Source organism: Mercenaria mercenaria, chromosome 16 (genome assembly GCF_021730395.1).
Source record: "Mercenaria mercenaria strain notata chromosome 16, MADL_Memer_1, whole genome shotgun sequence".
Lineage (NCBI taxonomy): Eukaryota > Metazoa > Mollusca > Bivalvia > Venerida > Veneridae > Mercenaria > Mercenaria mercenaria.
In genome coordinates this window covers 73,540,998-73,829,355 of record NC_069376.1, presented here as the reverse complement: position 1 = coordinate 73,829,355, position 288,358 = coordinate 73,540,998, and the positions used below count along the sequence as shown (strand labels likewise).

Sequence of the window (288,358 nt, the reverse complement as noted above, 5' to 3'; positions counted from 1 at the left end):
GATAACTCAAGAACACTTAGGCCTAGGATCGTGAAAGTTGATAGGAAGTTATTTCGAAGAAATATTTTTTGCTTGACAGGCAGAACTTGCGATTTGCTGCAAACGTGCTCAGGGGTCGTTTGTACAAGATTTTACCATTTTTAATGGAAATTCTACAAAAAAGGCAGTCCCTCGTCAAACTGTACAGAAGTGTTTACATTAATGACAAAGAATTGCACAGAACAAGCGTTTCTGGTTTGAAGAGTATACATGTGGGTTCCTGTCTCACTGGTTGTTTTCAGTCAAACGCGAAAAGGTCATTAGAAAACATACCAATGATAGCATAAATGTAGTCAGTTGGCCATATTTCTCCACCGCTTCTGCGTCGAATCTTACACAGCCGCGGCATTGGAAACACCGCTTCTGTGAAAGCTATGGTCAGCGTGACTATATATCCATGTCAAATTTTAGACAGGCTTACTGTGGCTGAGTTACTAATTGACTTTTGCAGCCACAGCAGTTTGACCGTCACAGTAATTAAAACAAACTGTACATGTCATATTAGTTTGACTATGTCAAATTTCTATTTATATCTATCTATACTGCCCTGCCCTCTTTCCCCCTTTTATTATGATATGAATAATTGTGGAAAAAATATGATTTTTCTAGCTATTTTGGGAACATAGCCTATACCCCCAAAATTGGGAGTTTTGACTCGTAAAATGTTCCAGATTGGGAAATATTTAGCCCCATAGGATATAGTAAGGATGTATTTAAGCTCTTTCTCATACACTTGTTTCACATTGTACAACCTCTTTAACACACTTGCATTACAAAATTGTCCATAATTTGGTCAATATTTGTGCAATTTTGGTGAATTTTTTTTCAGAATGTAGAATTTTTGCATTCATTTTGGAAAAAATACATACTTTTTTGCATTGGGAATTATACCAATGCATGATTACCTCCCCTGATTTTAAATCAAACTGGATTTATCTTGGTAAATATTTATAGAACTCATTGGAAATTTTTTATTACTTGTCTTTAGCTGGATTGAGGCAATCAGGGTAGATAGCCATGGACTGATTTTTGTCAAATTACCTCCCTTTGTTTTAAATTAAAATGGGTGTATCTCAGTAACCAATGATGATACTGATTTGAATTGTCATTTATGCCATCAGATGGAATCGTACAATCAGGGTAGATAACTTTTGACTGAATTTATGACAAATTACCTCCCTTTATTTTATGTAAACGAATATATCTCAGCAGCATCTAATGAGATTGGTTTCAAATGTTGTTTAAGTCTTCCAGGGCAAGAAATAGTCATGCTAGTAAAAAAATACAGCGCATGAGTTTAGGACCCTCAAACTTCATATGGAAATTGGCCCTGACTAGGTCAAAAGGGACTGTTACAAGAAAATATTGATCCTGATTGTATTTAATGTGTATTCTTATGTGGTCTATGTCAAAACTTAATCATATCATTTTGAGCAATTTAACTCAGGTGAGTGATATAGGGCCATCATGGCCCTCTTGTTGAAAACAACTTGGATATCAGTAGTACAAGAATATAGTATAATTATAGTTAATAGTCAAATTGTTTAAAGGTCTATTATATAGAGAATAAAAAGTTTCTGTCTTACAAATTTAGATTTATTAAGTGAGTCGGAGAAAATATATTTTCGTAGACAAACTTAATGAATTTAAATTCGTAAGACAGTAACTTAATATTCTATTTATCCTACATTCTGATCTAAAATCATTCTTTAATTAAAATTAAAATTTACTACCAACTAGTTCTGAGTCTGCTTTGCATAGAAATGTAAAAATAACTACAACCCAACGTTACCATATATGCATATGCTACAAAAAGTAGTATTGTCACTGACCTGATAAAGCAAAATTTATCATGCCCCAATTGATTTTTGCCTGTATTTTGCATGTAGGCAGGATATAGACAAAATATAGAATTTGTAGTGCATATCAGTTTGTGCAAATTAGTTTGCATCTTATATATTAGACTTAATTATTAGCTTGCCTATGATAATTGAATTATAGGTATATGTACATGAAACTGAGATATTATGAAACAATTATTATGTTATCTTAAGAAATATAATTTGTTTTGTAAATAGCAATCATGTCTAGTTGATAAATTTAAATAATAGTAATTACAGAAGATTGCAAACTAGGTAAAAGTATTATGTTGAGCTATTGATAAAATTACTTTATGTTAAGATCATGATCTGCACTGGTAGCAAAGGCAGAATCAATCATGTCCAGCATGATAAGGGCTAACCACTAGACCACGGAAGCCCCTAAGTCCTGTATAGAATCAGAAATAGACATATAATTGACTTACAGTTCATATTCTTTTTTTTTGTCCACTCACCTGAATCATCATGAAAAGGCAAATTTAACAAGTGGTTTAAAACATGATTTGTAGGAGAAAAAAATGATCTTGGAATAAAATCAATTGAAATATGCCTCTTCTTTGGAGCCTTTCACTGAGCACCCATTTTACAAATACAGCACAATTGCTGCCAACAACATTCTACACTACGCATCAAAAGCAAGTATACACATAAGAAAAAAATTAAGTATATCTAAATTTTTAGAGATATCTGTGATATCTAAACAAAGAAAAATCTTCAAGTGACAACTCCTAAACAGATGGTCCAATTTTGAAAAAAATTCACGGAAATGGTCCTTTAGTCACCCTCTACCAAGACTGTTCAAATTATACTGATTGTGTTCAAATTATACAGATTGGTCAAAAAACATGGCTGCCATAGGGCGTGGTCACTTTTCCCTAAATGTATATAGTGGAAATTTAAAAAATCTTCTTGTGTGAAACCGCTAACCAGATTTTAAAATAATTTTACACAAATTGCCCTTGTGTGACCTGCTACCAAGATTATTCAAATCATTCTGATTCATCAAAAAACCTACAAGTGGGCAAACCAGTTAAATTCATGTCAATTTTTTTTTTTTATTTCTTAAAGAAAGTTAATGAAATTCAAAGTATAATGTCTCTGTCTTATGAAGATTTCCGCACCTGAAAATGTCTAAGTACCTATAACTTCTCCGCAGCATGAAATAGTCAGAGTCAGAATTTTCTCAGCTGAGAAATGTTTAAGTGTCATTATTCCGCACGTTCTCCGCATATTCGCAGATTCTCCACTTTTCCTCAACTTTTCCGCATTTTCTCCGCTTCTTAAATTGCAATGCGGAAATCTGAGCTAAGGGTATAGCTGAATAACGGCTATTAAAACGGCCGAAAAAAAACCCTGTATTTTAAGGCGATGATATCTTTTTCATAAATAATGGTATTATTTAGGATTAAATTAGGAAATTGTTGTTAAGAAAAGCAAGCATTCTGTGTGTTAGCCATTGCTTTTGTTCCACAAGAATTGAAAGCAAAGTAAAATTATAGCGTTTTTTGGAAGGCATTCTCATTGTTTCTGTCAATCGAGCAGATACCATCCTTGTTATTGAAATGAATATAACATTGACACAGACCCCTTTTCTAAAATTTAGCGATAATATGCAATGACCAACCAATATAAAGATAAAAGTTACATGGGTCTTCTATAGGAGAGATCATTGTGATGTCACGCATTAACACCTGTTTATCTGGTGGTGGGCAAAACAAATGTTTTTACGTTGTTTGTATATGGGATAGGAATTTTACTTCTTAATAACTTTTTATCTCATTTATGGATTCTAAAAATTCGAAAAGTCTTGAAATACTTAAGTTTTCATATTTTTGTATTCAGATATCTTTTTAGCTCATCTGATTTTTTGCTATTGCTTTTAAACTTGGAACACTTGTTCACCATCATAAGCTGACCCTGTACAGCAAGAAACATAACTCCATCCTGCTTTTTGCAAGATTTATGGCCCCTTTTGGACTTAGAAAATATCAGATTTCTTGGTTAAGTTTTATGTTTAGGTCAACTTTTCTCCTAAACTATGAAAGCTGTTGCTTTAAAACTTGCAACAGTTGTTCACCATCATAAGCGGACATCAAGAAACATAACTCTATCCTGCATTTTGCAAAAATGATGGCTCTTTTTAGACTTAGAAAATCATGGGTAGGACAATATTTCTGTTATACAAAAAATTAGATGAGCGTCAGCACCAGCAAGGCGGTGCTCTTGTTTCAAATTTGCTGCCAAGATCCAACCACATAGACCCATTCTTGTTTGTACTTGCCAATTGAATTGCGACCTCTGAAACAGGAAAGTCTGTCAGTGCGTGTTATCTTGTTTAAAGTGTTTAAAATATTCTCCCATCAACAAGATATGAATTTGGCTGTTCCACTGATATTTTATTGCAGCAGTGTATGCAGATAGATATTGCCTGTAGACATTGTGACACTACCTGTTTGCTTTCCTTTTTTAGCTCACCTGAGCCAAATTTTAAGGCTTGTGTTGAGCTTTTGTGATCGCTCAGTGTCCATTGTTTCCATCAACATTTTCTAAAAAAAATCTGCTTGAAAACCACTGGGCAGAATAACACCAAACTTCACAGAAATGATACTAAGGTGGCCCCCTTTCAGAACTCACTTCAACTGTTCAAAATCAAAGAATTGAATTCCATGCAGAACTCTAGTTGCCATGGCAACCGAAAGTGACAGAATTTTCTGTTTTGGTCCTTAATAAGCCGTATAAAGGTTTCATTTATGTTTTGATTTGATATTAGAAATGTTAACGTCAGGTAATTTAGATGTTTTAATGCTATCTATTTCCTTTTAGAACTAGAATGGTATCTGGCACCATTTACTGACTTACAGCTTAATACCTTTGTTTTAATAACATGACCATGTATTGCTCTAAAAGTTTGAAGTCACATCATGTGCTGCACTAACTGGTATGCGTGTGACATGGTACACATTTGTTTGCCGCAGATGCATAAAAACAAAATCACAAGGGGATAATCTTACGAGCAACCAACACTGTCAGATACACACTGTTATTTTCTATAGTAAAACAGTTTGCTAGTTGTAAGCTGTAGCTTCATTTGGCTGTTCCAAACAGAAAATTCAACTGGCAAAGAGACATCCAAGAAAGTAGACTTAAAGCGAACATTCTTCATGAAGCATTATCTGGTTGTGATACTGTCTCAATACGTTTACAAGGCATAGGATATCTTTACTTATGGTTATGCCATTTTAAAAGATTCAAGAAGTGCACATGACAACTGAAGGGATAGGTTGTTCTATCATGCAAAGAAATATCAAGATGAAGCCAGAGAATATATTTTCTTAAGCAGTTAGCCGTAATAAAAACAAACTCACCTACACCCCACCCCTGAGAGATGTAGCAAATAACATTATATCAAGCAGGTTGTAGACAGGCATTTATAGCATACATTGGCATTGCTAATCCTGTCAACTGGAAATGGTCAAGAGAACTGGTACTTGGCTTTAATTATGCAATATGCTTCATAATTAGCTGCTATAAGTTGGAGGAAACTCTTCAATGTAACTACAAGAATACATACAAAATCAGATATAAATGCATCAAGCCAATCCTGTGTACTTAGACATTTTGAAGTTATGTGTGCTAGAAAGTGAAATACTGGCAAATTACAGTTTTTAAATTAGTTAAATATTGAAAGGGTTGTTTCACAGAAAATTAAAAGTTGTTTGTTTCGGATAACCTTATTGTAACTTTTCTTTCAACTTTTGTAAGTTTATCAGATACATGAAATTATTATATTCAGGGTTTTTTTTTCTGGCTTATTTGAGGACATAGCCGTATACCCCTAAAATTGGGAATTTTGACGTGTAAATGTTCCAAATTGGGAATATTTAGTCCCATAGAATATAGTAAGGATGTGTTTAAGCACTTTCTCATACACTTGTTTCACATTGTAAAACCTCTTTAACATACTTTCATTACAAAATTGTCCATAATTGGTCATTTTTTGCATTCTATACATAGAGCGTGAGGTCACACATTCCGTCTAACCTCTATACTAGGAACTGATACCTAGCCGATTTTGGATAATTGTACATAAATTAAAACATAGTCCAACGGAAGAGATTCAATTTTCAGAGTTAAGGTATTGGACCCCTAATAGTAATGTTTTAAAAAAATGGCATTTGCTTGGTATATTCTTAAAGTTGACCATGTTTCACAGTGTGTTGCAAATTTTAAACAACTTTCACCGTGCCATTTTTTGTAAATTTTGTATAATTTATGGTAGTTCCTTACGCTCAAAAAGAGACAAAATTCAATGTGATGGCCACTATCTAAAACGTTGGCAGAGAATTCATTACAACATTAATTTTGATAAAAGAAACATCAAACTATTGTTAAACAATTATAAAACACAAAATAAAACTTTAAAAATCATTTCTGTCTAGGGTGCCTCAAGTAAACAGATTTAATGAGACAGAATTCTAACAACAACACTGAAAAATTAAGGTCGCATCCAGTGGGTCTGTTTTGAATTTTGCTCACTTCATTCAAAAATAACCTTTGGGCAATAGTAAAACCTACCTGCATTTCTTCCACAATATGTAATCTAAAGAATGAAGGCAAAATAGAGAACTTTTACCGCACGTAACTCAGTATTTTTAAAGATGTCTAACTCTATTCCTGATTCAGGGGTAAATTCACATTGAACAGCAAAAAATCGCTTATAAAATGAAAATTTTCCACTTTTGTACAATTTGTCCATAATTAGTCTTGAAAGAAAAAAAACTTACTAGAAAAAAGGAAAACATGGAAAAAAAATTGATCCCAGTGGGGTTTGAACCTACGCTTCCCTGAAAATTGCAGTCAAAGTAGGTTTATGGTAGGAATTGAATACTCTTCAAAAAGGAGATACTCATTTTTTGCATGTTATTACAAGAAATATTAGCTATTGTGATTGTAAGCTTAAACTTTTTAAACCATTATCGTTCTCTGACTTGTGTCATAGAGTTATTTGTCAAATGGAAAATCTACTTTCACTTTCTTATACTATAGTATTGCAACGCAATATGGTTTATTAAACATGGATTGGAAGACTTAGATATCTTAAGATGAATGTTCTGAATGTCTAAATGATGCACAAATAGTGCTTAAGGTGGAATGCACCCCAAATGTTTTTGCCGAATATTGTCCTGAAATTTATACTGTGCATAATTCAAGATATATGCGATTGAGTTATGGTTTTATTTTGTCGCCATATTGTTCGTGTTTTTTGCTATTGTGTCACAAACATGGCCCCTGACGTCAGTTTTCGTGCAACGCCCAGTTCCGAGTCTTTTCGGCATTTTTCCTTTCCTGCGTTCTGAATGTCATATAAATGTAAAATACAAAATAATTGTCACTTTGCATTTAGAAAATGCTACTCAATGTAATACTGTATAAAATTCAGTGAATTGAAATTGACGCTTAGTACTAGAATGTTAACGATGTATATACATATAAACAGTCAATAAAAGATGTTTATCACATTTTTGACGTCGCGGGAGTGTAATAATGCCATTGAATAAAAATGATAATACACTAGTGTAATAAAGCCTTGACGTCGACGTCGTTTATAGTGCAGGAAACGTTGGTCAAATTGTCTTGTTTATATATTAAAAGAAAGTAGAATTTTTGGTGTTTTGACGGGAAAGGCTAACATGTGGATATTACATTTGTGACTTTCCACATTGAATTTATTAAACTCGTTGAATAAAATTGATAAAATGCTCAGCAGAGCCTCGCATTTTATTATTTTATTCAACTTGTTTAATATATACAATATAAAAAGACACTTATGTAATATCCTCTATTTAAAATGTTTCAAGATTCTGTTCAATGTTTAAGTTTGATAGTATTTCACACAATAATATTAAAAGAAAGAGTTAATATTTATTTGTGTCAAACAACCTATCATCAGGAGAATTTTCTTCTGAGAAAAGGGGAAAAAAACATATTATTTTAGGAGGGGAATGGTACCCATATTCGGCCCCAAAAATGGCCAAACAAGTGCCCTGGTAAATATTAACCATACCATTTAAAACACAAAGCAGTATGTTTAAATTGAGTCCCTTTCTTCTGAAATTGAATTTATTCATAATTTATTTTGATCTAAAAACAACAATATCACTTAGTTTCAAAAGATTCCATTATTCCTATAATCACTGCATTATTTTGACAGCTCATGCAGCAGATTGAGAAGACTTATACAAGGATTATGTACAGTGACCTTTACAAATATGTAATATACTGATGCTGGTATCATGTACAGTGACCTTTACAAAAATGTAATATACTGATGCTGGTATCATGTACAGTGACCTTTACAAAAATGTAATATACTGATGCTGGTATCATGTACAGTGACCTTTACAAATATGTAATATACTGATGCTGGTATCATGTACAGTGACCTTTACAAAAATGTAATATACTGATGCTGGTATCATGTACAGTGACCTTTACAAAAATGTAATATACTGATGCTGGTATCTTGCTCATCATTCATCTAAAGTAGACTAATGAGTTTGATTACTCTTAAAATTACAACAGAAATGTTTGTACAAATAAAACAAACATGTTCCAGTTTGTATTGCCTGTTGGCCTGCAGTTTAAAAGCATGGGACATGCCTGTTTCTCAGTTGAAAAAATCTAAATGTTACCTAAGTATATACCTACTGTCTCGTGTATCTAAACAGTAACATTATATCTAAGTAAATAGGATACTGTGCTCAACAACAAAATTTATAACAATTTAATAAATCCAAAAATCAGTCTCATAAGTTTTCCATTGCAAAATGCTCGAAACACTTTCTAAATGACGTGCTGTGTTATGAAAAATATTATAAGATCAAAATGTACATGTACAATATTGAAGTTTTATGTGTTAAAATTTGTAAGTGTAAATTGACATAATTGAGGTTATAATTATGTTGGACAAGTGCCAGGTCAGGATTCGAACCTGAGACCTCCCCATGACATTGTACTTCGATCTCTGGGGTGCTCTAATTAATTGAGCTACCTGTCACCGACTGTCCTCACCGAAAAATAAAGTCCGAGAATTTTTAAATTTCGAAGCATTAGCTGAGAAATCTAACTGTTTATTTAAATTTGTATAGAAAAAAATGTCAATTAACAAAACAAGAATACAATCCAAGAAAACAAAAGTGTGCGCCTGGTAATTTAGCCTTTTAGATCTTGACCATTTCTGATTAAACTGTACATTTATCTTTACATGGAGCTGATACTTTGGAAATTAGTTCTGCAAAATTTTTTAAAAAATGTATGTCTGACATTATTTCAATTTATTGTCATACTGAAAATTGGTGCATTCAATACTTGTATATTCTTTTAGTGAAATGATGTACATGTACAGGTCAGTAGGTAGCGCGTGGATCTACGGATTGAGGTCGTGAGTTCTCCACAACTATTTGATAAACAGTATTGTGTCTGAAATCATTAGTCCTCCACCTCTGATTCATGTGGTGAAGTTGGCAGTTACTTGTGGAGAATAGGTTTGTACTGGTACAGAATCCAGAAACACTGGTTATAAGTTAACTGCCCGATATTACATGATTGAAATATAGTTGAAAAACGATGTTAAACCCTAACCAAAGAGACAAAAAACATTACAGAAAAATACATGTAGAATTTTGTAGGTAAACAAACTAAAACTTAGTAAACGATGCTGTTTTTCATGTATGAATCGATTTGCACAACTTAGATAACTTAAATTCATCATTTCAAATGATACTAGAATGGATACACTAGAATTAATCATACTCTGGAAACAACAATGGTGAATATTCAACTAAAAAAGCAGTTAAAACACACTTTCACTTCCTTGTTTACGACCCCATATTGAAAATAGTTCTTACCCATAATGCCCCAAGCGAACGTACACAGCTCAGTGTGACAGTATGAAAGCCCTACCGTAGTGTACACAATGCATTTTTTGTGCAATTTTGATTTATTTTTTTTTTTCAGAATATAGATTGGGAATTTTTGCACTCATTTTTGGAAAAATACATACTTTTTGGCAATGGGAATATAGCCGAATAATGGCTGTAAAAACAACTGGAAAAAACCCTGTTATATGGGCCAGTTTGGAACTTAAGACCAAAAATCACTGTTTCGTTATTTATCAAAAGGCTTAATATGCAAAATAACTGCAGCTCAGTATATTTTAAGCTGACATTGTTTAAACTAATTGATTAATCTTTACCTTAAAAAATATACATATGTACATCTAACTCTATTTGGTATGACTTTCTTTATTTCTGTATCATATTTTCATCTTGAACATATTTTTATATGTAACTATTTGCGTTCTTGGGGTGTCTGCAGGAAATCACTGCTCTGTGGAGTAGTTCAGTGAGAGAGACCATCTAGTGGTAAAGGTGCTGTCAGATCAGTAGGAAGGTCGTTGGTTCAAACCGTACAAAGGTTTATCTATCATACAATACCAGTGCTATTTTTAAGAGAGCGGAATTTAGACTGGTTCTAAAAGTTGAAATCTTAATCAGATTCAAATAAATTAGTATCATAGAATGTAGTATAAATTAGCAATAATATACAACAATACATTTAGCTCACATTCCACTTTCTTTTGTTGTAAAGAAAGCATTAGGATGATCGTATGCTTTAGCTTGAAGTCATTAATTGTCTCGAAAAATATATAAATTATGCTTTGTATAATATGTTTTACATGAATTTACATTAGTTACTGAATTTACAAGAAAAACACAAAATAGCCCCTTCTTTAGCTACTCTTTTGAATGCTTAATTATAATATTCATAGGGAAATCGAACTATCAGTATTCCATGTAAAGTATAAGTACTGTAAAGTTGATTATGAATTACAGTATGTACCTATATGTGAACTTGTTTTATAAAATACCCTTAATGAACCTCAGAATGAATGTTTAAATAATATTTTGATATAATTAAATACTAACCTTAGTTTTGTTTACCTGAGTGATAAATATTCACACTTAAAAATAGTCATCCTGTAAATGAAATTTTTAAAAGAATTCCACTTTTAGGGCCTCATCTATGTCATTTGTCAGTGTTTTATATATTAAATGTGTATAAAGTGTAACTAAATAAATATTATGTCAATAATAGTTACTTCTCTAGGTTATAGATTAACCCTTTGGACATTGCTTACATTATATATGATTAAAATAAATAAAATATAAGCTCCTTTTTGGGGCCTCATTTTAAGCCAATTGAGGTTAGCGAATAGTGTGTCTCCTCCATTTTTTGGATTCAGCGTACTTCAAAATAGTTACATACAAAGTTTGGTGCTTTCTTCACAAAAGGAAACATCTTTTCCCTATAACCTACTCACTAAATAGACCTTGTTTTAGTGAAGGCTCATTATAGGGAAATGTTGCTGATATCACACCCTATTACCTGATGTCCACCACGCCGAGGGATGCGGCTGCCACAGAGGTAGGAAATCAATAACGGTGAATAGTGGTGTTAGTTTTTTGAGCTGTATTTTTTCATTTCGACTTTCCATGAAGATATTCTGGTGCAGGCATATGTGTAAATGCCTAAACATATTATATGATTAATCCTGGTCGCCAACTTTGCGAAATAAAGAAGTATTCAGCTGTTTAAATTGGACGTTTATTAAAATTGATGCGAAAATCATATTCAACGGCCCAATTCGAAGTGTTTACAAAATAATTTGATCGGGTTTACCTCACAAGTCAAACGATCAATCATTTGGGGATAATCCTGGCAAGTTTCAAGTCTGTCCGTACGTCTACACCGACGTTATGACCCTCCAAAGGGACCCGGGTACAGTTACGTATGATAAACTTTACCGCAGAGGGCATTTTTAAATGATGCCCATCCCACCGAGGAGTCAAAATATAGGATATCGTTTACGACAGAGGGAAATTTTGTGTAAAAATGTCTATTTTGGCTGTTTGTTTTGCTTTTGAGACCTGGGAGGTCATGGAATTATTTTCAGTATGCATTGTTTATACATGTGTTTAATAATGGGCGGTTTTCAATGGCGAACACCGCTGTAACACGGTAGTAATCAGTCTAGACTGAACTTCTGTCTATCTCCGACGTTGTTTTGCTATTATAAGTCTTCGTTTTGTAAACTCAATTTTGTTTCAATTTCTTTTATCATGAAATATACAGAAATAATGATATCGTAAGTCCTGATGGTATCGGTACTTGCGTTCTTGCTGGATTCAGTGTTGAATTTATATACAATTATATTATATACAATCTAGGCTGATTGCAAAACGATTTATCATTTAATATAAACCGTATATCTGATACTGAACATGTATAGAGTTGTTTTGCCACTGAAAGTCTTCGTTTTGTAAAATCATTTTTTTTTTTATCATAATATACAGACATTTGCTGCCAGCAATGAAATCCTAAGCCCTGGTACTTGCGTTCTTGCTGGACTCAGTTTTGAATATAGGTTAATATTAAATATCAAATTGTTTTGCATTATCAAGCTTTCATACAAAGAGGCTACTGATAGTAACATAGTTCTACATAAAAGATCCGTTAGGCTAGAAAATTTAAATATATTTGTTGTCAGTGGCATAAGTCAAGTGATCGGTTCTAAATAAAGCTGTTATTCATTAATCGTTTACAGAAATGTTCTAAACAATTTATTTTGTATTCAATTTCAGAACCAAAGATGAAGGCATACACGTGTTATTACTGTAACAATGATTTTGAAGTTAACACTGGAGTGATTGACCATTTAGTTAACTGTCATGTCAAGAGAGATCTATCAGAATGAAATGGAAATACCTAAATCATCTGTTATTACTATCTGAAATGAAGATTTCATTCTGATCGATCTCTCTTGAAAACTTTAAAGATGTATTCAATTTTGATATTTTGCCCTGTAACTTCGATACATGCCCACACGCTGGTCACTAGAAATGAATATTTTACCTTCATTTGGAATCATGTCGGTAAATGTTTTCTGTCCTATATCCAGCATTCCAAATGTTTTCATCTTATTCCAGTTCCATGTACTTAAATGGTCAATCACTCTAGCGTAAGCTGCAAATCAGTGTCTTAGCTTTTTTTAAACAATTCTCATGCATTTCAAATATATATGCTTAAATATACTACTCGACAAACTGTGTTAAACTATATGATCTGATGTGTATTTAAATGAAAGCTGTATATAATAAATGCAAAACGATTTAATACCTAATATTAACCGTAACTTCAACACAGAATCCTGCAACAACGCAAGTATCAGGACTTAAGATATCATTATTTCTGTATATTTCATCATAAAAGAAATTGAAACAAAAATGAATTTACAAAATGAACATTTACAGCAGCAGAACCAATCTATACATGTAGCAGATAGTATGCAATGTCGGAGATAGGAATACAATCTAGACTGATTAACACTGTGTTACTGCGGTGTTCGCCATTGAAAATCGTCCATTATTAAACACAAGTATATAAACAATGCATACTGCAAATGATTCCATGACCTCCCAAGACTTATAAGCGAAACAAACAGCCAAAATAGACGTTTTTACACCAAATTCCCCTCTGCCGTAAACGGTATCCTATATTTTGACTCCTCGGTGGGATGAGCATCATTTAAAAATGCCGTCTGCGGTAAAGTTTATCATACGTGACTATACCCGGGTCCCTTTGGAGGGTCTTAACGTCGGTGTAGACGTACGGACAGACTTGAAACTTTCCAGGATTATCCCCAGATGATTGGTCGTTTGACTTGTGAGGTAAACCCGATCAAATTATTTTGTAAACACTTCGAATTGGGCCGTTGAATATGATTTTCGCATCAATTTTAATAAACGTCCAATTTAAACAGCTGAATACTTCTTTATTTCGCAAAGTTGGCGACCAGGATTAATTATATTATATGTTAAGGCATTTACACATATGCCTGCACCAGAATATCTTCATGGAAAGTCGAAATGAAAAAATACAGCTCAAAAGACTAACACCACTACTCATCGTTATTGATTTCTGACCTCTGTGGCAGCCGCATCCCTCGGCGTGGTGGACATCAGGTAATAGGGTGTGGATATGATGGTGATGACACAATAGATTTAACAGGCTTTTATGATTCTAAGATAGATATGGTTAAAGTGAAGGGTCTAAATTATGTTTTTATCAGAATGGTGAAACGTTTTGTGCCCCTCTCATGTGTGGTTGGGGCATATAGATTTGATCTTTTCTGTGCATCCGTCCGTCCGAAGTTCGTGACGCGCCTTGCTCAAAAAGTATTTCATATTAATTGATGGAATCTTGGCCCCAGCCCCAGAAATAGTAAAAAATGCACATGTTCATCTTGTGACACGCCTAACTCAAAAAGTATTTAGTATAAATCGATGAAACCTTGCAGGAGTCTTTATCATGATATGAACTTGTGCACCACCTGTTTTCTTCCTATTTCTACAGTTATGGCCCCTGAAATAGTCAAAAATGCACATTTTCATCTTGTGATAAAGACTTATGCACAGTTTCATTAATTTAATTATATCATACTTTTGAACTAGGCATGTCACAAACTTCAGACAGGCGTACGCAAGCACGCACGGACAAGAGGAAATCTATATGCCCCCACCACTCATCGGGGGCACAAAAATGCACATTTTCACCTAATCAGAGCTCCAGATAAGATTTTAGGTAAAAGGGTATTTTACCCCCTAGTTTTTCTTTCAAAGGGTATTTTACTCCTAGTTTTTTTTTCAAAAGGGTATTTAAGGTTTTCTAAATGGGTTTTGGAAATTATTTAAAGGGTAATAATAATAACTGTTTGTATAATTTTCTGAGATTCATGTACTCCGTTGACGTGCCTTTGTCAACCAATGCTTAGTCTTAACAGTTTTCCTGAATAACTTTGAGCCTTCATTCAAATAGTTTTAACATTTTGTTTACTGCATACATTACATCTTACAATACATCTTATTTTCACTGCGATCTATCAACTGCCAGTGATAATTTGACTGCAGTGGGGTTTTTTTGTTGTGTTTTTTTTAGCTCGACTATTCGAAGAATAAGTAGAGCTATCCTTACTCACCATGGCGTCGGCGTCACACCTTGGTTAAGTTTTTCGTACCAGTCCACATTTTGACAAAGTCTTTTGAGATAAAGCTTTGAAACTTTCAACACTTGTTTACCATCACCATGTCCAGTTATAGGCAAGAGTACATAACTCCATCAAGGATTTTGGCTGAATTATGGCCCCTTTCGACTTAAAAATCTTGGTTATGTTTTTTGTACCAGTTCACATTTTGACAAAGTCTTTTTAGATAAAGCTTTGAAACTTTCAACACTTGTTTACCATCACCATGCCCAGTTATAGGCAAGAGAACATAACTCCTTCAAGGATTTTGGCTGAATTATGGCCCTTTTTGACTTAGAAATCTTGGTTAAGTTTTTCGTACCAGTTCATATTTTGACAAAGTTTTTTGAGATAAAGTTTTGAAACTTTCAACACCTGTTAACCATCACCATGTCCAGTTATAGGCAAGAGTATATAACTCCTTCAAGGATTTTGGCTGAATTATGGTCCCTTTTGACTTAGAAATCATGGTTCAGTTTTTTGTACCAGTTAATATTTTGTGTAAAGTGTTTGACATATGGCTTTGAAACTTTCATCACTTGTTCAGTATAATAATCTCTATCTGTAGGAATGAGTACATAAATCTATTTTGGCTGAATTATGGCCCTTTTTGGACTTGGAAATTTGTTCTGTTTTCATACAAGTCCACGTTTTGTCAAAACTATTTGACATATTGCTTTTAAACTTTGAACACTTGTTTATCATTATGATTTCAATCTGTAGGCAAGAGTACATAACTCTGACAACTATTTTGGCTGAATTATAGCCCTTTTTGGACTTGGAAATTGGTTCACACATTGCCATTTAGTGCAAGACTTATCGAAATCCACAAATACAAGAACATTGTTTGTCTAATTTTTTTCCTTTTGTCTGAATATTTGTGGTAATATTTTGAGCCCATTCTTCAATCAATTTTTCGAATAGTCGAGCGCGCTGTCATCCGACAGCTCTTGTTTTCAAAAATACCCACAGTGTATGTATGGTGCTTTGGCTATTTCATCAGTTACCCATAATATATCATAGACCATGGACATAGCGATCCAACAGGCATTGTCTGAGTCATGAATAAGAAAATGACAGTTCTTTTCGATATCTTCAGTGTTTGCTTTATGAGACGCCATTTTTTTTTGTTGTACTCGATTACAAAACAAGATATGATTGATTTACGGTAAAATTGGATTACACACTTAAGTCAAGTAAAATACGTATCCCGTTTTTCCAATACGTACCAGTACGCCTAGGTTTGATTGAAATGCGTTTTTCGTAAATTTTAAAACGTATTTATGCAAATACGCATCTTATCTGGTGCTCTGCCTAATTATGTGCCTAGCTCAAAAAAGTATTTTATGTAAATTTATGAAACCTTGCTTGAGTCTTTATCATGTGACCTTGCACATTTGGCTTTCTTCTTGAGAATCTTAGTGCTTATTACAGAGTTATGGCCCTTGAAATAACCACAGTAGTGGATTATTTGTTTGTGATGCTCATAGCTTTTTATGGCCTAGAATACTTCAAATTCTTTTCATGAAATGTTTGTTGAGGTTACCTCATTAAGACTGATTTGGATTATTGCCCCTTACATGTGACAAATGTACCAGTGGAGGGCACACCCTGTGTGCTACAGAAACATTCTAGTTTAATTTGGTGTTGAGAGGCATCTGGTATTGGAGTGGCGTGAAGCGTTGAGGGGATAGTTATCGGAGGATTGTCTCCTGACCCCTCCCAGGTTGTTGAAATATTTTTTGCAAATTGCACCATAAATGACATGATACCATTGCATTTAATAGATACCATATAACCACTTAATCACCAGAGGGCGTTGTCACTTTTCCCTAGAATGTATATTGTGGAAACTTTCTTGTGTGAAACTGCTAGCCAGTTTTAAAATAACTTTACACAAATTGTTATTGTGTGACCTTCTGCTAATAATGTTCAAATTTTTCAGATTTGTAAAAAAAAAAAACATTAACTCCAGAGGGCATTGTCACTTTTCATCTACTATTTCTTTAAACAACATCTCCTCCAAAACCACTGAATGGATTTTGATGAAACTTTACACAAATAATCTCTGGGTAACCCTCTTTCAAAATTCAAATTCCAATATTTTAGTATTAACAGTCATTAACAGTCATTGTCTTACCAAAATAACTGGCGTCAGATCAAAAAGAAAATGCCTCTGTACATGTTATACCCTACTCCTAGGTATTCTATAATTAAGAGCCATGGTCATGAAGGGGAAAACCCTAACCCTAACCCTATTTTATTATTTATCTGTTTTGAATAAAGGAAATATGTGATTGCATGTTCATTTGTGAGACTTTTTGTCCATCATAATTTGTGTCCTGAGCAAAACTAAATTCAAATTATTGACTTCAAATTTGGGACAAGGGTACATGCCAGTAAGAAGCTGTGTAGAGTGCTTAAACCGTCTGTAGGTCAAAGGTCAAGGTCACAGACAGTGCTGAAAGTTAAAATTAGCCAACATATTTTGTGTCTGGAGCATAAATCAATAAAAATGCAAGGTATTGACTTCAAACTTGGTTTGTGGGTATATAGGATGAGGCCCAACTCTAGGGTTTCTAAATTTAACATAAACATATCTGTAGGGAAAAAAATCTTCTTGTCTGAAAGTTCGAAGCCTAGGCCTTGGATATTGGGTATGTAGCGTTGCTTAGTGGATCTCATACAAGATTGTTCATATTATGCCCCAGAGGCCCCGTCCCGGATGTCTTTTGTTATATAAGTTATATAGGAATAGATACTTCAAAAGTTATCAAATCATATTTCCTAGAGTGCTTTATCATAATTACCTGATGACCCAAAGTGATTAGGGATTACTTGACTGTGACCTTGATCTACTGACCTACTTTCTTATTTTTTCAAGATACAGCCTTGAAATTTGGATGACATGTACAGTTTTTCACACCAATCTTAAAACTGACTCTCAGTGACCATGAATTTGACATACTGACCTGCTTTCTAATATTTTAGCATCAGTTTGCCATTTTAAACATGTGCTTTATATTACTCATGTGAGCGATTCAGGGTCATCATGACCCTCTTGTTGCAACTTTTTACGATGTAACACTTTACTCTAGGTAAACTGCCTTATGTTTACCCCCTGACAGCAGAGTTGTAAGGGGGGTATACTGGTTTCAGGTTGTCTGTCTGCCTGTCCGTCCATCTGTCTGTCTGTTCCTAGACACAGTCTTGTGCACACCATCTCTCCTCATCCCCTTGACACAATTTAAAGAAACTTCACACAAGTGATCAGTAACAACAGTAGTTATGCATGGGGCATGTTAGGTTCTTTTAGAAGAAGAAAAATTGCAGAGTTAATGGACTTTGTTTTTTGTTACTATATAGTATAATACATAGACACAGTCTTGTGCGCACCATCTCTCCTCATCCCCTTGACACAATTTAGAGAAACTTCACACAAGTGATTAGTAACAACAGTAGTTGTGCATGGGACATGTTAGGTTCTTTCAGAAAAATTTTTTGCAGAGTTACGGGACTTTGTTTTATGTTATGATACTATATACATAGACACAATCTTGTGCGCACCATCTCTCCTCATCCCCTTGACAAAATTTAATGAAACTTCACACAAGTGATCAGTAACAACAGTAGTTGTGCATGGGGCATGTTAGGTTCTTTCAACAACAAAAATTGCTGAGTTATGGGACTTTGTTTCTTGTTAACATACTATGTACATACAATCTGCATATGCAATCATGTGCGCGCCTAATTTTCCGAACCCTTGCATATAATTTAATGGAACTTCACACAAGTGATCAGTACCAACCCTAGTTGTGCATGGTTCATGTTACATTCTTTTAGATAAACATTCTGTATAGTTATGGGACTTTGTTTTTTGTTACTATACTATATACATACAGTCTATATAAATACATTCCACATAACTATGCAATTTTGTGTGTGTCAGATTGCAGTGTACTGTGTCAGTGCATGAAGGGGGTACATTCATCACCTTTAGTGATAGCTCTAGTTATAAAATATCCGTATCACTAAATCCTCCGCAGCTTTATTGGTAACAACAGTGGAAAACTTCTCTATTGTCGTGGCAGTCAGGTTATATTCCCGACATGGACATTTTTTATACCCACGAAGGGACATAATATTATGGTGTCCGTCTGTCTGTTAGCAATTTCGTGTCCCCTCTGTAACTCTTAACCCCTTAAAGGATTTTAAAGAAACTTGACACGAATATTGACCACACTGAGAGGTCGTGCAGAGCGAATGTTTTAGGTGTCTCATTTTAAGGTCAAGGTCACACTTAGAGGTCAAAGGTCATATGAGTTTGTTTCGTGTCCGCTCTGTAACTTGTGAATTGCTTGAAGGTTTTCAAAGAAACTTGACACAAAATGTTCACCACACTGATACGACGTGCAGAGTTCTTGTTTCGGATGATTTGCTTCAAGGACTTGCTTTCACACTTAGAGGAGTGAAAGGTCATATATGACTTGGCTGTGTCTGCTCTGTAGCTCTTGAACTGCTTGAAGGATTTCTAAGAAAATTGGCACAAATGTTCACCACACTGAGGGAACATGCAGAGCACATGTTACGGATGACTTGCTTCATGGTCAAGGTCACTCTTAGGGGTCAAAGGTCATATATGACTTTGCTTTGTGTATATTGCTATGCATTGCAGTGCTCTTGTTTTTATTTGGGAGATCCCTTTTTGTTCTCTCACAATCGCCTCAGTCACAATCAAATGCATATTTTTTAGTGTGCTTTATGTTATACACCCATATTTTAAATGGTATACTTGGTATAAATGTTTACCATAATAAGGCAATGTGTCATGAGCAAGACACAGACCTCTAGCTCCATGGTCAAGGTCACACTTAGAAGTCAAAGGTGTTTCTTGTCTGGTCCATAACTGCCATTTATCAAGGGATTTGAAAATAATTTGACACAAATGTTAACCATATTGAGAAGATGTGTCACACTTATGACTGAGAACTCACTTCACACTTGAGTGACGGGCTCCAGTTTCCTCATATGTGCCCAGTTTCACTGTCAAGCATCAAAATATTCAAGCATGCTGTCTCCTGTGACAGCTCTTATTGTGACTACTACTGCTACTGTAGATGATGATGCAGAAATTGGAACTGTTTAAGCTTGTGTTATCACTGTTGCTGCTGACACTGATGATAGTAATGATGACTGCTGCTTCAATTTCTTAATTATTCAACTGTTATTGTCACTGGTCTGAAAAGGTGAAAATGATCATCAGATGTTCATGATGGAAACAAAGTCACAATGCTAAATAATTTACTCCGCATAATGATTGTCAATTTAATATGAAGATTATTCTCAAACATTTTTAGCTCGACTATTCGAAGAATAGTCTAGCTATTCTACTCACCCTGGTGTTGGCGTCGGCGTCACACCTTGGTTAAGTTTTTGCATGCAAGTACATACAGCCATCATTTAAAGGCATATAGCTTTGAAACTTATTTATTCTTTTTCTAGGTCAATTACCAATCTCACTGGGTCAAGTTCCATAACTCTGACATGTATTTTGAGCAAATTATGCCCCCTTGTGGACTTAAAAAATTCTGGTTAAAGTTTTACATGCAAGTTACTATCTCCAAAACTAATGCAGATATTGAATTGAAACTTCACATGTGTCTTCGGGGTTATAAAACTAGTTCATATCAGCAAGTCCCATAACTCTGACCTTCATTTTGGCCAAATTATGCCACCTTTTGGACTTAGAAAATTCTGGTTAAGTTTTTGCATGCAAGTACATACAGCCATCATTTAAAGGCATATAGCTTTGAAACTTATTTATTCTTTTTCTGTGTCAATTACCAACCTCACTGGGTCAAGTCCCATAACTCTGACATGTATTTTGAGCAAATTATGCCCCCTTTTGGACTTAGAAAATTCTGGTTAAAGTTTTACATGCAAGTTACTATCTCCAAAACTAATGCAGATATTGAATTGAAACTTCACATGTGTCTTTGGGGTTATAAAACTAGTTGATAGCAGCAAGTCCCATAACTCTGACCTTCATTTTTGCCAAATTATGCCCCCTTTTGGACTTAGAAAATTCTGGTTAAAGTTTTGCATGCAAGTACATACAACTATTACTAAAAGGCATAATTATTATAGATTTGAAACTAATTTTTCTTTTTCTAGGTCAATTACCAACCTCACTGGGTCAAGTTCCATAACTCTGACATGTATTTTGAGCAAATTACGCCCCCTTTTGGACTTAGAAAATTCTGGTTAAGGTTTTACATGCAAGTTACAAAAATGTACTATCTCCAAAACTAATGCAGATATTGAATTGGAACTCCACATGTGTCTTCGGGGTTATAAAACTATTTGATAGCAGCAAGTCCCATAACTCTGATATGCATTTTGGTCAAATTATGTCCCCTTTTGTACTTAAAACTCTTTTGATATTTAACATTTTGGGTAATATTTTCCTGCTTCTGGGACAATATTTCGAATAGTCGAGCTTGGCTGTCTTACGGACAGCTCTTGTTAAATAATGCTGCTGCTGATGATGATGATGCAGTTACTACTGCTAACTTTCGGATGGTGATGCTGATGATGATACTTAAACAAAATTTCTGATAAAAAAATACAAGGTGCTGTCTGATAATTTACAAGGTGCTATCAATTTGAAAGTGAGAATATTCTTAGGAAGATTAAAATGTAGAATTGGTGATGGTATTGTTGCTGCTAGTGACTCTAATGGTATTCTATTCCATATCAATAACCGGGTATTACCTGTTTTGTATGTACATTGTGCAAAGATTGTAAAAATGTGGAATTGTTTACATGTATATAATTTAAGGTGATGTTGTTTTTTGTTGAGCCAGCTTGCGGAAGCGAAGACATAGTTGTCCAAATGTCTGTTTTGTGTATATTTGTGCGTCCGTCTGGATTTGTTTGTCCGGACCATAACTTTGACGTGCATGCAGCAATCTTGTTTATATTTGGTATGAATGTTAACCTCAGTGAGACGGAGTGTCATGCACAAACCTCAGGTTCCTATCTCAAAGGTCAAGGTCACACTTACAGGTGAAATGTCAAATTCAAAAATGACATTGTCCGGAGCATTTCTTCTTCATGCATGGAGGGATTTTGATGTAACTTGGCACAATTGTTCACCATCATGAGACGGAGTGTCATGCGCAAGAACTAGTCCCTAGGTCTAAGGTCAAGGTCACACTAAGAGGTCAAAGATACAAGAATGACAACTTTGTCCGGAGCATTTCTTCTTCATGCATGGAGGGTAGACAAGCTTACTGTCGCTGAGTGGCTGTTTTTAATTTCTGACTTGCAGCCACCGCTAGGGTTTACCGTCACAATATAAAACAAACTGTATACGTCAGATTAGTTCAACTAGCATGGAGGGATTTTGATGTAAGTTGGCACAAATGTTTTCACCACCATGAGACTGAGTGTCATGTGCAAGAACCAGGTCCTTAGATCTAAGGTCAAGGTCACACTTAGAGGTCAAAAGTCCGATACAAGAGTGACTTTGTCTGGAGCATTTCTTTTTGATGCATAGAGGGATTTTGATGTAACTTGGCACAATTGTTCATCTTCATGCAATGCAGTGCCATGCATAAGCTCCTAGAGTTACTTCCCTTTGTTGTTACTATAAATAGCTTATATTTGTAACTTTTTTATTACTGGTCATAGGGAAAAATCAAGACCACTTTTCTGTAGTACAGCATGCATGTTACATCAAATTTTCAGGTGTATTTTGACCTATCTCTACTGGTGTGGATTTTTGTGTGGACTTAAAAAAAATTTATATATTCTTTTTTTTTTTTTTTTTTTTTTAGATTTACGTTCCTTTGTTGTTACTTTAAATAACTTGTATTGTAACTTTTTGCAGTCTCTTTTTTATTTGACATAAATGTTTATCTCAATGAGATAAGGAGCGACATGTACAACTCCCAGTCCTTTTGACAGCTGGCGGGCTCGACATACTGCCCGTGGGCATCTAGTTTTTGTTGCTGAAGAGTTTGCTGCTTTTGCTGATAATTATCACAATGATTTCCTTATTTTGGTTACTACTGTTTGCAGATCAAATTGCCCTTTCGCCTTTTCTTAATTGATAGACTTGTACCTTTACGTCACAAAAGCAGCGATGCTGAAGCTATTTTTGGATCTCGTCTATACAGGTAACTCAGCCTTTACGATACGAGTAAAAAATACTGAATGAACTTGTTTACATAGGCTGCATGACCGAGAAATGATGATTTAAATATTGTTGGAACGGGTGTTTAACTGGATTTAGACAGATGTACTAGATCTAATCTTCATTTAGAATTTAAATGAATCTTGCCACAATGCACACTACATTTAGGTAGCGTGGATGTGAAAAAAAAGACACTCGTATATGTTACAGGCCTTTTTATGCCCCCCGAAGGTGAATGAATAATTTATTGCGGCTGAGGTGGGGTTAACCTGTCAGGATTACTCCAAAAATAGCTCCTGCTTCACAGTTTATGTGACGTAAATGTGTAACTCTATCGATTTGAAAAATGTTGAAGGGGCAGTTTGATCTGCAAACAGTAGTAATGGGGTACTGGTATTAAAAATTTGTGCTCTGAAGGCTCATCATTATGTGATATTTAAGAGAAGATGGATTTGAAAGTCCTATTACAACAGTTTTATAAGTTTCATGATTAAATTTATGACTAGAGCATTGTGTACAAAATCAAGGCTGCTTTTTTCTTATTACATATTTTTTCTACTTTCAGGTACTGAGGTGACCGAGGCTATGAGGCACTACCCCCCGGGTAGTGATGAGGTCGTTGCTTTGGCTGTGACGGAGGAGCTGTCTACTGAGGTGACTCCCTTCGCTAGCCAGGACCCCGTCCGTCCTGTTTAGATGTTGCGGTAATCCCAGAGGATACGCCCGCCGCTGACGTCAAAGGGTATTGGGGAAGGGGCTCCTCGGGGTGGCCATCCTGTGGAGCACGAGGTGGGTCCTGTACCCAGGTGGATACCTTTCCCTTTTGTACCTGAGGTAGAGGTCCCTCTCCCACCTCTTTTTGTCCCAGAGGTAAAGGTGCCGTCCTTTGTGCCACAGGTTACCCCAGGTATTCCCAGGGAACACCAGAGACAGGGAGTCTCTGGGAGGGGTGGTTCAGGGATTAGAGTAATCCTGGGGGTAGGCCAGAGTTAGATATACAGGTTTTTGTACCACGCAGGTCAACTAGGCCCCGTCGACCTCATGTGCCTATGCAGATTATTTGGGGCAGGGGGGTTAAGTCCTATGATTAGCCAATGGCCTCACACCTCCTCCCTTCTTGTGGTTGAGGAGAAACATGACAGAAATAAGGGTGTTTAGTATACTTTAACATTAAGCTACTTCATCATCATACATTATCATCATCTGTTCATCATCATCCATTGATCATTATAATCATCCATTCATCATTTTCATCATCCATTCATCATCATCATCCATTTGTCATCATCTAGTCATTATCATCATCATCTAGCCAGCATCATCATCTGTTCATCATTATCATCATCCATTCATCCTCATCCATTCATCATCATCTCTATTCATCATCATCTATCATCATCTAGTCATCATCTATTCATCGTCATCATCATCTATTCATCACCATCATCTCTATTCTATCTTTCTCTATCTATCTATCATCATCTGTTTAGTCATCAGTACTTGATTTTTCTACGCCCACTTGTTGGTTAGTCCCAATCCCCCCTCCCCTCCTCTGCCCCATGCCATTTGTCAGCATCAAGATTTAGAACATGATCAAAGATGTACTCTTATTTTCCATCATGTTCTGCGTTGGTCGAGTAGGCTTATGTGATGGTTTGTTTGCATTTTTCTGGTCATGGCTGCTGTTTCCTTGCTGTTGGGGGCTGTCTTTTTTCTCTTAAAAGAAAAAATTAGATTGAGGGGAAGTGAATCTGTGGCCATGACAAAAAAAACATGCCTATAGACCAACACCTTAGTCTGCTAAGCTCTTGCAGAACATGACTGAAGATGACAGCTCATCTCTGAAAAACCAAATACTACTACTAATAATAATAAATTTGAATATAGCATTTTTTATAATCACAGCCATTTCTCAGTTTATTTAAAAGACTAAAAGTTTGGCCGATAGTTTTTCAGGGTCTTAGGAGGGGGATTGGGCAAACCCACCTGTGTATGTGGATTTTCCAAGGAAACAGAATTGGCATCACTGCTTACCCACCATCATCAGTCATTATCATCCTCCTCCTCACTTCCTTCTCCACCTCCTCCTCCTCATCTTCATACTTTTTTTATCATTTCTTTCATCATTATCCTTATCATTATCATTTACTCATCATCATCATATCATCAAACATTATCATATCTATCTGTAATCATGCCCAAACTACATTTATTAAAAGGTGTTAATGTATACTTAACAGTCAGATTTCTTGCCAGTTCTTTGAAACCATTTCTTAGTTAAGTGGTGTGATTGTTGTTGTTGTATTGTGGAGTTTGAAAGCTTGTGTTATATGTTACCAGTGACACTATGTGTACTATAAAAAACTTAAAAGACAATACTAAATTAGCCAAAGGGAGGCTTTTTTAAATAATGGCAAACATTGCATGCAGTACTGGATTGTCCCAGGACCCAGCAATTTCCAGGACCCTGCAAAATTAGTATTTATGGTAACTATCTTCGATGCACGGTACTGGTTTGTTTTCCAGGAGTGAAAAGAAAATGTGTGAAAAGTCGTGTGCTTGTTTTGTATGGAAACGTGTGTGGTGTGATTTTTGTTGTTGTATGTGTATGCTGTTTTGTGTATGTGGAGTTTGAAAGCTTGTGTTATACTGTTACCAGTAACACTTTGTTACTATAAATACTTGAAAGACAAATACTAAAATTAGCCAAGGAGGCATTGTTAATAATGGCAACTTTGAATGCAGTACTGGATTGTCCCGGGACCCAGCAATTTCCAGGACCCTGCAAAATTAGTATTTATGGTAACTATCTTCGATGCAGGGTACTGTTTTTTTTCCAGGAATGAAAAGAAGAATGTGTGAAAAGTCATGTGTGCTTGTTTTGTATGGTAGTGTGTGTAGTGTGATTGTTGGTTTTATAAAAAATACAAAAAATACAAAAAAAAAAAAAAAAAAAAAAAATACAAAAAAAAATACAAAAAAAAAGTTTGTGCATGTTCTTGTTTGTAGTATTTAATGTAATGATTTATTGTGACCATTGCAGGCTGCAAGAAAGAGCATCATAAGGCAGTTAACTGAATTCTGTTATGAGCAGGAAAGGGACATCAAAGAACAGTGGACAAGATTTTATTATGAAGCCAAAAAAGGGACATCAGAATGCAGTGGACAATATTTTTTTAAGAAGGAAGAAAGAATATTAACAATTCAGTGGACTGGATTTAATTATGAATCGAGAAAAGGAACATCAAAGTGCAGTAAATTGAATTTTATTATGAAATGCAAGGAAGGGACATCAAAGTGCAATGGACTGGAGACTACTGGGGAGAAGATGTTGCTTCAAAAGATTGCTTTTTGCTACAGGTGCAAAGCCCTGACAGATTTCTTTACTATTGAGACATGCTAACGTTACCTTCGAGGAAGAAACATCAAAGTGCAATCGGCTTGGATTTTATTGTGCAGTGGACAACGGGATTTTTCGAATGAAGAGAGGATTTTTGATGTTAATGTGCCCCAAGAAGTCACTGTATTCATTTATAGTGTTTAAATTGAAGAAAAACGTAAAAATGTTAATCATTGGAATTGATACTTTTTGTGGGGTGGGAATTTTCTGTCCTGTGTATACCATTTCTTCCCATTCATCCTTTTCTTATTTCATCCTGACCAGCCATCCATCCCTAATTGGTTACCCAGATATGATTGTACAAATAATATATAATATAGCATATTTAAAATTAAAATGTAAATGTAGAGCATGGCCAAAAAATAAAAGAGAAAAGATGTGTTTAAATCAATTTAATATAAAATATGTTGGTATGAAATCATGTCTTGTTCATGAAATTTGGGACACTTCTATATTCCACACTATATGAAGTGGTAAAGTACACTTCTTTATAAGCAAATGTATGTATATGATAAAAAAAAAAAGGTCGAAAACTTAAATTTTTTCGAGACATTCATAATATTATTATGGATAGAGTACATCCACAATGAAATTTAACATAAACCAGCTTTAATTTAGACCTCTGTGACCATTTCCAAGTAAAAATTATGCTCAAAAACCGGTCCAACCATTACACGACTAGACCAGATGACTCCCAGGCTTTTTCCTTTACTATAGTTAGGCCTAGAATAATAAGAATCGTCTAAGTCGGTATTCCAAAGCTCAGATAACTGTCTTTCTTTAACAAAGTAAAAAAAATCTATAACATATTTTGCAATGTAATTTTCAGTAGACAGTACACTTTCAAATGATACCAAAATTATATGAGCTTACAAGGCATCAATATTTGACATATTTTAATAGCTCTGTTATATAGAACTTGCTTATTTGTGGACCGGATACCCTAAATACTCAAAAGCATGTCATAGATACGGCTTCGGAAGGGCGGACGGACGGACGGATAATGCCAAAACTATATCCCTCTGCCTTTAGCAGAGGAGAATCAATACATTTTGTACAAAGCTGGAATGTTCTAAGCTGGTGCAAGCTTTTAGTAAAACAGATGGAAAGTAATGATGTAGTTTTTGACTTACGGCCTTATAAAAATATGATCAGACAACCGAGCGACTTGACACATCATTATTGATTCATTTAATTTTCATTAAAACTTATTTTCTAATTTTTTAATGTTCACTCTTGTCTCTCACTTTTTCGAAATATTAAAGTACTGGATCTGAGATCTTTTGAACAAAGAAAACGACAACACATCCATGTAGCAAAATATATATGTGCAATAAGCCATGTTCTTACAATATATAATAGTTAAAGGACAGAATGGAATGACGATTCTACACCACTATTCGTGTATTAACTATCAGAGATATAGTTTAATCAATCCCATTTATGAATGCTGTATTTTGTAAATAAAACCTCTTTGAAAGGATGGAACACGTTGCAAAAAGACCATTCATTATACGAGTTTGAGAAAACTACAGTGTTATTGCAATGACAGCTGCCCAAATATAGTAAGAAAGACAGCTAATTTCATTAAAGCTTCCATAATAAAATAAAGCAAAGAAACCATCAGTAAATCACCGACTCTCAAGAGTAGACATAACCCGTAAGCGATACAGAGAGTGAGGATGGTATATAGATAAAAACACCTCGTGGAACAGACAGTTTCGGATATTATTGGAAGAAAATACAGATTCTGAAAAGAAAGAGACATGATAGAGTTTACTTAGCACAAGAGAGGTTGTAATTCATCACTAATTAAATAATTTCTTGTTTCTGTTTAAAAAGCTGCTTATACAGAAAAGCCTGCGTCCGTCAGTAATATGAAATTCCACACAACGTGTTGGAATCTGTAGGCACTTATAAATGTTAACCTTTCAAAAATGTTCTTCATTAAAGGTATTAGTGACTTTCTTTCAAGAATTTGCTAGACCAACACAAATCAATATTCGCCTCAGAAATGTTAAATATATCAGTGGGGTTTAAAAATTCGGATCGTAATGAACACGATCTTTAATGCTTGTATACTGATAAAAATTAAATGCGGATATGTTTAAATGTATAACAATTTTACAACAGCCTCAGTAAATGAATATCTCAACCCTACCAAAGAAATACATACATGTTCATGTGCAAGTATGAGGCATTGTTTTTATCTGTTACTGTGCCTCATTGTGATTGTATTTGGATACCTCGTGCTATGGGTCTAAACCACATAACTAGCGCTTCCAAGTCACACTTTCTTTGTATTAAAATACAGTAGAACAGAGGAAAAGTCTTGTTTCGGGAAATTGCTGAAGCAATTTGAAAGAAATGTCTGTAAAAGATTAGATACTGGTATTGGAAAAAAACAATGAAAATGTTTATTTATGAGCTAACGTATAGCTTTAAGCTTGATTGGACGGTAAGATATTTAGAGGGCAGACATTTGGAAACCTGTCGAGAAACAAGCTGCAAAATAACGCATACCTCATGCAGATTATACCAGTCAATTTATGACACTCGTACAATTATGTATTAAAGTTACAACACAGCTTTTTTTATATGTTATCGTTCGAAACATATGCCTATAATTGAACGCTAAATACAGCAGTGTTTGAATATAGTTCGAACTTGGGCCATGAAAAAATGGTTTTAAATTTTCCAAATCGAAAACTCAGTGTGTCCACTTTTGTTAATTACGGAAACAGCACTGTGACCCTGAGCTTTTTCTAAATGGTACAAAAATACCCGTTGTTGATGAAGCAAAATTTCTGTGTGTTATTTTTGATAAAAAGCTTTCTTTTATACTACATATAAAATACTTGAAAGCCAAAGGTCTGAAGTCATTGAATCTTTTAAAGGTAATTTCAAGTACTGATTGGGGAGCCGATCGCAAGGTTTTATTAGGACTTTATAGCGCTTGAATTAGATCTAAGCTAGATTACGGTTGTGTTGTGTATGGTTAAGCAAGAAAATCTTATTTACAAATGTTAGATACCATCCATAATCAAGGTTTTCGTATTGCTCTCGGTGCATTTCGAACATCGCCAGTTGAAAGCTTGTATGCTGAATCAAACGAACCCTCTCTTTGCACACACCGAGAAAAACGTTCATTGCAATATGCTTTGAGAGTGGCTGCAAACAAATCTTATCTCATAAAATCATTTTTAAACCCGTGTACTTAGATTCATATGAGAAAAAAACCCAAAACAAATCAAACCGTTTGGATTTCGCATAAAGTCTTCTATGAATGAAACTGACTTTGAATTCGATTGTATTAAAGAAAATTCAATTCCAGATACACCACCATGGACCCTTAATTCCCCTACAGTTCTTTTTGATATGAAAACTGCCTTTAGAAAGTCTGAAACAAATATATAATGAAATCAATTCAACTTACAAGGGCTATTTTGCAATTTACACTGACGGTTCAAAAGATGAATCAGAGGTTGGGTGTGCTGCTGTCAGCCACTTTCATTAATCAAAATTACGTTTGCCAAATAATGCAACAATATTTTCAGCCGAGGCAAACGCTATTGATTTAGCCCTAAATTTTATATCAAAATATAGTGAAGAAAAATTTATTATCTTTTCTGACTCGCTTTCTGTTTTACAGTCAATTCATAACCGAAATATGGAAAATCCTTTCATTCATGAACTATCTTTAAAAAAGTTTATCATATTTTGTTGGATTCCCAGTCATGTTGGTATTCATGGAAACGAGGATGCTGATACTGCAGCAAAGAAATCCCTTTTATTATCACAATCTGATTTGAAATTATCACATACCGATTTTAGGCCTAATATAAATAAATACATTTTATCTAAATGGCAATCGTCATGGAACAATGCTTCATTCAATAAACTCCATGATATCAACCCTACTCTAGGGGAATGGCACCAAGGTAACAGGTCTGTTCGCAGGGAGGAAGTTGTTCTTTCCCGTTGTCGAATAGGTCATGCCCGTTTGACTCATTCTTATCTTTTGAATAAAGAAGATCAACCCGAATATGTACCATGGCAAATACCGCTTACTATTAAACATGTTATAATCGACTGTGTGGACTTTGCTCCACAACGCAGTACATACTATGACGTTCAATCTTTGAAAGAGTTATTTGAAAACGTTGCAGTCGGAAATATTTTATCGTTTTTAAAGCAGATAGGAATTTATCAAAAAATCTGAACATCTTTTGCAATATTATTATGTTTGCAGCTGATATTTTAACACATACGTATATATATTTTTACATAAATGATTTTAGACATGCTTTATTATTTTTATTATAATACCAGATTTATATAGCGCCCTTTTCATGACCAATTTCACGTTCAAAGGCGCTTTACATTTTTACATAAATGATTTAGACATGCTTTACATTTTTACATAAATGATTTTAGATATGCTTTACATTTTTGCATAAATGATTTAAGGTATGCTTTACAATTGGCGTTATATAACTTCTTCTCGGCGATATATGACCATTTTGTGTTGATTCGCCGTAAAACCTAATTACCTCTCTCACTCACTACAACACAGTATTCATAAATTGAAAAAACAAACTTACGCTACTGAGCAATTACTAGAAGGGCTTAAGACATAAACTGGTAAATGACAGCAGAAAAGTACACCCTATATAGAGAGGCGCTTAATAACATGTTGGAACTCTTTTCGAAAGTGTATATGTTACTATAGCACAAATGACACCTCATGAAACTATATAAGAAGATCACTCTCTGCACTCAAGCTTAAAAACGGTGAGTTCAGCTTTCTCGTCTGTTTTGCCTCTTCTTGTCTTTGATAATTAACCTACGTTGTGTTCTAATAAATTTTGCTTCTGTAGGACGGAAATAGAATATTATTGGAGTAAGTGTTATACATGTTATGATGCTAAAATTGACTACTGTATATACAAGCTGTAAAATAATTCCACACAGACGACAGGAGATCTTAGAGCTGCACATATTTAAAATATCCGCATAAACGCACAGTTTAAGCAGAAATTGATATCGTTCAAAGATAAATATCACCTGCTGATACCGTTGCATTTCAATGTAAAAATATATTAAAATATTGTGGCAAGATATTTCAAAAAAGCCATTGTTGCATTCAAAGTTACGCATGCAATTCTATGCAAAACTGCTGTGATGTCGTGTCACATTGTCGCCTTTCTCAAATCTACCGATCTATATTCATTTTAACTGAATTTGTTTAAGTAATATGTGAAAGTTATAGAATAATTTTCACCAACATCAAGATTTGAACGAGTTGCAAGATCCTTTACTTTTGTCAATAAATTTCCTGCATATATGTTTACTTAAGTTTACTGTACAAAAAAGTACGTAAAATGAGCTAAACATTAAACCACAAATTGTAGCTGTGGTGTGTCCTATGATAATTTCTGTAGTACAATTATTTCATGGTGGAAATGCCTGAAGCTGCATTGAAGTTAGGAAAAAGTTCTACAAGGAAAGGAACTGTTGACATTTGAATCATTATTACGCGACTTCCAGTTTTGTTCGCCATGTTCTTATTTATTGTCCGTAAACCTAAAAATGCACCCTCTTCTCCGATAGGGCAAAATACTGACACGTGACATCGAAAGTAAGAACTAAAAAATAAAAAGTAAAGATTAGATCTTAGAACTACCATTTTATCTTGCATGTTATAAAAGGAGTGATACTTATTATGTACTCACGCTGCACTTCCATATTTAGTATTCATATTTCATATTACCAACATATGTTGAGACGTATCAAGTACACTGCTTTTTTATCTTTCATGCCATACAAAACGTCTACGTTGCTATATGACATCGACCTTAGAACTCGGGGACAAACAAAATACCGTTTCAATGGCTTTTTACTATTTAATTAAATACACACAATTTTCTGGATTTCTATTTAAATAAAGTGACAACATAAAAGTAAGAAGATAGAATAAAATCTGAAAAGTAGATCCCTCGGAAGCACCGAAAACAAGGCAAACAGTGAAAATTGCAGACTCGGTTTGATTGAGTCTGTTCATGAGCAGTAATGGAAAATGCAACACTGCCCACGCCCCCTAGCACCGGCTTAAGCAGTATTCAATCTTCAAATCTAAATGAGTTGAAATCAATGAACCCGAAGGACCAGAAAATATAACACCACTGAGATGAAGTCGGGGCGACTTTTTACGGCACTTAACACCCGCTGTTGTGAAGTAAATAAAATATACGTCCCACTTAGGCTTGTGTAATATGACATATCTTATATTTAAGAAAATATGTAACGTTTCGTTAGATATGCAACATTTAAAAGAAGGTACATCTGTATTTGAATGAATAAAAATTACATGTATAATTGACTGCTAAATTTTCAAAAACATTTGAATCACAGATTCAGGTGAATGAGAATGAAAGAAATCTATGATTTAGAAGACCCTTTGGAAGCATATAAGAACGATACTAAGCAAACTAATAGTACATTCGGTTTGAGCGGGTCTGTTCAAGATAGGTAATGAAATGTGCAGCACTCTTCATTTCCCCGTAGCATCGGCTTTAGCAAAATTCTATATTCTAGTATAATTAAATGTATACCATACAAATATACCAAATTAATTTACCGCCTCGATAGCCTAGTGATAGAGCGTCCGCTTCGAGTGTGGAAGGTCTTTGGTTCGATCCCCGGCCTCGTCATACCAAAGACGTGAAAAATGTTACCAGTAGCTCCGTTGCTTGGCGCTTAGCATTAAACGAGAAACTAACCTCTTCTCTCATACACTCGTGGCGATGGATTCCATCTGGAATGAGGTGTCGAGAGTGATTAATATAAGTTGTAGAGCTTATCGACCTAAAATAAATTAGTAAAAACTAAGAATAATCGTATTTTTTTTATCAACAAAACAAAATGTAAGAAGTAGAAAGTAGAAGTCTCTATTTCCATTTGATTGTAACGATACAAAGTGTGTATTTAAAAATGATAAATGCTGTTTATTTAACGGGTCGGGTTATTATACTGATAAAAGTTATCAGTTAATAGTGTTCAAAATTAGCATTCAAATACTTGTGAACCACTTTTTGTGTTTTAGGTATCACGTAAGTGATTTATCCAGTCAGAGAAGTATTTTGAAACGTTTCTACTGCCAACCATCTGCTCATTAAAACATGGTTAGAAAAAATACTGATCCACACATATTGCACATGCAAAATGAGTAATTTTGCCATGTGGTCTCGCAGTTGGTGGTATGACGACATCAAAAGAGATCTGATGTTGAACGAACATTCAATTATACTATTGGTAGCAGGACAGCTGTGTTATAATATATACAACCTTTTGTGAGTTAATATTGGGATATATTAATTATATTGTATTATTGTTGAAATATTAGTGAAGGAATGTTGAGTTCAACTGTATACAATAAAAATCACCATTCTTTCATGGTGAGCAATGTTTCAAAATCTTATATATCATTGTTATAAAGAGGCATGGAAATAGATTGGAAAGTATGATATTATGTCCAGTCACGTGCATTAACAATTGACTGATTATATCAAGCACTTACGCAAAAATAATGTAATTATTCCGTGTAATGACAATATTGATCTAGGAACTGTAAAATATTTAATAATTTATTAGAAAGACAATATGCTTACCTCAACAATACTTGACACATAAGAAATTATTTCTTTCAGACGACAATGACGTAAGCCAATTAAGAAGTTATTTGACACGTCACAGAAATCGTGAAAATAAAATAAAGAAACAGCTATAGGAATTCAAATGACTGTGGATTCAAGCAATTACTAATATATTGTTTCTTGAAAAGTATTTCCGCTAAATAAGAATTACATTACCGAACAAAAGAAAGAAATAGTTGTTTTACAAGAAAACTGAATATCAAATAAAGGTGTTTATCATGCTACTAAAGAATAGTTATTTTATTTAAATATTACTCGGAATCCGCAAAAAAAGACATTAGGCAGGAGTTACACTTCCGGATAGTTCGAAGTTTTAAACACGATACTTTAGTTCTAGAACCTGACTAGTACGCGTACATTTTTAGGTATTTGCAATAATGCCCGAGCTCCAAAATTGATAAATAGTTATGTTGTTCATTGATTTAATCATTCATATTTTTTATATATTCGCCGTATGAAAGAATCAACTTTTGTAAAAATATATTGCCGTCTATGAAATTAGCATGATTCGTCCATAAGAAGGAGACTATAAATCATAAAATGAACTCACAATTAACAAAACTCTTACCAACTATATGTCGTATACATGTTTTGCCATACAGTGACTTCCTACTTCCTACTGGAAAGAAGGGCAGGACTTCGTTATTAATTTTGAACTGTGAAATGCAGCCACACTTGTTTTCAACTATGTCATGTTTGAATGTCTATAACTCATTGAATATTGCGTTTTGTCGGTTAAAAGTTGGAATATATTCAGAACAAACATTACTTTTAAAGTTGACGTTAATATAATAGCGCTAAGTAGAAAAGTGATTTAAACATACTGCGATAAATGTTCGTTTCCGCATATTTTTAACAAAATCACACTTTTTACTCGCCATAACTTACTAAATATATCTTTACACGGGAAACACACGGCATGTTCTTTGTTCATGTCACTTGTTATAGAAAGAAAGATGTATAACATATTTGGTACCAATTATTGGATCAAAAATAATTACCCATGTACAGATCCCAGCAAAAATATCGGGAAACTGTTTCGTCCGCCACGAACTTTGTTCATCGCAACCAGTTAATGGGTGTGTCATTACTACTACGACTCTGACTCGTATATCCTTCCTCGTATTACACATGTAGAAATTCCCTTCCAGTAAAGTCGAACATGACCAAACTTCTAACGCAAAATATGCGTATACTACACACTGCTTTCAGCATTTTGCACCGACAACAAATTTTGAAGTCTTAAATCCCTCAGCATTTTGAATACTTGCGATAGGAATTATTTTTTATTCTAAGTGCCTTATTCATCACATTTTTTTTCAGGAATCTGTGTCATGCAAGTTCTGAATTTGTTTGTTTTCAAAATGATATACCACACTGTGAAGTCGTGAATATTTCTTCAATTTGTCCTACACCTTCTGACAAGACTCTCACATCTTTTATAGAAAAATATTGGTAGGATTTAAATACAAAGTTATGTATTTTTGTGAATCACCTTTTACCTCTTTGTCATAATTAAGTTTATATATTTATTTTATTTAAGTCTCATCCACTTACATTTATACAATAGATACATGTAAAAGCATATATACATACAATAAGATAAAAATGTAGCTGGTCATTCTATTTAAGAATTATAGGAGACTATTAATAGCAACAATATGACACTATCACATATTAATAACATATATTAAATGCTAGGTTACCACTGCTAATCTATTATAAAAATCAGCCGTAAAATAAACACCCTTAAAATGCTCACTTCGCGAAAACTGGCTCTTATGAGCATTATAAAAAAAAATCTTAGGTCATCGGATATCAGCTCTGTTCCAATTAGGGATGAATTGACTAGCATTGATTACCTAAACTAACTTGTTACTAAAATGTAACAGTATTACAATGGGGATAAGTATCCCTCAGTTGCAAGATTAAAATATATCTTTTTATACATACAACATCTACTAAACCCATCCTGATCCTTTACCACTTGAATGGAGTATTAAACCAATCCTATTTATCTCCCTTTCACAATACACCATCAATTTATCAAATGTCCAAATAAATCCCATTCAAGAGGCAAAGATCTACTTAGTGTATGAAGGGACTCTATCCAATGGTCTAAATATTCATTCATGACATGTTTCTTAACTTTTTCTAACAATGCTTTTTTATATAAATGCACATTTTCAACACCAATATATTCTGCACACTGATATTTTCTGAGAAGTTCTACAACATTAAAATTCCAATTTTTACAATTTCTGCCAGAGATTCTCTGACAATAATTAAAAACAAGCTTATTTGTTCTATTATCATTCATACTTGATAATCTACACCATGCATTAAAAACACATTTAAGTTGTTTGGCAAATGTACAGTCCCAGCCCATGTCACCAGCAACAGCAGAGTTTGATGTATACCGTCCTGTCCCCAGAAAGAAGCGCATAGCCCTGTTCTGGACTGCGTCTATACAGGAAAACCTTTTCGTACCCCATATTGAAGCGCCATATGCGATTACTGGCCAGACCAGTGAGTCATATAATTTGGTATAAACTTGATAAGGCATTTCCCCAATACTCTTAAACTTTGCTATAAGGAGTCCCAAAGCTCTGTCAGCTGCTTGTGACACAAACTTGGCTGTAATCTTATATTCCAAATATTCGTTTAAAGTTATCCCCAAATATGTATATTTGTCTGTGTATTCAATTACATTATCAATATACCTGAAAATATATTGTGACCTAGGCATAGACTGTGTTCTAAAATGCATAACATTACTTTTAGACAAATTCACATTCATATGATTGTCTTTACACCACCGATCTAAAATACTGAGCATAGCTTGAAGGCTAGTCTTATCCTTAGCAAGTAACACTATATCATCAGCATACATTAAAATTGACAGCTTTTTATTCTCTCCAATGTCAATTCCAAGACCTGAAGCATTAATTTGTACAGCTAGGTCATTTATAAAACAGTTAAACACCACAGGTGATAAAATACAACCTTGACGGAGTCCTATTCTAACGTCAAACCATTCAGACATGTAGCCATTTAGCTTAATACATGACCTAACATTATCGTATAGAGAGACGACAGCTTTTAGCATCCGATTATTGACTCCCATATGAACCAAACGTCTCTACAAAAGAGAGCGGTCAATTGTGTCGTATGCTTTTTTAAAATCTATATATGAAAGTTACATGAAACGAGAAAGTCAGTGATGAAACTACGGAAGAAACGTAATAACATCTGACATAATGATTAACGTTAGTAATTGTTTCTTTATTTAGTTTTCATCTCTGTCTGTAAAAATGCTCTGTATAGATTGTCTGTGTCGTATGCCAGCCTCATTTCGTATCCAAGCTGCATCTCCCAGAAATGTCTGCGCTCATAATGTCGGGTTTTGGTGTTTCATGTTTCAGGTACTACCCATTGAGAACATCTTTCCCGTTCGACGCTTTGCTGGCGTTTCACTTTGAACAACTTCAAACAAATCAAAGCCTTGAGATGTTTGGTGGTTGCGGGGTTTTGGTAGATTTATTTTCTGTTTTAATACCAATCTATAAATATACATGAATGAGAAATAAATACAGATGTGCCTCATACCTTAGATGAACTTGCCTGACCTGAACTTAAGCTTGTGATGTAACCATAGACTGGTAAACCTTATCATTGATAGATCTTATATAAACTAAATGGTCAGTGTGAATGGATACAAGTTGATTCAGAACTGCTTCATCATCGACAATTCATCCGCATTGTTCAAGAGTGGGACTATTTTGTGTTGAACATGAACATCTTTTGGATGTTATTTGGAATAAAAAAAAATGCTATATGATTGTCAGAAATACACTTGTAACTTTGGTAGCGGGATAAACCCGCAACCAAAATCTCCACAATATACGCCACAGCTGTCGCTTACAATGACAAGCGTGTAGGCCAATCAAAATTGTGTGTTTTAATTTATGTTTTGGTTTCTAATTTCAGATAACTGTTCAAATAAGGTATGAAAGACAGTTAACATGCTTTCTTAACTCACTCACATTTCTATTTACATGAAAATGTAACGTTAACAAGCAAACTTATGTACACGAAGTCTATCGAAAAAAAAAACAAGGATAAATATCCAACAAGGAAAGCCACGCTCCAAAAACGTAGCCTCCCCAAACGTTAACACAGCACGCGGACGCGCACAAAACAAACACACTCACACAAAGCAAACACACACACAAAGCAAACACAATAAGGACAAAACAAACAAAGGAACACAGTGGGACACCGCCTTGGAACGGTCAGTGGCAAAACCTCCACTGTGCACCTAACCTCACTCGTACCCCCACCATGTACATACAAGTCTAAAAATATTCTTACTTCTGTTTTGATTTGTTTAAGTATAAATCAAATCTTAGATCTTAAATCAGTTTTTTTTGCACGCTGATCTTGTCATACGTATTTTAATTACGGAAAAACGGATATGACAGTATACCTGAACCAACCCAAATACGTCATCAGAATTAATATTTCGCATAAAACTATGAACGCTGTATTAATTGTTATTGAACTATCAGTAAAAATGCTAAAATGTGCACTGTGATACGATCTGAACATTTCTGTAATTGATCTGTAACCTTTTATTTTCCCCGAAGGTCATCTAATTATAGTTTGTTCGAATGGCGCTAACGTCCGTTGATTAACGATAAGACAAACACATCTATTAGGACATAATAACAGTAATTATGCGCGACAGAACGTCTTTATAGTGACGATAGCTCCGGGACTGTAAGGTATTTTGGAAGACTTATAACCACAGGGACTTCTATTTATAGGATATCTTGAGATTTCTTTTCACTACAAATGGGGGGCTTTCGAAAAAAAAAAGAAGTACACGCGTAATGATCGTCTTTAGGAATGTCTATGCGTTATGCATATGTAAATACATGTTATAAGATTGTTTACAGGCTGAGTAAGCTGAAACAATCAGCTTTCTCCCGTATTTTCATTACATGACATGACATATATAGAAAATAATTAAGCGCCCTTTGATTGCATTCATCAACAAACACTTTTTGTCTATAAAAAATAGAAAGATAAAGGTCAATAAAAAAGCTTTTCAATATATTATTCATTTCATCCTTTGTACAAACTTCTAATTTATTTAACACACACCATCCTTTCTGGCCAGGCACTGTTATAATTTTATCCATTTTATGGTGGACGGATAGCTCAGTGGTTTGTACACTGACCTTCCAATCCTGAGGTCGGGGGTTCGATCCCCGGCAGCTACTTGGGAATTTTCAGAAACGCTTTTCAGTGTTTCCCACCCAAAAAGAGGTGTACAGGTCAGGAACCCAGGCAATCCTTGCGTGTATCAGTGCCATACACTGGGTACGTTAAAGAACCAGGCTGTCTGTTCGCAACGAGCTAGGACAAGCCTGTATCTGATTTCTGATCTCTTTGTCGTGGGGGCTTTGTCTCACTCTGTCCCTCTGGTCAGATCGCTCTGTGTCTGTACTAGTAGAGGATGAACTATGCGCCCTGTGTGGCTGCATTTGAACTATGTAGAGCGCATTTGAACGTGAAATTGATCATAAAAAGGGCGCTTTATAAATCTGGTATAATAATAATAGTAATTATAATTTTATCCATAGGCTTTCGACCCTGTCACATACCCCAAACTTGAGAGATGACTATTAAAATGTGATTCTGTCAGTAAGATAGCATGTTAGAAACAAAGAATAATAGTTTTATATAGGCCTATCCAATCAAATTTTTACAATTTTTATCCACTACCCCTTTGCTGAATGGATTTTGAGGCAAAAATGCCCGCTGACAATACTAGATTCTAGAAAACAATTGTAGGTGCATTTATCATATCAACACAAATTCAACATCTTTTCTTTCAGCCAAAGCCAATATACCAGAAATACAATATGTAAAACAATGAAATAAACATTAAAGCCGCTATAGTTGAAATATATTCTATAAAGTCTGTTATGAAATATGTGTCTAAGAAATAAAAACAAGACATCCTTGTTTTACAGAGAAATCGTATTTTGCCAAATGCTTGTTTTATTTTTGCTTTAGGTTTTAAGACTTAATGTAGAATAAGTATGCAGTTTTATCTTGTGGGAACTTTCTCATTTTTTATATCATCAGATCATATTTAATGGTAAAACATCATGTTAAAGAATGAATGAAATTTTATTTTAACGTAGTTTCGTAAGTCCAAAAAAGTATCAAATTGGTTTCCAAGTTTATTATTAAATTCTCAGTATGTACATAACATAAACAGTAATTGGAATGGTTTGAAAAACCTTTAGCAGTTAACCTTTTTGATATTTATCTGAAAATCTTTACATTCTGTGAATTGAGCATGACGTCACTACTTAAGTCAGTGCGTCAGAAGAACCGCTCTACCGTAGTGTACACATTACGTAGTCTCTTTGTGAGCACAGCAGATTCCAATCATGCGTGTGGTATTTGTGTAGAAGATAATGGCAATACACGAACAAATCAGATTTTATTACGTAAATATTTACGATTCATTGCATACCGCAGTCACAGACAATATGCTTGTTTTGGATCCAGCTGAGTAGAAGTGATGGAACACGTCAGTAAACAAATTATCATCCTGTTTCAGAAGGACCGCCTCAGTTTTGCAGCTGCAGTAAATGAATGATGTTTAGTCTCGATCACTTTTTTTAAATTTCTGTATGGTTTTGAATTATTTGTCACTCCATAGCTACCGGATTTACCAAGACAAAACAATCATTATGTAGATCAAAATGCATCAGCACTAATTGATATTAACTGTAGCCATTGCGTTTAATTTATGTATAATGGTAAATTCATTTCCCGCACAGAAGGGTTTCAATATAATTTCTCGCACAGCCCAGGTTACAATATAGTAAGATCGACAGGATTTGTTTATAGCAAACGCAGTCAACGACTTATAGCTTATTGGTTAACTATAGCACTGTATTAAAGGTATATACATGACATTTTTTTTGTATATATATGTGTATAATATGACCACTTATTGACAATCTTCGTACGTTTATAAATGCTGGTATTTACAAAGAGAACGGAAAGCACTTGATGTGAACTGTATAAAAGTATGATTAGCTAGTTTTATATCAGCAATATTCTTTCTCGACTTTAGCATATTAGTACACAGAACACTGAGGACAGGTTATTACTTAACTGAATTTTGGCACTTTCAATGCGAATGTGAAGCTATGAATTATTGGTGTCATCTCCAGTTTGCCTTATTGCTAGGCCAATATTTTGTTATACCACAGTCACACATACGGCGCAAATAGCTACGTCTAGCTACGGATAGAAACGTAGTTAACCGTATCGATCCGTATCTGAGCCGTACGGATTGGTACGAATTGATACGGATTACTACGTTAAGGTACGTCTCAGGTACGTATCAATACGGATAGATACGAATTACTACGTTTTTATTCGTGGCTAAACGTAGCTTTCCGCGCCGTATGTGTGACTGGGGTATTAAGTGTCAGGTGATTTAACGACCTAATCCAGGTAAATTTTTTTCATCGGTAAAATGTACAATAAAGCAATTAAACACTGCATATTTTACAATAATCTTTTGAGATCTCTTCATTCAAGTTATGTGACGTTTGCATCGTGCGTGTTCTCCAATACTCCTCGGTAAACAGAAAAAAAAAACAATAACAAAGTATTAAGTTCTGATTTTCCGTAAAGACCCTTAAAATTAAATTAAACTATAAATCACTGTGAACATTAAGTTGGCTTTAATGTCACACCGATACAAATATAGGTTATATAGTGACTTTGCAGCTTTTTACATTTTCGAGTAAGCTTGCCTACTTACCATTCTATACAAGTTGCAAATGCCCATTAATTTACAGAGATATAAACCACTCCGGCACCATGATGTGTTTCTCTTGAAAAGTTTTTATCATCAATTTGGGAAAATGTCGAGTTATCATGTGACTAAAACTCTTCAAAGTCTCCATATTTGGAGAATGAAACGATTCTTTAGGAGAGCGAATAATCAGTGAGACTTCCATATATAGAACTTTCCGACGAACAATAACGTGGACATTCAGATAGTTTAAATTTGCGAAAAGCCGTACAAGTTTGAACAAAAGGCAATACAAGCGTAAGCACACGTAAATAAAAATGGAAGCCAAACAATAGTTGGTTTTAAAACCCATCATCCCACCATTCATGAGGCTGAATGTTTTTAAATATTTAAACAAGATACTTTGAAAATGTGTTTCATAATAGTAACGTAAAAAATTACGAAAATTCTCGCACGCTTATAAACTGATGTCGTTGTAACACCCAAAAATTTTAAACAAAACCCAGAATGCAACGACAATTATTGCATTCCTGTTACTACCCATATTTAAAAAGCAACAACACTTCATAACATATCTTTTGTTCTTTCTAAAAGAGAAAAAACATTTGGAGAGGAACATGGTTAAAAATTTATTTGTACTTATTTAATACATTTAATTCTTTATTATTTATTATAATTTATTATTAAATCTTGTTTATCACATATTTTAATGAATCATGGTTATGTGTTTCTTCTAAATGCGGATCACTTAATAACAATTCATAAATCGGGTTTTTTAAACGAATAAAAGCTCCGAACTGTAGCAGATTTCATAATAGACCTGGACATCGGCAAAACTCTGATGAAGTGTACAAATAGTTTAAAATATTAACCGTTTATATGAAAGGCATCTTTTTTTGTTGCGTTTAACGTCGTATCGACACAATTATAGAACATATGGCGACTGTCCCTCTATGCATTATTTATCACAGGCAGGCACCTTGGTAGAACCAGAGACCTTCCGTAAGCCAGCTGGATGGCTTCCTCACATGGATAATTCAACGCGAGACCACAACAGTGAGGGAAAAGTTATTCGAAGCCACGGAGGCCCCTAAAATACCACTGTATGTACTGGTATATATTGGTAGTCTATGAAACCCTCATCAGTTAAATCACTGTGGATGTGAAAATCACTTCGATTGAACAGTCAGTGGACTATCGACGAGTCTTCGTGATGCTACCTGTCGATAAAATACTATTAATACTAGCCTTGATATGCTTGTGGGGTAAAACACTTTTCAGCTTCTTCTGTATACATGTACTAAGTTGCTTGTGCTCTTTATAAAACGTAGCTAGCTCAACGGGAGTGTTAGATTGCTTTACGCCAGTACATCCCTCACATGATGCAAATAGAGTCCATGGATATGACGTGGTGTTTGGTCCATACCTATCAAGTGTTGTACTCCAATCTGATTGAGGTGTTTGGATTAGACTATGATTGTGTGCATTATGTATAGCAAAAGGTGTTTGCAAGCCGGATCCAAGCAGGTCAAGGGACAAGCTGAAAGGACAGAAATGCATTTAAATCAAATCTCATGAATAGCTGGATGGATCGTCATCACAATTGAGCTGTAGGATCATTATAGATAATAAAATCTGTAAAACGATCCTTTGGAAGCAAAGAATACAACCAAGAAGAATAATAGCAGACTCGGTTTGATTGAGTCTGTTCGTGAGAGGTTATAAAATGTGCAACACCTCTCACGCCCCCTAGCACCGGATTAAGCGGAACTCTATTACACATATGTTGAATGGACTCCATGATCCCAAAACCCTCTCTCAAATTTATTCAAATGGGGGCAGCTGGACCCTTTTTAGTGGCCGCTAGGGCTAAAGATAAAAACACCTTTTAAAGACCACTTCTCATGAACCGCTCAATGGATTTTCATCAAACTTGGTCTGTAGTGTTATTATAAAGTTTGGTCAATGTGGGAGGGGGTATGTGTGACAGGAAAGGCCGTACCGGCGACAGTAACCATCAGAACAAATCAACACCCTTTACAATATTTACAAATTTATTTACAAAAGATGATTATTTACAATGAATAGATGATATGAAGAAAAAAAAAACTGATTATAAGAAAAAAAAAAGAAAGTTCAGTATCTCTAGATACAAAAGTTCTTATAGTCCATTCTAATCTGACGTGACACAGGTCTTTAATGTAATTGTGAACTTTAAGTAGCACAAACAAAACAGATTTCTAAATTCAGTCCCTTTAAACCGTGAATACGTTGATTCCGTGTTGGCTCCCTATGGTGGTAGGTGATTGCATCCCTGAGCTGACTTCAGAGGATAACAAAAATCATCGTCTTTGCGGTTTACGGCACAACCATGGGACGAAAGCTCTGCGCTGGGAATATCACATCCAGGCGAGTGAAGACAAGTGAACCTCGGGCATTGTACTTCCGGGTTATGACATCACCAGGAAAATCGTCTGGCGGAAGAAGCTAAAATATATAACATATGGTAAGCACCATAGCAAAACAAATAAGTCAGGGCATAAAACTGCTCCTTTGGGTACACCATACCTCCGTAGGCTCCCATAAATAATACGTGCTACTTATACAAAACATATGTGCTACTAAGTTCAAACGTCACATGATTAAAATACATCACTTATTACTTCCATATTACAAAGATTACTTACTTAAAAGACTAAAGTTAAAGTATGAAATGATATGAAAAGTATATGATGAAACATTATAGATACGGACATGATAAACTGCAGCCATTATTTACAACTACAAATTAACAAAATTCAATATAAATCAAACGTTAAATGATAGTTGGCATCCATAAAATATCTAATGCCATACAACAAAACGGACATTGTATGTGTATGCAATAGACTGTCACACAATTTCATATTACAATAATATATACATGGTACTAGACTTGCCATATAGATTTATACAAAACAATAAAATAAGTATGGCGTTCCATAAAACGAAATGTTTGAAAATTTTTGAACAAAACTTTATAAATATCATGTTAAAAATTTTCCCAGTAAAAATTTACATCTTAATAAATGAAACTTTTTAAATTTCCTCTTTCTAAATAATTTACAAAAGTCGAAAAATTTAAAAAATATCCAATAAACCGAAACTCCAAAATCATGTGCCAAAAAGTAAATGTTACAGAATTTTAGAATGAAACAAAAATTATCAAAAAAACGTAATGCAAATCATAAAAATCAACAAAAAATTTTTTACCTCGACAGCATAAAATTTAGAAAGAAAATATTCAAAATAGTTTCGTTATAAAGTCGAAAGGGGTGTGCGCAAGGCATATCTAGCCGGTCTTTTAAAAAGGGAAAATGCCCCGCCAAATACAAAATTTTTCATAGTTTCACGGCTAAGCCGGGTGGGACTATTGTCATTTCAGGGGATTCCGTATACCGGGGAATTTAACATTTGGGCCGTTTTTAAATTGACAATTGGAGGCCCATTATATTTTGGGGGAAAAAAACCACAAATTACTGATTAAAAAAATTTCAACTTTTTATTACTGAACAAATTCAAAAAAATTTTATGGAAATTTAATTATAAATAAAAAAACATGAGGTATTTCATGCGTGAAATCTGAATTTACTAAATAACAAAAAAATTTAAAAAAAAGATGATGAAATACCTGCTTTACATACAGAAAAAAGGGCCCCGATGTCATTTGTACACAGCCCCCCTTAAAAAAAAATTTATAATTTTCTTAAAGAAAAAAAATTTGGCAATGCAAAGCAAACACAACAAAAAAAAACACGCTGTACTATTGTACACCAATAATAAGCACCGTCTACACTCACTAAATAATCGCCCCAATTTTTCTCCGAATTTGCCTGATATGATCCTAATGGCTGAATAATTTTTATAAGTGGAAATTGTAAATTTGTTTATTAAGTTAAGTGAGGCGGGGAATGAACGCCTAAGAAAGTTTTACCAACAAATACCGGGAACTTAGCACTGCCCATATTCGAAACACTCCTTCTCTATCACTGATATTTTTGCTCCCTAGTTAAATTTTACACATAGCTCGGAAATTTTCCCTCACTTTCCTAAAGAAATATGACCAAACCCTAAATCTAGCTCTACCTCAATATAAAAGTTGATCAAAAATTTGGCAACTTAAAAAATAGGGGCCCCTTAAAAGAGCCCCAAAGCGGAAAGCCTTTTTCTTGACTTTCCCCCCCTCTAAAGTTTTTGGCTGCCCCTTTTTCGCAAATCTGGGCGAACGCAAGGCGGAAAAAAGGGGGATAAAATTTCTGAAAATCCGACTACCCAAAGAATGAACGTTTTGCCTCTTGGTTTTCGGTCTTCGGCACCCCGAAAGCCTTACCTTATTTGGAACGGGGTTAAAGGGGCTGAACATCTCCTATCAGTCCCCAAACATTCTAACTTCTAAAAACCTTAAAAAAATTGTCGTTTTGCGGAATTACCCCTTATCGGTTAACATAGAAATCACTAATTTTAGGCCATGTATTGATACCCCGGGATTCATCAATAAGCTACGAGTCCCCTAGTCCTTCAAACCTTCCGCATTACCCAAAAAAAACGTGCAGGGCGTTAACTAACCCAAAGGGCACTTGGGAACTGAAAAAACCCTTGGGGGTTTAAAAAGCAGTCATGGTTTGCCTTTTAGACAAAGAACCTCCCAGAAACCCTTGCCAAGTCATTTTAAAAAAAATATCTATACTTAGATGTTTTGAAAACACCCTCCATTTTGGCATAGTTCCGCACAAAAAACCGTCAGTTTGTTGACCTGACGAAAACTAACGAACCTAATACTGTTATTTTTTTTCCTTAGAGGACAATGGGGGAAAAAAGGAGCTTTTGAGGTTCGATTACCCCCAACCCAACATTTTATCTACCCCCTCTTTCACTACTGGCGAATAAAAGGAATGGAAACCCTTTACTTTTATCGGCTGAGTTGACACTGAATATCTTTTTAAAACTATTAGTTTTTCCGAATATCTGTCAGTACACTGAAAATTTTTTTTTTAACAAATCTCATTCCCGTTACATTTCGGTAACCCGGATTTACTCTACATCTTTGACTTTTCGTACCCTCTTTGGACAAAAAAACAAATCCTTTTCAAATCTACTTGAAAAACTCTCACTATTTCATTGGGATCTAATCTGTCATAATCTCTCTGATCCCCTCACAATAGCTGCTCCAACCTACTTAATATACCCTTATCGGATAACTTACTATCGCCTTTCCTTTTCACAGTATTTTTCAGCATGTTTGCGTAAAAATTTTTCATTTTCCGTCTCTCATCCTGTAATCTGTCTTTTACTACCTCACACTACAAAGGGCCCCCAATGAACAAAAAATTATTATTTTCGTGGGTAACAAACAAGTACCACTACCTCCCTTTAAAAACCTCCTATCCTACCTTCCTTTGTAATACTTCTTGTATCTACATACTTTTGGTAATTTCTGACTATTTACACGTATCCTCCAATTTTCTTGCAAATCCATACATACTGGAAATGGTTTTTTAACCCATCATTCTCCGTCTTACCAGCCCAAAAACTCTTTAGCACATTATCGCCCCAGGGTTTGTTCTACCATAAAAAACCAAGGGAGAAAAACCCAATTTTCTTGCGGAATTTCCGGTAAGAAAACAACTACATTCAAATACCTACCCCAATCTTGGGTCTCTCCTACACATACGCTTAAACCCCTGTTTTAAACACCGTTAAACTTCCTACAAAACCCGTTCCATAGGGATAGGGGTTTTGTAGTTAACTGCCTTAAGACAAAAACCACTTATTGCCAAATTCTACGTAACGCGACCAAAATCGGAAAGCATTTCCCTTGGATCCAACTTTACATATCTACTAAGCCGTACTCTCTCGTTTCAATACATAGTGCGGGGGTTGGGGTATCAGTGCAATTCCCATACAAAATGTACCTGTTTTTCCTATCACATGGTTCGACGGCCCAACGATACGACGGCAACCCCTTTTAAACGAGTACATCAAAGGCTTTTTTCCCTAACGAACTTTATTTTCCCTTCCCTTTGCAGACTTTGAAAAATACTACATGACTGACTACCTCCTAACCCCCCTTACTCCGGGCCAGAAAATTCCCCTAATCCCTATACTATTTTTCCCTTATACCAAAAGGGCCGACAGTAAAACCCTGTGCAACTTTCATCACAGTTCCTAAAATTTGGTACAATCAACTGCTACTTTTGTCTAAATTCGGGGGTATACTCCTTTAAAAACAATCTTTTCCCTTTTCCAAAACCCTAACAAAACCTTACCTCACCTGTTATCGTCCTTCCCACCTTCTTCTACAAAAAATTAAAGTTATCTTCTGTTTCTTTTCAAGAATTTCCCTCTAGAAATCTAAAACGAGCGGGAAATTTAAACTTTTCTTCTTCTTAAATTTTGGGTTGGCCCATTTCTCTGCGACCAAAGCTACAAACTGGGTTCACGCTCCCTCTACATTTCCAAAAAATAACTCATTTGGGAGGTTACACAACCAAAGCCTCACTGTACCCCTTTAAAAACGGACAAACAAAATCTATTCTAGCTCTACCAGTTCACCCCACTATTACTTTCATCTACGGGTTTTCTCAAAAAATGACTTTGCTTCTACAAGTCCCGTTTTTCCCTTTACAATGCAAAACCCGTATCCGCAACGATTACATCCCACCATTTTCAAATACCGGGGTTTTTTTAGAATGACTTTTACAAACTACCTAAAATCCCCTAATACTTAGTTCTAAATACATTTCCACCCCGACCTACTATTTCTCCTATTCTACTCATTTCTTTCCCCACCTCACTCCAAAACGGGCACGGCTTTTCCTTTTTCTACCCTTTATTTTTTTTCTCCCCTTTACTCTTCCTTTCCCTCACTTCTAACTCGCTGCTGCTTTGCACTATTACCGTACCCGCCCTCTAAATACTTTGCCCATCGGGACATTATACACTTCAAAACCCCAAAGGCGATAACCTCACCTTAACAAAAATGCTACTATTCTTTTTCTAGTGCCTCATTAACTAATAATTCTTCTCGAGGATTTCAATGTTTATAGCTCCGGGCCTTTTGGTTATTACGCATACTTGGGACCTCCACGTCTTTTGGGAAACAAATTTCATCTTTTGCACACCTTCTTTAACTAACTTTTTACATCAAATTTTTGGGGAAGTTCCCCTTTTTCATACATCAAAAAAATTTGGCCCTAAGAAAAACTAAAACCCCTTTGACTTTTTTTTTTCCACTCAATCTAAACCAACCACTAAAATCTACTTTTTCTGGTAGAAACATCCAAAGGCCTTACCGAGGGCTCTCGTTCTAAACTTTTCTTATAGCCACGTCAGGAGTTCGAACTGAAAGGGGAAAGGGCTTTCATTTATCAAACCTTCCCTTCTTCCCAAAAGCCTACAAAAACCCCCTTCCGTCCCCCTTTTAAAGGAAAGGAAGTTTGTGACCTAAATTTTTTATCCCAATCCCCGCAAAAGCGTACGTTTCGTACACATTTAAGTACGTCCTGGAATCATTTTCCATCAAAGGGGGGACATCTTAACCTTTACCTTTTCTTTCCATTTTCAAAAACGTCTTAAACTTTGCCTGTTTCTAATTTTCCACTTTTTCTTCCTCCTTCTCTGTTTCTAAAATCCTAGCTAAATTTAAATTCCCTTTTTCCCTTTTTAAAAATTTTCCTGCTAACTTACGTCCCCTATTTAACTTATCAATTCTAAATTTCTTCAAATCATCTTTCCTTTTGCAACCTGCCCCTAACTCTAACTTTCCTTTTCAGCTTCTAAACTATTCGCCAATTCATCTTTTCTTTTTGAACCCGCTTTTAACCTAACATCTTTCTCTGCCTAACCATCTTTCTCTGCCTTTTAATCTACAGTCTTTCCCACGTTCCCCACCTGCTCTTTCCTAACAAAGTTTCGTAACTCCTCTCCTTCATAACCAACTCCTGTCCACCTTCGTTAACTCCTACACTAGCAGTTTGATTACACTACGTTAACACTAAAACCACCACTCAGCTTTCTTTTAAAAACCAGCACTAAATAACAAACGTAGGGAAACAGACTACACTTTTTACCTAAAGCCTACAGTTACCACTGAACCAAAACAAAATACTTACTCCGATATATAAAAAAACGCCTCCTAAAATAATAAATTCACAATTTTCGCAACAGTACTAGTGTCAATCAAGGTTCATAGGGAAAAATCAACAATGACCGTGACGTAGGGGCAACAATACCCACCTTTTCAAATATCAATCAAAACTGGTGTTTAAAATTTATGTAACAAAACAAAATAAACCAAAGTGCTTTCCCTAAATAAAGTATAGGTAAAACCAAATGTTGCACAAAAATAAAGTAGGGTTAAAAATTATGCAAGTAAAAAAGTTGCTAACACACACAAAAAAAATTTTCGTATCTGGGATGTATCAGTCACTAAAACAAAAAAAGGATCACTGGGGGGAAAATAGGGCGAGCACCATTAAGGTTGAGTAGGGAAAATCTCCTTTCCGGGGGGTCACCACACAATAATTTTGGGGGTTAATCATAAGGGGACACAAATAACCCAAAAGAAAAATAAAAGGAACGAAAACCCCCCCAGAATCCAATGTCGTAAGCAACTTTATCATCTGTGACCACAAAAGCTGGTTAGCTAAGCTACGATGTCTTTTTTGTCGAGGTAAACGTCACCTGAAAAATGAAAAAAAAATATTTATGTTCCAAAAAACAAAACAAGGGAATCTTAAAATTATTGCTGCAGTTTTAAAGGGTGTTTAAAAAGTTCAATGTACGTGGGTCGACCAATCCCCTTCCCCACCTTTTTGACAGGAAAAACCGTACCGGCACTAACATCAAAAAAAAATAACCCCTTTTCAAATTTCAAATTTTATTTACAAAAATGATTATTTTCAATGAATGATGATATAAAAAAAAAACTGAATAAAAAAAAAAAGAAAGTTCAGTATCCGAACAAAGTTCTTATAGTCCCTTCTAATTGACGTGACACAGTTTTAAGTAAATTTTGGGAAATTTAAGTACACAAACAAAACGATTTCAAAAATTTAGCCCTTTTAAAACCCTGAATACGTGACCGTGGTGGCTCCCTAGGGGGTAGGGATTTCATCCCTGAGTGACTTCAGAGGATAACAAAAACACGCTTTGCGGGGAGGACAACCATGGGGCAAAAACCGCGCGGGAAATCAATCCGGGGATGAAAACAATGAAACCCGGCATTTTACTCCGGGGTTTTGACACACCCGGAAAATCGCGGCGGGAAAACTAAAATATATAAAATATGGGGAAACACCCAAACAAAAAAAAAAGTGGGCATAAAACTCCCTTTGGGGCCCATAACCCCCACTCCCCTAAATAATAGTACATACAAAAAATATGTGCTCTAAGTTTAAAAAGCACATATTAAAATACTCACTTATTACTTTTCCTTTACAAAGATTTTTACTTAAAAACTAATTAAATATGAAATGAATGAAAAGTATAGAAACTTATAGATACGGGCGATAAAATGCACCATTTTTTACAACTAAAATTAACAAAAAATTTAAAAAAATCAAAAGTTAAATGTATTGGGATCCCATAAAATATCTAATCCTCAACAAAACGGACTTTATTTATGCATGACGTCCCAAAAATTTTATTACAATAATATAACATTTCTGACTTTCCATTGGATTTAACAACAAACAATGCAGTTTGGGGGGGCCCTAAACGAAATGTTTTACTAATTTTTTGAAACAAAGTACTTTATAAAATCATGTTAAAATTTTCATACAAATTTTTCACTTAAAAAATGAAACATTTTAGATTCCCTTTTTAAATAATTTACAAAAAATTTAAAAATTTAAAAAATTATCCGACATACCGAAACTAGCCAAAACAGTGCCAAAAGTAAATGTTTACAGAATTTTGTAGAATACAAAAATTTATCAAATAAAAACGTAAGCAAAAAAACAACAAAAATCTAACAAATAAATTTTTTACCCGTCGACTAAAATTCTAGCAAAAAAAATTTTTAGCATAGATTCGTCTATAAAGCTAAGGGGGTGGGGGCCCAAAGGCATACTAGCCGGGCATTTTTAAAGGATAAGTCCCCCAAATACTAAATTCAAGTTTACGGCGGGCTCCCCGACATTGCATTTTCACGGCACATTAACCGGGGAATCTATTTCTTTGGGGCGAATTTAAAAATTGACAATTGAGGCCCCAAAATGGTTTGGGGAAAAAAAAAGGGAATTTCTGAAAATTTTTTAAAAACAATTTTTTTTACTGAAAGAAATTTAATGAAATTTACTGGAAATTTAAGTTAGAAATACAGAAAAACTGGAGGTACATGCGTGAAATCGACATTTTTCCTCAATAACCAAAAATTTACAAAAAAATGATGCAAAACCGCTTTACAAACAAAAAAATAAGGGCCCCCAATCAATTTTACAGTAGGTTTTAAAAGGCCTTTTCAAATTTGTTCACTGGGACATTGGCCCCTTATAGGGGGAGAGGTTTAAAATTCGGTTAAGTTTTAAAAATAGAAATGCCTTTAAAAAAACTTCTTCTTTGAATAAGCTTGTTGGTCTTCATCAAAAATTTTTTCTGAGCGGATTTTAAGGTCGTTCTTTTTGTTCAATTGGGGGGGCTGGCCCCTTTGGGTTTTTTAAGCTTAAAAAAAAATACCCCCAACGTACTTCTTCTCATGAAACCCTTGGTAATTCTACAAACGGGGTGCACAAAAAGGCTTTTGCTCAATTTTGTTTAATAAAATACCTTTAATGATTTCTTCTGAGGGGTTTTGCGTTTTTGGTGCATACAGAAAAATATAAAAAAAAAACTTTTTTATTCTTTGAATAGCAACGGGGTTTTTTACCGTGCCGCATAAAACACATTCATTCCGGGGAGAACATACAATGTTGTTTAAAAACAATAAAACCGCACTAAAATTTTTACACGAAAATCGATTCTCCAACCCGGGAATGAATGGATTGTATGGTATTCAAAGAGCGATCGAATAAAATTCTTGTTACAGAAAAGATGGATTAAACACTAGTTCAAGCCTTGAAACCAAACATTTTTCTTGGGTTCAGTGTCACATTGACACAATGACGGTCATATGGCCCCTATTCAAGCTTTAGACCAAAGTATCTGGGTAGAAGCACCGACCTTCCGCAATCCAGCTTCCATTAAGAATTCTAGACCCCAGTGAGGTTTCGACTCAACATTGGCCTTACCTCTCGGCAACAAGTTTGTATTTTCTAACAGTTTCAAAGAAAACCCAGCATTTAATAGCTATGCATTAATATTCGTTTATGATCTATACCATATTCTAGCCAATTACCTAAAACACTCGTCTGTTTCAATACAATATGGCAGATTTCATCTCGAACAGTCAGTTATTTCTGAACTTAATGGATTAGGCATTAGTTTGTCATATTTTCAGATAATTGATGTTGATTACATGTTTAAGAGAGATTCAACTAATTATCAAATAATTCTGTTATGCGCAAATGACATTTTTATCTGATTTGGTTTCCATGACAACTTTTCCACGAGCAGTTAAGGAAGTTTGATATATCATATCGAACAAAGTACAAATGATAGTATTTCATGCACTTCGCGTGATTCCAAGAGTTTCCTAAAGACATAAAAAGTTCACATGTGCATATTTTGTTTCAATTTGCTTACTTGTGCCGTTTGCAGACTATATCGCAAAAAAGAGCAACAAAGCAGATTTTATAAGGGTTTTGGAGACCTTTGGTAGTTCTTTGTATACCTTTGCACCACCGCATCAGTTAATTATTAATAATAAGTGTGTATTCCATAGCCGTAATTAAGAGTAAGGTAAAATTATTCTTTCTGAGAACTAACATAACACTCTCGTTATATATTTCATTTTTAAGTTTCGTGAGAATACGTCTTTACTTTATTTGGAGTTCTACGCGCGAAAGTAGGTGTCAAAATGAGAGAGTCTAGTACTTCGGCATTTGAAAATTAACCATTTATAAAGGAGTATAAAGAAAATGGTAACTGAGCTCGGATGTAACATTACTTTAAGTCAAATACCAAGTATTCGTCATAAAATTGAGTTTAAAGGCAATACAAGTGGAATTGGCGCTCGCAAACGTCCTACAGTGGCAACACTTATGCTTGATAAGTATATCGTTTCTATGATCTACAAAGTTCATCTATTGACACAAATACAGATGTCAGTTTCAATCTCTCGCGACTTTTGACTGCGTTAATTTTTTAAGACAAGGAAAGAGAGTTCTGGCAAAGTGCGAGAGTTATCAGCTGAACTCGGCGCAAAATAGCAAACAACGTATAACGCCGTATAAGAATATGTGAAATCGGATTTAGAAAACTATTTCTGTAGAGGCCTTTTTCTCCGTTGGGGCATCCTATTGGCATGGACGGCTGTATAAAGTAGAACGTATATAAAGGTACATGATAGTGAGAAGCCGAATAATGGTAAACATTAATCTTTTGTAGTAGCAGATACTACTTGCATTTGAGTCTTGCTTTAAGGCAATGCCGAGATTCGAATTTTCAACAGATGAGCAAAAACAAAGTTTACACTTAAGGGTGATGTAAATTCATTCTTTCTGAGAACTTACATAACAATCATTTCAGTTCCAAGTTTATGTATTTTATGTCTGCAGTGTCAGAACAATCTTTATTTTATTAGAATACCAGTAAAATTTGAAGGAAGATATGCTTTACAATGACGTCGTTACTTAGTACGTAATTGCAAACACATTATACATGAACCCGTGCAAGCGAAGCAACAAAACAAATCATATCGACATACCACTTCTTCCAGGTATATATCACAATATAACAATCCAACACTGTGACTGTAACCTTAACTTTATTTGGTATTAATACATCAACGGTACAGTGCAACATTGCTGTAATTTGGCATTTTAACCACTGTAGTTGGGTTACTGATGCTCGGGTTATCACTGTATCCCATTTCCTTTTCCAGGTTAGACAGGAAGTACCAAACTTAAAAAGGGAAAGTTGTAAACAGAACGATTAAACGAGTTCATTACTTCACATGTATATATATAAATCATTAGGGTTTGGGGTTTACGAGTATGTAGTATAGTATTGTCAGTAAAGTATTAGAATATATTGTGTCGCTAAAGGCCGAAGGTGCATTTATACAGTAATAAATATTATGTTAAATGCTGCTTCTAAGAGATTTGCAAAAACAACCTTTACTTTTTTGATAATGGGTTATTTAAAGGTAATAATTTGTATGACCTATCACAACTTGTGTCACATCGTCCTTATGGTCTCAAAACAATGGTAGAATCATGTTTCATTTTGAGATGAAATGATAGCCATTTACACAAATAAACATGGACAAGAACCTATATATCTATTAACACCATACACACTAGAGTCAATTGTAATGTGTATGTCAAATGGTCACTTACTATAAAATGAAAATGAGGTGAATAGGTCCAAAATGATGCATACCCTCGATCATACGGGAGGTGTTCATGTTATCTTTGAATACTTCTCTGGAGGCATGCATAAGAATTTGTGCATCTGTGCATGGCACTGTTTTTCTTCATTTCACTATCTTACAAATACTTGTTTTTGATTCGAAATAATTGAAGTTGTACGCTCAAAAACAGGTTAACAATTACAGAGCCCAGTTCTTTGGCTTTTTAAACAACAATATATGAACATGAAGAAAGTGATAACTTGGCTCGGACGTAACATTTCTTTAAGCAAATTACCAACCATTTGTCATAGAATTGGGTTAAACAGCAATAAATGGGTATTTGCGCAGTTCAGAAAGCGCTCCGAAGCTACCTGCAAATGTAACACTTAAATGGTTATTAAGTTTATCGTTTCTGTGATCCTCAAGTTCGTCTACCGATACAAATACATAAGTCAGTAAAATAAAGGATCTCCGGACTTTTTACAGTGTTTTATTTCTAAAAGTAGGAAACAAGACTTAAGATATAGTGTATGGCTAATGTGAAATAGGATTTGGTTATTTCTAAAGAGATTATTTTCTTCAAGGGGTATAAAATTGGTATGGGCGTTTGTACGACGTATAAAAATGTGACATGATATTAAGAAACTGAATACTGTTAAACGTTAATATTTTTGCTGTAAGAGTATTTACTTTGGCTTGAGTGCTGTTTTAAGGCAGCAATTTGTTTTGTGCAATTTGTGTACAAGAAGTAGTTATAGTCTATTTCCTGGAGATACCGCTGCAGTATTTTGCGTTCCCTCCTCGCAATGCATCGAGTCGTACATATAAACGGACACTTTATTATTTCCAATCTTTAAAGAAGGAAAAACTATTTCTTTACTCCAGAAGAATGAATTCTCAAGTCTTAGCCCAAATAGTATATGGTAATACTATACGGAAAATCCTGAAACGATGACAAAAGAAGTTCTCGGAGCTTACTTAAAATTGATCTTAACGAAAACACTGGACCAATAAACAATCAATATAACACTGACGTCCTGATTTATGCGTTTCAGCATGATTTAGTATATGATCGAATATGAAATGGAACATTTGTTACAATACAGTACAGATAATTGCACATTTAGGTATGTTTGTAAAGTGTTAAAATATAACACTTCTCGTAGGTGCAAACTTACAAAACTAGTTTTCAAATTCTAACAATAGTTTTACAATTAATGAAAGGTGTACCAAAATTTATTACGGCTGTTATGATATTTAAAAATACTTTTAAAACTTCGACGATAAACATAATCATCACCCCGAATTCAACCACCCAGTTATCACAATTTTCGTAGTACACGAGATGAATTAGGATTACTATTTTGAGCTCTAGGACGTTGTCTGCATTTGTAAAACATTTACCTGATAGCTAATCAAATACTCTCTAATCTATGAAGCATTCGTTCCAAACTGAAAATAGCATGTTGGAGGAAGATGAAATCAGTCTTTCTGATACTACTGTGTCACCTCAGACTGAGAGACCAGATATTTTTTATCTGGTGATCTTTGAACAGGTTATGTTTTTGTTCACCCAACTAGACCAATTAAGAAACTCAACTGATAATAAATCAGAGCATTCAATGCAGATAGCACTACCTGGTGTTAGTAATTGCAGTCGTATGAGCCATTGCGTCAGACTCATTATTCGAATGTCGTAGATCCTTAGTCTGGAATTGAGCAGAATTTGCTGGCACCCGCATTCATTTAATGCTTCAAACCTAATACATTACCTGTTGCCAACGTAATGTAATCTATATATCCGCTCGCATGTTGCAACACTGATTTGTGTGCTTGTTTTAGGTTTAACGCTGTTTTTCAACAGTATTTCCGTTATGTTCCTGGATTCTGTACCAGTACAAACCTGTTCGCAAGTAACTGCCAACTTGCCCATGTGAATCAGAGGTGGAGTACGAATGATTTCAGACACAATGTCTTTTATCAAATCGTCACGGAGAACATACGCCCCGCCCGGGGATCGAACTCGCGGCCCAGCGATCCGTATATCTGCGCTCTCCCTATTCAGCTAAGCGGGCGGGCTACACCTACGTTGAACTGCATGTAAACAAGCAAATTCAGTGAATCATTATCCCCCGCCGAATAAGTTGTTTGTGAACGAAGGAACTATACTTGAAAAATAGTGCCCAACTCTTGAAACATGTTGATTATATTACTTGTTGTACAAAAGTTTTCCTGTTCCAAGTTGTACTTTCATTTATTATTGCATAACATAGTCATTTCAACATTTGTTTTGATTAAAGCCTTGTCACATTTTCATAAAACTTGGAAGGACGACTGACTATTAAACTCTATAAAACGATCTCATTAAATGATAATTTGAAAATAATTCTAGTGTCTGCTGAAGAACGTCCTTAAATTTATCAAACGAAAAGCAAGCAAGTACAATAAACGGCGCAATGAAAAGTTACCGGACATGCATAATTTTAAAAAGAGGTGCACAATTTGGAATCTAAGATTCATAAAGTGTAGATTTTCGTCCAAGAAGCATATGACTTTTTCGCCATTAAAAACTCATAAACGAAAATGATTTTTAAAACAATTACGATATAGACTGTCCAAAAACCAAGAGAAATACGTAAAATCTTAAAGGGTATTACATGGGAGCGAAAGTAATTCAAATAAGATCGAAGAGGAAGAAACTGTAGCATGATAAAAATTTAAGAATATCAACAAACTATAGGTGAGTTTACGAGGAGACTTCGTTTCTGACACGTTCGGTACGGGTCGGATATATTCTACATTGAGTGTTTCGTTCAAGTTGTTCAAAGATATCTTACAGTGATAAGATTGCAAAACGACTTCTGAGATGAGGTATTCTAAGGAAACCAAAGATTTATTTTGGACAGTCCAGAGATAACTAGGAGGACAATTTGTCAGATTCATGTGTCAGGGAACGCAATTTCTTTTCGCCAATGCCACATTCCAGAGGAGAATTTCCATCTCTGGAGGTATCGCTGTCTGAATCTTGAATTTTTGCCTGAAAAATAAAATAAAAAAAGAAAGTACAATAATGTGCAATGATTTAAAATCTATTAAAATCAAAACACATGTTGCTATATGTTAGTTCGAATCTGATATGTCTTTTATGTAAAATATATTAAAACATTTCTAACTGTCAAGTATTGACAAATTGCAATGAAAAATTGAATCAAATGGGGCGGTATATCTTGCAACAACTGTAAAATCAAATGTATTGGATTCGTGTAATTTGTATTCAATTTTCGAAACGCTTTGTATCTTTGAATATTTGAACACTTCGAAAAATATTGATATTATCAGTGAATGATAAAGAAGAGTTCCCAAAAAGTAAAGTTTCTCTGTTTAAAGGGTGATAGTCCTTGGTTGATTGAAACATATCTATTCCTTCATTCATAAAACCAGGACACTTGTAACGTAGCGTGGCCATTTAATACAACAAACATAACCTTTTAACCAGTTTTATTTATCATAGCAACAGTCTTTAATATTTAAACATAACATTTTAGCTAGATATTATTAAGTAAAGGTGACCTTATCAATCTAGCATCTATAACCCATCTTTCTCTCTAACTCTAAATCTAACTGCTCTCTGACCCTAGATAATTATATTTCAGCATATATATTTAATTAAGCAGTCTAGCCGCTATGTAAAATTACACAATTCCTCGTGCCTTTTTCCTTAACATATCTAACTTTGATCCCGGAAGTAAATGATATAAACAACTAAGTATACCTGTTTAACCCTTGGGCTACATGTTTTGTGACAGGTTTGACAATTCAGCAACTTTCAATATTTTCAAATTTAGACTCAAGTATTACAATTTATCATCTTTCTCCGTAGCATATTAAACAATGATTTATATAATATACAATATCCCGAACCTTTCAAACCTGTTACATTACAAATCCCTTCGTTCTTCCACAAAAAAATAAATAAAAAAAGATTAATAGTAAATCTAAGCTAAAAACAAATCCTTAATATTGATCGTTTAGAATGTTGCCGAGGGTTCGCCAGGTATAATTTAGTAAACATAATTAGCTTTTGAATGCACGACTTAAACAGTTGGGTAATTTTACACATACATATAAAAGACAATTTAAAGTACATAATATTACAGATAGATACAATTTCTCAGTATTTTGGCATCAGAATAGTTAGTACAAGCATAATACAATATAAACGAGGAATTTCCTAAAACGTGATGATTTCTTTTATACAAATAAAATGCATATATTATATATCTTCTTAAATCATTCGTCTGTAGGTTTACAATACTAGTATTTCATTTGCGAGTCACATCTGTCTATATTTTCACGATTACATGTATATAACAGAATATAGATATATATAACTCTAAAGTATCACGTTTGTCAGATAAACGTCTGTTTGTTTCGTTTTTCGTTCATTTTGTGGAAATTCCGTCTTTCTGATGCATCTATCAGAGCTTGTCATACATATAAAACATAAGTGGTTAAATTTTTAAACAAATCTGCCTCCAACATCAGCCATTTCTCTGCAGCGTAGAAACATCAGTTGTCGGTCATGAGGCACCAAGTCTGCTGTTTCGCGTTGTTCACATCGGCGTCCCATAGTTCCGTAATAATTCTCTGTTGTTGTTGAATTCTATATGCACACATCTCGTTGCGGAGTAGCGGAGCAGGCCGTGGGATCCTGAATTTGCTAATCACTAAAACTGCCTAAAATACTTCCAGTTAGTTTTAATATGTTAATTCTTTACAGTTTTCAGCTAGGGCAAAATATAGTCTTCATATCATCTTGGTAAAATAGTCTTCATAATCAATTTATTTGCAAACTGCGTCGGGTATTCTCAATAAGAATTGCATGGGGAATAAAAGTATAATACTCTGACGAGAATCTGGCATTGTGTAAATATATCTGTTGCTAAAATGTTTCTTATTTGTCTTCTTTCTTTGTTGTTTTCTACACAGAATTTCAGATTATTTCTTTTTCATTTTAACATTTTTCATAAATTCTGTCTTAACAAAGTTTCTTTAATTGTAGATGGAGAGAAAGATTGATATATCATTATAGCTCGAGGTTATTTTCGTTGATTGTTGTATTATTCATGATTTATCTTTGTCACTTTGGCGTTCCACCAGGAAGTTGCTGATAAGTTGACTGATAATAAGTCCTTGAGGGCTGTTATTGTTACGCAGTTTCTCATTGGTCAATATCGTGCGTTCAACCGTGAATTTGTCAGTTCCCCTTTTGCATATGTGGAGAAGCTGTTAGCTAACTGGCATTGTCTTCTTGCTTGTATTGTGTGCAGACGTGTTTTAGAAATTTTGCTTGAAATTTAATTAAAGTTCCACCGTAATACGAGCACTCAGATATAATAAAAGGATATAACAATGGACAGGAGGAATGATTACACGTATTCAAGTTATTATAAGGTAAGTACTTTATATATTTTATCTTTTAACTGATATAAATTGTTTTAAATAAAAAAATACTCTAACATTTACTTTGCATTTGCAAACAGACTTATATTTTATGAATTATTTCGCCAAAATTTTTCGGTCAAGTGAATTTGATACATAGTTAAACGAATAACAAAATTTTTGTACTGGTTGCCGCATTTTTTTTTTCACAGCATTTGTGACCACGTTTACTTTATTAGTTTAAAAAGATGACATAACTTAAAATTAAATACTTCAAGGATATGAACTTTGAAACATGTATATTTGATACAAAAAATAGAATTAATATGATTACAGCAATTTATTCATTTTGTGGAAATGTATCGCGGTAAATGTGCTTTAACTATAATGGCTAGTAAAATAATATGCTTGTGCTCACAAAAAGGTCTGAGAACACTAAATCTAAATCAACAAATCATATATGCAATAAAATAATTACGTAATGTAAGCCTTACTTAACTGGCAAAGCGTACGTGCTTTAATAAAACATAAATCTCGTATAGAAACTTCAGATGGGTTGAATATAACTATTTCTTTTTTCTTAATTTAAACTGAAATCTTGAGAAATACGTTTAAACAGGTGCTAGGAGATATTTACCATGACACCGGATTTTGTAACAGGTGCGTGTGTAAACCTTTCATGACACCGGTTTCTGGAACAGGTGCGTGGAGAAATCTATCATGACACCGGTTTCTGGAACAGGTGCGTGGAGAAATCTATCATGACACCAGTTAATGTAAACAGGTGCGTGGAGAAACTTATCGTGACACCGGTTTTAATACTCTACAGACTGCAGCCGACATTAAATTGCAGAAACAAAACACAAAGTATACATTAAAATGTTAGCGAGGCAATTTTATACTTTATTGTAAACATTAATCAATAACCATTATTGTAAATCTCACACCATCACTGTTTTCATGCGTGCATCTTACAATACTAACGTATGCGTAAACAAGTGAACCTCACGATATAATTGTTCTCACAGGTTTCAGAACACTAAATGATTTGACATTAAAATATTCTGATAACAATAATTTCAAATGTGAATAACAGCATAGGTATTCTGTTCTCAACAGAATTAAAGAAACAAATGTTACGTTGCGGTTCTATCTTGTATTTTGTACTAGCCTTTTACTATGCAGAAAATATAACTTTGTGCTTAGGAACTTAACCAACACCGAACAGTTATAATAATAAATGTATGAACAATAACTTTAATTGAAGATATTTACAAACAATACAGTGTATATGAATATACACCTTGGTGAAGTCATTTGGATTTATCAACGTCATCATATAGCGCTACCTTTCTTACCAATCTCTTGTTAAATCATTTTATGCTACAAAATAGCAAAATATTCTCTAAGATAGGACCTTCGTTTAAGCCCTGAAAACAATTGTCTAACATTAGGTCTAAAACAATGTCTTTAGCAAACCTTGCATTATTCATTTTTGCTTTTTTCATTCTCAGCCATGTGACTTAATATCATTTGTAGATATTTTTGTTTGTCATCAGTATCATGTTCATAACATGATTAGGTGTTTTTGTGTGTCTTGTTACATTTTCAATAACCATGTTACTTTGATTATTTTCAGACTCGTTTGACAAAGACTGTGTATCCATGTCATCCGTCTCTAGGACTGATCAGAATGCGAAGCCCTGATTCCATGCGGGATTCATTATCAAGGTAATTGTTTTCTTCTGTATTATTACCTATACTAGCTGAACTTTCGCCAGTATTGCTTGCTTTTTGTTCAGTTTCTGAGTCATTTTGTTCCCTACTCTGTTCTCTTAAATGTTTTCTTAACTGAGCTAAAGGAATGTATCTTCTGAGGAAGAATTTCACGTTCTGACGGACCCTACTTGTGCTTTTAGGAATGTTAACTTTTCTGATTTTGTTTGATATTTCAGCATCAGAAACATCAGATTCATCATTACTGCTTGAGCTAGAATCATCTGGAGGTATTACATAGTTAACCCTTCGTCTTGGATAACCTTTGACAGCTTTGCGTTCGGGCCATTCAGCAATGTCAGCAAGCCTTATCTGATCTGCATGCACTTGAACAACAGAGTTGTCAAGCTGGTTCTTAATAAGGTATGTAACTGGACCTTTTTGTTCAAGGATTCTGTAATGCGATTTCCAGCGATCTTCAAGCTTGTTTTTTCTTTGATAGTTCTTGTAATAGACAGGATCATTTATTTCGAACTTAATGTCTTTTGCCTTTTTGTCTACTTGTGCCTTATGTTTTCGTTTTGAGCGTTTTAAATGTCTATAAGCAGTAAGGAAACTTGCATGTTGTTCTTGAAGAACTATCTTGTGAAAATCTTCGCCATGGTATTTAGCTCTAGGCTTTAGCAAATTATCTATAGGTAATATCGGGTCTCTGTTGTAAACTAAATAGAAAGGTGTGAACTTTGAACTTGAAGAAACATTGTGACGTATGCCTGCTAAAGACATATTAAGATGGAGATCCCATTCTCGTGTATTACCTTGAACTCTTTTTGCTAAAATATCATGCAGAACTCTGTGCATTCGTTCTTGTTTTGCATTACTTTCAGGGTGGTATGCTGTACATGATACATTGTCAATGTTTAATTCTTTCAGAACTTCCTTAAACGCAGAACTCGTAAATTCTGACCCTCGGTCATGAATTATCTGGGGAGGACATCCACATCTAGGATATATCTCATTCAAAAGTAAGTCTATTACTGTATTTGTACTTTTATCAGGAGCTGCGAAAGCTTCTGGAAAACACTGAACATGTCAACAAAACAAATGATGTAACGATGCCACTAAGTGTTTTCTCATAAGGACCACATATGTCTATTGAAACAATAGCAAATGGAAATGGTGCAATATTTGTTTCTCTTAAAGGAGCTTTAACCTTTGTCAAATTTCTAGACTGGCAATCAACACAAGTTGTTACATACCTATGAAGTTCTTTAAACATATTTGGCCAGTAGTACTTTGTTTTTATAGTTGCAAACATACGTTGTGTACCAGGGTGACCATTGTTGTGATATTCTGTTATAACTAATGATTCAAATGACTAGCAACATACAGTCTCATAACTGGTTCTTCATCTGGTTCGAAATATAGTATAGAACATTGTCTACTTCTAAATATTTTTGAATTCAGCCTTATTTGGTCACCATGCTTAAGTTGCATTTTCATCTGAACAATTGCAGGATATTTATCTTGTTCTAATCTCATATCTAAATCTGCAAATGCTGGACAGTTTCTACTAAAGAGTCTTGTTTTTGATATTCTTTGTTAGCTACTTCTTTCGGGTTTAAGTTGTTAGAGTTTATAACATTTATACTTTTAACTTCATACTTGTCAGAAACTTTGTAGGTATTGTCGTTAATATCTGGTTCGATTTCCTGCTCACTTTCTGTTTGTTTATTTTCAAATCTGGTGCCGTGAAAAGAAATCAGCAATAACATTGCCTTTCCTGGAAGATACTCTATCTACAGTTGTAACCCACTAATAGACAATGCCCATAACTGAATTTTCTTGTTTTGCATTTTCACTTTTTAATAAATACTGGAGTGGAGAATGGTCGCATTTGATTGTGAATTCAGCATTGTGTAAAAGTAATTTAAAACGTTGCAAAGAATAAAAAATGGCATATGCCTCTTTCTCAATAGTGCTGTATTTCTTTTGTGTTTCACTTAGTTTATGAGATAGAAAATATATAGGCCTTTCTTTATTTTCATCTGATTCTGGTGAATTACACGCTTGAGTTAAGCACGCTGCCACATGACTATCGCTGGCATCGGTATACAGTGTATACGGCTTGTTTGGATCTGGGTAAGATAAGAAAGGAATAGCTGTTAATTGTTTTTTAATTTTCTCAAAACTTTTCTGACATTCTTCTGTCCAAATAAATGGAGACTTTTTCCTTGTTAAGTTTATAAGAGGTTCTGCTATTTCTGAGAATGAGGGAATGAATCTACGATAAAACGAGGATGCCCCAATTATTTTTCGAATTTCACGCACATTTTTTGGAACCGGAAGTGACCTAATAGCTTTAACTTTATCAGGATTTGGTCTGATGCCATCTTCATCTATGACAAAACCTAAGTATTCATAATGTCTAAGTGGCGTTTATGTTCTTCTAATGTTTTACTGAATATGAGACAGTCATCTAAATATGCCACAGCAAAATCTAATCCCTCTAAGACTTTAGACATTAATTCCTGGAACACCCCCGGGCATTAACTAATCCGAAGCACATAACGTTAAATTCGAATAGACCCCTGAATGTAGTAAATGCAGTTTTTTCTTTATCTTTTTCATCTATCGGAATTTGCCAAAATCCTGAGCGACAGTCTAGGGTAGTAAAGTATTTTGAATCACCTAAAAGAGCCAATATATCATCGATATGCGGTAAAGGGTATGCTGTGGGTCTCACCAGGCGTTGATCTTCCTAAAGTCTATACAAATCTGGTACTGTTGTCATTTTTCTTTTTAACCAACACAACAGGACTTGCATAAGGGCTGTTGAGAAGGTCTTATTACGTTAGCCTTAAGCATTTCATCTATAGCATCACTCATAATTTTTCTGTCATTTAATGGCACTCTATATGGTACGCTGTTTATATCGGTTCAATGTCTACAGTAGGATTTTCATTGTTATCGTATCTGTCTGTGACAATTCTGAGTCAATATTCGCAAAAACGTCCCTATTTGTTTATAATTAATTTTCTACATACGAAAGTGTTCTTTAGGTGCTACTATTCTTTTGTATTAATACTTGATTTTTCACCCTTATTATGTGATATTTATTGACATCAGAAACAGGAGGCTAAACATTTTTCATCAATTTGTTCAACAGTTGCAACGGCACACCCTTTTCTTAATTTAATTGTTCTATTTGTAGAATTTACTAACATAACAGGAAACCTACGATGTTTTCGTAATTTTATGACTGAATTAGCTACCATTAAACCAGGTTCTGTACTAAGATAACCATCTTCAACACTTTTTAATTCATATGTTTTAAAATTCTTTAGTTTAGAGTCTTTTCTTAATTGTCCTGAACAAATATGCACTGTCTGAGGTTTAATTACAGTATCTTTTTGCAACCTAACTACTGAAGCAATATGTACATCTTCTTGTAATGTGACATAGCTATTTTTAACTCTCATTGATAAAGATCAAAATAAATTCTGCATTTGTTCTGAATGAGAAAGTCCCTTCCAAGTATTTCTTTTCTATCATATTTGAGACCACATAAAATTTTTGTTTTATTTTTTCACCACCTATTCGAAAAATAAGATTGGTGTATCCATCTACATGCAGTGAATTACCATTAACAGACTGTAATGAAACTTTGTGATTTTTAAATAGTTTTGGCTTTCTATTTAATGATTCATATGTCCTCCTGTTAATTAATGAGACTCTGCTCCAGAGTCTACTAATGCCCTAATCTTGTTTTCCCTATTCTAATTGTACAAGAGTTTGGATTTCCTGCTAGCGCTATAAAATACGTTGATAATCATTATTCCTACCATCGACTTCTTTATGATAGGAAGATCTTAGTTTAAAGGCCTAAATATATTCTTTTTAGTCTCAATACACTCTTACATTCTCTCATAAAATGTCCTATTTCCCACAATTCCAGCAATCAATATATTTTTTCCAATCGTAATTGTTTTGAAATTTACTTTGGCTTAATTTCTGCATATGTCTAGTGGCTTTCCTTTCGTAATAACACTGCATGAACATATTTCTGACGTGTCCTACATTGCTTGACATTATGACCTACCTTCGCAATATTGACAACGAATTTGTGGCTGAGTGTGATCTAAGTCTTTAGCTTTTTGACAAATTTCTGAAATATTTGCTGGCAAGTAACATTTCCGAATCGTAAATTAAATCGATTTCTTAAATTTTGTTCATTCATAGCTGACGTAACTGCAGCCTGTAGAGTTTCCGGCGAATCACGCATAACTTTCATTTTAAGAAAATTTTCTGTTAACCCGTCAAGAAAATGACCTATTAACTGTTTCTGAATAATTGCTAAATTTGCAATATGATTTTGACCTTGATCTTGATTTTCATAGGCATCTTCTGCCAGAGTTAATAATCTTTCAGCATAGACATTTACATTTTCATCAGGTTTTTGTTTTATACTTTGCAAAAGAAATAAAGCATGCTGTGAGTCATGTATCTCAGAAAATCTAGTAAATAAAGCATGTTTTAAAGCAGCCCAAGTACAATCTTGATTTTCGTTCATAAATCTATGTATAAAATCTGACACTGGCCCTGTTGCAGTTTGATAGCAAATTAATTTCTTTCTATCATCATTTAAATCATTTAAAATAGAATATTTTTCTATCGATTTTACCCATGACTTAAAATCTTCAGAATTACCATCAAATTTTGAAACCATATGTTGTACACTCTGAGTTCCTATTGCGGTGGAAACATTTTTTAATTGAATAGCCAAATCTTGAAAAATTTGCTGAATTGAAGCGTTTGTCTGCCATTTTAAAATAAATTATTAACAAGCAAATAGAATAGACAGTTTTCTAACCTTGTTCTCGGCGTGATCATCTAGTGGTATTGCGTACTTCATCGTAGTGCCCTGACAACATTCCAAAGGTCCATCCTGGTCGCGGCACCAGAAACGCGCGTTGTAACGTAGCGTGGCCATTTAATACAACAAACATAACCTTTTAACCAGTTTTATTTATCATAGCAACAGTCTTCAATATTTAAACATAACATTTTAGCTAGATATTATTAAGTAAAGGTGACCTTATCAATCTAGCATCTATAACCCATCTTTCTCTCTAACTCTAAATCTAACTGCTCTCTGACCCTAGATAATTATATTTCAGCATATATATTTAATTAAGCAGTCTAGCCGCTATGTAAAATTACACAATTCCTCGTGCCTTTTTCCTTAACATATCTAACTTTGATCCCGGAAGTAAATGATATAAACAACTAAGTATACCTGTTTAACCCTTGGGCTACATGTTTTGTGACAGGTTTGACAATTCAGCAACTTTCAATATTTTCAAATTTAGACTCAAGTATTACAATTTATCATCTTTCTCCGTAGCATATTAAACAATGATTTATATAATATACAATATCCCGAACCTTTCAAACCTGTTACATTACACACTGAAAAAGATAGTGCTCAAAATCTTACGTATGATGTTCACAAATTTAACTAAAATCAGTAACTATATAATTTATAAAAAGTGCTGCATTTCGTTCTTATTCGAGAATGATAAATTGAATACTTTCGTTCACCAAAGGAATATATCTCCAGTACTTCTGATGCTTTAAACCGTGTGGTTGATAACCACTTTTTAAAAGCTGATACGGTTTCTAATTGTCTTGTTTCAATAGTAATTCATTACAATGAAATAAAAGATTTGGAAAAAATGATCTAGAAAATTTTCGGTAAGTCGTTTTAAGATATCAAATCTCACTATTTCTTAAAATTTTAAGGGGGTTTTACAAAAATAAAATTATAGCCTTGATAATTTTGAACTAATATTTTCCTGCATAATTTATGCCAAAGATACAGCCTATTTATTTTGTCGAACATTTTTTCCCAATCTAAAAATGCAGCATACAGTTTTCTTTTAGACGCTATGTTTGAGAAATTAAAGCATGTAAAATAAAGATACAGTCTACTGTAGACTTGCTTCACTGGAAACCAAATTGATTATCTATCAGTTTCTCATGTTTTTCGGCCCATTTTGTGAGACGTGCAACCAGAAGTCTAGAGTATATTTTAGACAGGATATTATTCAAAGTGATACCTCTGTAGTTTTTAGCTTCGTCGGCGTTCCCTCCTTTAAAAATAGGTATTATAATTCCTTCTCCCCAAGTTGTTGGGAAAATACCATCATCTAATATTTTACTATAAAGTTTATGCAGAAAAGGAGATATAATGTCAAACGAGTTCTTAAAAACCTCAGAGATCAATTGATCTGTCCCTGGACTTTTGGAATTACTTTGCGCTGAAACAGCTGCTTTAATTTCTGTAATGGAAAACTCTGTGTCCAAGTCATGGTCTAAAACATTATACTCACTCAATATTACGTAGTCTGCATTATTATTTTCAGTTTCATAAAGCTGATTAAAGTGTGTGTATAAATCATTAATATTCAAACTATTTGATTCATTATTATTTTGTTTATACTGCCGCTTAACATTTTTCCAAAAAGATTTTGGATTAGTTTTAGCTAAATTAGATATACCGTATTTTCCCGAATTAAGGCCCCCCCCTCTAATTAACGCCCCCACCCATTTTGGAGGGGGAAAAAAAGTCAACAAGAACGGGAAAAAATCACCTACCTCATTTTTATAAGTCCACATAATAAGTAATTTACAGTACTAAAGTCCAATGTATTAAAAATTAAACACACTTTTAAACAGTCCATGTACCGTAAGTCCAAAACATTTGTGCTAAGTACGGTACGTAACAGAAAATTAAACGGTAAATACATTTTTGATTTGTTTTTACACCACTCGCGCACACGCTTCCTGCCGACTTTCAACAAACTTGCAGCAATGTGTTTACGATATACCCTTTTCTTCGGCAGTTTTAGAACTTTTAATTTAAAAGCAGACACAGCAGCGTGTCAAACCACTGACATTGTGTATTGCGCAATTAGCTACCCGCATGTACTAAGGAAAATGTTATCGGAGTACACAGCTGTTTGGGTCATGACGTAATGTGTAGTGTCGCGAGCGTGTCAAAAAGCCAGACATGGAATACACGAGGTACCGTATTTAAATGCATAAAAGACACACTGCATTAAATTGGATGCCAAATAATTACGTTTTGGGGGGGATTAAACAACACAGAAACACTTTACAGCTAGTTTGAACGATGTTTTTAAGTTTTGTAAAAATTTTCATTTTTTATTTTTTTACCTCAAATAAACGCCCCCTCTTTGGAAAATGTAATGCCCCCGGGGGCGTTAATACGGGAAAATACGGTACGTGTACCTTCTTTCTTGTAAAAAAGCCTTTTATACTTTCGTTTTGTTTTAATGTACGTTTGTTTTTTATTCAAGAAATTATTCTTATTAATTAGACTTTTATCTCGAATAAATGCATTTCTTGCTTTATTGTATTCTTTGCGTGTTTCATAACATTCTTTATTAAACCATTTTCTCCTCTCGCTATTGCTATTTATACATACATGTTATCATGATACTATTATCTGGTTGAAACTAGATCGAAATTTCTTTGGTTTAGAAGAAGATGTATATATATGTGCTGCATATATTTGGGTAGAGGATTCTCCTGCTTACAATACTATAAATGTTGATTTGTATGAAATACTAGAGAATGACATAGCATATTTTTCAGAATACGGTAAATTGTTTGTAACAGGTGATCTAAATAGCAGAGTTGGCAATAAATATGATTTTATAGTACATGATAATGTAAATAGTGTATACGATGATGCAGATTATATACCAGACAGTACCCTTGACAGGGCCTCAGTAGACAGAGTACATAATAACCTGGGTTTAAAATTGTTAGACATGTGCAAATCTACTTGCTTAAGAATTGTTAATGGCAGATCAGGTGACAGTTGTAAGCATACATTTTATTCCCCCCGTAACGGAACATCTGTAATTGACTATTTATTGGCCAGTGAGCGGGATTTCACAATGATCAGTAATTTTACGGTAGGTCAGTTTAATGAATGGAGCGATCATGCTCCGCTACTCTTTAACCTGTATTGTAATAATTTCTCACCTGATTATGAGACATGCACTGATATAAAATACAGATGGGATAATTCACTTAAAGAACAATTTCGTTCAGGTATAATTTCAAAATTGCCAGAGTTCAACAATATTGTAAATGATATAGATTATTCAAGCAAACAATCAGTTAATAATGTTTTAGAAAGTTTTTCAGACGTAATCCGCAGTGTTGCGGACCCGTTATTTTCTAGACAATGTAGTTATAATAATAGACCTATGTTTGATGATAATTGTTGTATCAAAAACACAGAATGGTTTGATACAGAGTGTGTGAATGCTAGAAACTCGTTCTTAGAGGCTCTGCGATTATTTAACTTGGATAAAACCCCTGTTAATAGAAACACTTTATGTTCAAAGAAAAAATTGTATAAGGACTTAATACGCAAAAAGAAAAGTTTTTCATATAGAAATAAGATGAGAGAAATTGAAAAACTAAAGACACAGAAGCCTAGAGATTTTTGGAAGTTTTTTAAGTCTAAAAATGCAGAGAAAAATTGTAATATCTCTTCAGAAGATTTCAAATTATTTTTTGAAAATCTTAGTAATGATATGTCTGATTGTAACAATGTTGATGCTGAAACATTTTGTAGTAATAATGATTTTAATGCTGAGAATTGTACTTTTCCACAGTTAGATGAGCCCATTTCTGTAAATGAAATTATATGTGCTTTAAAACAATTGAAGCGTAACAAATCTGTTGGTAATGATTGTTTAATGAACGAATACTTTATCGAATGTATTGATATATTATGGTTGCACTTATGTGATGTTTTTAATTGTATTTTAAACTCGGGGCATTTTCCAGATAAATGGACTGAAGGTGTTATTATACCTTTACATAAAAAAGGATCAGTAAATGATGTAAATAATTATAGGGGAATAACTTTAGTTAGCTGTTTTTCAAAGCTTTTTACCAGTATACTGAATAAGCGAATTGAATTGTTTTGTGAAAACAACAATTAATCTCTGATGCTCAATTCGGATTTCGTAAAGGTCGTTCCACTATTGATGCATTATATATTCTTATGTCAATTGTTCAGAAATATATCAATGAAAATAAGAGATTATATGTTATATATGTCGACATGTTTAAGTGTTTTGATAGTATTTATCGCAATGCTTTGTGGTTAAAGATGTATAAAACTGGCATTCAAGGTAAAGTATTGAGGATAATAAAAAATATGTACCAAAATGTTAAGTCATGTGTAAAATCTTGCTCATCATATTCTGATTACTTCAGCTACGCTATCGGTTTACGTCAAGGGGAGGTAATGTCGCCTCTATTGTTCTCACTGTTTGTAGAAGATTTAGAATTATTTTTACAAGATAGTATACATTCTGGACTACACATTGATGATACTGTTTTGATTTTGCTATTGTTTGCGGATGATATGGCCATTCTAGGTAAATCGCCCGAAGAAATCCAAAAGCATTTAGACAACCTTTATTTATACTGCAGTGCTTGGGGTTTAAAAGTTAATACAACAAAAACAAAAATAATGTTCTTTCGTAAACGGGGGAGATTACGCCATGATGAAAAATGGTCCTATAATGGCCAAAATATTGAAGTAGTTGATAATTTTAACTATCTAGGTACTGTTTTTAGCTCGACTATTCGAAGAATAGTCTAGCTATTCTACTCACCCTGGCGTCGGCGTCGGCGTCGGCGTCGGCGTCACACCTTGGTTAAGTTTTTGCATGCAAGTACATACAGCTATCATTTAAAGGCATATAGCTTTGAAACTTATTTATTCTTTTTCTAGGTCAATTACCTACCTCTCTGGGTCAAGTCCCATAACTCTGACATGTATTTTGAGCAAATTATGCCCCCTTTTGGACTTAGAAAATTTTGGTTAAAGTTTTACATGCAAGTTACTATCTCCAAAACTAATGCAGATATTGAATTGAAACTTCACATGTGTCTTCGGGGTTATAAAACTAGTTGATAGCACCAAGTCCCATAACTCTGACCTTCATTTTGGCCAAATTATGCCCCCTTTTGGACTTAGAAAATTCTGGTTGAAGTTTTGCGTGCAAGTACATACAGCTATTACTAAAAGGCATATAGATTTGAAACTTATTTTTTCTTTTTCTAGATCAATTACCTACCTCACTGGGTCAAGTCCCATAACTCTGACATGTATTTTGAGCAAATTATGCCCCCTTTTGGACTTAGAAAATTCTGGTTAAAGTTTTACATGCAAGTTACTATCTCCAAAACTAATGCAGATATTGAATTGAAACTTCACATGTGTCTTTGGGATTATAAAACTAGTTGATAGCACCAAGTCCCATAACTCTGACCTTCATTTTGGCCAAATTATGCCCCCTTTTGGACTTAGAAAATTCTGGTTAAAGTTTTGCGTGGAAGTACATACAGCTATTACTAAAAGGCATATAGATTTGAAACTTATTTTTTCTTTTTCTAGATCAATTACCTTCCTCACTGGGTCAAGCCCCATAACTCTGACATGTATTTTGGCCAAATTATGCCCCCTTTTGGACTTAGAAAATTCTGGTTAAAGTTCTGCGTGCAAGTACATACAGCTATTACTAAAAGGCATATAGATTTGAAACTTATTTTTTCTTTTTCTAGGTCAATTACCTACCTCACTGGGTCAAGTCCCATAACTCTGACACGTATTTTGGGCAAATTATACCCCCTTTTGGACTTAGAAAATTCTGGTTAAAGTTTTACATGCAAGTAACTATCTCCAAAACTACTACAGATATTAAATTGAAACTTCACATATGTCTTCGGGGTTATAAAACTAGTTGATAGCACCAAGTCCCATAACTCTGACATGTATTTTGGGCAAATTATGCCCCCTTTTGGACTTAGAAAATCCTGGTTAAAGTTTTGCGTGCAAGTACATACAGCTATTACCAAAAGGCATATAGCTTTGAAACTTATTTATTCTTTTTCAAGGTCAATTACCAACCTCACTGGGTCAAGTTCCATAACTCTTAACATGTATTTTGAGCAAATTATGCCCCCTTTTGGACTTAGAAAATTCTGGTTAAAGTTTAACATGCAAGTTACTATCCCCAAAACTAATGCAGATATTGAATTGAAACTTAACATGTTTCTTCGGGTTATAAAACTAGTTGATAACATCAAGTCCCATAACTCTGATATGTATTTTAGTCAAATTATGTCCCCTTTCGAACTTAAAACTCTTTTGATATTTAACATTTTGGGTAATAATTTCCTGCTTCTGTGACAATATTTCGAATAGTCGAGCTTGGCTGTCTTACGGACAGCTCTTGTTAATTATACAGGTAATTTTTCATTAAACCAGGAGCATTTAGTTGGTAAAGCCCTTAAGGCAATGAACACACTATTATTTAAATGTAAACAATTTGATATAAAACCAAAAATATTATGTCAGTTATTTGATGCTTTTGTAGGTTCGATACTAAATTATGCTTCGGAAATATGGGGGTATACAAAATCTAAAGAGATAGAACGTTTACATTTAAAGTTTTGTAAAAGACTATTACAAGTCAAAACAAATACATGTAATGCTGCAGTGTATGGAGAATTAGATAGATATCCTCTATATATTGTTAGATATGTAAGAATTATTAAATATTGGTTTAAACTTGTATATAGTAATAACATTATTCTTAAAACAATATACAATATGGCATTAGACGATTGTAATAGTGGTTGTATAAACTGGGTATCAAATGTTAAGAAGTTACTAAATGATTACGGATTTTCATATGTGTTTGATAATCCTGACACTATTCATATTGATAAATTCATACATGATTTTCGATTAAGAATAATCGATACATATAAACAGGAATGGAATATAAGTGTTAATAATAGTTCAGTACTAGATATGTATAGAATATTTAAAACAAGTCATGATTACGAATGCTATTTAGACGTACTACCTCGTAGTCTTAGATTCTATTTTGTTAGACTAAGACTTTCTGCTCATCCTTTAAGAATACAAACGGGAAGATATTTACGTAACAATATTCCACGAAATGAGCGTTATTGTTTGTGTTGTAATAAACGAGACTTAGAGGATGAATTTCACTTTATTTGTATTTGTCCATATTATCAGCAAATACGTAAAAAATATATTAAGCGACAGTATTTTGTAAATCCATCAGTTTTTAAGTTCCGTTCATTACTAAATTCGACCAACAAAGATGAGCTTGTTAATGTGTGTAAATATATCAAAGAGGCAATCCAAAAAAGAAATTTGGTTATTAATAATACATTATAAAGAACCCATGTCATTGTATTCTCACTTCCTTTATTAATTACATTTTATTTGATTATATACTATATGTCTAGGTATAGTTTTCTTTTTTCTAGTTGTTAATAACATGTTTGTTACTTTCTTTAAAATTGTATGAACGTGACTATGTATATTGTAATATTAGTGTTTAGACGATGTACGATGTACAAGTCTCAATAAAATTCTGTTCTGTTCTGTTCTGTTATTTATAATATACTACAGGTTAGCCAGTTAATCCATTTATATTTTAACACTTATTCCTGTCAATCAAAAGGTGTTGATTAAATCACAACAGCTATGAAGAGTTTAAAATATTGACTATTTCTGTCAATCAAAAGGTGTTGATTGAGCACATCACCTATGAAGAGTTTAAAATATTGAACTACAATGAAATGAAAGACTTTCAAATTGTAATATTAGTTTATTTATTTCAGTCTCATCAGCATACATAAATAACATCACAGTACATACATGTATTACGGTACATATAATAAGGCCAAACTTAAAATATTCTTTGTTTCCCCATCCCGACCCAAGCAGGTGAAATATGGGTAGGTAGGTAGGTAAAATATTTTTTTTTGAAATTTGTAGGAATAACTGCAAGGAGAATACCAACACTCTAAAATTTAAATAGGTACCAAGTTCACATGTATTCAATCTGAATGCCTTTCTGCAAAATGACCAAGTGATTCTTGTGAAGCACATACTATATTTTTCTTTCACTTCTTGCCTGTTAACAATAAGGTATTTGGTTGCATACTGCAATTAAAGATGTGATGGATAGCTCAGATGGTAGAGCACCTCAGGCCTTGCATTATAAATGGGTTTTGAGGAGGTCGCAGGTTCTTCGTTGTCAATAGTAAAGGGTTCACTATTTTTGGTGGTGGACAGTTTTACGCTAAAAACTGGCTATTATCAATTGCTGCATTTACTGTGGTTTCAATTTCTCTATCACCAACAGCTTCGCCAACAATGCAGAGTTCCCACTCACGTAAAATACTACGTAAATCACGTAATAAAAATAAAATTCACTCAAGTATTTTTTACCCGGTGCGAGATCGCGCGCGTACGAAACTGCCGGGGACGAATCCGCTAAGCTGGAATCCCACGCTATGTGTACAAAAATTAACCTCAGAAATACTGCAGCAGTGCGTCATCTGCAAATCGATTGGCTTACAGCTGTCTGACGTCAAAAAATGTAGATGGGTTGTATCTTTTAACGCATTGGTAAATGAATGTACACTTATTAAACGGTTACCGATCTACATCCGGGTCCCCGGGAACTGTCTCTTCTGCAAGAATGCCGCAGTCGAAGCTTTCGGCGTTTGGATCTTGAATTTTCATACCCCCAAAATTTGTGTTTTACCCCCAGTTTTTGTACACAGGGGGTAAGTTTACCCCTGAAAAAAAAATCTGAGTGGGAACACTGCAATGTCACACATTGTCAACTTCCTCGACAACTTGCAAATTTTCTTGTTAACCAGCGAACGATTTGTGTTTCCATTTTTAACAGTTACGGAGATGCAAACTGAATGCTCCGCCATTTTCTGATTTGTCATCTGCAAGCGTCTTTTTACCACCGACTGTTCTAATACTTACTTGCGCCAATGCGATACAGATCAAAAGATCGGTTTCGTACTCAAACTAATTCGAAATATGCATTTTTCGTCCCAGTTTTTTTCGTACCAAATAAAAAAATATCATTTCGGTTTCGGCGATAAAATTTTTCGGGTCGCGCCGATATTTTATGGTCTGTAAAGTAACAAATTATCTTCATTAATGCCCTTACAACCTACACAAAATATATAAAAAAGATTTTAAATATCAAATAACAAAATATTTCACGATATTTTCATTATATTAAAAATTGGGGGTGAAAAGTCTAGGGTTTGTAAAATTGGGGGTGAAAAGTCTTGGGAGGAAATGTCTTGGGGGTGAAATGTCTAGGGGAGGAAAAGTCTTGGGGGTGAAACGTCTGGAATTCATTTTACGTCAGACTCTTAAAAAAAAAAGGGAGTTAATTATAGCTGTACCAGTAGTCTTAATGATGAGACCTTTTTTTTGGCACCTAGTACGGGCATTTGGGGGGTAGTTTTCCCCCTCCCCCTCCCAGGCCGCCCCGGGGCCCAAACCCTCAGTCAATACTTTTTCTTTTTTTAAAAACAAACTGAGCACATGTGCGATCTTTCCAAAACTTCTTTAAAGGGTTAACAAAATTGTATGTGGGACATTTGCCCCGTTTGTTTTAAAAAAAAAAAATATATTGGCGGGGGTTTCAAGGGCAGCCTGGTGGGGGGGGGGTGCGGACCCAAAATTTGCTTGCCTAGAGGAGGTGGATAGCGACAAAAAAAAAAAACGATATTAAACCTTCCAATTTAAAAATTTTTTGGACTCCCTATTGGGAAAAATAGAAACTGTCCAAAGGGAGGGAAAAAGAAAACAGTAAAAATAATTTATGATTCGAAAATTTTAGGGGCCTTAAAACTCGAGTCACTGAAAATTTAAAAACTTTGATTTTGTAGAGCTACCCCGCAAAAAAAACCAAAGGTGTTAAAAGGGTTTTATTGGTATCAGGTTTTTTTGTTTTTTAAACGGTTGTCAAACCCCTTAGAGGGCAATCAGTTCTGGGAAAAAGTTGGGGCCAATATTTAAAAACCTATCTTTTTTAAATTTTTGTTCGGGTTTAATCAGTTTTGGTAAAGTGGTCCAAAAAGACTATTTATTACCAACTTTCAATATTTCTGGGCCCTTTTTTTAGCTGGGCCTGACCCAAAGGCTCAGGGTAAAGCTTTTGTGCCCGCTAAATGTGCGTTGGGGTTTGTCAAAAATTTCCAAAAAAATTCTTCTTGAAAACCACGGGCAGTATTACAAAAAAACTTCAAAAAAAATGATCCTTGGGGGGCCCCCTTTTCCAAAATTGTTCAAAAAATTAAATTTCCCCAAGCAAAAACCTCTGGTTCCAGGGAAACCCAAAAAGGAAAAAATTTAAAAAATCTTTTTTCCCAAAAAACCAAAACCCTAGGGCTTTGATTTTTGGTTTGTAGCATCTTTTGTAGTTCTTTACCAAATTGTTCAATTTTTTCCACTGGGCAAATTGGCCCCCCCCCGGGGTACATTTTTTTTATAGATTGTAAAAAAGGAAAAAATTTAAAAACTTCTCCTTGAAACCACAAGACCTGGGCCCTTTTGAAAATTTTGGTATTTTGCTTTGGGCCTTATATCCCCTAAGATTTTTTAAAAATTATCCCCCAAGGGAAAAGGGCCCCCTTTTGGGGAAAACCAATTTTACAAGTTTTTTTAAAATTAGTTTTGGATGAAAAGGGGCCCCACCCGGAGGCCCCCAATTTTAAACTTTTGACTTATATAGGAAAAAAAATTTGAAATTTTCCCGGGCCTGAAATGAAAAGGTCAAAGCTTTTAGACATTTGGAATTGGGTCCTATACCATAATTGTTAAAATTTAAACCCCCTTTGGGGGTGAAAAAAAGCCCCTCCCCGGGGGGTTACCAATTTTTACAAAAAACTTCTTAGGAAATTTTTTTTTTAATCTAATTATTGTTTTTTTTAAAGGGGTTAAACCTTTGTTTTTTGGGTATGTTTTATTGCTTAGGGTTCTCTAACAAGTTTGTTCAACTGATACCTCCCGTTTTTGTTTTTTAAGATCAGCCTTAAATTCTTTTGAATATACTTTTTTCCACCCCAAAACTTAAATAACCCAAGAAATTGGACCCGTCAATAAACTTACGAAAAAAGTTTTCATACTCATCTTTAATGTGTCAGGGGTGGGAAAATATATTTTTCATTGTCCATGGACAAATGAACTTAAAAATCTATTGTTTTGCAGTCTAAATTTAAATTTGCCTGTATTTTCAACTTTTTTGCTGCAAATAATTTCTCTATTTTGGACAGTTTACAAGTAAAAAAAAAAAGCAAACATAATAAAATGTAAAAAGTGTAGCTTTTTTAAAAAAAAATAAGCTTTTCCCTTTTAGCTTTTTTTGGGTCCCCCGGGCCGCAAACCCATTTAAACAGAAAACCTAAAAGCCTTCTTTCCTGCAACATGAAACCTCCGATCGTTTTAAAAAGCCTTTGTGCTATCCTGTTCCCCCCCCATTTTGTTGGGCAGACAGGAGTTTTTTAACCCCCAAATTTGGCCCCCAAAAATTTGTGAAAAATTTTTTGAAAAACGTTTCCAGTTTCTTTTTTGGGGTTATTGGTGCAAAAATTACGCGAATTTGACAGGGAACCGATAAAAACCCAAAATAAATGTAAAATTTAGATGCATAAGTTTTTCCCCCCAAAAACGGGCAAAAATCGATGGCCTTCAGGGGGGTAAGCACCCCCTTTATACTTTAAATGGGAAAAGAGACAAAGGGAAAATGCGTAAACTCATTTTTCCGCTGTCAAAAAGTCCAGATCAGACAAGTCGGGACAAAAGGTTTACCACCCCTGGTTGTTGGACCTACTAAACCTATTTTTTCCTTTTTTTTGAACTACAGTAAAATAAATTTGACCACATTATAATGTTTGATACGATTTCAATTCTCATCTTGAATAGTCTTACCGGGACCTATTTTCATGTTTTTAGTCCACTTTTTGGAAAATGGGGGGTCAGCGACGGCGTGAACCCTTTTGGTTTAAAAGGGTTTCTCACCCCCCCTTTTGTTTTTCTGTTCTATCTTTTTTTATATTGCTTATATTTTTCTGTAACTTCACTAAACATTGCCCCAGGGGACAAAAAATATTGTGTGGGGCGGGCCCCCTTAAATACAGAAGGTAAAGGTCACCAAGCTGTTAACTTAGGTTATTTTTAAGGTTAAAGTTTTTGGGGGCAACCTTTTTTTTCTTATTTTCTTTGTTAATATTGCTTATCTTTATTGAAATTTTTCACAATGTATAAACTTGTCCAGAAATAAAAAGTGTGTGCAGGGGCTGACCCCGTTTTCCCCAAAGGGAAAGGTCCCAAGGTGTTATACTTAGGTTATTTTTAAGGTTAAATTTTTTGGCAACCTTTTTTTTTTCCTCATATCTTTGTTATTGCCCCGAAAAGTATTGACCTCACTCATGAAATTTGTTTTTTCCCGTAAATTAATGCTGGGTGTCCAAATTTGAATGGGGGTACAACATAACATTTTATATAATTTTTTTGATAACGTAATTTTCACATGTCAGGTACTATGCAAAACAAAGTTTTTGGGCCTAAAAACCCACGGGGTTTGGGTTCGAGTCCTCGTAAAAACCCGGACTCTTTTTTTTTTTTTTTAAATTTTAAAAAGGGCAAACTGCCCAAAATTTATTGGATTAAAGATTAAATGTATCGTTTTTTATGGGCCTTTTTACGAATGTTATCTTTTTTAAAAACTTTGAAGAAAGATTTAAATTTAAAAAGGGTTTTTAGAAGGACTTATAAAAAAATTTACAAAGAAACTTGTCACCACTTTTCCCCCAGAAAAAAAAAAAAAAATTTCCCTAAAAGAAAAAACAATTAAATTTTAAAAAAAAGATGTTGAAAAATTAAAAAATTTTAAAAAGGGCGTCTTAACTTTAATTTTACAGAAAAAATAAATTTAATGTTTTTTCGAACCTGGGGGAAACCATGTTTGGGAAAGTGAAACCCCTCACCACTGTTTCCACAGTGAAAAACGATTGCGTATCTGTTACTTTATAGATTTTTTCAAAAATACAAGAAATTGCGTAAATAAACCGAAAACGCTAAAAATATTGGTGAAGATTAATGATCCCGGGTCAATCCTATGGAAAATACTATTGTTTATTTTCTTACTGTAATTCACTTTAAACATTGTCCACATACAAACAAAGTATGTATAGGGCCGGGGGCCCATTAAAGGGGGCCCGGGTGGATTGTCAGACAAGGGGGACCCCGATCGGGGTTTGGGAGTCAGGGGCTGACGTTTCACAGATCAAAACCAAAGGGTCCCAAGCAAAATTATAAGGATGCAAAAATGCAAGCCTTTTTATATAAGAAAACCGTTTTCTTTAGGGGAATCAAATTATTTTTACATTCTCATAATGCCCCTTTTTAATGGGTTTTTTTTTCCCCTTTCCCACCCGTCCGTTTGTACGCCCCACTTCATTTCCGAGCAATAACTGGAAAAACCCTTTCCCTAAATTTTAAAAATTTCATAGGGTTGTAGGGCTGCGGGGATAGACTACCCCTATTTTTTTTGGGGTCACTCCGCCCAAAGGTCAAGGTAAAGGGGGCCTAAACCCCTTGAAAACCTTTCCGATAAATAACTAGAAAAAACCACTTGCCCCAAAGATGTTAAAAACTTATGGGATGATTGGTCATAAAAGAGTAATGCCCCCTATTGATTTTGGGGTCACTCCATAAAAGGGGTAAAGGGTCACGGGGCCCTGAACAGGGGGAAAAAACCTTTTCTGACCCCTAACTAGGAACCACTTGACCCGGGAATTTAAAAAACTTCATGGGATGATTTTTCATCAAAGTAGATCCCCCAATCGTTTTTTGGGGTCACTCCTTTAAAAGGGTCAAGGTCCCCGGGGCCCTGAACATTGTAAACCTTTTTCCGCCCGAAATTTGAAAAACCCACTTAAACCCAAAAATTTAAAACCCTTAATGGGATGATTGGCCAGGCAGAGTAGATGCCCCCAAACGTTTTTGGGGCCCACTCTATGAAAGGTAAAGGTCACGGGGGCCGAACTTTAAAAAAACCCCATTTGGGTCAGTAACTTGAAACCACTTGACCCAAAATGATGAAACTTCATGGATAATTGGTCTGAAAGAGTAGATACCCCAAACAAATTTGGGGTCACTCGGGTTAAAGGTCAAGGCCCCCGGGGCCTGAACATGAAAAACCTTTCCAATAAATAACTTGAAAACCCTTTTCGACCCAAATTTTTGAAATTAAAAGGGGGATGATTGATTTTTGCAGGAAAAGGGACCCCTATTTTTTTTGGGGTACACTTGTTAAAGGCCCAAGGTCACAGGGCCTGAACTTTTGAAAAACCTTTCCCGACAATAACTGAAAAACCCTTTGCCCAGAATGTTGAAATTTCCATGGGTTTGATTGAACATGCAGAGAGATGACCCCTATTTTTTTGGGGTAAATTCTTTATTAAAGGTAAAGGGCCCACGTGGCCTTTTCCCTTGAAAAAATCTTTTTTTTTGGGAAATAAATTTGGAACCACTTGCCCAAACAATTTTGAAACTTAATGGGATGAGGGGACATGAAATAAGACCCCTATTTTTTTTGGGGTCATTTGGATCAAAGGTAAAGGGTCACAGGAGCCTAACAGTGATTTAAAAACCCACTACCAAAGAGTTTAAAATTTTTAGGGGATGAGGCTCCCAAGTAATGTCCCTATTCCGCCAACCATCTGTTCTTTGACTTTGGGCCCGGGCCCCCCAAATTGACTTTTTGCATATAGGATTTTGTTTTGGGGGGGAGACTCCTTTTTTACAAAAGCTTTTTAGTTTTGACTTATTTTTTTTTAATGTTTTTCAATTGCTTAAAAAGTCGGGTTTAACGGGCAGACTTCTGAAAATGTTCGGCCTTTCTTGAAGATGAAAAATATAAATTTTTAAATCAAATAATACCACAATATTTAGAAATAGTTTAGCTTTTTTTTGATAAGAAATTTTTATTTTTTTGGGAAAAAAAATTTTTATTTTTTTTTTTATTGAATTTAATTCTTAAATGATAAATGTTTATTCTTTGGGTTTGGGACATTTTTTTTCCATAAAAATTTTATTTTTTGAATTAAGACCAGTGTAACTCAAACCTTTTAAGACTTTTGTTTATATGGGGTTTTTACATCGGGCCCCCCCGGGAAAATCGTCTTAATTGCAAAAAAATTCAGGGAAGACTTTTTGGGGGAATTTAATTTGTTTTTTATAAATTTTTACTTATTTCAGGGGAATTAATGAAAAGGGCAGGGGTAAGGGGGATCGGGGGGTCCAATGACGAATATCTTGACCGGGGGGGTTTTTTTTGGGGGGATTTCCGGGGAAAAAAATTCCCAAGTACTGGGATACAAATTACACCCAACCTACTTTATCCCCAAAGGTAAAGGGTCACCAAGGTTTCTTTTGGGGGTTTTTTTTAAAGGGTTAAAGTTTTTCGGAAACCTTTGTTTTTCGTCATTTCTTTGTTACTTTTGCTTAATTACTGTAATTTTCACAAAATGGGGGGGTCCCATCAAAAAAAGTATTGTGGGGGTTTGGGCCCCCCATTATCCCCAAGGGTTAAAGGGTCAACAAGATTATACTGTAAATTTAAATTTTCATTTAAAATTTTTTGAAAACCCTTTTTTTTTAAGTTTACCTTTTTCAAAAAAATAAGGGCCCTTAAAAATTAAAAAAGTATTTGTTTATAATTTCTGCAGTGTGGCTACTTTCCCCCATAACTCTAATTTGTTTTTGACAAAATTATCCCCCTTTATTATTTAAAATTTTTTGGGGATTTTCGTTTTCTGGATACATTAATGCAATATAAGATAAAAACTTAAAATTTTTAAAATTTTATCTTTATCATCTCATTTGGAAAACAACCCCCCTAACGGATTTGTTTTTTTGAGGGAAAATTATGCCCCCTTTGTAATTTAAAAAATTAAAAAACTTGTTTTCGGGACATAATTTTGGTATTTAATAAATAATGATTTAAAATAAAAAATTTTATCAAAACCTCATCATCACATTTGTTGAAAACAATCCTAATAACTCAGTTTTATCAATTTAAAGGAATTTATGCCCCTTGGTGTTTCTTTTTTTTAAAAGTAGAGATCTCTTTTCAAAAATATTCATTTTCCCTCCAAAAACCCCCGAATAGGGAGCGCTCTTTCTTACCCCACTCTTGTTGAAATACAGCATGGAAATTTGGCCCCCTGTGAAACTTTTGATACAGATTTCATTTTAAAATATTTTTAAACCGTAACCTAAACTACTGACCTACTTTTTACCTCCACCAAGCCAAAGCCTCGGGGGTGAGCTATTCTTTTATCACCGTCCGTCATCCATAAACCGCTGGCCCCAATTTTCCCTCCAAACTTCACAGGAATTTTTCCTTTTGGGAAAAAGCTTCCCAAAATTTTTTCAAAAAATTTATTCCTTTGCAGAACCGGGTTGCTAGGGAAAACCAAAAAGGAAAAATTTTTAAAAATTTTAAAAATTTTTTCAAAAAACCAAAAGCCCCCTAGACTTAATTTTGGTTAAAAAGGAAATTGGGCCCTGGGCCCCTTTTCCCAAAATTTTTTTTTTTCCAAATCAGGGACCCCGGGCCCAAAAGACCAGTGGAACCCCTACAAACATATTTCTAATCTTGACCCCCCCCCCCGGGGGTAAAATTGAACCCACCCTCAAGTTTAAACCAAAGGGCTAGATTTTAATTTTAAAAAGAAACTTCCCAAAAGTAACTTCTACAAATTTTGTTCAAATCATACCCCCCACCTCGGGGGCCCTTTAAATTTTTTCATAGGAAAATCTTCAAAAAATTTCTAAAAAAAAAACCCCGAAAGCCTAAGCTTAGATATTTCCATGTAGCTTTTGCCTAGGGGAAACTTTTTAAAAAAAATTGTTCTTTATCAGGGGACTCCCAGGGTCAAATTGCCCCCGCCCCGGGGGTTACTTTTTGTACTTTGGGAAATCTTTTTTAATTTCCCTAAAAAAAAAAACCTAAAGGGCCCGATCTTAATATTTGTTACGTAACATTGCCTATTATTTCCCTAAAAACCTTTTTTCAAACATGCCCCCCCGGAGTTTTTTTGGGCCCCCCCCCGGGGGGTCATTTTAATTTTACATGGGAAAATTTCTTTAAAAATTTTCTAAAAAAAAACCAGCGGGGCCTGGTTTAAGATATTTTTACATGTAGCATTGCCTATAACTTATAAAAAATTTTTCCCAAATTTAAAGACCCCCCCCCCCCCCCCCCTTTGTTTTTTACTTTGATTCCATAAAAAAATCTTAAAAATTTTTTCTAAAAATAAACCAGAAGGCCCGGGGGTTAATATTTTACAGGGTAGCATTCCCCGAGTGATTCTCCCAAAATTTTTTAAAATCATACCCCCCCCCAAATGGGGAACTTAAATTTTACATAGAAAAATCTTTCCGAATTTTCTAAAAATAAACCAAAAGGCCTAGAGATTGATTTTTGATTGTAGCATTCCCCAAAACCCTCTCCCAAAATTTGTTCAAATCATGCCCCAGGGAAAAAATTGACCCCCCCCCCGGGGGTCACTTGTTTTTAACAAAAGGAAAATCTTAAAAAAATTTTCTAAAAAAAAAACTAAAAGGGCCTAGGCTTAGATTTTAAATGTAGCATTCCCTATGGACCTCTACAAAAGTGTTCAAATCTTGACCCCCCCCCCCCCCCCCCCAGGGTAAAAATTGACCCAGGCCCAAAAAAAAAAAAAAAAAGGGGCTACTTGATTGTATGGGGAAAATTTCTTCATAAAATTGCTAAAAACAACCAAAGGCCTAATTTTAGATATTTGACCCTGTTACAGGGCCTAGTAGTAGACTTCTAAAAAGTTTTTAAATCATGCCCCCCGGGTTTTAAAATTTGGGCACCCCCCCGGGGGTTACTTGTTTACATACCAAATTTTCCAAAAAAAATTTCTAAAAACATTTTTTTTGACATTTGAAACAGAGCTAAACTATTTCGGGTGAGTGATACATGGCCCATCATGACCCTCTTGTTTTTTTTAAAGCTACAGAAAAGAGATTGGACCACCTGTAAAAAAATTTTTAACAGTTTTTTAGTCTATTTTTTGGGAAGAATTTTTCACCATGACCTTTCCCTAGTTTTTTTTTTTTGGGTTTTTAAAGTTTTAGAAAAAGAAATTTGTTCGGGGAAAGCTTAAAACTCAGTTACGTTAGGGGCCATTTTGGCCCCTTTGTCTTTTTTTTTTTAAATACAGTTTTTTTTTAAAAAAAAATTTTTGCTTTTTTCTTTTTTTTTTTCCCATGACCGAAAGGGATTAATTTACATCGATTTTCCAATATGCTTTAAAATTTAACATTATTTAAAAAAATTTTTGGGCTTTAAAATTAGCATAATCATTTTTGTCAAAATAAGGAAAAATTTACCCTACGGTGCATTAGAATTTCAAAAAATATTTAAAAAAATTCAATTTTGGAGTACCCCGGAAAATACTTTTAAAAACCCCAATTTTGTTTTTTTTCCCTAAACCCCCTATCTTTTTATCGGGGAATACACCCCCTTTAAAGCTTAATTTTCTTTAAAGTCCCCATTTTGAAAACCAAATTTAAACCTTTTAATTTACCTTGGGAGTTTGTGAAAAATGTGCATTCGAGATTTTAGATGTGATTCAATAAAATCAAAGTCGCTGATATGTAGTTTTCAAAAAAAATTGTAAACCAGTCTTAAAAAATTTCTCATTTTACCCCACCTTCCAAATGAAAACTTTCGGTTTTTACTGACCAAAAATTTTTTATCGAACCACAGAAGAATCTGAGAACAGGTTTGTCATATACCCCCGAATTCATTACTTCACCATGCAAAAAATCAACCTTTATTTAAAAAAATGGGGAGTTAATGCATACCCACACAAAAATTTTGGGTAAGTGAAAAAAATTTCAATTCCCTACTGCCCAAAGAATTGACCGCCATTTTCCCTTTTTGATAAGGAAATGCATGTAGTTTTTTATTTAAATATGGATTTTTGGGCATTTATTTTGTCCGCAATCTTTTTTGGGTTTTTATGCTTTAAAAAAGTCAAAAAGGGTCACTTCTCCCTAGATGCAGAAGATCAACCCATAATTTAAAACAAAAACAAAATTTCCCGGTTCAATCTTTCATTAAAATTTTGAATTTAAAATGCGGGTATAAGGGAATAACCATCCCTTCTTTTCCAACTTTTTGGTCCCCTCATCAATTAAATAAGAAAACTTGATATTTTTTTTTATGAAAAAAGCTATTTACCGAAAAAAGAGCAAACGCCCCTTAAATTTTACTCCCCCCAAATTCCCCTTTAATAAAAGCCCCTTGGGGGGGCCCCCAAAAAACCCCCCCTTATTTGCCCCCCTTGGTTTTTTTGCTGGGATTAAAACCCGGGGTCAAATCCCCAAAATTTAAAAAGCCCAAATTCATATTTTACAATTTTCTGTGTTTCTGACAACCTTATGGTTTCAAACCCGTATTGGGGAATTTTAAGGGTTTAGGTCACAAAAAAAAAAATAAATAAATAAAAAGAAACCCAAAAAAAACAAACCAAAAAAATTTTAAGAATAAAAAAGAAAAAAAAAAAATTTCCCCCCCGAACATCTCGTTATTTAAAAACCATAGGCTTTTTTTTTAAATTTTTTTTATCCCCCAAGGGGGGCATATAGCTTTTGAACCCCTCTGTCAGTCTCTCCAAATTTTTCTGTCGGTTTTGTCATCGTCCCCAATTTTCGTGTCCGGGCCATATCTTTGTCATCCATGGATGGGTTTTTTTAAATAACTTGGCCCTGAATGTGTCCCCCTTTTAAGACGACTTATCCCCCGCCAAATTTCCCGGGCCGTACCAAAGGCCCGGGCACACTTAAAAGTTTTAAAAGGCTTTTTTTTTATGCATTTTGTGTCCGGTCCATTTCTTTTTTCCCCCATTTTTATTTTTCAAATAACCTTTGGGATGGGAAAGGGGTACCACCGTAAGATGACGTGGGCCGCAAGAACCAGGTCCGTAGCTCAAAAGTCAAGGGACCCTTTGAAAGTTAAAGGGCCTTTTTTCATTTTAGTGCAATGATGGGAAGGGCCGTTCCCTATCTTTGTCATTTTTCCTGCATGGATTTTTTAAAAAAACTTTCGCGAATTGTGGAACCTAAACCCATTTTTCGCGCGGGAAGGGGCCGGCGTAGGGCAAAGGTCCCAAACTCTTTAAAATCGGCCATAACTATCATTTTAAAGTTTCCCTCGGGGCATGGTCATCCTATGGAGGAAAAGCCTTTTTTTTCTGTCCTTTTAAAAAGCTTACTTCCCTTTTAATTTATGTTAAACCCAATTAAAATTCCCCTCGCCGATCCACACTTGGGGGAAATTTTTTTTGGATTTAATGACAAAAGCAGGGAAAAAAAACTTAACAGTCCCCGGGGGAAAAATTTTTTTTCAATCATTCACAAGGATCTTAACGGGGAAAAGGGGAAAAAAAAAGAAACTTTAAAATGAAAAAATTTGATGTCTAACTCAAAATAATTTTTGGTTCTATTTTTTGGGTGATCATCTGCAGAAATAGAATATTGGTTTTTTCCCTAATAGTTTGTGAATATTTCTGTTTTTTTAAATTTTAATAGGAAACCTTTACGGGGGCGCACAGGGTTTAAAAATACTTAAAAAAAAGGGAAAAAAAAAAGGGGATCTTGAAATTCTTGAAAACCCAAAAATTTTTCTTGAAAATTGCCCCCAAAAACCCCTTTAAAAAAAAAATTGAAATTTTCCCCTTTTTTTCTCTATGCTAACAAAATCTCCCGGGAAAAAAAAAAGAAAATCTTTTAGAATAAAATCGGGAAGTTTCCCAGCAAAGGGGCCCAAACTAAGGAAAAAAGCCGAAAAAAAAAAGGTTGAATGTGTTCGGGGCGAAAGCAAGTTTGGGTTAAATAATTTTTATACTTTCTGTTGCGGGTTTTCTCCACGACCCCAAAAAGGTGTCCCAAACGTCCCCGGAGCCTGGGTGGGTGAATTTACCCAAATCTGGTGTATTATTTTAAATAAAATCCTTGAAAAACTTTTTAAAAACCAAATGCTTGAAAAGCCTTGACCCTTTACTTGGCCTTGTCTGTATGAACCCCGATTTAATAAAGAAATAATTCTAAATTTGTTTTTGAAAATTGGGCCCATTGAAACGCCCAATTTTAGGTTTCCCTGCCCCAAAACCATTGAGTATTCGGGGAAAAAAACCGAAAAAAAAATAACTTTTATAAAATTTTTTTCAAGACTCCAGATGTTTTCATGTAAAATCTTGGGAAGGGCACCATTGTGGATTAAAAAAAATAGAAAAAAGCCATAACCCCCTTTTAAAAATATCAAATTTAAAATTTTTTTTATTATTAAAAAATATTAATTTTTTTGGGGGGGAACCCTTTGGTTTTTCATCAAAAATTATCCGAAATTTGTCTGCAAAATTTTGGGAAAAGGTGATATGGTTTTGAAGGAAAAAGGTGTTTCAAGGGAAAATTATAAACATTTTTTTCAATTTTGCAATTTTAATTTTGTCCCGCCAAAAAATGAAAGGGTCATCATTAACGTTTTTTTTTTTTCAACTTAAATTTTTTTTTTGAAGTTTTTCCCTTTTGCCTCTGAAAGGGGAAATGAAATTTTCCTTTCAACAAGTGAGACCAAGAAAATGGTCTGCACTTTTTCGATATCTGGGAAAATTTGTTTTCAAATGAACCCGTGAAAAAACAATGGGACTGCCCAAATTTAATGTGCACCATTTTTTTTTTTTCTCATCTATTTTTTTAACAAAAAAAAAAATGAGTTTTTGTCCTCACCTTTATCGACGCTGTGTTTCCCGGTTTAAAATTTTATGTTTTGGTCCGCTTTTTTTTCCCCAAAAATATCAAACTTTTGCTTTTAAACTTGCAACACTTTTTCACCATCAAAACTGAAACCCTTTTTCAGCAAGATACATTAAATCCATCCTCCTTTTTTTCAAAATTTTTTTGGGCCCCTTTTTTTCCTTTTAAAAAAATCGATTTCTTTGGGGAAAATTTTTTGTTTAGGTCCCGCATTTCTCCCTAAACTATCAAAGTATTGCTTTTAAATTCAACTTTGTTCCTCTCATAAGCTCCCCGTACCCGCCAAAAAACATAACTTTCCTGCTTTTTTTCAAGATTTTATGGCCCCCTTTTTTGGAAATTTAAAAAAATCCTGGGGGGAAATATTTCTTTATACAAAAAAAAAAATCAGAAGAGCTCCCTCCCCCGCAATCGGGGGTTTGTTATTAATTCCCCCCCCAAGGGGGCCTTTTTTTTTGCCCGGGCGCCTCCGTATTTCGTCACACTTTTATTTCCCAGCAATAACCCCCCCGGAACCATTTGACCAGAACCTTCAAAATTCATTGGGGGAAAAGGGGTGCTAGAGTAACGCCCAAAGTTTTTGGGGGCCCTCCGTCAAAGGTCAGGGTCCCGGGGGCCCGAAATTGAAAAACCCTTTTCCCATCCAAAAACTAGGGGGAACCACTTGACCCCCGAATTTAAACTTCCAAAGGGTGAATTTTCAGAAAAGAATGACCCCCACATTTTTGGGGGGGCCCCTCCGTCCAAAGGGCAAATCACAGGGGCCGAAAATTGAAAAAACCCCCCCATAATAACTAGGGGGAACCCCTTTTTTTTTAACCCCGGAAAGTTTCCCCTTTAAAGGATTATTGACCCCTGAAGGTAAGGGTTTCCCCCTTTTTTTTGGGGGTCCTCTTTCAAAAAGGCAAGGTCACAGGGGGGCCTTGAACATTGAAAACCCCCCTTTCCCATCAATACCTAAAGAAACCCTAACCCCCGAAATTTTAAAATTTATAATATTTGGGCATGAAAGTAGATACCCCTATTGATTTTTTGGGGGCACTCCGCAAAGGTCAAAGGGCAAAAGGGGGCCCGAAAAAAATGAAAAAACCCTTTCCAATCAATAATAAAGGGAAACACTTTTCCCCAAAAGTTTAAAAATTCATAGGGGGATTGGCCAACAAGGTAGATGCCCCCTACGATTTTGGGGGCACTCCATTAAAGGGCAAGGGCAAGGGGGCCCGAACCCTTGAAAACCATTTCCGGTCAATAACTTGGGGAAAAAACCCTTTACCCCGAATGTTTTAAAATTTTAAAAGGGTGATTGGGCCGCAAAAGTAGATGAACCCCCAAATTTTGGGGGTTTCTGTGAAAAGGGCAAGGGCACCCGGGGCCCCGAACATTGAAAAACCCTTTCCTTCCCGTCCCCTTTAGAAACCCCTTGACCCAAAAAGTGAAAATTCTAGGATGATTGGGGGGATTTCAGGGGTAGATGCTCCTAACGATTTTAGGGGCACTCCGTTAAAAGGCAAGGCCCCAGGGGCCTGAAAAATTAAAAAACCCTTTTTCCCAAAAATAATGAGAACCTCTCGGCCCAAATAAAAGAAACTTCATAGGAGATTGAACATGCAGGGGTAATGGGCCCCTATTGGGTTTTTTTTGGTTTACTCTGTTAAAGGGGCAAGGTCACAGGGGCCCGAAATTGATAACCAACTCCCAAAAAAAAACAATAACTTGAGAACCATTACCCAAGGAAAAGTTGAAATTTTATAGGGTGAATTTCACATGCAGATAAAAGACCCCCTTTATTTGGGGGCAGTTATTTTAAAGGGCCAAGGGCACAGTGGGGGGTTCAAAGTAAAATTTATTGTTGGAAAAACTTGAAAACCACTTACCTACCTTTGGGAAAATTTAAAAGGGTGAAAGGGCATGAGAGTAAAGGGGCCCCTATTTATTTTGAGGTCACTGTTTTTGATCAAAGGTAAGGTCCCAGGGGCCGAACAATTTACTTTAGAACCCCCCAGGCCCCGAGTGTTTGAAATTTAGCGGGTGGGTGGGGCCTCCCAAATAGAGATCCCTATTGGGACCAAAACCTTTAAATGTCTCTTTTTACTTTTTGCTTTTCCCGACCCCCCGTTGGGCTTTGCCCATGGACTTTGCATTGGGGGGGACATCCTTTTTTACAAAACCCTTTTTAGTTTTTTTTGGTTTTGGGGTTTTGGTGTTAAAAGTACAAAAACCTTTATTTGGGTTTTTTTCAGGGTTTAGGTCCCGTGGCATAGCTGGGTACTCTCTCTCTCTCTCTCTCCGTAATTACACTAAAACAATTATTCTTTTTTTATGTTTTCAATCTTTTGACCAATTTTTTATTGGCCCGGGGAACATCATCTAATGGTTCTTTTTGAAAATTTTTTTCCGGGTTTTGCCCCCAGGATGAAGAGGCCCCCCCCTGGGGGGGGGCCCCAAATTTTTTTAGCCCTTTTTGGAAAAAAAATTTTTTAAAATCTTTTTGTTTTGGGTTTTCCCAAACCCGGGCCTTTTATATTTGGTACGTACATTGCCTTGTGGGCCTCTTCAAAATCTTCCAAATTAAAAACCCCCGTGGAAAAAAAGGCCCCTTTAAAACCCCGGGGGCCCAAATTTTTCATGCTTTTTAGAGGAAAAACTTTTTAAAATCCTCTTGCCTTGGGAAATGTAGGCATATTTTTGGCCTAGGAAAAAAAATCAAAATTTAAATTTCCCCTTTTCTAATCCTACCAGGGGTTTTTGTATTCCCAAAAGTGCCCTTTTTGTGGGGCATTTTGATACAAGCAAAAACTGTATTCTCCCCAAAATACTTTCTTGGGATTTCATTTTTTTCATCGGGTTGTTTTTTAAAAAATTTAAATTTTTCCATAAGAAATTTACAAAACATAGGAAGCGGTTTTTTTTCAGGGGGAAAAACAAAAACATTAATAAATCCCAAACCCTTTTTTTGTCCCAAAAAAGTTTTTATTTGTGTCTTAAAAAACCCTTTTCGTTTTCTACTCGTTTTGTTTTTGCAAGGGAATTAATAACCAAAAAACTTGCTTTGAAAATGCTAGCCCAAGGCAGGGGTTAACATTCTTTGCGGATCACAACTTTGAAATAAAAAAAAATTTAAATTTCTGTTATTGATATTAGCAAAACTATCCAAAATTGGGCACTTTCTGAAATCCTTTTTTTTTAATTTCCGGGACGGAAATCAATTTCTAGACTTTATTTAATGTATTTCTATCAGTGAAAATGTTTTGGGTTTTATCCCTACATATTTTTTGGGGAAAAATTTTTTTGTTTCCCTTGCCCATGTCACAAGGGGGTTTTCCTTAAAAAATTTCTGCGGAAATTTAACAAGGAAATTTTTACTTGATTTTTTTTATTTTTTTCAAAAAATTTTTCTTAAATTTGAATTGTATTTTCAGAAAAAAACAGATTTTGTTACAAATTTTTTATTATCCTCTTAAAAAAATTTCCCAGCCAATTTTTCCGGGCATTTTTAAAACCCGGGCCCAAAATGGTTTTGGGTTTTACTGTTTTTAAATTTTTTTGTGTAAAAAAACATTGATTTTTAAAATTTCATTATAATGGTTTTTTGGTTTTAAAACTATAATGATTATTAAAAGAAATTTTATCTTTACTTAAATTTTCACTGTAAGGTCTATACTTGTTTAAAAAATTTTTCTTTGGCATATTTTCCCCTTTCCAACCAAAATAGCTATATAAACTTTGTTTTTTGGGAAAGAAAAAAAAAAAGAAAATATTTGGAGGCGAAAAAGAAAATAAGACAATCTCTGCAGGTTAGGGAAATTTTTGTCAAGGGGAAAAACCTTTCAGTTGTTTAAAAAGTAAACTTTTCCCCTGTCAAATTTAATATCATGCTTCCGAAGTATTCATGAATTGGGAAAGATTACTTTTATGCAGGAATTCAAAAAAAATCTTATGAGGAAAGGTTTAAAGGGAAAAAGAGACAATTCCCTCAAAATCTCAAAGAAATTTTAACTTCATGAATAATTAACAGAAACCCAAAAAGGCATAAAAATGCATTTAAAAACAAACATTATTGGGTTTAACCCGAAAAATTCCGGGCCCATGCATTAATTTAAAGTTCTGTTTCAAAAAAAACCTTTCCTGCAAAATGCATGAATTTTTTTTCTTAATTTTTTTTGTCTCATTTTCAGTTTACATTTTGCCCCGAAATTTTTTTCGAAAATTTATGGATGATAAAAAAAACAGAAATAACATGGGTATTTTTTCATAAAAATTCCCTTTAATATGCATTAATTTAAAAATTTTTTTCCCTGGACTTTTTGTTTAAAAATTCTTAAAAAAAAAACACTTCCTGAATAATGCAGAATTTTTTTTTTCTTTATTTCATTGTTTCATTTGCAGTTACTTCTTTGGGGAATACTTCATAATTATTTTTAGTGAATTTCATGAGAAAAATTTTTTAGCCCATCTTGAAATTTTCCCTGAAAATTTTTTTTTTTTTTATTTCCCCTTTTGAAAAAAAGGGACGTAATTTTGGGGAAAGCCCCTGGGGGCGGTTGGCCGGGGGGGGGCGGCGTCCACAAATTTTTCCGGGGCATAAACTTCTCCCCAGAAGGGTTTTATTTAAACTTGGCACAGTTTTTCACCCCCCATGAGAAGGGGAATGTCATGCACAAAAACATCCCCAGGGCAAGGTCAAGGGCACGAGGTCAAAGGTTAAAAATTTAAAGAATGGGCTTTTCCCGGGGCATATTTTCTTCATGCATAAAGGGGTTTTGATAAAGTTGGGAAAATTGTTTTTCATCAGAGGGTGCAAAGCGCAAAACCAGGTCCCTGGTCTAAGGTCCCAAGGGCCCACTTAAAAGGTCCAAAAGGTACAAGAAATTAAAAAATTTTTCCGGGGCATTTTTCTTCATGCAAGAGGGATTTTGATAAACTTGGGAAAAAATGTTCACCACCACGAGACGTAGTGTCATGCCCGAACCCGGTCCCCCAGGGGCTAATGGGCAAGGGGCACACTTAGAGGCCAAAGGTTTAGATACAAGAATGGGCTTTGTCCGAAGCATTTCTTTTTCATCTTTTCATGCATAGAGGGGTTTTGAAAATAATTTGGGCCCCCCTGTTTTACCACCTAGACGTAGTGTCTGCGCAAAAACCAGGTCCCCAGGTCAAAGGTCAAGGGCACACTTTTTGGGGCCCCCGATCGATTCAAGAAAAGACTTTGTCCGAAGCTTTCTTCTCTATTCAAGGGGGGATTTTGATGTTAAAATTTACACATTTTACACCATCATGAACGAATTTCCTTTCGCCGTTCCCCCCTTAGAAATTTCTTTCCTTTGATTTACTTTTAAAAAAAGGGTTATTTTTGTAAATTTTTAAATTTCTAGTCGTAGGGAAAAAACGAGAAACCCCTTTTTTGTAGTACCAAAATGCTTGCTCTCCAATTTTTAGGGTTTTTTACCCGTCTGTACCTGGGGAAAAAATTTTTGTGAGGGCTTGCAATTTTTTTTTGGGTTTTTTTTTTTTTTTTTTTTTTAAGATTAAAAATTTCCCCTTTTTGTTACTATAAATAACTTTTAAAATTTTTAACTTTTTTATAATTGATTGTGGGGAAAAACCAATACCAAATTTTCTGTGGTTCCCAAAATAGATTTTACTTTCAATTTTAGGTGTTTTTTTAAGGGATCTCTTTCCCGGGTTTAAAGGGGTTTTTTGTGGGAAAATTTGGAAAAAACAAAACACTTACAGTTATTACTAAACAACCACAAAATTAAAATTCCATTTGCAAATACAGGTGCTAGAGTAAAGAAATTTGCTGTGACGGGCGTATATTGTGACATTCTGGCACACTTGTTATATATAAATTTCAATGTGAAGGTCAATTTGATTTTGACCTAGGTGACCCTATAATATTCTCATTTAGGAGCAACTTTGGTTCTAAGGATTAATTAATTGTGGCCAAGTTTCATTGAAATTCACCCAGTTGTTTCAGAGGTTATGACAAGAATTTTCAGTGCATGAAGGAAGCACTGAACAAAAGTGATTCGATAAGCCCACTTACTGTCTCATTTGCACTTCATGTTTTTTCCATGAACACTTCAAGAATAAATATTCTTATAACTTCATGAAGACATTTGTGCTTAAATTCTTGAATGTTTCATGAACAATACACGCTAATTCTCAATAAGATAGAACAATTGAGATTTAGAATCAATGAAAAATCAGCTGCTGTAATTTTCAATTAATTAGAGCGTATTTTGAAGCCATGGGTGTGTAGAATCAAATACCAAAATAAATTCCAACAATCTCTTTTTAATTTTTTAATGAAAGCTATTTGAATAAAGGCACTGTAATTTCAGCAGTAACGTTAGTTTCATTACCACCAGTAATAATTATTGTAATATATAAATGAAAGTTTGTATAGACAACCCGTTTTGCAAATGCCTTTGAAAAGGTAGTCGTATATACAGCTAAAGGTGTTCACAAAAGCGCTGACATTGATTATTAACTGTACATGGCAAACTGGAAACAAAGCGTTTTACAAAACAAACACAAAAAAATACAAATACAATAATTTTGTATTTTTTCAAAACGTGTAACTACAAGATGTTTTAATATATTAAACCAAGTGTCTAACAATGAGTTATTTAAACATCTAAACTAGAGAAAACAACTGTTATATAGGTTACTTATCTGATACTTGCCATGAAAAAAAAAATCAAGAATAAAATGCCTCTGAATAGTAACGTAGGTTTCACAAACATTAACTAACTAATGAACGCTATGAGCAACGAAATAGAAGGGGCGTATGACATAGCCGACGTATGTTTTGCTCAAAACCAGAAACTGAGGTGTTTTTATGGATGAATACTACGTTTTATGCTATATGAATGTGTACGTAAATAGTCGCATCATATCAATTCCACTGTATTGAAATGTAAAACAATGTGACTGAAATGTTTTATTATAATGTATTGCTTAACATTTGTCTACGAAAATGGTAAGTTGAACCGATTAAAATAAGTTTAACTTCGTTTGCTAATATCCAAATTTAGTAAGAATGTGACATGTTTTCTTTGTTTTTCATGTAACGTATGTTTCAAGTTAAGTAAGAATTATTAGTGAAAGACGGTCAACATATTACTGCAGAATAATTCATATCAGACAACAGTTTAGTGGAAAACCTTTCAGACTAACAATTCAAAATTGCATAAGAATGGTTCTATAAAAAGATACACAGGTTTACCAGGATCATGCATACGTTGGCTATGTCAATGGTATAGTTTTATGTTTTATGTCTTTAAAAGCAAAACGCTTTGTCTCAGCCCTTTATACAGCAAACATAAATTGTCATAATGTTCCTATTATTGTGTCGTTGGGTAATTTCTGCTTGCTGTAAAGTATGTTACATTTCTACAGTTTCGTGAAACATCTCTGCTTCAGCAGTGTCCGACATCGGTAATTGAAACATTCTCTTTGACTTTTCTAGACGCGATCGGGTGGTAATTTTAAACAGTATATGGGACTTTTCTCTCAAGACACATCTTCATTGCTGTGCCATGGGAACAACGCTTTCTTTTTCTGCACGAAAGTAACCTTGTAATCATAATCATCGACATCCGGATGTACATTCACACTCTCGCCAACATACTAGTCTCCTTCATAAACAGCTGCGATGTAGTCGCCTGTATCGTAATATGTACTTGGGGAACTAGATTTCAACTTTTGTGTTATCTGATTTCCCAGTGTCCAGTACTGTGTATGAGTCACACATACAGCATGAAGCAGGAACATCTTACCATCTGAGGCCTTCTTACGCTCACTGTAGTGCTTCTGAATCTCGGCTGAATCTGAATCTGGCATTCTGAAACATACGTTACCGTAAGAGACTAAAGGTCGTATTAAATAAAATATTCTAAATAATGTTTCATGTTGTAATAAATTGCATGTAACTAATAGAATACTTCTATTCTAATAAAAAATAATTCGGAACTTACTCCCATTTTAAAAGATTTATTTTCACATCTACTCAAAGATGTAAATTGTAAAATGTACATTAATGAACTTTTCTGTTATAATACATCTTTGCAACGAGTTTCTAGTACGACTTTTTTTAATATTTAACAATACTATGCAGGGGACTGTAATAACAACTTATAATATTAATGAAATTCCAGACTCTTTATGGCCAGAATGAGAGATTTATTTGATGAAACAAACGTTACCATAGGTAACGTATGTTTCTGTACTTTTGACGACCATATCTCTGTATGAATGCTTTGAGTACGAATTTACGCCGTCTGTTTACATAAAAAATATTCCAACAGTATGGACAACACATAATCCACATAAAATGAGTGTTTCAGCAAAGAATGTACACTTACCTTCAGGGCAGGTATTTCAGGATAATTCGGTATTTAGCATGTACATTTCCCAGCAAAAATCAAAACGATAGCGCCCTCAAAACATGGTTGCCATTTTCTTGAGGACGTCAGTGTACAAATAAAACATTTACTGCATTCGTAATGCAGTATACCATTGATTTTATACATTTTTGATAACGTATGTTTCATAACGTATGTTTCATTTCGACTTTGCGATGTTGTAAAAAATGGCTGTGTGGGTGTTATTCTGAGGCTTTAACCCCGATTAAAATATAAACCCTGAAATATAATATCCTTTAATAGTACATATATAGCTTAAAAGTTGACCTCCAAAAACCAGGGTAACGTTTGTTTCATTCTTAAATGTCCTTGTGCAATTTTTAGCAAAAATTTAAAATATTCGGAAAATGCAAGTTCTTGTAATGTTTCTGAGGGTAATTCAATATATATTTATTGTACTGACATTTGTTCGAGGCAGAAATGTTTATAAATATACCCTGCTTTGACTTCTGCACAGTGATGATAAGAAAGGAATCACTTTCTTCCTGCATTTTGGCGACATCAGATTATTTTATACAGCAAAAGGGTTTTGTCATTGGGAAGACTGATTGGCACGCGCAAATAATCAGTAAACATACTTTTTTCACACTAATAGTAAGAAAATGCATTAGTTTGCCCGTTAACAATGTAGTAAAGGCGGCAAGTTGAAAAATGGATGTGGCGACAGTAACGTATGTTACGTTTTTGGGGACTGGAAGAGCTAGTGTGCCAGAATTACACTGCACATTAAGAAAATTGACCATGTTTCCATTTGCCGACATTGACATCTACAATAAAATTTTATCAATGGCATGTCGGATCTTTCCAATTAAGAGATATCCTTTGGAACATCAAATGGCACGTTTTATTGAGAATCAGCGTATAAAACATTATAAAAGGACTTCTTTGCCACAGATGATATAGTAATCCATCATATTTTCAGTTACTAAAATTAATAATACATAATTAAGTAGTATCCATGCACTTGTTATTAAAAGCTGAGATAATGTATTGAAATTCATGAAACATAAATTTTGAATTTCATGAATATTTATTCATGAACTATTTTTGTAAAAAAAAAAAAATGAAAAAAAAAAATGAACTAGTCAATGTAACCAGTGGTAGGAGTGAAACCTGAGAGATCTGCATGTAATGGGATTCTTTGAACAATATCGGTATAGCTTGATACAAGAAAAAATCCTGTAGGTCAAAGTGTTGTTCAGTTAGTGCCTAGAGATTGTTTTAGTCTCTGCTGAGTCACTGTGACAATGACATTTTCCACACTCAACAAATGAAATGTTGAGTCAAACAGTAAACTGGAGTGGGATTGGGAGCATAATAAAATGTATAATACAATTGAAAATGGAAGAACAACTTCAAACTGGTTTTTAATTTATTTCCACTGTTAATCCATAGTGAATGAAGGATCTATGTAGATGCTATGTTCTTCCAGTATAAGATATAATACAATTGAAAATGGAAGAACAACTTAAAATATAAAACATAAGTTAAACATGTATAATTTACTTTAAAATCAAGATTTAAATTTTGATTCTAGTTTTTAGGGTTATTACTTACAACTAACCACCAGTTCGTGTTTTGCTTCTTCAAGTTCTCTTTCAGATGGATTCCAACCGAGACAACGGAGAAGAGCACCGAGATCTCGTGCAGACATCTTGTTTTTCCCTCCTTTCTCAAACATCAGAAAGGCTTTCCTGAGCTCTGAAATACATGGATATATTCATGTTTTATTAAATATATGGTAACAGTTAGGTTACCGGACGTAACATATTAAAACGTCCATGAAACATAAAAAATGATATTTTAGAAACTCTACCTTAATCAATAGTAGAGACAATTTTCTCAGGTAAATTCACGCGGTGTAGCAACATAGGATTATCTCCCTTAAAATATTCTCAAGAAATAACAAACAATGCTTATAATCAGACTTCTAATGTTTTTATTAACTCCATTAATGTGGCAATAGTGGTCTCTGCATACGTTAAATGTCCGTAAACTACAAAACCTCCAGCGTTATTAAGTACATTTTTTCATTGAATATTAGACTGGCATCAGTCGTTAGAGTCATAAATGTAAAGCACTTGGCCATAAAATCAATCCTCTTTGATAGCACTTTCTGAAAAAATTTACAATATCTCTAACCTCAGAGATGAGCCTAAAGAGAAAATGTTTTTTTTTTTAGAAAATATCAGTGTCAGTATGAAGAAAGAATAAACTATTACAGATAACTTGATCTCAACAGACTTTGTAAGTCTAATTGAATATCTCACAACCCTTCTAACTAAAGTCAGAAATCTTTTTCTTACTTACAGTGCAGTTGAACGTCCGCAATGTATTCATGTTTACTTTCTATATTCTTTAATTATGTTTTATTGTCATTTAGGTTGTGGAAATTGTTTGTGAGCAGAATTTAAACATGATCAGAATCCATGATGCGCTTCAAATGTTACTGTGAAAGGGCTAATTTTCGTGGATTCTTGTCAATCCACAATCCACGAAATCTGCATACCACCAGATTTATGTCAAATGTATCGATATTAAGGAAATACTTTCTGGAGCTTGTAATTACAAAAGACAGGCATTATTAATGATCCTAACACGACCCGATTTGTTTTCATGTTAAAAAAAGAAGGCTGAAAACTTGCGTTATCATACAACAATTCATTTTTCTGACGTCACAATTATTACGTCATAGCGTTAGACGGCATGGCGGCGCGCTTGAAAAGAAATCAACAGAAATCAGGCAAATATTTGATTCTTAATTCCATTCGTTTTATCTGCATCGGCTATCCGTTTTCAATTGCTTGAAATTTTCTTGTTGATATGGATGTATGTGCCTTTAGATGACAATGGATGAGTCAGTACATAACCTTTAGTTGTATATTCTAGATCTAGATCTATAACTTATTTTTTGTTGGAGAAGGCGTTTATGTAACGTGTAATGGAACATATTCGTTTAAAATGCTGGTATTTGTTAACTACGCTTTGAAAGTAAATAAATCATACACATTTTTTAAATCCTTTAAGTAAGTACAAAACAACTAATGATATTGCTTATGACTACAAAAATATACATGCCGTACAAAGGAACATCATCAGTATATTTTAAACACTTATTACAGTTAGGGATTGATTATCCCCTTTTGTATTTAAAACATTTTTGCATTTTATTAACAGTTCCCTGCCGAAGCAAAGCGTGATATATAAACGAAATTCCAACAGCCAAATAAATGTTTAACATACCTCGTCGTTGGTCCTCTGTAAGTTCGTGTTCCTCTGATATCGAGTTTGATGGCTGAAAATTAATAAAATACCATTATTACTTTTATTTGTATCTACATACTACATGTTATTTACACACGGAAAACACACGAAAAACTAAGTACATTTGTACTATTTACACTATTCAGATTTCAGACCGAAAGTTGAACGTTGGCGTTGCAACCATTTACTTTTTAATAGAACGAACATTATTCTGTACACTAGTCAAAAACTATTTATAGAATAAGGCTAATGAAAAAATCTAAACAAACTTAATTATGAACGCTATAGAAAAGTAGGACAAATTAATCCCCCATACTTCTGTTCTGTATTTTGTTTTGAATATAGATCTACTGAAACACTGCAGCAATTTTGTATTATTTTATAGTAGTTTAAAAGTTAATTTCTTTTATTTACGTCTCATCTGTATACATCATATACATAGAACATAATCAATTATTTAACAAATAAAAAGTATACAGCCGCTCTATACAGAGCTACAAGATACAATACATACATAAAACCTATCAGTCCATTTAAAAATGTTAATAAAACACCTAGAATTAAAATACACATAAAATACAGAATAAAAAAAAACAAGAGCTGTCAACGGACAACGTGCTCGACTATTCTCAGTGCCTGATAGTATAATATAAGCTATGAGTAAAACTTTAACATTACAATAAGCATATTCTTAGTCGAAAAGGGGCCATAATTCAGTCAAAATGCTTGATAGAGTTGCCTCCTCCCTTTTTTTAGTATGTCTGAACTTGCCTGAGCTTGTCAAGTTTATATTATACACCTATTTATGGTTGTCATTTTGTTTAAGAAAATAAAGTCGAAACTGTATTGAAACATTGGAACAAATGGGTTAGATAATACAGAAATATGTCAAATCACATTAACTGTATTCATATTAGGATTCACCCGACAGTATATCTGATAATGCCGCAATAATGTTTTATTAATTTTATTTATGAATTCAAGCAATTCCATTGGTCACGTATCGATCATTGCGCATATGTCAGCGTTTCATTAAATTTATGAATGTCGACACCAATAGTAGTAATGTTCGAAAAACAGCGATAACATTCTTATTTCTGAATTTCAGAAGTTATTTTATAAGGTCATTTCCTATCCACTAATACTGGTTTTGATTTAAAATTTTAATAAAAGGTGTTTTCGTTTACTCTATTTTTTTTATGCGGAGAGCAATATCAGTTATGACGTACAAATCAGTGAGGAAACATGCTTACTTGAAATCATAAGATTTGTTTCTGTTGTTCATGCATGTGTTAGCTCTGCCTTTAACATACATATTTTACATCAAGCCCTTCGGGGCTTTGTTTACATGTGTATGTTATTTGGTAGGATTCATACAATGTCATGCATGAACACTAGAACGAACATGATATAATCCTATATTAAAGTCTCCAGTGGTGTGTTTTTTTTTGCCAACTGTTTTTTTATGTGCCCAACTGTGTAAATGTATTTGCTGGTGTTTCTTTCTGTCAGATATATTATGTGCGCATTAACTGTTCTTACGAGGAACGCGTGCTGTCAGTAGTGTCGTTTACCCGGCTTATTATAAAAAATCTTCAGGCTTGAAAAACGATTGTTGATTAATTCAACATAAAGATTCCGTCAATGCATTATTCTAGACTTTTCAAATATCAAATTGTAAACGTATGTTGCGTTATTTAATTCTTTGTCAACTATCATTTTTACACTTATACATACTTGTATGATTAAGCATTTGATTTTTCATTCTTACTTATGTCAAAGGAAACACTATAAAACAACAGTAAAACACTTATTTATTTATCATAGGAAAATAAGTTTGTTCTATTACTACTACATAAATTAAAGAACAACATTGATTCTGGGAACTATTACTTACAAACCATCGATCAAACAGAAATTCTTTAACCCTTACCCAGCTAATTTTCTATAATGAACTTGTCCATCTTTCAATTTGGACAGTATCGTTAACTGTTAAAATGAGTGCATACCCAAAAGATACTGACTGAATGGCGAACAGTGCAGATCATGAGCAGACTGCACGGATGTGCAGGCTTATCATGATCTACGCTGGTCGCAAAGGCAAAATCAATCATGTCCAGCATGATAAGGGTTAAGTCATTCATAAATATCTTATCGCTGTATTTTGTCAATAAGAGTTCTTAGAAAGTCTGAGGCAACGTTCAAACAAAGTAATATTAAATGGATTTAAGAGAGCTGCAGTGTTATTGCAATGTCGTCTGACTAAATATAGTAACAAAGAGAGAAAAAATGTGTAATTTTGTTAAGGCATCCTTAATGAAATAACGGAAAGAAACCATCAGCTAATCATTGAATCTCACACTTGGAACAAAAATGTTCAGTTCAGCCCGAAGCAAGACAAAAATCGGCAATAACAGAAGATCAAAACTACTTCAGTGAGCAGACGATGTCGTACATTTTCTCAAGTAATTACAGCATCCGAAGAAAGGAAAATGTCAGCCATCTAAAATATTAGCTTAGCATAATGGGTTAAGACAATCAACATTAAAACAAACAGACATAGGTTTTAAACAAGGCAGATGCATAATTCAAGATTTTTTAAATTACTTCAAGTCGAAATACGAAATCAGAAAAAAAATCAACTTGTCAAAAGATCTTTTTGCAACACAACTAGTGCATTTTTTTGCTACACGTAGTAATCCTGTGCGGAGTCGTATCAAGGTGTTTACCCCCAGTTTGTTTTGCTGAATTGTCTGTTTTATTTTTTGCATGAATTTCTGGTTAGTCCTACTAGAAAAAACAAGGAAGAATATCCAACAGGGAAAGCCACGTTCCAAGAACGCAGCCTCCCCAAAATGCGCACACGATCACCACACGCACACCACACACGTACACACAATGCAAACATACAAGGATAAAACAGACAAATGAAGGAACATAGTAGACTTTTGTCTTTGCTTCTACTTTTTATAAATTGCGCTTCGAACAAAATTCAGAGGAATATATATACGTTTCAACATATCTCACATTTTTTTAAAATGTGAAGACTGCGATTTAAACGTTTAAGACTTCGACAAAAAATAAAAGCTAAGTGTAGACTTTTGAAGCATTGGGCAGAGCAAACACAACCAGATCCAGACATTGGACAGTATGTCAACAACAAACTGGTTTGCGTTTTACTTCTATTTGTTTACGCTTTTGTACAAGTACATGAGCATCACGTCGATAACACAGACAGGAATTTTATTAAGAACAGGATGCCTCCGTGGCCAAGTGGTTGAAGTCGTGGAATCCCTTGCCCGTCATCGATTTGGGTTCAAGCCTCGCCCGGGGCGTTGAATTCTTCATGCGAGGAAGCTACCCAGCTGGCTTACGGAAGGTGCTCGACCGTAATAAAATAATGCACAGATGGATACCTGGGGACTTCCTCCACTTTCAAAAGACGGATTGTCACAATATATGACCTATAATAGTGTCGGTGTGACGTTAAACCCCCAAAAGATCAATAAGAACCAGCTGAGGTTTATATATTTGGATTGGATTGTCCGGAAAGCTATTAATAAATGGGATTCTTTCAACGACGGACTGAATGTCTGGTACATGACTGGTCACCAGCTTATTGGCCAAGTTCTACTTACATATACTATTATGATCAGACAGACAATAATATTGACTCACTCACCAGCAGCCTGACCTAAACGTTTTTCTTAGAGTGTTTACTTGCTGCCTGATACATGCTCAGTAACAGGTGTAGGTATATCCAATAACAGTTTCTTTGATAGTGTTACAAGTTTTCCGTTATCAGAAAATTGCAAACTTCCACCATTAAGTCTGCAATAATCTGCTAATTTAACATTGCTCTTCAGTTAACTTGCAGGGTTAACATATTCGCCTCTAGCTATTAGTGTACCGCTATAACGTCATGCGACAAATGTGTCATTTCCGGAATAGCAGGAATACGTGCAATGGCGTCGGAACCAAACTCATGACATGGTGACATTTACCTCGTATGTAGAAATATTGAAAACAGACCTGTACATAACATATAAATAGAAAAGAAACAAAACAAGTTTAAAGTAGGAGCACTGCCGCTTTGGAACTGGCAGTAGCTTATGAAAAGGAAACGTAGGGCATTAAAAGTGTTTTGGGCATGCCAACATGATACTTACTCTACCTTCAACCAGTTAGACAAGACAGTTTAAAGAAAATAAATCATCACCGAGATAAGCTGTAACATCTGTGACCAAATATAAGACTTAAAAAGTTAAACATATATAAATAGGGTCAAATAATGGTATCAGTACAGCAATATACGCAATAACTTGCCAGAAGTCGGAGCACCAAGACGATAACTTTTAAGGCAAGGGCATGAGCAGCTAAGTTGTATGACAAAACTCCGCTCTCTCCCACCTTTTATCGTAGCGACTAATTGTGAGGGTTCAATTACCAAACATATATTGTGCTTTACAATTGTTGCATTTTGTCCTATTTTGATAAATTCGGTAACATATTTTAAACACAGCTGATTAAAATCAGCATTTTGTTTAATTTTCCTAGGTTTATAAACTGCCTTCCCATTGTATACGGGATGTATAATCGCCTTTGTATCGCATTTCATTTAAAGTTCGGATCTTGGGTAAAACTGAGTAAAGGACGTCCACAAATTTTGAAAATCAAAACCTCATATCCTGACGTTAAACGATACGTTCAACGTGTGTAAACAGCTTGTTCCAGCGGAAGTTCAATAGGCAGGAACACAAGGAATTTCTTGCACGATATTCACAAGTATAGTCACGTGTTTGCGTATCACAAATTACGAACAATAATATTTTTAATGTTGTTTTGATAATAAGACCCTCATTATGCTTACAACTCTCACACTTTCACTGTATTGTTTGTCAGACTGCCAATGCTAATACCTGAATGTATTTGAGCTGGACTGGTGAGGGAGTTGTACTATCGACCACGCACGTGTTTATATAACAGTTTGGGGATCAAACCAGATTAGTGCTCCAGTTAAGACAAAGCTCTTCAAAAAGAATGACAGATTGAAAATTCAGGGATAAGGCTTCATTTGCCATACCAATTGACCTTTTTCAAAGTAGTTACCTAGCTTTGTGTAGCAAAAAATGTTAGAACTGCAGTAAACGGCTTACATGTTAAAATTTAGTTAACCGAAGCTGAAAGTTACTTTGAAAAGACTATTTAACATGCGATTATCTTATTGGAACATGCTAGTGTTGAAACTGAATTGTACATTGATGTTGTCATAGAAACTAAGAAGTAATCCAGATTACATTATGATTAATTATGCTGATATTGTTTTAAATGTTATGCTCACTTTTAGCATGTGAGATAAGTGTATCAATAGAATTTCGATAATATTATCTATGATACGTTAATGTCATTCATGTTTACATACGTATGGCATCAACTATAGTATACTCATTAATATGTAAAACCTTTGTTATTGCATAATGTAATTAAACATATTTATATGTACATAATTATCATTAACAAGTATCTTTGATCTGCTTATCAATTGTATTTATATGTAAATAATTAAGATTTATTTTAATTTATTATTCTTCATGCATTATGCTATTAAATACAAAGACATGTTAGCAAGTTTCTTTATTTGTTCTGTCAAGCCATTGTCATGTTTTTGTACTATTAATGAGTAAGTATATCAAAGTTAATTTATAGAAGCCACCGGTTGCTAGGCGACACATCAGGAAGAAAACCACTTAAGGTTTAAAGCGAAGGACCGTACTCCATACCCTTAGTTTTGTTTTTGCTCTTATGCAATCACATGCCAAATATATATATAATGAACTCGTAATTTGTAATTCTTGATTTCTATCAGGAAAATGTATTTTTAAGTGTTTACTATAAAACCGCTGGAGATAGAATTCACGGCTTCCTGCACTCCAAGTGATTACCCTACCACTAGGCTATCGAGGTGGTTAATCATTGCAGAGCGAATACCATCGGCGAGAATAAAATGTGTATGTCGAAGACAGGTGGTTGCTCTAAAACGGTCAATTGTCTAAGCTGTTTACAATTTTTGACAAATGGGAAAGGAAATATCTGTTTTTGTAGATTAATAATATCTGTCATGTGTTTACGAATCGGATGCGCATGCGCAGGTGGCCGAGGGACGGATATTTCCATCCGATTCGTAAACACATGACTGATATTTTTTCTTGCATATCGTATACATGTTAGCATTTTATTCTGGCAGACTTTTTTCTTGCATACCGTATTTTACAAAAGGTAGAAATCGTTCCTTTTTAGCACTCTTTCTTATAGCGGAGAATGAACACAAAGCGCGGGAAAATAACGTCCGTAAGCAGAAGTGACGTCATGATGTTTTGCGTTACGCACAGTAACAAAGTTCCACTTTAGTTTTGTCCTTTGTAGCGTAACGTTATGTTTTTATGGTAAACTAACGTATTTTGAATAGAGAAATATACTATAAGGAACGGAGAGAAACTATCAAGGTACCTGCTTTTTTCGTATTTTACATAAACAATATATTATTAGTGCATGGACCAATAGTTGTCACTAGCAGCACGAGAGTCATCTGGCATGGGGGTGCCAGATGGGTTTTGCCGGCATGGGTAAAATCACCGGAAACGCCAGTCCGGTGTGCAAGAATAATAATATCTGTCATGTGTTTACGAATCGGATAGAAATATCCGTCCCGAGGGCACCTGCGCACTGGGCGGTAATGAGGCTTGCCGAATTACCGCCCATGCGCAGGTGGTCGAGGGGCGGATATTTCCATCCGATTCGTAAGCACATGACTGATATTTTTTCTTGCATATCGTATACATTTTAGCATTTTATTCTGGCAGATTATTTTTTTGCATACCGTATTTTACAAATAACAGCTATAAATACTTTCTTTGTAGCACTCTTTGTTATAGCAGAGCGCGGGAAATTAACGTCCGTACGCAGAAGTGACGTCATGATGTTTTGCGTTACGCACAATAACAAAGTTCCACTTTAGTTTTATCGCTTGTAGCCTAACGTTATGTTCTTACGGTAAACTAACATATTTTGAATCGAGAAATATACTATAAGGAACGGAGAGAAACTATCAAGGTACCTGCTTTTTTCGTATTTTTACATAAACAATATTATTATTATATTATCAGTGCATGAACCACTAGTTGTCATTAACAGCCAGAGAGTCATCTGGCATGGGGGGGGGGGGTGTTTCTTTTTGTGGATGTCGTTTATAGATGATATGATATATGAGTGACATACCAACTTCGTTCGGGCGAACCCGACGGGCCCATGGATATCTGTTCAGGAGAAATGTATCCATGTCACTCGAGGGTCGTTGGATTTACAATAAGAAACATCAGTTTTCAATAAGAACTTGTCAGGAAAACATGATCAATCATCTTGAAATGTTTAATGTGGATACGTGTGTTGACAAAGCCTTATTTTGTAATGGGGGCGGGTTATATTATTTTTCATTTACAATTTATGTTAATTTCAAATACACTTTCAACAACCAGTTCTTTTCATTAAAAGGTTGTAATACTGACGTACGCCACATAACTAAATAGCACATTGTAGCAAATTTGGTCATGTTAATAAACTTTTCAAATACGGTGTAATGACGTTTATACCTTCACTAACTTTTATGAAATAAACAGCTTGCAGACATATATATTAATCATTTCAAAATATTTCAATTATCGCCATTTGTCATCTTTATGACAAACATTGAGATTATAGACAATTATTAATTTACTTAGTAATATTAGCCGCAATAAGATGCTTTATGCCGACATCATACGAAGATATAGTGGAAATTGTTTTGTTTTGGCCGAGTTTTCGGGGCAGATATCAGATGCCTTTAACCTTTACCTACATTTTTACAATGGACTGTCCATCATTCAGTTTGGGCAGTACCACTTATGATTCAAAGGAGTGTTCACTGAAAATTCTAAGACTGAATAGCGAACAGTGCAGACAATGATCAGACTGCACTGGTAGCAAAGGCAGAATCACTTGCCACCAGCAGGCTAAGGGTTAATTTGACAGAATAATTAGTTCGGCCAAAAACGATACAAAAAAAACAAAACAAACTCGGCCAGTATCTGGAGCCGTTCTTGGCAGAAAATAGATGTTATCTTGATTCATTTAAGAACGTGAACACCTTTTAAAAGATCCTTAATTTTATTTGTACTATATACTGCAGTACTCGTTGCAAAGTTAGTTAAAATAACGGAAGACAGAAGTATACATTGGCATCAAGGGAAAATTTGCTTCCAGCTACGGTAGGAACGTCTGTTGTCAATGCATGCATATTGTCCTTGTCAGCTGATTAAGTAAAACTTTAAAGTGATGGACATACGCAAGATCCGACACTACCATACACTCGTCAGAGATCTAGACCTTGAGTTTCAGTCATCCGCGTTCGAGTCATCCAAGGTAAAACAATATGTTATTAAAAGATATTCCTACGGGGCCAGATAAAGAGTTTGAGCAATGTGAGTTCGAGCGAACTTTTTCAGTCTGTACTTCCCAAACATACAATGTAACCGTTACATTCTGACATTAGATTGTATGTGTTCATACTATAAACATTATACAGCCATCTTTCATTAGTGAATTTAATTGCATAATGCTTATTTAATAAAATGTTTGTAAAATGTATAAGTAAGTTTATCATAAGAGGATACAATGCGAAGTGCATGTTTGGTAATTTACCCCTATACACTTTAATCGCTACGCTTTCCTGTTTGATTGTGCGATGACTAATTAAATGTAAGACACTTTGACGCTTTTCTTCTAAATCCTAAAAACGGACGAAGAGAGTGGAATTTTGTCTTGGAACTTGCTTAGTCATACCATTGAAAGGTAGGCTATTGGTGCTCCGATCTCAGAGAAGTTTTTGAGTATATTGGTGAACTATACCATAGATTGGATTGAATCTTATATAATTCATATGTTTTACTTTATATAATTTGGTGTTTTGTCAGTATTGTTAGAGTCTTTCTCAGAAGGGGAGTTATTTTATTTACACTGTCGTGTATAACCGGATGAAAATAGGGTAAGTGCAAGTTTTTTTTGTTGTCCTTTCGTAATTTCTTACATATATTGTCTTGTTTGTTAATGGTGTTTCTTCATTTCCCTTGCCCAATTGCCCACTCCTGTTTATCTATCCTCTCTTTTTACTATATTCGGATAAAATACTATTTTCACATTAGCCGTAACATGTTCAGAATCTTCTTGTTTTATCATTTTTTGTCTGTTTAATTGCTCTGTCTCTTTCTCCCTGTCTGTCTGTCTGTCTGTCTCTCTCAATATGTGTATTTGTCTCGTGTACGTCCGTGTTTGCTCTGCTGTGGCTTGCAGTGTAGGGAGACTGCGATATTTTTGGAGCGTGGCTTTCCCTCCTTGCTTTTTTCCACTTCCTCCAACACCTCCACCCCTTTGTGTACTCCTTAACCATTTTGTATTTCGCATATAATTATCCCCCCGCCGAAGAAATCGGGAGGGGTATTGAAATAGCGTTGTCCGTCCGTCAGTGCCTCCGTGAGTCCGTCCGCAGCCATTTCTCAGTAATTATCAGGTAGAATTTCATGAAACTTGAAATAAACATGAACCAACATACTGCGATGATGCCCGTCAAGTTTTTTTTTTTTTGGTCAATTTCCCTTAAGGTTATTGTCCTTGATTTAATGAACAATGACAAAAAATGTCCGTCCGCAGCCATTTCTCAGTATCTAGCAGGTAGAATTTCATGAAACTTGAAAAAAAAAAACATGAACCAAGATACTGCAATGATGCCCGTCAAGTTTCGTTTTGATTAGTCAATTTCCCTTAGAGTTATTGCCCTTGATTTAATGAAAAATGCCCAAAAATGTCCGTCCGCAGCCATTTCTCAGTAATTATCAGGTAGAAACTTAAAATTAACATGCACCAACATACTGCGATGATGCCCGTCAATTTTTGTTTTGATTGGTCAATTTCCCTTAGAGTTATTGCCCTTGATTTAATGAAAAATCCAGCTTCAGAGAAAAAGTCGTAATCTAAATGGACACAATTGTCCTGTTATTTAGAGTAGCTCCTGAGGTTCAGTCGCAGTTACAAAGGCCAAAACTGCCGTGTATTTTCAATAGCTCTCGAGTTAACACGTGTATAAAACCAAGCTTTAATTTGTCCCTACTGTTTATCATAATTACTTTGCCATTAGTGACGTCTATACCGTGCTAAATGATATCTGTCCAGTTATTTTGAGTAGCTTCAGAGAAAAAGTCGTACTCTAAATGTTTATCATAATTACTTTGCCTTTAGTAAGAAGCAGGACGCTTGCTATTTATACGTTTTATCGAAGAATCTTTGTCATTACAGCAAATATTGCAAGAAACGAACTTACTTACATAATGCATTAATTATTTTCTCGTATTGATCAATTATTCATACGATGTGCGATGCGTTCACAGGACGCTTTAAAGGTTAAAAGGTCTTTCCTTTGAAACCATGCTGAAAGGGTTAAATATTTGTTTTTATATTATACTAATTAAGAAACTAGTATAAATTTCATCCACGGGTTGCTTTCCCTAGTAACGACTACTTAAATGTAGTAATCCATACTTTTATCACTAATAACTGTTTCATGCTCCACTTATAGTTGGTATTGAATCCATAGTATCTGTGTATTTTTATTTAAAACTGCTTCATTCTCCACTTAAAGTCAATATTGTTTTTCATCGAGTGTATAAAATGTATAGAAATGTATACACACACAATTCATCCAATTTGTCTGGTCTTAACTTGACGATTCCATAATATTCACGAAATAATACCATGCCCGGTATATTTGTCTGTATATATTTTCCTACTACGTGTGTCTAGTTCACTGACTTATACGATATACATTTATAATTTTGTTTGTATATAACGATGTACCAGTATGTGTACAAGTTATCATAATAAACTTTGTCTTATATCAAACTTTATACTAGGGTGCAGCAATCTTTAAGAAGAGTAAACTTTCTGCATTTATTTACACAGTTGTTGGATTTATTTTTGTTAGTTTGATTTGCATTCATCGTCACTAGCTTTGTTTTATCAATGAGCGGTAGCATTAGAAAATAACATCTGTAAAAAGACCCTTTGGAAGCAAAGAATGCAACCGAGAAGAATAATAGCAGTCTCGGTTTGACTGAGTCTGTTCATGAGAGCTAATGAAATGTGCAACACCTCTCACACCCACTAGCTCCGGCTTAAGCGGAACTCTATTACACACATGTTGAATGGACTCCAAATCCAAAGGACCAGAAATTATAACAACACTGAATCCAAGTACGAAACCATATCTAAAATGTTAAACTTCCCTTTTCGTCAAATCGTATATTTTACAGCAATATATCGAATCAACTCACAAGGTTTAAGGATTGCCAAAAAATTAAATTATCAATTTCAATCGATTAAAAATACTGTTGAGTTTGTCCCTTATTACTAAGACATATAAATTGGTAGTAAATCGCTCTATACAACACATAGGCGGCGGACGTTTTGAGAAATAAAGAAGTAATTTTCCAAGCCCTAATTTTCTTAACATTGTAATAAATCATGGCTTTTGACGTTTGGATAGTGTGATATAAGGAATACCATTTATCTTTTGTGATTTATTTAAGCACGAATCTGTCTACTAATTAGCGTAAGTAGGTCTTTCTTAATTTTACCTTTTAATTGTCACAGAGTTTTCGTTAAAGGGAAAAATGAAGGGTATATTGTATGAATTGTTAGTAGTTTATTCACATTCGTCACTGGTTACCCATATGGGCGACTGCTATAGTCAAAATTTTCGCTAGAATAGAAAAAGGTATAGAAAGTACAGTGTACTAAAATACAAAAAAAGAAAGAAAAAAGAAAAGAAAAAAAAACCGATTCCCTACATATTTGTAAATAAAGTTTTTCACGAATTGTGTATATATTATGCAAGATCCAAAGTACCCTCAGGTACCCTCTTAGAAATGCTGAAAATATTCAGACTACATTCATATATACAACATTTTATTACAATTCATTACTTCCATCAGTCATAAAGGACTTCAATGCCCTTCTAGATGAAATACGTAATGCTTGTTCTCTAGCGTCCTTTAAGCGTATGTTGAATAATGACATTCCTACTGTTCCAAAGTACTTTCGACAGGAGTAAGAAAATCTCAAATACTTCATACAAGGCTACGTACGCAATGCAGCTCTCCATCTTCTGAGCTCTATGCTAAAACATTATTGAGTCTCCAAATTGTGACTGCAGGGATGTAGAAACGCCTTATCACTATTTTTTTTCATATGCCTGAGGTATTCTCACTTAAGAATACAATTGTTCAATATCATATCCCAGTTTTGTACTCCAACATTAAATGTTATCTTACAAGGTAATCCTGCCCTATCAGATGAATCCAACGTAGAAATATTTACTGCTGCTTAGTGTTGTTAAATCCTAAAGATTTTGATCTACAAGAAGTAAACATATCAGAATAGCTTACGTGAAAATAGCATATCAAACCCTTTTAACTGTGTTAAGTGATAGTAACTCCAACATGTAATTGCCTCTAGTTTTGTTGTCAGTTTCTTACTGTTTCTGTTTCTTTTTCTTTCTTTTTATACTAGTATCTCCAACTACGGATATCTTTATAGATAGTTACTTTACAACTTTGTTATACTCGTTAGTAAACGTTTGTATTTTTTTCCAATGCAACTGAAGTTTTATATTGCCATGAACTATGTATGCACATTGTTGTAATAGGGTGAGGACAACCTTAAGCCTATAAAGCTTCCTATCCAATCCTTTATTGTATATTTGTAATCATGTAAAAATATTGCAAAATAAAACATGTTTAAACCAAGATTCAAAGTAAAATCATCAATAACTGCAAATATAGTTCCGTACTATTATGCAAAAAAGCAATGACCTCAGTTCCATGAACCCCAGATTGGACTAATCTTTTAGACAGGTCAATGTCACTTTGGATACATTTCGCATCAAAGTCCTAAAAGTTGTTTGCAAGTCTTTTTCTTATCATACATAAATTACTACATTCTGTCAAACACAGGTCTCTTTTAGCTGCACCCCATTACAAGCTAAAACTTAGAAATCTGTTTCCCTTCTTCTAACCACTTTGATATTTCATTTTTCCTCTCTTCCCTGTACACACATTTACCCAATCAAATGCTCTCTTTTTTTGAAACAAGCCGTTCTCATTTCGTTTGTCAATGTTTCAGTTTTCTATAAGAAAATATTTTCTAATAGTCAAGCGCGTTGTCCTCCAACAGTTGTTTTTGTTCATGCAGCTTTGTGTTTCAGTTTTTCAACATACAATACAATTCTGAGTGAATGGCTTCCACAGAGATTAACTGGTATTATCTATATCACTTCAGTACCAGTTCGTCAAATTGATCAAAACATCTGAAAGAGTTTTGTCCTATGTCGAAGTAGGTACAACCAATTGTATGTGCGCGTGTGTGAAACTAAGGCTTAAAAAGTTCTTTGTTTCCAGTAACATGCTAAAAAATAGGGTAGGTAGGTCGGATTTTATTTTAAATTTTGTTTTATTAAGTGAGACTTTTTGGAAATTATTTTTGTGTCAAAATGAATACAAATAAGGGGGTTATGCCTTTAAAGCATCAGTAAGTTGATTTCTAACATAACTGACCATGTTTAAAGCATAAAGATGTTAAAAAGTTGAAAAAAATATTCTCAAACGCCATAAAACATTTAGGGTCGAGCCAAAAATTGAGGGCAAGTCGGGATACCGAAAACAGACAATCTTTTTTTTTTTCACTCCTAATGATAAACGTAATAAACTGTGTTGCTGAAGCCTTTAAAATTTGGATTTGTAAACACATGTACATTGCACACAAATATCAGAGTTTCACCAGGTATGAAAAATATCCCTGTCTGTTCTGTTTTATATTTTTATTGGCAGCAGGGTATATTTAAAATTGCATAATTGACAGGTTTAATTGAATGGGTCATATAAAAGCGCTCCTTTTTGTTTTTTTTTTTATAAAAAAACAATAACTTCTCAGAGCTATAAAAATGTCATCCCTAGGTATATTTAATCTAGCCTTGTTTGTTTCTCGTCAGTACTAATTAAGGAGGTAGGTTACCTTAATATTTGTCTGAGCGCGCATGCCCAACCGAAAGCTATTGTAACGATTGACGACGACGTTTACGACAAACTAAATGTATTTGTATATCCATTCTTCTGAAAAATAAATCATGAACCTGTCTCCAATCTGATGCTTTATGGTTTAATTATGCAGAAATGATGAATAAATTGCCGCAGAAACGCGCAAAATTTATACTTTTTATTTTGAAAGTGCATAATTCTGTGCATTTTCTTTATTCGAACTATTTTCAAACAACCATTATTTGCTGAATTATTTTTTATGAGTCTCGCTCTAAATAATGATCAATATTTTGCTTTTTATGTAGTTATATTGAAATGTTAAGTAGAATGTAAGAAAATGAATGATGGTAACTGATGTTATTGGGAATATAGTTGGGTGAAATGTTACTTTTTACGGCCATTTTCAAATAAAAACTGGACAGTTTGATTTATAATACCTATTTTTTCAGTTTCTGTTGATAATTTGTTACTTATATACTATTACTAAGCTCTAAAATTGTTCAAATTTCAGAAGAAAATTGTGTTTTTTTGGGTTAAATTGGTGTTACTATAGAAACGAATCCCGTGACCTATATATCTAAATGTAAAATTCAAAAAGCGTTGACACTGGTCTGTTTAAGGAACACAGCTTCGGCTTTTTATTTGCATTTCAACAATATACATGAGAATAATAGCAGCATGCAGAACGAAATTTCCATAAAAATGTCAGACAAGGGGTACTGCTGTAAGTGTTTTAAGCTGTGAAGTTTGTTTTAGTAAATGCAAACAAATCGAAAATATTACTAACGTTAGTAGTTAGATGTTTTAAAGATACATTAACAATAGGTTTAGGGTTAAGGTTAGGGTTAGCCTTTTATTTAATATTTTAAATAAGAAATTACGATAAAAAGCAAGATATAAGCTATTTCAAACATCTCTGTTGCCATGGTTACTTTACACTTTAAGAAAAATAGGGTACCATGTAAAGTGCTTGGTATTTTGCTAATAATAATACCCAAATATTCCATGTTGGTCATTAACAGAATGGCACTGAAGCCGTGGGAAACACCGTTTTTAAATGAGAGAAACTGCGTTACCATGAAAACACGAGCCCTGCAACATATCATTTTAAGCTTAAATTAGGAAGCTAACTCGTATACTAGTAAAATTATCAATTATGCAGACTTGTGCGGATAACAATGAAACCAAAATACACTGAAAAGTGTTAAATATCCGTATTTTCCTTCTTCTTTCAATATAAAATACCTTTGGAGGGTCATGTAGTTCAAACCTGGATACAAACTGTACTTGAAGGGACAAAGATAAACGAAATTGAGATTGAAGCAGTTAAAACATTAAATTACACGAAATACAAATATTGCTGGGGTTCGACTAATTTGAATTTACACTGGTAACAAGGTAGCCTACCTCATTAATGATCGTTTTTATTTCCATTTTGAATCCAAGGCTAACTTAAATTTCATGCAACTAAATTATTGTACGTATTTACTTAATTTTTCCTATTTCATTTTATACTTTTAGATTATTCGGTTGGTGACAATGTAAATATGACAAGTGCCGTTTTATTACCGAGCCTGTCACACATTTCTTTAAAAAGTATTTTCAAACATTATAGAATGTTTAATCTTTAAGATTCTTTGTGTCGAACACGAATGATCTCTTATGTGATACTTGAACAGTGTATAAGATCAGAAATGTTTTATTATGCCCATAGCAACTTGTAATTGAATCTTCTTTTTCTAAACATGTCGGTATTCTGTTTGAATAAAACTTAATAATAAGCCGACATTTTATCTCTTAGTGGGAGATTATTTTATCCTACCTTCATACAAGATATAGCACAAAACCGGCCTGCGTAATAAACTTTGCTTTATCTAGTCAGTCAAGATATCACTGTTGCGGGAACTTTTGAAATCATTTATTTAATCAAAATTTTGCATTTAAATCATCACCATTGTATTGGAAATGTCTGAACTTAGAAAATGAGTGGTCAAATCAAATGTTTTTATCCTGAAACAACAAAGTTATTGCTATTTTTCACTTTTACAGCACTTCAGCTGGAAATTTTGAAAACATTTTTTTTCCGAATTTTTCATTGAAACTGTTATCATTGTATTGAAAATGTTCTAACTAAGAAAATAAGTAGTAAAATCAAAAGTTTTTATCCAGAAACAAAAACGCTATTGCATTTTTTCAATTTTCCACAAACTGAATTAGGGACCATGCGCCGCTTTTCATGGAATTACACACTTGTGTAGCATTGAAGGTTCCATGTGCACCGCCGTATGAACACATCTGCGGATGTCTCTAAATTGTTTTTTCTGTACTTTAAGCATGTGTAAATGTTGAGTTCTGCTCAACCCGGGGCTAGAGGGCGTGGACGGTAGCATGCATTTCCACTACCGTCCATGAACAGGCTCAATCAAACCGAGCCTGCAACATTTTCGTTTTTGTTGTGTTGAGCGACCTGTGGAGTTTCCACTTTTTCTATTTTACACTTGCAAACGTCATATTATATGACGTCAAGTCTGCACGCTGTTGCTCTTTCCAACGACATTTTCCCAATTTTCTGAGCAGGTAGGATAAACAGAATATCAGATTACTGTCTGAAAATATTTAAATTTATTACACTCGTCTACGAAAAATTCTTCAACTCGCCTAGTAAATTTAAATTTATCAGACAGTAACCTAATATTCTCTATCTTTTATAGGAGAGATCGCCGTGACGTCACGCATTAAGGTACTTCCGCAAATGAAATTAGAAATTCATGTGAAAAATCAGAATCCTCGAAACAGCTTTCGAAATGCAAGGACACAAAAAATATATGATAAAAGTTGAAAAGATATATCTGTAGGTAAACTTGCGAGCATGAAAGCTACGCTGAACTATATCTCCACAGTGCTTTGGAAGAAAATGAGTGAACATTTTTGGTGCAAAATTTCGGTATCGTATGCAACCTAAATTGCTATAAAATATTTATTTTCAAATCAAAGAAATGCCAAAATAGTGCACACGAGCGTTATTTTTTCAAGAAAATGTCGTTAAACATTCTAATGCGCAAAACACGTGCACAGTTTTTCTAAAATATTTCGCCGCCATGTTTATTTCAAGGAATTAAATATATGATTGTTCTTTTACCCCAGATTCCCTTACTGAAATATATATGCCTCCTTATTCATGGTTAGAGATATCCATTTAGTATAGTTTAGCACTGCCCGATCTCCTTAATCTGTTACCGATCCTTTACATTTAAAGAATAAACGCAATGTGTAATGATAGTTTTTCGCTTTACACACCACCTTTGGACAAGAAAGGCGTTTCACTTAAAATTTGTAAGAAGGATGCTGGTAAAACATTATTGAAAGATCGGAACTTTTTCTAAAATAAAGTTCAATTTCAATCATTTTCAAAAACTGGAAATATTGCACATTGTGTTGAATACATAAATAAACAAAAATCCCCAAAATAAACCTTTTTAGAACTTTTCCGGGAACTATAAGTTTCAGCCGAACAACGCATTTCAGGATGACACAAAACTGGTTTCTCTTTGTAAACAGTGTCAAAATTCACCTGGGGGACATTGCTGAAAAAGTAAAAGTGCTTACTTGTTTCAGTTTTACATCCTGTAGAAAACGATCAACTTTCAACTTTAAATGCATATATGTTCTAAAATTATTCCAATATCAAAAACCGTCCGATCTTTTCCGTGAGAAATAAAACGAAGCAAATTTAACTATTTGTTTACACTTTAACCATGTGAAATTAAAGGCATGTACTATCACGAGACTCCCGTGCATTTTGAACCTCGTGGTGAATCAACTGAATTTACTTTAAACTATGGTGTCTCAGTTGAGCCAGTTATTTGTTAATTTCAGAGAACATACATTAAAGAGAGAGAGAGAGAGAGAGAGTGTGTGTGTGTGTGTGTGTGTGTGTGTGTGTGTGTGTAAACATAGCCAACTGGGTAATTTCGTATGAATACACACCAACAAACCGGGGATACGCCACGAACTGGGGAATTCCCCAGTTCAATCTAACAATGCCACGTTAATCCTGACCTTAAAATTAGTCATCTCTCGAAATTTGAGCCTATTCCGAGCGATATAAATTTATTCCCCGGTTTGTAGGTTCTAGTCATACACATATCTCACACACAATTAGAATTTTATCAGAGTGTGTATCCTTCGCAATTTTCTGCAGTTCCCCAGTTGACCTGTATACAACTCGTAGTACATACACACCAAGGTTTAAATCATTATCACCGATCTAAAACATGTTTTCGTCATTTTAAGCTCATGGGTGAAATAATAATGTTGATAATTAATGAATTACCAATTATATATGTTTTAACCTTCACACGACGATATTATATATCAGTGTTTCCGAATATCTTGTCCGGCTTATCGTTTCAAATTTTCGCTGTTATTGCCATGTTAATTAAATGTTTGATAATAGAAATATTGAATTGAAAATATTATAATATTCAGGAGCATCACTCAAAAAATATAGTTTATTTATGATCTATCAATATATATTCATTTTACGCGCGGGTCCAGAGGGGTGACCGGGGGTCCGGACCCACCCCCCCCCTTCCCCCTGGAAAATCCTAAAAATAGGGAAGAAAGAGAAGAAGGAAAGAAAATGTTGTTTTTTCGAAATAATAACCTTAAAGGAAACTAAATTTTATCATTTTTCCCAATTCAACAGGTGAGCTCATAAAAATGGAACATAAGGGGTATACTTTATATAGTATTGTAGTGGGGAAAAAAGTGTACTTAAATGCTCCTAAAATGCCCCGGAATGCAGAAAATGAAGGCTGAATTTCAAAATTGTCCAGAGGGTGGGGGAGGGGGATGCTCACTAAATAGTTATTGTTCTTTATTCTGTATAAAACTGACCTATTTCCAATGGCCGCAGCACACATCAGGACCCATTTTAAATGTCTGTAACCTACATTTTCTTGAAGAGTTTTGTCAATGCTAAATAAAAATCAAAAGAAAAGTGGGGGTCATGTTTGATGCAAGAAAAATAATTTCAGTCAAACACACAAACTGCAAAATCAGCTAAAAAATGAGACCCCAAATAACACTGGTGGTGTATGATCTAAGTTTCAATGAAAAAATTTTGACATGTTGTTATTTCATTATGAAAATGCTACCTACATGTCAAGCATAGATCTGTCATGTGATTTTAGCAAAAAAATTGCAAAGAAAATAAGGAAAATAGCTCTACAGAGCAAAAAAACTGAGAACTATTTGTATCCGCCATTATGCGACTACCATTTTTTTTTCGCGCCATTTTTCTATTTAGTGTCTGTATGCCTATAAGAAAAACTTTTTTCTCTGACACTGTGCCACTTTCATTTGAAATGTACAAGAAACCTAAATACATGAAAAAATACAAGGTTTTAGCTTGATATCAACAGTTTCTAAGGTTTTATCGCATTTTCAGTACCATAGGACAAAGCGTCAGATTTTGTCAAAAATAGCTGTCGCGACATAATTTTGAAGCAGTTACCCTAAATGCAGCCTTGTTTTGCCCTGTTTTGACATTTTCTACTCTGATCTGCATACAAACTACACATTTAAACTGTTAAATATGTTCACTTTACCTCTGATGGCCAGAAATTAGCAATCAGTAGGCTATAAATAGGAAGTTTTTGAAAAAAATACACTCAAAACAGTGAAAATGTGATATTTTTGGGTTTTATCCTCATTTTCAACAAAATTGCAATAATTTTGTCATTTTCTATCAAATTCTAATCAAAGTAGCCCATTTCCACCATCATCTGGCCAGATTTCAATTTTTACTAATGTCATCTTATAGGTAAAAGGACTTAAAGCCGCCTGCTCGGTACTACCCTGAATAATATAATACTGACTTAGCAAATATAAATAACTTTATGTCGTTACACTACATAAATTATTATTTGCCGGGGCTGTGACAAAAAGGGATTTTTATTGAATAGAAAGCTTTCAAATACATAACGACATTATTTATTGTTATATATAAGATTCTAACACGATCCGATTCATTTTCCTATTAAACAAAGAAGGAAGAAAGCTGTGAATTATCATACAACAAATCACTGCTCTGACGTCACAATTATTACGTCATGGCGTCAAGCGGCATAGCGGCGCGCTGGAAAAGAAACCGATTGAAAACGCGCAAATATTTAATGCATGTCATTAAGGATGTACTTTAAAATCCTTTATAACGTGTTAGAATCGAAATAATATATCTCATTTAGTGATTTGCTCTTGAATAAATCATTGCTTGTCGTTCAGATGCGTATTATTATATCACTCGGGCTACGCCCTCGTGATATAATTCCTTCGCATCTGAACTCCAAGCAATGATTTATTCAACGACAAATCACTGGATGAGATATATTATTTCTTGATTATTTCATACTTTATTCATGTAACTGACCACAAAATAAAACATTTTCCTATTCGATGACACACTAACGCTGTATTTATTATGGGTGCAAGTACATTTATTTTAGTTTTGACAGTGGCATACATATGCTTTACTGGTATTAATAGCATTGAAATACTTCTTTTTTCTGGGAAACACAAATATATCATAATCATAAAAATACTTAGGACATAAAAGTTTAGATAAAAAAAAACAATATCAAATGCATTTAAAATACCTAGAATGATTCATTTCACTCTTCCTTGATCAAATGATTTTACACGAGCATTACTACATGAAAAAAATTGATAGAAAAACTAATATACTTTGTATGGGGGAAAAATTCAGCTGTTTCCTTCAGTTTCCATTCTCCTACCTTTGTAATTATACTATATATACCTTTTCGTGATTGAAACTCTAGTAAGTATTGCTTGCAATAAAATCGTGTTCAGTTTCAAAAGGAAATCGTCAAAAAATTGGGGGGGAAAAAGATTTTCCTAGTGGGGGAATCCGAACCTATGACCCCACAAATTCTGAAAGATTAACTGTGTAAAGCAAACGTACTAGTGAAGCCGGGGTTTTCTAAAATAAGATAGAAACAAAAATTTCTTATACGAAAATATATTGGAAAACCAAAAATGCTGTTTCTATAATTCTTTGTTAATACCAACTGCGATTTTCTCAGGCAAGAAAAAAACGATTTTCATGCCAAAACAGGGACTGCGTATAAATGCGGAGGTTGAATGAACGATTCCCCGATATTTGATTCTTGTTTCCACATATACAAACCTGAAATTTTATTTTGCAAATATCGCAAAAGTCTTTTTCTAAGAAAATAAAGTTTTCGTTAGCCTTTTGTCGGATAAAAATAAATGCTTTATCACTGTTATTCTTCCTGATTTAAGGTTACGTGCTATCTTATTCAAATTAATTACCTCGATAGCTTAGAGTCGCTGACTTAAAATCAAATCTCTCACTGATTAAGGGGCATGGGATCGATCCCTGCAACCGACCGTATCACTTCATGTAGGGAAGATGACAGTTTCTTACGGAGGATGGGTACAAGTAGTGGATCTGTCCATGAACGCTTGTTGGGTAAACTACCCACTTGACATAACTGAAATACTGTTTAAAAATGGCGTTAAACCAATCAAATCAAATTAAATCCCTCGACTGACTTACTCATATATATGTTATGTAACAGGTGCTTTCCGCATACACCATTTTAATTATTGTGTACGAACTGGTTCAAAATTCTCAAAACCGCATCTTGCGGTTTAGAAACCGCATCTTGCATTTTAAACCCCAAGATGCGCTTTTTATACATTTGAACCTGTATGCACGTTCTTTTTATAAACCGCATCATGCGGTTTTTTTATCTTCAATTTCCGGTGATGTTACCAATTTTACGATCAGCCAGTTCAGAATGCCTTTTAACATTTTGATGGCGCCGAAAAGCAGTTGGCGCCACTTCAGTTTATTAACAGCCACCAGGAAATTTTTGCAAAACCAGGATTTTGGCAAACTTCACTACCATTTCTAAGTGACTTAGAAACTTCTATTTATGTTTGGATGGTAGTTTATGGACCATGACAATAAATGAATGAGTTTTGTAATATTTCAAAATTATTTATGTACAAAAAAAAAAAATCAATTAAAAAATTTTGTCCGATCGAAAATTCGATTGGATATATGGTGTCCGACGGAGTTTTTTGAAAATCCAGTGGGAAATTTTTTCCCCAAATTTGGGCTTGCGGGTTTTTTTTCCGAATTTTTATCAAGAATAAATGGTATTTTTTAACTAAGTTTTCTGTTGTACAAGTAATTTTGCTGGTTTGAGACGAATTCAGCGTTTAAATAAAAAAATCCCATTTTAAAAGCTGGAAAAAAATCCGATTAAAAATTTTCAGGGAAAAAAATCAGATTTATTGTTGGGGGTAATTAATATGATAAAATAAATATTTTAAATACATAAAATTTTAAATTTTATAATACTTCTTGCAATTCTTTGCGACCAAGTAGGGTTGCTAATAAATAAATAAACAAATAAATTTGCCCTTTGTTTCCCTCTCCCCCCAAATATGCCCTTGAAATTTGTCGTTCTGCTATTCTGCTGGAGTTATTCGCTATTCTGCTGGAGTTGTTCTGCTATTCTGCTATTCTGACCCTCTGTTGATCCGTAATTTTCACACACAAATTCGTCACATTGGTGAAAAAGTTTACGAATTCCTCACACATGTGTGACATATTTGTGAAAATTTCGTTGGTACTAAGAGGTGGTTAAAAATGGGGCTCGAAAATTTCACAATACCTACTTGTGAAAATTTCGTACGTATTTGTCACGCAGTGTGTGGGGAATTCGTACAAATTTTCACACGTGTGACGAATCATTTGTGTGAAAATTACGGTTCAACCAAGCTTAAATGGATCAAGTGAGATAAGGACCTTGGATCCTATGTTACATTTAATGGCGACATCTCAGATTGGTCTAACGTATATAAAGGCACCCTTTGTCCCATTACCATCTTTATATTATGTTTTCAAGGTTTCAAGTAACAATTTATGATACAAAAAAACGTGCAGCTAGGTCAGGCAGACTCATACCCTTTTACTTTAAGAGTATTTTGTTCGGGTTAATAAAGAATTTAAACATTTCATTTAAATAACCAATTATGTTAAGAACATCTTTTATTTTAAGTTGTTGCTTGACAGACAAATACATATCTGGAATAATTATTGCATAGATGCTTCTTACACTGCACACATTATCTCTCCAAGTTTTCCATTTTGAGGTCATTCCTAACCTTAAACTTACTAACAGAATAGGGAAAAATTCCTCACAGTGCCATAAAATTTTTATTTATTGACAAATAAGTTTCTTTTATTGTTACTAACATAATGTATGTAATCTTTAAATGTTAAAGAATTAAACCAAGACTTACTGTTTTTATATCTTTACTATTTGTTATTGGCTAATTTTGTAACTATCCCAATAATAATTTAAAAACTGGGCACATAAAATGTCTGCTAGTTTGTTTCAAGAAGATAATTATTGCAAATTTGGGGAACAATATATTAGACCCTATTACAAAGAAACTATTCACTACACATTTGCATGAGGGTTGTGCACAACATTTCTACTTCATGTCAGAATTTATTTAAAACCAAATATGTTTTATGTCCCGCTTGGTTGCGCAAGGTGGGCGTACTTTCAGTGTTGCGGGTTCCATTCAATGTAAACTCCGATTAAGCCAGTATAAGGGTGCATGAGGGGTGTTATATATTTCAATAAAATCCCATTATTAGACTTAATTAAATCGAGTCCCGGTATTATTTTTTTTGCTTGCAAAGGGTTCTTCTAAAATATTTCATTCAACCGGGGTTACAGCATATATTTGTTTTAATTTATATCAACATCTCATTCATGTATACTCAGATCCAAAACATATACAGCTATTGCAGGCTTTGAATAGTTTGCAAGACACTTAGGGTATAGAAACTGGTAAATAAGAATTAAAATTAATAAAATTTCATCCGGTAGACGCATTTTTTAAAATAGAGATTCTATTCAGCGTTTATCCTAAATATATAATATTTCTTAATTCATACGTCAGTAAAATATGTGATTTGTATGGGGGAAAACAAAATAAAATATGTTTTTAAAGGTCGTTTGCAACCGAGTGGGTAGATGCGTTTACAAAATTTCTGTTTTCAATGAAATGAACAAAAAGAGTTAAATGATCCCGGATTCTGTTTTCAGTAAAGTGAACAAAAAGAGTTAATGATCCCGGATTCTGTTTTCAATGAAGTGAACAAAAAATTAATGATCCCGGATACAGAGTTAAAAACTTGACAATTACAACACATTCCGAAAACGATTTTCAATGGCGGATATACCTTAAAGGGTACATTCATGAAAAAATAAACCTCGCTGTGTCAAATAGTTTTCGCTGTTTTAGTATTTAGTCTCACAAAAATTTTCCCCAACAAATGCAAAGTTGTGACAGGAGACCAGTATTTTAGTTCTAGTACGTTAGAAGTGCAATTACAAAGAAAAAATATGAAATTTGAATTTTGAGACTACTCTCGTGGTTAAACAATAAAACAAAAAAGACTTTTTGTTTCAACTCCGATATATTTTAATGACCAAATTAGTTTCAGATTTTTCAGTTCATGGTTGTGTATTCGTCTTTTTTATAAAAATACGGCTTTAAAATTTTTCAGATAAATTATTTATACAAAACACATTCCTACAAAATACATTGATTTCTATTTAGAAATATGTATTGTTTACAACTTGTACTCATTGGTATAACCAGGTTACGCCTGTTTACGCCTAGCTTTGGATTCGTCTTACGTCGTTGGTGAAAACGGGCAATTAAAACGGCTTAGTCGTTGTTTACCCTTTGGTCCCGAATTAACGAAATTTACCAAATGTTCAAATTAAAATGTTTAATAATATCAAAAATTAATTCATATCTAAACGTGGAGTCGGTATACCATGCACACCACAATACAATATAACATATACATAACATAAAACCTCTACGGACAAAAGGCACGCTGAAAATGGGAACAGGTTAGAATGGTCAGAAACCTTGAACAGTGAACAACCTCACACTTTAGGTCTAATAATCAAGAAACACATTAACAAAGCGGTAAAACAAAAAATAAAACAATGGGCACAAAGAACAAACTAGTTGGGGACCGTCTTGCTTTGCTTTGCGTGTTCGTGCGTGCGTACGTGCATGTATATTTGTATGCGTGGACCTTTTAGTGCAAGAATTTGTGCAATAATTTTGGGACCTCCTGTAAAAAGGATGAAGCCTCGGTGCCAATACACCTTTTAAATTCTTAAGTTAACATTAGCTTCTCAGCATAAATAAATTAAACAATCTTCTTTAAGGTACTCAAACTATCAAAAAAGTGCTGTTTAACTCGGCAAATTCAGCATGGGTCATTTGGTACATTTGCCTCAGGAACACACTCATGACCTTTCAAAGATTACTTCTTTGACATCATAATTTGAGCTTTTAACTACAGACTGCACGGCCTTTGCAAGTGATAACTCTTTGTCATAGAAACTCCGATTTTCCCATTGTCATATAGGATTTTTAGCTACTTTTTCAAAACCAAAAACAGTGAGAGGAAATAAATAACGGTGACTACCGGAAATCGCTTTAAAATTTCATATTCAATATGTATCGAACTCGAGTGAGAGCTAATTATACATAAAATATTTACAAATAAAAAACGTAATAAAGGCAACTTTATGACAACTAATCATAACCTTTTAGCAGCAATTACCTTACCAGCAATTACTACCTTATACGCTGGTAAATGTATTACAGTTTATAATAGTACAGTATATTTAATTTCCAGACCTCAGCCTGCCCAGTACGTTGTTTGGGGGTCCGAAACCGACCTCTAGATTCCGGGGCTAGAGGTACCACTTGTGGATAGGGATAGGCATTTTTGAGGGGTTTCCCTTTCTAGTCACCATGTATTCAGTTTGACAGAAAAAAAAAACAATTATAATCTACAAACCTTTTTAACTCTTTACTACTTCCATGGCTTCTGACAAGTCGGTCAAAATTTTGCACATCCGGGATTAGTCTAAATAATGAACCTCGTAGACTGATTTTACATTTAATATTTCACGCTGTCTACCAGAGGATGGGATATCGACCAGTCAAAAAAGTATAACGAAATTCAACTCGCGGGGACAATTTATTTGGACTAATCCGGGGTAGGAAAACAGTCATTCTGTTGACATTTCTAATCAACGCGTCCATCCGAACAATGGCGTGTCTAAAGCAAACTTGAGACTGTGACACTTCTAGTGACCTATTGACGATCCCATACAACTCGAACTCGCTCAAGGAAGTTTCCGATGTCCATTACTTTGAAATTTTTCATTATTTTATATTTGCTGGCTGTTATTTTTTTGTTTGTTTGTATGAGTCTTTCGCAAATCGCGCTCAAATGATTAACGAGCTTTCTCATTGGTTTTATAGAAAAACAATACCCTAAACCCTACTATACTGCATCCGGTTAAAGCCGGGTAAACCGCATGATGCGGGTTATGCGGGGTTTGTATTTCACGCACAAACGGTTCAAAACTGTTCCAGCTCATCTTGCGTTTTAGGCACCGCAAGATGCGCTTTATAAACCGCATGATGCGGTTTTTGAGAGTTTTGGACCAGTTCGTATCCCATATTTACTAGTTCCTCGTTTCAACTATACACACGCACCGGTTTAGTTATACACTTGTACCTCATTTAGTCTTTACACTAATTCCCCGTTTTGTTGAAACACACAGTTCCACATTTCGTCGATACACAAACACCCGGTTTGTTACACATTTACCTCAGTTGGTTTAAACACAAAATTCCCCGTTTTGAATGTGAAAAAAACTCATTGCTTAACAATTGAAGATAGCTTTAATCTAAAGCCTCGGATAATTTAACAAGAAATATCTTTAAAAATGATGGTCGGCGAATTGTAATAAGGAAAGAAGTTAAACTTTATGAATTTTTCATCTAACATTCATCTTTCATCTAACATTTTTCAAATTGCAAAACTAAACACCGCACTTTAACAATTTAAATGGTTCTCTTTTAATTTTTCGCAAAGGTTTCGTAGGATTGCAATTTTGTTTCGTTTATCCTTAGACGAATAATTACAGCAGTAGTTTGATGAAAATTCATGAAGCGGTTCATGAGAAGAGGTCATTAAACGTGTTTATATTTTTAGCTAAATTGGTCCCTATCCCCATTTGTAACAAAATAGCAAGAGACCTTACGATATTGTTACACATCGCGTTTGATCAAAAATCCATTACATTTTAGTGGTTAATGCGAAGAAAGGCATATCTACTTTTAGCTATAGTGGTCCCTAATAGGGCCCAAGTTCCTATATAAATAAATTTGGAAGAGGACCTTTTAATGATGCTCCAGACCAAGTATGACAAAGATCCACCAAGCTGTTCATGAGACGCTGTATAAAGGCATTTCTAGTTTTAGCTCTAGCAGCCCCTAAAAGGGGTTAAATGTCCCAGCTGAACAAAGTTGGCTGCGGGCCTAATAAAGATGCTACAAATCAAGTTTGATTAGAATACATGAGAAAAAATCAATTAAAGGATTTTTTTATTTATTATTTTTATTTATTTCTAAAATAGGCCAACTGATCCCGCTTTAACAAATACATATTCGCTATTCATGAATCTTTGGACAATGACGTCACACCTATAAAAAGTGAAGGTCAAGCAAAACATACAATTGTGAAGGTCAAGCAAAACATACAATTGTAATTATTTCAATATTTCTGTTTCATAAGCAAAGTTTGACCGTAGTCACATCACATAGGCGTACCTTCATTTCAGTGTAATGAGATTCAGCCATTATATAGCATATATATAATAAAACAGATTTCAACTGAGTTCAATATTTGCATACCATACTAAAGAAAAATATTCATATATAATAAATCAGTTAAATAATTTATAACAAATATATCAAATCAAACAAGTACTCATTTTAATATGCAATCTGAATATGTCACAAAAGCAAGAAACCTTTTCATATACAGACGACAATTGTAACAAGGAAAATCTTTTAAAAAACACTTCTCTACATAAAAGACTCTTATCACACCCTTATTCATGTGATACGCAGACCGTACACAGCTCTTTCTTTAATTTGATATATGTTGGTATTTGAACAAGTTTTTATCATATTTATTGAACTTACTTATCAATTTGAGATATATCAATATTCTTGCTAAATATACTGAGCCAAAGTTAGCTTTAAAACTGTGAACAGCGTCGTTTAGGATAAACGCTTTGTCTACATTTCACTCAGCGTAGCACAATCAACAGAGTGAAAGAAATTGACACTCTCGTCCAATCAGGCAGAGTGTTGCATAAATCTTCCATTTTGATAAATTATCTATAATGCGTTATCAAGAAGTTTGATTTGCAAACTGAAGTCACGTGGCATAGGTAACGAAAACGAATTTAGACGGCGTCGCCGAAAAATAATAAGAATAAGAGTTGATAGAAATATGATGACTGTAGCTGCAGAAATAAAGAAGTTCCCAGTTGTTAGGTTTATAACTTAAATCCCCGACTGGTAGCGTTTACATGTAAGTGTGTGTGTGTGTCTGTGTGTGTTTGTAAATGCTGCCAACTGGGTAATTTCGTATGAATACACACCAACGTACTGGGGATGCGCCTCGAACCGGGGGAATTCCCCAGTTCATTTTAACAATACCACGTTATTCCTGACCTTCAAATTAGTCATCTCTCGAAATTTGAGCTTATTCTGAGCGATAGAAATTTATTCCCCGGTACGCCGGTTCTGGTCATACACATATCTCACACACAAACAAAATTTTACAACAGTGTGTATCTTTCTCCATTTACTGCAGTTCCCCAGTTTACCTGTATATACAACTCGTAGTACATACACACAAAGGTTTAAAATATATTCACTAATTTAACATATGTTTTCATCATTATAAGCTCATGAGTGAAAAAATTATGTTGATATATTCATCAATTACCAATTAAATATCTTTTAACGTTCATAAGACATTATTATATATTTATGTTACCGCATATCTTTTCTGGCTTATTGTGTTATGCGCTTTTATTTCTATATTAATGACTTGATTTGACAATGTTAATGTTAAAACTGAGAATATTATATATAACAGGGAAACAACTCAAAATATATACATTCTATATATACATTTTATGTATATTCATCGCAAATTTAACAAACTTTCAGCTTAATAATAATCTTATTAATGTTAAACTGAGAATATTATAATATACAGGAACACTAATCAAAATATACATTTTATATATACATTCTATGTATATTCATCGCATTTAACTAACTTTAAACTTCAAGCGCGGTGCTGAAATATACTAATTCCTTTTGAATTACCGTGCTGCATTTGAAAAAATAAATGTAGTATTACCTCCAAAGATGTTCATATAATCAGCTCATAATGCAATTACCTATGTAAATTCAACAGTAATTAATACAGCAAAGCCAGAGAATTTTAATACAGTTTCATTATTTGGAAAAATAAAACAACAACATTTGTACATTAACTGATTGATATTATTTACTACACATCAAAGAAAAGCATAAGAGGATCTGACTCCAGTACGTTTAAAATACTGATTAAGAACACCTGAAAATTATAAAACCTATATCATACAGTACCTAACTCATACAATTATCTTAACACAGGATTTTTATGCTATTTTCGCACTGATTTTGTTTCAGCAATCGCAATGTGTTGAAATCTATGATGTAAAAATGTTTCAGCAAAGCATATAGGCTCATATGTACATGTCAGAAATTATTGTATTGTACGACGATTCTAGATAGGCATAAGTATAGATATGGCATACAGTTATCAGAACGTGATGTTGTTTTTGTTTTAACGGTTAAATTTGATCAAAACTGCGTTTTAAGAAATTTTGTTTAATGGAAGGGGACGACCTCACTTAATTGCTAATCATTTTTATTAATTCAATAATATATCACATCGTATGTGTATTGTGGTAGCATTGAATTTGGGTAGTTTGGGGAAAGAAGAGCGAAAAAAAAAGACTGTTGATTGAACTGACAGTGACGATGAAATGGAAAACAGAACATTACACAGATGAATTCCCTAGGTGTCAGAAAATGCAAAATGTAATGTATTGAATGATTGCCGATATCTTTATTTCTCATTACTCAAATACAGTCGTAAATGGGAACATGAAGACATTTTATTGCCGGGCCCGTGAAAAAAATGTTGTAAATTATTTTTATTGAACCGCCTCCGTAGCCTATTGGTAGAGCGTCCGTGAGAGGTCGTGGGTTCGATCCCCGGCCGTGTCATACCAAAGACGTAAAAATGGTACTAGCAGCTTACTCGCTTGGCGCTCAGAATTAAGAGGGTAGTGTCAGTATAATGTGACTGGGTGGGGTATCATGTCACGTGTCTACGGCGTGATATTCCAGTGAGGCAGCACTATAAAGTTGGGCATTCACTGCTACAAGTGGACACCCGTGTTTATATGACTGAAAAATTGTTGAAAAAGACGTTAAACCCGAACACACACACAATAGATAGCTTTCAGAAAGATAACGACATTATTCAGTTTTACGTAATGATTTATTCAGTTTTTGGACAAACTTCAGGCGAAAAAATCTTGGCATATACTTTCAATATAATCTTAAGTGGGATACCCATATTAAACAAGTTTGCTAAATGTAGCATCATATATTTGGTTATTGTACACAATCAGAGACTTTTAACAGTATCATGTCAAACTTTGTTTTATAAAGCATATATTCAAACAAACCTGGATTACTGGGAAAAACGTCTATAATTAACACAAACAAAATTGTATGACTACAAAAACGGGTCTGTAGCACTGTTTTTCGGCGACGCCGTCTAAATTCGTTTTCGTTACCTATGCCACGTGACTTCAGTTTGCAAATCAAACTGCTTGATAACGCATTATAGATAATTTATCAAAATGGAAGATTTATGCAACACTCTGCCTGATTGGACGAGAGTGTCAATTTCTTTCACTGTGTTGATTGTGCTACGCTGAGTGAAATGTAGACAAAGCGTTTATCCTAAACGACGCTGTTTACAGTTTTAAAGCTAACTTTGGCTCAGTATATTTAGCAAGAATATTGATATATCTCAAAATGATAATATTAGGTTATTTAACATTGTTCTGTACAATACGGAGATATATTTGGACGAGTACCCAGCTGAGAAAACCATATTGGACGAGCCGCTAGGCGAGTTCAATATGGTTTTCTCAGCTGGGTACGAGTCCAAATATATCTCGTATTGTACAGTACGATGTTAAATAACCTTTTTATTCTATATCTATTTTATCTTACTATAATAATTGTTTAAATTAAAAATGTTTCACTGAATATTGTTTCCTGCCTTTTCTAGTTTTCCCAGCTTGGTATGAGTGCAAATATATATTATACAGAACAATGTTAGACCTTAAATAACCTTTTTATTCTATATTTATTTCACTTCATACGTAATATACGTAATTCATTAAATGTTGTTTTTTCTGCGTATCATCATTTAAAAAAAGTATATGGCGCAACCTCCCTACAACAGCCATTTGGCGATTTGGGTGGTAATAATACTTGGCTGAGATATTATGCCCACAAACATTGTCAGCAAGTTTGGTGAAGATCGGATGAAAACTGTTCGACTTAAAAGAGCGGACAAGGCTAAATTCCCCGTTTTTCGAGTAATTCAAGGACTATAATCAAAGAGTGCCTGGTACAATTCGGCTGGTTATCGAAATTGGCCGAGATGTAATGCCCACAAACATTGTCAGCAAGTTTAGTGAAGATCCAACGAAAACTGAATTATAGAGCAGACATGTTTTGGATGCTGACCGCACTCCGCTGTCATTCATAATCTTCTCCATTTTGTTTCTTAACTGTTAAATAAAAACTGCTGAGGTAGCTATTCAGACAGTCAGGGCTGGTTTCGTCCGGAACGGCTTCTTTTAGCGACTTTTCAAATATTCCAACATCTGATGATCCTTTTTACTGTATTTTTAAGTTTTTGATTATTAACGAACGTTTTAATATCTAAATCAGATAGCATTGTTATCCCTTGAATCGTTTTTGTGTGTTGTAAGCAAAAAAAAAAAGCTCGAATTAAATCCTGATTTCAAGACGTATAATCAAGCTCTGTACATCGAGCGTCTACTTCATCCGATTTACATTCGGAACATTTTCACGCGTTTCGGGCTTTATCGTATGTTTAACATGGGACTGTTGAACCGTCCAAATACAGAAAATACAGGATTTTTTGTACGCGCGTGCGTCCAAATACAGAAAATACAGGATTTTTGTACGCACGTGCATCCAAATACCGTAATATATTGTACGGTCACGTGTTGCAAATGAACGTTCGCGATTGGATATATAGAATAGGTATAGAATAAGTAAGTTTAATAAATATGATAACAACCTGTTCAAATACCAACATATATCAAATTAAAGAAAGAGCTGAATACGGTCTGCGTATCACATGAATAAGGGTGTGATAAGAGTCTTTTATGTAGAGAAGTGCTTTTTAAAAGATTTTCCTTGTTACAATTGTCGTCTGTATATGAAAAGGTTTCTTGCTTTTGTGACTTATTCAGATTGCATATTAAAATGAGTACTTGTTTGCTTTGTTATATTTGTTATAAATTATTTAACTGATTTATTATATATGAATATTTTTCTTTAGTATGATAATTATGCAAATATTGAACTCAGTTGAAATCTGTTTCATTATATATATGCTATATAATGACTAAAGGGGGGGGGGGGTCCCAGTTAGGTGTCTGCGCAAAATGTTTCTTGATTTTATTAATATTTTGTGGTAATATACCTACATGTATTAAGTTTCATTAACAAGTGTTATTGTTACCAGTTTTTACTTACTTCTATAGATATTCGCATCTAAAGTGGGTGGGGTAATCTGACATGTGACCAGCCAGGAACACAATTTCTGTTATTCTTTTAAAAATAGTTCTAACTTTTTACCTGAAACTTTCATGATAAAATAACTATGCAATGGACATTCACACAACATGTTGCATTTTAAATTGTACTGAATACTTTTTTCATTACAGAGCCACAAAGTGGTCTAATCAAATTTACTGATTTTCAATGGACGAACTTTACCAAAAAGCTAAAATATTTTTCATTAGTTGAGATATTAAGGTGTTATTTTCAGCAGATATTGTAAACTAAATAAACATTAAAATGACAGTATATGAGTATATTCTGATTAATATTGGTAGAGTGGTACACTCTCAGACTGGGAAAAAGTGGGTGGGGTAAATAAATATTCGAAGCAACACTACAAAAATTGTGCAGTTGTTACGAAATGGCCTCAGATTGTCTATTACTATCTTAATTGTGCCACCATGAGTGGTGGGGGCATATAGATTTGCATTTGTCCGTGCGTGCGTCCGTCAATCCGTCTGTGCGTCCGTCCGAAGTTCGTGACGCGCTTAGATCAAAAAGTATTTGATATAAATTGATGAAACCTTGCAAGAGTCTTTATCATGATATGAACTTGCACACCTTCTATTTTTCGTCTAGCTCCGCCCCCTAATTTTAGAGTTACTGCCCCTGGAATAGTAAAAAATGCACATTTTCACCTTGTGACAAGCCTGGCTTCAAAAGTATTTGATATAAATTGATGAAATCTTGCATGAGTCTTTATAATGATATGAACTTGCACATTTTCTATTTTTCGCCTGGCCCCGCCATTATTTCTAGAGTTATGGCCCCTGAAATAGTAAAAATTGCACATTTTCACCTAGTGACACGCCTAGCTCTAAAAGTATTTGATATAGATTTATGAAACCTTGCATTAGTCTTAATCATGATATGAACTTGCGCATCTCCTATTTTTAATCTGGGTCCACGCCCTATTTCTAGAGTTATGGTCCCTGAAATAGTCAAAAATGCACATTTTCACCTTGTGACATGCCTAGCTCAAAAAGTATTTGATATACGTTGATGAGTGTTTATCATGATATGAACTTGCGCATATACTATTTTTATCTGGGTTTGCCCCCTATTTCCAGAGTTATGGCCCCTGAAATAGTAACTGATAAATGCACATTTTTACCTAATTATGTGCCTTACTCAGAAGTATTCTCGGTGCCTTACTCAGAAGTATTTAAATGTAAATTCATGAAACCTTGCTTGAGTCTTTATCATAATGTGACCTTTGCACACATGGCACTTCTTGAGAATTTTAGCATTTATTACAGAGTTAGGGCCCTTGAAATAGCTAAAATAGTGGATTTTTTGTTTGTGATGCTCATAAAGTATATGGTATAGAATAATGAATCCTTTTCATAGTTTTTTGAGGCTATACCCCATTAAGACTGCAAACATTTGAATTATTTCCCCTTATTTGTGACAAATGTACCATGCGAGGGGTGGAGAGGGGGAGGGGGACACACCTTGTGTCCTACAGACACAATCTAGTTTTATTAAATACAGACTTGGTTGATAAATCTTAACAATTTTTTTTTTCATTTTAATAAGACTTTATACATGTGTGCCATGGAAAAATCAATGCAGAACATTTATTGTTAATTTGAACAATAGCTTTCCGCAAAATATACTGCCTCAGGCAAAACATTTTGTTAAATACTTTGCGCTTTCAGGGTTAATTTGGTTTGTCTACATGTCATGTTCAAGGTCCATGCTTTTTCCATGACACACATGTATAAAATGGTAATTTTTTGTTAAAATTTATCAATCAATGCTGTATTTAATAAAATTAAGATAGTAATAGACAATCTGAGGCCATTTCGTAACAACTGCACAATTTTTGTAGTGTTGCTTCGAATATTTATTTACCCCACCCACTTTTTCCCAGTCTGAGAGTGTACCACTCTACCAATATTAATCAGAGTATACTGATATACTGTCATTTTAATGTTTATTCAGTTTACAATATCTGCTGAAAATAACACCTTAATATCTCAACTAATGAAAAATGTTTTAGCTTTTTGGTAAAGTTCATCCATTGAAAATCAGTAAATTTGATTAGACCACTTTGTGGCTCTGTAATGAAAAAAGTATTCAGTACAATTTAAAATGCAACACGTTGTGTGAATGTCCATTGCATAGTTATTTTATCATGAAAGTTTCAGGTAAAAAATTAGAACTATTTTTAAAAAAATAACAAAAATTGTGTTCCTGGCTGGTCACATGTCAGATTACCCCACCCACTTTAAATGTGAATATCTATAAAAGTAAGTCAAAACTAGTAACAACAATACTTGTTAATGAAACTTAATACATGTAGGTATATTACCACAAAGTATAAATAAAATCAAAAAACATTTTGCGCAGACACCTAACTGGGACCCCCGCCCTTTCATTACACTGAAATGAAGGTACGCTGCATACAGTTTATCTATGTGATATGACTACGGTCAAACTTTGCTTATGGAACAGAAATATTGAAATAATTACAATGGTATGTTTTGGTTGACCTTCACTTTTTTATAGGTGTGACGTCATTGTCCAAAGATTCATGAATAGCGAATATGCATTTGTGAAAGCGGGATCAGTTGGCCTATATTAGAAATAAATAAAAATAATAAATAAAAAAATTCCTTTAATTGATTTTTTCTCATGTATTCTAATCAAACTTGATTTGTAGCATCTTTATTAGGCACGCAGCCAACTTTGTTCAGCTGGGACATTAATTTTGACCCCTTTTAGGGGCTGCTAGAGCTAAAACTAGAAATGCCTTTGACTTCATCTCAGTATTGTAATATTTTCTGGTTCTTCGGGATCATTGATTTCAATTCATTTAGATTTGAAGATTGAATACCGCTTAAGCCGGTGCTAGGGGGCGTGGGCAGTGTTGCATTTTCCATTATTGCTCATGAACAGACTCAATCAAACCGAGTCTGCAATTTTCACTGTTTGCCTTGTTTTCGGTGCTTCCAAGGGATCTACTTTCCAGATTTTATTTATACAGCGTCTCATGAACAGCTTGGTGGATCTTTGTCATACTTGGTCTGGAGCATCATTATAAGGTCCTCTTCCAAATTTATTTATATAGGAACTTGGGCCCTATTCGGGACCACTATAGCTAAAAGTAGATATGCCTTTCTTCGCATTAACCACTAAAATGTAATGGATTTTGATCAAACTCGTGTGTAACAATATCGTAAGGTCTCCTGCTATTTTGTTACAAATGGGGATAGGGACCAATTTAGCTAAAAATATAAACACGTTTAATGACCTCTTCTCATGAACCGCTTCATGAATCTTCATCAAACTACTGCTGTAATTTTTCGTCTAAGGATAAACGAAACAAAATTGCAACCCTAAGAAACCTTTGCGAAAAATTAAAAAGAGAACCATTTAAATTGTTAAAGTGCGGTGTTTAGTTTTGCAATTTGAAAAATGTTAGATGAAAGATGAATGTTAGATGAAAAAATCATAAACTTCTTTCCTTATTACAATTCGCCGACTATCATTTTTAAAGATATTTCTTGTTGGTAATGAAATTCAAGGTTTTGATCAAGATTTGAAATTAATGATAATTTAAGATTTGATAATCGTCTTTTCTCCAGAAGGCATGTTTTATGTATAATATATCGACTGGTTTACATACTTATTATATAAATGAAATATTTCTGCAAAAACACTCATCAAGCGCGTAGCTACCTTTACGCAAATACGCAGCTGCGTAGTGAAAATCTGACAACCATACACAATTAATTGGCTAGTGTCATGCAACGGAGATGGCTTCATACACTATCATTGCTTACTTCATATTATGTTTGAAGTACAGTAAACTCCGGTTTTAGCGAACTCATCGGGACAAGCAAGTGCGTTTTCGTTATAATCTGAGTTTGTAATAAAAATAAAGCGAACCTGTTTCTTATAGACATTATTTGTATAGCAAACTGATTTATATGATTAGTTGATTTAACGTGCATTGAAATTCACCAAAATTTGTATTTGTAGTTTTATAACAATTTAGGTACAGTTTTGCAATTTATCTCATAATCCTACTATCTGATTGCTTATTTTGTAATAATCCTGACCAGTTGAAATATTACAGTCATACGCCTAGGAGGAAATTTCTATAACAAAATTATAATACAGTGTAAACAATTAATAAAATGTTGGTTTGAAATCGGAAAAATACATTTTTAAGGCTAAAAGCTTTAGAATATGACTTTTTGTGTAACACAGCAGACGTTTGTCTCGCATAATATTTACTTTATCTTGAGCTGAGCGCGAAACTATTGTAACGGTATATAAATAAAAAAAAAGATATAATAGCTTCACGCTCAGCATTTGATATCATAGAAATATGTTATAATTGTACTTAAGTGTATGAAATTATCAACTATTATCCCATAGAAAATAAAATTCAATAGAAATCCATTCATTACACCTAGTTAAACCTTACGCTATTGACACCGGTACAAGTCGTACGATATTACAGTATTTGACAATCAATTCACAGTGAGATAAATATGCTCTTTCTATATAATTGGTGATTTAATATTTTCAATGCGTATTACGTAACTAAATTATATGTGTAATATTTCGAAAGACCTTAAACAACATTTTTAAAAATCATCAAAACAAGATTTCAGTGTAATACTTGGTTTTAGATGTCGTTTAGATAATATTATATCAACAATCCCGCTACGTGTATATACTTGTTTTATGATTCAGTATTGTTGGTACGAAATCTGCCCAATGCTAATGTTAAAGCCTGAAATTTTCATAGTTTCGCACTTCGCCGTTGTGATCTCGTGCTTCGCCTTTCACGCTTCTTTGTCATGGGAAGGCGATACCCGAAGCGCGAGATAAAAATGACAAAGCACGAAAATAGTAAAATAATACATTTTATATAAAAGATTTAGAACGAGTAAGGTTTTCGTGCAATGTTTAGCTTCAAATACACGCCAAAATGCACCATTTGTGGTTCTTAGATGAAAAAAAAATCATGGTGAGGATACCAAGACCCCTACGCATTACCTCTGCGTATTATGAAGAATGCCCTGGACATCCTGAACTGTATATATCAAATACAAACTGTGAACTATTTAAAGATAGTCTTTTATATTCCTGGCAAATTGTATTGAATTGTTTGCCAATAGAAATCAAAACCTAATTTTCATTGCCATGTTTTAAATTTAACTGTATAAAATTGATCGATGGATGAATGGATTTTAATGTTAACTCCATTTCATATCTCTTGTTTTATGTATATATAATTTCTTTGATTTCTGTTAAATATTTGTTACTATATATATACTGTGTTTATTTCCGTCTCTTCTATATACGTATAAATCATAATACAATACAATAAAACCATTCCTAAAACATAGTATATAGCCGCGTTTTATAAAATAGATACAAGAGACTGTAATAAGTGCACCCCAGCACAATTACAAATGTACTCTTAAAACAGCACTTAACATAGAATTAACATGGAAAACATTCGCAAGCACTTACAGAAGTCAAATGGTAAAGAATACTTATATTAAGTTGAAGCCACTGGCTTCCATGTTAATCCTATGCAATAAGAAATTTACATAGAAAAAAATACATATGACGCTGTAAAATATTAAGGCAGGTTTTGGCAGACAACCTTATCATATTTAGATTAGTAAACAGGAATACCAGCTTATCATGTTTAGACATGTTTGTAAAATTACTATCAATGCTTACAGCTTTGTTAAACTGTTTACTATGATCAAAATACTCTTCATTCTAATCCAAAGAGGGCCCTCAAAGAAGAATAGATTAGCTAAATGGGACCGCTATAAATTAAGAATTTTCTGACTTACTTACTTACGTAAGTGACCAACACAGTTTAAATGACCAACACAGATCAAGACATTGCTCTTTTCGCCGACACACTAACCCGGCATTTATTAAGAGTGCATTTATCTTTAGTTTTGATAGTTTAGGATATGAAAGTATTATATTAAAACAACAATACCAAATGCATTTAAAATACCTATGACTGCTTTCATTTCACTCATCCTTGATCAGAATGATTTTTACATGACCTTTCAGGCACAACATGTCCTTTGTTTGAAAGAGCCATGTACGTTTGCTTTTGGTTGAAAATACTAGTATACTGCGGTAAATATAGCAGTTTTGTGTATCAGTTTCCATGCTTCTACCTTTAAGATGTTATGCTATATTGTACATGGTCGTGATTTGGAACTCTAGATAGTATAGTTTGCTATTAAATAATGATCAGTTTCAAAAAGGAAAAGTGTCGAAAACTGGTAAAAAAGACTTTCCAAGTGTGGGATTCGAACCCATAACCTCCAAGAAATCTGAAAGATTACCTGACAGCGTGTAAAGCAACCTGGTTTTCTACAAACATGACAGAAGAAAAAAGAAACATGAAAATCCATCGCTAACCAAATATATATGCCTCGAAATGATATTTGTTCATCTTTTTGTTAATATCATTTGCGATTTGTCTCGGGCAGGGAATAACGATTTGTATGCAAATCGAGAACTGCGTGTCATTGCGGAGTTCTTGCCTCTACATAATAAAACCTGAAATATTACTTTGAAAATATCCGTAAATGTCTTTTTTCTAAAAACAAATCGAGTTTCACTAGTCCATTAGAGAGAAAAAGTGCAAATAAAAACGAATGCTATGTCACTGTTTTTCTTCCTGGTTTGGGGTCATGTGTTTGCCTCAGATCTATGTTATTCATATTAATCACCTCTATTACTACATTTTTTCGTCTTAAATTTAGATTTTACCTTCATTCGTAAGCAGGTAGTGAAACATTATCCGTACGGGTCATGGGTTTATGTCCTACTCTGCAGTCGTCATTTTGTTTTACTATTTTGTAATACTTTTTCTTTTTGAAACTAACCATGATTAAATAGCAACTGGCACTATCTAAAGCTTTAATCATTATAATTTATACAATGTACTCATTATAATAATATAACATTTCAAAGGTAGGAGCGCAAAAAAAGTGAAAAACATATGAACTTAACTCCGATCGGACCGTTGTCTGTTTATTTTTAGTGTGCTCGGATACGGGTGATTTCCTTAAGCAGAATCATTCTTTAGTTATAGGAACCACTTATATGTTTTGATTCTTAATACTATTTTAATGTACTTACAATCACATTCAGTAACAACTGTCTTTGGAACGAATAGTATTCTTCTGCAAAGGGTAGAATGTTCGTTCACAATATTGCGTCTGTAAATCGGTTTTTTGATTTAGACGGAATTGAAGGAGAATTGTCTGCTTAGCAATTTAGTTAAAACATAAGTGGGGACTATAGTATACAATATTCACTTAATATCGAAGTTCAACCGCTTTTGTAAGTAATGCTTTTGATTGAAATAAAAAGTTGATAAAACCAGATACATTTTTTGTGATATATTGTGTTTCTGCATCATGTATCTGGCTTGTTCTTCGATCGTTTTATGTCTTCTTAAAACAATAGTTTTAATGTAAACATTTGACATAGGCGTGCCGCTTACAAACAGAATATAGAATTTCTCCGATTGCTGACCGCCTCTGTGCTTGGGTGGTTAGGGTCGCTGATTTAAAATCACCGTAAGCTCTCACTGATTAAGGGGCATTGGTTCGAGTCCTGCTCCCGACCATGTCTCTTTTTGTAAGAAAGCTGTCAGTTTCTTACGGAGGATGGGAGACTATTACTGGATGTTCCCAGGAACTATTGTTGAGTAAACTGACCGCCTGACATAACTGAATACTAAAACGAGCATTAAACCCGTCAAATCAAATCAAATTCCTCGATTGACTTTACTCATATACACGTTATGCAACAAGTGATTCCGCATATATTAGTTTAATAGCTAGTTCCTCGTTTCAACTATACACATGCACCCGTTTAGTTATACACTTGTACCTCATTTAGTCTTTACACTAATTCCCCGTTTTGTTGAAACACACAATTCCACATTTCGTCTATACACAAACACCCGGTTTGTTATACACTCACCTCAGTTGGTTTAAACACAAAATGCCCCGTTTTGAATGTGAAAAATCTCATTGCTTAACTATTGAAGATAGCTTTAATCTAAAGCCTCGGATAATTTAAAGATGATAAGAATAAGAGTTGATAGAAATATGATAACTGTAGGTGCAGTAATAAAGAAGTTCCCACTTAGTAGGTTTATAACTTACATCCCCGATTGGTATCGTTTACATGTATGTGTGTGTATGTGTGTGTGTTCGGGTTTAACGTCTTTTTCAACAATTTTTCAGTCATATAAACGACGGTGTCTACTTGTAGCAGTGAGCACAATGCCCAACTTTATAGTGCTGCCTCACTGGAATATCACGCTGTAGACACGTGGCATGATACCCCACCTAGTCACATTATACTGACACCAGACTGACCAGTCCTAGCACTATCCTCTTAATGCTGAGCGCCAAGCGAGGAAGCTACTAGTACCATTTTTTACGTCTTTGGTATGACGCGGCCGGGGATCGAACCCACGACCTCCCGCTCTCGAAGCGGACGCTAGATACCACTAGGCTACCGAGGCGGTTCATACATTAAAGAAGTGCTTATGAGATTATGCATGTGTGCGCATATTTCAAAGTCTACTTTATATTAACGACTATAGAAAACAAGTGTGCACTCGGCAAATAGCAAGTCTATTATTTTCAGGTGTATACTGAGCACTGATTCTTATGTTTGTACTCGTTATCCTTGGTTTCGTAGACAGTCTTAGTACTGGACCGCTGCTTCCGCTGTCAACACCGCAGTAACATAAAGTTAGTGTCCATTTCTATGCCGGAATTTCAATACACATTTATTATCAGTTTATATCTATGAAAGTGTGAAAAAATATTATTGTTTAACGAAGAACAGTAACTTTTGAGATATTTATGATTTTAATCATCAGGTTTTCGCCTGAAAAGTTCAACTGATTGCATTTTGTTTGTTTTATAGTTATCTACAATTGTATACAAATAGTATTACCTCCTAACATATTTGGCTGTACATTTTTGTCTGCGATTTATTCTCACTGCGTTTTTGAAAACATGCTGCATAAATTCTCATAGTGTATAAAAAGTCGATAGATCAAAACTGGTTAGTTTACGACGCATGAAACATCTAATAAGGAATCTCTATACACATCGAACTTGTCCCGGACCAGTATGCGGAAATACTGTGGCCCAATGTTTCAAGATTGTCTAAAATGTTTGCATATATCGTGATAAAGCAAATATTTCGATTGTTTTTATAATTAATAAATATAAAATCACGTATGTGTGAGAAAGTTACGTTAAGTAATTTCGGTAGTTACCGCAGGAAGTTTCGAAAATTCCATTTGCTCCAAATTTTCCTTGAGATAAGCAGCGTGTAAGTACATAAATTCCACTGTAATAAATTAAACCTTTCTTATACTTGCACAATCCTTTAAACAAATTTTTTTATCATTGCCAAATCTTGGTCGCATCAAGTCGGAGACTTTTCTTACAATTTTAGGCAGTTTGGTACACCATACATAGAAAAATCATTGTCCGCACATTGCACTACTTTTATGTATGTTGAAAATAGCAATATGTACAAATTTTTTTTCGTTTTAATACATGAAGTGGTCAGATTTGAAAACAGATTTTGTAATAAGTTAAGTTCTATTCAGTAAGACAATTCTCCTATGCACTGATTGAAACTTTGAACTAACTTTTGCCATTCATGAATTTTTAATAAAGTATTTTGAAAGGATTTATAAATCTAACCAAAAATTTGGAAAAATACAGGTAAAATATCTGCTTTGTTTATTTCCAAATTTTAGTATCACTTTTTATACAGCTACTTTTAGTTCAGGTCTTGCAAACTGAGCTGTTTTTGTGCTACGGAACAGCTGCATTTGAAAGCTTTGGTTCACTATATTTTCACATCTCAAATGAAGGTCACTCTAAATTCAAGATGGCGGACGTACCTTAACATCTGTTTATCTGGTGGTGGGCAAAACAAATGTTTTTACATCGTTTGTGTATGTGATCGGAATTTTTAATTTTTTATAACTTTTTCGTATTCAAATATCTTTTTCAAATAAATAATCGTTTTAAATGGCATATAATTTCAATAGCAGCGTAGTGATGTTCAAAACTTTTAGAAAAACACTGTAAGTTAAGCGTTCATAATTAATCCATTTTATTTCGAAATAATAATTAAAAGTAACTAATAAATTGCTTGTTTTATAACCTTTCCATTGACAAAAAATTGTGTATTAAGAAAGTTAAGAATTATGGATAAAATGATATGATTATACCGATAAAACGAGACTATAACATATGTATAAAATGCACAACATAATTAACTCCGATCGCCACTTTTTCTCCTGAATCCTACATAAAACGGACGGAGGGAGTGGAATTTTGTCTTGCAGCTTTCTTAGTCGTGCCCTTAACAGTTAGGCTCTTGGTGCTCTGACTTCAGAAAAGTTATTGAGTACATTGGTGTACCTAAGATTTACCATAATTTTATGTTTTACTTAATATGATCTGGTATTTTTTTCAATAACGTTAGAGCGTTTCTATGCGGGGAATGATTTTATTTACATTGTATTGTCTAACTTGTGTTAAAAATAGGGTAAGTGCGATGCTGGTGAGCCCGAAACGCGTTTAAACCCCCCAGTTTCCTTTATATAGGATACTGACCGTTCCAAGGCGGTGCACCAGTTTTCAACATGTTTTCTGTCTGTCTTAAATTTTGTGTTGCGTATGTTGTCTAGTTTGTTGTTAACGTTTCTTTCTTCTTTCTCCTCATTTCCCCTATCGCCCCCCCCCATCCTTTCCCCTTGCATTTGCGCTCTCTTGCTTTGGAATCCCTCCCCTTTTACTATGAGTAAGTAATCGTGCCCACATTAATTTTGGCTGCCGGAATCCTAAGGCGGTGTCCAATTGTTGTTTTTTCCTGCTTATGTGCGTGCGTCTGTGTGTCTTGGGCGGTGCCCTACAGTGTTGCTATATCTTAGTTATCTTTTTATCTATGTAAGTGAGTTATGTGTGTGTGTGTGTGTGTGTGTGTGTGTGTGTGTGTGTTTGTCTTTTGTACATGAGTTTCTGCGCTGTTGTGGTTTACGTTAGAGCGTAACTGTGATTAAGGAACGTAGTATTCCCTTTTGAATATATCAACCTTCTTCATTTCCCCTTCAACCCCCAACCTTTTTCTACCCCTTTTTCTATATTTTGCATAAAATGAAAATGTATTTGCTGGATTTTTGAAGCGACCCGTCTATAATATTTTCCGTTACAGCTTCTTTTTGTTGTGAGCCTACTTAGCCAGGCTGTGTTTGTGGTGCCCTGTGCTTCCGAGAAATCTACCATTACCTATTATCTTTTAGAAACAAAAATAGATATATGACAGAGTAATGTAATCTACGCCCTTTCAAACCTCTATCTATAAATTGGGTTTGTGTTGATTTATCTTAATCAGAGCCCTAATCAACAAGTTGAGACTTGTTGAGTATGAACACAAACTACTGTTTGCGATTACTATACATTAATCATTCAGGTATTTTTTGTATCTGCGAGCGTATAGTAGTACGTGAAGTTATGTTTTGTGTATGCATTTATAATTTTGTACAGGAGTGACAAATACCCCCACAATACGGTCTTGTCACAGAAGAATGGCAACCACAAGAAAGACATGGCCACCAGAAGGTGCACTTTAAATCGAACCTGTATTTTATGATGTTACACCTGTGTACCAAACTTTATCTAAATCTGTCAAGCCTTTCGTGAGTTATTGTCCGGCAACCATGAGTTTGACAAATTTTAAGTTGGAAAGGGACCATAACTACATATAAGATTGGTGGTTTGTAGACAAAGTCGAACTTTACCTGTATTTTATTAATCTGTCAAGAACGGTCACTGGAGTGTTTAATGACTCCAATGGTGGATGAATATTGCACAATAGCTCGAGTCTGTGTTAAAAATATCAAATATTAAGAGAGGTACAGATAAAAGGTATCAAAACACTATACAAGTATAGTTCTAAGCAAAAAAAGGGGCATAACTCAGGACATATTGGTGCAAGAGTTATGCACCTTGTGTCATATGATGTGGGTGATGATGTGGAACAACTACTTCAAGTTTGAAACAAAGGCATTTTGTAATAACTGAGATATAGTGAAAATGCATCAAAATTAACCTTAAATTCTAAGTAAAAAGGGGCATAATTCATGACAAATTGGCGTCAGAGTTATGCAACTTGTGTCACATGGTGAGGGTGATAAGGTGGAACATCTATTATAAGTTTGAATCAAATCCATTTAGTAATAACTAAGATGTAGTGAAAATGCATCAAAATTAACCTTAAATTCTAAGTAAAAGGGGGCATAATTCATGAAAAATTGGTGTCGGAGTTATGCACCTCGTGTCACATGATGCGAGTGATGTGGGTGATAAGGTGGAACATCTATTTTAAGTTTAAATCAAATCCGTTTAGTAATAAGTTCAACTGAGATATAGTGAAAATGCATCAAAATTAACCTTACATTCTAAGTGAAAGGGGGCATAATTCATGAAAAATTTGAGTCAGAGTTATGCAACTTGTGTCACATGATGTGGGTGATAAGGTGGAATATCTATTTTAAGTTTGAATCAAATCCATTTAGTTAAAACTGAGATATAGTGAAAATGCATCAAAATTAACCTTTAATTCTAAGTAAAAAGGGGCATAATTCATGAAATATTGGGGTCAGAGTTATGCAACTTATGTCACATGATGTGGGTGATAAGGTGGAACATCTATTTTAAGTTTGAATCAAATCCATTTAGTAATAACTGTGATATAGTGAAAATGCATCAAAATTAACCTTACATTCTAAGTAAAAGGGGGCACAATTCATGAAAAATAGGTGTCAGAGTTATGCATCTTGTGTCACATTATGCGAGTGATGTGGGTGATAAGGTGGAACATCTATTTTAAGTTTGAATCAAATCCATTTAGTAATAACTGAGATATAGTGAAAATGCATCAAAATTAACCTTAGATTCTAAGTAAAAAGGGGCATAATTCATGAAATATTGGTGTCAGAGTTACGCAACGTATGTCACATGATGTGGGTGATAAGGTGGAACATCTATTTTAAGTTTGAATCAAATCCATTTAGTAATAACTGAGATATAGTGAAAATGCATCAACATTAACCTTAAATTCTAAATAAAAAGGGGCATAATTCATGAAAAATTGGTGTCAGAGTTACGCAACTTATGTCACATGATGTGGGTGATAAGGTGGAACATCTATTTTATGTTTGAATCAAATCTATTTAGTAATAACTGAGATATAGTGAAAATGCATCAAAGTTAACCTTACATTCTAAGTAAAAGAGGGCATAATTCATGAAAAATTGGTATCGGAGTTATGCACCTCGTGCCACATGATGCGAGTGATGTGGGTGATAAGGTGGAACATCTATTTTAAGTTTGAATCAAATCGATTTAGTATTAACCGAGATATAGATTTCGGGACACGACGGGACGCGACGGGACGGGACGTGACGCGACAAAACTGACTCCAATATAGCCCCCACACCCTCCCAAACATATTTGGTGGGGGTATAACTAGCAGTTGTATTCGTTTACTTTTGACCAACATGGAACAATTTACTTCTCAGTCAATGGTCAGGTATCAAGGGAGCTTAGGTTGATAACTATTCACACCTATATCAAACACATACAACACGCATTCTTTCTATATATGATAAGTCAAAACCTCAAACTAATTTCTATATAACGTTTTATTCTTTAGATACTGATGCAGTTTATAAAAAAAATCACAAACACATACAACACGCATTCCTTCTATATATGATAACTCAAAACCTCAAACTAATTTCTATATAACGTTTTATTCTTTAGATACTGATGCAGTTTATAAAAAAAACCCATTAAAATATACCCCAGACTAATTGCTGTCTGAACGACAAAAAGTGATATCTGCATGTATTAAAAATCAGACATTTAAGAGAATGAAATTATTTAATGCATGTTGTTAAAATTCGATTTTGCACGGATATGAAAGCGTTCGATTAACAAATATAAAAAAAAGAAGTTGAAAAGCTGATTAAAAACAAAACAAAACAAAACAAAACAAAAAACCCTGTTTCATTTTGTAAATAAGGGCAAAGGAAGTTTGTATTTATGTCTTGGTCCCAGTGCTGTTATATTTCTCGTCCTTTTATTGAATTCCCTTAGGATGGTACAAGGGGCCGTGAAGAGAGTTGCACATTTCAAACCAAGTGTGCTGTTATTTTGCTTGGTTGGGCTCTATGATTCCAAAGGATCTCCGTACATGTACCGAAAATGGTTCGGGAGTAAAATTATGCACTTTTTATTGTGAGAGATAGCTCTGTCGTGAAGGAGATAGTCTTGTCGCTAAGGAGATAGCTCTGTGTTGCATGAACAAAGCTCTGTGTTCATAATTTAAACGTTTTAATATTTACTTTGGGGGTTGTCCTCACTTAAAATAATATAAAGTTACTGTTCCATTTGATATAAATATGTATGAATTTTCCAAGTATTGATTTAACAAAGGTTTTTCATGAGGTTAAAATTGTAAATTTTGAATAGTTGTACATTCTGTTAACCCTTTTGCTCAGGTGAGTTATTGTGATCGCTCGATGTCCGTCGTCAGTCGTCTGTCTGTCTCTCTGTCAACAGTTAGCTTGTGTATGCAATAGAGGCTGTATTTTTCAATTGATCTTCATGAACTTTAGTCAAAATGGTCTTGTTTAAATCTAGGTCAGGTAAGAAAATGTATTATCTGGGGTCAAAACTAGGTCACAAGGTCAAATTAAAGAAATACCTTATCTATGCAATAGGAACTGCATTTTACCCTCTATCTTTATGAAATTTGATGAGAATGTTTGTCTGGATAAAATCTAGGATAAATTTGAACATGGGTTAACTAGAATAAAAACTAGGTCACCTGGTTAAATCAAAGGAAAGCTTTGAATATTTGATAGAGGCTGAAGTTTTTCAATTGATTTTCATGAAATTTGGTCAGAATGATTGAAATCTAGGTCAACTTTTAATATGGGTTATCTTGGATCAAAAACTAGGCCACTTGGAAAAATAAAAGAAAAAAATGTGTTTGCAATTGGAACTGTATTTTATATCGGATATTCATGAATTTTGATCGGAATGTTTGTCTGACACAATTTCCGTTATTTATATTAAATGGTTCTAACTTTTTATCTGAAACTTTCATGATAAAATAACTATGCAATGGACATTCACACAACATATTGCATTTTAAATTGTACCGAATACTTCTTTCATCAAAGAGCCAAAAAATGCGTGGCCTGATCAAATTTACGAACAATGGGCGAACTTCACCAAAAAGCTAAAACATTTTTTTATTAGTTGGGGGTGGGGGGTCCCAGATTCTACCTGTTTCGAAAGTAATGTTCACCTTTATTTTTAGCCAGCATTTGCCATATGTAAGATGCACATTAGGTAGAGGTCAATAATTAATATGATAATATTATTAATAATCTATTTAAGAAGAAAAGGTTTGGCTCTGATATTTTTCAGACTGATAAATATAATAATACGCTACATGTCAAATAAAAGTTTTTTAACATAGCACTTTATACTATCTAGAAAAAGTATCAGTTTAGACCAAAAGAACTAAAAATGTAAAAAATCATCAGTTTTAAAGGTTTTTTAATATATCTCTTAGATGCATGGTGACCCCAACTTTCTTTCTTTCCATTTTGGAAGCATAATTGTGTGTCATTAAAGCAGCAAAGTATTTTTAAAATCTTAATGACAAACTTTTTTTGTAGATATAAATACTTTTTTCCTTTGAAAAGGGTTATTATGACAACATGTAAGACTGAAAATAATTTGTTAGTGACATTTATACGTATATAATTTTGATATCACCACGTTTTCTTAGTAACCTGTAAGATCTGTTCAACTTTCATAATAAGCTTGCTTCCGGTATCATGTTTATCACCCTTCTCTCAGATAAAAACATACGATTTTTCCAGTGATTATTTCAATCAGCAACCTTTATTGTGAATGGGTTTTATTGCAATGGAAGGCATGTTCTAACCTCTGGCCTGAGGAGTGCAATTTTCCACTGGACCAGGCCATGTCAAGCCGAATGTTTCAACACGCAATTCAGTATGTGTTAAAAAAAATACATCTTAAGCTGAATATTTAGACACCATCATCCAAATAACAAATGGCTTAATAAACCTGAACTTTTTATAAACCTACAAGAAATTTAGTTTTATTTTCATACATACCGTTAACCTTGATTACAATGAGCTCAAATACAGCAAAACCTAGTATGTTATTTATCTAAATAATAAAACAGTAATACATTCGGTGAAATATGAAACATCTCTCAAAAGTATCATTTCACGCATAATGTTTTATAAAATGGAAGAAAATCAGATTTTCTGAAAGACCTATAAAAGTTTTATTATACAGTGAACCCTGTTATAAAATAGACCTAATTAGCTTTAACTCCGCTATGTAAAATTCGCAATACATGTATTCATTATGACCATTTCTCTTTTAATATTAGTCATTTACTCACAAAGAAGGTCATGGATACCTTATAGTCATTTGACGAAACAAAAACAAAATTGTTCTTTTTATGAAATTAATAAAAAACAAAGACAAATATCAAACAGGGAATGCCACGTACCAAAAACGCAGCCTCCCCGAAACGAAACCCACAGCACGCAGACCACCTCACGCAGACGTGCACACCACAAACACACACACATATACACATACACGCGCACACACACAAAGCCAACACACGAGGTCAAAACGAACAAACAAAGGAATACAGTGGGGCACCGCCTTGGAACGGTCAGTGGCAAAACACCACTGGGGAGCTTAAACCGGTTTATGGTGCGCACCCAACCTCATTCTTACCCCCACCATGTTCCAAAGACACGGGACAGTGTAAATAAAACACACCTTGCAAGTCCTTAATTATTGTCTTTTTGAACTAAATATTATCATTAAAATGAAACTGAAATCAAAACGGTTATATTAGAAAACATGTATACGCTTTATGCAATCCATTAAAGTAAAATCATCTGGAATTTATTGTGGAAAAGTTCAAGTTACGCCACTACCATATTGATCAGGAAAAGGCACTACTTCATATGTTTATTATCATTATTGTTTTGTAGAAAGTATAGATTTGTTTCTATAAATGTATGCTACATGCTTACTAAAATCACGTTTAAAAGGTAAAAACAGGGAACAAAAAGAATAAAACTTCGGCTCTTGTTGGGTATGAACACACGATCTGAAAACATGTAAAAATACTAGTCCATAGTCATGACCTCTCAGTCACATAGACTACTGGTATTTGAAGGTCTAATAAGACCAAACAACTGTTAATGGCAATTGAAGAGTTTTTATCCACTTTTACGGTACTTTTACCCATCGACATACATACAACTAACTAACCGCCCGCTTAGCTCAGTAGGTACAGCGTAAGTCTACGGATCGCGTGGAAACACCAACATTAAACAAGACAATATTAGTAACATAAAATAAGAAACAGACAGAAAAAAAAGGTTAAAAATAAGGGCACCGCGTAACATATATAAAGGTAACTGGGTGTTTAAACGCGCATAGGGAATGCCAAACTCGCACATGCCCTATTTCCAACAAGTTAGACAAGACAGTGTAAATAAAATAAGTCAAATAAGAGAAACGCTCCAAAATTAGTGACAAAATACCAGATTATGTAAAGTAAAACATATAAATAGGGTCAATTTTAGGTATAATTACACCAGTCTACTGAGCAACTTGCCTAAAGTCAGAACACCTTTTAAGGGCACGACTAAGCGAGCTGTAGACAATATTCCACACTTGCTTTTTTAAAACAAATTTTAAAAGCATATTCTGATTGTTGATATATCTCAACGATATTTAAAACTTGATAATCTTTAAGAAAATTGTTCAAGTTCTTCTGAAATGTAATACATGTAATTTAGTTACGTATTATGCCATTGAAACATATGTTATCACAAACTGTAAAGAAAGAACATAATAATCTCATTGTGAATTTGTTTTCAAATACTTATATATCGTATGACTTTGTACTTGTGTCATACTTGGGTTTAATTTGGTGTATTCATTTGATTTCTATTGAACTTTATTTTCAACAGCCTTGCCACAATTATAAGATTATTTAGTATGATATTTGAAAATAGTGTAATAATTATAACGCGAGATAAATTACACTTGCAGTGATATATTTCTTATTCAAAAGCTTTTAGGGGTGAAAATGTAACTTTGCCGATTTTCTCAACCGATATTTTATCAAATTTTGACATTGTATTAAAATTGGATTATAGAGATTTGCCTTTTTAAACCGTTAGCATGAATGATTTTAATACTAGTATTTCACATGTTAAGGATTATTATAAAATAAGCGATCAAATAGTAGGATAATGACATAAGTTGCAAACGTGTACTTTTAAAAAAAACTACTAAGACAAGTGGTGAATTTCAATGTACGTTTATAGATCAACTAAACATATAAATAAGTTTGCTATACAAATAATGCTTAAAAAGAACATGTTATTATATATTAATAGCCCTTAGTAATTAGTATTATGGGCGGCCTCTGTGGGGTCCTTCATAATAATCAAATTTTGGAAAATCGTCACATTTAATTGTGCCGTCGTGACGAAAAAAAGAACAACAAAGACAAATATCAAACAGGGAATGCCACGTACCAAAAACGCAGCCTCCATGTAAGACCAAACAAAAATGACAAACTAACTGCCCTAATTCAAAAGAACTTTGCCCGGGAGAATGCTACATTTCTCGCTTGCAATTTTGATAAAGCTTTTTTCACTAGCAGTTTCATTAAACATTATACAATGTGAACCTGTGACGAAGTTTGTAAAGCCCTTTCCTTTTTATTGAACAACATTTACATCAGGTTTGGGAATGCAGTTTTTAGACAAGTAATTGGTATTCCCATGGGAACAAATTGTGCAACCCTTGTCGCAGATTTGCTTTTATATTCTTATGAAAGAAACTTTATGTTGAGCCTTTCTCCAGATACGCAGGCAAACATTATATCTGCATTTAATAATACATCACGCTATCTGGATGATATTCTTAATATGGATAATCCGTTTTTTTGGTCAGTTGGTGGATACTATTTATCCTAAGGAGCTTCAGTTAATTAAAACTAACAATTCGGATACTGATGCTTCATTTTTAGATTTACATCTCTCTATTTATGACAATTTTATACATACCAAAATTTATGACAAGAGGGATGATTTTAATTTTAGTATTGTAAATTTTCCCCATTTGGATGGGGATGTACCTCAGGCTACGTCTTATGGGGTATATATTTCTCAATTAATTTGGTTTGCCAGAGCATGTAGTCATGTCAATGAACGCAATCAATATATTACAAGTAAATTTCTTCAGCAAGGCTACCGTTATTACAGATTGCGTAAATATTTTGCTAAATTTTACTATCGTAATTCTGATTTAGTTTTAAAATTCAATAGTAATTTAAAGACACTTCTGCGAGAAAACCCGTTTTTTATGGTGATGTGGTTTGCAAACTTCGTAAGATATTGGGTCATGGTAATTTTCCAACTGTATTTGGTAAAATTATTAAACGTTTGATTAAAAGAGGTTACGACCCAACTGTTTTGAGGCATACCGCATGTTTAGTGTTCAACCCGTTTACAGTTGGACACTACGCTTTCCTCTTTGATTGTGTCTGACGGAAGAGGGGGAGGACTCTATGATAAGCAGTTTTTAAGTTTTTAAACCCCACCAGGACTGAACTGTTTTGATACCTGTCTTCCGGCCTGTTTCGTCGGGCCCTTAAGGGTTTTCTCTTGTTGCTCTGTCTTCTGCAAAGGCATTGAGTATATACGTTTTTGGTTCTTAAGATTTGCTTTTTATATATTTATACAGGAGCATTTTTGTGTTTTACATGCCATGCCTTTTTGTATCCATTACGTGTGTTAGAGATTCACCTGGCGGGGATTACTTTTATTTACATTGTCCCGTGTCTTTGGAACATGATGGGGGTAAGAGTGAGGTTGGGTGCGCACCATAAACCGGTTTAAGCTCCCCAGTGGTGTTTTTGCCACTGACCGTTCCAAGGCGGTTCCCCACTGTGTTCCTTTATTTGTTCGTTTTGTCCTCGTGTGTTTGCTATGTATGCGAGTGTGTGTGTGTGTGTGTGTGTGTGTGTGTGTGTGCACGTCTGTGTGCTGTGGGTTGCGTTTTGGGGAGGCTGCGTTTTTGGAACATGGCATTCCCTGTTTGATATTTTCTTTGTTTTTTATAAGTATTATCACAGTCTTCTCAGTACGGCCAAAACATAATTAAATACTGAAAAGGGGTATATTCATAAAAACTGTGATTACACATAGCACAGAGTGTGGTGACATTTAAACACAGACAAACATATTGCAGTTTTATCCTGAAATGCAGTTAAACAGTCATTATATATTTCAGTACACAGTTTTTCGGAGAATGAAATATGGATATTTGTATATGTCAATTGTTCGCAAAATCTGGTCTTGCCTGGTCAGGCCTTGTCAAATAGTGGCTCACCGGGACAGGCCAGACCAGACCAGCCCATAGATTTGTTCCTCTGTTTTCGTGTGAATTTTGGTCGAATTTATTTATTTATTTATTTATTCTACAAGTAGTTAGTAATGCAGATTTTCTGTTTTATCCAAAAACATAAATATGCCCATACGCTTTTAACTTGCTATTATTAAAATTGCAATAACTCATAACACACAGTCTTCGTGAATCTATACTATCTAAATGATACTGCCAGCTAGACAGAATATGAAATAACATATCTTTGATAATTATGTCTCCCGCATGAAGTGGGGGCATTTTGATTTAGTACTGTCCGTTTAACATCACTAGGCGGATTAACAGGAGTGATCATTGCTAAGCCTAGTTGTACATATCGTCAGCGTTTTCCGGTTTTTCTGTGGAGTTATGGCCCCTGATTCATCAAATTTTATGATGTTTTGACCACTTCTACTACCGGTATATAATTGGGATGATTTCCACCAAACCACACTGGAATGAGCAGTGCCAAGTCTCATTTTGCATGTTGTCAGCATTCTCCGATTCGTTAATTTTCAGCGGAGTTATGGCTCTTAATTGATTGATCATTTTTTATAACGTTTAGGCCAATCAGCTTTTATTATTGGGCAGACTTGCACCAAACCTTACAGAAGTATCAATTCCTATTATATGTATTGACGGCATGTTCCGGTTGAGTTTTGGACCTTGCTTTGTTGTATTTTACCTTGTCCGGGCAATTACTCCAATACCACCGGGAGGAATTACAAAAAACGTCACAAAAATGATCATTGCCAAGCCTAGTTGTGCATATCTTAGGCAGGTTCCAGTTCGTTGTTTTTCAACAGAGTAATGACCCTTGATTCGTCAAATGTTTTGATGCTTTAGCCAATTCCCTTATATAATAAGGCAGATTTCCACTTAAGGCCAAGGAGTGATCAGTACCAAGTCTTATCATCGGCATGCTCTGCTTCAGTGATTTTCTGCAGAGTTATGGTCCTAGATTTGTCCTTTTTTACAGTGTTTACACTACTTGCTGTATAATATTATGATGAATTTCACCAAACCTCACAAGTGATTAGTGTGAAGCATAGTTATGCATATCATCTTCATTTTCAGCGATGGAATGATCCTTGATTAGTCTGATTCTTTGATCTGTGCTATATTTTTCCTTGTTGGAATTCCGCCAAACTTCATACGAGTTACCACTGCCAAGCCTAGTTAGGCATATCGTTTGAATGTTGTGGTTCATAGGTTTTCCTTTGAGTTATGGCCCTAAATTTGTAGGAGTTTACAATTTCTGCATCGTAAGGGTTGGGAGACATACGTTTTCCGTGAAAAACAACCTATAGCTGAATTTATTGTTTCAGTAAGGAGGTATCTACCAAATCAAGTATTTTGATGTGAGGACAAAAGCTAGTCCTAGACTAAACCAACCATTCGACAATAACAGGTGACAGAAGATGGCAACTGGCGGTTCCTGTGCCCAATATAAACCGGAGAACGAATACTTCTGCCGGTATTTCAGACTTGTGAATGAGACCGGTGCAAAGCCATTAAGAAAACTGCTTGAAAATGAAGCAGCAATCCGAAAGATGACTGTCAGCGCCTTTCTTGCTAATAAAAAACATACATTCGTAGCTCTGCTGCAACGAAATAAAATTAGACAGTTTCAATTTGATTTGATATTTCCAACCCAAGGAAACTTTGATATGAACAGTCTTGATGTAAGTTTATTGTGTTTTATAATAAGAAATGTATGTAATTTATCAAAAATAGGACGCAAAGCAGCCGAAGACCTTCGGCAAGCTAGAAACGAACTTTGCCATGATTCAAATCCGGAAATGCTAATAGCAACCTATCAAATAAATTTCTCAAAGGTATGTAATATACTAAAAGCACTGCTGAAGGAATGTGGTGATGCAACGTTTGAGGCAAAAACTGAACAAGAAATGAACGCTATTGATAAAGATCCAATCAGTCCCGCTCAAACACTTGAGCTCGTAAAAACTTATCTTGACGGTCAAAAAGCAGTGAAGTCTGTTAAAGAAAAAATAAACGATTTAGACAAAAAAATCGGCGAAACAACAAATGATTTGACAACAGAAATGAAAAGCCTCTATGCAACAGTTGAAAAACAACCAAAAGAAACTACAGATGCTGTAGAAAAGCTGCTGAAAGCGCATATAGGTAAGAAAAATGTAAATATTAAGTCGAGAAGTGAGTTCGTTAACAATGCGAAAATCGTAAAGCACAGAGCATGATTGGTGACTGACCGCTCTACACTTATTTGCTACGCTTTCCTAGTTGATGGTGCGATGATAGACTCCGTGATGCCCTTTTCCCTAATCCTACCTGAACGGACGGAGGGAGTGAAATTTTGTTTACAGCCCTTAAAGTTAGGCTCTTAGTGTTCTGACGTCAGACAAGTTTTTGAGTACATTGGTGTACTTGTACTTCAGACTGACCCTATTTTATATGTTTTTCTTTAAACAATCTTGTACTTTGTTACTGATGTTAGAGCCTTTCTCAGTTGAGGGCTATTTTTTTCGGTCACGTACTGGTTTGAAACCAGTTTCCTTCTGTCCGTCCGTCTGATTGTCCGAGCTAACATTTGCACACTTACGTGGCTATAGGAACAATAGACAACTGTACTTTTTCTTTGATGGCATAATTCCGTAAGCTTTTATGTAGCTATTTTTATTTCGTACCTAAAGGGAAAATAGAGAGAACAAAAGAGTAGCCACATAAATACCCATATATAGGAACATCCGTCATTCCATCCGTTCGTCTGTTCGCAACTTCGTGTCTGGTCAAAAACACATATTTAGACAACTTGTCATGCACAATACCCAGACCTTTAGCTTAAAGGTCAAGGTCCCAATAGTGTGTCAAAATTAAACATTCATCTTTTCCTGTCCAGTCTGTAAAATGTTTCAATATAAGCTCATGTGTCATATAGACCCAATTAAAAAATGTTGCTGTATTTTCTTCAGAATTACCTCCCTTTAATATGATAATTTCTTACATATCTTCCAACAAATTTGAAAATAAATGTTATTAAAATTGAAATTAAATAAATACGTTTTAATATTATCTACAGTATTAAAACCGATTCCGATGATTTTCTTTCAGAAAGGGAGGAGTCAACAGCAAGGATCCATCCTACGATAGAGCCACTTCGAAGTAAGTAGAAACAAATGTAATATTAAGCCGTAAAGTCAAGACGTAATTAAATTGTTCATAAAAAGCTATTGCGGTAACGTCTCTACAGATATCATAATGTTTATTTGTACGGTCATCCGACCAGTTAAATAAATCAATAAATAAAAATTAAAGTAATTAAAATATTTAAAAAACACATCAAAATGTCTTGGGAGTCAAGTTTGTAGGCAAAACGCCTCAAGCCCTAAATATTTTCGCATGAATTATGCATCATGACATTAACAGGCGCCAAACAACTTGACCCATAAAGTCTAAGTAACAGGCACACTTAATTGAAAAGAAAAACATATTTACATTTTATATAAATGATGTTGAAAAGATCTTTTGGAAGCATATATTCTAACCAATGGTATTAATAAAATATATCTACTTCATACTGATAAATAAAGCTTTAGCTAACAGGAACTTCACACTTCTGTTACAATCAAGCAATACCGTCTTCCGATGATATCAGAAGATAATCATAGTTGTGTCAGATTTGATAGTCTATATGTCCTTTTGCTTTACGGTCACCTCATGCGCGAGTGTCTTCTCATATCTTATCAACACTATACTAAGAAAATAAACAATTATTTATATTTTAACTGTTTAATTGGCTTACATTCGTTATAAATTTAGTGTTCATTCTTTAATTGTCTCGGACGAATAAGTATAAAAGTACGCAGTGCCCGGAAGAAACATCTGTTTTAGATACAGTCAAATGAATGAATTAAATCAATTTGATTTTCTAAAGATTCATAGTACTGTTTTATCACAACATGCCATCTACCACAAGTACAAATTACATTGCAGAACAAACCGAAGTCATTCTTAACGAGGTCTCTAATTTTGTACACACAGAACAGTTTCATGAAGCAGAGAATATGCTACTGTCCACTGGAAATGTAATAATAATAGGAGGAGCTGGGGAGGGAAAGACCTACACTGCTTTTGAGATTATGCGTAGGCATGGAAATGGAAATAATTGTTTACAGATTAGTAGCCCGAATGATGTTTATCTAATAGATCCTCGCATATTTGAATTTGTTTTTATAGACGACATATTTGGAAACAACGAGCTCGATGAAAGTAAGCTTAAATCATGGATTCCTGTACTGGAAAAACTTCAGCAGCTTGTAAATGCGAAAGAACTTAAGCTTATTATTGCTACTAGGGAAATTGTATTTAAAGAATGCATTCAGTCTTTAAATAAGTTTACAATGTTTGCGAGAAAGACAGTTTTGAGTTCTGGGAAACTGAGTTCCGCTGAGAAATTAGAAATTCTGTCAAAAGCATTAAACATGAGAAAAAGACTTTGTTCTGAAGAAATAATGCAAAAGTGTGTTTCGGCATTTAACTCAGATCTTGGATTTCCGTATATGTGCATTTTGTTTTCGTCAGATGATCAGTTTTTCCTTGATAGAGAATTGTTTTTTAAACGCAATCTGGTCATGAATTCTGGTATTGTGTCACAACTTACACCTTGTAAGCAGATGACCTTACTTTTTCTCTGGATTAAAGGCAAACGTTTTCCTGTTGTTTTCAATCGATCAGAGGAGAATGATGAAATTCTAATGAAGTTGTCAGACATTGTAAAATATAAAAAGGATATTGACACTATATATGATGAAATTCATAGAAATTTGAAGGTCATGGATGGTGTGTTTGTGAATGTTAGATCTGACGGATATCAGTTTGCTCATAATAGCATTTACCAGTCAACTGGTTTTTATGTTGCCCAAAAAGGACTTTATGACAAAGTTATACAGTATAGTAATTTGACGTTTTTCATGGAACATATTACGATTTCTGAAGATGTTTATCGCGCTGATTGTGTTTTCGTAAGAAAGCCTCTGTACCAAAATTTAGTTGACAGGGTGATAGCCGAAGTTGTTGATAATAACCATGTCAGGGAAATGGCAGTGCATCCATGCTTATCTAGAGACATACTGAAACTACTGATTGAAACATTAAAAAAGAGGAAACAATTAAAAGAGTTTTTGCTGTCTCGATGCTGTGACAGAAATGATCAAAGCTATCAGTCTTTTATTGCTTATTATTTAGAAACATGTTCGAACAAAAAAGAAAAGGTGGAAACTTCGTGTTGGTTTCTAGCACAAGTACTTGGTTACCTAAAGTGTAAAAGACATTTTACTCAGGTTCAAAAGGAAACAGACTGTAGATCGTATGAGGTACAACTTCATGCATGTCACGGCGCATGCAGAGGAGGAAATCTAGATGCGTTTAAATTGGTTCCGTCTGTTAAATTCAATAAAAGCTTTTTAGTCGAAGCCGCAGAAAGTGGAAACACAGATATGTATATACACGTAAAGGGCCTTTTAAATCCAGCGACTGTGAAGCAGGGTGAAGCTCTCACTAAAGCTGTAGAAAATGGCGATATAAAAATGTATAATGCAATCCGACGGGCCGGATGTCCTGTAACGACTAAGTGCTTACAAATAGCAGCGATGGCAAAGAATTCGGACTTAGTAAGGCTCATTACACATGATTTGAGCACCTCTCGTCCGTTTCGTGTCGATGCAAACGTAAGCTACACACTCAGCACATTATTTGATATGGATGTTTTTGAAACGTTTATTCAAAATGGAATATGTCCATCAAAGGAACACTTGTGGTTGTCAAGGAAGGGAAACTACAAGCTGGTAGAATCAATATTGTGGGATATGAAATATGCCGACAAACGTCAAACGTTTGACCCTAAGTTGAAAATATGGTCGGAGATAGTAAACGATACATTGTGGAGACAAGAGCTTGTCGCGATGGGAATTCTAGAAACTTCAACATTCCTGGAAAATAATATTGAAATGGGAAATGTAGAGCGAGTGAAAGAAATCATCCAGCATTTGACACATAAGAATGACTGGGACCCGGTAAGTCCCTTTGCGGTCAATCTGCTGAATTCGACTCTCCCGTCTAATATTCCAACATTTCATTTTCTTCTTTCTTGTGACGTCATACCTTGTGTAACCACATTATATAAAGCTGTTTTGACAGGAGAACTTGATGTCGTTAAAATGACTGTTACCAAATTGAAAACAGCCGGAAAGTTTGGACCGAACAACACAAGTATAAAACGAGCATTTTTACAGTCGGCTTTTTATTTGAACATTTACGAATTTCTTATTTCCGAGGGTTTACAGCCAAGTGCATACCATTTTCGTTTTGTGATTGAATGCCAGAGAGAAAATGTAGATACTTTGAACGTAGTACAACAGATGTTCAGCTTGGTGAGGAACCTTTCGGGTTTGAACAAACAAGTGATGCAATCGGCTCTTTTGGTTGCTATAGACAAGGAGGAAGTGTTTCAGTGTTTCACAGAACATGGCGTACTACTGCCATATGAAACTTTACCTACCATTTCAATAAGTGGGACTTTTAAAGAAATGGAAAGAGCAATTAAGCATTTAAAACGTCAGAATGTTTGGCCACCAGATGAAAACAACATGACCAGGTCATTATCCAATACATTCTATAAGCCTGATATTTTTGAACTGCTTATGATGGAGAATGCGATTGAGCGTAACGAAATGCCTATTTCAGTATATTCAATTTTGTTTGTCTGCCGTAAGAAAGAATTTAGCTTAATAGACAATTATATATCCACCATTCAGGAAAATGACGCGTGGAACCCAGAGGATATAGTTTTAAAATGTGCTCTTTTAGAGAGTAGTGAAGATAAAAATTCGTGTGAGATATTTAAAAGAAATGGAGTAAGGACAGATGATATATTGGACGATGCTTATGGATTTGGAAGTGCAGAGTTACAATCGTACATCATAGCTTCTTTAATACAAAAGGGTGAAACTATAATAAACTATAAAACGCTTAACAAATACATTGTTAGTTCTCTATCGCGTTATCAAGAACTTTGTTCTGAACAGTTATTAGATAGAGCAGTTGATGTCTGTGAGACAGTTGTTGTTTCTGAAATCACAAAGCACCTTGCACATTCTAATCCGAGTTTTCCACAGTTCGAAGCCGCGTCCGCTATCTTATCAAAAAGTTCTGGAAGACATGACCTGTATAGTATGTTTTTAGAAGCAGGCTTTTGTCCAACATTGGACTGTTTGTCAAATGTTGTAAAATATGGTTCCTTGGAAAATTTTCAGGATACAATAAAAATATTGAATGATATGGATAGGCTTCCAACTTCAATCAATACCGCTAGGAAGATACTGCAAGAATCTCTCCGGAGGAATGATGTGCGATTTTATACAATATTGTCGGCATATGGCCTTAAGCCTCAATATGAGGATATTTGTTTTGCAATTGAAAATGGATATTTGACAATCTGCAAATATTTGATAGGCGATTTGGAAAATGTTTCTGAAACGGGAAGTGAAAATGTTGTACTCAGAGTTCTAGAAACAGACGTGAAGCTGTACAAACGACTATGTGAAAGAAATATACAGTTGACATCTGCGCACCTTCGTCTGATACTAGATTCATATCTTTATAACGAGCTACCATTTGATCGTTTGGAAACAGTCATTAACGATTTTTTCTCTAATAATTCTTGGTCTTTCGAAGATCCGAATTTGAAAATACTTTATGATCGATCCAAAATTGATGATGCTCTTTGGAAAGTTTTGTTCGAACATACTGAATTTGCTATGAAGAATAGAATTATAACAGCGTTGTTTTTAACAAATTGCAAGGACTTGAAGGATTTCTTTAATAATTCTCAATTTGAAATAAACAGATTATTGCCAGATATCCTGAGGCAGCTATGTATACTCAGAAAACGCATACATCCGGACTGCAGGAAATTAATATTTGAAAGGGTACTGGCAGACGATTGCAGTTCAAGTTTGAAAATATTAGCGAGTGTGATGAATTCTGTTGACGGTAACACTTTTGAAATAGTTTATAGTTTATCTGATAGTGACAAACAAGAATTAGACAAAAATATCATCCAGACTGCTCTTGAAGAAGCCATGTTCTTAAAAAAGCCTGCAATTTATCTCTGCCTTCTGTCAGAATGCCACATAGAACCAACAACCTATTGCCTTTTATACAGCCTCTATCAAAAAAATGATCTCTGCTTTAACAGAACATTGAAAATGCTTCCACAGTCACGAAAAACATGCAAGGACCCTTATTATAAAGCAACACTCGCGTTGTGTTGTCAAAGGGTTGATCTGACTACATTTCGGTCACTTCTGAAATTTGATAAATTTTGCGATACTGAAATGTTGTTTGAGGCTTTGATGTATTGCAATAGAATAGCAGCTGACCAAGTTAAAGAAATACTAATGACCAATAGCCAATGGGATGTTACTTTCAAAGACTACTGGATTTCATCGGCGTTATTCGAGAAGCAGGACGATCCAACTATAATGAGTTTTCTGGAGTCAGATTACGAAGTGCCCGATGATTGTCTTTTAGATACCGAGACTGAATACCTACAACCAATCTCTGCAAACGTATCAAGCGTACCTGAGGGAAGAAACAGATACAGTGGAATTGGAGATTCTGAGCCTGTTTATGAAGAAATATTGGACACATTCTTTGACAACAGTGACGTCGGTTTATACGATTTAAACTAGTCAGAAGATAAAGATTGCATAGAAAAAGTGTCATTTTGCCTTGCATTTCAGGCCCGGCTCCAAGGGGAGAGGTGTTAGGGGGGTTGGTTGGTAGGCTGTACACCTGCCATCGGATGAGAAGTTACCTTTACTCATCAAAGTTTAGACCAAACACTGCACCAGAGGCAACCAACCATTTCAAACATATGATTCAAACATTTCCTGCCCCCCATTCCTGTACCTCCCATACCTACCCCCGAGGTTAAACAGCATTAGAGGTTCTACCAAAATGATGTCTATAGTGAGGTCGTTATATGCATCGGTATCTCCCTGCGTTCAGATTAATATTTAGGTGCCACCATTTCATACCTCTTCCGTTCCATATCCCCAGTCTACGCTACTCGCTTAGCTGGTGAGGCCTTCACCCTCAATTCATGCACCCCATGTCAAGGTTTTCTGTAACATTGGTAGAGCTCTACAAGTATCTGCATAATTTCTGCATACTACATCAATTGTTTACTGTGTGACTAACGGTTAGAGAGCATTTGCCTACACATTACAAGTGTTTGTAGGATTAAATATTTTTTCATACTTAAGACAATATATGACACATACAGTATATAGTTTCTAGAGTAAAATATAATTATCTGAACGTTATACACTGAAAAAAGCTCCCAAAAGTGTTCTAGATGATCTTTAATAACTGTCATCTTTTAAAAATGTTTTTGTCTTTGATTTTGCAATATATTTTTTAACAGACATGGTTCTACTATATATTCCATATCGACATTATGTACATTTTCATATTACTCTTGTTATTATTATCTTAGAAGTTTAGATTTGTGTATGTTTACATGTAGCGAGCCTCTTATGATATATTTCTGTTGATATCAAACTATAATATTGATGATATCATGACAATTGAAAAAAGTAAGTTTAGTTTTAGGATTTTTATTTTTGTTGAATAATGAAAATTTTGCAAAGGCGCATGTCACGTTTGTTATACAAAGAAAAATGACAATTGCAAGAATAGCACTTTACATGGGCGGATTCAGGACATAGGTTTAGGGGATGGGGTTGAGTTACTGGGATATTCAAGGGAGTCCGAGAGCATACCTCCTAGGGAATTATTTCGCAAGTATACCTCACATGGTGCAATATGACATAGTCTGATATGCATATTAGACGCAATGACATGTTTTTCATTTAAAACAACATTTTGACCAAGTTGATAGCTTTTCAACTGACTACACCGTTCAAACTATTTCAGCAATTATAATTGGTACTACTATAAAGTTTTGCGGGTGAAGCGCCTTGAAAATAAATTTTGACTAAAATGACTGTCTCAGTTTAAGGCTGGATTTCTTTTTGTTGTGGGTTGGGATTGGGATGGGGATGGGTCGTCGTTAGAATCCGCTCTTTCTGTGTTACAATTAATCAGAAAGTGGACATACTTTAAGATTCATGAAGGTTCATTATTCCCTTATATATGTCATATTAGTAAAGTTATAACAGATTCTTATTAGTATGTTCGTTTGATAATGAATGCTTGTAATTTTATCAAAGAACTACGAAATATTTGTATTTTTACTGGTAAGGTTTCTTTACTTACGCAAATATTTTATAGTATGTATAATATGTAGTATTACTTATAGCATATTATAGCCTACTTTGATTTACGAGAATTATTACACTGGTTGGCAGTTGTAGCAATACAAGTACATGTGTTGACTTACTGACTTACTAGTTGACAGTTATAGCAATACAAGGAAGTCTTTTGACTCACTGGCTTGCGTTTGTTGTATACTGTCCACAGGCGCGATCAGACCAGAGTTCGGCTGTTCTGTTCTACATATATGCAAGAAGCAAAGTAAAAAGCAGAGATAATGTATTTCTTGGCGGAGCCGAAAGTGTCCCAAGCGGTCATTGTCAATAACTAAACAGCAACCCAGATACGCCTGCTTAAGCAATTGACACAGGCCTCTTTTTCAGGCATTTGATGTATTATAGTAAATTGTTAGTAAGTGTTTGTATGTTTTTATTAATAAAACATTCAGCTTGTCTTATAACATATATTTTGCATTAAGTCAGATTTTGCATATGAATGTTTGTATCAACATGTATGGTAGTTCTGCACGTTTGATTAACCGGAAGTGACGGCATAACGTCATTTATCCGAAAAACCTACAATACTGCCTTGTGGTTGCTAAACGGGCAGCATAAACGTTGCCGAGAATCTGTTTTATTATTAATATATTATGTCCCGTATATTAAGGTTCTTTCTTAAGGTTAACTTGACAATAGATAGATTTTGATGTAAAATAATTCGAAATGATAACTTTAAATGACTAAAAATAACAAAATCTACAACTATGAAAAGTTATAATATCGACATTGTGGAACTTTATATATACGCGAAAATGTCATCAAATGTGCGATTCTCCCATAGAAGCCCATTATAAAAATTGACCTGGCGGACTTATATTTTCAAATCAGTCTAACAATAATCAAGCGCAATACCGTCTCATTGGCTAAGTCCACTAGGAAGCACTGGGGTTGAGTACAGACCGACTCTATACTCGGTAACCCGCTTGAACGGTATAAGTTAGTACACCAATCGTACCTTCCCTGTTGAAGAGCTGAACTCCTCAAACACCACTAAGAGGCAGGGTTTACTGGTTCCTTGCATTTCATTACAGCGCACAATGTGCAGGGGGAAAACAGTTTTACATATTTCCAGGGCCCAGTTTTTGATTGGTCAGTTACTTTAGAGGTGGGAGTAAGTATCATTTATACTACAGCCTATCCCTTCCCTAGAGCTTCGACGTGAACTTGGCCAATTTTAGACTGGCTGAATTTCCTCCGGTTACAATTATGCTTTATAACGAATACGGTATAATAAAATTCTACATTTTAAACGTGAAGAACTACCTTAAACAATTTAAACACTTCAGTAATGAAGTAAAGAATTAAGCTATTTATGAGGATTATTGTATATAGATATAAAACCTGTATTTTGTGAACATATTGTTTCTTATTAGTTTTTACCTAATTATAGTTCCACGAGGGTTATACTGTTGTGTTAAAAAAGGTAAAGCAGTTGCCCAAATAGAGTGTTTGCATAATTACAAGGTTTGAAATACTGCACATCAACTTACAAGGTCAGAGAAATAAAGGGATGTAATGAATACCGTGGATTCAATTTCACATTCTTCTTTATAAATCAAGTATTCATATATTTAACAACTAAATGAAAAATATAATTACAAAACAAGGACTTAACAAATAAATAACATATTTTATGCTCATAGCGATAACAAAAATGCAGCAGACACATATAAACACTCTCGTTATGGTCCTTAAATTCTAGTATAATTTTAATATCCCCGTACCGCCAATATTCGATCAATTAACTAAATTCGTCGTACGTGCATTTTTATACTAAGAAAAATTTCAACGCAAACGATAAGATGGTAAAAGGTAACCATTTTTACAATAAGTCTAAAATATTAAGTTAGTACTCACCAAAACCGGTAGTACACGATCTATTTTCGATCAAGGGAAACTACTACAATAATCAGTCCGTTTTCATTACACCGCACACATAAGAAAGCGCTGCACACAAATTTATACTGTTTGTAACTGGTAAACATGTGTAACTTTTGAAAACAATGAATTTAAAACACAATCTTAAACACATTTACAAATTACTACTCATTCAGTTTTCAGAGTTGGGACACAGAAATGGAGCCCCATACCTGAATACTCAAGAAGGAAGGTGGCTCCCCATTACACCTGTCTCAACACCCAGAAATTCAAAAATGATGTAGGGAAATTTAGTTGTGTCAGGGGAGAAATGCTTGCAAATTATGCATTTTTCCTCTTCACCAGTCGTTAAGTGAAATAGCACCATGCTGAGATTTCCTGCCCCTTTTCACTGGATTATCAGATGTACTGGCCACACAAGATTTCACAGTTGCTCCCTTTCTGTTGTTACATTTTTTCTGCTTGTCCTTGATTTTGTTTATAATTTCATCTTCTGTGATAGGTTTTCTACCAATAACTTTGCTAAGCGTGTTTCTTTTATTTTAGCAGTTTGAACATTTTCGTGAATTTTGCCAACCTTACACAAAAGTTTTCAGCTGATTTCTGTGGATGAAGGATTCTGGGATTTAAAGGTCATGGCTGGTGCAACTACTGAATCACTGACAATATTGAATAGATGGGTTCCACATCTCTTGAAAGCTGCATTAATATTTGGCACAGTGAGAGTAGATGAATACTCCTTGCAGGCTAGTTGACAGATATCTGGTTATTAATTGCCCACCAGACTCTCTCATGTACTTCTGGCAAGCAGAATTTCAGGCAACCTCGAATTGTCCAAAACAAATCTAATCAAGCGGTTGGAGAATGTGCGAAAGTGAGGCGACAAAACAAACAGTATGATTTTCGGAGACTTGGCCCATGTTGCCAGCCCAAGAGAGCAGTGTGACTTGTGACCGTCGTACAGAACTAACAAATAGTGATTATCACGTGAAGGAAGGTATTTCAACAAATGATCTTTCATGTACTGACAGAAACTTTCAGTATTTGACCATCCACTTGATTAGAAAATGGTCCATGTTCCTAGAGCAGAGCCATCTATCAATTATGCGTGCACCTGGGAAAATGAAAAATAAGAGTAGTTGTTTGCGACTTGCCTGAAGTTACAGACTGTCTTGTAAAATTCTCCAGCGACAACCTTTGGTGGCTTGTGGTCGGTAGTCAATCCTTTTTTCCTTCTCATTGAAGATTCTGTTTGGTTTCTTTTCAAGATTATATTTCACTAAAATTCTTTTAAGTTATGTGAAATAATTGTCAACTGACTGTCTAGTTGCTCGTTTTGCTCTGACAATCTCCAATGCTCTTTGCTTTTTCAATTTAAGTTCTGGCCAGCGTGCTAAGAAATTATAAAGCCGCTTATCAGATACAGGCCTATCATCATTTGTTAGTAATCTGTCGCTAAATTCATGGTTTCTTGGCGGGTATAATCACTTCAGCTATATTATTCAGGTGTTGAGCCAGCTGCTGCTCCTGACTAACGAGTGGACACACACCTTACTTAACAGTGTCCAAACTGATACGGTACACCATGTGTTACTGAAGCCTTTCTTATAATCAATGCCTTATTTTTGACAGCAAGGTAGGCTCTTGTCCGGTCATCTGTGTCATATGACCTATAAGGTCCTCTAGCAGATACAGGAGACTAAAAAATGACAAATTCAGGATAAGTGTACTGGAATCGCATCCAATTATTATCAAATTAAATTCTAATAAGGAAAGTGAATGATAAACATAGTCGTGGGTGTGGGCGTAACATTTTTCGGTAGGTACACGTTGCAGGATTTAGGCCCTGGTAAAATGCATTTCAAGCAGACGGAATGTAAACAGTTTATATAGTAAATAAAGGGTGAATACAAATTGCATTTTTGGGCGTAGTAGATTCCAGCCATTTTGATTTTTTTTTCAAATATTTAACGATGTTTTACCTTTCTTATCTCCATTTTGGAGAAGAGAACTGTTTGACAGTTGTAGTTGTCCGTGTAAACAAATGGTGCGCGTGCAACCGGTGCATAGGTCAAATAAGGTAAAATATAAAACATTTCCGGGGCAGATCGAATATAAGTTGTGATCGAATTTTGGCAGCACGAGGATATATGATTGCTTTTCGGGCAAATATGAATTTTATATAATTAAATATTTCTTTAACTTTGTATATATTTTTCTGTATTTTATGTGAATTTCTTAATTTCTTAACTTATCGTATAAAAAATCTCTGTCCAGTTATCTATCTGATTATATAGCCGGATGTAATTCATTGTGAGATTCTGCACTACTGTTAGAATTATCAATCACTGTGAACGAATGCCTCCCTTCTTTATAGATGTTAATAGAGTACAAAGTTTTGACAAAGCGCGTACTTCAACAACACAGCAGCAACATACATTAACACTATAATGTTACTTCAAAATGACCTTTAATTGTATTTCAAATACATAATGTTTGGCTTACTTCGATTAGCTTTTGTCCAAACTCAAACTTTGAATTAATGAAATTCGTGAAGTGTGTCTAGCTTTAGGTGTAAATTACCGTATTCTTAGAAGTGCGCTGTTTGTTAGACTGTTTTATTACCTGAGCCGAAATACTAATGATCAAATTCTAGATAGAATATTGCAAAAGATTTGTTGTTTCAAATAAGTAACTGTTCAAAGATGTTTTGTTTTGAAATATTGATTCTCTCAGAATTTATGAAAACAGTTGTGTATGTTAAAGATTTAGGGAAACAATTCGTTAGTTAGGTTTGGAGTACTGATGTTATAATTGCGTCTTTCGTAAATGTAAGGGTTAATGCTGTATGCATCCACTATCATAAGCATACTGAGAATATTGCAAACTTACTGATTTAGTTTTCTGTTGTCATCATCTTGCTGCATCATTCTTTTGTATTAAAAGCTTATATAATTAAATCAATGTTTGTATTTTTTCAAGTAAAGGTGTACTATTCGTACACTACTGGTTGAAAAAGAAGATTTGGGAACTATAGGTTTGCACCTCTTCTTGTCTGGACCACAACCCTGCCATCCATTAAAGGATACTGATAAAAGTGTATTACATGGCTAGAATGTTTCATAACTAGACGACGCTTCAACAGCAGTGTAACACTTGGAGGTCAAAGGTTAACAGGGTCTAACCATAAGATGCTTTTGTATAAAGCACATGTCTCCCCAGTGCATAGTGGTATAAGCAAGAAGTCATTAGTAGACAGGAGCGAAAGTCAAAGAGACACTGATGGTTGGCTGCAATAGGGATAATCTACTTTGCATGTTTTCCATGTTCAGGCCCCTATGACCTTGACCTTCAATCGAGTGATCCCAAAATAAGTAGTTGTCATTTACGCTGCATGTCCAATCATCCTATCAAGTTTCAACGTTCTAGGTCAAGTGACTCTCAAGTTATTGATTGGAAAGCGTTTTCTATGTTCAGCCCACTGTGACCTTGACTTTTGATTGAGTGACCCCCCCAAAAATAGGTGTCATTTACTCAGTAAGTCCTATCACCCTATGAAGCTTGAAGGTTCTAGGTCAAATGGTTCTCAAGTTATTGTCCGGAAATGGATTTCCATGTTCTGTCAGCTGCGACCTTGACCTTTAATAGAATGATCCCAAAATCAATAGAGGTCATCTACTTTGCATGTCCAATCATCCTATGAAGATTCAACATTCTGGGTCAGGTGGTTCTTAAGTTACTGACCAGAAATGGTTTATCATGTTCGGTCCCCCGTGACCTTGATCTTTAATAAAGTGACCCCAAATTAATAGGGTCATCTACTCTGCATGTCCAATCATCCTATGAAGTTTTGACATTCTGGATCAAGCGGTTCTCAAGTTATTGATCGGAAATGGTTTTCCAGGTCATACTGCACTAAACAATAGTCCCTATATATTCTATATAAAACTGACATTTTTTAAAGAGCTACCAAACCTCAATTTAAAGAGTTATGATAAAACTGATATAAAAAGACGAGAAAAGTAGGGTCATGTATCTTCTAAGAGAGATTTCTCCTGTCACATTTGCTTACTGTAAAATCACATCAAAATCACACTGCTGTGACCTGGAGGTACTACTCATACTAAAATTGAGTTTCACTTCACCAAATACAACCTCCTCTCCCATGTTTACCTACCAAAATGTCACAAATACATCCACAATGAAATTTAAACAGAAACTGGCTTTAATATAGACCTCTGTTGCCATGCCAAGTGAAATATTAATGTTCAAAAACCGGTCTGCCATTACGCGACTAGACCAGATGACTCCCAAGCTGGTTCCTTTACTATAGGTATGCCTCCATGTTCAGGCCCCTGTGACCTTGAACTTTGATCGAGTGACCCCAAAATCAATAGGAGTCATCTACTCTGCATGTCCAATTATCCTATTATGTTTCAACATTCTGAGTCAAGTGGTTCTCAAGTTATTGATTGGAAATGGTTTTCCATGTTCAGCCCCCTTTGACCTAGACTTTTGATGGAGTAACCGCAAAAACTATAGGGGTCATCTACTCTGTAAGTCCTATCATTCTATGAAGTTGATGCTGCGACCTTGAACTTTAATAGAATGACCCCAAAATCAATAGAGGTCATCTACTCTGAATGTCCAATCATCCTATGAAGTTTCAACATTCTGGGTCAAGTGGTTCTCAAGTTATTGATCGGAAATGGTTTTCCATGTTCAGGGACCTGTGATCTTGACCTTTCACAGGGTGACCTCAAAATCAATAGGGGTCACCTACTCTGCATGACCAATCATCCTACGAAGTTTTAACATTCTGGGTCAAGTGGTTTTCAAGTTATTGATCGGAAATGGTTTTCCATGTTCAGACCTCTGTGATCTTGACCTTTGATGGAGTGACACCAAAATCAATAGAGGTCGCCTACTCCATCATCCTTGCCATCCTATAAAGTTTGAAGGTTCTAGGCCAAATGATTCTCCAGTCATTGATCAGAAATGAAGTATCTGATACAACTTGGACAAAAATGTCCCCATAAAAGAACAACATGTCACGTGCAAGATCCACAAACCTAGCTCAAACATCAGTGTCACTTTCGGATGTCTTGTTAGGGCAATTTTGCAATGCATAGATGGATATTCAATAATTTGGCACAAACATTCATAACAACAAAGCGATACACAAGTACTTCCGGCATTATGTCAATTTAAAAGAAATGTCATTAAGGATGTACCCATGACATATATGATTATTAAACATACATAGAGGTTTAAAGAACATCATTGACTAATGACCTATATTTGAGAAGATTCTCAAATATGTTTCATTTTGCATATAACTTGAGACTGTTCGTGTATCCTAGGACGGGCTCTACTTCCTTACCTCTATTTGAATCATGAATTGATCTAATAATATTAAAGGTACCTTCAAACATATATGCAATTCCAACACAACAATAAGAATGATCTTCGCAATCAGCCAGAAGAGAGCACCGAGAAATGCCTATATTTATATAAGGATTTGTTAATATCATTGTATAACTAATCCGTTCTTGATAAAAAGATGATAGGCCTAGAAGCACGTCAGAAACTTTGACCATCTCAAGTTATTTCCCTTCCAATACTTAATAGTACATGTAAGGGAGGGCATAATTTATACCGGGAGAGAGCGGATATAATGATCAAGTGTTAACATTTTCAGACTATAAAATCAGGGGTCGCGAATTCGAGTCCCCTCTCCTCCAACTTAAAATTAACAACACTGGTATAAGAATCCCTGTATGGGTGCTTTATATCTAGCACGCTAAAGTACCAGTGGCGTTTCTGGAATTGGAAGGTTCTCTGTATCGAGCACTCTCCTCCCACTCCCATTATTTATAGTATTTTGGAGGAGCCGGCCATTGGGTTACCGATGTCGAGTACAAACAAACATACAGTGAATCAAAGGCGCAGTGGTAGGATGTTGGATTACAATGTCAACGATCAGGGTTCGATCGATTTCAGGTAGTGTTCCGTGCTGGGGTATTTAATTAAATTGATAATGTTTGCAGCAGTATCGGCGCAGACTGGATGCTAGGTAGGTAAATATGACACCTGTGGTAGGGTTGACTGGAAATAAGCTGTTCTATCAATTCTGTGTGGGGACGTTAAGTACCCACGCTCAATACTAAATTCTTTCTATACTCCGTTTCGTCTTAATTTTCCATTTAATGTCATCGTTTGTAAACATTTAGAAAAAAAAATTTCATGTTGGACTCAGGCTAATACAGCTGTTCTCGGCATACTAACAACAAAGAAAAATATCAAACAGGAAATGCCACGCACCAAAAGCGCAGCCCCCTCAAAACGAACCCCCCAAACAAGCCCAATATAGACTTACTTTACAATTTAATTTTATATAAATTCAGTATCAAGATCAACATGAAATCATCATATTAATATCAAGTTATAGTTTGACTTGCTAATGTCATTAAAGCTGTGGTTATTAGATTATATATATATTGTTTTACTGCGTATGTGACAAATATGATATCACAATTGTGTCGTTGAAGTACTTCATAAAATAGGCTTTCGTCATTATTCAGCAGGCTATATTAAATGTGTATTACAACTGCACTCTTCAAATACCCTCCCTATAATGCACTTCCATATTTGATAAATATCATTTACATGTGCTTTTGCATTTGACCTGGGTGTACTGTACTCGAGCCAGATGTAAGAAAAAATTGTTGCACTCACTCCTTGCCATGATTGTCCGTGCCATTGTAAACGAGAGAGAGAGAGAGAGAGAGAGAGAGAGAGAGAGAGAGTACTTCGTGGTCAAGCAAAGATAAGAGTACATAATCTTATTGGTGTATTAAATGATTTTATGAAATATGCGTATACACGTACATAGGGTGTTGTTTCAGTTCAAAGAAAGTAAACAATATTTGTTTATCTGATGTCAAAACTACAAATCATAAGCTCCGGCTCATTGGAAGGGGAATTGAGTGCATATAGAAATGCGATCATAAGTTTTACGTCGTTTGTCTGTCGTAAACTATTATCCAATGTCACTAAGCAAACATTTTATGTACTAAATCTTTACCAAATGTAACTTAGATATGTTTTAATAACTGGAGTCCATACTTTGAAACAACATTGCAGTTAAAAACTGTGGAAAAACTTACCAGTATTAATTGAAAACTGAAACGTTCTATAACCGTTGTTCAAAGTTATAAATTAATATTTTCACATCATACATGTATTTTGTAGAAACTCTGTCACGGAATAGGTGGATCAAACAGCAAGCGATTAGTTGATTTGAAGCCTTTGTGGATGGTCTATATTTTTCGTTAAGTGTCTATAAAATTACGCATGTTTCTTCATGCTATTTATATAAAACACGGTATTTCGGGATAAACAACATTTTTCAATTTCTTTCTTTAGTATAACAGTAAATGTTGGAGCAAATGTGACCCTCCATCAGAGAAATTTTGTATACCGATATTTTTGCATGCATATCTTTTTTTATTTCAGGCCCCTACGATGTGGTAACCCTAAATATTTCCCCGTCCTTGGCACAGAAAAATTGAGGGAACATCACCTACTTGCCGAACAAAGTTACGGGCATCGAGTTCAATGTATGATATAGGTACAAGCAAATTTAAGAGAAAATAATGTAATTCTCCATACAATCAACAATACAAACATGCAATTTCCTTACAATAAAATACAAAATATGTAAATATTGTATCAAACACTAGATAGACAGGCGAACTACGGATCGTAGGGTGGTAAGTTTGATACAGGGGCGAGGCATATGTTCTCCGTGACAATTTGATAAAATACATTGTATCTGGAAAATAGGTGAAGTCAATACAGGTCTGCGGCTGGAAAAATTACAGTTGTGCATTCCCCAAATGTATGAAAGCATTTAGTATAATGAATCATTTGAATTTTGGCTGCAGTTTGGCGTGTTTTGGCTTACTGATAGATAATTTCAAAATAAAATCTTTACATTCGTTGAAATAAATACTTACTTACCAATAAATATATGATGATATGAGCTGTTGTGTATGCAAAAGTTTGATTATCTTGGGTTTAACGCCGTATATCGGCGGGCAGTACAAACCTAATCCCCTACACGAATGATTCCAGATACAATGTCTTTTATCAAATCGTCACGGAGAACATATGCCTCGCCCCTGTATCGAACTTACCACCCTGCCATCCGTAGATCTGCCGACTCCCTATTGACCTAAGCGGGCGAATACGGAGTTAGCTTTGTTAAATGTTCGTATATATCATCTATATAAGGGGAAGTATACCTACAATTCAAATATTTTGAACCGTATAGAATTATCTCCTTTACCTTGTGATCCTAACGAATATAACATAAAAATTAAGAATAATGATCACAAGTAAGACAGTCAGGTGTTTTTCTTTTCTTTCCCCGAACAAGTTAAATGATTGTTAACTATTATTACAGCCTACAAAGATTAATATTAGTATGACCTTCGCCTGTCTATCTAGTGTTTGATACAATATTTACATATTGTGTATTTTATTGTAAGGAAATTGCACGTTTGTATTGTTGATTGTATGGAGAATTACATTATTTTCTCTTAAATTTGCTTGTACCTATATCATACATTGAGCTCGATGCCCGTACTTTTGTATGGCAAGTAGGTGATGTTCCCTCAATTTTTCTGTGCCAAGGACGGGAAAATATTTAGGGTTACCACATCGTAGGGGCCTGAAATAAAAAAAATATGCATGCAGAAAATATCGGTATACAAAATTTCTCTGATGGAGGGTCACATTTGCTCCTTAAATATTATTGGTTCCAACATTTACTGTTATACCAAAGAAAGAAATTGAAAAATGTTGTTTATCCCGAAATACCGTGTTTTATATAAATAGCATGAAGAAACATGCGTAATTTTATAGACACTTAACGAAAAATATAGACCATCCACAAAGGCTTCAAATCAACTAATCGCTTGCTGTTTGATCCACCTATTCCTTCCGTGACAGAGTTTCTCTAAAATACATGTATGATGTGAAAATATTAATATATAACTTTGAATAACGGTTATAGAACGTTTCAGTTTTCAAATAATACTGATAAGTTTTTCCAGTTTTTAACTGCAATGTTGTTTCAAAGTATGGACTCCAGTTATTAAAACAGATCTAAGTTACATTCGGTAAAGATTTAGTACATAAAATGTTGGCTTAATGACATCGGATAAAAGTTTACGACAGACGAACGACGTACAACTTATGATCGCATTTCTATATGCACTCAATGCCCCTTCCAATGAGCCGGAGCTTACCCAGCTAGCAAAATATATTGGACCCATAATGGCCCCTTATTTTTTTCTATATCGGGCCCACATGGGATTTGCAAACGGGATTGGCATGGGTCCCACATGGGCTTCAAAATGAATACATCCCAGCACGTAAGCCTATATGGGGCCCATAAGGGCTATATCTGGGCAAATGTACCATACGGGTCCCATGTGACCCAAATTGTAATTATTTGCCTTTATTGGACCCATATGGGACCTATATACAATGTCTCATCGATGTGATACACCCCTGTATTCATTTTGAAGCCCATGTGAGACCCATGCCAATCCCGTTTACAAATCCCATGTTGGCTCCATATAGAAAACAATAAGGGGCCCTTATGGGTCCCATGTATTTTGCTAGCTGGGATTGGTGTATCACATCGATGAGACATTGTATATGGGTCCCATATGGGTCGAATAAAGGTAAATGATTACAATATGGGTCCCATATGGGACCCGTATGGTACATTTGCCTACATATAGCCCTTATGGGCCTCATATAGGCTTGCGTGCTGGGTATGATTTGCAGTTTTGACATCAGATAAACAAATATTGTTTACTTTCTTTGAACTGAAACAACACACTATGTACATGTATACGCATATTTCATAAAATCATTTAATACATCAATAAGATTGTGTGCTCTTATCTTTGCTTGACCACGAAGTACTCTCTCTCTCTCTCGTTTAAAACTATTTTACTGTTCTGGCACGGACAAACATGGCAAGGAGTGAGTGTAACAATTTTTCTTACATCTGGCTCATGAGTACAGTACACCCAGGTCAAATGCGTAAGCACATGTAAGTGATATTGATCAAATATGGAAGTGCATTATAAGCAGGGTGTTTTAAGAGTGCAGGTGTAATACATATTTAATAAAGCATGCTGAATAATGACGAAAGCCTATTTTATGAAGCAGTTCAACGACACAATTGTGATATCATATTTGTCATATACGCAATAAAACAATATAATCTAATAACCACAGCTTCAATGACATTAGCAAGTCAAACAATAACTTGATATTAATATGACGATTTCATGTTGATCTTGATACTGAATTTATTCTGAATTTATATAAAATTAAATTGTTTATACAATAATGTAAAGTAAGTCTATATTGGGCTTGTTATTATGCCGGGAACAGCTGTATTAGCCTGAGGCCCATATGAACGAACTTTTTTCTAAATGTTTTCAAACGATGACGTTAATTGTAAAATTAAGACGAACCTGAGTACAAGGGTTTATTCTAGAGCGTGGGTACTAAACGAACGTCCCCATCTGGAATAGATAGAACAGCTTATTTCCAGTCAATCCCACTTCAGGTGTCATATTTACCTACCTAGCATCCAGTCTGGGCCGATACTGCTGGAAACTGTATCAATTTAATTAAATACCCCAGCACGGAACACTACTTGAAATCAATCGAACCCCGATCGTTGACATTGTAATCCAACATCCTACCACTGCGTCAATGATTCGCTGTATGTTTGTTTGTATTCGACACAGATAACCCAATTGGCGGCTTCTTCAAATAAGAAATGTGAATAGAAGGATAGTGATACAGAAGACCTTCCAATTCCAGAAGCTTCGCTGGTACTTTAGCGTGCTAGAAGTAAAGCACCCATACACGGGCCTCTTATCCCAATGTTAGTTATATTAAGTTGGAGGAGAGGTGACTCGTACCCAACGGCCCCTGATTTCGTAGTCAGAAAGTTTTAACACTAGATCATTTCATTCATACACTTAAGTATTGGAAGGGAAAAAACCTGGAGATTGACAAAATTTCTACGCTTATTCTTTTTTATCATGAGCTGATTAGTTAATACACTAATATCGACATAAAAGCTAGTTAAAGTAGGCATTTCTCATGTTCTCTACTGAATGAGAATAACAGGCTAATTTCTGTGTAAAAATTGCATATATGTTTGAAGGTACCTTTAGAAATAGGGTAATGTGAAGTAATTCATGATTCTATGAAGCAGGCAAGTAGAGTTCGTCCTAAGAAACACGGTCAGCCTCAAGTTATAAGTAAAACAAAACATATTTGAGAATCTTCTGCAATATGTCATTTGTCAACGGTGTTATTTATACCTCTCTGCATGTTTTATAATCTTTTGATAACTTTTTTAAAATCAATTAGAACATGTCATATGTAATACATGTACTAATTGCACTTCCTTTATTATTATTATACTAGATTTATATAGCGCCCTTTTCACGATAAACACGTTCAAAGGCGCTTTAAATATAGCAAACGCAGCCACACAGGGCGCGAAATTCATCCTCTACTAGTACAGACACAGAGCGATCTGACCAGAGGGACAGAGTGAGATAAAGCCCCCAGAACAGATAGAGAGAAATCCTTTTTAGATACAGACTTGTCCGGCTAACCTAGCCTAGCTCTTTGCGAATAGACAGTCTGGGTTTTTAACGTGCCCGGTGTATAGCACCGATACACGCGAAACCGTCTTTCTGGACTGGCAGTCACATGTAAGGCTAACGCTCTACGGCTGGTACTTCAAAGTAAGCGTTTCAGTAAGTAGTATAATATAAAAGTGTGTACTTAGATAATGATAATTATCGATTACCCTCCCCGCTTCAGTCAATAACCCTTAGCATGCTGGAGAAGATTGATTTTGCCTATGCGACCAGTAGTCTGATCATGATCTGCACTGTTCGCTATTCAGTCAGTATCTTTTTGGTAAGCATCCCTTTTCACAGTGTGTATGCATATCGGATCCCTCTCTGTGGTAAATGAGAAAACGGATCCCTCTCTGTTCGCGCACAGGACACTCTCTCTGTGGTAAACAATGAACTCCAACGTCAGTGAGCTCGGAAAATCGCAATTTTCGTCCTGAACACTTTTTGAGCACAAAAAAGCATATGTACAACGGGAAGACGTAGCTATTTACCATTGCTTTTTTATCGTTACATTTGTTTTATCATTTGACACAAGTCCAAAAGGAGATGGAATGTAGACGGAGGGTACTGGCTTGGATGAACATCGTGCGATGTTATTGAAACTTAAATACGACTTTCCTTGAATATAGCAAATATCTAGTACCTTAGATGTGAAGTCGTTGATCCCATCTTACTTGTAAATACACTTTCTGTGGTTATTTTCATCATGTTTCCTTAAAAACGCCCTACTTTCGATTTCGTTAATGCACGGGATCCCTCTCAGTCGGTGCAATTTTGCCTCACAGGATCCCTCTTGAATCTCTGCACCCCGCACGGGAACCCTCTTCGACAAAATTTTCTATCGGCACCGGCACCCTCAACTTCAATGTTAGAATTTTGAGATGGTATTCTTATTGAAACCAACATCTTTTTCTAAGGGAAATAAATCATGGTGTTTTTACTTCCCTTAATATGCCTTTAAATTGAAAATAAATCGGCAATTTCACATAACATGCATCCCGGTCCAGGAACTGGAAATTTCTGAGATGCTCATGGTGTCTCCCACCTGACTAAGAGGCCTGTACTAGTTCTTCCCATGAATGCGGCTTCGCGTGTATCGATGCTAACACCGGACACGTTAAAGAACCAGACTGTCTATTCGCAAAGAGCAAGGCTAAGTTTGCTGGACAGGTCTGTATCTCTCTCTGTTCTCTCTGTCTGTACTGGGGCTTTATCTCACTCTGTCCCTCTGGTCAATCGCTCTGTGTCTGTACTAGTAGAGGATGATTTTCGCGCCCTGTGTGGCTGCGTTTGCTATATGTAAAGCCTTTGAACGTGTTGATCGTGAAACGGGCTTTATATAAATCAGGTATAATGATAATAATGATATTTAAATTTTATTATCAAATTTACCTATACCTTATAGTGATACTCAAGTAACTTTTAAACTAGAATTTGTATAATTTGATTTGATACAAAGAGGGGCCATTCATGCATAGCTAGTCTGAAAAGGGGGCATTCAGCGACACATCTGTACCATAACAAACCCCCGTCCGCCCGGGCACACACGTCTGGATTATTACTCTCCGATGACTTACAATGGTACCGGAAACATCGATATTTTTCCATACACTGACGCCTAACTTTCATATCAGATGCTTGGTGTAACTTGATTGAATGCGTGTCGTGGCATAAATTCTTTTATTTAGTTCAGTATTGTCAATCCTATTCAGACTATTGAACAAATTTATAGTAGTTACATTACAATATATGCGTATGTAATAAAAAGGTTATCATCTTTGCATCGGTAAATATGCACTCGTTCTTTAGCGGAAGAATATTGCGCTTCTAAAGTCGTGCAATCTATTTCCGCTGCAAAACTCGTGCATAGCTAATAACCTATAATTATTGTAGTGCTTTTAAATACAAACACCATCTCATAACTCTAACACTGAAATTAAATTGAGAGGGCGCCGGTGCCGATAGAAAATTAATTGTGTCCGAGAGGGTTCCCGTGCCGTGTGCAGAGATTCAAGAAGGATTCTGTGAGGCAAAATTGAGCCGACTGAGAGGGATCCCGTGCATTAACGAAATCGAAAGTTCATTGTTTATCACAAAGAGTGTCCTTAGCGCGAACAGAGAGGGATCCATTTTCTCATTTTCCACAGAGAGGGATCCGATATGCATATACACCGTGCTTTTAACAGTTCAATTGTACTGTCCAAATTGAAAGATGGACAAGTTCATTATAGAAATTTATTTATGTGTGTAAAGTACTACGATCTCTGTTATTAATTACTAATAACATCATAACAAAAGTAATTTCTCCGCAATTAATATATACTATTAAAGTTGTCGGATTAACTGATTTATAAAAAAAATAAAACCAACCGAGAAAATAAAAACTATTTAGAACATTTTTTTATAAAAAAAATTTAATTGAATATCATTTGCGATAGGAGCGTTTTATACATAAATGCCAAGAAAAGACGATCCGTTTTCTTGCGAAAGTCTTAAGAAAACAGAAACAGGTCAGACCATAAAAGAAGGATGATGTAGACTATAAGAATAATTTCTAACTGAAAAGCACGTTTTCTGTACTGTTTATTTCATATTCATATAAATTTTTGATTTACTGAACTTTTGATGAAAAAAAAATACCCGTATGGAAATGTTTCAAGCAAAGTACTGATTTTAACAAGCCGCTCCTTCATTTGGTGATGCGGAGATATTATTTTTTAATCTACTGAGCCTCAGTGTTTAATATCTTAAAGGTCAAATGCATGTACAGTACAATTTGAATGGCAACTTCTTCGTCTTCGTTATCTTACTAGCTAACAAGTCCTCTTTAGATCTTTCTGCTGAAATGAGATCTTAGTTATTTGAAATTTTGATAGCATAGAAATATTTTGCTCTAGTTTTATTGCAATAACAAATAGAAAATGTAAAAGATGAAACGGTCAACACACAATGAAATATGCCTTTAAGTAGTATAGGGGCCACTTTGGGGGCAAACAATCGGGCGCCATCTTGGATGCCCTAGTTACTATAATTAGTAACTCATTTGCATATAAAAAATTTCATAATAAGTGCGCGTGTGCGGCGGCCATTTTGAATTCTAATGACGTTTTTATGAAAATGTTTAGGAATGTTTTGGGTATACTTATCTAGGGCGTGTTCGCGCACATCGAGGGTCACCCCTACAGGCCCACAATAGCCTAGATAGTTTTCCCTATATATTCTATATAAAACTGACGTTTTTCAAAGAGCTACCAAACAAGCTAGACCCTTTTCAGAGAACAAATCATTTAAAAAATTATGATAAAACTGATATAAAATGAAGAAAAAAGAAAGGGGCCCATGTATCTTCTAAGAGAGATTCTCTGGTCACATTACTGTAACACTGACATCAAAATCACACTTCTGTGACCCGAATTACTACTCATACAAAAATTTGGGAGCTTGACTTCACCAAAATATAACCTGCTCTCCCATGTTTCCTACCAAAATGTCAACAATACATCCACAGTGAAATTTAAACAAAAACTAGCCTCAAATTTAGACCTCTGTTAAGTGAAAAATTAGTATTCAAATACTTGACAGCCATTACGCGACTAGACCAGATGGCTCACACACGGTTCCTTTTAGTTTAGTTAGGCCCGAGATAAAAACGAAAACAAAGCTATACGCATGCGTTATAAAGAACCTCTAGTAAATCATTCGAAGAAAATGTAAATATAATTACGTACTGCTGACCAGTCATTAAAACCCACGAGAATACCTATTTTTAAAATGAAATTAAAAGACAAAATATTACCACAAAAAGGATGTAAACCCATCGATATCTCACGCTAAAAGAACCAACACTCTTTAATCCGTTTTGAATACAGATTTAATACCGTCGTTTCTAAACATAAAAAAGCCAATCAGAGGCAGGAAAAAGAACCAATAAAACTCCCAAAAAAGTCGTTTTGACCAATGAAAACGTCAAAATCTAACCAATCAACGCTCAATATTATTAACGAATGACACGCGAATTCAGAAAGCGAATCGTATAAAGAGAGTGCACAGCCGTCATCCAATTTGGGAAATTTATACGGGGGACATGAAAAATTTACCGTTAACACTTCACCGCGGCGGACGAATTTTGGCGGGGATCAGGCGTTCTCTTCTGCAAATGATAACGGTAAGTCTGAATATTGATCAGAGAAAAAAACTATTTTGACAGGCTTAAACCCGTTCTATAACGTACAAATAAAGATGATTTTACATAGCGCGATTTATGAGCGCATTAATATAATGATTACAAATTATTTAAATAAACCCATACGAAAAAACAATAGAAATAATTAAATATTCATGCAACTTACCAGTCCGGATAAATTCGCCTAATGAACCAATGGTTGTATAGAAATACGTTTCACTACCAACAGCCCAATCGTATGCAGTATATGACAAGCGGTAACGTTTTTTTCCAATACAGATAAGACATTATCGCTTTAACGTCAACTCCACGATACACAAATATTGATTTAAAGAGCTCCGTTTAACGTTTATATACATAAGTATAGAAATTATTAAGGCAAAATATCATGAATATACCGATACGAAAAAATGAAACAGAAATACCTAATTTAATCTTTCATACAACTTACCTGTCCGGATAAATTCGCCTATACTAATCAAATCTAGATGGTTGAATAGAAACTCGTTTCACTACCAACAGCAATCAGAAAGCAGTATTTGACAAGCGGTAACGTTTTACCGATACGCCTGACAGGTTAGGAGACCCGTATCGCTTTAACGGACTATCCACGCTATAGCAAAATGTCTATATTAAACCCGATACGAAAAATAGAACTAGGAAATACCTAATTTAATCGTTCATACCGCATAAACCGGAATATGCGCTTTAACCTGAATAACCATTAATCAATGATATTTACCTGTAGAACCTCCAGTAATAACACTTCGTTCACTGAAACCAATCAGAATCAAATTTTGACAAGCAAAACACGGATCGTACTTTGTTTTCCAATACTGAGGATAAAACCGCAGGAAAGTTTAATATTGTCCTATAAATAAAATTATTGAAAAATGCTTGCCTCTTGTCTGGTTTTACCGGTTTAATCCAGTTATTACTTTTAATTAACCAATCAGAATTGAGATAACTGACGTCTTACAAAAAATACAAGCCGTCCTTTTGAAATCGCGGCTTTGTGCGAGTATATAAAGAACGCGCTCGAGTCAGTTTAAATCCAATCTAGCTTTAGAATTCATACTGCAAACATGGAAAACTGATACTATCGTGAATACTTTACCGACGCAGATGAGCTGAGTGAATTTTTGCGGCTACGAGGGGTATATCAGAATTCCCCTGGGTGCGGTTTCCGTTTGTTCAATGAGGAACCCACAATACGGTAATACTTTGTCGAGAAGAATTGAATAATACTTCCAACATTTTTGGAGAGCCAACAGACGCAGAACACAAACGATTTGGAGTTTGGCCCTGGAAATACGTTAGAGAACAAGAAGAGATAGAACAGTGCGTGAAGCTATACTCTTTGATGAAAAAATGAACGAGTAGCAAACATCGTGTAGAACGTAATGGAGTGGAACCCCTGTCATCGTCAGGGAAACAGAAATAGGGGGCGGAAAGACCCGACCCCCAGGGACTTCAATATACCATACGAAAGAAAAATGAAAGAACGTATGCGAAAAGCGCTGCAGTCGTTCGTACGTATCAGTCAAGATCAATGAACAGTAATAGAGAGAGAGACTAGAAGATTGTGAGACAAGGTCACATCAAATGTTTGACAACGTGTTAGAGGGAAGCCCGGTGGCGATTGGCGGGGAACGATTTAGGGCGATGTTGTTATACATCACCAAGGTTACACAATCCGATTGTCGTTCCCCTCCAACCCTGGTACGAACTCAATGCCGAAAAAGTGATGGGTACTATCGAGAAAGTGCTCACATTAATAAATACCTTTGCTTTGATGAAAGTTTTGACATTTCAGTAGTGGTCAATTGATTTACCAAAAAGTTAGGGGCAAGACTAAGAATCACTAGACTCCAAAGGAAAAAACAATTCGCTACAGTTAAAAGCATCTATAGTCACCATAGAAAATAGAACGACCAGATGTGTATGGCAAGAGCGATTGGAGTCTGCTGGCCAAATTAAAAATTGTACCCAAGATGAAAGAAATAAATAACCAAAAACAGACAAAAGAAAAGAATCTTCCAGCGTACTAGAACAAACAGAAGTTTCCAGACAAAACACTATAAAGATCCTCCTCAAAAAGAATCGAAAAGAACAAAATCAAATTAGCATTTGCAATATGCCATTTAGCCAGAGTGCCCACAAATAGACCCATCGAGCTTAGAATATTTAACGGCTTTTGAAGAACCCTTGTAGTACGGATTAAATGGTGTTTAGCGCCGCGCTGGCCAATCAATCTTACAACCCCATTTTCCGACGAGCGCGTCCATGCATTTTATAAATACTTAGGAGCACGACAGGTCATTTAATGCCATCAGAAACAACACCTGTTTTTTAGCGCTAGATTATTTTTGCGAAAAATGCCTCAAACATACAATAACAAATGAAAGACACCAATTCGATACACACTGTATCATCTGTAAAAGAGACCATGTGCCTAAAACGGAAAATGAAAGACTAGCGGAGAATGTAATACGGACTGTATATGCAGAAGAGTGTTAATCAAAAACACCAACAGACCAATAACAAAAAAAGGAAAAAACAAAGGAAAACCAGCGGAACTTCACAATACCGACAACATGGTGAAGTGCCCTTCATGCTACAAAGTTTTAAGATAAGATCAACGCAAGAAAGATGACACCAGGCGGAGATTATATGTGTTTTGTTCGTGTAACGACCTTTGATGAGAATGACATTGTGTTTTTAAGAGCCACCCCGGCGAAAGAAGATCACATCCGAAAGTTTATATTTTTGATTTCGATGTGTAGGCCAGATCAAATATCAGTGTTTGAAAATGGATAAGTACCTAATAGAAAAAATAATTGTAAACGGCGCCAATCGCAACAGGTATGTAAATCTTGCTCCAAAGTCAAAATGTAAAAACGTCATGGTGCGGTAAAACTCACGGCATCTCCCAAATTTGTAGTGCCCATACGGGTGTCCGGAATGCATGATAAAGAATTAACGCCCGAGTCTGTCTGTAAAAAATGCGGTAACCCGTTGCGACGAATGTGACAACTCAGAGTTGCCTGCTAACGAAGATGAAGGGCCATGCCCCGGAACATGCGGGTTTAGAGAAGTCACGTTTGAAGGAACGGATACCGCGGAAAAATTTGGTCAATGGTTGTTTTCTGAACAGCATCAATATTTTAAAGTTGTTGCCCACAATATGAAAGGCTACGACGGCTATTTCCTTTTAGAATATCTTATAGACCAATCCCTTAGACCCGACAAAATCATTTATAGCGGATCCAAAATTATGTACATGACGTTGGAGCGAGATTTACATATTAAAGTGATTGACAGTCTCAATTTTTTACCCATGAAATTATCTGCGTTACCGAAAGCCTTTGGATTAGATGAATTGAAAAAGGGGTGGTTCCCTCATTATTTTAATACGAAGGAAAACCAAAATTATATAGGGTCATACCCAGAGGCTAAATATTACGGGCATGATTTTATGAGTGAGAAAGAGAGATCTGATTTGTTAGCATGGTTGAGTGAGAGAAAGAACGATACGTTTGATTTTAGAAAAGAAATGTTGGAATATTGTAGAAGCGATGTTGATATTTTGAGACAAGCGTGTTTAAAATTTAGAGAATTATTGATGAATGCTACGGGTGAAAGAGAGTTTGAAATAAATGGGAAAGGGCATGAAGCAGAAAAGTTAGTACGGGCCGTAGATCCATTCGATTCCGTGACTATAGCTTCCGTCTGCATGAACGTATTTAGAACCAAATTTTTAGAAGAAGAATGGAAAGTAAAATTAGAGGGCGAAAATGATTGGGTACCCGCAAAATTAGTAGACGGAAAGCTGTATGTATTTGACGAAAACGAATGGATCCGCGAAACCGAACTGACGGAAAAGGAAGTGAGAGAGAAAAAGTTTGTACGTACATTGATAGCGAAAATTCCTCCCGGTGGTTACAATGATCAATACAGTAAAATCTCTATCGAATGGTTAGAATGGTTGGCGCATACTAAAAATATCAAAATTCAACACGCGCTAAATATTGGCGAAAAATCTTTACCAGGTACACGATATAAATTAGATGGGTATTGCGAAGAAACAAACACCGCGTATGAGTACCACAGTTGCATCTACCACGGATGTACAGATTGTTTCACCGATAATCGCGAAAATACGTGTCATCCGCTCACCAATCAATCATTAGACGAACTATTCGCGTTGACAATGAAAAAGAAAGCTTACATAGAACAATTAGGAATGAAATACGTTTGTATTTGGGACCACGAATTCAGAAAACGAAAGAATCAAAATTCTGAGATGAAGCGTTTCATTGATAATTTAGATTTAACAGACAGATTAGATCCTAGGGAAAGTTTCTTCGGGGGACGCACCAATGCCAGTAAACTCTACTACAAAGTTGATGAAAGTGAACGAATCAAGTACGTTGATTTCACTAGTTTGTATCCTTGGGTCAACAAGTATTGCCAGTATCCTGTAGTCACCCCCGTCATAATAACGAAAGATTTCAGTGACATAAATGAGTACTTTGGCATCGCCAAAGTTAAAATTGTACCACCACGAGGTCTATACCATCACGTCCTTCCTTATAGGTCAAATGGCAAACTGAAATATCCTTTAGAAGAACCAGCGCTGATCCTGAAAAACAAAACCCTTGCGATTTCCCCGCCGATGATGATAGAGCGATAACAGGCACGTGTGTACACCCGAATTCAGACCGGCTTTAGACTAGGTTAGACAATAAAAAATATACAGAAAGAAGTATAACCACTGGGAGGAAACTTACTTCAATATAGACCCAAAAACCAGCGAAGGTGACTGTTTGCCAATTACATATAACACTTTTTAAAGTTTAAGCAGGAGGCAAGCGGCTCCCCTTGACTGATACAAAATTGAAACATGACATGATGAATAAACATAACCAATATCTGGAGAAAGAGGGTGTTTCGTTGGATCGTGTCAAACAAAAAGGAAGAATCCGGGTTTGAGAGCGCAGCTAAACTATGTCTCCATAGCGTTTGGGTAAGTTTGGTCACGTCCTCAATATGCGCCAACAAGTTCTATCACGAAACGCAGGCAAACCTTTTTCTTCCAATTGTTTACCGATCCGACGAAAAAAAAAAAAACAAAAAAAAACAACCGCTTAATTTTCATATCCCTTTCCAATGACATGTTACAATAAATGCAATACAAAAACGAGACTGTCACCCGAAAGATTAAATAAAACGAATATCTATTTAGCTACTTTATACAACTTGTGTCCAGACATAAACATTAACAGCGTGCCTCGAAAAGCTCGAAAGGAGGGTACAGTAATTATGATAAGGACAGGTGATATATGTAAGTCGCCCGGACAGATGATCCCACCATTAGTGAATACTGGGAGAACTAATGAAAGAGCTGCTGGACGGTGGGGAGTACATTGTAGAGTTTGTGTCTGGTGGCCCTAAAAATTCCGCTTTAAAAACTATTAAAAACAATGAGACCGTTAAGGTTAGGGGGTTTACTTTAAATAAAAAAAAATCATTGAACAATTTTGAAATGTGAAAGACATTGTTGTCGAACCAAAAGGTTTGTCCGAGCATACATAACAAATCCGCGTAAAATTGTATAGATAAGAAAAAAGGAAAATAATCCAATCGTGAAAAAACAAAAAAAATATCAAGAGGTGAAACAAAACGTAAGAAAAAATGCAGATTTTGACATGAACCTACGGGTATTAATAAAGATTGATGTTCATACGTTTTTAATTTAAATTTTCTGTGTTGTAGTTTTTGACATCTTATTTTAGTTCTGAAATCTACGTTTCAGGCTTTGCACTTTACATGCAATTTTCCAAAGGACCGGTTCACGTTTTGTCAAATGCTTGTTTAAAAAAAGTGTTACGGACATATAGATATTTGTAAATGATTCGATTTTTGCACTTTAAAATGTAATTTTCCCATAGGTCCGTTCAGTTTTTGTCAATTCTGTTTTCCAAAAGTGATAACAGCCGTTTTTAAAAAAAATGTACGGCGTTTAGATATTTGTCAAAAGGTGATTCAATTATTTTGTAGCATTGCTGCGTATTTCCATAGTTCTGTTATTGATTTTAACCATCTGTGTTACTGTTTCCTGTGATCTAAATTTTAGTTTTATCTACACTGGTTCAATATTGATTCAAAGAATTGTATAACTTTGTTATTGTCTTATGTCATGAATAAAAACCTGAAGAAAATGATGCGTTTGAGAACATTTTCATGGTAAGAACGAACCCATTCTCGTCTTAATCAATCGTAAGAAAAAGAATCCCGCAGTTACCACACCCCGAACAGGGAAACGTTTATACTTATCCACATTCTAATGAAGAAGAATACAGGTCCATAGTGACCGTTGGCATTATTAGGCACGCGAGTACTCAAGCTGAGATCGTGTATTTTTGTCAAATGATCATTGTTTAATGTGAACATCATTCCACCAGTAATAACCTATCTCTCAAAACGTGCTAGCGAATTGTGGATCAGTCTACTCATAATGTATCGGATACTCCTTAACCAAGTCCAAAGCTCAAGAAAATAATGAAAACATCATACCCTTTTGAACCTGCTCCATATGTGTATTATGTCTTACCGGAAGCGTAAACGCAATGGGTTACAGGTTTTGAAAATGTGAAAGATATGTATTCGAAGAGCGCCTTCGCACATATTATACTGTTAACGGTATACATAAAGATTTGTTTGACGACAAGGAAATGTCTATTCCAAACTTTTATATAAACAAGGACTCCAACGGTTGCGTAAGAATTAGAACGACTTTACCCGTGACAAGAGTCCAATTGGAAAAATAATCGATGATCCTCATGCACGAAGTAATGCGAAACAAAGACATGGAGTTGCTATTTACGCCAGGGCAGTCACCAAAGGAGGGTAATTCTGACATACTAATTACACCAAAACTTGTATCCGGGAGGTAAACACGCCAGGACTATTTAGGCCCTTAAATACGTGGTATAAAGGTACTCATAAAAATTTGAGAGATGAATCGCAAGTAGGAATAATGGGGGACGACAAACTCTACCTCTGTTAAAACAAACGATTCATGAAAGCTTATGAAGGACGCATTAGCAACGAAACACGTTATTTTTTGGTGGAAAAGAGCCCTCACGCCAATGATAAATACCGTTTAAAGAAACCTTTATTTTTCCGGGGAAGACCCTATATCTACAGAGATTAACGTAAAAGGAAGACCAAAGCGAGTAAGAGTAACCAAGGTTGAACTAATCAAACAGCAACGACATTCTAAATCTTCTAAAAAGCACTACAGCCGCGGCAAAGGAAAGCTTGTAGAGTACAATTACCAGACATCAACTGAGAGCTCTCACCCAGATTGCCTACAAAATTCTCAGTTTAAAATACTGCCCATACACCTTCTGAAAAAAATAGGCTTAAGCGACAGACACGAGTTTTATTCATCTACTGGAAACAGAAAAAATTGGATATACAAGACGAAAGGAGAGAAGCCATTCACATAGCCACGATTATTACATCTTAGTGAAAATTGCGTTTGTGTATCTAGAACCCGTATTGCTAATAAAGAAAAGTAATTTTGGTTCCCTACGAAAATTCAGCGTATGCAGCGATCACGAATAACAGGATCTGGAGAAACAAAAGATGGAAGATTCCAAACCTCGTAAAGTTGGCCAGAGCCTCATTAACTCCACCTGGGAACGCGTATCAAGAAAGAGAAAAAAACAAAAAAGACTCATAAAGCAAAATATAAAGACTGGATCTCGTTTTTAAAACAAAAACAATATTTTCTTTGAATCTATTTTCATGATAAAATACATCCAACAAAAATAAATTAAAAACAATTTCTATAGTTTAGTTTTATAGTATAAATTCTGTCAATAACAGAAACATTTTTACCAATTTCTATTATACGCATTAAAAGGTCTGACAAAGTCTTTTAAAGTCCTTCCTGTACATCTAGTCCATGAGGTAAATAAAAAAAAAAAAAAAAAAAATTGGTTGTGCATCGCAATAAAGTCCCAAGTATTTCGATTTTAGAGTCTTGAATAGGATCAACCAATCATGCCAGTACTTTCGTTCGTTAATACGTTTCAAGCCGCATCGTAAGTCGTTTGGCATATTTTCCTAGCGAAACAAAGAATTCGTAGGTCCCTTGTATCGGAAAGAAAAAAGGTCACCCAATGCTTCCCAGTTCCATCACTGTATCCGTGTTAGAAATAACAAACTGTCCCTTTTGAAACTTTCCTTAGATCAGAGGCGCACACTGTTACGGATATCTTTTGAGTAACGTTCAAGTTCTAAATTATTCATTTGAAAAAAGACGCCCTGCACTGTTGATATAGTACTTCCGTAAGGAGGCGGTACAAATCATGGCAACACTCTCAGGTAATGCCTCAGCAAATTTGATTTCAAGTCGACAATGGCCCTTCCTTTAAGTGCAAAACGAGTATAAGGATACTACATCAATAACGTACAACAAAATCCCTTCTTAAATCTTTGTTTGAAAAGTTAAGTCGTTCCTAAACAGAGTCAAAGATCTGAAACACTCGCCTTGTTTGAACCGCCGAATAATATGGTTGCATCGTTGTGAGCAACCGAATAGTCCATTCTACTATAGGCCTATGGAACTACAGTATAAAGCTTGAAGTTGAATGGGATGTGCGCGTAATCGCCATTAAATTGCCGCACTAGAACCAGGCCTACTATCAGTCTACATGGAACCAGTCCCTTGAAATATATCGTTCAGCGCTGTAACAAAAAATGACCCTAAGCAATGGACGATGTCTTATCACAGTGCGTAGGAAGTGTAAATGGCAGACCATGTCATTGAATAGATTACGTGCGCTACTAATACTTCACTTGGCAGTCGCTGAATACAAGTTTGAAATAGAGCGTCCTCTATTATTGCGACGCGATAGTACAGGAGACGGTCAGCATTGATTAATGTGAATGCGTCGCGGTTAAGAGTAGTTTAAAGCCACGCGACCTTCCATTGGATGAGTAACTTGGGTTGTTTTGAAACAAATCGAAATGGTAATGGTCCTAATCCATTTTCCACATTATTACATTAAACTGCCTATTAAATAGCGCACATCTGTAAAAAAGCAACCCGAAGTTATTCCCTATTACTAACCATCAATGTGTCAACGTTTTCCTGTATCTTTATAAAAAAGTTGACTTCGATAACAGATTTTCCTTTATTTCTCCGTTTTGACTTTAAAATCGTGTCCTAAGTAAGCTTTATAGGGATAATTGAATCTGTAAGACGACAAAGGGGTCTGCTGTAAAGATACCTCAACTGGCAGAAAACGTGTGAAATGTTAGATTGACTGGACCAACTATTCGTCGGCGCTAACAGGGCTCCATCGCCTTTCCAATTAGCAGTTTAAGGTTCAACACGCTTCTTTTCAGAATCCAAATACGTATCAGACTGACCGGGTATGTTTAAATTCGAGAGCCGATACGGTGTGACTTGATTTACAGAACGTAAGATGTATCCACTCACACGATTGAACTGACGTGGCTGTCTGGGGGTGAATGAACAAAGCAACTCATCTTATGGAAAATCTTCCATGTAATCTTTATAGCTTAAAGTCGGAATGATAAACCTTGGACCTTTGTTTTAGTATCCGCTATTGGCCGACGGATATTCTAACGTTTTTTTTAGTGTTTTCCAAACTGCCCTTCTTACGAGTTTCACCCTCCTTCTTCCTTCTTACGTTTTACTTCTGACTTTGCGATTTGGTCGCTTTGCTACGGGGCAAGTCGATACCAGCTGAACTGTGGCTGCTTTTTCATTTCGGCGGCCATTTCCTAGATTGAGCAACCGCTACCCACGATGTAACGGCCCATATGTCAGGTCGTACGTATCCGTCCCTCAGGACAATGAAAAGTTGTATCCAGATTTTTTTCCAGGTCCGGTTAACCGTTACCCATTTTTTCCTTTGTTTATACACGAAACACAACTATGGAGCCCATACCTTTTTAAAAAGCAAATACGCATGAAGATCGAGTGCTTTAAATTCCACAGTGTTGTAAGTCTTGGTCTTTCAAATACAATCTCACCGAATTAAAGTAATTCACAGTCACAGGCAAATACACCCGGAGAATATATTCTATAACTTAAAGTTTTCTTTGTATCTGGTTTCTATTTCATGTTCCTTAAACGGGGCAACAAAGAGTCTCTAACGTAAGACTCTTGTACAATATCTAAGCACAAATACAGTCTTTTTATAATTCTCGGCGTAAAATCGCAGGTAAAAGAAGTAACTTCATCACAGCGCAGTCCCAACGATCCTCATAAAGCGTATAACTTGGAAACGAATGTAAAAATCTGAGGGATAGTGTTCTTACCGTATGAATTGCGAATCGGTTACTGCAAAGATAAAGGTAAAATACTGTCATGTTTCATTTCGTATTCGTTGAAAATATTTGGCTTCTTACGCGCTCTGGTACGTCCAGATCATCGTCCGAATAAAGTGTCAAAAAGATGGGGACTCTCAACAATACGGGTATAAGTGAGTAAGGCGTCTTAACAAAGTTTCTTCTTTCTAGAAAAAGATACGTTTTCCAGAAGCCATAGACCTAGCAAAAGTCTTTTCCTTTCAAGTAGCTGTGCATATCATCTTGCTGATTAATCGTTCATTGATCACTCATTGGCTACATGAGCTATAGCCAGCAATTGACTCGACGTCATAATTTCATGTCAATGTTTTACAAACTGCTACAGTAGCATCTTTCAGTGGAGAAATAGTTGAGTATTAAGGTACCTTTAGACAATTCATGTATGTATATTGTTTCTTAAATTTCACTCCTTCTGACGCGTGTAGATTCCAGTTTCAATTAAGACTGGGTAGAAACCGCTACGTCAAGTTGAGCGTGATCTTTGCATTCCAGTTCTGACCAATTTACACCGTGTGAAACAACAACAAATGACTCCATCAAATTTAAAATCACCGCAGAAAATAGTTCAGGATTCATACACGATCTGTCTTATCTTTAACCACTTATCTTAAGTCTAAAGGCGGGTACTTAAGGTGTGACATGCTGACACGGTTAATCATTTGGATACTTTCAGACACACCGTGACCCCTAAAATCCCCCGCCCTTGGGTTACAAAACAAATTCAAAAATAAAACGTCTGAAACGTCGTAGTCTTTGACGTCCACTCCTGAATACTGGTCGCATTTCCATTACCGAATGATAACTCCTCCGTTTTGAGAAGACTAAGCATTTCCTCCTATGGTCATTGTTGTTGCAGAACCGACCATGAAAGTTCTAGATCGTAACGAGCGATTTGAAATACGATAACACAAACGCGCCTCAAGTCAATAGCGCAGTCCAAATGTGCACTGAACCCTAACGATTGAGATAATCATAGTGGTTGCTCTTCAATCGCCCGGCTATAAATGAAGATAAATTAAACTCTAACTGTCATATGAATACAGTCAAGTCACGTGGTCAAAGGAGTACTTCTCACGTCTTGTTCGAGAAACCAACTATCGATAATTCGCAGCCATGTAACCACTAACAAGGACTTGTCTTTGTTTGTTTCGAACTCTTTAATATTTAGTATTTTTTTCAACATGAACTCTGTCGTCTCCGTCCACGATGACCGCTTGAAATTCTGTTCATAAAATGTCCCCGTCATACCTGGGTCGTTATTATCCCCAATCATCTTATAGTTGTACACAGGTACGCCTTCTCTTTTAAAACGCGTTTAATCTTAAAGATTTCACTTCCGTCCACTTTTGCGAGTATCCCTATCGAACACACATTTCACGTAGATGCGCTACCGTTTAGACCTATTTTGATTTTGTAGCTTTTTCTCTGATAAGTTTCGTTTTTAACCCCCTTTGGTTCTTAGTTAAATTGCAGAGCCTACTCTCCTCCTTCGTTCACTGTTCGTTATGTCTATGGGTCTCTTTCCTAGACTCCCTAATGAATTGTGCGTTATAACCCCTCGTACTATTTTTTGCCAGGATAATTAATTTATCGTTGTAGTTCTCTTTTTAACATGGTACCTGAACAGTCTTCTTATCAGAATCTTGATAAGCGCTTCAACATAGTTAGCCTTTGACTAGTGTTTAGGGCGTAAAAATGAGAATTCCTTACATGCTGAAAGATTACTTATTGACCTTTTCCTTGATCTAAATTCCCATACCCCTTTCGTTCTCTCACCGTATTAGGTTTTCGCCTCGTTCTCGATAGTATACGCTCTAAACGCGTTCACTAAGTTTCCGTACCTTTTTTACTTTTGATGGTGACAAAAACGAAACGGGAGAAAATGTCTAGGACCACCATCACGTATTGTAGCCTTCATTATTGCTATCCGGCTAAGTCGACCATGTCCATCAGATCCTTACCCATTGACTGTCAATGCCTTCGTACAAATCACGCGAGATCGAGGGAAAACGACGTCTGGCCCCTCTAGACAAGGATAAGACTGTTGGACTTGAAGCCATTTCCTTATTCTGGGCCTACCGATTTATATATTTACCCTGAGACTTGATATAATGGTACACTTTTCACTCCAGCAAAACTAACGACCAATTTTGGTCAAAATACAAAGAAGACAAAAACTGCTTCAAATAACATTATTTTATTGAATACACACATAACAAGTATAATGCTACAAAATGTAAAACATGTTCTTACAAATTACAATACAGTAAAGAAAACCACGCAGGTGTTGATTCTAGAGTTTTTCTAATACAGTTCCAAAATATCGAGTAAATGTTCTGAAGCATCGCGAATATTCTCTTCAAAACTGAAAACCGCCTAATCCAGTCATGTATTAATGTCACAGTCATATACACAAAAGACAAACAAATCTTGTTTTTAAAAGTATGGTAGGTTATATGTACTACATCAATTAAAGACAAACAAATTTGCCCCCGAAGTAGCTGACTGAACGCTCAACCCCCTGATGGTCCGTTGCAGTTAATTGTTTTCCAAAAGCCACTATACTGATTTGATGAGGGGCTCCCACTAACCTATGTATGCGCAATTGTTATGATCCTATTAAAGTGTATCCCCCAATGCGCAATCCCGATCATTCCCAATCGCACAACTTCACTGACATCTAAACATTCGCATACTACAGATTTTCCGCTGTAAAACAGTCAGTCACTTGCCACTCATACTTTAATAAGGAAGCATTTTGTTTCGGGTATGTTTCGAAAAGACTTCAGTCTGTTTTCGTAATATCCATGTTCGGTTCATTGGTGTGCAGTCTGAAACGTTCAATTTGTTATTGTACAGATTTTCTAGTAACAAGCGATTATAGACGTTCAAACCCATTTCTGATATAGATTCTGATATCTGATGGTATATATTTTTAGACCTCTTTTGTCCCATTGGTTGCTTTTTTAGAACATCATTGTTTATTATTAGAATAATGCCTCCGTAACTCCTCCCACATTCATTTGTATTACATTCCGTGCACTGAAGCGCGCCTAACAGATTCAAGAGATTCACTTTGTAAAAAACAGGTTACCACCGCGTCTAATTCAGGGAGTGATGTTCCTATCTTTGACACAAATTCCTTTCAAACAGACAATACTCTTATCGGTCGAAAACATATGACTTTCTTTTGTCGGTATCACTACTTATTCCTGGCTTCCAATACTGTCTTATGTCCACCACACTTTGTTTCTGTAATGTTACAATAAACATTACCTCCAAGGAGACTCCAATAGGACTGCTTAACATGTAACGCCTTATACCGCCATAGTTAGTTGGTCTTACAACATTCTCCATCGCATAAACGTTAAATAAACTGATACCTTTCTTCGTTGTTTGTCGCCTTGCCACTCTCTAATATCGACTCTCATATCTCCTTTCCACTCGTTGATCCTGACAATAACGATCATTTCCCCAGAGCGAAATAACATCTGACGTTGCCATGTTTCTGTTCGAGTATCAAAACTCTAATGACGGGAAGAAATATTCAGCGTATTATATACAATGACACGCAATTTGATTGTCCATAAATACAAGTATTTGGATTAGTTTTTCTATCTATAGGTTACCGTTCATTCATGGTGGATATCTTTAGAAACAGATTGTCATATCTAATTATGAAAAGACAAGTTAACCTGTCCTACCAATAAAATGCAGACAATGGGATTATCCGTAATACAAAAAGTACTTTCTCTTTGTTTGTGTACACAACTTTTATTTTGTGAGTTGTCTCCATGCGTGTATCCCCGAATTCCAATATCAAAATCGAACCTTTTTGTTAGTTTCAAACGTTGCAACACTGTGTCAACTTCATCGGGTTCATCCAAACATTCGAATAGATTATTCATGATGTCCCTGTAATGACCACAGAAAGCGTCGAGATTGCTAGCATACAAAGTGCTTTTACCATAGCCGTGAGAAGACAGAACATTTTTCCTCTTGTAGAGCAAACGTCCGTTTAATCAACCCCACAGAGACCCATATCAGCGATAAGTAATCGAAGACCCAATCAGAATAGACCATTCTAGTCACGTTTTGATAAACCAATCAGAAAGGAGCATTTCAATACAGTCGACATAAAGTAGTATACCTATTTAACAACGAGTATTATTAAATACCGTTACTAAATCATAGAATTTAATCAGTTGAGCATAAGAGATAAAAGATGTACTTATACTCTTGAGGATTTCCTCTATAGTTTAACACCGCGAGCAGATAGACGTTGTTCAAACCATTGCGTCCGATTAACCAAAAACGGGGTATATTCGGTTGAGTAATTAAGGAGAAACTCGATATTTTACGCACGAGTGTTTTCATTTCCGACGAATGACAGAAACGGTAAGTTCTAGTCAAACGTAAGTATATCATATGTTTGCCGTTTTATCTCCACGAGAAAGGTTGACCCACGATGTGCGCGGAACACCTAAGATAAGTATAACAACCATTCCTACGCATAATCAAACATACGTTCATTAAATTCCAAATAGGCCGCCGCACACGCGCACTTATTACGCCATCTAATATGCAAAAAAGTTTACGAAAAATAGAACAAGTTCAACCAAGATGCTCCCGATTGTAATATACAAGCAACCAAAGCTATACTACAAATGACAGCATACTTAGCAAATGTAGCGAAGAAGAGTGTGCCGGTGGACTGTATGAAACTATGACCCATGTGTGAAGTAACTGACCTTTAAAAATTACCATTGGAGGATATATATAGGCTGCGGCACTGTCAATACGACCACTGCAAAACAAGTCTCCGCCTATGTTGCGCTTGTTTTAGATGTTGCCCTTTTGCTCTTCATCCAACAAATTTTGGTCTGATTTTGTAAGGTATACATTCACGTTTCGTCTACAATAAATATCAGGCCGCCCTATCTCTAATATTCAAAGAGTCAAGCTTTTCTGACAACATGTTAAAATAGGCAGACACAACATTTCTATTAAGTATGGTTGTTTTCGCAGCTGATAAACCCTCAGGTTTCCTTAAAAAAAGTTTTGGATGCCTTCGCATAAAACCAGCATACCATTCATAACCGGCTTCTCGTTTCTCTTGATTGAAGTTAGCAGACTTATGCAGACGTTCTGCCATTTCGAATGCCAAAACAAGAATATCCTTAATAGTCAAACCGAAACCACAGTTAGCCAGCTTTAATATGTATTCCACTAGCTGGTTTTCCTCGTCAGGACTAAACGCCGGTGCCCTTGATACCGGTTGGGTTTCAGGAACAGTTTCTGAAAATGAAAATTACAATTTACTAGGAGCATGATACTTTATTAGCTGTTTTTGGGGACAGTCGACAGGCCGACAGTCATTGCAGTGCCAAATATTTCTGACTCATATACACACCATACAACGTCATCGCATAGCAGTGCCACGGTCTCAGACCACACGACCCTCCACGCAAATGCCAACAGGTTACGCCAGTAATAGCGAGACAATTATATTACAGGTTAAGTCGAGTTTTCTTTTACTGCTGCAACTGCTGTTGGCAGCGGTTAATTAGACTTAAGAGTCTTGGTTCGTATTCTTCTCTGACTGCTCTGCTAAGACTACTGCTTACATCATGTACATAAAATAAGCGGATTATGAGTTCACTCAAATGACACCCAGTTGTAGTATCAGTAAGAGATGTAGCAGCAGTAACAGTTGTAGCAATAACAACACGAATGATATTATTATTAGTGGAACTGGAGCTTACAGGTGTTTACCTTTTATCCTTCTTGACCAAATTTCCTTGACGCCATGCGTAGGCTAATACCTCAATTCCTAACATAATGCATCTAGCATTTTTCATCGCTTCGCTGGTCCATTTGGCTCGCCTGCTTGTTCCACTTTTCTTTGACCTTAGGCCTATATAATACAGTAATATCTAACGTCGTTTAATTATATAGGCTTATAATGTTGCATACCACTGAAAATAAATTTCTGGTACATTAACTCTCAAATCAAGGTGCAGTATGGCAATCGGAGGCAATCGAGATCTTAGTGATGCAAGTTGTGTGCAAGTTTGGTCAAAATCAAATAAAAAAATTACGCGCTATCGCAATTTTGTTAACAGCAGATAATTTGATGTTAACGAATTTCATTTAAAAAAAATCAGCATATTCTATATCCGTGTTGAAATACAACTACTGTATGTCTATCATCTCGGATGGCGCCGACAAACGTCAGATGAAAAGCTACTGAACGTTGTATGGCTCAGTTACCCGACAGTATTCGGGTAACTGAGCCACTTCTTAAATTCTGTTAAGAATATGGGCCAATCCGTAATAAATTAGAAAATACTGCCATTTATGTCTCCACTAACGTGCATTTGCTCATTCTGGAACAAATAGTCTCAGTTGCTCCATTTTATATGGTTAAACGGTAATCAACCATTTTTGATACATTCGGCGTAATTTTCATAATTCACACAAACGAGCGTTATGTTTTAAAGTGTAACAAAAGCGGGTAAGAGAAATTGGATAAAAAATAACAGTTTTGACTTTGATATTCCATCTCCCTCATTTTCATTCACTTATACGATGTATTTTTCCGTGTGCACAACAATGTGGTTTAAAAATCCTCTAAAAACCAGTATAGTGCACCAAAATCATATAGACGAATTTACGGAAGACCCGTGGTGACATTTCAGCTTCATTATTTCACGCTTTCTGCTTCATGATTTCACGATTTCCACTTCATGAATTCACGATTTCATGATAAAATTTCACGATCTCCACTTCATGAATTCGCGATTTCACGAATTCACGATTTCACTGTTTCCACTTCACGAATTCACGATTTCACAATTTCCACTTCATGAATTCACGATTTCACAATTTCCACTTCATGAATTCACGATTTCACGAATTCACGATTTCCACTTCACGAATTCACGATTTCACAATTTTCACTTCATGAATTCACGATTTCACCATTAAACTTCACGAATTCACGATTTCTTGATTCACGAATTCACGATTTCACCATTAAATTTCACGATTTCACGAATTCACGATTTCTACTTCAAGAATTCACGATTTCTCGATTTCACGATTTCATATTTATAGTACAATTTCAACTTTTCGCGATTTTATTAGTCACATGACTGATGTATGACGTAGAAAACCGCGGGTGATATTCGCTACATGTAAGATGGCGTGTTATATAATTGTACAACCAGGTTTAGGTACTGAAAGTGAAAACTGGCCGAAAATGCCTCAACTGATGAGGAAATAGACTTACAAACAATACTTTTAGAATGCATTATTGCTTAAAATGTGAAATTGTTCCAGTCCCTTTTTTCGGTTTTAGTAAGCTCCTCATCTTTGTGCTATTAAATGAAAAGCGATGCATCTTATTCACATGTAAGCTATTGCCACCTGCTGTGTAAATGGTATGCAAACTGAGTTGATCAAGAGTAGGGCCGTTTAAAACGTAAAAAAGCGGCTAAGACGTTACAGGCGTGGAAAGGATATACATACAAAATATAAATTCAATCCATGCAAGCATTCTCTTTTAAATGAACAGAAACCAATGTGTCTATAGACGGAAAGACGGATTCCAAAATAACGGACTGACGGACGGACAACTGCAAGGCTTAATGCTCCGTCGCCATACATGGCGTGGGCATAATAAACATACTTATATATTTTGGAATTGTCTAAAACAGTAAAGGTACTTGGGCATCTTATTTTGTTCATACATGTTTTAGTGTTGAAAGTACCCAATACTGTGTTGGTAAAGGCACCAATATCCCTCCCCAACCTCCACACAGACGTATGCAGGAGTATAAACTCATCCTCTTTAACCCAGACCATTCATTACGTTTACACTTCATTGAATGGAGAGTAACGGAATGGATAGGCCAAATAGAACAAGTGAAATCAAGAAATCATGAAATCGCGAAGTTTAATTGTGAAATCGTGAAATCGTGAATTCAAGAAGTGGAAATCGTGAAATCAAGAAATCGTGAAATCAAGAAATCATGAAATCGTGAAATCAAGAAATCGTGAAGTTTTTTTTCGTGAAATCGTGAATTCATAAAATCGTGATTTCGTGTAGTGGAAATCGTGAATTCAGGAAGCAGAAATCGTGAAATCGTGAATTCATGAAGTGGAAATCGTGAAATCAAGAAATCGTGAAGGTTTTTTTTCGTGAAATCGTGAATTCATGAAGTGGAAATCGTGAAATCGTGAATTCATGAAGCGAAAATCGTGAATTCAGGAAGCAGAAATCGTGAATTCATGAAGTGGAAATCAAGAAATCGTGAAATCAAGAAATCGTGAAATCATGAAATCGTGAAATGAAGAAATCGTGAAGTTTTTTCGTGAAATAGTGAATTCATGAAATCGTGAATTCGTGAAATCGAGAATTCATGAAGTGGAAATCGTAAAATCGTGAATTCATAAAGTGGAAATCGTGAAATCAGGAAGCAGAAATCGTGTATTCGTTGAACTTGAAATGTCACCACGGGTCTTTCGTACGAATTTTCATGATGTTTCGTTTTTGCATTTTCTGTACTGGATAAGAGTTCGGATAGGCTATATAAAATAATCGCCTAAAGCGGATCTGCAATATGAAATATTTAATCGAAACGGTTTGTTTGCATTTCATGCAAAACATAAACATTTGATTTTATATTCAACCATTCTAACAGGAGAAATGTACGTGATACTTACCCGACTGCGATCCCTTATTGATGCCAGCTTTCAGAGATGATAATTCAAACTTTCCGCCTGCAAAACTTTGTGTCCTCAGAAAGTAAATGGCAACTTATAACATAGGGGAAACAACCGTTATCGGGAAAAAATTGGGTATAAGCGGTAAGTGGCTCATCAGTACCCGAATTTACCCTATAGTGTCGGAAACTGTAAGTCATCACACAAAGTCCTTTCTGCAAATAGGGATTTGTTGTTAGAAGCAGAAGAAGGGTAGGTTTTTGGTCAGTTTATCTGACTGACCTTTCACGTTGAACGCAAAGTTGAGTTTTGATTGTTTTATATTTTTATTACATACTCATCTAAACTGAAAAGTATTATACCAATGATTCAAATTTGTAATTAAGCTTGAGAGAAATTGAAAATATAGTCGTTAAAGAACTTTTAAACGCGACGGCATACATGAAACTGACGTCACAAATGACGTCACACACTCGATATGAAAATTGAACGTTAATATGGAAAACTATTGACGTTTAAGGTTCCATTGAAACTTAACGGAGTTTTTAAATATAAGTGCAGTATGGGAATGGATAATGATTCATTCTTGCCAGACTTACGGGCACTAACATGCCTGCTATGCCTGTGTAGGGCAGAGATACCCGAACCAGAAGGTCAGCGAGCCACGCTCTCCTACGGGTCGGCAAACACGTTGCCATTTTACTTGACTTGCGCTGATATAACGAGAAAAGAAACTTTTAATTTCCCTCAGAATATCTCTGTGATTTAGAACATATTAATGTCACAGCAATGAAATCAATTTCTAGAATTATGTTAGCATCTGTCGAAAACGAAATGTTGTATCCAAGATTATTATACGTATTTAGCCAGTTTTTAAGCGATGTCATTTATGTTTTTAATCATCGCTATTTTAGTCTGCGAAATCAATTTTGCAATTATTTGACGACTATTTCCACGGAAGACGGTATATCAGTCATAAACGTATTTGCATGTGTCGGATATAGATATAAAGAGGATATAGATATATTTTTTTAACTTTTAAAAATCCAAGCATTTAGTTTTGAAAAAAAAAAACCTGCTAAGTAACACGCACTACATTTAGACATTTAACCTTTTTCATTACATATTATATAACATCGTATAAAAGTCTTAGACCAGCATATTCGCTTTATTTGATAATAATACAAGTATTAAAAAAAAAAAAAAAAAAAAAAAAAAAAACCAACAACAGTTAAATATCTAAAAATACATCGCTTGCAAGAATATAAATTGTCTAAAAGAGGAACTTCTAGAGTATACACGTGGATGACAAGGCCACAATCTCACTCATAACACGTAACAATATATTTATGATTTTCATATTTCAAAGAATCCCTGCATGTTTAGGTTTAGGTCTTGATATTTTATTGCGGTTTCATTATTTCTATTCATTTTCCACAATTTATCATTTCGAATTATTCTGGCTGAATAGCATTTTATTTATTTGTAACAAGCGTTATTCTTCTGTATTTACTTTCTGTTTATTACAATTTAATCATAACGTATCCCATAAAATGTCGTCACCAGGATATATTAAATAATTGTATTGATCGCTTAATCCATAGTCTTATTCATTGTAAAAGATACTACCCTGACTTTATCTCCGCGAACACTGATCAATACTGGCCAAATGGCCATGCTTCTTCAGGCGTAAATAAAAAGAGGATATAAGGTGTCACCCCGGTATTGAAGTACTTCCGGGTCGTTGTAGAAAGTAGTTCTTTGAAATTGTGAAGTCTCCATTTAACATGCACTTGGTATTAAGTGTGTGTGTGTTCGGGTGTAACGTCTTTTTCAACAATTTTTCAGTCATATAAACGACGGTGTCTACTTGGAGCAGAGAGCACAATGCCCAACGCCGTAGACACGTGGCATGATACCCCAACTAGTCACATTATACTGACACCGGGCTGCCCAGTCCTAGCACTATCCTCTTAATGCTGAGCGCCAAGCGAGGAAGCTACTAGTACCATTTTTTACGTCTTTGGTATGACGCGGCCGGGGATCGAACCCACTACCTCCCGCACTCGAAGCGGACGCTCTACCACTAGGCTACCGAGGCGGTATTAAGTGGTTTGAAGTGTTCGTCTATTGATATATTTATTGTCATCTTGTCTACACATCTGGTATAATTTGCACTGTGATTTCTTCTGTGATTATGTTATATTGATGCATGTACATGGGCCAGAATTGGTTTAATAAATACATAATAAAGTTATATATACATTTTGAAGCAATCCCTATTGTGAATGGTTAAATTTGAAATGTATTTATTGACATTTTGTAAATCTTGTGTCATTTCTGATGTCTTTAACAGTTGTTTTGTCTGTTTTCTGCAAGACCTGCGGAAAAGATTAAAAAAGTACTCCGGACCAGACAACCGTGACAGATGCGTATGAAGATGTAGCAAAAAAGTTCATTGTTGATGTCAGTTCTTCTTTTCTTTGTGAGAAATGACTGGAAAAATGTTTAACTTTAGAGATACAGAGCTGCCATTGCTGTAATTTGGTTGTGAAATTCACAGTTCATGTCCAAAAATGCTTGGTTCACTATACGGGCCGGCCGAGAGAAAACATACGAGAGATTCAGTCGATTTCCGCTTCATTATTATACTTCTTCCTTGCCAAAATGTTGCCAAAAAGTCACAGAGAAGACTTCATAGTCTTATATCATTTTATTGTTAGACATTACTTTATCCAGATACGTCGCAACAGAACTGAAACCGTGTTAAGTTATAAAAATTCAGTCAATACATTTTGCCGCTATCGAGAGTGTTGATATTTGCTGTTATAAAAATATATATCAATTTGATGTTAAAAGTTCTCGAATATGTTGATAGGAGTTTTCATTCGTGATTTCTTAGTTGTATTATTCGCACTGGCCTACGTAATTGATAGTTTTTGCGCCACATATTTTTCGTGCCACATTTCTTTCTTTCTGTCATTCAATCCTTTATATATGTATGGAAGCGTATATGGTACACCATGATGACAATATGGGCCATTATTAAAAATATGGCGATATAAAGCGAAATCTTGAAGCGATCCCCTATTTTTACTTCACTTACAATTTTTTCACTACTTATTCAATAATATGCATTCGAAAAAAATGAATTAATGTTCTAATACGAACTTAATCGTAGTGCGCATCAGTTTGGTATGATTTTAGGTGTAGGTAAATTTGAGAATGTGAAAAGAAGAAAGGAACAAATGATTCACAGTTATAGAATAGCAGTGCTAAGTATAAGATATATCAAGTACTTTCAATTTAGTTCTAAATATCTAACATTCTACAAATTATCAAATTTCTATACTGTATAGTATGAAAATGGGTTCAAATATTGTCATAGCTCTATAAGACGATTCGGACTTACACGAGGTACGCGTATAATTCAGAATATTTGAGATTGAATTTTTGTTGGGTTTAACGTCACACCGACATAATCATATGTCAAATGGCGACATTCCAGCTTTTCGTAGTGGAGGAAGGCCCCAGATGCCCCTCCATGTATTATTTCATCACAGGTTGGCACCTTGGTAGAATCATTGACCTTCCGTAAGCCAGCTAAACGGCTTCCTCACATGAAGAATTCAACATCCCGAGCGAGGCTCAAACCCACGTCGGTGAGGGGCAAGTGATTTAAAGTCAGCGACCTTAACTACTCGGCCACGGAGGCCCCAGAGATTGAGATTGAAGACATTTTCACAACTCTATTGTAACTTTGGCAAATGGACCAAAGCTTGTATTATTTATTTTGTGTTTGTCAGTAAATACATGTACATATATTTTACAACCCTATCGTCCACCTGGTACATTAGATAAATGCATGAGGAATTCATCGAAAGGCACAGAGATGAACCAAATGTTCAAACCCTGAAAAGTTAAAATCCTGCAACGGTAAGAAACTGATTCCTGGTTGCATTCTGAGAATAACTGAAACCAGTAACAAAAGCCAGTCCTGATTTGTTATTTGCTTGGCCGCGTTTATCAAACACGGTCAAGAAATTACAAATTGTAAGTTCTGGCCCGCTGTCTAGCGACAGTTTTTTTCTTGTTCCAGATGAGTTTTATTTCTCAAACATGATGTAACACAATGACAGCTCGCAGGTCAGTTTTCAGTTAATTAATCATAGTGTTTATTTTATCTGTTATTGATTTTGGTAGATAATCCTGATAATTCTTACAAATGATACGCATTCTGTTTACATGCATAGGTCATTGTTGGTATTTACTACTCAAGCAAATTTCGTAACATCGGAGTGTTTTATCCATTACGTTTTGGCCTAAATGACTTTGTTTACTATTATTACCGATCAGATATTGCGAAATTCTCAAAAGAAATTGATTTGGTCAGCCTTAATTACTTTATTTTTGTTTTCGATGGAATTTTCATTAACTGGCCAGAAATGTCAATTACTTTGTTTACCTGTTCAGCATATTGTTGTTGTTTACAATTTATACAAAAGGACTCACTGTTGAATGTTTTATCTATTAGATTTGACCCTAATTATTTTGTTTGTTTCTGTAACAGTCATTTATTTACGAAAATACACAAATGTGATTGATTCTACATCTGTTGTTTACTATTATATGAGTACATAATGGACGTTTTGATTGACATGTTTTTGAAATTGCTTCGAATATTTTGAAATACGTGTAAACATGTTATTGCGTTGTAGTTCGTGAAAAAGGTATAAATACTCAGAGAATTAAGAGAAGATAGGAGAATGGGGAGAGGAGGACGGAGTCAAGAAAAGAGAGGACTGAGTTAAGAAGAGAGAGACAGAATCAGGAAGTTAGAAATGTTTTACAAAAATGGGATCGGATAATTGGAGTTCGGATCGGTTCAGATCAGCTCGGTTAAGTTCAATTTTGGGCTCGGGTTTAAGAGCGGGTTAAAAATAAATGTGGAAGTTTTAGAACTGATTATTATGTTATAGAACTTTTTGACTTAAGAATACAAATTAATTAAAAGTTTGACGCGGGAAAATACTATTTAAAAAGCTGATGTATTTATACCTGAATTGACTATTAGTATAGTTGTTGTTCTGTATAACCTTGTAAATAAAACCGAGTGTGAACTTTCTCAATCTATGCAACCAGTGTGGTGTTACAATTTTAGTACTGACAGCAATCAAATGACCGTGCCGCTTTAACAACAGTAAGGCTGAAGTAAGTTTTACTCGATAAAAAGAACATAAAAAACAGGAATAAAGGTCCAACAGAAAAAGCCGCATTATTCACAACCACCCGTACGGCATAATTAAAGCATATTTAGCATTTTGTTTTGTAAAGAATACCATGAAAAAAAGAACAACAAAGTCTTGGCAAAATCTGTCCAGAAATGTTTAATCATCTACATTCAACACTGATTGAATTTATAATTCAGATACAATCAACTATACATACAAAGAACAACAGATCCATTTCTAAGCATAAATATAGCTTGCTTTATACATACAAATACAATACATAGATTAGCAAACGGGTTTGGGTCCAAATTCTTTCAACATTAGGGGTCGATCCTCCCCGGAAAATATTAATCAAATTTAAACTATTTTAAATATTTTAACTATTTTAAAAACTAATCTTAAATATGAAACAATATAGTAGCTGGTTACTTCAGCAACCCATATCTATAGCTGAAAATATAAAAAAGTCAACTAGGATTCAATACGGTTCCGGAACTCTCCCCAGACCCTTGCCTCTCCCCTCCAATCCCCTTCCAACCCTAGGCACTGGGTAGGTTTAGGCCGACATACACATGTGCGTATCGATAGCAAGCATAGTTAGCATGTAGTACTACCGATTTGAATATAGGTTTAGGTATTTTAGGCGGTTTGGAACTCTGATCGTTCAGTATTTTTAAGAACTTGTGAAAACAGATGTTAATGGAGCTGCGTTTTCTAACTTGAACGTATCTCTAATAAATAGCAATATGTTTTCATTAAGTGCATGAAAGCCCCTGTCTCTGTAATATGTTTGGATCTCTGAGTGATAAAGTTCGTGCAACGAAAAAAAGAAGTGTCCAGCATTGTCAACCCAGTATCCGCAATTACAAATAGTATTTCCTATAAGGTAGTTTTTAAACCAATCATCATTCAGATTACTATAGTTATTTCCCAGTCTAGCATCTAAACTGTTAAAAGTCTCTTTCGACTAGTTTTATTAGCTAGTCAAGTGTATTCCATAACGGAAGGGAAAAAAAGATTTTTGTACGTTTCAGTACAACGTGCAACAGCACTGTACTAGTCAATATTTTGAAGTGGAAAGCTTGCTGTTTTCGGAAAAGCAGATAGGAAAATATTCTCTAAATACTGTAGAAGAATATCGTTTTAGATTTATGAACAGTAACTACTTTTTTGATATAACGTCTGTCCGAAAGATAAACCCAGTCTACTTCTTTGATAAATGAATTTATTGACACAGACCGTGTTAAACTGTTCATACGCGCACAACTTTAATTGCAATTATTCTATAGCTTGATTCATGGATTTGCAAGAAATCACGGTGTGGTTTATACAATAGAAATAAACACATAAATCATAGCACTTAATTCTTAAAGACGTATCTGGGAGTTGTTATATAAGCAAGGAAGGAAAATTTTGACTAGCGGAGAGAATTTTCTTAAACTTTGCATGATCATAAAGCACCATATTAGAAACAAATTTATGAAAAAAAAATGAGGGTCCCCATGCTACTTTTTGAGTTATCTGCCCCTGAATGCGAGTTTTTTTTTGCTCTTTTAGGTTATTTTCAAGGGCAGATTACTCAAGGTAATGGTTAGTTACACTTTATTTGATTTCCAATGTAGGGATAACGCATGTTTTTTCGTGTTATAACATCTGCAGAATCCCGAGGGATTGGTTGGTGCCCGAGCCCGTTAGGGCGAGGGTTCCAACGTATCCCGAGGGATTCTGTAAATGTTATAACACGAAATGAACATGCGCTAACGCTATTCTAGCATAAAACACGTAAAAACTAATATATATGAATACAATGTCACTCAACGTCATTAAATTTCCACGAAATGCGCGGGAATGGCCGAGTTGTTTTTTTTTACGTTGACGTCATTTCGTTTTGAATTATCCGTTTTGGGGCTGAATGACGTTTACGCTTTGCCACGGAACGCGCATATATAAAATGGTGTTATAACAGCACGCGAGCGCGAGAATCTCTCTGTTAACACACGTTTTCTCTCCTGTTAAAACACCCCTGAAAAGTGATAAGAACTACAGTTTTATGCTAGAATTAGTGTTTGTTACTTTATTTCCCTCAACTGTACAAAATTTGCAGAAATTCTATGAGACGAACTTATTCTATAGTCGCTTACGCAAACAAATAGAAAATTTCTTCAAATTATGTCCCTTTTTTCAAGAAAAATGCAGTATGTTTACTCACTGAAATACAGCAAAAAGTCTGTTTGACAGAATGGTTAAAACTTTGCATAATGACTTGAAATGTAATAACAAAACAAAATAATGTGAAATGAAATATGCTATCCGTATGCTAGATTTTGAGTTATCTACCCGTGAAAATGAGCTAAATAAAGCAAAACACTCGGATTCAGGGGCAGATAATTAAAAACGTAGCATGGGGACCCCCATTGTTTTCATAAATTTGTTTCTATTATGATGCTCTATGATCATGCAAAGTTTAAGAAAATTATCTCCGCTAGTTAAGCTTTTCCTTCTTTGTAACATAAAAGTGAATGTGCAAAAAGATGCGCATTAGAAACTCTCGGATACGTCTTTAAATGCACATATTGTATTTAATACCTTTAAGGCTGACAGCGTGAGGTTCTCGGTTTGTTTGTGCCAGCCATTTGAAATCCGATAAGTGTCGATAAAATCTGGAAAGTAGATCCCTCGGACTCACCAAGAACAAGGCAAACAGTGAAAATTGCAGACTCGGTTTGATTGAGTCTGTTCTTGAGCAGTAATGGAAAATGCAACACTGTCCACGCTCCTAGCACCGGCGTAAGCAGTATTCAATATTCAAATCTAAATGAGTTGAAATCAATGATCCCCCATATAGGTTGGCCGGTGGTCTAGTGGTAACACGCTTGACTGTCAATCCAGAGTTCCGGGGCTCGAATCCCGGTCCAGGCACAGGAAATTTCTGAGATGCTCTTGAGTGTCTCCCACCTAACTAGAGGCATGTACTGTTCTTTCCAGGAAAGACGGCTTTGCGTGTATCGGTACTATACACCGGGCAGGTTAAAGAACCAGACTGTCTATTCGCAAAGAGCTAGGCTAAGTTAGCCGGACACGTCTGTATCTAAAAAGTTTTCTATACACTTTACAAATGACCCAACTAAAGTACTAGAAATGAATTTAGATCCTTAGATAGATGCATTTCAACATACACTGTACAAATGGAGAAGATGGAAACTTTCTTTAAATAATAGATAAAATTACAGTAATTAAATCATTCGCATTTCCAAAACTGGTATACCCACTTACAGTATTAAACAATCCAACAGAAAATAGAATGAAAAAAAAAATAAAAATCTCATGTTGTACTTCTTGTGGGATTCCAAACCTGATAAAATATCTCGAAATACAATTATACAAACATATGAAAATGGAGGATTGAAAATGTTAGATATAGACTGCTTCTTAAATTCAATCAAGGCCAACTGGGTTAAAAAATCATTTATAAAAGTGATGCAAAATGGGATAAAATTTATAACGAAGGCCTAGAAAAATATGGAGAACATATATTTAAATATAATACTTGAAAAGCAGATGCAGCTAAACTAAATTTCAAGTTCACATTTCTTAAAGAGATAGTAATATCCTGGTGCACAATTAGCTATAAACCATGTATACAAAACTACTCGAAAGAAATAATATGGAATAACTCAAATATAAAGCAGACAAATGGAAACATGTTTCTTTACAAACCGTGGTTGGAAAGAGGCATTTTATACATGGAACACATTTTTGACTTCCGAACTAAACATCTCTTAACATTTGAACAAATGCAATATATATATATGGTATTGAAAATGGTGAATTTCTTATCGATTTGACATTGAGAAGAGCAACTGACAAAAATTGGGAAAAACACTTGGCTGAAGAGCAAATCCACTTAACACTTGGAACTGGATATTTGATAGATAAAATTAATCAAACTATAAAAATAAATAAAGTATTGTACGAATTACAAATTTAACAAACATACGGTAGCAACAAAAATCTAAAGAAATGGGATCCAGAATTATTAGGAGAATAAAATAGATGGAAACATGTTTTTAAAACACCAACAAAGTGTACTATCGATTCAGAGTTAAGAGAATATCAGTATAAATATCTTATGAGAATAATACCAAATAATAATTATCTGTACAAATGCAAACTCACAAATTCTAGGTTGTGTGATTTCTCTTCAATGGTCCCAGAAACCCAGAGGCACCTTTTTTGGGAATGTCAAATAATACAACAATTCTGGGTTAAGTTAATCTACAAAGATTTCTCAGAACTAAAAATATTCAATTAGATCTCATTAGTTATAGAAAAGTGTCATTAGGGTTAGAAGAAGAAACGTATACTTGAAAAAGAAATATAGTTAACTTCATTTTGATATTAGCCAAATATTTTATAAGTAAATGCAAGTATAACAGAAATATACACGAAATTGAATCTTTCAAACTTTATCGAACATGGCGTATTGGTATTGAACGAATAATAGCAACTTTGAAAGACAAAATAGATATATTTAACACAAAATGGAATGATTCTATAACTTGAACTCTTATATTTATATACGAATGTATATGTATATAGGCAGAAACGCAGAATATAATATCGTAAAACATGTACTTTCCAAACATTCTTGCTCACAATAGTTTGGGTATTTTTCCAAATTTTCTATCCCCGCATCATAAAACAAAAACTTTTAAGTATATCAGATTACACACTATATTAATATTGGCTATATTATGTTATTGTTATGCAGTATGTTTATTTTTTCGTTTTTTAACATACATTGTTAATATACAATATCTGTAAGTGTTTAAAATGTATAACATGTGCAATCTGTATATGCTTAAATGAATAAAAATGTAAAAACAACAAAAAGTTATCTCTGTCTGTTCTGGGGGCTTTATCTCACTCGGTCCCTCTGGTCAGATCGCTCTGTGTCTGTACTAGTAGAGGATAAATTTCGCGCCCTGTGTGGCTGCGTTTGCTATATGTAAAGCGCCTTTGAACGTGTTTATCATGAAAAGGGCGCTATATAAATCTGGTAGAATAATAATAATAATAATAATAATAATAATAATCCCGAAGCCTAAATCTTAATGATGGCTAACAAAACCAAGATGATAGTGTTAGTTTGACATTTGCATTTAATGACAAAACATTACCGGATAGATTCTATATACTCGTTGTGTATCACCGTATGAGACGACTAGAAAAAGGTCGTCTGCAAAAAACACGTAACACTGAGTTAATTCTCAGCACTATCGTTAGCGTTGAACATTATCAAAAGAAAGCGAGATCGGAGCCTTGGGGAATCCAAGCACAGATATCAGGTATCTGATCAATCAGAATCCGTTTGCTCCTTTTTGGATAGATACTCACTTTTCCATTTTAGTAGGGCATTATTATTACCACATTGTCAAAGTTTTAAAATTAAAATATGCTAGTCATACTAGTAGTTATGTAAACAGTGATGATAACATAGTTTCAAATGACAAAAGGTACACTGTACATGATAAAAGGCGCGACTTATTTGATTATATCTGTAAAGATCAAAACATTAATCATTGACAACAATATTCCTCTTACTGGAGTGAACAAGTGATAATGATTAAATCCAAACATGTTTATTCATGAAAGTTCTTCCTGTATCCGGACGTCATGTGCTCTCAGCATGCATGTATTCTTGAGTTATTGTTTTAAAAAAATCAGTTTACTTCAAGTTAAAGCAAGACACTTTCAGTCTGATTTCAAATTATGCAATTTAAAAGCTAGAACATCTTAATGTAACTTTTAACATCATGGTTTAAAAGTTGGTATATATTCATAAATCTGCCGTCCCATCAAAATTTCTGCACCGGAAGTTAATAACAAGAGCTGTCTGTTGGCAGAGCGCTCGACTATACGAAGAATTGATGGAAGTATGGGGTCAAAATATTACTATAGATTTTCAGACAAAAGAAAAAAAAATAGATAAGACAAACAATGTACCTATATTTGTGGATTTGGATAAGTCTTGCACTATATGGCAATGAGTGACCATGATGGTAAGCTAGTGTTCAAAGTTTCAAAGCCATATATAAAACAGTTTAGACAAACAATGGAATGGTATGAAAAACTTAACTAATTTCTTTGTCAAAAATGGGCCATACCTGAGCTAAAGTCCTTGTCCTAGTTATGTAGTTTTGCCTACATATTTAAACTATGATGGAAAACAAGTGGTCAAAGTTTTAAAGCCATTTGACAAACAGTATAGGCAAAATATAGACTGGTATGAAAAATGTAACTGATTTCTAAGTCCAAAAAGGGTCATAATTTAGCCAAATTAGTGGACAGAGTTATATACTCTTGCCTACCGATGGAAATAATGACGATAAACAAGTGTTCAAAGTTTCAAAGCCACATGTTAAATAGTTTTGACATAAGGCGGTGCCCCTATTTTCAACTTGTTTTCTGTCTCTTGTATTTTGTGTTGCGTATGTAGTCTTGTTTGTTGTTGACATTTTATTTACTGTCTATCTCGTATTTTGTTTTGTATATGTATTCTTCTTTGTTGTATGCATTTAATTAGCATTGTCTTGCCTGACTTGTTGGGAATAGGGTAAGTGCGACGTATAGAATTGTACCTGCAGGTGTAAATTATACAAGTCAGAATTGTACGTGAAGGTATAATTTATACCTGCAGGTATAGATATTTTTGTACGTGCAGGTACGTAGTGTAAGTGCGAGGTTGGCATGCCCTAAACGCGTTTGACCCACAGTTTCATTTATATAGGTTACCGACCGTTCCAAGGAAGTGCCCCTATTTTCAACTTGTTTTCTGTCTGGCTTGTATTTTGTCTTGTGTTTGTTGTCTTGTTCGTTGTAAGCGTTTCTCTCCGTTTTCTCCTCACTCTCCCTATCGCCCCGTCCTTTCCCCTTACAATTGTGCTCCCTTGTTTTGGCATCCCCACCCCCCTTTACTATGAGTAAGGTATCGTGCCCAACTTAATTTTGGCTGCCGGAATCCTACGGCGGTGCCCGACAGTGTTGTTATATCTTACTTGTATGTTTATCTATGTAAGTTAGTTGTGTGTGGATGTGTGTGTGTTTGCCTTTAGTAGATGAATGTCTGCGCTACTGTGGTTTACGTTGTAGTGTAACTGTGATTAAGGAGCGTAGCTTCCCTTTGTATATCCATCCTTATTCTACTTTCCCCTTCAACCCCAACCCCCACCCCCTTTCTACCCTTACTCCTCCCCCTCTATCTATATTTTGCATAAAATTAAAATGTATTTGTTGGATTTTTGAAGCAACCCATCTGTAATATTTTTCCGTTACAGCTTCTTTTTGTTGTGGGCGTACTTTGCAAATGAGTGGCTCTGAGGCTGTGTTTATGGTGCTCAATGCTTCCGAGAAATCTACCCTTACCTATTATATTTTGTTCGAAAACTGAACAAATTTCCAAGTCCAGAAAGGGCCGTTATTCAGTCAAATTTATTGACAGAGTTATGTGCTCTTGTCTGCAAATGGAAATCTTGATGATAAGCAGATGTTCAAAGTTTAAAAGCCACATCTCAAATAGTTTTTACAAAACGTGGACTTGTATGAAAACTGAACCAATTTCCAAGTACACAAAGGGTCATAATTCAGCCAAAATAGTTGACAGAGTATGTACTCTTGTCTGCAGATAGAAGTCATGATGATTAACAAGTGTTTTAAGTTTCAAAACCACATGTCAAATAGTTTTGACAAAACGCTGACTTGTACGAAAATTGTACCAATTTCTAAGTCCAAAAAAGGGCCATAGTTCAGCCAAAATAGTTGACAGAGCTATGTACTCTTGCCTACAGATAGAGACTGTTATAATAAACATATGTTAAAAGTATCGAAGCCGTATGTCAAACACTTTACACAAAATATGAACTAGTACGAAAAGCTTAACCAAGATTTTGAAGTTAAAAGTGGCCAAAATCCTTTTAGAAGAAAAGTGTTTACTCTTAAAGGAAATTCAGGCTATACCCTTTTATTATTTATATGGGTAGGTTATGAAAAATATGTAGCAATTTGGGGTTTTCGAATTATTTCAATTGTCACATAAGTTGCTTGGCAACCATATCATTTGTACATACCTATCGTTTTAATGTAGCAATATTTAAAAAAAATGTTAAATTCCATTTTTATAAAACAGGTGACATTTCCAAATTAGATACTTTTTGCTGTGATACAGTTTCACAACAGTGATGTTAACAGGAATGGTAAAAGTATCAGTTTCTAAATATAGCTCGAAAGTAGGTCACTGATACAGTGTGTTACTGTGAACCCAACGAAAATAGAAATGTGTATTTTTTAAATCAGGATGATCAGGAAGGGATCAAATTTTAAAGAAATGGTGGTATAAAAGATGAGTTATTTAGTTTTAAAATATGACTGTATTTGTTAGACTGTCCAGAACACATGATACGAGGATATACATATGTATTAATTTTCCTGATACCTTGTAACTTTAATCATGTCGAATGCGCGACGTCAGTATCAGTTAAAACAAAACTCGGTAATGATGTTCTCGCCGTAAGTATCAGTTAAGACAAAACTCGTCAATGGGCAGACCTTAACAGCCCTGCTGCAGCATTTATATATTTGTCAATTACCACTTGAGCCTTATCAGAATTTCAAACTCCTGTTTCAACTGCCGTAGAGCCTCCTCCAAAATAAGCTATCCCTGCAGCAACACAAACCGCACCTACGCCTGCTGCTATCCAACATTTTCTATTACACGCATTTTCTTCTTCTACAGCCTGCATGATTTGCTTATACAACCTTCTAATTTGCTCGTGAACTGATCCACTATCATGGCTTTCAATTGCTTCCTGTAATACCTGCTTATGTACATGCAGATATTCATTCTTGAAACTGTCTTGTCTTGTCCGAGATACTTGATCGACAGGACTGATAATACGTTTTATATGCTCTGGTTTTGGCGTTCTATTGTCTATTCTCCACACTGCATGATCAAGGTGTTCATTGCGCTATTTGTTTTGAGAATTCCTCTCACCTGCGTTTTATCTACATTATTTTCAATATGTGTTAAAACTACGATAGCCCTTCTCAAACACTGCTCGGTGCAACATTTTATTGCTTTTTGGACCTCCAAAGCTTGCAATAACATTTTTTTTTCTCCGTCGCTACAAAAAGACCAGGTGTGTCAACAAAGATATATTTTCCTCATTTTTTTCCACTTCGGATATTTTAATGACAGCATTTATGCCACATGCTACATCAAATACATGCCATCCCAGTAAAACTTTTCCCAGAGAACTCTTGCCAGTTCCGGTTTTCCCAACAATGATATTTTTTGTTGTGATAATTTTTCTTTGGCATTTCCTAGACATTCTTAAATGTGTAAAATCAACTAAAATATATAAAGCATTTAATAGCTTTACAAGTATTTAGGCGAGAGATATAGGGTCGCCATGTCCTCTTGTCTAACATTTTTATGTCATTTTTAAGAGTAAACGATGGTCAAGATCACCTGCATGACGGATACAACAGCGCGATTTCAATTACATACTATTAGCAACAAGGATTCCCAATTATAGAGGGCTGAGATCACGGAACGGCTACAGTCAGATGCGATGTTGCGGATTTGGAAAATAAAAACTCCTGTTTGAAAAACAAAAAATGATAAAAGCTGAAAAATATTGCCAAACTGTGAGAGATATAACAAATGACTTCTATAATCAAAACAGACATGTTCGTCACCCATATGTGGTATACAGCACGGAAACGTGTGTTTTAAAAACAAACTATCCACACAAATTCGCGAGAAACTGCTCGACATCAAGTATAGATCCACGAAGAACAGCTTATTGTGTATAGGTATAAAAGAAAAAAACGTGACCGAAATACTGAAGACTGTGAATCAGAATTACGATCGTTCTAAAAGATCTCATGCTAACGACCCGACAGTAAACACAGTGGGTAAGCTTACTGTTAGTAAGATCAAGTTTGACCGTGCACACAGGTCCGTACAGTAAAAACACGCGTGCATGAATTTCGACGTTTTTCTGAACCAAATCAGAGGGAACGTTTTAGAAACGTTGGTGTTAATATAAACAAGCAGAAAATAGACTACTGTATTAATGAACAATTCCCGCCAGAGTTGAAAACGCCACCAGAAACTATTTCCAATTATACGGAAATTGAAAGCAAATAGATTTAATGCGTACATTGTCTGTGACAAGCATTTGGTAAATTTCATACCGTACAAGTTTGAAACCGATATGCCTGAAAATCCGATCACGAGGAAACACTACGAAGAATAATTCAAATTTATGCCAAATAGAACCCTATGAAACATTCCATTACGTAGCCACTGAGATTCCAAAGCACAAAGGCATAACTCCGCCCCGTCATCAGTGTCCAGAACAGATTTACATTTACCGATTCCGTACAGAAGCCTCGACCAAACCAAAACCAATTTTATTGACTTTACTACTCCAAATAAATATGACACATTAATCCGTGAATCCAAATCCTTGAGTAATGCAAAGCCGCCATTAGAGGAGACATTTTTAAGAGGCCTCATGTTGACTCATCACAAACTGAAAATGGAGAAGTTGGTTAGAAATGTCTTATCTCTGGTGTTTCAAGTCCACTTTGTGAAGAAACCTCTATAACTCTTTCATCATCAGTCGGGGCTCCAGTCAAATTGATTTTTTATAAATCAGACTGAAAGTAACGTTATGGAATGTACAGACAACGAAATCACCAATACACAGGGAACGCCGAGGGAGATTTCAGGTTTCATATCTATCTAAATAATATATATTGTAATGACTATCAGAAACCATATTATCTTTAAATGTTTATGGCCTTGTATCTGAACAAATCACACTTGAGGTTTTGACTAATAAAGTTTGATATAATAGTGTTTCAAGAAACTAAAACCAACACTTCAGAAAGTATACATATTGAAAATGTTACGCTTCATATCAAACATAAAAAAGATATTACTAAAACAAATTCGGGTGGTATTTATTTGTCGGTAAAGTCGTTTTTTAACCTGTACATGACTGTTTTAGATATAGATAATCCCAATGTGTTATGGTTTGTTCTAGGGAAACTGAGTGATACTGATGACGATTTGTACTGTGTAGTGCACACTGGATGTAACTTACCGTATGGATTCATGAAACAAATACACATAAATATATGACAGTGATAATGTTTTCTAGGGCAAAAAGTCTTTTTGAATTGTTTTTGGCCCTGTGACAATGAGCCATTAATATTGTCATAAACAGTATTTTGACATGTACATGGCTTCCATGTCCGCATTTTTTTAATTATCAATGATTGGCTGTCTTTTGGGGAACTGTATAATCTTTCTTAAAAATCTTAGTGCTATAGCTCCGTAATATGAGTGTAATAATTGGATTATATCGCCCGGAAGTCGTCTTCGCCAATGAAAACGTCTTGTCATCGAAAATCATGGCAGGCGAAGATAATTTGCTAAAGCGCATGATCATAGTTTATCATCTGAGTGACAATTAAGTCTGCTATATTCTCAGAAAGCTTGATTGGAGCATTCAATAACACAAAATCCGCAAAAGTGACTAACAAGCCTTTCATCCAACATCGCCACTGCACACCCCCACCCCCTCACCCGAGGGCAAATTATACAAGCTCAATATGCCACAGGAAAATGTGACACGACTGTTTTATCATCGATAAAATTGCTTTTACTTATTTTCCTACGTTTTACCAGAAGTTCCTAGATTTTTATCAGTATTAACAAAGTACTCTAAAAGTAATAGGTACCTTCTATCTATGCAACACGTGTACAGTAAAGATGTCACTATTAATCTGGGGATCAAACATGTGACCTGTATTTCGAATGTGCAGCTGCTTACCCCAAAAGCTAATCTGGAAGGCTTCGACACTGCAGAAATGTTGATCGACATGCAAACAGACTTAGGCATTTCACACACAAAACTACTTATTCATTGTTAATCAATAACAATATTAGAAAACATATTTTAAAAGTAAAAAGGCTATAATGTGCTTTATCCACTAGATGGTAAAACCTAAAAAAAACTTGCTTCATCGAAAATAATTATCTCAAATCAGTTGTATGTTTATAAGTAAGAAAATAACAGCTTCCGCGTATGCTTCTAAAAGCAAACGTTGAAAATCTCGCATATGGCGGGGTAAATTGAATGGAAAACAAGTGGTTTTTTTTTTCGTTCTAATAAGTGATGTTTCCTGTAGAATTTCAAGCATTTTTAAATAAATATGTTCCATACCTGCCTGTACGCACATAAAGGTCCATACCTAATACTAAGCATCTGCTAAATTTTGTCCCAAAAATGTGTTAGAGTTGCTCCTTACACGTAAACTGAATGTTTTACAACTACATATATTGCACAGCAAAATTAACCGAAAACTGTAGATACCAAAAACGCTTATTGAAATAAAGAATGATATCATGCACGTACAAGTACAGGTTTCAAATAACAATAATATCTGTAAAATAAAGATCCTTTGGAAGCAAAGAATGCAACCAAGAAGAATAATAGCAGACTCGGTTTGATTGAGTCTGTTTTAAATATAGGTTTTGCTGATTATGTAAGAAGTGAATCGTTCTGCATTTTTAAGAACTTGTGAACAGATGTTAATGGAACTGAGTCGTTTTCTAACTCAAACGTATCTTTAATAAATAGCAGTATGTTTGCATTAAGTGCATGAAAGCCCCTGTCCCTGAAATATGCATGGTTATTTGAGTGTTATATTTTGGGCAACGAAAACAAAAGAATTGTCCAGCATTGTCAACCCCATATCCGCAATTACAAAAAGTACTTTCTCTAAGGTAGATATTTTTTTTAAAAAAAGTCATCAGTCAGATTACTAAAACTATTCCTTTCCGAATAGAAAATGACTTTAAGGTACAACTGCAGTTTTGTACATTATTTTATTCCTAATTTAAATAATTTAAAGAATGTATTCCATAATTCGGTAGCGGAAGGCAAAACAGATTTTTGTACGTTTCAGTAAAATGTGCTACAGTACTGTACTAGTCAATATTTAGAAGTGGATAGCTTTATGTTTTTGGAACAGAAGATAGGAAAATATCCTCTAAATACTATATGAGAATACCGTTTTTTATTTATAAACAGGAACTACCTTTTTATATTACGTCTGTACGAAAGAGAAACCCAGCCTACTTTGTTAAGTGAATTTATTGACACAGGCCGTGTTAAACCTGTTCCTACGCGCGCAGCTTTTATTGCGGCGCGATTCATGGATTTGCAAGAAATCACAATGTGGTTTATAAAATAGAAACGCACAAATCATAGCATTTCGTTCTTAAATGCACATGTTGTATTTAATACTTTTTAGGCTGACAGCGTGAGGTTCTCGATTTGTTTGTGCCATCTGAAATCCGATGAAGGTGTCAAGCTAAATCTTTATGATGACAAAACAAAGACGATAATGTTGGTTTGACTTTGATGACAAAACATAAGCTCAGTCTTTTTTGGGGCCAAGCCATTGTTTGAATGCTGATTCTACATACTCGTTGTATATCATCATATGAGACGGCTAGAGAAAGGTCGTCTGCAACAAAACACGTAACGCTGAGTTAATTTTCAGCTATATCGTTAGCGTTGAACATTATCAAAAGAAAGCAAGATCGGACCCTTGGCGAACCCCAGCAGAGATATCAGGTATTATGAATACCTATGATCAAACAAAAACTTTTTGCTTCTTTTCGGAGACATACTCACTTTTCCATTTTAGTAGTTCGTTATCATTACCATATTGCCAAAGTTTAAAAATTTAAATATACTGGTGGTTATGTAAACAGTGATGTTAACATATCTTCAAATGGAAAAATGTACACTGTACATGATACAAGACGCAATTTATTTGATTATATCAGTAAAGATTAAAACATTAATCAGTGACAACAATAATCCTCTTACTAGAGAGAACAAGTGAAAAAAAAAAGTTAAGACATGTTTCTATGAAAGTTCTACCTGTATACATGTATTAAATTTCTTGATACCTTCTAACTTTAACTATGTCTAAAGCGAATTTGGCGAAATCCTCTCATCACCGTAATTAATATTATTGTCATTTTTGGAAAGACGATATATATTACTTAACTACATATATATTGAAGTGAAACCATAACAATACAACAACAACAACAAAAACAACAACAACAAAGGATAGCTAATCAGATAAATACTGAATAGTACTACATGTATATAATTTTCCTCTCACAAATAAAGTTTTTCAAGCGGTGGAACTATTTTGATGTTCCCGCCGTCAGCATCAGTTAAAACAAAACTCGTCAATGAGTAGAACTAATCAGCCCAACTGCAACATTTACAGATTTTTCAATTACCACTCGAACCGCTTCAGGATTTGTAACTGTTGTTGCAATTGCTGTAGGGCCTCCTCCAAAATAAGCTATCCCTGCAGCAACACAAACCGCACCTACGCCTGCTGCTTTCCAGCGTTTTTTATTCAACTCCCTTTCTTCTTCCACAGCCTGCATGATTTGCTCAGACAACCTTTTAATTTGCTCGTGTACTTTTCCACTATCATGGGTTTTAAGTGCTTCTCGAAGCACCTGCTGGTGTACATACAGAAATGTATTCTTGAAGCTGACATTTCCTGCCCGAGATACCTTATCCACAAGTCTGTTGATACGTTCTATATGCTCAGGTTTTGGTTCCCTATTGTCTATTCTAGCAAACCTGTTTCCGCACTGCTTAATCAAGTTGATCATTCCGCTACTTTTGTCGAGCCTTGCTCTCAGCTGTGTTTTGTCTTCATTATTTTCAATATGAGTTAAAACTATGATAGCCCTTGTCAAACACTGCTCACCGAAAATAATGCGAAGGACATCAATAGTTGACAACTCTTCTTGCGTTAACCTGGTGGATCCATTTAGCACAATAAGGAAGGCATGGGGATTTGGGCAAAGTTGTGTTATTGCCGTTTGGACCTCCAAAGCTTGCATTACCAGACTTTTCTCTCCGTCGCTATCGAAAAGACCAGGAGTGTCAACAATAGATATATTTCCCTCATCTCTCTCCACTTTACATTCTTTAGTGATAGCATTAAAGCTACGTGCTTCATCAAACGCACGCCTTCTAAGTAAAACATTCCCTAGAGAACTCTTGCCATTTCCGGTTTTCCCAACAATGACTATTTTCCTTTCGTAATTCGCAGACATCCTGAAATGTAATATAAATAAACATTGTAAGTACCCCTCTGTTTCATTAACACTATATCTTCGAAATATTGTAAAACACTTCAGGTAATTTTACTTCCATTCACACCTATAAATTACCAATTAGTAAAAAGCTAGTTATACCGTCTTGCGATTAAAGTTGTTTAGCGTAAGACAGATGGGGACATAGTAATACAGTCCACTCGACCGTATGTCCGTCCTATCCGTCCGACATGACTTTGTCTTAAATAATTCTCAAATTATTTCCCTTTTTGTTCTTGATTTTCTTTTGTCCTGACGATAAGATTGAATGCAATGAAACATGATGAAATCAGACGTAGTGCAGTGTGTGAAAGAGATATTTGAATACAAAGAAGAAAGCTTCACTTTTTCCGTCATTTTGGTATAAATATTACTTCCAATTTAAACGGAAATCTCTCTTTATGTCAGTAGGTAATGAAATTACTTTTAATAAATAGGTTCCTGTGTTATGTTAGCGCATATCATATAGGTACAAGTGACTAATTCAACAGTAGTTGCGACTAATTTCCTTCTTATGAAATATTAGTAGCATCACTTTTTTTCGGCGATCAGGGCCAATAAAAATCCAAAATGCAGCTGATACCCCCCTTTTCCCTTGATATCGGAACGAAGTTAAGAAAATATAACAAGAATCAAGCGTTAAAAACGACGTCCTTGAATGAAGCAACGAAGGGGAATATTCAACATTTGACAATGTATATATTTTGAAAAAAAAATGAATATTCTATCCTTGCGAAAAAATTATGAAAATCGGACTATAAACAAAAAAAGATATGACAATTTAAATATTATCAATTATTGAAACGGCAGCCATTTTGAGCAAAGTGATGTCATCGTTCTTTCCTTATATGGGCATTACCAAATATTGTTTATATGGCAAAATTATGTTAACTACAATTAAACATGGAGTTTAAATTTAAGGTATACACTTTTACGCACATACTAAGGTGCATTTTATATTATGGTCCACAAAATATGTTTCTCTTAGTTGTCTTTCACTGATTTTCCACATAATTATGGTAATGCCTATATAAGGTAAGAATGATGATGTCTCTGTTTTCAAAATGGCTGCCATTCGGGTACAAAGATAGTATTCAAATGGCTATATCTTTCTGGTTTGTAGTCCGATTTAGATACCTTTTTCGTTAGTGTTAATGTTTCACCTAGTTCTTTCTAATAAGAACTGTTGCCAATTATTTCATATTTCCCTTAAAAGCCATGTTTGCGCTTTAGAACATTGACATATAATGATACAAAATAGTTAATTAATAGTGTAATCCGCTTTGTAGGTACCCGTGCCTAAGTTACGACTGTTGTAGGGACATATAAAGTCTCTGGGAGGGAACAAAGTTTATTGCTTACATTAACCATTAAACAGTAGGTTCTTAAAATGTAGAATGATGCAATCAAAAGTCATATAGAGATATTTGAAACTGAGTCTATTATTGATCGATTTGTGAACTTCGGTTTAATTTCAAAGATGTCACTTATTACTTATTCTGTCAAGTTATTCTATGCATTTATTCACATTTCTTCCATTCAAAACTACCACCATGTGAATATTTTAAGAAGTGCTGTGTACATGCTTTTTGTCATATGTCATGTAGTATTTTTGCCTTATCTCTGTGTAACCCTTTTCTGTATCGAGTGACATTTTCAATACGATGAAATGAAAATGAATTATTATCACATGATAGAAATCTAGTAAGAATAAATAAAAAATACTAGTAGGTAACAAAAATTAGAAATCACTTACTTGTTTGAAAATTAAAAACAAAGTTCCACCAACTTGTTACAAGGAAAGAGTGACACGTAGCTATTACGACGATAATGACAGGGTGATTTGTCATTTTATCGATCCCAGTCTTGCATGTTATCTTAGGTCAACAAGCTTGACGATATCGGAAACATATGGTGGCTGATTTCTGCCATTTCGTGTTGTCGTGTCGGCGGGGCGAAAACACGACAACACGAAAACACGAAAACTCGACAAATACCTAATTTGTCGAGTTTTCGTGTTGTCGTGTCGGCGGGGCGAAAACACGACAAATTTTACGCGAAAACTCGACGTTTAAAGGGCGCCGACACGATAGATTTATCTGTCGAGTTTTCGTGTTGGCGGGTATAAATTTGTCGTGCCGGTGTAATGAAGTATTTCGACCCCCATAGAATAACGACCCCCGGTCATTATTCTATAGAAAATGTAACTCCTTTCCTGTAAAATATTGACTCCCTTTATAAAAAACTGACTCCCTTTGAAAACTCTATAGAATAACGACCCCACGGTCATTATTCTATAGAAAAACTGACCCCTCCAAGTAAAATACTGACTCCCTAAAGATGACTCCCTTCGAATCTCATAGAATAACGACCCCGGTTATTATTCTATAGAAAAAGTGACTCCTTCCATGTAAAATACTCACTGCCAAAATTACTACATTTGAACTCTCATACAATATCGATTCCCGGACATTATTCTATTTTAAAAAGTTACTCTTTCCGTGTAAAACACCGACTCCTAAAAAGACTTTCGACGATAATATCTATTAAAAAGTGATCCCCACCAAACCTAACGGACAATTGTACTAGATCTACAACTCTAATACCCTCCATTGCCAATAGTTAACATTTTGATTGTACTACTACTACTGGTGCCGCTACTTCTATTGCTATTACTACATGTACTTCTTCTTCTTCTTCTACTACTACTACTACACCGCTACTACTGATACTACTATACCTGCTTCCACTAATACGTCTTGTACATCTACCTCTTCTTCTCCTGCTGCTGTTGTTGCTGTCACTTATTCCTCTGCTGCTGCTGCTGCTACTACTGCAACTGCCACTTCCACTGCCACTACTACTACTACTACTACTACTACTACTACTACTACTTTCTATTGTTGCCGCTACCGTACTTTACTGCCACTGCTAAGTATTGCAACTTCTATTAATACTAAGTTCTATGCTAGCAGTTTCTTGTGCAGTTTTCTTCTGAAGAATTACTTCATACCGAAGTTTGCAGGGATTATTGACACTGGTGTGTTTTGTGAACGTATTGTGTATTGTTATTTTCCTGAAAAAAATGTATACACCAAGATAGAATTAGAATCCCTTTTTCCGTTGCGGAATGCTCTGATTTCTGTGTCAAGTGATGGTATCTGGGGCTAATGGTCAAACGGAAGGACGGACGGACGGACGAACAAGGGCAAATCTATATGCCCTCCCCAGCGTGGGGGCATAAAATGCAGCAATTAGGCCTTAGATACATGAGTTATCACTAAATTTGACCAAATGACCGGAGGTCGATTTTTTATGGGAGTCAATATTCTTCGTGAGGTTCAGTTTATTTCACGTGGGGGAGTCATAGTACTATGATCTGGAGGTCATAATACTATGACCGGGGGGGTCACTTTTTCTATAGAATAATGACCGGGGGTCATTATTCTATGGGGGTCCAAATACTTCATTACACCGGCGCCCTTTATTTGTCGAGTTTTCGTGTTTTCGTGTCGGCGGGGCGAAAACACGACAACACGAAAACTCGACAAATTGGGTATTTGTCGTGTTTTCGTGTTGTCGTGTTTTCGCCCCGCCGACACGACAACACGAAAACACGACAAATACATTATTTGTCGAGTTTTCGTGCTGTCGTGTTTTCGACCCGCCGACACGAAAACACGAAAACTCGACAAATAAAGGGCGCCAACATGACAAATTTATACCCGCCAACACGAAAACTCGACAAATTCTTTTTAGACATCTCTTATAAAATGTGGAGTTATTCTGAAGCCAGTGGTAAAGGGTTTTAGAAGCATTTCTCTTTCTATTCGAACGAACCGCCAATTCGAAATTTATTTAAATTCCTTAAAGCTGCATTAGGAGATTATAAAACAGTACAATAATATGTCAGATGTCAGTTATCGTTTTAAGCATACGAAGTGTACGTATTACTGAATCGGTTCCAGAAATATTTTATTGAGGTGCGGGGAGCGGCAACAGTTAAAGAATGAAGGCGGCATCGGCGAACCGAGTTTTTTCAGGTTGGTCAGGGCGTGTCTACCTTTAAATGTTTGAAATAAATGTTGGCTTCTGCTGCAAATTTTGAGGTACGGTTAACCCCCTCCTGACAGTGGAGTCACAGGGTCTTTCCCTTGTCATTTTTTTTAAATATAGGTATAAAATGGTGGTCACTGCTGCATTTTTTCCCCAAATTTTGAGATACGTCAGGGGGTCATGCCCTCCGATTTAGAGGGTCAGAGGGTATCCTCACGGACATTTTTGAAATATAGGAATGAAATGATGACCTCTGTTGCATTTTTGGGTCTAAATTGTGAAAAAGTTTTGGTTGGGGGATGGCACGGCCATCGGCCCCTGCCCAAGATCCGAGCCTGTACAAACAGAAAAATAATTACGTATATGCGTGAGCCTCAATGAAGATTAACTTATTCGCACGAAATACCCAACCCCCGTACTTCAAAATTTGGGTTCAGAAATGCAGCAGAGGCCACCGTTTTATACATATATTTCAAACATTTAAAGGCAGCTACGCCCTGACCCACCTAACATGAGGGTTTAACCCTTTCCGTACCTAACCCCACTCGGCTCGTCGATGCCGCCTTCATTCTTTAACTGTTGCCGCTCCCCGCATCCAGTGAAATATTTCTGGAACCAGGTCAATTATACATACACTTCATATTACTCTACATTTTAAAAGAGATGTCTGAAAAGAATTTGTCGTGTTTTCGTGTTGTCGTGTTTTCGTGTCGGCTGGGCGAAAACACGAAAACTCGACAAATAATGTATTTGTCGAGTTTTCGTGTTATCGTGTTTTCGCCCCGCCGACATGAAAAGAACGAAATGGCAGAAATCAGCCACCATAGAAACAGGGGTGTTTAGCAACTTTAGCAAACGTAAAGATTGATGCACGGACGATGGAAAGGAAAAATGTTTTCGTAGACTTAAAGTAAATCAAAGTAAAAATAGCACAATCATAAATATTACTAATATTTACTATCATAGTCAGTATGTGTTCACAAATATTTAACTTAATCAAACGTCGATATTATTTGCTATCTAAATAAAATGGGTTGGATATCATTGTACATTAAAAGCAAAGAGAACACTAAATATAAAACAAAATTTAAGGCATTCATATCAGTGTATGTTTAGTTTACCCGCTATATGGCTATCTTGGTGTCTAAATCATTTGATATAACTTTATCATCAAAGCCTTCGGTCTCCTTTTCGACGACTATTTCATGGATGCCAATCAGATCTTAGAAAACTACATGTGCTGTCAACCGGAGCAGTAAATGATCCAAGTGGTTGCCCTTAAAGTCAATGGGACTCGTATGATCATACTTTGAAGAATTCCGCCGTAAATGCATATTAGCTCTTGAACGCATCTTTTACACTGCTAACATTTTCACTTCCTTACAGCGTATTGAAATTGATAACAATGCATGTTCAATATCATCATGTAGCGCTTATACATATATCAGAATCTAGCAAAATGAACCATAACGCTTTTACGGATTTCGTTGACGACAACACTAGGCAATTTATCTGTCGTCCGGCATATTATGGTAAGATTCGTTATCGGCAACGGGTATAAACTTCGAGGGGAATTTCGGAACGATATGTTCGGTAAGCAACATGATGAATCTCACTGTGCTAGTAACTACCCAACTGAAAAGTGAAATAGTAAAATAAGACGTATGGACAAATGTCCCGTTCATATCTCTGTCAAATGTCTGTTCTCTTTGTTCAGCTTCATCATCTGATTGCAATACTTTATTGTACAAAGACAACATCTCGTTTCAATGAAATAGTTCTGTTTGGCACCTTTTTCATCGAAAACCAATTTCAAAATTCGATATATGCTGGCTTTTCCGTTGTGAAAGTCAATTCTGGACAGTAGCTATCTAGTATAGTCTGTTATGTTTGCAGAATCAGATGTTTGAATCAGATGTTTGGTGAAGTGTGTTGCACGCCTGTAACACATGGCTAAGTAGTGTCGATGCAATTAATAAAAGATTTTAATAATAGGTCCTCAGGTTCTCCAAAAGAATGACTTACTAGAAAATATGAAAAATACATTTTAAATTAAGCATTTTTATTTCACATGTTATTCACATGTTATTATGAACATTTTGATAAATTGCCTAGTGTTTTCGTCAACGAAATCCGTAAAAGCGTTATGGTTCATTTTGCTAGATTCTGATATATGTATAAGCGCTACATGATTATATCAAAACTCTAGGAGTGGTTAAAACCTTTTGAATTTTGCAGATATCTTTAATCATTTTAACTCAGTTAGCAGTAAGTGTAATTTTCATGGAGATGCTTGTCCAATACAAATTAAAAACAACAACATAACATGTATTTTTTTTACATTACATTGTGTTAACAACCACTGTATTTATCTGTCGAGCATGACACCCCTATACAATATTTTACGTTGATCTTTTAACTATCAGACTAACGATTGTTCGTGAGCACTTCAAATGTTTATGGCATTATATATATATATATTTTATTTTTTTATTTTAGTCTCTTCCATTTACAAACTACAAGTATATACAAATATACAACATAGCATTAAAACATATGTAAATGGCCATTCAATTTTAGAAATATAAGAGACATGTAAAACGGTAAAAAATAATATTACAAACATCAAAATCCACCAAAATCCAAATGACTAAAAACAGTACAGATTTATACGTATAAGCATGTGTGTGCTCGTGTGTGTATATGTATGTATGCTTGTGTGTGCTTTTGTGTGTGTGTCTGTTTGCGTGTGTGTGCGTGTGTGTGTGTGCGTGTGTGCGTGTGTGTGTGTGAGTGAGTGTATGTCCATTACTTAAAAACGTATACAGACATGTGTAAATGTTTGTGTGCATGTGTGCTTGCATTTGTCTGTTTGTGTGTCTGTGTGTGTGTTTGCGTGTGTGTGTGTGTGTATATGTGTGTATCTGGTAAGATAAAGTTACTTCAAAGTGTACTAATATGCCAGGTGTGGAAGTCAAATCTATGTTTAATGAACATGTGACTAAAATATCTAGTTCAGTCAGTCACATTCCATATAATATTAAAACAACATTTATATAAACCGTACTACCAATGATACCTATTTATTATAACAGTTGGTACTAAAAACCATACTAATAGACACAGTTGCTAATTGGTACTAAAAATCATACTAATAGACACATGATAGATTTGTGAAGTTGGCATTAATCCTGCCTAGTTCATGTCTAAATAGGATGTACTAAGAAAGTTAAAATAAAAAGAATAGCACACAAGTGCATTTAAAAATATTTAAGATAATGGATAATACTTCAGATCTGATCTAGAGCAACATGGTTAATACCTACTTCCTAAAGAATTTACCCTCATAGCATTTCAGAAAGTGATTAAAACTAATCAAATTTAGTAGAAAAAATATCTAAAATTCTATGTAAAATTATTTACATAAATGCAATTTGCGACGGTCTAAAATTTTGCAACAGGTTTTGGCAACAGATCTTATTAACAATGGGTTTGTAAATAGATATTTCAGTTGTTCTTGTTCTGACAAATTCTTGAAATTTTCATTGTTTCTAACTACATAACTGAAAAGAGACTCCCTTAAATCATTATACAAGGAACATTTCAAAATAACATGTTTTTCATCTTCCACAATATTTGGACAGAACGGGCAAACTCTATTTTCAACTTGTAAATTTTCATATCTACCACTTTCTATACATATTGGTGCAACGCCGCATCTAAATTTACATAAGGCAGACATATGTTTTCTTGGCAGAATAATTTTATATTTTATGGCGTCGTTTATAGTGATACACTCGTAAATTTTTATCCGTTAAATTCATATTCAATGCATATGTCACAGTGAAAATTCTTTTTGTTTGTATTTATAATTATTAAGTATTAACGCACGGATGCGCAGTTAGAATTATAAAATTTAACAGTTTTTACTTACAATTACGATCATAATTGGAATATTTTTAATTCAGACCATTAAACATTATAAAAGAATATAATGTTCAAAGCATTAAATGCAGCTGCCAAAGTCCGTAACCGTTCCCAGAAGATCATTTTTATCCCCATACCTGTAACGACTATTTGCCACAACTACATTCTATGTTATAGCTATCATATCAAGACAGTTGTTTCTGAAAAGTATGACCCAATCTATAAGAAGAACACAATATTAACAACCTCAAGTAGTTCATTATTAAGACATATGACCGTTTGCCGTGCCGTGCCATGAGAAAACCAACATAGTGGGTTTGCGACCAGCATGGATCCAGACCAGCCTGCGCATCCGCGCAGTCTGGTCAGAATCCATGCTGTTCGCTTTCAAAGCCTATTGCAATTAGAGAAACCGTTAGAGAACAGCATGATCCTGACCAGACTGCGCGGATGCTGGTCGCAAAGCCACTATGTTGATTTTCTCATGGCGCGGCTCAAGTAAAGACGTTCAAGTTTCCTCGTACTTAAGTGTTTATAATTTCTGGTCCATTGGGACCATTGGATTCATCCAGTGATTCTGTGTATTAGAATTATGTTAAAGCCGTTGCTAGGGAAGCGTCACAGGTGTTTCACATTTTTTAACCTCTCATGAACAGACAAAATCAAAGACTGTTGTCTCGCTATCGTTTCTTTTTGCTGCAGTCTATGCTGTCAAAGGATATCCGTATAAAGATTATTATGCACATAAAGCTATTGCTTTGTTAAAAAGTCAAACGAAAATATGTGATAATGGTCAGTTGCTGTATGTATTTTCCAAATTTATTAAAAAAATTTAACGCTGCCATTTAAGGCAGTATTTTACATAATATAATTGTGTTTGACACCATACTTGAACTAAAACTGTTGTAATGCTTTTGAAAATGTGGTGAATTTTCATGTTTGAATAAACTACAAAGAAGTATATCCGCGTTACTAGGTTTATCGACGAAAATATGGAGTACAGCCATTTCATTTTCCACCAGCCAGCATGTTTGATATAGAATCCGCAGAGATATGAGATAAAGTCAATTACCAGATTACCAGTTCAATGTCTGTATACAACCCAAACATACGCAATTCAGCACATTTTCCATGAATTGTGTGTTCGTTATTATTTTACGATACATATTTGCCAATATTTCTTCGAGAATATGTATTAGCCATTGATTAATCGAAGTCTAGCTATCGCAACAATTTGGGAATTATTCACGTTAACATGAAAAAGTCTGATACCCCAAAACAAATAAAATGTCAAAGCCTTATTGATTTCAATTAAGACTCTGCTGCCGACACATCCATTGCTATAACAACCTTGTTTCTTGCCTTTGAGAGAGAATTGCATTTAAGTTATGTGAAGCGTCGAAAATTGTTACTGTAGTAATGCTTAAAAAGTTCTTATAGCCACAAAACGGCACGGTAAAACTTCCTGTTTGTTACTATGTGTTTACGGACGTATTAGTGTAAAACATATTCAATTTTGGTAAACAAATTACGGATGGATATTTTTTTAATTCTGAACGAAGCTATTTTTTGTGGAAAATTTAAGTAAAAAGAAAACTCTTTTTTTTTGGCTCTCATTTTATTAAGCGAAAATGTAGAACAATTCCGATTAAATCATCGTCTGGAGATTCATGTCAGCTTTCATTTCATGTATAATTTATGGATTTACATTAAAAAATATTGCCGGTACAATAATTTCAAAGCAGATTTTGTCCCCGTATATCTGACGTCAAAAGTGCGCGAAGTGGTCATGTTTGCGACGTCATGGAAACGTCACTGATGCAGTAAACGTAAAAATATTCACAGATCTAAAACAGAAATATCTTCCAGATTTTGTTGGTAGCAGTCAATAACGTGGGCTCTGAAAAAAGTTATAGTATGGTTCCTCCTTAAGCAAATATCTAAGGTTGCAGATGTTATTGCGCACACTGACTACATCGGCGTGCTATATTCGGTAAAATCTCTGGTAAATCCGAACAAGTTCATTAGGCTGAATTATGGGCGTGACATTCAATAAACAGGATTTACTCCTCCTACTGGTCGCTTATTTTCTTGGTAAAATGTCCGTGCTTATTTTCATGTGTTTTCATCGATAAATTTATTAGCACTTCCACTAATTTATCACGTTGTAAAATTAAAAAAAAAACTAAAATATGTTGGTTATTTAGAAACCGTTATATTAGATAAAATGATATCATTCTATTATGATAACTGTTTTATTCTTCAAAGAATTTTTGCATTTCACAGGGGCGCTCAGACAATTTGATGGAATGTGATTCATCTCATTTTCATTGACAGGGTTGTTTTATTTACCATCATTGATTTATTCTTTATGATATGTACAGATTGTTTGTTTGTTTTCGGTTTAACGCCGTTTTTCAACAGTATTTCAGTTATGAAACGGCGGGCAGTTAACCTATCCAGTGTCCCTGGATTCTGTACCAGTACAAACCTGATCTCCGTTAGTAACTGCCAACTTCCCCACATGAATCTGAGGTGGAGGACAAATGATATCAGACACATTGGTTTTAATCAAATCGTCACGGAGAACATACGGCCCGCCCGGGATCGAACTCGCGACCTCGCGATTCATAAATCTGCCCTCTCTATACTGTGCTAAGGGGGCGGGTTTTTTTATACAGCATACTTAACATATATCATCTATAAATCAAAGCATAATACAGCTTACATTCATATACCGGTAGTAGATAAAAGTGAACTTAATTTAAAATCATATAACATAATAATAAGAAAAAACTCTTACAACTATACCAAAGTGTAACCGACTTACTTCCAATGAAGTTCTGGAATGGTAGTCATAAATCTTCTTAAAGCGTAGTCAGATGATGCCGTCTTTAACACCACTGAAGTGAAAGGTTATGACACCTGCATAACTGTTAAGTCTTGGCCAAACAAAAATACTAGACTTTGAACTTATATCTTAAATAAAAGAATCTTGAACAGGACTTCAGTATTCACTGAGATAATTATTAAATATCTTAAGGCTCGTCTACACTATTCAAGAAAACTTGCAGAAGATATAAATCACAGCAACTTGTATAGTGTAGACAATACATTGTGTCCCCCATTAGTGTCTTTTTGAGTGGCAGTTTCCAGATAATTTTCGGCTACAAGATCTTGTAGCGTTTAGAACTCATCCTATTTTTCTTGGATGGTAGTGCTGTCAAATGCTCTGATAAAGGGGTTTTGATGAGGAGCACCTGCCCAGTATGGTATTTTGTTTACATTTTTTTCATTTAATGTGTATTGAGATCTAATAAAACCATCATTGAATGTTTGGCTTTGATATTTTAACAATAAACATGGCAGTGTGGACAGCAGAAAAATAATGATGTTTTAATTGAATGACATGCTCAAAAGCCAAGTTTATATAATTCAATAATAAAAGTATATCTAGTACTTCAGTGGAAGAGTAACATCAGCAAGTTCGGTGTTTTCTCAAAAAGTATTTTTACATTATCAATGATGTTTCTCACAACTTTACATATTAACAAAATATGACTGTTTTATCACATTTCCTGAAATAATATCTTTTAAGTAGCTTTGTTCTTCAACTGGATATGTATCACTTCAACTAGAGTTTTTCTCAATCAATGTTTTCACCAATGATTCATTTTTTAAATGCACAAATATTTGATCTTTATAAACACTTTGTACCGGTATCATTTCGGCCATCTTTTTTATTTACCTGTCACGATTTCCCTCCATTTAAAATTAATGTGTCTTCCAAGAAATATTGCAAAGCACTAATTGCTTGTACAAGATATAAATTATCTAGTGATTTATGGGCCCTACAAGATTTTCTTGAATAGTGTAGACGAGCCTTAATACATACAGTTCAGCCTTAGTTCCTTGACACTATGTGCAGTATTGTGCATAGTAAGCTGACAAAAATCTTTGCTAGAAATATCAGTTCTAGGATAATTATCTATAAATCTAATACCCTCATTTGATAGCAAGCCATCAATACATAGACCCAGGTATTTAAATGATGGGTTTGCTGATACAGTATAGTATGTCCATTGCAAAAAACCCATTACCAAACTTTGTTTGTCTCCATAAGAGTCAAAAAAAAAAAAACAACAGAACAACATTGAGCTTTGCCTTAGTGCAAAATAAATTGTCTATTGGCCAAGTTGAGCAGGATCCAAAACCTTTTCCGACCATAACTGAAATAAAACCAAGACCTTTATTAGCTATTATCAACATACAGCATATAGTATCAGTTCACATTGCTTATCTATGATTATTGGCATATCATTCACATAACAGAAATACAGGAAAGGAGCCGAAATACTTCCGTCTGGCACAGTGTGCGGACGGATCTCTAGTAGATTTACAAGTACTGAACCATCCATTAATCATAGATTACTGCACAAAATGTTATGATCAAACATATTTAATGCTTTTTTACATCAAAACGGCTGTGTGGTTGAATATTAAAAGCCATATAACCTGTCTTATTATTTCCGGATAGTTTTTTATGAAATGTAAACGATAGAATACAACAGTAATCAAATACGGTTTGGTATTCGTCTTAAATGTGTTCGTATAGGTTGTAACATCAAGGTCTTTAGAACGGCCAATTTGATGCTAACAATAAATTATTTCTCTTCAACATAACCCACTGCTAGAATATAAGCTTTGGTTACTTTGCCAGATAAATACATTATGTTATTAACGATTTCATAAATTAAAGAAATAAATGTGCATTCATCTTGATGACCATAACGTGAATTCCTTGCTTAATCCGTCTTTTTGTCTTTATTCTCCGAATTGTTTCATATTTCCATTCTAATTGTAGACATATTTTGCCACTTATATAAGAAGTCAGACAGGGCAGCATCCCATATGATATATATATATGGCTCTAGGAAAACTGTGGTGGCTAATACAGCATGGAAAATCCAACTGATATTAGAATTATATGGATGGTAAAAAGTTTTAAATGTGGAATATAAGGCGGATCTAGCAGAAGATTGGGATTTCAACAAATATCGGTGATTGGATTTCATGGAATATTTAACGATGAAACCATAGAAATATTTGGTAAACGAACAATATCTTTACCAACAGTTTACCTGTCCTGTGTATGTTTTAGAAGGATGGGTCCGAAGCTTTCCAATTTGTGAGATGTTTGAATATTGTAGACCTCTTGTCCGAAGAATACATGCCTCTGTTCAAAATGTTCAATCACGGTAGACGTCTGGTTTTTCACCACCAATAGTGTATAGAGAAGAGACTCAAATTTCGCTTTTAATGCTAAGCGTCAAGCAGTTTGGCTACTAGTAGGGAACCTACGACGATACAGTGTATGGGAAATAATTATTAACACTCTTGGGTATAGGGTGTATTGATCATAGAATCTGTAGTCATTAGTTATAAGATCTATTTAAGGATTTGAAAGACCTATCTAAAATGTAGAGTTAATTGTATATAAGATCCAAGTTTCATATTAAACAAGAAATATCATTAAAAATGATGGTCGGCGAATTGTAATAAGGAAAGAAGTTTATGAATTTTTCATCTAACATTCATCTTATATCTAACATTTTTCAAATTGCAAAACTAAATACCGCACTTTAACAATTTAAATGGTTCTCTTTTAATTTTTCGCAAAGGTTTCTTATGGTTGCAATTTTGTTTCGTTTATCCTTAGACGAATAATTACAGCAGTAGTTTGATGAAGATTCATGAAGCGGTTCATGAGAAGAGGTCATTAAACGTGTTTATATTTTTAGCTAAATTGGTCCCTATCCCCATTTGTAATAAAATAGCAGGAGACCTCAGGATATTGTTAATCCATTACATTTTAGTGGTTAATGCGAAGAAAGGCATATCTACTTTTAGCTATAGTGGTCCCTAATAGGGCCCAAGTTCCTATATAAATAAATTTGGAAGAGGACCTTATAATGATGCCCCAGACCAAGTATGACAAAGATCCACCAAGCTGTTCATGAGACGTTGTATAAAGGCATTTCTAGTTTTAGCTCTATCAGCCCCTAAAAGGGGTTAAATGTCCCAGCTGAACAAAGTTGGCTGCGGGCCTAATAAAGATGCTACAAATCAAGTTTGATTAGAATACATGAGAAAAAATCAATTAAAGGATTTTTTTATTTATTATTTTTATTTATTTCTAAAATAGGCCAACTGATCCCGCTTTAACAAATGCATATTCGCTATTCACGAATCTTTGGACAATGACGTCACACCTATAAAAAAGTGAAGGTCAAGCAAAACATACAAGTGTAATTATTTCAATATTTCTGTTTCATAAGCAAAGTTTGACCGTAGTCATATCACATAGATAAACTGTATGCAGCGTACCTTCATTTCAGAGTAATGAGATTCAGTCATTATATAGCATATATATAATAAAACAGATTTCAACTGAGTTCAATATTTGCATACCACACTAAAGAAAAATATCCATATATAATAAATCAGTTAAATAATTTATAACAAATATATCAAAGCAAACAAGTATTCATTTAAATATGCAATCTGAATAAGTCACAAAAGCAAGAAACCTTTTCATATACAGACGACAATTGTAACAAGGAAAATCTTTTAAAAAGCACTTCTCTACATAAAAGACTCTTATCACACCCTTATTCATGTGATACGCAGACCGTATTCAGCTCTTTCTTTAATTTGATATATGTTGGTATTTGAACAGGTTTTTATCATATTTATTAAACTTACTTATCATTTTGAGATATATCAATATTCTTGCTAAATATGCTGAGCCAAAGTTAGCTTTAAAACTGTGAACAGCGTCGTTTAGGATAAACGCTTTGTCTACATTTCACTCAGCGTAGCAAAATCAACAGAGTGAAAGAAATTGACACTCTCGTCCAATCAGGCAGAGTGTTGCATAAATCTTCCATTCTGATAAATTATCTATAATGCGTTATCAAGTAGTTTGATTTGCAAACTGAAGTCACGTGGCATAGGTAACGAAAACGAATTTAGACGGCGTCGCCGAAAAACGTGAACAATTATTTCATATAGTTTATGGAAACATAAAATTGTTTATTTGTATTAACAGTACTATGCATTCGGTTTAAAATAGTACACACTGTATGTATACATGTATAGATGAACACAGTTTAAATGTGTATTATCACTAAACAAACTGGCTGTTTTTTTAACACTTGGCTATTAAAACATTTAATTATGAATGCAGCACTGTATGCAAACTTGATTTGAGCCGCACCATGAGAAAACAAACAAAGTGGGTTTGCGACCAGCATGGATCCAGACCAGCCTGCGCATCCGCGCAGCCTGGTCAGTATCCATGCTGTTCGCTTTTAAAGCCTATTGGAATTGGAGAAACTGTTAGCGAACAGCATGGATCCTGACCAGACTGCGCGGATGCGCAGGCTGGTCTGGATCCATGCTGGTCGCAAAGCCACTATGCTGGTTTTCTCATGGCACGGCTCATTTATATATTTAGTAAAGTTAAATATATTTGATAAGGATTTATCCATTTGAAGTTAATATCTAAGGATAAACTATTTTAGTGAACGGATGGCCATTGGGTATTCTTAATGTAACAGAGATGTTTTAGCAAATAAAGCGTTGTATGCCACCCTGTGTGTTGTTCACAGAATGTATGCGGCTATATTGCTATTTTTATCCACAGACGTCGATACCATCCACTTAATGATGTAACAGATAATTTCAATTTTGCACCAGACAATCTTTTTGTTTAGGGTCTTGTTAATGTAGAAGTAATGAAATAAATTGCAAGTATACTTATTTTCGCTTCTGTGGAAAACGAAAGATTGTATCCAAGATAAATAGACGCAACATTAGGTAATTTCAGGGAAGTATGTCTTATAATACAGATATTTCTGTTTTCTGTGTTATTATACAAGAAAGTTTTGTTTTCTTTTTGTTGTAACAGTGGTTTTGCAGGGCGTTTCTGGCGTAAGGCATAAAACCAGCCTTAATTACAATATATATAATGAAAATCATTTCGCATTATCCTTTTTACTTCGGAGATGAGACTGACAATAAATTATTTTGAAAACATGTTGTATCTGGGCATTGCTGTTAAACTTACGGTGCAAAAACTTATATTTTACAGTATCCTTCTTAGGGAGATGGACCAGGGTTTAGGGTTGTGCTTGGGCGTTATCGGTGTACTTTAAAGAGAGGACATTGGTATATTGACTGCAAATTTTAACAACACAAGTAAACTATTTGAAAAATGCTGCTGTAAATTAACATGCATTGCATTAAGCCTCTTAACTAACTGCAATACAGATAACATGCAGATAATATACTTATTACTGTTTCAATTCATGAAATATACCACATAGTATTTTACGAGCTGACGCTTGCTGCTAAAACGCGGTATATTCGCTACAGATTTTAGTACTAGTAAAAAGACATTCTGCAAACTAATGCGTCGGATAATAAAGGGTGTGCTTCAAGATAGGATATCGATTAAGTTCCTTCAACGTTTTACTCAAAAAGCAAATAAAATCTAAAAAAGAGGATGAGCATAAGTAAAAAAATTCTGCAAATAACCCATATTGCATTTTAGCAATTTTACCTCTCTAGTACAGATTACATATATCTCATGCGCTCTCGAAACGGCAGTTTTTTTTCTTTTCTTTAAATATCCCAAGAATACCAAAATATCTGAGATTGCAAAAAAAATATATTCGCTCCTAGAAAGTGCCAGCTAATTAATTCATCGATACAAATAAATTAACATGTTTGAAGTACAGGAACTCTGCAAGGTCAATTGCATTTCTAGCAATTAAGCTAACAAAACCTAATTAGTTTCTGTATAAAAGACCAAACAAACAGTATACAAAACGTAAAATTCAAACTTAAGACCCTTAGATTTACCATTTTAGGTGGATTAGTATGATAAACTGATGATGTTTTTTTTGTATCAAGAAGAATAAATTGGCATTTTGTTTGCGTCCTAATGTTTAAAGGTAGTTATTTTTGTGTATCAGTATTTATAGTATTGTGTTTTAATACATGATCGATGAAACAGTTTTGTACTGGCATTTTGTTTCTATTTACTTCCAAGGTTTGGTTTCAAGAAATAAGCGCTCATTTTACTGAGCGCACTATGTAAAGATGTAGGACATCAGTTCATCATTGTGTTGTGTAAGTCAAAAGCTTGATATCCCTAGTGAAAAATGCAAATATTTACTAAGTTTGCATTGAAACAGGAAGCGCTTACTCCAATCTAAAGAGAGAATATAAGTAATTCCCTTTAATTTTCTAGCAGACAGCCTGACTGATTAATGATTCAATTGCCAGTGTATCTGAGGAAATCAGGAAACAATCCAGACATACGCAATCCAGTACAATTCCCGTGAGTTATTCGTCGTTATTAGTAGGGAGCAGATCACGATTTTGCAGATAGAGTTTGGTTTACTGAGGTACATAGGAAGATAATCATTGAAAGCGTGTTGCAGTCTGATATCTCAGACAAATGATATTTCAAAGGCTTACCAAATAAAATGCAGAGTTAAGCTTTGTAAAAAAATTTTGTTACTCCACCGATAGACTAGTCGTCACTGGACTTATAATAGAGTGCATTATGACATTATGTTACAAAAAAGGATTCCAATATTACATTTTGTATGTCCATCAACTTTTAACACAAGAAGCAAAGAATTTTGAAGAAAAATCCTGCAAATTAACCTATTTACTTCTCTTATACAGATAATGATCTTCATCTTTCATTCTTTCGAGAAACAATTGCTCCCAACATCGGTTTTCCCTCAAGCATGGTTAATTTTTTTTTTCCTATTTGGTTCCCAGGTTTGGTTAAAAAAAGCTCTTATTTGATTAAGCACACTTGTAAGTCCGAGTATATAAAGATGGAGGACATGGGTTCATCGTTGTATTGTGTAAGTCAAAAGCTTGATGTTCACAGTTTAAAAATCCAAACTTTGTCTTAGTTTGCGTTGAACAGGGAGCGCTTACTCCATTCTAATACTAGTAATGTTAATAAAGAGATACTATAAGTAATTGCATTTAAAAGTTTCCAACAGACAGCTGGACTGATTAAGACCCCAAGTAATAAAATCAATTACCAGCATATAAATGTCTGAGTTTCTGAGGATGTCAAGATACTGTATATAACCCAAACACACGCTTTCAGTACAATTCACATGGGTTATTCGTCTTTATTTAAATAGTTGCAAAACTTTTTTAGAGAACAGATCATGATTTTGCAGCTCCAGTTTAGTTTACTGAGGTATATCTGAAAGTGTTTTACTTTGTTTTGTTTTGTTTTGTCGTAGCTAATAGAGCCAGCATAAAATTTGGTTTATAATTCTACGTTGTTTAAATCCTATGTTTGTCATCACAAATCTACCTTTGGACTCATATGGTTCCGCTCTAATGATTTCAAGGGCCATCAGAGCTAAATTTGATCATGTCAAGACAAGGAACATCTTGCTTCACTGGTTTGTCAACAGAAACTACTTGCACCAAGCTGACAGGATGCTTTTGACCTAGAAACACCTGTTGTTAAATAGCATTCATCGCGTTGTACAAAAATACAACATATAGATTATATAACGTTTACTTTTGAAATATCCATAAGAAAGTGAAATCCAGTTTGATTTCATTACTAGCGATCAATTACTCCATTTAGCCACCAGTTTTTTTACAGCACAGTTAATTCGTTACAAATGCAACATGTGCAATATTACATAACCGTTAGAAATTATTAACTTATGGTATGATTTAGACATGATACACACTGCAGATCGTACTGTTCATTACAAGTGACATGATTAACATGTTACTAACTCACGTAAAAGAATACGTCTGTTAAAAAATTCTAAGGTTTGAATAAAAATTGGCTTGACTTGTTAGACGTGACGATTTTCAAAAATGTCATGGTGGAGCTCGATAAATCAATATCCAGGGGAATATCTAAGCTACAGAGTTGATACATCTCCTCTCTAAGATGTATAACATAGTAATAATGACGCACACGTCTTGGGAATTTCACAGAATTACGTATGTTTGGGTTGTAATCAGTTTCGTGTTTTCTTTAGAAGTTGAGACATTTAGGTATTGCTAATTGTTTTTATCTTTCAACTCTGCGGATTCTAAATTAAACAGGTCGTCTGGTAGAGAAGTTAATGTGTGTTTGTTGTTTTTTTTTTTTTGTTTTTTTTTAGTTGAGGTTAACGTCAAGCCGACACGATTATAGGTCATAATATTATGGCAACTTTCCAGTTTTTTATTGTGCAGCAAGAGCCCAGGGTGCATTATTTCATTACGGACGGGCATCTGAGTAGAATCACCAACATTCCGTAAGCCAGCTGGTTGGCTTCCTCACATGAATAATTCTACGCCCCAAGCGAGGCTCGATTGCGAGAGGCAAGTGTTTTGAAAACAGCGACCTTAATAACTTAGTCATGGAGGACCTTCAAAAAGTTAATAGTATTACATGTCTGCTCTCCTATATAATCTCATTGGATGTGTCAAAGACCAGAACCGTTATATATGGCAATCGCCTTTTCTCGCTTCGCACACAGACCCCGGCTTTGGTGCTCTTAAAAAAGCTGATACGGTGCCTGCTTTTGAAAGTGTGCTAAAATATATAAGAAGATCCTTTATAAAGATAGGATGCAAAAAAACCTGACTCATTTCTTTGTACAACATCTTCCTATGACAGTGTATCCAAAACGTCTGTACATATACAGTTATTTAATAGTATGGATTTCTGTATGTGAAAAGACAACATGTCGTGAAAACTGAATGCATTTCGGCGAAACGAGTTTCAATCCTTTGATAGAATAAACTACAGCGCTCAAGTTGATTTCTTTAATTGCAGTATTATTTTATGTTAAAACCCAAGAACTTGCTGGCATTTATGATGGAATTTTGACTTTATGGAAAAAGACCGTTTACTGTCTTATAACCGAGTTATTATTTTACGGTCTGCTATTTCTCTTGGGATTGATTGGTGAACGAGCCCATCTAACTAATGCATCAACAAAGCCCAAGGAATTATGTAGATGTTGTTCCGCGTGATCACTATTCTTGTATAAAGAATTAGTATTTACAGTTAATTTTTAATTATTTTTTTGGCCAAATAGTCAAATAATTGTAAAGATATATCAATTTCTAGTTTGACAGTTCAGCGTTGCGAAACTGCACGTGCGGTGTTACGCCATATTTATCTACACACAAACAAAATGGCGATATTTGAAACGATAATCAAATTATCATACAATAACATTCGTTTGTACCTTAACTCGTTGTACGGACGGTAAATAAGATTTTAAAAAATAAAATAAAACAAATTTAGGATATTTTAGATTAAAACCAGGAACTGGATATTTTTTCGAATAAGAAAAACACTTTTGTTCACGAAAAATATCGACATAAACAAAGGTTTTATGCGTGAATACAAATTATTTTGAGTTAATTTGGTAAGGTAGTTCTACTTGCCGCGATCAAACATTTTTCGTTTGATTATTTCTTGTATTCTTCAAAACGATCCACATGATCAACTAAATCTTTCGATCAATCAAAAGACAGAGAATAGATTGTTGCTGTATTTTGACCAAAGGGGAAACTTTCATATCGAGATGGGAAAATCAAATTTAATGATACTTGCGCATAAAAAGAAGCTGCAATATAAATTCTAATGATATATCTAAATGTGTAAAATTACAGTTTTTCTATCAAATAATCTATATTAAACTACAAACACAGGTCGCGCTTTTATTTATGAAATATGTTCCCATGATCAAAGCGAAGCTGGTCAACTCTTACCTTAACTAGTATACCCTAAATTCAACTCGGACCCTTAACCCTTTTTCTTTAGTTTTCATTATAGGCGAGTAAATCGAACTTTATTCTAGATGTACTATCCTAGGCATACCAAACAGACATTTTTTTATCTTTTGCATTATTTCACCATGATTTCTAAACTAACTCTTGTGTGTATTTAAATGTTACTTTTTGGTAATATGTAAGTGATAGTCTAACAGTTGCAGTAAATTGTTTAACTCCAAAACTTTTGACTTCTTTGAGCAAGGTTGGAGCCTCCGTAACCAAGTGATTAAATCACTTCGAATCAGTTGCTCCTCATCGATGTGGGTCGCTCGAGTTGTACAATTTTTCACGAGATGAAGTCATCTGCTTGCGAACGGACTCCTATTCCAACAGAAACAAAATCATTTAACAAGATAATCTTAAGATAAGATCAATCAAACTTTTTACGCAGTACGGTAATATGTAATTTGAAATACTGAGCACCACAGTGCATACATATCTTCACTTGTAAATATCAAATTACTTGTAGTGTCTGCGTGATACCGTCATGGAAGAAATGATAACTGGGAAAGGATTATTACCAGAATAAGGCGGAAAACCAAACTATTTTAGCTATGTAGACATGAAAGTCAGATATAAACACACAATATGGCAGAAATTAAAGACTAAATTTAAGGCAACCAGGCATATTTACACTAGTCCTTTAGAAGAAACTGCTATAACTATTTATTCATTTTTTACTTAGAGTTAACCCGATACAATTTATGCCATATGGCGACTTTTCCAGCTTTTTATGGCGACGGAAGACCCAAGATGCCCCTGCTAGTATTGTTTCAGACATGGACGAACACCTGGGTAGAACCACTGACCTTCCATAAGCCAGTTGGATGACTTAAAGAATTCTACACAACAAGTGTGGTTTCGAACTCACATCGATGAGGGGTAAGGGATTTGAAGTCAGCGACCTTAAGCACTCGGTCACGGAGGTCCCTAAAACAACATGTTATATGGCAATTATATATACATTAAGTAATAAAGTGTTCTATCTGTTATCCAAAAGAGAGCGAAGCGAACGAAGGTAGAAACATTATGTTTCCCTCAAAACTAAACAAAGAGGGATTGGTTCGTTTCCAAAGACAGATTTTTGGCCCGTATAAAGGCTTTTGATCATTTTTACGAGTTTGTTAGTCTACTTCTCCCAAATACTAGAACATAACATGATGATAGATCAATAGCAAGAAAAGAAAAGACAGACAAGTGTACGGCTGATACAATAGCGAGTGCTGTTTTTCTATACTGCCTATAATTTCTAAATTCTGAAAATAATCGGTACGTCCTATCATTTTCACATTTTAAGCCCCCGCTTTTACTTCTTTCTCGGCCATTGCAATTAGAAATTATACAGTGCAAAGTAAGATGTATTGAAGTTATATTACCTTTGCGGAAACTGAAACTTTCTGTAACAATATACCTTTTATTTTGTCATTTGCTCAAGGCTTCGTTTGCTAGTGTGTCATGAAAAACCCGCAGGCATTGAGAGCATAAATAAACACATGTATGGAGATAGTAAGCTGGATGCCTTTGGTGTATACAAGACTGATTCAAAGACTTGTATTTACCTTGCAACCATTTGTTGGCGGAAAACCGACGCACTTCTGTTTCCGTACTGTCAGTCATTTTAGCGCACGATAAAAATAGCTTCGCCACAGTTAATTTTCAATGTACAGTAATTAAAAAATTTCACTTGACGGATTTTCTTTAAACAGAAAACATTTTCTTTTTTTCTCAAGATCATCCATCTTCCTTCCTTCGTGTACACATATAATCTCAGACTGTCCTCTCCTTTGTTATTGAATTATCTGGTCAATCTCCTATTAGTCCAGTTTTTATGAATAATTTATTCAAGTATGTCAGTTTATTTTTCTTTTTGTAGGAAAATCATAATCTTTTAAAAGTATTTTATATGTAATTAAGCTTTCATCCCCTCCCCATCCCATGGTTATTACCCGCTCTATTAGAAACCACAATGAAAGCGGTCAACGTATTTTGGCGAATAATACACAAAAGATCGGAGACACATAATAAAAAAGTTATTAAAGCATTTTGCTAGGTCGAATTACACTCGAAGTGCAAACTCGTCGTGACAATTCTTGGATAAAATATCTCGTTTTTCACAAAAGCTGAAACATTATGCTGGAAACGCATTGCATTGCTCTGCATACACAAGGTCCTACATAAAAGAAGTGTTGGAAAATAAATACCTCGTTACATTATTTCAAGTGCAGTGTCAATGGTCGCAGAGTAAAATAGTAACGTATCCGCACGGCCAATGATACTGGATATGAAAATATTTTTCTGACAATAACCAGTGGTAAAACAGAAAAAACATGTTCTTAACATTTATCATGCTGGACACGATTGTCTCTGCCTTTGCGACCAGTGTAAATCATGATCAGCCTGCACGTCAGTCAGTATTTTTAGCTCACCTGAGGTGAGTTATTGTGATCGCTTGATGTCCGGCGTTCGTCGTCTGTCTGTCTGTTTGTCGTCTGTCAACATTTAGTTTGTGTATGCGATAGAGGCTGTATTTTTCAACTGATCTTCATGAAATTTGATCAGAATGATTGCCTTGATAAAATCTAGGCCAAGTTCGAAAATGGGTCATCTGGAGTAAAAAACTAGGTCACTAGGTCAAATCAAAGAAAAACCTTGTGTATGCAATAGAGACTGCATTTAACATCAGATATTCATGAAATTTGATCAGAATATTTGTCTGGATGAAATCTAGGACAAGTTTGAATATGGGTTATCTAGGGTCAAAAACTAGGTCACTTGTTCAAATTAAAGAAAAACCTTGTGTACGCAATAGGGGCTGCATTTTACACTAAATATTCATAAAATTTGATCAGAATGATTGCCTTGATGAAATCTAGGTTAGGTTCAAATATGGATTATCTCGGATCTTAAACTAGGTCACTAGGTCAAATCATGAAAAAACCTTGTGTATGCGATAGAGGCTGTATTTTTCAATTGATCTTCATGAAATTTGGTCAGAATGATTGCCTAGATCAAATCAAGGTCAAGTTCGAGTATTGGTTATCTGGGGTCAAAATCTAAGTCACTAGGTCAAATAAAATAAAAACCTTGTGTATGCATTAGAGACTGCATTTTACACCAGATCTTCATGAAATTTGATCAGAATGTTTGTCTGCATGAAATCTAGGAAAAGTTCGAATATGAGTCATCTAGGATCAAAAACTAGGTCACTTGGTCAAATTAAAGAACCTTGTGTACGCAACAGGGGCTGAATTTTACATCAGATATTCATGAAATTTGATCAAAATGTTTGTTTGGATGAAATCTAAGTCAAGTTTGAATATGGGTTATCTAGGGTCAAAAACTAGGTCACTTGTTCAAATTAAAGAAAAACCTTGTGTACGCAATAGGGGCTGCATTTTACACAGAATATTCATAAAATTTAGTCAGAATGATTGTTTTGATTAAATCTGGGTCATCTGGGGTCTAAAACTAGGTCAAACCAAAGAAAAATCTTGTGTATGCGATTGAGGATGTATTTTTCAATTGATCTTCATGAAATTAGTCAGAATGATAGCCTTGATCAAATCTAGGTCAAGTTCGAATTTTGGTCATCTGGGGTCAAAAACTAGGTCACTAGGTCAAATCAAAGAAAGACCTTCTGTATGCAATAGGGACTGCATTTTACATCGGACCTTCATGAAATTAAATCAGAATGGTTGCCTTGATGAAATCTAGGTCATGTTTGAATATGGGTAATCTTGGGTAAAAAACTAGGTCACTAGGTCAAATCATGTGTATGCAACAGGGACTGCATTTGATGCCTGATCATTATGAAATTTGATAAGAATGTTTGTCTGGATGAAATCTAGGTTAAGTTCTAATATGGGTCATCTGGGGTCAAAAACTAGTTCACCTGGTCAAATCAAAGAAAAACCTTTTGTACGCAATAGGGGCTGCATTTTACACTGGATATTCATAAAATTTAGTCAGAATGGCTGCCTTGATGAAATCTAGGTCACGTGGGGCCAAAAAATAGGTCACTAGGTCAGATAAAGAAACAACTTGTTCACACTCAAGAGACCACATTTTTGGTCCAATCTTAATGAAAATTGGTCAGAATATTCGTTTTCATGAATTCACTAGGTCAAACAATGTTTACACTGTTATAGTGTGTTTCTCAGGTGAGCGACCTAGGGCCATCTTGGCCCTCTTGTTTGGTAAGCACCCCTTTTAACAGTTATTGGTACTCCAAATTGAAAGATAGGCAAGTTAATTATAGAAATTTAGCAGGGTAAGGGTTAGTTCGAAAGGTTCTAGAGTTGACTCACACTGCAATCTTACAATCGTATTTTCATACCGTACTCCGAAATAACAAAGCATCTCAAAAGCAACTCATGCACCAGTAGGCGTAGTCTGGTCAGGATCCATGCTGTTCGCTTTTAAAGCCTATTACATTTAGAGAAACTGTTAGCGAACAGCATGGATCCTGACCAGAATGCGCGGATGCGCAGGCTGGTCTGGATCCATGCTGGTCGCAAAGCCACTATGTTGGTTTTCTCATGGCGCAGCTCATTTATCTATGTTGTATCCAGTATCATGTATTTTTGGTATACTTTTTTCTTAAAAGTATCTTGTATTTCATAGGAGCTCAGACAATATAATGGAAATTGATTTTGTCTTTGCTGCTGTAGGCAACAAGGTCCGAAAATAACGAGGTTGTCTGTAGGAAATATAGGTCTAGTGAAATTGTTTTTTTCCTGGTAAAAACTTATTAGTATTCAAACTGAATTTAACAAAAAGTGGTATTCATGTCATATGAATATCAACTACCTCTTTAAAAAAATAGCAGTTATTTGAATGTCAGAGGACTGTGTCGTTCTTATGTATCTATCAACTTTGGTCTAATATTTGTAACAATAAAAATTTACTTTCATTGATTTTCTGTAGGAGTGGTAAATTATTTTGTCACACACAACATTCTATCAATTCTTTATCATTATCACTTAATTCTGACCTGGCAGTCTGCACCCCGTTTGGAAAATTCGGGATTTGGCGAGAAATCCAGAAAATGCTTAACTTCGCCGAATGTGAAACTTGTCTCAAAAAATGTATTCTTTCTCAGAATTTACTCGTTTACTGCAAGTAAGTGGCAACTTCTCCATATGAATCAGAGGTGGAAGAGAAAGGACATCTCGAATCCAAGTCGACTGGTTTACCATCTGCAGCTAATCAGACGAGTATCAAAACTACTAAAATACCAAAACTGTTGTCGATATAAGCATGAAAATACATAAATCATTTATAAAGACTTAACAGAGATTTTTTTTCGGCGACGCCGTCTAAATTCGTTTTCGTCACCTATGCCACGTGACTTCAGTTTGCAAATCAAACTACTTGATAACGCATTATAGATAATTTATCAAAATGGAAGATTTATGCAACACTCTGCCTAAAGGGGTGCTTACCAAATTAATAAATTGCAAACAAAATTAAAAAGAACTAAAAATAATCCTGTTGAAAGCGAAATTAAAGTCCTGGTATTTCGCAATTAAGCGAAACATTTGGTATGTATTTGTTAAGGAAAATATCAACATCTGATCAGACAATGTCGGGACTATCATTACAGTCAAAGTTAACTGTTAAAAGGGGTGCTTACCAAAAGATACTGAATGAATGGCGAACAGTGCAGGCTGACCATGATCTACACTGGTCATAAAAGCAGAAACAGTCGTGTCCAGCATGATAAGGGAAGTTACAACAAGATCTAATTAGAATGATGCATTTTACAAATTTTATTCTAATTTTTAGCAGCAAACGAAATCTTCAGTTAAACTGTCTACAGAATAATACCAATTTTGAATATTGTATTTCTTCTCGCATTATTAGTTTGATGCCCATGTGGATCAAAAAATCAAGTTTTCATTTGCCTTGAGAGAGGCATTGTTTGGCGATTAAAAATTGTTTAAGGTTATTATGAATGTTCAGCTCAAAATAGTTTCTACAGTTTAGAATATGATTAAAACAGCAGTTTTAGAACATCATGATATTTTTACAAAGATTCAGCTATTCAAAATGATAGAGTCGCGTGCGTGTTTGAGTTTTGAACAATATAAACGTAAATCAGGTGTTAAGAGTCCATGAAAAAATCATCAAAGTCTGATAACTTTCTGCCAACAGAAAAAAGTCTACAATTTAAATTTGAATGAAACAATTGTTAAATTTTCATAATATCATTTATTTGGTACAATAAAATATACAGGTCCGTGTACTTAATTTTAGAGCCCATGTTGAACTCATCATAAAATAGATCCACCAGTTTTAAGTTGATTCTATGACCAAATTTGGACTTTTGACATGACAAAATTTTTGTTCGAATATTTATTATTTTCTTTGGAAAGATTCAAGCTGTATCGTACTTTTTCTTCCGAATGCCGGATCCGGGCTTTATTTTATGTTTTACATGTAAATACTTGCGTTATCAATTCCATTTTCAAATAAGCAGGGCTACATTAAAACTAGATTGACATGGCATTAGATTTAGAGAAAAATATCTATGCCATGACCAGATGATAGCAAAATTTCTTTCTGTAAAACATATTTTTGAAAGTTTTAACACAAAGACCAAATGGAGAGAAACAAACATAATACTATACGTTTGATGAAATAATCAACATTGTTTATCTTTCATCCAAATTGAATGTGTGTGTGTGTGTGTGTGTGTGTGTGTGTGTGTGTGTGTGTTTAACGTCTTTTTTAACAATTTTTCAGTCATATAAACGACGGTGTCTACTTGTAGCAGTAAGCACAATGCCCATACTCAATCGAAATACCAAACATGTTCAGTAGATTTTCATGAAACTGACATACATGTATATGTGTTGGACTACAGTGAACAGGAATTGAACTGAATTCTGGGAAAACTAACAGAGTTGGTTTTATTAGTAGAGTAACATGTAATTCCCTTTTCAAAAGCAAACTTAGCTGGACAATCAACTTCGATGCTAAATTCGTCTGTGAAAAGAAATGATACACGATACAAGTCGATTTTGGGCATCATGAAGTTTGCGTCCATGACTTAATGACTCTTTCCTCAACACCTCGAGGTTTTCTTCACTTCTACACGCATGTTGTTATGATTATCAGCTTGCCCTTCCCAGCTAGCAATTTGGTATTAATAAATTATTAGCTTTGGGTCGAGAAATATGCAGGAGTTCTGCAGCGGAAATATTGCGCGACTTTGAGAGCGCAGTAATATATTCCGCCAAAGAATGAGTGCATATTTCCCGATGTAAAGCTAATAATCTTTTTATTCTAAACGTTATAAGTATCTACATAAGGAGATATTTATAATTATACAAATATTATGAATCTGTTGAATAGCTTATATGTACATGACACAGTGACGAAAAACAGCAACGACACGCATTAGAAATGACGTCACATACTTTTTGTATTTTAATGATGTCACATACTTTTGGTATTTTATATTTAATAATTTTGACAAAACGTTTCGAATGCATTAAAGATCTTTTATCATTCAATTAACTAACACTTGTCATTGAAGAGTTGTCATTAGTTTTGGTTGAATATTCACCGTATGTAATTGCTTTAATTAAACAAGAGCTATACGCTTGTTACGAAATTTATCTCATTCTGTTTATGTGTATTTGTTGTAATATTTATGTTGATGAAATACAGCTATTAAGCAACTCTTTAGCAACTCGTAAATATATGTGAACAAAGCTAGGTATTTTAGCAATAACATGAGATTATAGCCCCTTATACTGAATATTTCTCATATATTTATGTTGCTTTATGGAAACAGAATGTAACTGAGACAATGGCCAGTAAGGTCCATTAACAATGATGGATTAAATTAAGCACTTATGTTATAAAAATGTAATTATGCCGTGTATCCATAGTGTTGATCTTCGCATTCTGAACCTTTACTGATGTTCTATACAATTTATCGGCCAGAAAATTTGCTATTCTTAAGCATACTTGACACTTGACAAATTGTTTCTTTCAGACGAAAATAACGTAGGTCGTTGATAAAGAATAGGAAATATCACAACACTCGCAAGTGCATGGGAAAATGGGGAAATAGTGAGACAAAGCTATGTATACGAACACGCATAACAGCGGATATAAATATCTTTTTCCTTTGATTCTTTGCTACATTTTGCTAAAATCTACAGCATATCTTGTGTTGCCATTCAGGTAGCATTGACAAAACATCAAAGTATAATTAAACGAAAACTAGCCATGCCTGAATTATGATGACAATGGTTTGTGTAAAAACCACATGTAATCATGTGACATAATAATATTATGTCGTTGTTGCGTCATAAGTTATATGAGTACTACATTTCTTTTTATAATCTAGAGTATAAATGATTTCATAAGAATATGCGTGTTAAAAATGTTGACATATTTTATAGTATGTAGTCAGAAGCATTTAGCTGGCTTATCCTTTATCGATGTTGAAGCTAAATGCGTGTGCAGCTTCATATTTGTTTGTCATTTATCCAAGAAGCAATCAGATGCGAGTAGAATTTGACCGCTAGCTCTTTCATTTTGCAATATATAGAGTGTTGCACATTTCATTATCTGTTAATAACAGATTTAATCAAACCGTGTCTTTTTTCTGTTGCTTGGTTACGTTATATGGATCGAAAGGATTTTCTTATAGATCTCATTAACAATCGTCAGAGCAATCCTCTGGATTTTTACACTGATAATATTGTCCACCATTATCATAAACTTTGAACATTTACAATTCAATTCCATTCAAAACTATTTGACGACGGTTTCACAAACGTCTCATTTGCGATATTGACGTTGTTGCATGACGTTAATATCAGAACGCGCGGACGTTCCGGTTACCCATGTGCACTATGACTGTGATGAGTGAGACGTGACTGTGTTTGTTGTTCAAACCACGGTAGACGTAATGACTGATTTCAATTTATAGTGATATACTAGTAGATTCAACCGACTTTAATAAGATATAATACACTCACTCGTAAAGCGGTAAACGCCGTAAATGAGATCGAGGCTTTTAGTTTATGCGACGTATAGTATGATTTAGTTTGCGATTAAGGTAGTTCTGCACGTTTGATAAGCCGGAAGTGATGTCGTAACGTCATTTATCCGGAAAACGTAGAATAAAGCCTGGAATCAGCGAACGGAAATGAAAATCATTTTATGAATTAATTGCAACCTGTGAGTAAATCTATTTCAATGGCACTGTTACTAATTTTCTAAAGTTAAAATATGATATTAAAACATCTGACAAGTTAAATAATTCAAAATAATGTCTTAAAATTAGCGTGTATGTGCGGTTCACTTTAGTCATTATCAAATATCTCAAAAATAAGCACTCGGACCTATACATTGTATTTCACCACATTATAGGCCATATGTTTATTTATAACTTTCAGAGGTTTCACTAAAGTCTACATTGTAGAAAAATTTCTATTTTCGAAAATGTTATGAACGTTATGATTGTCTCATAGACTCCCATTATGAAAAAAATGCGTGCGGTCCAAATTTTTAAAATCTGTCCAGCAAAAAATCTAGCACACGATCCTATATTTTTTATTTACTTAATTTTCTAAGTGTATTCTAAAGTTTTGAAAAATCAGGGTTTAATCAAATTCTACATTGTAGAAAAAAATTCAATCCCAACGTGCAGAACTACTTTAAGATAATTTATGTAAAGATTTCGTAATCACATTTGTGTGTATAAACAGTACAGCGCGTTAGGTTGAAAATACCGCACACTGATAATTGTAAGTGGCACAGATACGACACAAATAAAACATGATTATTTTATTAATTTATTTTTATAAAATTTTATACAATTTTGCGTTGTAATCTAATAAGTGTAATAAAAAATCCTTATCGCATCTCATGAAGAGGTCTGGTCACAGTTCATTTAGATTCGAAAGGACATGGTAGAGCGTTATTGCAATGCAGGTTGCTCAAACACTGATATAATGTTTACTAACGTTGTGAAGGCGTTCTTAATGAAATGACAGGAAGAAAACATCGATAAATCATTTGTTTGTAAAATGGAAATAAAGCGTTCAATTCATTCTCATACAGCACTGAATTGGGCAATAAAATACATTCAAAGCTCGCAGCCTTGTTCATTTTCCCACTTAATTGGTAGCCCTGCAGAATGAAAAATTGTTCGTAAATATTTAAGACAGAAGGAAAAGAATATATTTATATAATAATACACATCATCAGAGAAATGACATAAATGTTTTATACTATTTTGTGCGGACGTATTTCTCATTAATGCGCGCGTATTCGCTATTACGTTCACACTAATCTTAATATAAGTAGTCGTGCAACAGTTTCTTTTAATGGCACATTTTAATCATTATAATTATTTTTATTTGTAAGTTAATATATTTTATGACAAAGGATATTGCAAACATGCTCACAATCTTCAGTGGGACATTCCTTCAAATGTTCTTCACAAATCATTTATCAAACATAGATTATCAGAAACCATGCATAAGTATTGTCTAAGATATTTTTTGTATGAGAACGGTATAAAATACAAGAAATTCACTCTATTTTATATCACATATTTTTTTTGATTTTATATCACATATTTTTTGCGTGACTAACACAAACAAAGTACATTTTCATAAGGTAAGGCCAAAAAGGTCAAGTTTTTTTTTTTAAATTCATAATAGATACATATATCTGGAAGCTTTTCCCTTAAAGCAGTTTCAATATCTCATCCTGTCTGCTAACATCTACCATTTTACAGCCACTGTAACCAATACAAGCTTTTGGAAAGAAAAAACAGTTATAGTATAATTGCAGAAACTTGGTTAATCATAGAAAAATGACAGAGAAACTTGGTTAATCATAGACAGATTACAGAAACTTGATTACCGAAACTTGGTTAATCATAGAAAGAGATTATAGAAACTTGGTTAATCATAGAAAGATTATAGAAACTTGGTTAATCAGAAAGATTACAGAGAAACTTGGTTAATCATAGACAGATTACAGAAACTTGATTACAGCAACTTGGTACATCATAAAAAGAGATTACAGAAACTTGGTTAATCATAGAAAGATTACAGAAACTTGGTTAATCATAGAAAGAGATTACAGAAACTTGGTTAATCATAGAAAGATTACAGAGAAACTTGGTTAATTATTATTATTATTATTATTATTATTATACCAGATTTATATAGCGCCCTTTTCGTGATAAATTTCACGTTCAAAGGCGCTTTACATAGTTCAAATGCAGCCACACAGGGCGCATAATTCATCCTCTACTAGTACAGACACAGAGCGATCTGACCAGAGATACAGAGTGAGACAAAGCCCCCAGGACAGAGAGATCAGAAATCAGATACAGGCTTGTCCGGCTAACTTAGCCTAGCTCGTTGCGAATAGACAGCCTGGTTCTTTAACGTGCCCAGTGTATAGCACTGATACACGCAAGGATTGCCTGGGTTCCTGACCAGTACACCTCTAGTTGGGTGGGAAACACTGAAAAGCGTTTCTGAAAATTCCCGAGTAGCTGCCGGGGATCGAACCCCCGACCTCAGGATTGGATGCCAGTGTGCAAACCACTGAGCTATCCGTCCACCCCATATACAGATTACAGAAGCTTGATTAATCATAGAAAGATATTACAGAAACTTGGGTAATCGTAGAAATATTACAGAAACTTGGTTAATCATAGAAAGAGATTACAGAAACTTGGTTAATCATAGAACGAGATTACAGAAACTTGGTTAATCATAGAAAGATTACAGAGAAACTTGGTTAATCATAGACAGATTACAGAAACTTGGTTAATCATAGAAAGAGATTACAGAAACTTGGTTAATCATAGAACGAGATTACAGAAACTTGGTTAATCATAGAAAGATTACAGAGAAACTTGGTTAATCATAGACAGATTACAGAAACTTTATTACAGACACTTGGTTAATTATAGAAAGAGATTACAGAAACTTGGTTAATCATAGAAAGAAATTACAGAAACTTGGTTAATCATAGAAATATTACAGAAACTTGGTTAATCATAGAAAGAGATTACAGAAACTTAGTAAATCATAGAAAGATTACAGAAACTTGGTTAATTACGTACAACTAACGCTTGTTCCTATAACATTCTCTCTCTGTCCATCTCCTCCATCTCCCTCCTCTCTCTGTGTCCATCTCCCCTCCTCTCTCTGTGTCTATCTCCCCTCCTCTCTCTCTGTGTCTATCCCCCCCCCATCCCCCTCCTCTCTCTGTGTCCATCTCTCCCATCCCCCCTCCTCTCTCTGTGTGTTTATCTCCCCCATCTCCCCTCCCCTCCTCTCTCTCTGTCTATCTCCCCATCCCCACTCTCTCTCTCTATCTGTCTATCTCCCCAATCCCCTCTCTCTCTCTGTCCATCTCCTCCATCCTCCTCCTCTCTGTGTGTCTATCTCCCCCATCCCCCACCCTCTCTCTCCTTTTTTGTAATTGTCCTAAATTCAGAATAATGTAGAAAATAATCTTTTTTTAAATGAATGGCGCAAATTAGTATATAACGAAACTTCAGTCATAAATGGGACGACATAAACAACTTTTTATTTAAAAGCTACTGTAGAAATGGCAATTTTACAGTCATTTAGCACTGCCCTGTTTTTTGTTTTGTTTTTGCAAATTATCTCCGAAATTGAAGTTTTCATAAGAACCAAGAAAATATCCAGCTATGATAATTTAAACACGGTCGATACCACTATAACTGTCATTCTTACTTTTAGATAACACAACTTACGTTCAATAGTCTATAAGAAAACATCAAATTAGAATTAATGTTCTTCGACATTTCTTATTACGTCAATAGGAAGACTTTTATGGTGAAATTGTGAAGAACACTGGAAGTTTTAATTTGCCTTCAGAGAGGCATGGTCTGAAGATTTTAAACTTAATTAAACCAGTATGACTGAAAATTTAGAGGAAAACAGTCAAAACACAGCGGACTTTTAGCAGGAAGGTTCAATGTACTTACATGAACTTCTATTATAAATAACATTTTGTTATTACTTTTACTGTACAGAATAAAGCTTTCCTTTACTCTTATCTACTGCACCTTTACTAAATGTAATCATTATGTTACATTTGTTAAACACAGTCCTTCACAATTTTTTTTTAAATGAAGTATGAAATGAAAATTGGATTATAAAATTTGGTATTATTTGCATTTCTTATTCAACGATTATCAGTGTCGAGTATTAAGCTCGTTTAGGCCTTAATACTTATATCACTTTGAATATTGTACTGATTCTTCTTGTCCATCTATTGATACAATATTCTCTTTTTCAATACCTTTCATGCAAAACAAGAGAGAAAGAAACAGGACAGAACAGAACTCTAAAATAGACCAGAAATGATAAGGCAATGTCCATTATTGTCCATCATTGTCCATCAACGATGATGGATTACATTAGAAGCTTTTACAATAATAATGTAATTACCACAAGTAACAGCTGTTTGATTGATCTACGTATTGAGAAACTTTCCCCGTGCTGTGTATAATTTATTAGCAGGAAAATACTCTAGAAAATTTCGTATTTAACAGATTGCATCGTTCGGACCGCAGTGACGGAGGATAAAGCTTAGGGAGATGGCAGAGAATACGTCAGGAAACATTAAGGACATGATTATACTTGAATATTTTGATGATAAGATGCTCAGATAGCATTATAAGCGTTTAGTTTTCTTAAATGTAGACATTTTCTTATTCAGCACAAATACGTTTCAGATATTCATTTAGGTAAGGAACCGTCATGGTTGAAAGTCAAACTACAGTAAGTTTCTGTAATGAATTATTTATTTTCCGTGTCTTTAAGTCGTAATTTTTGACCGACATGTAATACAACGTTGTGAGCGAAATAGTTCCTTTAAGCTTACCTTCTAAAGTCTGATAAAATGTCAATGACATTAATGTTATTACGAGTACAACCTATTCCCAGTAGATTATGAAATGTTATAGAGAATTAAAGAATTGATAAAAAAACTGAGTGTAAGTATTGATTTTTCACACCAATGATAACAAAATATTTATGTGAAATGATATTACCTCATATTGTTTTTCGCACACTGGAAAGAACTACTTTTTTGTAAACCATTATTTGTCCTGTGCAAGGTAAACTGAACGGTAATTTATCCGCAACACAACAAGTTCGCAGTAGATTCACTATATCTCATTAAAATGTAAGTATATCAACGAATTATTGATTTCATTATATATATATAAATTTAGATTATTTTATAGATTAGTACTACCATTTTTGACAGCTAAAATAATTTGAATGTAAAATGATTGTCAAATACATTCATACTGTATGTTCGAGCAGAGGTCTTATACTTTGATATGCAAAGACTTCAGCACGGCATATAAGTAATTTATTCACAAAACGAAAATATATATTTATAATAAATGAACAAATTAAATTGCCTGTAAATGGGGAAATATTCGCGGTGCTTTATTTTTTCCGAATTCATTTCATGTGTAAATTAAAAAAAAAAACGTGAATATTTTTTCTCCTGTTTCCGTCATTTACTCTAATCGACCGTTCCGTATGTCCATCCGAAATTATATAATGTTTCCCATTTTTAAAGTAATATGTTAATGTAAAATATTGTAAGTCATAGCCTATGACTTTTTTAACGAACCAGTCAAATGTAAGAACCTAAATTTATTTTGCTTTCTAATGTTAACCTAAGCATAATGATTTTATTTAACTGATTACACAACTGCATTCATAATGCAGATCACATACTGTTAGACGTATACACGACGTTTATAGTTAATGAACATGAATTCCTGCCATTTTTTATGCCTCTAAGACTGATTCTTTTGACAAGTACAGTTTGTTCCATGTTTTCAATCCACTTTGCAAAATTAAACGGCTGTAATGGATCAGTCATTATAGTTCCCACTTTTCCTTCAATTTCCAGGAGTCCTTAACAATAATTCATCATTGGCTATCTTTGCTGGAGCAGATAAAACAGTACGCAATTTTACAAAACTTGCTAATGACGGAGTTGTCATAGACATGTTGATACAATCCAAACTACCTATGTGACGAATTTGTTTGTGTGAAAATTACGGTTCAACTATCTAATAAAATCTGTACGTCCGAGACCTAAGGTACTTTCTTTATGATGAAAATCAAGGGGAAAAAATTGAGCGAAATTCAATAAAAATACAAGTATATATACAACCAAAATTAAATCCTCCGGACATTACAGGGGAGGGATTAATTCACTGAATGCCTTAAAAGAAAATCCTAAATATATTTAGTCAGTATAAATAAACAATATTCCCGATGCTTTAATCGCAAAAATTTCTTTGGAATATTCCAGAAATCATCTCAAATTTCTGGCCATTTTTAGTGCTCATACATTCTCGAAATTGGCCGTTGGGCGTGAAATCGCGAAATTTTCGTCACGCGGTGTCACATAGCTCCAAAAGTAAATTTGAGTATAGATAAGGGTACCTCTAGCACTTTTCCTATATTTATTTGTTTTACTTAGTCTTTTAACGTACCTATATAATAATGCTTGAACAAAATGTATTTTATCCGTCGGGCAAAATGTCTTCTTCGGTAGATATACATCATTCCTGTGAAAAAACTGTTTCCCAAAGGGAAGGTTAATCATTGAAAGACAATATCTCTTTCAGTTGATAATCAATTGTTATTATACTGGAATAATTAACAATGTGGATCAGCTAACGTTGACCTTTCATTTGATATCCATTTTATTTCACAGCCTTCGTAGACATGAGTGAGTCGTATGGATTTCTAGACAATTCTGTGCAATTAAAGCTATATCAGGCCAGTTCCGTAGTCATTTCCTTTATTTTGTACTCTCGAAAATATAGCCGGCGGCAATTACTAAGCACTAGTATATCTCCTGTAACTTTGGATCAAAATATAAGTGTGTCCGAGAATCGAAGTTCGTACGTATATCTTTATTTCTTATTACATGCTCTACGTGTTCGTGTTTAAGTTTGCATTTCGGCAGTTTTCACACGTTCTTATATAAACGATATTTCTTCTGACAGTGTTACATGCTCTTCTACAAATCTGTTCTTCAAATGGCAGTTTTACATGCTCGCATTTAAGTTTGTACTGCTTACAGATCTGTATTTCTTACGGCAGTCCTCATATACAAAGTTATTCTTCAAAAGGGTGTGCTTTTTTTGTTTGATTACAGCAGTGCTACATACTCGTAAACAAATCTGTATTTTAAAAGGTAGTGCGACAAACTTTTATTATAATAAAAAAGTCAAAAACCTTTTATTTCACTCATTTCATAAATACATGGATCAATGAGGTAACTTAAATATGTTTAAATCTGTATTTCTTACGGCACTGCTGCAAACATGTCGTTGCAGCTATTTCGCTTTTGCTTTTAAATACCAACGAATTTTGATACTTAAACGTGAAATATAAATTTATTAATTTATGGATTGTCTACCTTAGTAATAAGGTCGATATCATAATATTAAATAAATTCCAGTTTTAATGTCTGTGATATAATAATGTCATACCAAATTGGAAGTATGTTAAGCGTCCTGGAGAGGGCACGTCGTCCAAGGTCTGACCGAGAAAAGCCTATGAAAATTAAAGAAAAAAAAACCAAACAAACAAACGACAGAAATGTGAAAGAATAATGTATGCATCAAGCCATTAAATATTTTTCCAAATTCAAATTTATTATAAGTTAACGTCATTGTCACTTGACAAAAACTAATAGAATTTATATGCTTTCAATACATCTGTTGTGTGGACTTGGCTATAACTTTAATGTTTAAAAAGGGTAATACTATGTGATAATATTGTTTCATAGTGTTTCATTTGTGTAAAGAAAAAAGTCGCATATAAAAACGATAAAATTTCATGCACATTGTGTTTTGTGGTAGATAGAATTGATAACTGATGGCACAATAATGTACGACCGTATGTACCTATCCATAGATTTGCTGTTCAAACTTACTTATTATAAATTATTACTAAAACGTTTTACCAACGATTTTCACTGTCAATTGACACTTCTACAATAAGAAAAAACAGTGAAATGTTAACATTTATTAAGTATTACATTTACTAGGCAGTGGTTGAATAAACCAATAATGTGCGTGCACTTGTTAGAATTTGTAAGCAATTAGATATAGATGTAAAAAGCTGATATATTATTGCAACGGGGAATAATCCCCTTTCATTGAGCAATGGTTCCGTAATATTTCCCTTTATGAGCGAAAAGTTACTTTTAAGTCAACTATAAATACAATGTCTTTTAGATGATATAGTAGATCGATCATATTTGATAATTCTTTGAAAGCAACACCTGCACCAAGTGTATTATGAATTATTGAAAAAGTTTAGTGTGTACTTTGTATCTTATCTGTGAACATTCTATCTTTACGTGATCTTAACCAAGAGAATTATTTCATGTTACAATTGCACTGTCACTGTTTATCTTTTATATCTAGGCTGTCTTAGAGTTTCCTTTCCTACTCCAAACCAATGAATATATCAGGCACATGAAAACTGCCTTACGTGTAAACGGGCCATAATAATCATGTACTGAGTAAACAGCAAATTAAATTAACTATCCGGACTCCCAGCTGAATTATTTATGGACATTTTTATAGCAGATAATTTGTCTTTTCAAGCTACAATGTATTTAACTAGGCCTTTTACTAGTCGGATCGAGATTCGAAATATATGATATCTAGTTACATACAGATCAAAACTTAAGAACATTTAATTAGAAAGCAATAACGAAAATGTTGCACATGTTATAAGTACCATAATATAAATAAGAGACATCCGCAGGTAGATGTATTCATACGGCATTGCACATGGAACCTTCAATGATGCACAGAGTGCAATTCCATGAAAAGCGGCGTATGGACACCAAATAAAATAATGGTTAGTTCGAGACCATATTACATTAAATAATATTTCATGATCTTACGAATGATATTGGAAAGGAAATACAATTAAACTTTGTTCATCTTTTAAGTTAGATAAAGGATTGGAATAGTATAGATTGCCTTTTAGTTTTGTTCGGTGCAGTTTTCAGTTGAATCAAATGATAATCAATTTTGCTATGGGGTATTGTCATAATCGCTAGCAATAAAAGGTAGTTTGATTTTCCAACTGATTTGACGCATATTCTTTTGTTTGGATGGCTTATACAATGTAGTTTAATGATCAAACGTTGAACTATATCTGTGTAGATCTTATGAAGGTTTTACTTTGGGAATTATTTGACAAATATGCTTTTGAACTCGCCTTTTTAGAAAAGACATTGGCTCTAAACGTAGGGTATCTCGTAGTTTGGGGATATATGAGTCTCCGTAGGAAAATACTTTGTAGTAAAAACAGTCATACCTACGTGATTTGATTTTTTTTTTGATTTTTAGAACTGTTCTTTTCTGCATGTTATCTTAATACACGCACAAAAAGGTCATAATGCCTTCACTTTAGCTGAAACACCGAGTCAGTGCCAACGAGAGGGTGAAAACCCATTTAATTAAAAATATAAAAGGAATTTTAAGCAAAAAACATGTTTGCAAAATACAGATCCAGTTGCAAAACTTTTTGAACACCTCTCGAACGTCCTAAAACCAAATATTCAGTATACTTTACATTTTATGGAACAAATATAAAAAAATAATATGGTACGTTCAGCTGTAAATTGCTATCAATTTGACAGCACATATCATAAGAAATAAGTTGGGGAATAGTTTAAATCGTAGGAACATATATAGTAGAAATACGACAGAACAATATCAAGATATGCATACCTAATATCAGCACTTCTGAACTTGAGTTTTATCAATTCGCAACACAAGACAATATTTAAGAAGCTAAGTATTTAAACTTACTGAGGGTACTTCTGAACTACCAAGTTTCATCATCTGTATTGTCTTTAGTGTTGGCTTTCTAGATTTAAAATCTAGCGGCACAACACTTGGTGCTGAACAGCGTCGCTTTGAGTTCCTTCCGCGCCGAAAGTCATCCGCTGATGGTTCCGGTGCGTCAACTGTTGTCCAGTTCGCATTATCCTCTTTCACAGATTTTTGCCAACACAGAGACCGTGCTTTTGCCGAGGAAGACTTTAAATTAGATTTCAACGGTGAGTTGAAAGAGAAAAATGATGTCTTAGATGACGATTTTTCCATAATTGTTCAATACTGCAGTTTAAATTACTAAGAATGTATGAGAGTTGCGTAAGTCATCGGTTACTTTTTGTTGTATTATATCTCATGTACTTTGTTGATGTTCTTAGACAAGCTTCAATCTGCTGATAAAAATACATAGTAATTATACTGTAATGAAAACTATCCAGTAATGTTTCCTTTTTTTGAGAAAATATATGCTTTAAAACAAATCTTTTGAGAAAAGAAAAATTAATTAAACATTTACGATTTAATCCTTGCTGGAGAAAAAGTCCACGTAACTAATAAAGTCTAGCTCGTGCGAGTAACTTATTTGAGACAGTTGGATCGATAAAGTTGCGTTTGATTAAGAAGATGGTTCCACAGAGCCATGGGAGAAATATAATTCTTCAGCGTTACCAAATATAGAAATAGGGCGAAGAAATCCGATATGTATCGCCCGTTATCCAATCATCGAAGAGTTCTCCAGGCGTCATATATCATGGACGTATAACCAAGTAATTGCAAATTTGCAAAGTAAGCACAGTAACTATAAACATTAAAATTTCATTATATTATATATATCAGGGCACATGGCCGTGTATTGAACTTTAGTTATTGTATCTTGATGTTTCCTTCAAATAAAGTGATATCATATCCGTGAGCTATTTTCTATTTGTATTTCGGCAACTATTGAAACAGCAACCTGGTATATTGTTTACGGGAAAACGTACTTATAGTGAAACAATCAGATTAACACAAATATGATATAGGACGATTACTAAAAACGTAGTTTTCTTTTTTTTTTATTGTTTTTTTTTTTTTTTTTGTTATTTAAGCACCCACTTGAATATTCGTACCATTCATATTTACAAACGAAACAAAACAAACAAAAATTTAGACTAAATCAATGTCCAGAACATCTATTCAATATATACTGTAAATGAATGTCGGTATAGAGAGGGTATTACATGAACGATTTTACTAAAGACTTCTACGTGATTGTACTTGCCAGAAGATATTTTTAAACGTTGTACCCAGCTGGTCAGTGTCCTTAATTTGTAAGTATTCCGTTATCTCTGTTTACCGTCGACTTTGTGGAAAACTTCACTAACTAGCTAATCCTTCACCCCGATTAACTAGTCAATTGTTTCCATTCGCCAGGTAATTCACGAAAGATTTCAGTAAATCGGTAGTCAGTGGCCCCGGATACCTTGTCCGTTGTTTTTATCTAGTAATTTGAGGCAAACTGCAGTCCCCGAGTAACTAATCTGTCGTCCCTGTTTGTCAAGTAATTCGGGAGAAAATTGCAATTACTCGGCGGTCAATGGCCCAGGAAAACTAGTTCGGTATCTGTCTATCGAGGACGTCGTGGAAAATTGCAGTTACTGACTGGTCCTTCTTCACACAGAACTAGTCCATCGTCTCAAAATGACTTATTCTGTCGTCACGGTAATTCGGAGAAAACTCCAACAACTCGGTGGTCAATGTCTCCGAATAATAAGTCCGTCCTCTCTGTTTATCAAGTAATTTGAGGAACGCTGTTTTTAATTTAAGAAACACTGTTGTCATTGTTCCGAATAATTACTCCGTCGTTACTGTTTACAGAAGACTTCAAGGCTTGGTGGACCTTAATCCCGAATAAAATGTCTGTTGTTTTATTGACCAAGAACAACTGCAGTTACACGGCGGTCAATGTCCCCAGATAATTAGTTCGTCGTTTTAGTTTACCGAGGACATCGCGGAAGACATCAGTACCCCGCTGAACTACACCATGGATTACTTTTTTTTCTAGAAAATTCCAGATGCATACTATTTCTTATATCTTACTTATTCAAAGTTAGATAATATTTACGTTCTGTAACTCTGATTAGTATTGGACAATAAATGTATTTTCTTACAATCACCTTGTTTTGTTCTTTTATCAAATTGTGTACGGCGGCAACATTCGTAAGTTAAATTGTAAAGCTAGTTGACTAGAAGTTGCCAAGTTCTCTACCTATAAGCGTAGTAAAGTGTTCAATTACTCATTATAAAACAGGAACCTGAGATTATCTTTCAAGCTACCTGGTTGTTGCCTGTCCTGTCTTGTTGTTACATACGGAATTTTGTATACGCATGCGCCACAGCTTTCATACACGTATTCATGATATAACTGATTTGCGGAGTTTACTTACTTTAATTTGGTTTTCCTTCCAGCTGAAAGACGTTGAAATCTTGCCAGTAGTAGAAATAATAAAACTATCTATTTTGTTTGCTCAAAAGTAATAGGTTTAACAGCATGCGTGCCGTGACCGAACCTAAAATATTACATCCTCGACACAACGGCACAAAGACGAACACCTTAAAGCTGAATCGTTGCCAGTTGACCTAAGATCTTGGTGTTATTATTAATACAACAACAATATTGCAAGGGGAACGGTCGTCTGCACTCTAAACTTGTACCAGTCAGTAATAAACACCATCGAAGCAGACGTCATCACTTGAAACTCTCTTGCTGTGATATCATATCAAATATTCATGAGAAGCTGCAATTATTTCTAAGTTAGAACCGGTTTTATATGGATACAAATTCGTGGCTGTTTGTTGTAATTTTCCATTTATATAGTTCGTAACTGTCTTGTGAGAAAATTACTCTATGATTGCTTTTTATGATTGTGCATTTGGGTCCTATGCCAAACGCCTTTGGTAATTTAATTTGGAAAGACTGAAAGCCAGATCTATATATTGGATCATACAAACCAGAATGTTATATACTTACATTTGGACGTGGAACTCCCGTGTTTCTGCTGATGCTAGAAAACAAATGTCATGGCTTTCAGGACGACCCATTTTTCCATGTCAAGGCTTTCTTGCTACAGTATGACAGATTTATATCTTAGCAATATAGGATATGTAGACATTTCCTTTCCTGAAAATTGAATTAGTAAACATAATTGAAAACAGCAAATGGAATGCTTTTTTCCTCAAACGGGTTTAAACCGGATTTAAACATGAAAATGCAATGTATTTATATAAAAATTGGAAAAATTAAACTGCTGTCAGAGTGTTTTATAAACCTGTAGGAATGTCCTTAAAATTCTGCCATTTGTTTTAAAGACATGTCAGAATTAACATGTGCCACTGGAGTGCAAATTACCTCTGTAATTTTATGTTAAGATGCATACGACTGCAATTTCTATTGCAAATAATTCATATCACAACATTATAACAGTGAGTATTTAGCGTTTAAGTGTATTTCTGTACCACTAAACGTGCATTAATGTTGAATTAACAAACATAACATATGAAAATACAGTGATAAATCAGAGGAGCAAACCAAGTGATAAAATATCTGTATCTGCAGAGTTTTATGGTTTTGTATTTAACCTTTAGCCTGCTAAAATTGTAAAATGGACTAGTCCATCCGTGCAGGCTGATCTTAGTCTGCAAAGGTCGCAAAGGCAGAATCACTTGCCGCTAAAAGGCTAAATGTTAAATGGTACACTATTGTATTATTAGTCGTTTACAATGATGTCTAAATATAGAATAGGCCCGCCCGCCTACCTCAGTAGGGAGACCGCAGATCTACACATCGCGGGCCGTCAGTTCGATTCCCGGAAGAGTCGTAAGTTCTTCTTGACGATTGATAAAAGACATTGTATCTGAAATTATTCGTCCCCAATCTGCGTTTTTGTGTGTGGAAGTTGGAAGTTACGTGTAGGAAACAGGTAAGTACTGTTAGGAGAAAGTTTTGGTTAACTGTCCGCCATTTTATAACTGAAATACTTTTGAATACGCTTAATCCAAAGCAAACAAACAAATAGAAATTCCTTCGAAATGGAATTGTTTTTCTGGTTGAGGAAATAGAGTCAAGAGAAAGCAATCGTTGCCTCACAATGTAGTTTTTATACACGACATCTTGGAATTTATACATTTTTGTAACCTATTGGTTGAAGCATTATAATGATTCTTGTTTGTTAATTAACACTACCCCTTTACATACTAATGGGATCGGCCACAACATGAGCACACAAGTTTTACGGCAAAATTTCGTCCGTGATACCCATTGGGCAGATTACATTGCTTCATTGTCTTCTTCCGATGAATAGCACATCATATTCAATAGCTGAAAAGTGAACTTTTTTCTTAAATCAAAGTTTCTTTATAGGAACCAATTCTTACAGACAAAAATGTTCAATTTTAAATTTAAAAACTTAACATATCTAATAAGTATCAGTAAACAGTCATAAGAACATCTAGTTCCTTTTCTGTATCGGAAGCGTCCCTTTCATTTATAGTTGTATTGTTTTTTACCTTTGATAAAGAAGCAAATTAAATTTTTTGTTACTTTCGTCTGTTTTGTATGGTGGCTGATAGCTGACATGTCGTGTTGGCGGGGCGAAAACACGAGAACATGAAATTTTCAAAATATGAACATTTTATATATATATATATATCCAAACGTACCATTTTTTGCCTCAAAATGTAGTGTTCTGAAACCGAAACTTCACTCATTTTTATTATAAAAACAACAAGTGCTAAGTCTATGCAATACCTTTGCTCTACTCTTCCCTGACATTTCTCAAAATTGTTTATGACGTTTTACAGTGGTATCAACGCAAATTTGCGGGTTTTTCAAATTCACTGTCCCCTATCCCCATTAACTTTATATTAATAACAGCGTACATTGGCAAATGGAATAAGCTGGCGAACAGTAAAAAAGTGGATGATAATTAGGAACTTGCTTTTTTTCATTTAACTAATATGACGCACAGTTATACTAGTAACCAAGCAGTGTTCTATATTTAGGAAACCAACTGTGCTATTTTTAATCCCCGCCACGAGTGGTGGGGGTATAGGAATGGTCTTCGTCCGTCCGTTCTTTCGTCTGTCCGTAACATTTTGTTTCCGCTCTGTATCTCCTAAACGCCTTTAAGGGTTTCCATTAAACTTAGGTCAAATGATCATCTCATCAAGACGATGTGCAGAACTTATGAGTCAGCCATGTCTGCTCAAGGTCAATGTCACAACTCAAGGTCAAAGGTTCGAGCCTTCCATTTGGCGTTCGTTCTGTATCTCCTAAACCCCTTGAAAATCATGAAACATGGGTAAAATGATCACCTCATCAAGACAATGTGCAGAACTCATGAGTCAGCCATGTCAACTCAAGGTCAAATGTTTGAGTCTTCCATTTTGTGTCCACACTGTATCTCGTAAACCCCTTTAAGGGTTTCCATTAAACTTGGGTCAAATGATCATTTGATCAAGAGATGTGCAGAACTTATGAGTCAGCCACGTCGGCTCAAGGTCAAGGTCACAGCTCAAGGTCAAAGGTTTGAGCATTCCATTTTGTGTCCGCTCTGTATTTCCTAAACCCCTTGAAGGATTTTCTTCAAGCCTTTCACTATTCATAACAGCGGCCTTTCAGACTGCCTTCTAGGCCTTATATTTCATGGGGGAAAAACAACAAAAATATTGACTTGTTGAAAACGAACCATCCGGTAGCGTTGAACAGTTGAAGAAGTCTTAATATTTATATTTTCCTCTTTGTTTGGATTTTGTTTCCCGGCTTCTCCAATTATACTAAACTACAATCGGGGGTGCAAAATATCCGAGAACAATACGGCACCAAGCCAAAATTATTAGTCTATATAGAAAACGAATACAATATCTTTGCCATAATCGTACATACACTGACGAGATATGAAAACGCAACAAACATATGCCTGAATAGATTTTTACTACAAAAAGCACCTTCTTGTAATGTTCAACACACACATCTCCATACTCTATACCCATTGTGTTCAAACTTAATCATCACAACAGAGCGTAAAATTAACTCAATGGGTATAGAGTATCGAGATGTGTATGTGTTGAACATTTCAGGCATAAGTGTGTTGCGTTTTCATATCTCGTCGGTGTATATCTTTAATATTAACAGAATCAGCTTGATTTAGTCTATTAATGTAGTTCTTCACGTACGGATCAAAACATTTTCAGCATGTTAAATTTGAATGAACCCTGATTTTTCAAAACTTCGGCAAATAAAAAGGATAGTGTCGTGTGCTTGCTTTTTTGCTAGAATGATTTGAAAAATTCTGTGGGAACATCAGAATTTTGATAACATTTATGCGAATAGAAATTTTTGTACAGTATAGATTTTAATGAAACTTTTCACAGTCGTAAATAAACATGTGGTCTATAATAAGGTGAAATAAACTATATAGGTCCGTGCCTTTCTTTTTGATATATTTGCCCATGATTAAAGATATCTGCATATTACACACTGGTTTTAAGACATTATTTGGAATTATTTAACGTGTCACACTTTTCAATATCATATTTCATCTTTAAAAAGATCATTGTAACATTGCGTTTTAATAAATTTACTCAGAGGTTGCCATTAGTTCATAAAACGATTTTCATTTCAATATACCAACATAGTCCAGGCTTCTACGTTAAGCTACAGTCACACATACGGATATGTCCGTGCGTTGAGGTACGGTGCGGATAGGATTGTCTGTGGGTGTATAACTACGGAGCAGTCGTTTAGTGGGGAAAAAATGATGAAAAACAGGAAACAAACAAAACAATACAGGACGCGAATAAGTACGGATGGGTACGAGGTACTACGTGAATTAACGTTTTACTGCGCCTTGCAACTTCCCCAGCGCACGGACGGGTCTGCGGTAAACTACTTTGAACTAGCTTAAGTACAGCAGCCTCGGATAACTACGCTCAGCTACGGGAGGTACGAAACCCAGCACGGATAACCACGTCTAAGTACTTTTAAACTACGAATGAATAAGTTTCAGCCAATTTGGGCCCCAAAGTAAAGCTCAATGGCTACGGTTCGCTCAAACTATTGTGCATGTTCAAAAGTTGGAGAAATTTGAAAGTTTGGAATTTTGAATATGGTTTGACCACGTTTTGGAAACGGATTAATACGAATGACTACTCTGAGGTCGGTTCAGGTACGGACGATACGGATTACTACGTTTCTGTCCGTAGCTAGACGTAGCTATCCGCGCCGTATGTGTGACTGGGGTATTATATAAATGACGCTGGGCCATTACTTCCGGTTTATCAAACGTGCAGAACTACCGTAATGAGAGGTAATGAAATGTGTAACACCTCTTAGACCATTATCGGAAATTTATTAAATACCTACATTAAAACGAATTTCAGGATGCAAGATATGAAGAAAATATAAAGACATGGAGACAAAAGTACGAACGTATGTAACCGTACAGTGTTGTTGTCCAAAATAACAAATGCTAGCAGTTGTTGTTCACTGCAGAATATCGTCGTCTCCTGTTTACATTACGACAAGCTAACAGGTAGTTTTGTTTATAAAGAAAGTTTTACGACGTAAGTAAGAAATGATATATCATATATGAAAACTGCTCTGACGCAATTCATTCACTTTAAAATAAAAGGATATATTTCAGTTTATTTACTACAAGAAACAAGAACCGTATGTTTTATCGAACAGAAACGCTTCATCTGATTTGTGGGTCTATAACTTGCACACATAGATATTTCCTAGCAATATCACAAAAATGTTTCCTGGAAAAGTCTTATTTCCAGAGTATTAATGTTTTTCTTGCCTTTTAGCAGGACAATTACTTGTGTTCAGAAGATTTACCGAAGTTCAAGACGTCCTAATCTTATTTTTGTTGATGAAACATTCTATGCTTGGATCATTTGACAAGACAATATTGCTAATCTAAGACCAGTAATACTAATCATGTTGAAACTAATTCCACTGACTTTTGCTAGCTAATTAATCATAAGATTGATTAAATAAGATACCGCGTGTGTAAATGAATGTTCAATTTAGTTTCCTTCGAATCGATAGACTACTTATGAAAAAAGAAACACTTGTTCTATATCCATTTAGGAAATAAAACCGTGTTTTAACGTTATTAATGCACGAAAATGGGTTATACGTCCGCGGAATAATTTCTCTGGGGACGTATAACCAATCTGAGTGTATTAATTTAAGTTAAACACGATTTTGCTGTACATTATTTCGATTCTGATATGCTCTTAACATCAAACAGTAGATAAAATGTAGTAGCGCTCTTTCTTGGTAGCAACAAAAATATTGACGTCGTCACACGTTAACGTGACGTGATTTTAGCGTAAGCGTGTTTAAACAGAAACAATCATATTAGAATGTATAGTATTTGATCCTGACAATCCTTTATTTCAATACATATAGTTGTGTATTGTTTATCATCTGACGATACTTGTTTTATACCAACCTTGTAATCTAAATACTAAGAGCGCACTTTAATAATAGTTGATACAGAAAAGAGAACAAAATATGTGTACAATAATTTCCCAAAATGCTAATAACATGATACTAAAATCGTAAGCTTATAAAACCTGTGAAAACTTATTGTTACGTTCATTCTGTCGGCTAGGTCTTCTTAAATAATTTTGTTTTCATGGCAACGTTTAACAAAATGGCGGAATTAATTTATTTTCGGATATTTATTTGAACTGTATCTCCTTAATTTTGAAAAACGCTCTGAACGAAGGGCATTACACTGTTTTTTCATATTAAGCTCAAGAAAAAGTGAAATTAATATACTTAAACTGCTAAATGTGTTGTTTATCAGTGTGTTTTTGCGTCCATAGTTAGCTATATTTTGTTTAAAAACATTCGAAGCTGTATTTGATTGGTATGACCAATATTAACTATGTTACCGCATTGCAAGTGTAGAGCTTTCACGGAAGAACTTTCAATTGTATTATACTCAACATCTTGATACTCCTCATGCGAATTACGAAGCCGTGGACAGAAAATGTAGAGAAACGCCATACTAAATCAATACTACTCATTAAGCGTTTCTTTCTATCATTCAGTAGTCTTTAATTATTTAAAACATTTAATTTCGTAAAAGTACGATTATCTCTTAATTGAATGTTTAGATTGGTATTGTGTTTTTGCAGTTAGAAAAGTACTTAAATCGATTGTAGAGCCAGTTTACGCAATACATTGAATTGAAAGCTTTCGGTCACGGTTTGCACAGCCTACAGGCGACGAAAAAGTGGGAAAAGGAAACTATGTAATTATTCTAATAATGATATTTTCTCAAATATGTAGTTAAAACAATTCGCAAATTTCTTGTCACTGCTTACCTAGCTTACGTATGCTATGTAAGGATAATATTAAATACCTTCTTCCATACTTGTGTTACAAATTGTTACCACTGACAAAGCTTAAGGATAAGATTCTCAGTTGTACAAATGGCCACATGTTTTCACGAATTCACACAAGGTAATATAACATGAACGTCGAGTTCACCAACATATTCCGCAGGCTTTTGCAGACGTTAGTGCATAAAACAAACGTGTATTATCGCTATATTTTCATAAAAAAGTCATTATACAAATATAGTAAGGTAGAGTAAAATACTGCCTTGCTATATGAAGTAGCTTTTATAGCAACGTGGTTGAGTGTCCGCCTTACGTGTTAAGACATATCGATTAGAACATGTACTTCACAAAATAGTTAATATTATTCCTGCAAATATACAATCACATACGTTACATGCAAATCTATGGTGGTATGTTTAGGACATGAATTTATTTTTAAAGATTAAATGATCTCGTGCGCATGACATCTGATCTCGGGCGCACATTTTCCCTGACTATCTCGAAAGAGAGAAAACTGCGACGGAAGAATAGATATTCGGCCCTGACACAGTTTTGTCATAAATACAAATAATTTAATAACAGAAAGTGAGTTGCCTTTTCAAAAACTGAGTTTCCCCCGTTCACACATGACCGGATCCAGTGTGTTCGTACGGAGAACAATATCAATCGCTATATATCATATCTTTCTTACTAATGAATGCGTAAAGAGAAAGGAAGGTGAAACAAGAGGTTTTCAGACTTATTTCATATATAATTTGCACCAGTAAGGTAGCGTTATGCCATAAGGATATTAACTTGACTTTGTACACTGCAGAACCATACTTGAACGAATATTTGCTATACACTGTCGCCATATGAGGCAGACGTGTTTTCTCTGCTCTTGAATCTTACCATAATAGCTCTGTTATTTGTGTGGAGATTATGCTGAAAATATGTATGTAATTTGCATCTTTCTATGCTTCTTTTGCGGTATCTTCAGCGAGCGATTGAGTGGCTAGCATCAAGTGAATTTGTTTGATAATTTTCTTCATGAATTAACATCAGACATTACCTGTCGTTCACCTGTAAAGTATACATACACTAGAGATCAATTATTGAATATTGGATATACGGTATCAAACAATAGGGGATTAGGGAAACTAGATCCTGCGGCATATAGGATTATAAACTTACACAATATAACATCGAGATACAGAGACTTATAGACAGTAAAATGTTGTATATAAAATACTGATTTCAGTGATTCTACTAGTATTGTCGGTGTAAAGTGCATATACGTTCAACTCCAAGATTCAACAACAACAACAACAACAATATAGCCTGTAAAAAGAAAACGCACAGAAGTAAACGAGGTGGTAAAAGTAAAAGAATTCATAAACAAAATGGTGTGAACAATCAGTATAAAAATATAAGTAAACATGTTTTCTGCATTATTTTGAACTGTAGATCTGTCGAGAACAAAGATGATTTTGTGGGATAATGTCACAGGGATGAGAAAATAGATTTCGCTCTTGGTACTCGGACGAGAAACAACCTCAGTTTGAAACTTCCGACTTGAACCAGAATGGATATAAAATATGTGTTACCAAAAAAAAAAAGAAAAAGGTGGTGGTGTTGCGATCACTTGTAGAAACACGATCAATATGCGGAGGGTAACTCACGGTACTGTTAGAAGCTTTAAATATGGTAGTTGGAAACTCGTTTCAAAAGTTTGACCGTACACGTAGTGGGTGTACATGTATAGGGCCCCGGCCCTATCGACTGGAAACCAGTTCGCGGTTGAATTCTTTGACTTCACCAAAAACATTTTACCACATTACGAAAATGTACTTTTAATGAGCGATTTCAATTTTCATACTTACAGTGACAAGAGTGATACTACTAACTTGAAGGACTCCCTAGTATGGGTCTGGAACAACATGTTGATTAGGATGACATAGCTTGTATCTAGGCATAACTGAGTCACTTAATAGTGTTCATGTAGAGAATTGTGAGCCTGGATCATTTTTATCTGATCACTGTGTTATTAAGATTCTCTTAGATGTTAAAAAGAGACCATACCTAGTTGAAGCGTATCATTTAGAAATTTCAAAATTTTAAACGAATCATAATTTTCCAGTGACCTATGTGCAATAAACGTTCATTCGCAGAATATCAACAAGCTTGTAAATGAGTTGTAACGGAAATAGAGGATGCCCCGAATAAGCACTCTCCTCTTAAAGAGAAAACTATAATTCAGAGAGCACCCAAACCATGGTTCAATGACAATTTGCAAAATCTAAAACAAGTTAGAAAGTCTGAGCGTAGATGGAGGCGTTACGGTAAAACTGATTAGTTTGAGTCATATAAAGCAGTAAGAAACTAATACAATTTTGAAATCAAACGTCAAAAGAGAAACACACTTGGTGAAAAGAGTGTATGGATTAGTATCTGAACTAACTGGTACCAAATCTGAAAACCCACTGCCTCAAGGAATGTCTAATAATTCATTGGCCGAAACATTTGCTGACTTTTTCATGGTAAAAATCTCAAAAATACGTCAAGTGAACACCAAACCTTTGAACCCCAAGTGATTTTTTACAATTTAGACAATTTTACTGAATTGACTCAAGATGAAGTGAAAAAACTCACCAGTGAATTGAATACTACGTCTTTTGCCAACACGTATTCTGAAATACACGTAGACGAAATTCTCCCTAATATCACTAAACTGGTGAATCGCTCATTACAATAAGGTGTTTCCTATGACATACAAACAAGCAGTTGTTAGACCTTTGCAAAAAATCAGGTCTTGAACTTGAGCTTTCCAACTATCGTCCCGTAAGTAATTCATAATTTTTGTCAAAACTTAATGAGAAAGCTGTTATTTATAGATTAAACAAACATGTAAATCAAAACAGTCTTTTGCCAAAGAACCAGTCTGCATATAGGAAATATCACTCCAGTGAATCTGTGCTACTTCGGTTGGTTAATGATCTTCTAAGTGGTATGGAGAAACAGGAAGTCACGGCCCTTATTGCAATTGACGTAAGTGCGGCATTTTAAACTGCCGACCACGACATTCTGCTAGATGTCATAAAAGCACAGTATGGTGTCTATGAAACAGCTCTTCAATAAGTAGAGTCTTACTTAAGGCTTCGTACCTGTAAGGTTAATATCAACAATGCATATTCGTGAGACTGCCATCTTGAATTCAGTGTGTCCCCAGGCAGTTGCCTTGGTTCGTGGCTGTATCTCACCTATGCTGGAACTCTTTTTGATGTCATTCCCAAATCCATATCAGTCTACGGTTTTGCTGAAAATCATATAGCAAATAAAAGCTTTTATCCCACATCTGTTTCCGTAGAATCACAAGCGGTCGGAGACCTCGAATGGTGCGAAGTTATAATAAATAATTGGATGAATAGAAACAAACTGAAAATGACACTTCAAAAATTGAATTTATTATGTTTGCTAGCAGACCTGAGTTTAACAAATTGTTCTACAAATTCGATTAACATTGCTGGTGATAATATCAAACGTGAAAGCACAAACTGATATCTTGGTGCATTTCTTGACGAAACTCTGAACTGTACAGCCATGTTGAATTACCTTCAAATTAAGAACATTCGAAAATATTTAACAAAAGCAGCCACTGAAATTTTAGTTTTGTCTCTAGTTATTTCACATCTAGATTACTGGATTACTGCAATGTCATACTGTATGGTGTAGCTAACGGTGGGGCGCGTAAGATGCAACGTATTCAAAACATGTGCGCAAAACTTGTCCTAAACAGAAGGAAATTTGACAGTTCCAAACAAGCATTGTACCACTTACATTGGTTGCCGGTGAAGGCAAGGACTGAGTTTAAGTTACTTACTTTCATGTATACCTATCACACTGACAGAGCACCTGTATTTAACAGAATTGCTTACAGAGTATGTTCCTAGTAGATAAGGTTTCAGATCGTCAGAAAATTCTGAATGTCGTTATTTAGTTCCATACAACAAGTGCAAAACATTTAATGATAGAAGTTTCTGTACTATTGGTCCAAACTGTGGAATGAACTGCCGTTAGAACTACGCAAAAGTAAATTACTTGATACATCAAAAAATCTTAAGACACTGTATTTCAGAGACTTTATGGCGTTGTTTTAAATTTTTGATGATTGTTTTATATAAGATAACAGTAAGCGATAGTTTTTAAATTTTTGTAAAAGTTTTTCATTTCAACATATATATTTTCAATTTGTTATATTCAATGTACTTCCTGGAACAGGCTCTATGGGTAGGGTGGTGTGTAGTATTTCCTTTTTTAAAATAATAAATGATGGCTCCATTAACCAGGGGGTTTGAACCTTTATATGCAGCCCGTCTTGGTGTACCATGTAAGGCTTTGAGAACTGGTACAGGGAATAAGGGTAAATGGCCTCAGGGGTCATGGTGCGGTCATGATAGTTTGTTTAAATAAAGTTATTATTATTATTATCATGTACAACACCACTGAATATATTATTGTATAGAAATAGGCGTTTAATCAAAGTATTCAAATTTCAGTTTCAGAGTATTCTGTTTTGAAATTGTATTGGTCGAATCGACTGGACAAACAACATGGCTAATGGTGGGCTCAATGGCGTTTTCAAAAGTGTCTGAGAAGTGGATGAGAACATGATGCCCCATTTCCATAAGTAATGAGTGTTCCCCAAACGACAAATCTGACAACTCAAACTTTACGAGCGTTTTGTGATTATTTTTACCTAAAATGTCGCTCTTACGGTACCTTTAGCTTGATATTCTTTAGAGTTTTAACCTAGAAATAGGGTTATGTAAAGACAATTCCTTTCACCAGAAAGAAATATCTGCCATAAATACACATTTTACGACCGTTTTGTGCCGTATATTATCATAAGAAAATGTTATTTCTAGGGAGCATCTTCAACTCTAGATTAAACAATGCAGAGAGCTTTGAGCTATAAATACAATTAATTACATCTTCAATAATCTTGTTTTTCTGTCTTTATTTTTCATACACATTTACCCCTATAATGACCATGTTATTTCAAGAGAGCGTTGTATTGTTGTCCGTGCAAATAAAATGGGTGGGGCGTTCGGGGGCCCTTCCACGGAAACAAACATAGACCTTTAAATAGCTGTCTTTGAAAGATGGGTTGGGCAGTGGATGCAAATACACATATGTATTTTTAGTAATATATTTAACATTACACATTAGAAAAATTAACGACAATAGTGTGTCTTAAATGGTTATTGGAACAAGAACTACCGGTATATCAATGACGCCACTGCCGTTAAATAAGTTGATTAATTAACATTAACGTACTTTCCGCTTATATGCACAGCCCGTTGCATTGTCATAATCGGTTGTTGTGCATGTGTCTGGTTATAAGGACGGATCTGCTTTCTCTTAACAGGTATATATGTAGATTTACCTTTATTAAGAGTATTATGGTGTCTTAAGTGGTTACTGGCACAGCTAAAAGTGTTACTTTACATTTTTTAAGGGCCAATAAACACGTCAGATCCGAAATGGGGTAATTATAATCGGTAATCAAAATTAATCAGCAACAGCCATTTTTGATGTTATCAGGTGTAACCAGTAATCAGATTTTTTCAAGTAATATAATTCAATCCAGTCAGTGTTAACGATGTCTGATTACACATGATTACAAATCTGAATACAACATAAGATTTAATGTACATAATTTCTTACGTGATGCACAATTGTATTTTACTTGGTATATTTCACTGACAGCAATTATTACAACAACAGAATTGTTCAATTATCACTATAGCAAGGCACACGTGCAATAGGACTGCTCAGCACATCTTTGGGCTAATTGGTGTTAAATGCTCTCGTCCTTCAAGTGTAGAAATGTTTATATAGCTGACTGTACATCCATTAATGCATACTGTAATGGCTACCTATAGAAGCCTCTCTGCATTCTGTATTTAAATATTTTAGTTCTGTTTTTAGAAAACCATTCGATTTACTGAAGTACTATTTTGTCATGCATAAATGTTTGAAAAAGTTTGGTGTTCCGGCAATTACAGTGCCCGTTAAAATGTGTCTTTTTGAATAAATCTGTAAAACTGTATACATGTATTGATATTTTATAGCTTCTTTTAGTGTAGATCAGGTGAACTTTGTCTATAAAAACTGATAAGACATTTTGCGGAGGGCAGCATATTTGACACGAAACACTTATCAGTTAACATATAAATAATGTGTTGGCACCTTAACTACCTTGGCTTACATATATAAAATGAGGGACTTAATTTCAGTTTTAAATTTAGTTTTCTGTCTGTTTTTTACCTTGGGATTGGTTGATGGTATAAATTTTCATTGTATTTATATAAGTAAGAAAAATGGATGTATAATCTTCGTACGAGATCCTTGGTCCTTGTGCATATATGCCACATCTTCTTTCTTGATACATGTAACAAGACAGCTTTCTACGGTACAGACGTAAAACGTATTCGGAGTCGTCGAATGGAAAGAATGTAGAGTGTTATCCATTTATCTGCACTAAAATATAAAGACGTCGAAACACGTGTATAAGAATTATCAGCATTCATCGTGCTTTATCCGTTTATTTGAATTAGTATGTAAATACTTCACTGGTTTGTTGCATTTGTTTTTCCAGTGCAAAGCCAGATGATTGCTGTCTGTCCGGACTACTCAGTTAGCTACCACGGCTCTTGTTACATCTTTGGGTTCGGCCAGACGATGCTTGTTCACCAGGCAGACGTAAGAATAAACTAACATTATCATAAAAAACAGAAGTAGAATTAGAACTTGCATTAACAAGGCGAATAGTTCTACGGTTGGTCCATGCATTACATATCAGAAATTTTCTGTAATTTTTGGAATTACCTTTTAACATTCGGAAGTAAGTATACATCATTTCAAAGGTCCTTTTGAATTTTAAGATGTTTTGTACTTTCTAGGCTTTAAATTCAAATCAGATAAAGAATTTCGATAAAAAGGTTTTCTTTTATTTTAAAAAGTTTACTAGGGAATTAAAGTTTTTATACTAAGTGAGATAACATGAACCTTTTACAACAACCATACAACAGATAAAGCCAGAATTGATATTTTAAAACTTGTTTGTGTCCAAAATTATTACTTTGAACATCCACAATACTTATATGAACGGTGTATAGCACGAATGAGAAATAGAGAAAAGGTGGCCAAAACAGTAGACCGTCTCCACCATAGATAGCGTTTCCGTCGTAGAAACCATAATAAAATAATTATATTCATTGCATATATTCATGGCATTTACTACGGGTGCATATTTACGTCAACAGCGGCTTAAACGCTCGAATTCTAGTTTACGGCGGTAAAATTGCACGTCGGCAAGAGGAATTGTACTTTACATTTGTGTAGCCAGAGCTAGAGATCGAACACGCACTGAGACAATGGCAGTTTTTCGAAAACGTTTTGCCACTTTACCTGTTGGAATTTATTTGCAATTGAATATAACTGGTATAATACAAGAACAAAATTAAAATACATTAATTCATGTCAGACAACTAAAATTTCCACGTTAAGCATTATATTCACATTTCCAGTGCAAGCATTTGGTTCTCTAAATAAATATGAACTACTTGCAATACAGCTTGCTGTTCTAATCTGGAAACTACCAGCAGTATGACAATAAATCTTGACTTGACGACTTTTAGACGGACGATGAATTATGTCGCTATGCTAAAATGTTCCCTCAAATGCGCCCAGAAAACAAAAATACTCAGAAAAATACTACAGACATGTAACGTGATAAAACGTACTAGCGTCCGATAGCCCTTTCAAGCTTCCGTAGAATCAACATTTATTACACGAAATTCATTATGAAAATGTTTTTGAAATGTCTAGGTCTGCAGCTCTCAAATACGGAAATATCTTACTAATACGTTTTCGAAGATGAAAAGCTGGCATGTCATGCTAAAGCCCAGGTATTTTCAAGTCGGTAGAAAATGCTGAAAATTGACTCCCCATTAGCAAATAAAAAAAAGAAGAAAAAGTCCGAGCTCATACATTTTGACGGGGTAACCTCTGCGCGTGACCCCTGACTATCGACCAATGCAAAGGTGACTTTCATTTTCTTTACTTCCGGAAATAGCTGAAGGTCGAGTGACGTCAATTTATATGTTGTCAAAAATTTACATATGCCTGGCGGGATTGATAAAAATGTGCCTAGTGTCCTAAGGATATGCCTACAAGCATGCTATCAAATCATTATTATAAACTGAACTATGATCATCTAATACAATTAACGGTGTTTTGTCAGCTACTTACACGATATATCTTTTACAGAAATTCTGTCGAGACAACCATGACGGACATGTGGTAGAAGTTAACACAAGAAATGAAAGCTCCTTCTTAAAGAACTACATGAACCGTCTGCCAAGTAAGTTATACTTTACACATTACGTCGCGGTTTCCTGAACAGTAGTGCGGTTGCAGATTGCAATCACTGTGAAAGTGGAATAAAACTGTTGTCTCCAAAACCCCTTCTTTGAAATACAAAACTATGGTACTGTTAAAATCTTGTTTGAAGCTACATACACGCCAGTAACACTATCAGATTATCATATATTAAGAGCCAGGTATTACTACGTTTCTCACCCCCACGGACTGCCAAATGCTTGCCATGGTTTGGTGATATTAGGTTTTAGTTTAATTAATATGTTTCTTTCATTATTTGTAACTACGTATTGCCCGTTTTGACAAGCGAAAGGCCGGTTACCAAAGCGGCTCATGGTCAGTCACGCTTTCACTACTGATGGGTCCGTTTATTAGATGACTGCCACGGTTCGCGAGGTGATCTACGACTTTATGTTCTAACTAGGAATTGCAAGGTAAAGTCAATATCCAAACACAGAAAAACATAGCAACTGTAAAATACTAATACTAATACGAAATGATACCAGTACATACCTACCAAAATAAAAACCAAAAAAGCAAAACATAGTAAAACGTAGCTACTCGTAATACGTACTTACACAGAGTAATACCAATCAGTACCTACCCAAATCTTATAAAACGTAGCAAGACGTAGTAAACAGAAAAAGTGGAAAGTCACAGGTCGCCCAACACGACATACATAGTACAATGTAGTACGTAGATGGTAACCAGGTTCAGCTTTGTACGTTTTTGTACGTTTTTAATATATTTACTTCGTTTAGTGAATGTATTCTACGTAAATCGAAACCCTACGTTTGTTTTGAACAGTCAATAACTGAATGTTTGAGGGGAAATCATCATTACGGGTATATAGCCGTATCTAATATGTCTTTCTACATATATTTGTTTTACTACTTTCTGCGAGTTATTTTCTGCGAAATTACTTTTGTCATTATGTATACGACTTCTCATTCATTCAGGTCAAATAATCACATATATAAATGAGGTAATAAGAAGGGCTCTTTTTCACCAGTATTGATTCCAGGACTGATTTAGTATATAGTGACTATATTCAATTTAGGAACAGAAAATTACTGGCTCGGAATGACAGACGAAAGAACTGAACATGAATGGCGTTGGTTTAATACTGACACCCAGGTGTCTGTGTTTGACTGGTCACCTGGCGATCCGGATAATGTGCCTACAGACGAGGATTGTGCTATTTTCTGGAGTGACGCTGGCTATAAGTGGGCGGATGTACCATGCAGTACTTTTAAGGCTGAACCCGTCTGTGAATTAAGGTTAGTTTTATTATGATTTCGAACATTTTTTCATGGCATTCGTTTTCTTTTGCTTTATTTGATATTTACGTACAAGACTTTAATGAATTGAAAGGTCGCGAAATTAATCCAAAAGCACAGCTTATGTTAGGAAGATGGAGTGTGTGGCAGGTTTTCGTCTTCCACCTAAGAATTATGAGGTGAAGTTGTAAGTTACCTTTGAGAAAATGTCAGTACTGTTACACAATTCTTCTATTTGCTTTTGTAATGTGTACAGCCACAGTGACAAAAGGTAAGGTCAACTATATGTCATGTAGCGTCTTTGCCAGCTTTTGATGTTGGAGGAAGACCCCAAGTTTCCCTTTGGGCATTATTTCATCACTGACGGGCACCTGGGTAGAACAATCGACCTTCCGTAAGGCAGATGGATGGCTTCCCCACTTGAAGAATTCTTTAGAACCCATGTCGTTGAGGGGCAAGTGCTTTGAAGTCAGCGACCTTAACCACTCGGCCTTCAAGGCCCCATATAACAATTGGAGGGACAAGGAATGCCTTTAGTAAGTTGACTTTAAACGAAAGCTATTGTCAAACCTTTCATAATACTTAGATAATGTTCAAAATCGGGCCACTATCAAAAAGCGATGACAGGTTGAAATTCATGAAATTTCTGCAGGCATTTTAATGTGTTTATGGCGTCAATGGTGCACTGTTGAATTATTTATTTAGCAAACAGCCTTTTTGATTTAATATCTAAAATTTGTGGAGTTAAAAGTGCCACAAGACTTTTAATTGCATGTGTAAAACACATAAAGAATTTGTCCACTTAGATGTTATGCATAATTTCATAGTGAGAAAAGCACTATTTTTAATACTGCACAGACAATTATACAGTTAAAGTAGTAAAAGAATGTTATCATAAACATAAGTATTTATTTCTACTATGTTACTTAATGTACCTTTGGCAAATCGGTTTTAGAATGATGGATTTAACAAAAAAATAGCCATAGTTTATCTTCACATAGAAAGGACAGCCACACCATGTAAATAAAAACAGTTAATAAACGAGCCTTTAAATGCACTGGCCTGCAGATCGTACGACAACAAAGAAAGACAGAAAAATTTAGGTATCAGTAAATTAAGGCTATATTTCTTAAGAAGGCTAAGAAACTTAATTACTGACGTACTGTATGTTATGGAAACACAGAAGTATTAGTTGTTTTTACTGATTTCTGCACTTTAAATTGAAAAGCGGTTGTAGCTCAAGGTAAACATATCTGTATTTAACGGTCTTAAATACATATTCCTCCGTAGTGTATTGGTAAGTCAGTGGGAAAATTGTTATGGCCGCGGCGGTCCGGGCTCGATTCCCGACTCGACCATCTTTTTTCTGGATGTGGCATTTTAAGTTTAGAAACAAAAAAAGTCATATTCTAATGTTAAAAATATGACCAAACTTCAGTTTTAAAGAAAGATAATTCTAAGCCACAATCTGGAGGTCAGTGGCTTTAAGTAAACATGGTTATTTAGTTTGTTACCGTTGGAACATAACTTATTTGAATAACCAAATACATTTTAAATCAATTTCTAGAAATTGAATAAATCTGCATTTTTGTTAATTATTCCATGGAAAAAATGGCTCTCGTTTTTATCAAATATAGAAATGTTACTAATGTTTTCGTTTGAAAATTCTTTCACTTGCTACACCGAACACCGATTTACGAAGTCTTGGTAATACCATTTAATATGAAATAAGGCAATGCCTCAATCGGGAATCGTTACAGTCCATCAGCTTACCCAGACCACATTTTTAAATTCGATAGTATATCTCATTCGGTATATATAGCATGTTACCGTAGAGAGATCGATCCCGAATTTCGTCGCAAAGCGACGGTAGGGTCGATTTCTTATATACCTATATAAATTCTGTCAAAAATACTGCTTGCATTTCACAAGGAAGTACGACAAGGCTGAAAATAAATCCCGTATTGTACCTTTCAAAGTCCCGTATTGTACCTTCCGTATTGTATGTTGCCGGACTACTTTCATTTATATGCATGAGCTGACACAGTTATATAAATAGCGCGTACAAAAACATCACTCATTTCATTTTAACAAACATTTAAGATTTCGTTCGATTAAAAATAAACAAACAAAAAGATGGAGGTATATAAAAAGGGTCATTACAACAGTAGCTCGATCTGGGATTTTGTATTCGGCTCTCGTAGATTTTGCAAGGACGGATCACACTCATGCGCCTTGTGAGATCCGATCTGGCAAAATCTACTCGAGCCGAATACAGCGTCCCAGATCGAGCTACTCTTATAATAACCATATTATATTGTCTAATCCTTTAAATACTAAAAGCTGCATGAAACCCAACTGATTCATGTTTTATTTGAATAAAAATTTCTACTTTTTATTTTTGTTTGATGCTGATAATTTTTCTTTTCAGTTTGTTGGATGAAACAGAAATAATTGGATGACTCTCCTGATAAAGAAGCGTATGCCGTATATTAAAATGTATTGTCCCAAATATTTTAAAATGGCTAAATGTTTAAATAAATGTTTGGGAAGAAAAAAAGAGAAACTCAGTTATAATGACACCTTATCGATTATTAAGACGACCTGAAGCTTATGTGTTTGACAAGATATTAGTTATATGACCCAGGGAAGTTCTTGCACCTTTTATTTCTTGAGCAATGGCATAGGTCCAGTCGCTAAGGTGTCTATGTCTTAGACTAGCTGACAAACTATGTTGAATGTCCATTGTTAAAACGTACAGCTGTTGTTTCTCATATGTTTCATATATGAAATGTTCCTCTGGCTACCTTGCCTAAATGATTAGTGTACCAATGATTTGTAAATAATTTGGATAATGTTAACAGTAATTTCACGGATCAGCCAAAACACTCGATGTGTTAAAAGTCTAACACACCACTAATAGCATTCAGCTCAAACTTCTATAGGCTTGAGGTACTATACTTGACTGGACTCTTTGCTGGATCTCATAGAGATGTAAAGACCATGTCTTCATAATTCAAGCTGCAACTTAGTATGTTTGACCTGACTTCTTGATGCTGGCGCCTGTATACAGACATACATAATATTCAGCTATCATATAGGTAAAACCACGATCCATTGGCTGTACTTCTCCAATAAAGTTAAACCTCGTCTATAAGCTAGAATTCTCCTACTGTCTCAGTAGATACTCTGTCTCGACTTTCCGATGCTCAGGCAATATATGTTATCGTCTATAGCATTTGCTATAGTAAAGGTATAACTCATGCACTAGCCATAAAACTCAAAACCTAGTTACAATATTGCAATTCTTCTTTATGATGGTAAAACGTTTTCTTTTAAATGATTTATCCGCCCTGACAGCGTTACTACAATAGCTTTCTTATTAATTATTTCTTATTATTATTCGTTAGATATGTCAGTTATTGGATGCATTATCAACTCTCTGTCATCTGCCTGCCTATTTATACCCTAGCACTCATGTGCCATTTACAAAAGGTCGCTCTAATTGGTGTTAATTATAAAAGTTTCAATTATAACAACTATCAATTTATGAATTAAAACTAAATCTTAACAGACCGACGATATATGAATTTATAATTCTGAATACGAGGGAAGGTTAATAGGTTAATGCACAGTTTCTACTATACACGGAAAAACTCCAGTCTATCATGAATATATACATGTGTAGTTTATTTCCATTTCACTCATTACTAAACCACTCGTGAATGTTTAGTTTTGAATCAATTTCAATGTAAACGAAAACCATCAGTCTATGAACAAAACTTAACATTCTCTCTTTACTGATGAAACTCAGTATAATTATGTAGTGACAAGTGACTAATGAAATAGCCAGCACAAAAGCATGTTTATGCTTTCCCTGGGGTCCTTGCAAGCTGTTGCAGTTGCTGTATTACAAGCCAATTACGGAAGCTACACAGAGTAATACGATTTCAACAGTAATACGTTTTTTTACAAAGCGCGATGTTTTTGTGTTGTAAAACGGGGTTTTCCAAGAGAAATGGACATTTGCTTATGGAAGTGTTTTAGATATAATATGCATTATATTATATATTACTGTAATAAGTAACAAACTTGTTTTAAGCTTAAATGATTTTGTAATTATTTCTTTCTACTTCAAAATGTTCAAAATACGGTAAACGAAATTTACAGCAGGATCTAATGGTTATTTATTGATTGGAAACAACAAACAGACCTTTGAGAATAAAAGTCTCACACGCCGAAGACAAATTTAGCCAATACGGAATGTGAATGGTGTTGTTTTATTACAGAAAAAGTCATGCTGTCAGTTGTCCTATAAATAAAAAAAAAACGTCACTCTCGCCTTAAATTTATAATCGTGTGTAATTTTGAAAGGCATGGTATGAATATGAAACCAAAAATAATTTGCGTCAGTGAATATCTTCAGTATTTCAATTCTCGGCATTTGTCGCAAAAGACATGGTGTGTATTTGCCTTGTTATATCTCGCCCACCAAATATACTAAAATCAAACGTGCAATCTGGCCCGATTCTTAGCCCCAATTCTAAATTCCCTTTTCCATGGACATTGTATGTTTATAGAAGTATTCGGAGGGTCATGGACTATATATTCAAAAGAAATGAGTTTCTGAAAATAATTAATTGGAGGTAGGAAGATGGCGGATGCAGGGCAGTGCATACGTGGACCATTAACTCTATAGCTTTGGAGGGGTTGCGTCGCGATTTTCCTACGCCTAGTAACCGCAGGTAACACAGGTATACACATACACATTACACTCAACAGTGTATTACTCAATCACTGGAATCGAAAACGAACACATGCATAGTTTTCTGTAATATTTCTTAGGCCTTCGACCGTGTCTGGCACAAAGGTTTAGTATTCTTAAAATTACAAGAAATTGGAAACATCAGATATATTTTAATTGGATAGAAAATTATTTATCAAACTGATGTCAAAATGATTTGTAGGAACGTCTTAATAAGATTTTAAGACCTAACAGTTGGAGTTCCTCAGGGGTCAGTATTAGGTCCTTTGTTGTTTCTCATTTATGTAAATGATATTGTGGACACTTCATTCAGTATTTCACGTCTGTTTGCTGATGATACTTCTCTGGAATGTAAATCAGCAAATACTGCACATTTAGGCATTTTAAACCGTGACATTTTAATCGTGCATCAATGGGCTCATCAGTTGCTTGTAGATTTTAATCCTAATAAAACAGTTTCAAACATAATGTCGTATAATGTTAATCTTACTTTTGATAATATACCAGTTAAATTTGTTAGTGATCACAAGCATCTTACTTTAAGTAGCGATGGAAAATGGCATAAACACATTGAAAATAGATGTATATTACTGTTTGTTTCAAAAACATTAGGCATTACGCGCAAACTGAAATCTTCATTGTGCAGGAAAGCTTTGGGTCATATTTATATCATTCCTCCGACCACTTTTAGAATATGCAGCTGTCGTATTGGATAATTGTTCTAATTTTGAGAAAGATAGTCTTGAAAAACTGCGAAACGAAGCAGCAAGAATGTAACTAGAACAACGCGATCCTTATCACTAAACAATCTCTATAAGGAAATAGGACATATCTTGGTCTGAAAGACGAATATATCAGAAATTAATATTAATGTTTAAAGTTAAACATGACATTGTTCCAGGTTATCTGACTAATATAATGATTCCTGATGTAGTTGGTGACAACCACCTTTATAATTTAAGAAATAGTGAGGATTATGATATCTTAAAACGACGTACCGAAATATTTTCTAGATCATTTAATCCATCTTCTATTTCATTGTGGAATGAATTACCTATTGGAAAAAGACAATTAGAAACCGTATCAGCTTTTAAAAAGTCGTTATCAAACCACACGGTTTAAATCACCAGAAGTACTGGAAATATATTCCTTTGGCGAACGAAAGTATTCAATTTATCATTCTCGACTAATAACGAAATGCAGCAGTTTGAATTCTAATCTTTTTATAAATCATTTAGTCACTGATTTTAGTTATTTTTGTGAACATCATACATAAGATTTTGAGCACTATCTTTTTCAGTTCCTGGTTTTATGAATGTTTCAGTCAACCAAGGACTATCACCCTTTAAACAGAGAAACTTTACTTTTTGGGACCTCTTCTTTATCATTCACTGATAAAATTAATATTTTTAGAAGTGTTCAAATATTTATCAAAGATACAAAGCGTTTTGAAAATTGAATACAACTTACACGAATCCAATACATTTGATTTTACCGTTGTTGCAAGATATACTGCCCCATTTGATTCAATGTTTCATTGCAGTTTGTCAATAATTC

General features: G+C 34.8%; 4 protein-coding genes across 4 annotated transcripts; 2 read left to right on the top strand and 2 right to left on the bottom strand.

Moving 5' to 3' along the window:
* Positions 1-97,363: 97,363 nt before the first annotated feature.
* LOC123541111 (uncharacterized) lies at positions 97,364-263,551 on the bottom strand. The gene is made up of 4 exons (XM_053526038.1): positions 262,907-263,551; positions 101,401-101,452; positions 99,715-99,858; positions 97,364-97,602 (listed from the first exon to the last, which is right to left on the bottom strand). Exons 1-4 carry the CDS (start codon positions 263,201-263,203, stop codon positions 97,364-97,366), a joined length of 732 nt encoding a protein of 243 aa, XP_053382013.1. The 5' UTR covers positions 263,204-263,551.
* On the top strand, positions 112,916-170,454 carry LOC128549797 (uncharacterized). Its single transcript, XM_053527448.1, has 4 exons — positions 112,916-113,113; positions 156,577-157,396; positions 158,342-158,392; positions 159,224-170,454. Exons 2-4 carry the CDS (start codon positions 156,670-156,672, stop codon positions 163,978-163,980), a joined length of 5,535 nt encoding a protein of 1,844 aa, XP_053383423.1. The 5' UTR covers positions 112,916-113,113; positions 156,577-156,669; the 3' UTR covers positions 163,981-170,454.
* LOC128549798 (GTPase IMAP family member 9-like) lies at positions 221,726-224,953 on the bottom strand. Its single transcript, XM_053527449.1, has 2 exons — positions 224,864-224,953; positions 221,726-223,069 (listed from the first exon to the last, which is right to left on the bottom strand). The coding sequence occupies exon 2, from the start codon at positions 223,066-223,068 to the stop codon at positions 222,178-222,180; it is 891 nt and encodes a 296-aa protein (XP_053383424.1). The 5' UTR covers position 223,069; positions 224,864-224,953; the 3' UTR covers positions 221,726-222,177.
* A 14,978-nt stretch (positions 263,552-278,529) lies between the features above and the next one.
* Positions 278,530-284,596, top strand: LOC123541073 (perlucin-like protein). The gene is made up of 5 exons (XM_045326440.2): positions 278,530-278,658; positions 278,973-279,076; positions 280,646-280,739; positions 281,817-282,036; positions 284,468-284,596. The coding sequence occupies exons 1-5, from the start codon at positions 278,592-278,594 to the stop codon at positions 284,496-284,498; spliced, it is 516 nt and encodes a 171-aa protein (XP_045182375.2). The 5' UTR covers positions 278,530-278,591; the 3' UTR covers positions 284,499-284,596.
* Positions 284,597-288,358: the final 3,762 nt, after the last annotated feature.

What these genes read in the sequence shown, in the direction of transcription:
- LOC128549798 (XM_053527449.1), bottom strand. Translation starts at nt 223,068, where the DNA reads ATGTCTGCGAATTACGAAAGGAAAATAGTCATTGTTGGGAAAACCGGA.
- LOC123541111 (XM_053526038.1), bottom strand. Translation starts at nt 263,203, where the DNA reads ATGGAAAAATCGTCATCTAAGACATCATTTTTCTCTTTCAACTCACCG. An exon ending in GTAGTTCAGAAGTACCCTCA is followed by an intron (nt 101,453 to 262,906) that starts GTAAGTTTAAAT and finishes ATTAATTTTCAG; the next exon opens with CCATCAAACTCGATATCAGA. An exon ending in TACAGAGGACCAACGACGAG is followed by an intron (nt 99,859 to 101,400) that starts GTATGTTAAACA and finishes CATGTATTTCAG; the next exon opens with AGCTCAGGAAAGCCTTTCTG.
- LOC128549797 (XM_053527448.1), top strand. Translation starts at nt 156,670, where the DNA reads ATGGCAACTGGCGGTTCCTGTGCCCAATATAAACCGGAGAACGAATAC. An exon ending in GCTGCTGAAAGCGCATATAG is followed by an intron (nt 157,397 to 158,341) that starts GTAAGAAAAATG and finishes ATTTTCTTTCAG; the next exon opens with AAAGGGAGGAGTCAACAGCA. An exon ending in TACGATAGAGCCACTTCGAA is followed by an intron (nt 158,393 to 159,223) that starts GTAAGTAGAAAC and finishes ATTACATTGCAG; the next exon opens with AACAAACCGAAGTCATTCTT.
- LOC123541073 (XM_045326440.2), top strand. Translation starts at nt 278,592, where the DNA reads ATGAGGGACTTAATTTCAGTTTTAAATTTAGTTTTCTGTCTGTTTTTT. An exon ending in TACCTTGGGATTGGTTGATG is followed by an intron (nt 278,659 to 278,972) that starts GTATAAATTTTC and finishes TTGTTTTTCCAG; the next exon opens with TGCAAAGCCAGATGATTGCT. An exon ending in GAACCCGTCTGTGAATTAAG is followed by an intron (nt 282,037 to 284,467) that starts GTTAGTTTTATT and finishes TTTTCTTTTCAG; the next exon opens with TTTGTTGGATGAAACAGAAA.